Source organism: Podarcis melisellensis (assembly GCF_964234715.1).
Source record: "Podarcis melisellensis genome assembly, chromosome: 9".
In the NCBI taxonomy this organism is placed as follows: Eukaryota; Metazoa; Chordata; class Lepidosauria; order Squamata; family Lacertidae; genus Podarcis; species Podarcis melisellensis.
In genome coordinates this window covers 35,114,360-35,328,934 of record NC_138541.1, presented here as the reverse complement: position 1 = coordinate 35,328,934, position 214,575 = coordinate 35,114,360, and the positions used below count along the sequence as shown (strand labels likewise).

Genomic DNA, 214,575 nt, shown 5'->3' with positions numbered 1-214,575 from the left:
ATAAATAGAATGGAATGTAAACTAGGGGTTGGGGTGGGAAGGGCTGTTATTTTTATAGCAAGATGTTCCTTGTACCTTGTGAGCATTTTAAAATGATTTTGTACTTGTCAAAATATACATTCCATCCATTTCCTGAAAATATTTATTTTTATTTAAAGTAGTTTATAAACTAAAACAAGACGTCCATTTGGTATAACGTTCATCCATAACGCTAAAAGTATTTGGTTTACAGTAATTGCTCCAAAGTTCTCTCCTGCCATGTCATGTAGCAGAATGCACACCATACCAGCAAATGCCAATAATTTTTTTAAAGGTAGATAAATGAATAAAAATAACTCTTTTTTTTGCAGCTATGTTGAAATTATTTCTAGTTACCAAAACAGTGTTCACACTTGCAAGCTACTCTGCTGTTTATAGCAGAAGCTGGCTGTGTACAGCACTGATTGGCTGGCTCCCTGTGTTATCACAAGGCCATTTCCTCCATTTGCCAAGCTGTTTATTTCTTTTTATTATTATTATTTCAATAAGTGATTTTGTTCCTTTAAAATAAGTAACACAACCAATTGGATGCTCAATTCAGTTGGATGCTCAATTCAATTAACATTCACAGTGTTCATTAAACACTATAATGTTCACATACATAACAAAACATCCCTGCTTTGACAGTGGAAGCAATTCATCACCTTCTAAATCTCACCTTGAAGCGGCTTATAAAGGAGGGGTATGTGTGTGGCAGAAATCATCAAGATTACCCAATGACATTTGCATAGGCATTTTTTTTTATCTTAACATATTTTGGCAGCTGTGAATTGTCTGCCTATGCGGCGCTGAAACAGTTCTGTGAAGAATTCATTTTACGACACATTCTGTACAGTATTGCAAATGTATTTCAACTGCTAGTGAAGTTGCTGTTACTTTATTATGCATCCTTATATATCCCACCCTCCCTTCCAATGCACTTTATATCATTTGGAAAATGTGGGAGTCTGACAACTATCATATATAAAGGGATTTGCCTGAAATCAAGTGGCACAAATATTGATTTTTTTAAATTTTATTTTAAAAAACAAACATTACTTTGGTTAATTGTGTCCTCACTGTCCTTTACAGCTTTAGACAGTGACTCAGCTGTGGGAGGAAATATGGAGATGTTAAGGTTGATATTGGAGAAACATTATTCAGTAGTACAACATGGCTATTTTTGTTATATAGAGGACTATAGTGTAAATATGTGAGACTGTGTTATTCTGTATTAGTAAAATATTGCAACTGTAAAAGTTAAAGGATTGTGAAATCGGAGGAATTTTATTGCAAGCTTTCTTTTTTTAATAAAAAACTATCTGATTTGTGTCCTACATTTTCCCTAACAAACGTATTAGGCAAGTGAACAAAGGCTTCTTTTCCAAATGATCTCAGGTTGAATTCTGAAGAGAAACAAAATAATCTGAAGGCACCCACCTCACAAATGCTCACTGCAGCTGCTTGTGCAAATGCAATCTCAAAAGTGTCCATATGAGGTGGGAGTTTATTTCTCAACAAATGAAAAATTGAACTGAACGAGGCCCGTTCAGCTCAGCTTTCATATTTTTCCTGCTTCCTATTACCTATTCGGATGGAGTGGTACAATCATATCTGGTGCAGCAGGAACCGAGTTTTGTTGCCACTTTCATCCCAGACAGTAATGGGAGTTGTGGAATTCTAGAGCATTCTGGCCAAAAAAGAGTGGTGGCTGCCGTCACAATTTCCCCCAATGCTGTGCTGAAAATTTATGTGTGGTGTAATGGTTAAGAGCAGTGGAATTGTAATCTGGTGAACCAGGTTCGATTCCCCGCTCCTCCACATGCAGCTGCTGGGTGACCTTGGGCTAGTCACACTTCTCTGAAGTCTCTCAGCCCCACTCACCTCACAGAGTGTTTGTTGTGGGGGAGGAAGGGATAGGAAAGGAGAATGTTAGCCGCTTTGAGATTCCTTAGGGTAGTGATAAAGCGGGATATCAAATCCAAACTCCTCCTCTTCATTTTAAATAACCGTTCTCAATGAGAAAAGAAATTGTATCTGTCAAAGAAGTGAGACAATTTCAGCAAAAGTCTGTTGCATGGGCTGCAATGTTTTTTTTGTGCTAAAATTACTCTCAAGGTTGCCAAGGTGTTGTTTGTAGAATGTTCTTTCATTTTAAAAATGGCATCTCTGATTGTCTGCACGCTTCAGCCTTCCTAGCTGCCCACACTTCCTGAAAAGCCCTTGGTCTCCTCAGCTAGGCTTTCAACTAAGTGCAGCAGAGGAGGACTGTGTAAAGTACTTTTGCTTTTTAAGAAATTGGGGCAGGTTTGTTTTAAAAAAAATTGATTGAATTAATCAATTAAAATCCAGGGGAAGACATAATGATGTAAACTTCACATTCTGGCCTTTTTCAGATCAGAAAGAACAAGCAGGTGGGAAGGCTGGAGAGAGCACTGGAGAAATATTTGATAGGAAGAAAACACACACACATGCCTATCACACACAAGTGCATCAGTATCCAAATTGCACACCCATCGAATTCATAAAGAAATTTTCAAGTGTCTCATGTAAGGCAGAAAAACAGAGGCCTCTTTCACAGGTAAAGAAAAAATAGGAATTGGAGGGTGGGTTTCAACGCAACCCTAGCTTGCCTCTTAGAAATGCCCTGGAGAAAGGCAGCCCCCAAAGTTATCTGTTCCATTGTCAATATCCCTCGTGGTAGCATTATAGAAAGAAAGAAAATTAAATGAATTCCACTGTAATCTTTAACAATACAAATAGCATTGCAAAATGAGCACAATTTCTTGCATACCCTGCATTCCCATTTCTGGAATCTTGAAATTCTTTGGCTCCGTAGCTACAAGCAGTGCCATTTGGTGCTTATTACTCCTCAGTCTCTTTTATTTAACACAGATTGCAAGATTTCAGCCTTTTTTTTTAGAAATACATGTACAAAATTATTTCCCCCCCACATAGAAAATATATTATTCACAGGGAAAGATGGGTTCCAACCTGACACGATTCAGCCGCAAGCCTTTCAGTTGAATTTTCAAGCATTGGTGCTTTCATTCACCGATGTGCAGGAACATTTGATGTTCCTCTGTCTCAAATTAGAGTATATATGAATCTGCCAGAAGAGGCATTAATGTGGTAGCAAGGAAAGGGGATTAAACAATTACATTTTCTACGTTTGTTATTGTATTAGAGCTCAGCAACTCAATCCCCCCCCACCCCGGGACAATGCAAATGAACAGTCACTTATGTGCCATGAAATTTCCCCACAGGTTGGCCATTGTGAGAACAGGACGCACGACTAGAAGGGCCATTGGCCTGATCCAGCGGGTCCTTGTTATGTTCTTAAGTCTGCAAAAAGTGAAAATGCCACAAGATGAATGTTTGCCTTTCCTTAGAACAGTGGTGGGAACAGGCCGTGCTCTAGATGTTGTGGGCTCACTCTTGATCTCCAGGGTGGGCCCACAACATCTGGGGATCACATCCTCTTCTGCATCGTGTGAAAGGCAGAAAACTGGGTAGACTACGTACAACAAACTCAGTCTCCTGGAGTTAATGGGGGCCTCAATAGGAAAAAGCTCCTCACTCCTAGTCAGAGTCAGGACCAAGCTAAGTCTTGTGACCAGCCACAGCCTGACATAAAAGGCAATTCCGCTACAGTTATTCTTTATGTGACTGGGAAGCACACTGAATCAGAAACAGGAAACGCACACATTTCCAGATATTTCTGCCAGTGATGCTGGGATGTCTCCCAATAGCCCTAAAAACGTGTCAGCCACTTGGTGATACAAGAGGCTTCCCCTCCTTAGCATTTTGGTTCCAAGAATGGAAGCAAGTCGCCACGGAAATAAACCCTAGAATTGTCTGGCTTTTTCAAAAGAAATAAGTCACTTGAGTATTATAAGCCATGCCCTGTTCTTGCAGTTGTTCCTCCAGCTTCCCTTTCCTCTCTCCTCATTGCCTTTTGTTCTTCACATACATTTAAAATACGGTCATGGGAGAAGCCAGCGCCAGCGTTTCTGGCAGGCAGCTGGACCAAGTTGCTATGTGATCTGCACACACAACACAGCTGTCATTGATATTATAGATCTTAAGGGAGGGAATGGTCTCAAATATCTGAAGAGTACATTTTGAAGCTGGGGGGGGGCAGCATTGGGAGGGGGCGAGAAAGAATGGCATTAGTATCTATAAATAAATACAAAAGGAGGAACTGCCAAGTCCAGAATGAAGGAACAGCTTTTTGAGAAATAAACTACCCCAGCTCGGCTTCTACCGGAAAGCTCTGGCAGTTTGGGGATAAAGACTCAATTTGGGGAAATGATACAATCCTTACTTTAATTTTATTGAAGCTCAGCTCTGTACATGTCAATATGAGTGTCTCATTTTGATGTAAAGAGCCTGACACGAACCTATTAAAATATCTGCTGCTGACTGCGGAGAGAGATTCTGGTTCAGGACTTAAAGTTCTCCCACTCACTGATTCATGCTAGCTGTATTTTTAAAACTGTTCCGATGGTGAAAGCACATTGGCACTGCTATCTGGGTTTGAGAAACCAAGAGTGAGAGCCCCCCATTGACTGGGAAACTCAGCTCCAGGAAGAATATAGCTTATTGCAATTGTGTAAAATGATATGTAAGCAGAGTTTTGCTCTTCATGTCTGCACTTTCCATATGCAGAGCCGTGTATACGGAGACATTTGAACAGCTGCAACCCTGAGCAAAAGGGTTGGCCAGGTGAAAAAAGAAGGCAGGGCTGCTCCTATACCTTTAATAGTTGCGTAGAACAGGGATTTTCAGCAGGTGTAGTTTGCATTGCAAGCTGCATCTGTTGAAATGTCCTCATCTAGCAACTATCCAAGGAACAGAAGCAGCACTGAATTTTTTTTCAACTGGCTGCCCCATCCTTAAAACACACTTGAACAGTCTCTCTGTAAACATGCATAGACTTTAACGTAAGCATAGTCTGGCGCACTTTGCTCAGTTAGGTTTTTTAATCCTAAACCAACAATAGCAAATGAAACAGAACCTAGCACACATGTTGTTTTTGTAATCAACTGATATGCCCTCCAATAGTTCAATAGATGAAAACAGCCCAGCACCAAGGCCTGGTGGAATATGGTGAAGCAAACACCATTCTAGTTAAAAATGCATGAAACCAGATGGTTCTAAATGCAAAAGCAGCCAAGCAAGTCAAATACACAAAACACTGTGATGCCTGAATAGGAATTTCTCCTGGACTTTGTCTCTGAATGAACATCTGAAAGTTACACTCTTTTTCACAATGCTGCATCTAGATTTTGCATTCCCAAACTGTGGTCCACAGACCATCAGTGGTCCATGAACTTCATTCAAGTGGTCCACAGTGTGCCTGCATTACATATTAATACTGATTCTTAATTGTGTTTTTATTGTTCCTTTTATTTCTTATATTGTACTTTATTGTATTGCAATTTGAATTCCATAAAATTTAAATACTTGATTTCCCTAAAATATATTATCCTTTGGTCAAGAGAAATACTTACCAGTATCTACACAACATTCATGCAGGTCTCAAGTTTAAATTGGCCCCTATGCTATGCTATGCAGGCCTAATTATCATCCGAAAAGAGCAGGGATCTACCCCAGAATCAGAGGATGGGAGGAGACAGGCCAAGAAGCAGAGAGGAGTCAGGCTGGTGGAGAGTCATGAGTTTCTCCCCCTCCTGCTGCAACAAGATTCCCCCTCCCAGCTTCCCAGAACCAGAAGAGGCATGAAAAGAGCAGAGGAGAGGGTGGCTTCATGCAGGTACAGTCTACAATTGCTTGGGGAAAGCCCTGGAAATGAGGGGACTTTAGACAGCTGTGGGAAGGCAGGGACTGTTGGTCTCTGCAACTAATTCATGAGGCAAGATCTACCAGGGATGAGCTGCTGGGCTCATTGGGCATGACACTCCACAAGTCTGCAGATAATCATCTTGCTAATAAAGTTGACTCCTATTTGAATTACTGCCAGCTCACTCCTGACAATATATTTCTTATTATTTGGGTGTGGAATTTGATGAAATTTGCAGGGAAGTTTACCTCTTCTGAGAGGATGAATCCTGCCAAATTTCAGAAAGATGGCAGCAGTTGTTTTCCCACACAGGGAAATAAAAGGAATCGCTTAATCTCCGCTAGCATTTTGCCTGAAATTAGTCTGATATTTGTATGCATGAGAGAGGTGCCCCCTGAGTAACAACCCTGGCAAACTGCAAGCAAATTTGTTCAGAGGCTTTTGTGCTAGTCACCCTTAAAGTTTATTTTGGGAAGGTAAGAACTAAAAAAGGATTCACTCTGTAGATAAAATTGTCCTATCTGACTAGAAGTTTGACCTGTCAGTCCCAAGAGAATATTCTCTCTCCCCCTGCTGGGCTCTAGTGTTTGTTCTTCCTTCCCCCCTTGAGTCACTCCTGGTATTATGGTAAACCTAGAGGCATTTATTTTACTTTTAGCAGATGCTTGTCTATAGTATTTTTCATGCATTGGTTGCCAACATGCCACAAAGCATTTTGATTTGTGTGGCCTGATTTGTAGAGAGCCCACTTCACCTTTGTCAAGCCCCAAGTCTCTCAAGGTAAAGTAAAGGTAAAGGGACCCCTGACCATTAGGTCCAGTCGTGACCGACTCTGGGGTTGTGGTGCTCATCTCGCTTTATTGGCCAAGGGAGCCGGCGTACAGTTTCCGGGTCATGTGGCCAGCATGACTAAGCCGCTTCTGGCGAACCAGAGCAGCACACGGAAACGCTGTTTACCTTCCCACCAGAGCGGTACCTATTTATCTACTTGCACTTTTGATGTGCTTTCGAACTGCTAGGTTGGCAGGAGCAGGGACCGAGCAACGGGAGCTCACCCCGTTGCAGGGATTCGAAGCACTGACCTTCTGATCGGCAAGTCCTAGGCTCTGTGGTTTAACCCACAGCACCACCCGCATCCCTAAGTCTCTCAAAGATGCCACAATTTGCCTTGAGATTTGGGATTCATTTGAATTCAATGGACAGGGTATAGGTTTGCAATCCAGCTGTATTATTAAAATTACCAGTAGGGGGCATTCATACCTTTCAGATAATGGTAGGATTTTCCTGAAATGTATGTTAAATAGTCAAGCCACACTCAAACGGAAAGCAGATTCATGTGGATTTCAAATTGATACAAGGAATATAGACAAAGAAGAAGTTAATCTCAGTCAAGCGTGATCACTGCGGCATGAAGTATGGCCCAGGGGAACAAAGCTTATGGTAGAGATTCAAAATTGCTTTAGTGAACACAGAGACACAATGATTTATATTCCACTGAGAGCCTTTTCCATCATTATTAAGAAAGATGAGCAAGAAACACACAGAACTAGAAGAAAATTCGGTATGGTAAACCAAATTCTATTGTCTTTCCAATCTATCCCCACCATCATCATTCTGAGTTACAAAGCCTCCAGTTTAAATTATTCAGGCAATATCCTAAACATTTCCCTTTCCACCAAAACAGATTCAATTAATTAGCTGATTAAAGCCAGGATTAGATGCTTGTTTTGTAGAAGGAGCTTGCCTCAAGCACAGAATAAATTTGCTCCATAGAAGCATAGAGTGCTATTCAACTAAGATTTACTCAGAGTAGACCCATTGACATTAATGGACATGAGTAAATTAGGTTCTTTAATTTAAATGCAACTACTCCAAGTAAAACTTAGTTGAATACCTAGTGTATACCTAACCAGCCACACAAATTACATCTTCTCTAATGAGGGTGTATTATCCAGTTTCAGACCAGGTCTCTTTATTTGCTGTCCACTACGGTCAGGGGTACCTTTACCTTCACTATAGTTGATCAGCATCATGAGTAAGACATTGCCTGAAAAATACACCTATGGTTAGCGGCTAATGTGTCTTATTACCAAGGTTAGTGACCAGCCACTTTTCACTTGGGCCTATGTTGCACTGTGCCCAAGGTCAATTGGCTGTACAAACCAAGTATGGTGTAGTGTTAGCCCAGGGAGACCCTAATTCAAATCTTCACCTGGCTCAGAAGCCCACTGGATGACCTGGAACAAGTTGCTGTTACTTATCTCACAAGAAGTCACAATTCGGCATTGTATCACTTGAGTTTATTCAGGTTTGCTAGTGCCATCTAGTGGCTGATGCAAATCATTTATCAAATCTGTTTTATTCTTTGCATCTCAAAACAGTGGCTGGAGCAACTCAGTCAGATGGGCAGGCTACTATTAATTATTAACTATATCATAGGTGCTCTATAAACAATTGCTCCTCATGCATCATAATACTCTGCATGTTTACTCTCAGGTAAGTGTCTCTATGTTTAGAGGTGCTTATCAAGTTCAGTACTGTCTTTCAATTACAGTGGTCCCTCGGGTTATTCGTTCTGGAGGTCCATTCTTAACCTGAAACTGTTCTTAACCTGAGGTACCACTTTAGCTAATGGTTCCTCCCACTGCTGCCGTGCTGCCACAATTTCTGTTCTCATCCTGAAGCAAAGTTCTTAACTAGTGTAGTGGTTAAGAGCGGTGGACTCGTAATCTGGTGAACCGGGTTCGTGTCTCCGCTCCTCCACATGCAGCTGCTGGGTGACCTTGGGCTAGTCACACTTCTTTGAAGTCTCTCAGCCCCACTCACCTCACAGAGTGTTTGTTGTGGGGGAGGAAGGGAAAGGAGAATGTTAGCCGCTTTGAGACTCCTTCGGGTAGTGATAAAGTGGGATATCAAATCCAAACTCCTCTTCTTCTTAACCTGAGGTACTATTTCTGGGTTAGCAGAGTCTGTAACCTGAAGCATCTGTAACCCAAGGTACCACTGTACTCAGCAGTCGCTCTCCAGGATTTGGGGCAAGGGTCTTTCATAACCCTACCTAGAGATGGCATGGAACGAACCTGGGACCTACTGTATGCAAAAGAGATGCTCAACCACTGAGCTCTGGCGCTTGCCCTGCTGGGAAAAGATCCATCAATTGTGAATCAAACCAAATCCCTCTCTGAAGTTTAGCCCATCTTTATCATCTCATTGTATTCCTGGTGGCAAAATAGCGGCTTCTGGGCATGCTTGGAATGGAATGGGAACTGCTGTCCTTGCCACTGGTCGCTCTGCATCCCCTTCACAGGACCTGTTCATTGAGCATTCATCATGATGTGCTTGGGCAAAGCTTATTTCGTTTTTAGGCTATGCCCAGTCATGACTGAGCATCTTTTCTCATTTGCTTACATGGCGGTTTATATGACAATAAGCATTCATCCTGATTTGCTTGCAGGGCGTTTACATGCTTCCTTGTTAATCTTTCCTTTATCTCACAGTTCGCAATGCATTTCCCTGTCACATTCCAAATCCCTCCAGGAGCAGTGGCAGAGCAAGCTGCTGGGGCGGCTGGGAGCACGGCGAGCTACCCATAGGGGCGCGGCGAGCTGGGGCAGGGGGTGCTGCTGGAACTATGTCCCACTCAGTACATCACCTTGGGCTCTGGCAGGCTACCCCAAGGTAAGTGCCACCCAGGGTACTCTGCCCCCCCTAGCAACGCTACCGTCCAGGAGGTCTTAGAAGAAGCCCCTCCACACCAGTCTTAGCTGGTATATGCACCAGGGCTGCACACCTTTCTCTGTGGTTTGTCCAGGAGCAGGGGTCATGAAAGGCCTATGGGTGTGCTGAAGGTACAGGTTGCTTTGTCCTGCTGGGAGGGGTGTGGGCAGTGGCAGGCCTTTTCCTTTTGAATCATTCTGATTTGTCTGTGGGGATGTAAGAAGACATTGCATCAACCAATTGTTATCCCACTTTTCCGGTGCATTTTTCTGTCACTTTCCTTACAGCAAAAAAAAAAAAAGTCTGTGGAGTGTTGAGTTAGAGCTCCAAACCACGTTTAATTGCACAACCTGAATTTGCAGGTATGTGATTGAATCCCACCCAAAGATAGCAACAAGCAGGGTAGCGCTTTACATCTCAACAGGGAGATTGTGGACTGATTCAATTAGTCTTTGCAGTTAGGAGCTGAGGGTATCAGGTTACAGCTTGGATTCTGGGGCAAAGCATCAATAGCCAGACGCAGGTTTGCCTCCAGTGTAAGCAAAACATACGGCTTCCTTGCTAAGCGGAGTTATCTTTGCAGTGTTTCTCCAGTAATTATGGTAATATGGATTCTTTTGGAAAGGATGGTGTTTTAAAAGAGAGGTGGAGAGGAAGCGGCCAGGGTAAGCAATCTTCCTCATGCCAGCCCCCCCCCCAAGCATTTCAGAGTGAGATCACAGTTCCTGAAACCGGGCACTGGATTGGCCACCCCTAAATAGGGATTGGGAGCAGTGATTTTTAGTTCAGACCTAGCACAAATGCAATGTCCCTTCAACCATGTTTTGGCTTATTAGCATTTATTGGTCTCTACCTCTTTCTTCCCATCTCCCCTATAAGTAGATGGCCCTGCCCTAGACCTCACTGATAATCTAGCTGGCACATTGCATTGTGTTAATCTGTTCTCATACCATGACCATGAAACTTTATTCATCTGCTACATTTCTTGTTCTCTTTCATACCACCAGCCCAGCAAATGTGTGGCGGGAAATGAACTCTTTACAAGAAATCAGAACTTGAAATCCATTTTCTACAACAATTCCTAGATCACCCTTCAGCAAAAACCCAGATGAACAGAGATTTTAAGCAGGCAGCTAAAAACAAATGCCGCAGGTGCCTGACTGGTTTCATTGGAAGTGCATTCCAAAGGGCCAGGTGCCACCACGCTAAAGGCCCTGCCTGGACTTAGTGGGCACCCGGTGGCCCTTGGGAGCACATGGCACCACTAAGTGTGAAATGTCTGAACACAAGAGATTACAGGAGAGGAGGCAGAACTGGTGTGGGACATCACCTCTGCTCCATAAGAACTGGCTCTTGGCAAGCCACATTGGAGAGAAAGGTGAAAGGAAAGAGAAATCAGAGCCTCATACAGAAAGAGCAGGAATCAATGTGCCACAAGACAGTGGAAGAAGTTAGGCAATGCAGCATTATTTGCCAACTGGTGCGTGTAATAAAGCTAATTTAAAACAAACAAAAGACTGGGAATGTTATACTTTTTTCCTGTCTGAAAGCAAAATGACATTCAAATACATGTCTGTTTGCACAACAGTCATGTCGGTATTAAGAAGCCCCTAGTGAAATGCCACTGGCTCTGCCTTTATTCTCTTCATCATAAGGGTTTTATTCCTGTTTGATATTCCCTTTGCCTATTTGAGCTCTTTCTCTGGGAAAAGAAAGGCAAACAAAGCCTCTGTGTCTTCCTAGCAACAGTGCCAATTGGTTTTATCTACGTGCTCCAGTATTCTGCTGGGCTTCAGCAGCACTTGGCATAAAGCTTTTGCTATTAGTCTGCAGAGATTCTCAGTGGCTGTAATACAGAGCGACTGAGTCATCCCCTAAAAATAGCAAGGAAGACGTCAGGTGAGCCAGAGGCGCAAGCTGGTTACTAATGATGGTTCTAGCTTCTTAACACATCTGGGGAAACCACATGACCCAAAATTGTGTATGTAAATTGCAAAACACCAGCACAGCAAAGAATGCAACCTGTTTGTTTCCAAAGAGAGGACAAACCGTTCCCTTTTGCATGAAGTAATAACACTGACTACATGCCAGAATACATCACAGAAATGTCTGTGGTCAGATAGATCCACACAACAGACTTAAATCAGATTAACTATTAATCCCACTCCTGAAGTGACCTGTGGGAACTGTTAATATGTGAGAAGGGGACAGGGAGCTGTATTACCTTGCCTACCTACAAATCCCTGGATTCCTTGTGAGAAGCTTTCATCCTTAAGCCGTCTGATACCTGAGTCTGACCACTGGTCCATCTGGCTCAATGCAGCTGATACAGACCAGCAACAGCTCTTCAGGGTTTCAGACAGCAGTCCTCCCAGCCTTACCTGCAGACATCCAATATGGAATCTGGGACTTTTCGCATGCACTGAGCTACATCCCTTGCCCCAATATGTTTGTGCTGTAGTTTGTTAAGTGTGCTGTGAACTGAAGCTCTATGAAGGTGAACTACAGTTCCCAGGATTCTTTGAGGGGAACTCGTGTGTTTTAAATGTCCATTGGATAGCCTTTGTATGTATGATGTGGCTCTGCCCAAGGCGGCAGCAAAACATTGAAAACAACTTGACTAATTTGATGGAAGAAAGGACTAAACAAATTTGGACAGTCACCTTAATGGAGAAACTAACCCAACAAATATGACAAAGAAAAAAGACTCAACAAATAAAAACACATTCTATGTAAATGGTTTTGTTTTTTTATGGTCCATGTTGCCCAAAGGGAACATGGATGGAGCTTACCACTGACTCATGCTTCACTATGGAAAGATGTTTTCAGACGATTTTCTCTCTTGACAAGTTCAGAATTGTATAAACCTCTAGAAAAACTGTACAAGACAACTGAGTCTTGAAAATGTGGCTTTCCCTCCCTTTACTGTGAATTTATATGCTCCTTGTTGTATTAAATGATTTACTTCTTTTTCACCTTATTGTTTTATATGCATGTGTATGCATATCACTGTATGACATTACCATATTTTTTTAAAAACAAAATTGGTTTCTTGTTTCCCCCTTGCTTTCCTTACAGCAACTCTTTACAAGAACAATTCTACCTTCTCTGCCTGTTCTTTCCTTATCCACCCCAGGCTTAATTTGTAACGATGCCTGCACCTGAATCCTGAAACATGAGGAGAAAAATACTTCAGACTGTGCAAGGGGGCCTCTCCTGAGCATCTGCACCCTTTCCCATCTCCCCTGCCGCTTAGAATTCAGAAGCTTATCTTCTAGAAAATGCTGCCGTTTCTTTTCTCCCCTCCCTACCCCCTTTCACCATTCCAGAAACTAAATAAATGTATCTTTAAAAAACAAGGAGGGGAAGAGCTAAAGTTAACATATACAGTGGTACCTCGGGTTAAGAACTTAATTAGTTCTGGAGGTCCGTTCTTAACCTGAAACTGTTCTTAACCTGAGGTACCACTTTAGCTAATGGGGCCTCCCGCTGCTGCTGCATGATTTCTGTTCTCATCCTGAAGCAAAGTTCTTAACCCAAGGTACTATTTATGGGTAGTGGAGTCTGTAACCCAAGGTACCACTGTACAGTGGTACCTCGGGTTACATACACTTCAGGTTACATACATATGCTTCAGGTTACAGACTCTGCTAACCCAGAAATATTACCTCGGGTTAAGAACTTTGCTTCAGGATGAGAACAGAAATTGTGCTCCGGCAGCGCGGCAGCAGCAGGAGGCCCCATTAGCTAAAGTGGTGCTTCAGGTTAAGAACAGTTTCAGGTTAAGAATGGACCTCCGGAACTAATTAAGTTCTTAACCCGAGGTACCACTGTATATGTTAACCACTCTATTGGGTCCAGGTTTGGGAGGCCTAGGGCAGGTTTCTGGCAATTGACACCCTCCCATCCCCACCCGTTGTCTCCCTGCTGCATCTGCTGGCTTACATGACTGGCTGCAAGCACACAGGCTTACCTGTGGGCAACAGCATTGCAATGGGCCAGGAGCCATGTGACGCTTGCTGCATCTTACAGCACTGTGGAAGATAAGATAAGGTGGCTGCCAGGTGCTGATTGGAGCCAAGCGTCTGCTCCTTACAGTGCTGCCGCCAGGTAAGCTCCTTTGTTAGCCAGAGGAGGAGACTGGTAGCTGCTGCCTCAACAGCTGCTTGCAGGCAGTGGGGCAGAATGCCAAGGCAAAATCCCAGTAGGCCCTGCCAGGACACATAGGCCCTGGCAAAGGTCCCAATATACCAAGTCCTGATGCCATCCATCATCACACTTAGTTGCAGCTCAGGCTAACTTTTCCCCCAGACTCAGTGGGCTGGGAGAAGCAGAGTTTTTTTAGCCAACAGAGCAGACATCCCAGGGTGTGGTCTAAAGGCACCACCTACTGAAGCCAAGCAGTTCTGGGTCCGGTCAGTGCCTGGATAGGATGGTCCCATGACAGAAGAAAGTTGGCATATAAATGTAAGAAACTAATTACAGTGGTACCTCTGGTTACAAACTTAATTTGTTCCGGAGGTCAGTTCTTAAGCTGAAACTGTTCTTATCCTGAGGCGCACTTTCGCTAATGGGGTTTCCTGGCGCGCGATTTCCGTTCGCATCCTGGGGCATAGTTCGCAACTCACGGCGCAGAGCTGCCCACAGCAGAAGAGCTCACCACAGCGCTCTGACCAATGGGCGGGCTCTTCCCCGGACTCAACTCTCGGGCCCCAGACTCTGGGCCTGGTGCCCTGAGACCCCAGGCAGTCCTGGCAGGGAGGGACAGCTGCCCTCCCATCAATAAAAATCAATAAAAATATATAGAAAACTGAGGTTCTTTCCCCCTAACAAAAAGCTTGCCCTCCCTAACAAAAATCCTGGCTACGACCATGTACAGACTCATGCTCTATGTCTCACTTTTAGATTGGCTTCTGCAGGTAGCACAAAATACCACGAGGGTAGATATATTGACTTGAAAACACAGATGCAGTTGTGCATTGTTAACATTCAAATGGCAGGTCAGTTTCTGGTTTAAACATGTGTCTTTGCACTATCTGAGAGATTAGCCACTGCAGATCCAAAGAAAACAAGCCCAAAAGATTTTGCAAATGTAGTCAAGAGAGTTTGATGCAATCAGTAGTATGTTTTAAAACACTAAATTTATCAGGATGAATTTGGAAACCGACCTGATCAACAACTAGAGTTCAGAGAGACCATGCTAACATACTCACTACTTGCTAACTCACAGATATGCAGTTTGATATTTCCTTAGATGTGATATTTCTCCACAAACAGAAATCCTCATGTTGTAAATACCACTGATAACTATGTCTACAAAGTTAACAGTCTGGTTTTGCTATGTTATTTGCCTTTCCATTCTGGTCAACAGTCAACTTGATGAGGAGGCAAAAGCTGTTGGTTTGCTGCCTCCAACATCCTTCCTCATTTCTTTTAAGGTTGTGAAAACTACCTTGGTTTTGTATCTTTTTATAAGGTAACTACTTTGGAACTACTTCATAGCCTTCTTCATTCCAGGGTTGAACTTTTAAGGGAAGCAGCTTTAGCTGAGTAACAAAGTACTTCTCTCTCAAGAAGGAGTTGTGTGCTAGTTGTGGTTTTCTTATACCTAGCAGAGAGACATCAGCAAACACTATTAATCCCAATGTTTGTCAGCTACTTCATGCTGGGAAAACAGATGTCAACAGCTTATTTAAAGGCCTACTGGTTATTACTAGCGGTCCGTCTATCTGCCTGTGTAGTTGCAGCTTCAACTTCTGGAGTAGGTGGGATGTGTCTGTTGTGGTGCTGTGCTGTGTGTCGCACTGTAATTTTTCTTAAAGAAGGAAAATCAAGGACACAGCTGTAGGAATGGAATAATGAGTAGCATTGTTCCCAGTTGCTTTGGTCACATTCACACCACACATTTAAAGTACTGTGATAGCACTTTTCTTCCCAAAAGGAGAAAATTCTGGGAACTGTAATTTACTAAGGGTGGTGAGAGTTCTTAGACTATCTCCATTCTCCTCCCAAAGCTTCAGCTCCCAGGGTTTCCTGTGCAAAAGGATTGACTATTATACCATGCTGGGAATTGCAGCTGTCAGGGATCTCAGAATAACTCTCAGGGCCCTTAACAAAACAGCTCCAGGAACTCTTTGGGAGAAGCCATGACTATTTAAAGTGGTATCAAAGTGCTTTAAATGTGTGAATGTGGCCTTTAGTAAGATTTACACTGTTTTTTTATCAGAAACATTTTTAAGAAAACCCAAACAGGAATGATCTAATTATAGAAAATGGTAAAATACAGGGGGGGAAGAAAAGAGAATTCAGTATAGTAGAGGGGGGGGAAAGGAAAATCATAAGGCTTCCACAGAGGAATCCAAGCAACAGGGATTAAAAAAACAACAACCAAGCATAGCATATAAATTTGCAGGTGTCAAGACATACCCTGCCAATTAGAAGTGATATTTTCCTTATCTCAAAGGCTCAGCATATTGTTGAACCAAAGGCCCACTCAAGGGACTTCCTATATTGCAAGACAATCCTTTGGGCTACCAAAGCAGCTTAAACATGATTGGCCTTTCCCCGCTCCCCAACTCAAGGTCATAACACAATGGGAGGTTGGCAGAGGGTAGGATTCGAGGGAAAGTGCAGTTGCTAACAACAGAATCATTATACAAATATCCCAGAGGGGGCTTGTGTTCTGGGTTGCCAATGGACCAGAAAAATGTGGCCCGCTCTTAATCTTTTCACAGCAGCTTGATAAGAAGGAACCAGCAGGGGAAACTTTTCCTGGCATAGAAGAAACACATAATTCCCTCCTACTACCTGCAGATTAGGCACAGGAGCAAATCGGAGCCATAAAGAAGCTGATTATCCTTAAACACTCACACAACCAAGTTCTGCCATTACTAGGCACACTATAGGCACTTCCAGACTTTCCCTATTTTTAGGTGGGAATCAGTCACATGCTGGTGAATTCAGGTTGCGCAATTATAGTTGATTGGGAGTATTGCACAACAAACCCTCAGTGGGGCCTATTTCCAGATACATTACTAAGTATAGCTAGTATGGATAACCTCTGCCCTGGGGGCTTATTGCAGGCCTCCCTGTCCAGCACTCAAGACTCTCTCCAAGCCAGGTGGTGCAACCCACACTTCCCCTCAGACCACACCCTTCACTCATCCATTGTGGGGAAATTTTCAGGTAGAAATAACAGACCTGCATCTTCCAGGATGAGCTGTTAAGTTCCTGATGATGGACCTGGAAAGATGAGGAGAGTTGTGGATGGCAAGTAGAGTGGACACTTTTGTTGCTGCTGGAGTCCTAGGGTAACTGTATGGCTGTGTTGAGCTGTTTCTTTAGCTTTCCCACATGGCTACCACAGTTGTAACAGGTTGATAGGCAGGAATTGGCAGGGGAAGCAGTGAGGTATAACATTAGGTAAAGATAAAGGGACCCCTGACCATTAGGTCCAGTGGTGGCTGACTCTGAGGTTGCGGCGCTCGTCTCGCTTTATTGGCTGAGGCAGCCGGCGTACAGCTTCCGGGTCATGTGGCCAGCAGGACTAAGCCACTTCTGGAGAACCAGAGCAGCACACAGAAACGCCGTTTACCTTCCCGCCAGAGTGATACCTATTTATCTACTTGCACTTTGACATGCTCTTGAACTGCTAGGTTGGCAGCAGCAGGGACCGAGCAATGGGAGCTCACCCCGATGCGGGGATTTGAACCACCAACCTTCCGATCGGCAAGCCCTAGGCTCAGTGGTTTAGGCCACAGCGCCACCTGCTAATTACTGCAGATCAAACTGCTGCTAAGGACTAGTTCAAACAGTTGGCAAGCCCCCACCCTTCTGCTGATCTGTGTAGATGAGCTGGGCTGCCTCCTTTCCACTCATCAAACACCAATCTGATAACCATGGGCAGGTCATTTGCATATTTTGTTGTTGATGATGTTGAAATGGGGAAAGGACATAATTGTCTTGTGGGCGATCACTCTAGCCCCTAAACTGAAGGCTAGCCACTCCTGCCATAATTAGACTGCCACAGTATACTAAAAGGGGCATTTGTTCTTGAAAAGCAAATCTTATGACATCTTTTATGGAACAAGCTTTTGAGGACCTGAGACTATTTTGTCAAATATACCGGTATATGGTGTTCTAAACTGACAGATATAGAGGAGGAAAATGCGCAGTGAGGCAAAAATTCCATAAAATTACATGAAGGAATAGGAGGGAATTGTGTGTGTGTAGGTTTGCGCCATTTCTGGGAGATAAAATGATGGCTAACACAACAGTAGTAATCATGGCTGATAATTTTATCTTTCTAGCTATGCTAATTTAATCCCTTCATTGGGGGAAAATTGACTCTTTCAATTAAATTCAAAGAGAAAGGATTGGAATTTGCTGATCCTATTTTCACAAGAAAATCAATAAACATTCTTAACTGAGGTTCTGCAGCCCGAAGCCAACCCCCCCCCCCCCCATAAATCCTGGCTACTCCCATGTCCTATTTAGTTCGTCAACTTTTGCTGGAGCCTCGCCTCTTGGAAATTTTGCTTAGGAATTCCGGGAGATCAGGTGAGATAGGAATGGCTCTTCTCTCACGCCCTCCCTGGAAATCAGCTCGCTGCCAGAGCTCTGCAGGGGATTCCTGCGCCGGTTCTATCCGGGGTGGGGCAGGGACGCTGGAGCCTCTGCCGAGACCCGCACAGGACAGGAGCAAGGGCAGACAGGACGCGGGACTGGCTCCTGGAAGTGCAGGAAGGAGGAAACCAAACAATGTTGCGCAGGTTGTGCTGCTGGCGCTGGCCACGCCTTTTTCGGAACCTGGCGGCGCGCTAGTCGTAAGGTCGCGCGCTTGCGCATAGAAAGCGTTCGGCGCAACGGGAGCTGGTGACGTTCCAGGCCCCCCTCCCGTTCCCCTTTTCATTGAGCAGAAATGGACATTACGAGCAAGCCATCTGTAGCAACCGAGCGATGGCAGGGTGCTTAGATTTATTCGCTCTGTGCATCCTGCTCCGAGCGGTGGCAGTTACTGGCAAGTGATCGCCCTGCGGATGCCCATCTCCTTAAGCTGCCATAAGCGACCACTTGTCAGACCGTGATGCGGACGATTTTGCAGTGATCTCGGATAGATCGGTGTTGCTCCCTGGCAGGCTTCTTAGACCCATGTGCGCGCTCGCTGAGATCTTGTTAGGCTGTGCGCGTGCTTTAAACCTAGCGGGGGTGGGGTAGCTAGGGAGGTGATCTTCAAAGATCCGTGGTGCGCTGGGCGGCTCTCGGTAGTACCAATCCGGAGGCGTGTGTGTACGCGCGCGGGCGCGTTCTCGCCAGGGTTACTTGTTGTGATTTCCCCGTAGTCATATCACAGATGCCGAACGGTGGACCTCGCTCCCTGCAATCGCTCCCTACTGATAGATAGGCTTGGCCTTTGCTCGTTAGCATCAGACATTGCGAGGGTGGGTTTTGGGTTTTTGCATTTATTTATTTATTTTTGCATTTTTCGCCCATGCAGCGGAGCGGACCTCCCGAGCTCTTGTGCCGGAAGGGGAGCAGCTGCTAAGCTCGCGTTTTTCCGAGTGGGGGCGCCGTTCTGCAAGCGGCTCCTTCCCGGAGGTTGAATGCAGTGAGGAGGCGGCGAGGCTGCTGGGCGGGCCCAGCCGTCGCAGCTGATGCTCTCTGAGGTCACCCGCTCGGCTCATCCCCGCGTCCGCCACCGAGCGAGTCTTCTCGCCTAGCTGCTGCTGCTGCCGCTGCCGCTCTTCTGGGCTTGGAGAAGGGGCTGATCCGGGGCTGGAGAGTCGCGGTGGGGATGGTGCTGCTTTTTCTTCCCCGTTCTAACCCCGATGTTCCTTCCTCTGGCCGGGGCGTTGCGGGCTCCTACCTGGGCTGGGCTGGGCAGGGCGCTTGAAGCGAACCAGGGCTCGCAGCATCGTCCGGGGCTCCGCATGATTTAAAAGCGAATCTGAAGCGAATCCCGTCCAGGCTGCCTTTGTCTTTGGCCGGGAGCATGTGGGTGAACCCGGAGGAGGTGCTGCTGGCAAACGCCCTGTGGATCACGGAGAGGGCCAACCCTTACTTCATCCTGCAGAGAAGAAAGGGGCACGGAGGAGATGGAGGCAGCGGAGGGCTAGCTGGTAAGGGGGCGAAGAGGGCTCCGAGGCGGGAGGGGGAGAAATAAGGGGCAGAATTGCTCAGTTTGGATCTTTTGGGGTGGGGGATGCTGCTACTGCTAGTCTTTGGTGCGTTTATTTACATGCCATGTCCACGCCTGGTGTCTTGATGCGGGGTCTGCATTTGCAACAGGTGTGTGCATTTCACTTGGAGGTATACTGTTTGTGTGTTTGGTAAATCCAGGATGCCAGTTTTTCTTTCTTCGTATATCTATATTTGCTTGCTTAGGCTTTTATTATTGTGTATGGATGGCTATATCACCTGCATGTCAGTACTGCTGGGATTGGCAGAGTCTCTGATTATTGTTTCCTACATCCTTGTGCAGAAGACTTAGAGTGGCATCCCAGAGTCCTTTGAAAATTGCACGAAGGAAGATTACTAATGGCACACACAGAGAAGTTTTAGGCTACAGTCCTTGCACAATTTCTTGCAAGTAAGTCCCATTGGACTCTGTGAGACTTACTTCTAATCAGCCATGCATAGAGCGGAGGTAGATTAATAGAGTGCTTTTGTAACTTAACTTCAAAGAAATTCTGTGAAGGGCACTCAATTGTTATTTTGGATATGCTATACTGGGAGTGAAATACAGCGAGGTCTCACAGTGAGTTTGGGACTTATCAGGAACGCAGGAATCCCAAGTGAAATAATTCATTCACAGGAGCATATTGCTTCTGTCTTGCATCAAGAAAAAAATTAATTCTGAGCCATCTGGCTCAAAAGATCTAGAATAGTTTACGGCAGTGTGTCACAAACTATAGTCTGTAGATCACAAGCTTCATTCAGGTGAAATACAAAAGAAGCAATAAAAATACAATTTAAAAACCAGCACCTATCACATCATATTAGAATTGCTGCAACAGGCATGAACTCATTAAGTGATCTACCAAGACTCAGTGGTCTGTGGGACAGAAAGTTTGGGAAGCACTGATTTACGGCATGTCAGTTTCTGTGGCCTACACCAGTAAATGTGTAACATGATGAGTCTCATTTCCTCATCTCCTTTTGCACTTCACTATTTCAGTGAATCAGTTCCTCACCTACACCTAGCTTGGTTAGAGCCAACCAACCAGTCCAAAGCTGAAATTGAGATGAACTGGACTTGCCATTCTAGAGAACTCCTTACAATTTAATATGACAGTTTGAATGTTTTAAGTGTCCTGGTTGTAGTTGTGATGTCTATTAGCCATGTACAGTATGTTTTTTGTTGCTAGCATTGATCATCTGGAAATAGTGAAGATCAGGCAAGACAACCAGGATTCAGCTTTTTAAAATGTTGTTTCACATGTGCATTGTCACTGTGTTTTATATGGCTATCCTTGGCTGCAATTTGGGTTGAATTACAATACTGGCTGCAAGGCTCTGATGGTAACTGCAAAACATAATGTCTTAATTGGCACTAAAGGAATATAAAACCAGGATGAGGGTGGGGAAGATCCTAAAGGAATTTTAATCCTGTAGCACTACAGCGTTGACAATTCCATCGTTCCTAAAAATGGTTGTGCATCTCTCTCTCTCCTAGTCTAAGGTTATTTTTAGGATATTTTGATTCAAGTGTCCTAGAAAGCTTTTGCAGCAAGGCTCTTCCATTAGCCACTATTGTGCATGTCAGTTGTGCTGTACTTCCCAAGGACAGTTACCTAAATGGAAATCACAGGAATGAGTCAAAAATACATTCTCAACTTCTGCTTGTTTTCAGCTTGTTTTCTTCTGCTTCCTAATCTGTATTGATATTTAATTGTATAAAGTCGAGTGACATTAGTGAAATGGCACACTTTTTCAAAAACATCCCTTTCCTCATTGTAATGTTGGGCTACTGTAAAGTAGGGTCTGGCAAATCTTGAGTCACTGTAAGCGTGTCTTGATTCAAGTAGCTGCTTGAGTTTATCCCGTATATAACTTGGAAAAACTGTAACACCTCAATCACTCCTTTCTTGGCCACCTAGAAAATTCACCAATGATAAATGGTTCAGATGTAAGCTTCCTAAGTCAAGCACTTCAGCCACCAAATCATGCTGGATCTGTATACTAATTTTATGATTTTGTTGAAAGCAATATATTTTATGCATGCCAATAATTCATTCCATCAGTGGCTGTTACTACATGAAATAAAGGTTTAGAAAAATGTGACCTTGCCTACATGCAACAAAAAATGGTAACAGAATACATTTATTGTTGAAGGTGTTTGCCTGAAGGCTCAAAGGCAGCCCTTTTAGAGCAGGCATATAGTCTGTGTGGCCTTTTGTGCATTGGCTATCTATGCAAATCATGGCAATTTGCAAGAAGAAGTGCAAACAAAAATACATCTAAAGGAAGACTCAGTTTGCCAGGAAGAGATTATTTGGCCTTGGAAGTCAGCAGTATTTCAGATTAAACAGATTTTGCAAATGTAAAGGGTTTGGCTAGAGCACAGTCAGCTGCATGTAATTTCCTATTAAAATATGAAAGCAGTTGTTTAGATTGGGAGGAGGAATCACAGAGTACATGCTTTGCATGTAAAAGGTCCCAGGTCCAGTCTCTGACATTTCTAGTTACAGTACTGGGTAACAAAATAGTGAAAAATCCGTAACTAATAAGAGTGACTTCCATTCAAGCTAGGCAAGGAATGAGAAGCCTTCAGATGTTTCTCACATTATCCCTGATCGTGGACCATGCTGGTTGTGCCCAATGGGAATTGGAGTCCAACAACATTTGGAGGGCATCCTGTTGGCTGCCTCTGCTGCACAGCACAATTTGCTTTTAAGTCATTCAGTGCTGAAACCCGTCATAACACTTGAAAGTTTAAATTAATCACTGTGTGCTCCATTAGCATGGAATTGGTTTTCCAAATTTATGAGTGTCCGCCCATGATGTGCATAGATGCTGTAAGTGTGCTCCACTCTATTGTGCATTTCCTTCTTGCGATGCACACTTTAGATCATGTACGGCAGCAATTGGCTTTCAGAGAAGCAACTATGAGAGTCCTTGCAGATTAGCATTAGAACTTGACATGCACTCCTAGTTCCCAGGCCTTACTCTCTGCTATTGTTTATGGTTCTATAGCTGCTTTCAGGTTCAGTCTGCAGAATACCTACATAAATGGGTTTTTAATGGCATCCTCCATTTGGACCTCTCAGGGAAACAAGATATGCTCTCTCTGTGTTTACAAGTTCACATTTCTACAGAATTAGTATTTTTATAAATGCAGTTTTTATGGTAGCAGTTGGATCACAGCATTGTGGACTGTGGAGCTGTTTACTGCAGCCTGGGCATGTAACAGTAGTTTTAAGTTCATGAAATGGTGCCAAACATATTTCTAACACATTTGTTTAGGTGGCTTGCAGATGGCTATCCGCTGACTACCGGGGGAATAAAATGCTCACAGAAACTGGTGGGAATTGTCTTCTCTCACCATTATATAGAAACAATTTATCTATCTGACACTAGTTCAGTGTGATAGGTTGGCATTAATAGATCACCAGCACTATTTTTTAAAACAATGTCATTTTCACATATAGTATGAAATATTTGGTATACAAGGAGTTTACAGCTTAATCGTGTGCATATCTACTTCTAGGGCTCACAGAGTTCTTTGGGGCATGCTCTCAGAATACAGCCTTGGGCTGCAATCCTCTGTGCTGTTAACTCGGGAAAAGCTTCACTGAACTCAAAGGGGCTTACTTCTGAAAAGGCATGCATAGGATTATGCTGTTAAATTCTTTAATGAAATGATTATTTTCCCCTTCAGTGCACCTAAATATTTCTTGCTGAGTTGAGACATTTTCTCAGTAAACTCTTAAGGGATTGACAAAGCATTTCATAATTCACTAAAACTACAAATTCTCTGTGCTGATGCTAAACTTTAAGTCTTTAAGGTTCCTACCTCTTTGTTATAGCAGCTAATAAGGATTGTTAAGAAACTGGGCCCTGGGGATATTACATCAATGCAGTTCAGTCATATACACGTCTTTAAAAAGATGTAGCAATAAAATATTTTAATTGATTTGTGTGCATAAAGTAGTTTTATATATGTATTCCTTGTTAAATCACTTCAAGATGTTTCATTGGAAGCAATTAACAAATGGGATGAAATAATAAATTAATACTGTTTTCTCTGAAGTAGAGAAGAGTTCATGAGACTTACTCCCACGTTAGTTCATATAGAATTGTGGATGTAGTCTGCACACCATGGAGTAAACGCCATTAAACTCAATGGGACATAGTTTTGAGTAGGCACTATAAAATTGTGCTGTATATTAGGGAAATTAAAATCTGCAAAAGATGAACCAGAATTCGGGGCTCCATAAATATTTTCATCCACAAGTGGACTCTAAGAAAGAAAGAAAGATTCACGAAACTTCCATAGTTTCATTTATGTTTTTGCACTCTCTCTGTTATTTTGAACCTTCTTGTGCCCAAATTAGGCAAAAAGTATATACCCACAAACTCTTAAGTTGGCAATCTGCAAAAACGGTCTGCTCCTTTCCTTTAAATGCATCCTGCCCTCATCCTCAAATCAGAAAATGTTGTGAAGTACTTTCACCCCAAGGTCACTGAAGCTACTGGCTTCATAAATCTACTGAAATGGGGGGGGGGGACCATTTTCTGAGTACATTCTTGCCTTTTCACCCAATAGCCTAATTACTGTTCTGTGTAGTTTAAAATAAAGCAGTAGTGCATCCTTCATGGTAACAGAATTTCAAAAATCTTACCACAAATTATTTTCTTCATATGATTTTGTAAACACCTGAAACTCAATCTCTATCATTTGTGAAATTTTACAAAACTTTTCTTGTAAGTTATTGAAGTTACCTTTTCTTGAATCTTTAAAAATTTGTGTAGCAAAAGTAAAGGGAAACTCATTAAATCTTCAGGCAAATTGGTACTATATTTAGTATTTCTAAGGGCATGTTTGGAACACCAGACCAACTAAATTAGAGAAAATAGGCACTGTGGTATCTACTTTATAGGGTTATTAGGAACCAAGCTGACGAAGATTAAAAACTTTGTTTAATGTTTCAAAAGTAACAAAATCATGAACAGAAGCTATAGTAATGACATGTTCAATTTTAGTGCCATAAGTAGTAAGAAGTAAGGATAGATTAACAAAGGAACTTTTCATCAGCATCTTTGCAGGATTCACATATATAGAAATGTTACTGTGGCCTTCATAGTAACATTTACTATGGGAAGATTTAAATGTGTGATGTTCTGATGTGTTTTGGTATATTCTGTTGGAAGCCACTCTGAGTGGCTGGGGCAACCCAGTCAGATGGACAGGGTACAAAAACTATTATTAATTATTATTATTATTATTATTATTATTATTATTATTATTATTATTTGCCTAGGTGGCTTTGAACAAGTTACTCTTTATTGTTAAATAAGACATAGTGCAGCATTTGCTTTCAAACATCAGATAGTGTTGTCTTTCACATCCATGCAACACCAACATTTTATCCTTGGATTTGAGGGTTAGGGTTAGGGTTAGGGTGGGATATGTCAGGAGAGTTATCCATTTTACAAAGTAGTTATTACTTATCCTTTTTTTAGGATAAGTGTGGCCTTTTATGCTAAAGGAAGAGTGAAGTTTTGGAACTCATAAGAGGATATTTTAAAAAATCTAACTGCCTATATTTCTACGTTTTACTTTGCTGCATATTTTGTGATTTTAAATCTGTTGGTGTTTTCTCACCAAAGAGTACTTGCCCCAGGAATTTCCTTGTTATACCCATTTTTTCCTCGTGCCATCAACAATTGTAAATTTTTGACACTAAGTCATGTGGAAGACTCTTCCTGTTATTATTATTACTATTTAAATGAGTAAGCCTATTGACCATATGGCTTGTCTTGTGCAATGAAGGGAAAATTAGCAACCATAATACAGCCAAAAGGAAACAGCTGTTGTGATTTGTTTGTCTATTTCTTTTTAGTTTTCTTGATGCATAAGATTCCTTGGTGTGGAATAGATTTCAGTCTCCCTGTGCTAAAAGAAAAGTTTGAAAATGCAATAATAGCATATCTGATGGGCTCAGAAAATTTCTAAATCCCACTGCTTTACAAGGAGAGCAGGAGGGATGTGTCAAGTCTTTGCTTATGCCTAGCCATGTATCCTATCCCTTGTCAATGTACATTTTGAGCTATGTAACCTGTACAGTACTCTGAGTTGGTGCTGAGACCATGTGCTAATTTCATTAATAATTTGGGGATTTCCAAAGCAGAGTCCGAGTTCTTCATCCAAGGGTGAGAGCCAGGACAATGTGATGGTTCTGTATAAGACAAAGAAGAAGAGCTCATGTATATCATTGAATATCCCATGGTACTTTGTCATTTTCCCTTGATGGAATATTTGGCGAACTTGCCAATCTGTCAGGAACAAATTGCTGAAATGCAAAATAAAACAATCAAAATATGTTGATAGGCAAGTGAAGACATGTTTAGCAGCAGCAGGCATGACCTGGCACCAGAAAGGATTCATGCAATTATAGTTAATTATGTGCATATAAAATATGCAGATTGAATGGAGCCACAGAGCTTTGAAAGTGCTCCAAAAATAACCTTTGGTGTTGGACAGAATTGCCTAATCGCCTTGGTTTGATTTCAGCAAGATATTCCTGTGATATGGGACTTGTTAGGTTCAGAACTGACTGGTTTTCTACCTGGAGGTTGCTGTACTGTTGGGGCAACTCTTAAGGCATGAGAAACTGCCGTTTTCAGTATACAGATGTAAATCTTTGCTGTTGTTAAGTCTCCTCTTAGTCATCCTGTTTAAATGTGTCAAATGTCAGAGGTGTGGACTTCAGCTACATTGCAACATGCAAGCAGCACCAGCTTGGATGAGCATTTAATGTATTTTTGTATTGATTGTTTTACATTTTCTGGTTTTAATTGTTTTTATTTGTGGTATTTTTCTCTGGTTAAGTCACTTAGTAAAAAGAGACTAACGAATCAATATTAACAAATGGCAGCAACATCTTTACTTTCAGAATTTCCCCTTATGAATAAGTGAAACTCCTTCGGACTCTTCTTCTCCTTGTCCACCCCCAAATCCATTGTTGGGAGCAACTTCACTGGTTACCTAGGTGTTGCCTTTCCTACTTGCAGGCATGAGCATGAATAAAAGCCTGGGGAGTACTTAAGAGCGTGTAAGCGAACATAATTAACTAGAAGATTCCATACTGCTGTATTTGGGGCAGTGTGTCTCTGAATACCGGTTGCTAGGGGATTCAAATGGGGATGATGCTGTTATGCTTATGTCCTGTTTGTGAGCATCCCTCAGACCTCTGGCTGAACACTGGGGATACAGGATGCTAGACTTAACAGGCCTTTGGTCTGATCCAGCAGAGCTCTGTCTTGTGTTGTTATTTTCACTTTTTCCCATCCACATCTAAAATAACCAGTCCATGATGCTGCTGAATAATTCTTTCTTCCCTCCTGCATTTATAACTTCCAGTGTTATTAAGGACATCTGTCCTTTCCTCCCAGTAGATAGAAATCTATAGAAATACTGTATAGAGTTGGAAGGGACCCAAAAGGTTATCTCGTCCAAACAGAAGGAATCAATTGGTGAAGAACACTTGGCAACGTTTTTGGCAGTCATTTGCAGCTGTTCTTGGGCTTAGCTCTGTACTGCCATTTCCTGGCTGTGCTCCTTTCCAGTGATTATCCTGCAGTTGTAAGAGACTGGCATGCTCAAAGTGCCAGCATGCTGAATAGTCTTGAGTCAGGCCCTAATTTCCCTGCTGATTACTTCTTGTTCAAGTGCACTAACGGACAACATGGGAGTTGGGGAGAAGATTCACACAATTTTTCTACAATTCTTGGTCAGAGATTATATCTTAACGGCAGGAAAGTAAGTGGTGGGTTAGAGGGGAAAACAGGACACAATGTTCAAATTCTAAAGTCTGCAGGGTCTTTTGTTGGTTGGTTGGTTTTTGTTTGCATCCCGGAGTATTTGCAAACTTGTTCAAGCTGCCCTACTGTGGCTTTTGAATTCTCTATCCCCCCTCCAATTTTTTTATTCATTTTATAACAGAAATACAAACAGATTATTTTCTTCTTCTTATTTTTCTAAACATTGTTAGGTGGGCTTCCCCAAGTCCCACCTATCTGATTTTCATTTTACTGTACTTCATCTTTAGCAGTTTACATATATCATAATTTCTAACCATCTTTTTTTTTAATCACACTTACTTTAATCATAAAAAACTTCACATTTTATCACTTACAAATAATACTATTTTAAAATACACTATCTTCTACTTCTAACCCCACAACCTATATCCACTTCCAAAGATATTCTTAAATATTAACATATTTTTTCAAATATTCCTTAAACTTACCGGTATTCCCATCTTCTCCCACCATCTCTTCTCTCTGATCTCGGAGTCTCCCGGTGAGTTTGGCAAGTTCAATATAGTCCATCATCTTCATCTGCCATTCTTCGATAGTTGGTAAATCTTGTTTCTTCCAATTCTTCGCTAGCAATATTCTCGCAGCTGTTGTGGCATACAGAAAAAAAGTAACATCCTTTTTGGGGATTTCATCGCCCACTATACCAAGTAAAAAGGCTTCTGGTTTCTTAATAAATGTGTTTTTCAACACTTCATTTTCAGTTCATTATAAATCCTTTCCCAGAAGTCTTTTACCTTGGAGCACGTCCACCACATGTGGTAAAAGGTTCCTTCTTTTTGTTTACATTTCCAGCATTTATTATGAGTATGATACATTTTTGCTAACTTCACTGGTGTTAAATACCATCTGTACATCATTTTCATCAAATTTTCTCTTAATACATTACAAGCTATAAATTTGATTCCTTTTTTCCACAATTTCTCTCTCCCAATCCACAATCATGATATTGTGCCCCACATCCCTGGCCCATTCAATCATTACAGGTTTCACTTGTTCATCATTTGTATGCCATTCCAGCAATAAATTATACATCTACCCCAATGGACCAACACAACTGTTTATGATTTTGATATGCAATATGAGATACTTCCCAGTCTGCTTCCAGGTTGTTGATTCTCACTTGGGAACCTGAAATCTTGAAACACCCATAGCTGCTCCTTGGCATGTTTTGCTTCTTTGATAGAGGATCATTCAGGTATAAGAGAGTTTGCTGAGCTCATGCTTCTTGATGAGTAAATGTGCTCAGCCAGTGATATGATTACTTGCTTTCGTTGAGTACACACCATACATGTAAAGCATACGCCCCCAGCAAAGAATCCTGGGAACTGTAGTTTAAGGGTGCTGGGAATTGTATGTCAGGTAAACTACAGTTCCTAGGATTCTTTAGGTGAGGGGAAATGTGCTTTATAAATGTATGGGGTACTTAGCCCCCCGGCTTCCTCTCCCCTATGGCTGATTGAGGCACTTTAAAAAACCTTATGCACTGGGATTTTACATTCCTGGGCAGATAGCCAAGTTCACCACAACATTGCTTTGCCTTTCCATGAAGCCCTATATCAGTGGACATGTTCACTAAGCATGTTCCTATAAGACAGCGTGAGCAGCTTATCAAATATAGTGAATTACATCAGATTCCCTCCCCACCCCCATTATGTACCGAGATCAAATTGCAACCACAAAAGCTAGAAAATTACTTTTTACAATGAAAGCTGATATTCTCAGAATGCTAAATGAGTGCATTAGGTGCATGGGGCTCACTTGCAGACCACATGATGCAAAGCACTCAGAGGACCATCTCAGAATGCTGGGTATGCATATTTTTTTGTTCTGTGCTTTCGTGTTTGAAAACCTATCTGTCTGGACTTTCAGGTTCTCTGAGGCTCATCATAGTTCGCGTGCTGAGCCTCTAACATTGCACCGAGTCTCTCTCTTCTAAAAGTTTGAAGCAGTTGACCCTGAGGGAAACACCTTACCAAACACAGCAGAGTTCAGCTAAAAAGGCTCTTCAACCCCCAGGGAACCTTATAAGGTGACTAGCACTGGAGGATTCTTCGTGACAAAATCAGCCATGATTTTATTTCCTTTTACCCCTATGTGGGCATCGCAAGGCACACAGAGGAGCCTTGAGAGAGCAAAATGTTGGCACCTCAGTGCCAACTCCCTCCTGTCTGAGGGAGTCAACCCAGATTTCCCTTCTTCATCTCCATCTAGCCCTGTATGCCCAACCCCAACCCCCCAGCCACCACCTCTTCCTTCTGCTGGTCCTGCTCCCCTCCTTCTTTTCCACTAGTAGCTGCCTCTTTCTCCTCAGCCACTGGGTCCATTTGTGACATTACAGGGAGTCTGTACCCAATGGCAACAGCTGGAGAACGATCTGCACAGCTTTCTATTATCTGTCTTGCGGTGGTGTGTGTGTATTGAACACTACTTAGATATATTTAAAGATAATGGGACCCCTGACCTTTAGGTCCAGTCGTGGACGACTCTGGGGTTGCAGTACTCATCTCGCTTTACTGGCTGAGAGAGCTGGCGTGCAGCTTCTGGGTCATGTGGCCAGCATGACTAAGCCGCTTCTGGTGAACCAGAGCAGTGCACGGAAACGGCGTTTACCTTCCCGCCAGAACGGTACCTATTTATCTACTTGCACTTTGACGTGCTTTCAAACTGCTAGGTTGGCAGGAGCAGGGACCAAGCAACGGGAGCTCACCCCGTCGCGGGGATTCAAACCGCCAACCTTCTGATCAGCAAGGCTCTGTGGTTTAACCCACAGCACCACCCGCGTCCCGTCTAGATGTATTTAGAAAGCCATTTATTTAGAAATAGAAGCTGGGTTTCTTAAGGCCTACTGCTCTCTTCATTACTTTCACGAGTGTCTATGGAAAAAGCTTGCCAGCTTCTGACAACCGTGAAAGGCGCAAACACAGTGAGAGGGATGGCTACCATCCAGCAGTATCACCCAGGCATCTCCACTAGCTTCTGCCAATTTCATCTCTGACTTAAGCCACCCAACTTCCACTGGCTTCCTCCCATGAATGTTGACTGGTTCACGCATGCACCCTTCACCTGGAGAGCGGCCTCTTGAATGCGTAATTCCCAGGCACACCACATCCAGAGGGTGACCTATGCCGCCTCTGAATTTACCCAGACACACACCATTTGTTTCAAACACATTCAAAGCCACCCCTCCCAGTTTGGTGTCATCTGCAAATTTGATCAGGATGCCCTTGAGTCCATCATCCAAGTCGTTGATAAAGATGTTGAATAAGACCGGGCCCAAGACAGAACCCTGTGGCACCCCACTAGTCACTCTTCTCCAGGATGAAGAGGAACCATTGATGAGCACCCTTTGGGTTCGGTCAGTCAGCCAGTTACAAATCCACTGAGTGGTAGCATAGTCAAGACCGCATTTTACCAGCTTCTTTACAAGAATATCATGGGGCACCTTGTCAAATGCCTTGCTGAAATCAAGGTAGGCTACATCCACTGTGTTCCCTTCATCTATGTTAAAAAACGAGATCAGGTTAGTCTGACATGACTTATTTTTCAGAAATCCATGCTGACTATTGGTGATCACAGCATTCCTTTCTAGGTGCTCACAGACTGTATGCTTAATACTGTAGTACATCAAACATTAAAAGCTTCCTTAAACAGGACTGCCTTCAGAAATCAAAGGTGGGGTTGGAAATTGTGCTCCTTTTTATAACTGAATGTATGTGCAGATGAGAGATGAATCTCCTTTCCCTTAGCTGTATCACTGTGGCTACTTTGCTACCTAATACAAACTGGGCTGGGGGGGGGAATCATATGGAACACAGAACTTTGAGTTTAACTAGATCCACTCACCTGTGTGCTGTGTTCTGTTGAACAATAATAATTTAATAATAATAATAATTTATTATTTATACCCCGCCCATCTGGCTGGGCTTCCTCGGCCACTCTGGGCGGCTTCCAGAAAAATATTAAAATACTGTAGTACATCAAACATTAAAAGCTTCCTTAAACAGGGCTGCCTTCAGATGTCTTCTAAAATAGACAAAATAATAGACCCCTTCAGTTTTGTATCTAAACAGGGCAGATAGAATAAGCATAGCTTACCTGGCTATAGGAAGGCAGAGCAAGAGCTGAGGGGTTGGGGCAGGTTTCAAATGTTGCCAAGGGCTGCTAAAAAGGGCCTTGGGGGCTACATGTGGCTCTTGGGCGCCATGTATTGGACCACCCTGCCCTAAATGCTGGAGATAATGGATCTAGCCTCCTTCCACTACCAACTAGCTTCTATGTACAGGGATTTGTCTTCTGATTATTGATAATTATTATTTATGGAAGAGCATTTTAAAAAGTGGTACAGTCCACAAATAGGTTTTCCACTGATATTTCTTATTAAATGACATTTTAAGTAGAGAAAGAGATGCATTGAGTTTTGTTGTTCTCTCTATCAGCCTCCAGATGGCCAAGCTATAAAAGGGGATTAATTATCCTGCATATGTGAACACAGAGTCTTTGTCTTAGCTCACTTCATTTATTTATTTTTTCTGTTTTGCATATGCCATGAGTTCTCTCTCTCCCATTGACTCACTGATGACCCCTGGGATAGTCTCATCTGTAAAATGGGCCATTTTCTTGGGACAGAAAGGAAAATTTACTATACATTTCCTATGATTTCTAGTTGTATTTTGATAGGGATCATATTGCATGATGGCATGGAACTTGTGAGGATTTACAGTGCTTTTTGCAGATTCAGATTTCGCTTACAAGGAATAGTTTTATGCTTCAGGAGTTTTGTGAAAGAAAGCTATATTCAGTCTCTTCAGTATAGAGACTAAAACTCAAGCCAAGCTGTATTAATCAAGTATCTTTAAAAAAAAATTAAAATGTATTCCTGACAAACCTACAAACAGGTTAAAAACTGAGAGAGCTGATCTTTTTAATCCATTTCTGGCAGATTTTCTCGTTCCCCAGTCTTGATGGCAGCTGAGGGCAAATGCCCGCTACTATTTCAGCAATAAATGAAAAGAAAACAGGTTTAGTAACTAAATCACACGATTGTGCAATAAACTACTAACTACCTTGTTTAAATCTGAAAAAGTAAATGCCTTAGTTGGTAGTAGTAAACATGTATAGGACTGGGAGAAAAGTGTGGTCTCCTGAAAATGCCTACTCCAATCTTATACACACTGATTTGTGAGTAATGCCCATTAAATTTAGTGACTATGGTTCATGGGATGCAGCTGGTAATTAAGGCTGTGTCTGCCCTTGGGTTGCCATTTTCTTGCTGGTTCTATTTCTGCCTCCCAGCTGCCATTTTGTAATTTACTCTGCTGGGGGATGCCAGGTCTTTGGTTAAAGAAATGAAATAAAATTGCACGACAGGGGGAGAGAAAGCAGTTGTTTCTGTTAAGTATTGTTAAAATGTCACTTGGGAAAGAAGTATGATGTAATATTTAAAGGCTCAAGTCTTGATAGCTTTTTCTAAAGTCTAGCAGATTTGTAGTCCAAGCCTTGCTTTCATTCTCAGTGTGAAAGGAAACAGTTGGGTTTCTGCTGTGGCGGATCAGGCTGTTAATGAAGAAATCTTCACTTTTGGAATTTGGCTAGTATTCAATGCAATTCGTAACTAATTACAACGTGTTGAGCATTGTCTCTTTGGAGAGCTGTTACTTGAGAAGATTACCAACAAGCTAAAAGTTGCATCCTCATTATTGAAGTTCCCAGTTGTGATTAACCTTATTGCATGAAATTGTAATGTCCCTAGCCTTCGGAGCACTTTCCACTTTCCACTGTTGCAATGGGAGTCTTTTTAAAAAAATAGTTCGTTGCGGGTTGGGGAGCTGATAGTTCGAAAGAATCATTAAGTCTTCAAGTCATTAAGACTTGAATTACACGATTGTGCAATAAACCTATGCATCACTAGCACATAACTGTACGTGTGCTTTTGGTTTGCCAAGCTACAGTAGCCTTGGTTGAAAGAAATAGGGACCCCCTAGATTAAAGTCACTTGAGTAAAAGTCATAAGAACCACAACATAAACCATTGTGGATTTTGTTGTTGCTCTTGTTGCTTCTACTGACCTCCTATGAATTATCACCTGACAGAGACTTGACTCCAAAGCTGACACATTATGGTGGCAAGTATGACCAGTTTTCCAGGAAGCATAATACTGTATATGACTGGATTTTACTCTTGAATGTAGCAATATATGTAGCTGAATAGTTCTTCAGTCAGTCTAAAAGCGACAAAAAATGAGGGAATATCAGACTTCTGTGATCCATGCAAATCATGAAATAATACTGTTTTAAAAATCTCATTCTGTTTTGAACTTTCATCAGTTCCACTGTAAGTTATGCATTGCCCTATGCCAAGAAATCCATGGCAACTGTGATGCCTTGCAGTGGTGCCATATGATGAATAGAAAAACCTGACTGTTCCTAGCATGCAACTGCATGTGATATGGTTTTCAAAACTTTAAATGTGTTTACCTAAGCACCAATATAGTAGTGTTTGGAGTAAATTGTGTATTTCCAGTTGAAGCTAGTGTATTAAATCTCTGATGTCGTACATTTACATGTTTTGGATCCATGTAATCAGACATATTTCATGGTAAGGTATGTTTCATTCATAAAGGTTAACCAGGCATCACGGGGGGGGGGGTGAAATATTTAGGGGATGTAAAAGATTTTTGTATTATCCAAGTAAAGCAGGGTCCTGGAAATAGGTGGCGGACGCCTTGAAACAGAAGCAGATTTGAATTTCTCACACCAAAAGAAACCCATATTTTTAAGGCCCTCTCATGGAAGAAATTTGCAATAATTAAGTTTAACCCCCTAAATTGGTATTCCTTGCTGTGGTGTGTCAGATAGCTGCCACACTCCTTCCTCTCCCTCTCCCTGCTACTCCTTCCTCTCCCTCTCCCAGGACGATGTCTATAAAGGCGCATTGCAAAGGTCTCAGACAGTCCTGAGTTGAAACGTCCATCCCTTGTCCTGTACCCAACTGTGCTAAGGCTGCCTCTGATGATGCTGATTGCTCTGCAGAGAATATGCATCAGAGGAAGAGCTGGTTCTTGAATACATTTTCAGCTTGACAAGAAAATGTTTGGGAAAGCGCTCACTGAAGCATTTTCTTCATGCACAACAAAGGCTGAAGAAGGGACAAGCAAGGTCAATGTCTCAAATTATGCTCAATTATTTATTACACTGTGCTCTTATACGAACAGAGTGTAGTTCAATATGTTAACGCCACACAGGCTACACCTCCCTCTTATTGACTGAGACTAAAAACAAAAGGGGGTAGAGGGCTAATGGGTATGAATAGAGGAGTGGAGAGATTACTTACTCCTGGCCAAAGGACTATGAACAGATGCATTTCCAGAGGAGAGAGATCAACCAAGTGCCTACTAAATGTTTCATTTTAATTACGTGGAGAAATTTCTAATGCTGGTTTGCACTCTGTAGTAACTGGAATGTGGCTATGTCTCTGTGTTGGTGGCGGTGTTTAAAAACATTATTTTGAGCTATAAGGAAAATCCCAAATGTGAACCAGGATGTGGCGAGGCATGGCTATCTCCCAAATTAGAAGGCTGAGAAATGACCTGTGACTAGTTAACCGTTCAGATTGTGCATGGCCTGAAAGGTTTTGTGATGACTGGGTAAAATTGTGACAGATCAAACAAAGAGCCAAGCAGTAAAGTTCTAGAAGAACTGATTTTAGTCAATAGGGTGGATCTAAAGAATGGTAAATAGAAGAAGTAAGTTAGCTACCACTGCTGTTAAGCACTTGTTTAAGCACTAGGAGAAGAGTTCAGTCAGTCAGTGACCTGGTTACCTATATAAACTTGCCTTTCATGCTGATTCTCTTGTTAATTTTGTCTCTTTCAAATTGCTCAGATTAGCACTTTAATTTCACATCACCCAATCTAAGGCCGACAGTCTAGTCACTGTATCTTCAGGTTCTCAGATATTAAATATATCTTTCTTACCTGTTTTTTTTTTTATATAAATAAAATGGGCTGGAATGTTCTGTTAAGTTCATGTATCCATGTCTACCTCAAGACAGCAATACTGTTCACTACTGAATTCCTTTCCCTCTCCCTAGGTCTTCTTGTGGGAACTCTTGATGTTGTGCTGGATTCAAGTGCAAGGGTAGCGCCATATCGAATTCTATACCAGGCTCCAGACTCTATGATATACTGGACTATTGCCTGTGGTAAGTATTTTAATAGTGGCTAAAATTACCAGTTTCTTAGAGGACTGGATGTTCTGTGTACAGTGGTACCTCTGGTTATGAACTTAATTCGTTCCAGAGATCCGTTCTTAACCTGAAACCATTCTTAACCTGAGGTACCACTTTAGCTAATGGGGCCTCCTGCTGCCGCTGCAGCGCCAGCACACAATTTCTGTTCTCATCCTGAGGTAAAGTTCTAAACCCGAGGTACTACTTCCAGGTTAGCGGAGTCTGTAACCCAAAGTGTTTGTAACCCGAGGTACCACTGTAGTTCATAGGAGTACTGAATTGCATACTGTCTTGATGACAGGCATCCCCTCACTTACATGGAGCCCCCACATGAATAAGTGAAATGACATAAAGTGGGGGGCACCCCACTTTGATAGGGAGGGTCCACAGGGAGGAGAGAGAGCGAGAGAAGCTCATGTGTGCCGCTGGGGCTGCTGCCTGGAAGTCGCTAAGGGCCTTTACCTGGCCGGTCCCAAGCCTTCTCTGGATCGGAGCCCTGAATGGCGTGCCTTCCCTCCTTTCCAGGAAGGAAGGCCAATTTATTTATTTATTTTGCGGTGACCCATATAAACGTCTTCTGGGAGTGGAAGGCGTGTAAATGAGGGGGTTGCCTGTACAGTGGTACCACAGGTTAAGAGCTTAATTCGTTCTGGAGGTCCGTTATTAACCTAAAACTGTTTTTAACCTGAGGTACCACTTTAGCTAATGGGGCCTCCTGCTGCCGCCGCACAATTTCTGTTCTCATCCTGAAGCAAAGTTCTTAACCCGAGGTACTATTTCTGAGTTAGCGGAGTCTGTAACCTGAAGCGTCTGTAACCTGAGGTACCACTATACTGTGTGATGACATCGTACTTGAGTAGCAGGTCATTTATGAGATCCAGGCTCTGAAATGCTAAAAAGTTATTTCCCATTTAATCTTCTGTAACTATCAGACTGGGCGATTAACCCCATCAAAGTTTTTGTCTATAATATGACATTGCTGTTACTGGATTTTATCCAGATTTACTCATGCTTAGATTAGACCAACTGAAAGCAGTGGGTACAAATTAGTCATGACTAAACCCCATTGATTTGTATAAGTGTACTCAAAGCATGGCTGAGTCTGGATCCAACCCATTGTGTTGCATTGTAGCCAGTTGTAATCTAGTGAGATTATATTGAGCAATGGCTGTGGTCTATTGTAGATGTAATACTGTCAAACTCTTAAGACACTTAAGAACAGGATACCAAGCTGTGTACAGATACCATTCCCACATTTCCTCTCTAATGTGGAATTTTTTGCTCCCTTTCCTTGTAAGCATTGATTATGACAAAGGTAATAAACTCTGGCTAGTATTAGCTATTTTGACATTGTTGCCGTTTTATGTAACGATCAGCGCCCATTGGGGGTGATCAACATGATGATCAGCACCCATCGGGGGCCATTGGTGTGGTGATCAGTGTCCAGGGGGGCAGGGCAGCGATCCACCCAGGGGGATTTTGTCACCCCCCTCAGGGATGACACCTGGGGCACACCACTCCCACCGCCCCCTTCCTACGCCCCCTGTGTGCAGGTACAGGTGGGCCACACTTTTCATTAAATAATGTGTCTCTTACATTCCTTTTATGAAAATATATTTGAGTGCCCCAGTTGTCTTTCCCATAACAGAATTGGTAGTGGAAAGAAGGGAACAAAGCTGAGAAATATTAGTATTTTTCTTTTTTGGAAAAAAATAATACATTCCTGTTTCAGAATAAATTAAATTCCTGAGAATAACAACAGTAACAACAAAAAGTTTTGAAGTGTGACGGCAGTTGTATCCATATTTAGAAATAGTGAATAGTAACCTCAGCTTTAATAATCCATATATAAAAAATAATTCAGACGATGACTGCAGAACAGATACTGTGATGGTAATGGCATGGTAACTCTGCATTTTATTGCTCCACAGGAGGCAAGACATCATCATTTTGCATCTCTCTGGCGATTTTAAGTGCATTACCTATATGTTGTGTTATGGCTCTTTTGTAGGTGTGTAAAAAGCTATGGAAAGAATAACTCGGTCTTTAAAGCCACATCCGGAGTTATAACAATACAATTTCATGCAGTAATTGCAAGCAAAGCCCAACATGATGATCACATATGGGCCTTTGCTGCCGCTGTTTAAATTATGTAGGCTCTCAGAAATGATTTGTGTTGAAAAGGCAGAGCAGAAATGCCAGGCCTCCCTGGAAGCTGCAGAGAATGATCTCATTCCTCATCAGCCGAGCTGGGCTGGAGATAAGCTTATGCTTGCAATTCCCAGGAAATCATTTCACTACTGTGTTAGATTTCTAATTTTGTGGCTAGGAAATAATTGATTTGCACGTACCTATGCCTTCCTGGCACTGTTGTAGCAAGCTCTTGAGTGATTTATATAATATGTACTGTATAACTTCTATTCATTCAGGAGTTCAGTGTAATCTATGGGCATAATTCTGTTGACATGAATCACTTAAATCCCATTGATTATAATAGGAGGGAGTTAAGCCCACTTTCTTAGTAAGTCCACAAATTATTTTAGCCTTGGGGGGGGGGGCTAGCAGAGGATGGACTATGAGTGTTCTCCCTCCCCTAGCAGTACACTGTATTTTACCTTGGACACAGAGGATGGGGATTCTGTTTTCTGACATGCTCCATGGTTTCTATGCTGGGTTTAAATGAGGGATGGAGCACTCACCTGCATGAAATTCATTGTCTGCCAGACCTAGCAGGCAAGTACTTAAATGCAAGACTAAGTGAGGTACACACTTAAATGTATCTGATTAAATTGTACCCTATTTACAGAAAGTATTTGCAGGGCAATTATTTCCAAAACTAGAAGAGGGAGCTTAGAGGTCTGTCCTTGTTTCTATTTTTGGGTCAGGGGGAAGAGACAGTGCTGCCAAGTTACTTCAACAATAATGTTCTAACTTCTATAATGCCATTTAGAAGTGACTCTAAATTATTACCATTCTAGGAGAAAACCAAGGGCTCAAGGATAAGCAGAAAAATTAGTTTGCAGAAAACTGCCAGTCCACAGATCATGTTGGCCCAGTTGTTAAGATCATTTGGCCCCTGAATGCCGCTCTCATCTCTCCTATACTTTCATGCCCCTGGAAGGAAACTCACAAGCTTTCACTTCCTGTTTCAAACAAACCACAGTTTCCCACATTATCCAAGTTCATATAACTCTGGTTTGTTTTAAACTATGAGTAGTAAGAACAAGCCAGGATCACACTATTGTTTCATTTCCTGCCTTGTTTGGAAAGTATAGGCAAACTACACACCCTCAAGTTCAGACCTCATGAGGAACTGTGATTTGTTTAAGACAGGAAGTGAAAACTTAGCAAGGCATGCTAAGGAGGGGAGAGAATGTACGGTTAAGTACGGAATATGGGGTTGTGACGTGATGGAAGCCAGAGCGCACGGAAATGCCATTTTCCTTCCCGCCCCAGCGGTACTTATTTATTTATCTTGTTGCAACTGAAGTGGGCCATGGTGTTCTGTTGAATTAAATTACTCTTCTGTGCTGGTTTGCTTTAAAATGCACAGTATTCTCTTTGTTCGGTTTGTTTTGTTTTGTTTTGTTTTGGTTATCCAATAAACATACTGTTGCACACCTATCCATAAATATATTTATTTATTTTTGCTTTATGATGATCAAATTACAGACATGATCTAGCAATTTATCCTGTTCTTGTCTTAGGTTGTTCAAGGAAAGAAATAACTGAGCACTGGGAATGGCTTGAACAGAATTTACTACAAACTCTTTCGATCTTTGAAAATGAAAATGACATAAACACATTTGTCAAAGGAAAAATACAGGTAGTGTATATATATTGTCAGCACAGTTAATTATCCTCATGACCAGGAAAAAACTATTATGCAAGCTTGTCCTTTATACTTGATTTGCTGGTTTGTGTACTTCTCTGTTTTGGTAAGCACAGATTCCAGGTAGCTTCATTATGTAGTTTGAGGAAGCAGGCATCAGTGGAAACAGACACATTGGTATTATCAAGTTGCATAGATAAGGGTGAGATCACATAACTATCTTCAGGTTTGTCAAGGGACTTATGCTGGCCACGTGGAATTTCAGAATTTTTATCTTGTAACAGCACAACACCTCCCCATCAGCACATCACTCTTTTTTTCTTTTTAATCTTTTGCAATCAGTTTACCAAAACAGGTTTACCATGTGGCTTGTTTGAGAGGGAGTAAGGCCAGGTCCTTTCTTAGCAGAGAATATCTAGTTTGTTTGGTGGTTTGGGAAATCCATATGGCCAAGATCTAATCTCTTGAGAGATGCCCTGTATAGGTTAGATTTAACAATTAAGGTTTTGTCTTGCAGCACTCTCCTCTTTGTTGCTTTGGTAACTTAGAATAGCAAAGAGCCTTGTGATATCTTAAAGGCTAAAATCGATAACACGGCAACACAGCTGAAATGACAAAAGCTTTTGTTTGTCTTTAATATGCCACCATTTGTTTGGCAACAAACTAACATGGCCATTCCTCTGGAAATTGTTAGTGTGATTTATGTGCATCCTGTGGTTTCTGAAGGCAATAGAACAGCCTTTCCCAACCTTGAGCCCCCAGACTTTCTTAGACTGCCATCACCCCTCACCACTGGCCTAATGAGAGTTGTAGTCCAACAACAACTAGAAAGACTCCAATGGAACATATGGACCAGGGGTGTGGCCTTGCAGAAATTGCTGGACTACAGCAGTGGCAGACTTTGGGCTTTCAAATTTCAACAGCACCCTGTGCAATGCCAAAATTCAGTGCCCCCCACCTCTTGCTTACTGTTTTACACCATTGTTGTGGTATCCTCTCGGCTCAGCGCCCATTGCAGGCAAACTGGTCAAACTTTCCTAAATCCACCTCTAACTTCTGCTCTCATTATCCTTGACCATTAGCCATGCTGGCTGGAGCCTATGGGATTTCCAGCCCAACAATATCTGAACAGCTATGGATTCCCCAACCCTGATGCAGACTCATCTTGTCATTCTGCTAATTTGACTACAGCCCCATGTCACTGCAGTATGCCAGTTGGGTTGCATACTCAAAATGTGTTCTCTTCCTCTCCCCAAACCTTTTCTTTTTTTAAATGCTGGAATTTTGAACTCCATAGCACACATATATTTTTTGGGGAAGCCAAACTGACCTGTCTGATCTTCTGCTTCAGGGCATCATTGCCGAATTTAACAAAATTAATGGTATCAAGGAGGATGACGACACTGAAAAATTTAAGGAAGCCATAGTGAAATTCCACAAACTGTTTGGGATGCCGGAGGAAGAGAAGCTGGTGAATTACTACTCCTGCAGTTACTGGAAAGGGAAGGTGCCTCGTCAGGGCTGGATGTATCTCAGCATTAACCACCTCTGCTTTTATTCCTTCCTCATGGGACGGGAAGGTATGAATGAGAGACTTCTGTTTCTATTGATCTTTGTGTGTGTGTTTTGAAGTTGGTGGTTTAGAACGATACACATAGTCATTGTTGGTGTTGCAGGAACTGGCCACAGCACATGGACCACTAAACTATGTTTTATCCTTCTAGTTAGAGTTGCCCATTCATTTTAAGTGTCACTTACGTGGAGACCTGAAATATTCTGGCTTTAGGCTTAGTGTTACAGTGGCAATATATGATGCCCCAGAAGTATGGCAAGGGGGCAAAGTGTCCCTTCCAAAAGCTGATCATGTTGAAGAAAGCCTGCGGTCACATCCTCATGGATGTTGAGCAGAGGGAAAAGTGGCCTGATGGTCTGAAGTGGCTGTGCTTAATCCTTATTTGAATGAGATTTCATTGCTCAGGTTTAAGAAACAGATACTGGGTGATGTATTTGTCAAGGAGTGGAAGCAATATATAAGCAGTGATTACGGACAAAAGCGCTAAATTGTGAATTTGTTCATAAACAATTTTAGTTTCTGCCTCAGGGCAGTTGGTGATAACTCAGGCACACACACATTCACAGAACCTTCACCATTTGTGTGGTCACTCTCTATAAGATGTTTACAGCTTTAAACTGCAGAGCTATCTGATTAATGGCACCTTGCCTGACGAGCAGTCAGCTCATCAACATCCTACTGCCAGGATAATTAGACATTCTTAGTTCCTGAATCTACCATGAGATTCACAGCAGTGGGGAACCTGTGGACTTAACATGTTGTTTGATTCAAAATTCCCAGCCGCAGACAGCATGCCAAGTGGTCAGGGATGATGGGAGTTGGAGTCCATACACGCCTGGAGGGCCTCAGGTTCCCCATTTCTGTCTATAGTGTCTTGTGGTGTTTTTGCCTATAGTGGATTAAGTTACTGCATGGAGCCCTAGTACTAATTTATTGTATGTCTCATACTTGTTTTTCCTCTTCCAACACTCTGGACTGATTAGAAGGAGGTTTCATTCTAGTGTACATTGAGTGTAGGGACAGCTGGCTGATATGAGAACATAAGCACATATTGCTCTTTCTGTAGTCCAGACAGATGCCTCCAGGAAGCTTACAAGCAAGGCATGAATGGGATAGCCAGTTCCTGTTGCTTGTGCACAGCAACCTGGCATTCAGTGGTTATAATGCTGTTGTACTTGGTTCCAGTTAACTATATTGACTATTAAATGTAGAGAGCCTGATTTTCTTTGAGCTTGGGCTAGTTCACTTTTATATGGGGTGAAGCACAGCAAGCCCAAACAAAGCAGCAGGCTCTTGCTCTCTCCCTCTTATCCTCCCTGGAAGGAGGAATTGCTAAGCTGACTTCCATTTTCAAAGGATCTCAGCCTTAGAATGATGTGTGAACCAACCGAAGCTGGTTAGTTGTACAAGCTAGTTGAACAATCCTGTTTGTTCACCCATAGCTTGAAGTTGGCTTGTTTGCAAACTAAACATTGGTTGTGTAAAATTTAGCTTTTTTAAAAAAGAGAGATTATTTGAAACTGAAAGTGTGCATGGCAGAATTCTTAATTATTGTTGTGTTTCTGACAGAACGGACCCACTAGCACCAAGTGCAGCACTGTACTGAGGCTGCAGTCCTAAACACAATTAAAATGGGGGGGAAACCACTGAAAGTAGTGAAACTTACTTCTGCATAAACATGCACATGAAAGCCCTGAAACAAGATAATGGTATAAGTGCATAGTGTTGTTGAAAAGCTTGCTGTTTTATCACCAGTGGTTTTTGGATTTGAAAATGTTGAGTGGTCTTGTTCTCTGCTTACTCTTGATTTCTTTTCATTAGCCAAGCTAGTCATCCGGTGGGTTGACATCACCCAGCTTGAGAAGAATGCGACTCTGCTTTTACCTGATGTGATCAAAGTTAGCACAAGGTCCAGTCAGCATTTCTTTTCAGTCTTCCTCAACATCAATGAAACTTTTAAGCTAATGGAACAACTTGCCAACATAGCCATGAGACAGCTCTTGGACAATGAAGGCTTTGAGCAAGACAGGTCATTGCCCAGACTTAAAAAGAAGTCCCCCAAAAAAGTTTCTGCACTAAAACGGTAAGTTTCAAAGTCACTGTATTCACATATATCCCTGTATTTCAAAGCTCTGTATACAATAATAGCCCTGTCAAAATAACAACATTCTACAATGGACTGTTATAGGTCCTTTGACCTTAGTAGAATGTAGTTAGAATTAAGCATGTAAAGACTGAAGCTGTTTGAAATGGAGACTAAGGACTGGTGCACAAGGTAAGGGCCTTTTTCTACGGTGGCACCCTAACTTTGGAATGCTCTCCCCAGAAAGAGGCATATCAGATGCTGACACTACAAGCTTTTTGTTACCAGATGAAAACCTTCCAGGTGTTCAATCAATCAATCAATCAATCAGGTGTTTTAAACACCTCCCGAACTTGCTTGAAGCTGGGGAAAGCCCTCCTCACCCAGCAAAGAAAACCGGTGGGCTTCTGGAGGAGGAATGGAAGGCTTCATCCTTCATCCAGTGGCTTCTTCCATTTTCATGCTGGCCTCTTCCTGTGCATCCAGAATAGAAAAGAAAAGGGCTTGTGGTGGAGCAGGCCTTCCGTCCAATGGCAGTCCTCTTTGTTTATATGCACAGGAGGCAAAGCTTCATCCTGCATGGAAGTGCATTGGCTCAATAAATAAGGAGGAGGAGTAGAAGGAATGCAGGGAATGCTCTGTTCTTCCTCCACCAACCTGCTGTGTTGCAACATTTTTTATTAGCCTGCTTTTTACTCATAAGGGTAAATAAAGAGAGCCAGCTGTCCTCTTATAAGTAAAAAGCACACAAATATTGCAAGCTAGTGGCTGTTGTGGTGTAATTTATCTGGCTGTCAGAAAGCATGAATATAAATGAAGCATAGAAACATCAGCACTGCTATGACAGATTTCTCCCATAGAATATCATTTCCTGGTGTTTTATTTGTGCTTGTGCAGAATTAATTTACAATGTACATTTATCTAATCTGTTGAAGACATACGCATGCACATTGAATTTTAATATGAACAACGAAACTTTGAACTGCTCACTTCAGGGATCTTGATGCTAGAGCAAAGAGTGAAAGGTACCGTGCTTTGTTCCGGCTTCCGAAGGACGAAAAGTTAGATGGACATACCGATTGTACCCTCTGGACTCCATTTAACAAAATGCACATCTTGGGTCAGATGTTTGTGTCTACAAATTACATCTGTTTCACTAGCAAGGAAGAAAACCTGTGCAGCCTCATCATCCCTCTACGAGAGGTGGGTATCAAGTCCGGCCATTTTTATTATACCATGTAAGTCAAGTTCACAGGCTCCTTAGCTTCCAGGGAGCATCTCAGCAACGAACTCCATTGCTTGCGTAGTATAATTTACAACAAACTGGCACTGTCTCTGCATTAGGATCCCTCCATTTCTGGTCCTGTTAATATTATTATTATTATTATTAGTAGTAGTAGTAGTAGTATTATAAGTCATACATAAAAAGGACCTGTTGGGAAGTTTGCTGGGAATTGCAAGTGGGGAGAGTATTGATGTGTTCAGGTCCTGTTTGTGAACTTCCCATAGACATCTGGCTGGCCACTGTGAGAACAGGATGCTGGACTAGGTGGGTCATTGGCCTGATCAAGGGCTACTTTCATGTTCTTAGGAAGAACTATTAAAACACTTTCCCTTTTAATTGGAAATATGCATTGTTAATGTGGCTCTCTTGCATTATGAACAGATCTATAGCTTATATAAAGGAAGTAAGAACCTGGCTGGGAGAAGTATTAAGACAATATCATTTAAGTAACTGAGACATAGCTGCTGATATTTCAATACAATTTAATAGGATATGTTAAATGAAAGGGAGGATGGCAACAAATTACCCTTTCTGCTAATGAAACATTAAAACTCTGTAATAATGCTTGACCATAGATCATTAAAATAAAAAACCCTGCAAACTGAAACTAAAGCCTTTGTACATTGAAATGCCTATTATCCTGAAGTGCCTAATGCAATTTTTATTGCTTCTGATAAGCTATCTGGAAGCAGTGATTTAAAGCTTTTAAAAACTTTTCTTCATGGTCTTCAGAAGGGTCTTTGAGCATACTGTTTTCATTTCTAACTAATGCACTGTTCCTGAAATGAAAATCTCACAACTACACACACACACAAACACACACACACACAGAGAGAGAACGTTACACAGTTAATTGTATATGAGCCAATGTTAAGACTTAGAAGCAGGACCATATCTCAGAAATAGAATCATATTTCACATACAGAAGGTCCTTGGTTAGTCCCTCTCATCTCTAGTTAAAAGTGTTCAAGCAGCAGATGATAATGAGAGACCGTGTAAAATCATTGCCATTCAGGATAGGCAATATTGGTTTAGAGAGAGAAATTCTCTGACCTGGTATTAGGCAGTTTTCTATATTCCTGGCATTAGCACAGTTTGTGGCACGAGACTGTCACTAAATGAGACAACCTGTCTGCATACTACTCTTAGGTTTCTGCTACCATCTTGTACCTTGCTTTTGCTCTGGCCAGTTTTTTTTTCTGAAATGCAGATTTCCTAAATTTCTGAAACATCATCGTTGCAAGGGCTGAATTGCTAAATCGCAGTAGTGCTCCTTTCAAGAGATATTTACTCACTTCTTTGCTAAATAACAAAATGTTAGAGCTCTCAGAGTTCCTGGAAGAAAATTGTACCTCTTCCCTTAAACCCTCACCCTTAGGTGCCTCTGGTAGACCTGCTCAGACTGATAGATCTCATAGATTATTTAGTCTTATATCATAAGACTGTGATCCCTGTGCAGCTCCAGAAGTGTGCAGAAATGGATACATGGAAAGGCCATAAGATATTAAGCTTCACTGCTGTGAGGGTGCCTTAGAAAATGATCAGATAATCCAATTGTATTTAAGATTGTGCCATTGCCAGATATTGTTGGAATATGTTATTGGAATATGACCAATTGTATGTGTGTATTTTCTTTTGCCCTCCTCTCCCTTAGGTGACTATTGTGGAAAAGGCTGACAGCTCTAGTGTATTACCTAGCCCATTGTCTATTAGCACCAAAAATCGAATGACATTTCTCTTTGCCAATTTAAAAGACAGAGACTTTCTGGTTCAGAGAATTTCTGATTTTCTCCAGCAAACTACTTCCAAAATATACTCTGAAAAAGAGATTTCTGGCAGTTACAACAGCTCAGATGATGAGGTGAGTAGATGTCGTCAATGTCAGGAAGTATTCAGTTAATTTCAGATTAGTAAAATTATATAATTTCAAGTAGCTGCTCCCAAGTAATAAATTCAGTGTAAAGATTCCTTTTTGCAGAACTCCATTGACATGAGGCTTTGATCTTCTTAACGAATTGCTGAGCCAAACATTTAGGTAGGCATATGGTTAAACCCTCTCATGCCTATCTTCCATCTGAGAATGCACATCAACCATTGACTGTTTGAAAATGCTTTCATATCAGTCTTTTCCTGGACATGTAAAAATTGCACATTGGGCAGAAGGCTGCTGCTGCATTCTGATAGTGTAGGGTGTAAAACTGTATCATGTACTTCCCTGAAAATCTTATGTTGGCTTTTAAGAACATGTATGATCAAGGTTTTATGGGAAAGAAAGCTGCTTGGACATAATAAATGCCCTCTGATAGCATAATGACACCTCTGATAGCTGCATCCAGTAATAGTAATTATGCATCCAGTAATAGTAATTATGGGTATATCTATGGAAATATATGCTAGTCCATATGATAGAGGACATAGTCTACACAGAAAAAAGTCTTTACACCATGTTATCTACTTGCCACACAGTTGCACTGTGACTTGCATGTATCAGAGGTGCCCGTTCACTGCATCAAAAGCCTTTTCTATACCACAGAACTTATAAATGAGTGGTGTCAAGGCTCCTAAAGTTATGCTTTGACTCAGAACCCCTGTTCCCTTATACAAGAGGGTTTGGAGAGGAGCTGTAGCTACATTCAAGTAATGAAAAGAAGATCTTTGCCCATAATTAGAGGCACTATCCTGTTTCACATTTTCTTGAAATCTGAAACAGATATCAGGATTGAGCTCAAATCAACCGGGGTTGAATATTTGTTTCTGCACTTCTCATGTAGTGCTGAAGGGCTATGTCAGCAATATGGGGACAGCCTATTTTAGCATGTCTTAATACCACCCCCCTCAAAAAAAGACTGCTTAGCTGGTCACATTGGCCCAATTTGGTCAAATCATGGAGCTTCAAGTTCATAGCAGTGGTGGTGGGAGTGGTGGCACTATAGCTTACCTGGACAGGGCTAGGGGCAGGATGATGGCCTGCTCAGGTTTGTGCAGATGCAACAGTGCAACTAATTTAGCACTCCTGGTGCTGCATCTGAACAGCCCCAACCTTACCTAACCTTGCCAAGGTAAGCTGCAGCAAGGCCAGTGTTGGGTGGGTGGCTCTATGGCTCTGCCTCACCAAACAGACCATTAGTGCTTTGCATACTTTGGTTCCCTCAATTATAAGTTTGCTTGGGTGTGTGGGAACCAAAAAACACACGGGCCAAATACTTGGGTGCCTAACTACAACCTGTGGTTTGGTGTTGCATTGTAAACCACATCTATGTGTATATTTGAATTGGAAAAAGACACAGTCTGGCGCATGGAGACTGAGTAATTTCATCAGCAACTGTTAACTCTGCATCCCAGAACCTTGGTTTCAGAAAAACCAAGTATCCTCTATTAAAAGAGGTTATCTGCTTCTAAGGTTAAATGTTGGGAAGGGAAGAGGAAATATTTACCCATATTCAGAATATATCCTCTTGTCTGGAAAGTTGCCTAATGCTGGTGTCAGCAAAATGCCAGCTATTGACTGCTGAATGTATGCCAACTTGGAAATGAAATACAAGGCAGTAAAAACCCAGCAGAAAGTAGCATGATGGAGTGTACATAAAATTGCAGTAATTAATTATAAAAGTAATTTGTTTATATTACAAATGGATTCTAATGAGCTTGGAGAAATGACCAAATGACCAAGACTGAAGATTTTAAGACATAGTGGCTAGCTTATGGTCAGATTTTTTTTTTAAAAAAGTGGCAACAAGCCATTTAAAAGTTCACCTCTTTGAATCAGATGATTTAGTTAACTGTATTTGTCTTTTGACATGTGCTATTTTTGAGCATGACTGATTTAATAATGGCTGGAAGTATAAATACTTTCACAGTCTTGGAAAGGTCAGTAAGCAGTCAATGGTCCCTCAGTTCCTGCTTTCAGCTCAATATGGTCATGGGGCTTCTTTCAGCTGTGGGTCCAAACAACTTGTGATACACCAAGCCAGGTTCCCAAAGGGGTAGCCGTGTTAGGTTGTTGCAGCCAAAACAGCAGAATTTTGTGGTACTTTAAAGACTAACACATGTATCATGGTAAAGGCTTTTCCCACAAACTTGGGCAGACAGGGAAAAGCAACTAAGACAGTGATGATTTGTGTTAATGCTCAAGTGTGTGCAAAATAATTACTTAGATATTCATGAAACACTGTTGATAACAGAAGCATCCTGGCATTGATAAATTAATTCAACACCTGTAGTGGGATTAGAACCTGTTATTTCAATTCAAGCCACAGGTGATAGATTGAACATCTAATTCAGCAGCTTTTACCCTACCCTGAAATTTCCCATTGAAGTTCCATTGTTTGGTTTATGCTATAAGAAATGAACTAGTCTCTAAGATACCACAAGGCGGTTTGTTGTTTTCCCCACATTAAACACAATCCTCCAGGCATGGATGGCAGTAGACTTCATGCACAGTAAGCTTCCGCCTGGAACTAGGAAGTCAAAGGGGACACATAAGAGCATTGAAAAGATAGAGACTTCTCTGTCTCTTTAAACACTTTTTTAAAAAAGTCATTAAAATCAATTTAACTTAAAACGGCAGTGTTGAAAAGCTGTTCACCATTCTTGCTTGGAGAGCCTTTCTCGTTTCTGCTTCCCCTTTATTACCTCCCAGACGAATCTGGTTGCAGTTTGGCTTCCATCTTTTATGTTATTAAGGTGATCACTTTCACACTGTCCACAATTGCTAGTAGCGCAGAACCATGGTTTACCACTACCTGGATGAGACCCAGCATGCTCCCCTTCCAAGGGATCCTGGGTTATTAAGCTGGCCAATTAAACTAACCAGAGGTCTGTTGCCTTTGTTTTTTGTTTCTTTTTTTTAAACCAGCGTCCCAGGTTCACTCAGACTCATTCTGGCTCATCCACATAGAGCTAAACCACAGATTATTGCAGCAAATGAATACGGCTACTGTCCCAGGGACACAGTCTGACAGATATGCATGGCGCTGCATCCATTGAATTGCCAGACTACTAACAGGAGGATATGATTACAGGAGGGCCACAAGAGGCCCACTGCAATATTGCTTCCCCCAACAAGGCGAGCATCTCTGATAAGAGAGCTGTTGCACATTTAGTTTGCCCAGTGCTTTTACCAATTAAGTTTCTGGGAGCTGTTATTTATACAAAGCTCCTCTTTAATAATAATAAACCCCGAAGGTGCAAATGTCTTCTGGCAAACAGCTGCTCTGACTTTGTGGACCACAATATCCTTCAGAACTAGCATTATTTTATTGCTCTTCTAAATCAGCTCTTAGATTGCTGATTAGGTACATATTTTTAATAACCTTGCCAGTGGAAGTTCATAAACATATTATGTTGCTCATTGAAAACCTTCCACTTCCATTCAAATAATGTGGTGCAGCATTGGGGTGTGGGATACTATAGAAAACGTTTCAAAAAGGAATGAATGCTTTACTGCTTGGATGCATTTGTGCTCCTTGGAGCTTGTTTCTGTTGTCCGAATGTCGGTCCTGAAATCCACTGCAGTTTCTTTATGATTTTCACAGGAACTCAGCATTGCAAACAACCATGGTGCAGGCTTCTAATTTGAAGGGGTTGAGGCTTCTGACTCGAGTGCCGTGGGTGGGGGTGGGTCATGCCTTTGAGGCTTCATGGCAGAATACATTTGGCCAAAGTGGATTGTCTGCTGCAGTGCTGCAGTCTGGCTGCCCTTTCCTTTCCCACCCTCTGTAGTTCCAATTACTCGAGCTCAGCACAAAGGCTGGCAGCGGAGAAGGGTAGGCAGTGTGACAGGAGAAGAGGCGCGGGCCAAACTGCTTCCTGACATGTAGCTATTTAAAAACTCAGAAAGCCCTTGTGTGCATCTGCAATTCGCAACTCGGTGGGTACCACTACTCTAGCACGGTGGAAACAAACTGATCCTTGCCCTTTTCCTTCCCGCACCTGAACAGTTCATAAAATTGTGGGGATTTCCCCCCTCCTCCATTCAGGTATATTCAAGGACAAGTAGCATTCTCTCCTCAAGCCCTCAGAGAAGCCTTAGTTCCGAAGCAGATGGAGAGCGGCAGTTCAACCTGAATGGCAACAGCATCCCAACTGTAACCCAGGCACTAATGACCATGTACCGGAGGCGTTCACCTGAAGAATTCAACCCTAAATTAGTAGGTCACGCCGCCTTCTTTCCTTTTTTTTTTTAGCTCTCATTTAGATTACTGCATTAATTGTTAACAGATGTGAACTATACCTTCCTCATACCAGCAGTGGGCAGGAACAGATGCAGGAGTGGGCAGAGAAAGGTGACTCTTACCTTGGCACAGCAGGTCACACTCCAGCCCTGACAAAGTGTCACAGGTTGCTACACACACCAGTCATCTTCCATCCAGGCAGGCGAAAGGCATCATAGCAGCTCAAGGGCACATTGTACCCAGGCAAAAGCACTCATGTGGTGTTTGGGACGGAGTGGGGCCAAAAAGAGATGCCTAAAAGGCTGCATTTGGCCACTGGGCCTGAGGTTCCTCCCCACTGACTTAGACCTATTAATTTTCCTTATGGAAATGTCAACAAGGTGGAGGGAGAGATTGATGGGGATCCCAAGGGTGGGGGAGCCTCAGGCCCAGAGACTAAATGCAGCCCTCGATGCCTCTCGCTGGCCCTTGGATCTCTCTAAAGGTTCCCCCCCCCCCACAGCAACATTCTCCTTGAGTGTTTTTGCCTGGCTGAAATGTGTCCTTGAACTCTTGTTATTCTCCACCCAGGAAAGCAAAAAGGGCTGAGAAATGGATGTGTGTTTGTGTAGGAAACTCGCCTACTACTGTACAGAGGTAATTTGCACTCATTGCTCTACCCACTCTTGCCGCTAGCCATGCCCGCCATGGGTATGTACCCAGAAGGGAATGTGGTCTTTGGGTGGAAAATGTTCCTTGCCTGCATGTCATTTTAGTGTATTTTGAAATCATCATGTCATAATAGTTAGTGCTTGTAGCTTTTTTGCAAATACGTCTGTACATGGGGACATACATAAATGCTTAGGAGGCGACATCAAGATGAGAAAATGTCATGTTAAAAATGAGTATACTGAGAAAGCTTTGCTGAAACACTACTCCTGATAATAAAATTAAGGATTAAATGACATTTTTGGGGGGTGGCTTCTTCTTTTGCATTACAGGATTGTGTAACACAGCGTTTTTAGTTCTGTATATCGTACTCTCCATTATTTTTAAGGCAAAAGAATTTTTGAAAGAACAAGCTTGGAAGATTCATTTCGCAGAATATGGCCAAGGCATCTGTATGTATCGGACTGAGAAAACAAGAGACCTTGTGCTGAAAGGTATTCCGGAAAGCATGAGAGGGGAACTCTGGCTACTCCTGTCAGGTGGGTATCAGTAGATAACATTGTTTTATTAATGGTAAGTCAAAGGTTTCCCATATGATCTTTTTCCTTCTGTGGAGTTCATTATGTCAGTGCCCTAGTGGACATGTTGGCTTCAGATAAATGGAGATTGACAATTGCACTCCTAAGTTTGTTTACTTAGAAGAAAGTCTCTACTTGCTGGTAATTGTGTTTAGGATTGTGGCCTAAATTGGTGAGGTATATTTTACCAACCAGTGAAAACAAAATAAGAGATTTGGAAGTTCAACGTCTTGGTGGGAAAGCTGGCTTGCTATTCACTGCAGGAAACTGTTTTTCTTTCGGGTCAATCAATAGTGTCTTCCTGGCAGCCCAAAATAATTTTGCTTCAGAAGAAGTGTACAGCAAAGCATATAAAAGGGTCCTTCACGATTCTCCTCTGTGATGTAGGCCTAGGTGTCAAGTTCCACAACGAATTTAGTTAACAGCAGGCAGGTGGACTAATGTGTACTTCATTAAATTGCTAGGGATTAACAGATACTTTTTTTTAAATTAGGGAGAAATGATCTTACCAGTTAAATCTGTTCTCCTGGGTTGAAAAAAGGAGCAGTGAGAGCTTTGTCCATGCACCTGAACAGACACTTCCAATGCCCTACCGTTTTTGCTTTATATGCAGCACCAAGACAGAGAGAGACGGAACGATAGAATTCTCAGTTTGTGCAGCCAATCTGGGGTCAGCTGAGGATGCCTTGCTGAAGTGACCCCAAATCATGGAGCCAGCAGTGGGACTTAAAACTCAAAGCAGGCTTTTTGTGGGCTTACATAATAGGCGTGAGAAACTATTAAGGGGATTGCAAATTTCTTATGACCTATTTATAAGTAGCTTACCACAGAACATAAAACTGCATTCTGCTATAGTATTTGAATGAACATTTCCCTCTCTCTCCCTCTTCCCCCCCCTCTCTCTCTCTCTCTGTGTGTGTGTGTGTGTGTGTACACAGAAACACAAACACACTTGTTAGTATGACTGTATTTGGGGTTGTATACAGAATATCTTGGATCCCTCACAGTAGGCTTGCCACTAAGTCTGCAAAACTTTTCATAGAAGAGGAGGCAGGTGTGTTAACTCACTGTGGTAAACCAAAGGTCTGTGGCAGTTAACTTGAGCGTGGGAGGTTTTGTAAGAATAGGACCTGATTATTGTACTCAGTGGCTGAAATCCAAAGAATCACTTCAGGCACATTTGAATGGTGAGAGAGTTTTTTTATTATTTTAACAGCAAACCCTTATGCCATATCACAGACTTAGCTTCAAAAATGATTTGCCAATTAGCATTGCGGGTGAGGGGGGGCATGTCCTTCTTGGGCATGCACAACTCATTGTGCAGTTGTTTTGGATCCTGGCCTATATCTGTAACCTACTTTCTCTTTTGTCAATTTTGCTCTGTTGCATTTTTAGGAGCTATTAATGAAATGGCCACCCACGCTGGCTATTATGAAGACTTGGTGGAGAAGTCTATGGGGAAATACAATCTCGCCACAGAAGAGATTGAGAGGGATTTGCACCGCTCTCTCCCAGAGCATCCTGCATTCCAGAATGAGATGGGTATTGCTGCTCTGAGGAGAGTACTAACTGCTTATGCATTTAGAAATCCAAACATAGGATACTGCCAGGTAATTCAAACTCATTTCATTTTGAAGAACCCAAATTCCTTCACTCATCCCTCTATTTATTGTTGCACACAGAGGCCAAACCTTCCGTGCACTTATGGTAAATTTTGATCTAGTAGAGTAGGTTGGAAATTTTAAATCTTCCTGGAATTTAACAAGTGGGACTTGCAGCAAAATGGTGCAATATATGATCCCTTATAACAGGAATTCTCCTTTTCAAGGTCCAGCCAAGCAGGACATTCAACTCTTCTCTCCTCCCCCCCCCCACTTGGGTCTTTTCTGGTTTTCATTTCCAACTGACACTGCTGAATATACTCAGATGGTCATTGGGCTTGTGTGCATCTGGATGTTTAAGATTTTCTCTTTAAGATTTTTGGGGTGGGGTAGAACTTCTGCAAACCTCAGGGATCCCTTAGCATGCTGATACATCCATCTTGTGGCTACTACAGAACCACCAGCATCCACCACCTGGTTTGCCATTAAAGGGAGTGACTTTGATTTAAAACTGGTGACTGATTTAAAACTGTTGTTATGTAGTAACACAGTAGACTACTTCTCCATTTTTAGTCACATATCTTGGACTTTGAAAAGCATGGCTTTTGCCTCTGCACATTTCCAAGGGACTGGGAAATGAGGGAGACTGAGAGAGAGAGAGAGTCAGTGTGTGATAACTTGTTGACGTTGGCCAGGCTACATGGTTCAACATCTTCGAAAAATACTTTGTGGAATCACTTGCTACTTTCTGAAACTAGGCCCAAGCTAGGGCTGTTGTTGATTGACTCTGTTATCTAGACCATTTAACATCTACTATATGTACTCTTGAATGTACTTTTTTCTAGGCCATGAATATTGTTACATCGGTACTGCTTTTGTATGCAAAGGAAGAGGAAGCATTCTGGCTGCTTGTGGCTTTGTGTGAGCGCATGCTGCCAGATTACTACAACACGAGAGTTGTTGGTATGTCAAAGGAGACTTGTAAGAACATAATCACTGGGAATTTCAGACCTAATTCTTAAGCTGCCGGAAAGTGAGGTTTGGTCTGCCAATGGGGGAGGGATACTTGAATTCATTGATGCTGAATGACATTTGAGTGGCTGGGCTTCTGCCTTGTGTTTTGGAGAACTGCCTTTTATATCTTGTTTCACATCATGTCCAAACATAGCCATTCCCTATTTTGTTTCTAGTCTATAAAATATATTTTTTGTTTTTAGTCTGCAAAAGTCAAAATCAATAAAGACCTTATGTTATTATGATGATCCAATTAGAGCAATAAGACCCAGAGTAATGGATTTTTGTAATGTTTGTCAGTTGCAATACACAAACCCAAAAAGTAAATTAACGATGAAAGGATGATTCCTGAGTGGCAAGATATTGTAATGTAGTTCAGTGTAAGCTAATTGCAAAATTACTGCACACTGCTTTTCTAGATAGGCTTAAATGCACGTTCTACGAATCAACATTTCATATACGTTAAATACTGATTATGTCTCGCAGGAGCGCTGGTGGATCAAGGTGTCTTTGAAGAGTTAGCTCGAGATTATGTTCCACAATTATATGACTGTATGCAGGACTTGGGGGTCATCTCCACTATATCCCTTTCCTGGTTCCTCACACTCTTCCTCAGTGTAATGCCCTTTGAAAGTGCCGTGGTTGTTGTGGACTGTTTCTTCTATGAAGGCATAAAGGTGATATTCCAGTTGGCACTGGCTGTGCTAGATGCAAATGTTGACAAGTTGCTGAATTGTAAAGATGACGGGGAAGCGATGACAGTGCTTGGAAGGTAAGTTTTGCCTTTGGGAATCTCATTTAGTCCAACTCCCTGCAATGCAGGAATCTCAACACACAGCACACACACACCCCAATCCAATTTGAAACCATACAGGACCCTGCTTAGCTTTTTGCAAATGTACTAGCAGTTTTATTGTTAACTAGGATGGTTAAATATTTAAATATCTCCCCACAGCTTCTTCCCAGCACTGTAATTGTTATGCATTAAGTCTAGACTATTTCATTGTAATGCTGAATTTATAAGATATGTATTGAACTGCTTTTTTGCTTTGTTTGAATTTATAATGTCTTATAACAAATTTGCTTTTACATATTCCAGTTGTTATATATGTTGACAGTAAGTAGGTGTTTGGTGTGAGCTACTTTCAGCACAGTTCCATGTGGAAAAGCAGCATATACATAAACTAAGCTTAAAATATCTTGCAGTTGGGACCGTCGTACATAATGCTCTTGCAACACACCACTCCCCTATTTAAATTAGTAGCATTTCATTGCCAAAAGGGCTTTCCATGTAATAAAGGGAAAGCATAGCCATTAAACGAATAACTTTGACTCATCGTGTTCTGTCTCCCTAATTAGCCACTAGCTAGCATTGGAGCAGCTTTGCTCGAGTCTATTCCCCCCTTCCCCCGTCTCTGGCACTATGATTTTATTTTATTAGAAAGAGCTGCCTTAAAGGAGCCACTAACATGATTCAGTGCCACGTAGTACTGACAGTGCTGAACTGGCAACAGCACCCAAAGCAAAGTCTTTCGCAGCTCTGTTACTAAGGGCTCATACTGAGAAATCACCCAGGGATCTCATGCATGCAGAGCATATGCATTGCAACTCAGTTATATGGCGCAGTCTCTTGATACAAACTGAACAACAGTCCAAGCAAGCCTATAGAATTTACTAGCCTCAAAAGATTTTACTAGCCTGTTGGAATGGCAGCTGCATTTGCATGCTGGGTGTAGAAAATGGGACTTTCCTCCTCTAGCAGCCCACTTGGTTTTCATGCTGGGTTGAGAGGAGGGATGGCGCACTCAGTCCATCCTCCACTAGCCCACAACATTCACCCTGCATGGCATTCCTGATAGCCTATGGCAGGCGTAGGCAAACTTGGCCCTCCAGATATTTTGGGACTACAATTCCCATCGTCCCTGACCACTAGTCCTGTTAGCTAGGGATCATGGGAGTTGTAGTCCCAAAAAATCTGGAGGGCCGAGTTTGCCTATGCCTGGCCTATGGCTACTAGGCTGGTGCTTAAATTCAGGTCTGTCTTATTCAGAGTTTAAACACAGGTTATGCTGTTCTCTGGGAAGCGTTTTCTTCCACATGGTTTTCTGTGACTATTCAAAAACCAGACATCCTACCACTTGACTTCCATCAACAAGCTCTGCCAACATTATTATTTTCATTTAGCTAACTGGAAGGGAGCAGCTGAATTGCCTTAGCTGAGCCATTATCTCCCAGTCTCCATCACAAACACAAGGTTGTTTAGTAATTGTCTCCTTTACAGAGTTGATGCTATAATCTGCAATCATTTGGAGTTCATTCTGAGCTGTTTAGGAACATTGGAAGCTGCCTTTATTCCCTCAGACCATTGGTCCATGTAGCTCAGTATTGTCTACCCTGACTGGCAGTGGCTTTTGAGGGCTTCAGACAGGGGGCATTTCCAGCCCTTACCTGGAGATGCCCATACTAAGCACTGTTACAAACCTGAACTTGCTGGGTGTGAGTGTTTTAAATAAATTTTGGGGGACAAATGGAATGTACAGTGCTTTTAAGCTTGGATTAATTTTACACACAAAGACGTGCCTTACAGTGCTTCCATTTGATTCCTTTTCCCACCTGTAGGTATTTGGACAGCGTGACCAATAAGGACAGCACTCTGCCACCAATTCCTCACCTTCACTCACTGCTCAGTGACGATGTAGGGCCTTATCCTGAGGTGGATATCTTCAGGCTCATCAGAACATCCTATGAGGTGATTTGAGGAAAAAATATCAGTGATTAAATGTAAAAACGTGAGGAAACAAACACAAAAACAAACAACATGTTAGGCTCCACACTGTTCTAACTCCAGGTCATGTATGAGCATATTAAAAAGTGCAGGTCCCAATATTGATACTTCGGGAATCTCACTTCTCCCGTCCCTCCATTTTGAGAACAGTCTCATTTATTCCTGCTCTTTGCTTCCTGTTCTTTAACCAGTTACAGATCTGACTGTCTAGGTTTACAGCAAAGCTGAATGATAATTTTCCCCTTTAGAAATTTGGAAGCATACGGGCAGATTTGATTGAACAAATGAGATTCAAACAGAGATTGAAGGTGATCCAGACTCTAGAAGACACAACCAAACGCAATGTGGTAGGTTCTTGGAGTGCCATTTTAATCAATTGTCTCTTGAGTTTTGGTTTCTAATGCCTTACATGCACCTAAACTCTTTCTGCTTACAAATTTTGAAAGGTACGAACCATAGTGACAGAAACCTCTTTTACAATAGATGAACTGGAGGAACTCTATGCCCTTTTCAAGGTAAATTTGAAATAGCTGTCTAGTTTATTCATTGTTTAGTAGTATTATATAGGTTGCCTGTGTACCCTTCCATATATATTTTCTCACCGATTTCAGTGAAATTTCAGTTGATTGTCAAAACAGTTTGAAAAAGGAAAAAACTATAAGCTGTGTTTGAGTTCAACCCATAATGCAGAAGCAACTATTTCACTTCCACTTTGATGGTAAATATGTGGATGGAATATTTTAATTAAAGTAAGTGTAGATTGGGAAATGAAACCAACCATATAATTGTCATGTAGATGCTCTTTCACATTGGTAATCACAAGTAATTGTTGTTCTTGTGGTTGTTGTTTTAAAAATCCAGTAACTTTTTGCAAAAATACCATTGCAGTATATGTTGAAAAAGGAACTCAGTAGCAATCCAGAGAGCTCAGATCCATGACACTAACTTTGGAGAGGCAGCCCTCCTTTAGTTGTTGTTGTTGTTGCTGCTGCTGCTGCTGTTGTTTTAGTCATTTATGCATACATACATACATACATACATACACCTGGCTGGGTTTCCCCAGCCACTCTGGGTAGCTCCCAACAGAATACTAAAAACATGATAAAAGATCAAACATTAAAAATAGGGCTACTTTCAGATGTCTTCTGAAAGTCAGATAGTTGTTTATTTCCTTGACATCTGATGGGAGGGCGTTCCACAGGACGGGTACCACTACTGAGAAGGCCCTCTGCCTGGTTCCCTGTAGCTTTGCTTCTGGCAATGAGGGAACCACCAGAAGACCCTTGGAGCTGGACCTCATTGTCCAGGCTGAATGAAGGGGGGTGGATATCCTTCAGGTATACTGGGCCGAGGCCGTTTATGTCAATTACTGGAGCAAGGTCCCTATAGCCATTGTATAATGGAAGCTGAGATGTATATCAGTACATATGGCCGAATCTGGACTTCACTCCAATGGGCAGGAGCATTATCTGTGTGGAGTTCAACTTGAGGGACAGCCCCACTGGCAGAGGGTGGAAGAAACTGACTGAAACCCTCAACATCACCTCCCATACTGTTATTGAGGGTTGGGAATCCTCTGGAACTGCGTAAGAGGAGAGGTGGCACTCCTTCTGTCGCCACCACATTACTAGTGGGATCTCTGCACTTGATCAAAAGCCTTCAGTGAATGGAAGGAGCCTTTCTGTCTGCAGAAGACAAAGTCGGGATAGCATCCTTTTCCGCCTGCACAGGTTAATAAATCTTGAGTTTTAGACAAGAAAAGCAGGTTATAAATGTAATGAAATCAGTCGATCAATAAAACGCTTTTTCATAGATGCAAGATTTGAACCGGGCAAGCTGGACTCTTCTTTTCCATGGTGGACAGTCGTGTCCCTGATCGTTACTCACATGTGTGGAGAGGGGGTGTATAGCCAGTGTTTCCATAGTACCTGTGAACTTTTCATAATAGAAAAGATTCTGTGACTACAAAATGTAGATGGTGTAATCTTATTTAGGTTCTGTGTTACGGTTGTGCTTTATGAAGAAAGTGTCATCCTGGTACATAGGCGCCAACTCCTAGGGGCTGAGATTCCTTCAGCCACCCCAGTAAAATATTTGAGGGGGCCATTCCTTCCCCTCCCAGTTGATGGGCATTGCCATTCAAATAGTGTGCCATGTCATGTGACCGATTATGCAGGGTGGGGCTTACCTGGGTCCCCTCCCAATATTTTACTCAAGCTGACACCTCTGTCCTGGTGTGGCAGTAATAGTCCTGTAATGTTAACCACTCTGTGTGCCAACTCTAGGTCAGGTGGAATTTGTCAACAATTGCATTTGTTCAAAAGTAGCGTAAATCATGATGGCAGATGCTGCTGCCAGAAGTGATGTGAATATTGTCCTAATAATGGCAATGTCGTGTGCCTTGCTTTTCTTCAGGCAGAGCATCTCACTAGCTGCTACTGGGGAGGCACCAGCAATGCCACGGACCGCCATGACCCAAGCTTGCCTTATTTAGAACAGTACCGCATTGACTTTGAACAATTCAAGGGCATGTTTGCTCTCCTCTTTCCTTGGGCCTGTGGTACTCACTCTGATGTTTTGGCGGCACGCTTGTTCAGATTGTTGGATGAAAACGGAGATTCCTTAATCAACTTTCGGGAATTTGTCTCTGGACTAAGTAAGAAGAATGCATGTATTTAACTGCTTTAGTAAACCTGAGGCCTGTCTCTCCCAGTTGCATTAACTGTGAAATCATTGGCTTGGTATGCAGCCTTATGTGAGATAATTGCATTTTAAAAGGCTATATACACATGTGCTCTCATAACCTGGATATGTTTATATCATTTTAAAGCAATAGGTTAATGGGAGCAATTACTATTCTCTCCCCCCCAAAAAAACCCATTCAATTATATATTTTTAATGTAATAGAAGGGAAATATCAGAGCTTATACCTGTTAACCTGCAGTTTTTAGTTGGATTTGGATTCTGCCATTAAATAAAATAGATATATATTTATTGTGTAGTAATTACATAATAAGCCACAATCTAAACACATTGGAACACTTGAAGTGTGTAAAGAATTTGTCATCCCAAAAGCCAAGCAACATCTGAATTGCGCTCAGCACATTAATGCCTCAATATCTTGTGGTTAAGAATTTTAAAGAGGTACATTGTATACCAGTAAAGTTTGCTCATGGCATAATGTCTTTTCTAACAAAAGTCCAGTTTATCTGATGCATGTGAAATTCTCATATAGTCAAAGTTTTCTCCAGCATGTACTCTGCTGTGAGATAATATGGCAACATTTTTTTCAGATTAAGGCAATGGTGGTGGGTGGATTCAAACAAACAGTAAACTGCAATTATGCAAATATATTCCTAAGCAATTGAGATGCATATTGGATGTGCACACAGTTTACAATCCCCAAAATAAAGCTAAAGTCCAGTATTTAACTGTTTGATCCCTCTTCAGTAGTTAATTTGGAATACATGAGTTTATGTCTTCAGACATGGAGTCTAAATTGTATCTATGTGGCCAAATTGGATGGATTACTACATCATAACCCTTGTTTTCTCTATATATAGCGTCTAAAGAAGCAGGTAAATCCTCCCCCCCCACTGCATTTGCAATGTATGTTTGTGGAGGTTACATATAAATAAGGTATAATTCCTTATTTAAGATAGATAAATAATTTCTAAATGTCTGGGAGATTGTGTGTGCCGCATTAAAATATAATTAGTAATTCTGATACAGCAAATGTGACTTCTTCTAGGTGCAGCATGCCATGGAGATCTTACAGAGAAGCTGAAGCTACTGTATAAAATGCATGTTTTGCCTGGTAAGTAAGCAGAGGGCCATTCCGGATACCTAAAGATTCCGCTAACGGTGGAGGCATTCTTGACCTCCTTAACATGAGAGTAAGACCCACTGAACTTGGTGGGCCTTACTTCTGAGTAGACATGCATAGGATTGCATCTGTTGATGGGACATTTGCTGTAACTCATCCACCAACCAGTATTGGGATTTCTATTTGTGCATACTAAATGGGAGGGGTAGCTGTGCTCTGAGGCATAGCCATAACTCTCTTTGTCATCAAAAAGATATGCACGGCAGTGCTAGATGGAATAAACATATAGACCAAAAATAAATACATAGCATCTAGTTACTATAAATAACAGGTGGAGACTGTGCGGCCATCTAGAGCTTTTTTGGACTTCCCAGTCCCATCAGCCCCAGCCAGCATGGCCAATGGTTAGGGATGATGGGAGTTGTAATCCAGCAGGATCTGGAAGCTGCGGGTATGCAATAGTTTGTTGTTTCCATTATTATTAAAACATGTGCCATTAATGTCTAGGGCCCATCCACAAATTGCCTGACATTTATGTGTTTGCCTTGTGATGCCCAGCAATGGACTTCCAAGAACCTGCATGTTTCAACAAAGACCATAATTAAGCCTTTGTTCATCTAAATTGGCACATATAAGGACATCTGTGCCCAAGAATTTTATATCAGACATTTAAGACGCATTTTTATATAGGAAATGCTGTTTCATAAACCTATCCATTAGTAATTTATTATTGCCCTGAAATAATTACTTTTTTTAAAAAAAATCTGTAATATATATATTGGTAGTGGGAGGGGGTTTGGCATTTTTGATATGTACAAGTGGGTCGGTTGATCTGTCCAAGTATGATGATGCTTGATGCTTCTATGCGCAGACCCATCCTCGGATCAAGAAGAGCCAGATTCTGCTTTTGAAGCAACACAGTACTTCTTTGAAGACATCACACCAGAGTGTACACATGGTACTGGACTTTACCTCAGATCTTTCCTCTTTCATGACTGCATCAATTTCCCCTTAAAATATAAACTCAAAGGTTCTTGCACCCAAAATAAAACAGAAGCCAGCTGCAATTTTCTCTCTGAATATCAGGACTGTGGATTTAATAAATCACCCTCTTCCCTTTGGCCTTCTGGAAGGGGAAAAAACCACATCAGCTTCATGGTTGGAGTACAGTGGTGCCTCGCAAGACGAAATTAATTCGTTCCACAAGTCTCTTCGTCTTGCGAGTTTTTCGTCTTGCGATGCACGGTTTTCCATAGGAATGCATTGAAAATCAATTAATGCGTTCCTATGGAAACCGCCTTCCCCCGACCTCTTCTGGCGGGCGGCATTTTAAAATCGCCCGGGACAGCGGAGGACTTCTCCGCTGTCCGGGGCGATTTAAAAGCCCCTGGGAAGGCAGGCAGGGGGGACAAAGACTTTTGCCCCCCGCCTGCCTTCAGAAGAGGTCCAGGACAGGCTTCGCGGACCTCTCCGCAAGCAGCGGGAGCGCCCAGGCTTCGCGGCCCCGCCGCCCGGCTTCGGGACATCGTTCCGAAGCCGGGTGGCGGGGGGAGGCTTTCCCGCCCCACCGCCCGGCTTCGGGACATCGTTCCGATGCTGGGCGGCGGGGGGAGGCTTTCCCGCCCCGCCGCCCGGCATCGGGACGATGCCCCGAAGCCGGGCGGCGGGGGGAGGCGTTCCTGCCCCGCCGCCCGGCATCGGGACGATGCCCCGAAGCCGGGCGGCGGGGGGAGGCGTTTCAGCCCCGATGCCGGGCGGCGGGGGGAGGCTTTCCCGCCCCGCCGCCCAGCTTCAGGACATCGTTCCGATGCCGGGCGGCGGGGGGAGGCTTTCCCGCCCCGCTGCTCGGCTTCGGGACATCATTCCGATGCCGGGCGGCGGGGGGAGGCTTTCCCGCCCTGCCGCCCGGCATCGGGACGATGCCCCGAAGCCGGGCGGCGGGGGGGAGGCGTTCCTGCCCCGCCGCCCAGCTTCGGGGCATCGTTCCGATGCCGGGCGGCGAGGGGAGGCTTTCCCGCCCCGCCGCTTGGCTTCGGGACATCGTTCCGATGCCGGGCGGCGGGGGGAGGCTTTCCCGCCCCGAAGCCGGGCGGCGGGGGGAGGCTTTCCCGCCCCGCCGCCCAGCTTCAGGACATCGTTCCGATGCCGGGCGGCGGGGGGAGGCTTTCCCGCCCCGCTGCTCGGCTTCGGGACATCATTCCGATGCCGGGCGGCGGGGGGAGGCTTTCCCGCCCTGCCGCCCGGCATCGGGACGATGCCCCGAAGCCGGGCGGCGGGGGGGAGGCGTTCCTGCCCCGCCGCCCAGCTTCGGGGCATCGTTCCGATGCCGGGCGGCGAGGGGAGGCTTTCCCGCCCCGCCGCTTGGCTTCGGGACATCGTTCCGATGCCGGGCGGCGGGGGGAGGCTTTCCCGCCCCGAAGCCGGGCGGCGGGGGGAGGCTTTCCCGCCCCGCCGCCCTGCTTCGGGGCATCGTTCCGATGCCGGGCGGCGGGGGGAGGCTTTCCCGCCCCGCCGCTCGGCTTCGGGGCATCGTTCCGATGCCGGGCGGCGGTGGGAGGCTTTCCCGCCTCGCCGCCTGGCATCGGGGCATCCTTCCGAAGCCCGGCGGCGGGAGGAGGTGTCCCCGCCCCGCCGCCAGGCTTCGGAGGAGGTCCGAGGACAGCGGGGAAGACGCGCTGCGCTTCCCCACTGTCCCGGAGATTTCCCTATGGGCTGTCGTCTTGCGAAGCAAGCCCATAGGGAAATTCGTCTTGCGACGTGCCTCCAAAACGGAAAACCCTTTCGTCTAGCGGGTTTTTCGTCTTGCGAGGCGTTCGTCTTGCGGGGCACCACTGTAGTTTAAATTAGAGGGGAGTTTCAGAAGACCAGAAAGGTGTTGAATCCTTTTGGTGTACCCCCTCTGTGAACAAAGGTCACAGAAATTTACTTGATGTGGAGAGGAAAGGGCATATCCAATCACCTTCTCTGAGGTTGTGGCTCAGGCTGGGTTCCCAGTTGAGGGTGAATAGGCAGAGAATGGCATATAGAGGCAGCAGAAATTAGCTGCTTTTTTTTAAATATAAGGGATGTTTTTTAAAAAAAGATGGTACTCAGATGAATTGTGCTATCGTCTATGGTATGCCATGCCCTCTTGTGTGGAGAGATCGCAGCAGGATTCCCACCTACCAAAAGTGTGATACTCGTCAGCTGTGTTGTGAAAAAAGAGAGCGATGAATTGCTACATGTCTGGAAACACCCTGAGAAGGACTGGCTGATACCAGCTTTCCTGGGCTTGTACTAATGTAACCAAATGTGTAAATACAGAGGTGTCTCAAAGTGCATTAATTTTGTTTTTTCTGTGCATTAGTTGTTGGCGTAGATGGCAGGAACAAACATGGAGCAGATGAGGGTTTCGTTAATGTGAGTGTGAAAACTGAAAAAGGTATGAAGTTAAATTGGAGGGGATGGGGAAATAATTTTTCATTATCCAACTTTTCCCCCAAAAAATAATCTTGCTTTTTGGCAAAACATTTGTGTTAGGTAAGAAGAACTCTCAAGATAATAGAAACTACCTTAGAATGTGGAGCCAGGAGAATAAAGCCAAAGCAAAGAGTGCAAAGGCCTTGCCCAAACTCAATCAGGTAAGCTTTGTTAACACACAAAAAGGTGTGTAAGGTCTCAGTCCCTGTATCCAGCAACTAAGCACAGGGTAGGTTGTTGAGTCTGCAAGTAGTGCATTCTGTAACATAGGCGGTATGTTAGTCCCTAACACTTCTAAATGCAAATAAAGGAGCCCCTGCCCCACTTCCCCCCAGCTGGCAATCAGTGATAAAGCTGGCAGCATAAGCCATTTTTTCAACAGGTGAATGCATGCAGCAACCCATACAAATCTGTGGATCAAATCCTTTAGTCATTTTTGAACAAAAATGTAAGGCTTTTAAATAGTGAATCGCCTTTATTTTATTAGCAAGATTTGAAGAGGGATGTTGATAGAATATTGTTGATGTATTTGAAGTTCATTCATATAGAAGAGAAAAATGCACAATTTGTTTGCATGCACAATCCTTTGGAAAAAGTTGTTTAAATTTCAGGTGCATAATGAAATGAAGATTGGCAGAAGTTTGTGTGAGAGGGAGAGATAAGAGGGAAGGGAAAGAATATGAATATAAAGTCAAGACACCACCAAATCCAAAGCCTTGCTTGTGTTGAGGGTGTTTTCTTCTTTTTTGACCAGTGGTTTTCTTTCTTTCAGAGTTTATTCTCCCATTAGTTCCAGTAGCTTTCAAAATCAGTAACTCCAGCTCCAGGGCTGGTGCACTTTCTAATCTGTTCTGGGGACATGTCAGGGACTAGGAGAGTTGTTTAGATCTAGCACAGGCTTCCTCAACCCTGGCCCTCCAGATGTTTTTGGCCTACAACTCCCATGATTCCTAACTAGCCAGTGGTCAGGGATGATGGGAATTGTAGTCTCAAAACATCTGGAGGGCCGAGGTTGAGGAAGCCTGATCTAGCAGATCCAAAGACGCCTGTGATCTCACTGACACCCCCTTTTCTTTTGCTGTTACTGCTATCACAGATGGCAGAGTGGTGATGGTTTATGTGCCCACAACAGGGAAGTTTGCAAGGTTGGATCTCCTCCTCATAGATTGTTTAATTAGTCATCCAGAGTTGTCCTACACAGTAGGGGATCAGGGTGACCACTCTGGGCCCTGCAATTTCGGGGGTTCCACACCTTTACGTGGAGGCAGCCTCATTTGGGAACAGGCCCCAAATGCTAAGTAACACTGGCCTGTGATTGGGCAGCCCCCCTGGTTCACCTGGATCCCCTTTTACAGCCCCCAGAAAAGCAGGCATGGGAAGAGGGGTGTGCCTGCATTCAAAAGTCAGCTGGTGGCATCGCTTATTTCCCCCCTCCCCTATTTCAAAAAGCAAAGTTCCTCCCTCTGAAAAAGGCACATGTATGTGGATGAGAGAGAGATTGGTAGTTTTGTTTTCTCAACATATTCACATTCAACTGCAGGAATGTGGGGCAAATCCTGAAGTCCGTTAGTTCACTTAATGCTTAATTGCTTAAAGCCAAAGAATGTTGTAAGTAACCCTAAAGAAAAAGCCTGCACTCTGAATTTAGTTAACAATGAAGGTAATTTCTAGAGTGTACTCTGCTCTTTTCTGTTTTTTAGCAGGATGGGAATCCAAAGTAAAAGTAAAACAACTGGTATAATTGAATCCCAAATGTCTTAAAGTTTTTTGCTGGCCTAGGCAAGTTCAATAGGCACTTGCAGGGGGTTAGAAGCATGTTTTGTACGTATATAGTTTCCAAGTCAATCCCTGTCACCTGTTAAAAGCATTCAGAGTTCTTCTAATCTAGACATTTTCTTCAAAGACCTGGGAGTCTAGGCTCTCTGCCTTCTGGTTCAAATTTCAGAGGCAGATTTTCCCTGTGTAATACAGTGCACCCAAAGAACATGATTTGCATCATTATTTCACCCCTCTAGGGATGGCTCGGTTGTCACCTATAGATACACACAGTTTCCCCTCGTATACACATACTTTTTTGAGATTAAGTCCTGTAATTAATAAATGCCTAACTTTTAATCTTTTTCTACATAGCTTAAGGGGGGCAGCTTAGGCTGGCGCATGCATTCTTTTGGGTAAGAATCTGCAAGAATCTCTGTTGCCATAATCTGCCTCAGAAAAGTTTGCTTGATTGGCATAAGCACCAGATGCTAGTAACACTCATGTGAATTTTTTTAAAATGAACTGCTTTTGTCAAGTTTAAATATATATTGGTAATTGTTAATTTGGTATTACATGTCCAGGAATATACAGAGAACAATTGTGCCTTTCTCCTTTTCCTTTTCCCATTAATTCTCTTGCATCTCAGTCAGTTAACTGGGAGCACCTAATACATGTTACTGCTGAAGCTAAGCAAATGTGGACATGCTCACGATCTAGAATGGGAGACAATTTGGAGCCCCATACAAAAGTATAATAGATATTTAAGAAACAAAACCTTGTTCCTCTCTCTTGCATCTAGGGGCAGTTTATTGAATTGTGCAAGACAATGTATAACATGTTTAGTGAAGACCCCAATGAGCAGGATCTTTACCACGCTACTGCAGCTGTGACAAGTTTGCTTTTGGAGATTGGAGAAGTTGGTAAGTTATTTAGTGCGCAGCCTCTTAAGGAGGCAGAGAGTAGCAGCAAAGCCATTCAGAACGCACTTCTTCAGAAGAAGGGAAGCCAGCAGTATCACCTTGGACAACGTGACCCTTTTCAAGATGGCTTCCTTGCGGATGAGGAAGAGAATATTTGTGGTGATGGCACACAGATGGAGGACATCAAGCTGGAAGATTCTTCTCCTAGAGACAATGGAGCTGGTTCTTCCATGCTTATTTCAGATGACGATACTAAAGACGACAGCTCCATGTCTTCCTATTCCGTCCTAAGTGCAGGCTCTCATGAGGAAGACAAATTGCATTGTGAAGACATCGGCGAGGACACGGTTTTAGTGCGAAGCAGCAACCCTTCTCTACCCAGAAGCATGAGCATCGACAGAGACTGGGCTATCACCTTTGAGCAGTTTCTGGCTTCCCTCTTGACTGAACCTGCCCTGGTGCGGTATTTCGACAAGCCAGTCTGCATGATGGCAAGGATTACAAATGCCAAGAATGTGCGGATGATGGGCAAACCCATAATATCTGCAAGTGACTACGAAATCTCTGCTATGTCAGGCTAAGTGGGCCCAGGTAGGGAGGGTTTTTAAAAAACTATTTTTTTGGTTTTTATTACATATTTATTACTGCCTGGCACAGGTCCTGGTGTTTTCAAAAGGTGGTAGTTCTTGCTTATGTGAACATGTTATATTGAACTTTCTCTCGCTGTGGGAAACATTATCAGAATGCTTGTCTTATTGTCAATATATAGGGGGGGGAGGGCATCATTGTCAGTGGTGGGTATGTTATTAGTATTGCTATCCATGGATAAATGGTGACAATTAGTACAATGAACAAAGTTTGTGTATGTTTTAAAAACGGGCCTGAAATCCTGGTAAGGAAGAAACTGGAAGAACTTAAAAGTGGCAGAAGCATTGTGTGCTGCAGCGTGCACATGGAGTTCCTTTGTCTTTGCCATTCCCCTTGAGGGAGGTAGCACAATGTTCACATGCCTTTGGCTCACGCAGAGCTGCTTCCCTCACTGCCGTGAATGGGGAAGCAGAAGCTGCTGCAGGCAGGGAGCACCATGTGTGCACTGGAACCCGATGCCTGTCACGAGATTAGTAGGCTGCGCTAAAAATAGAAAGGGATGCTGTCAACTTGTTTAGGACTCGAAAGTAAGTTCTGTGCAGCATCCCTGGTGGATGTCTCTTGATATAATTTTTTTTTTTTTTAAGAGAGGCCAGTGATTCCTAATACTTTTTAAAATACATTCTTCAGGGATACCGCCATGGACTTGCCTTGACACATGCCAACATCCTGACCTAAACAATTCATAGTACCCCTTTTAAAAATGAGAGGGTTTTTAATATAATTCTGTAGATAATTGTATGTTGTTGAACATTTTAAACCTAGTGTATGGTAGATTAAGAATTCATAGCTTAAGTCTTCATTTTAAAACAGTTATTAGCAGGAATGTAATGGGGGGGATCTGCAAGGAAATGTAACTGAATGTTTGAAAGTCTTAATGAAAACACTGTCACTTTATTATGGATGAATAATGTATAATGTAATTTACTGAATGATACGTTGAATGACAAATGGAGCACCTGCACTTTGAATCTTTGCTTCTTTTTCCAAAACATTAAATGGCGGCACAACTCACTTCCATGGTGCACATATTTCCTTTGCTCAGAGGGTTCCAAGAGGCTCAAAGAGACCCATCCCCGCCCCCAGCCAACCTCAAACACACTATCTATACGCATGCCCGTGTCTGGGGGTGGGGCAAAGCTCTGTTGATACTATGGGAATCCTCTGAATGTGCCTGTGATAGGACTGGATTGTGCCTAATATTTTTTAAATTTCTTAGGTGATTAGGTCCAAATCATTCTTACATGCCTGAACTATATTTGCTGCCTTCAGAAAATCTTTCCACCTCCTTTTTGTTTTTTTATATATTGTATGTTATGATCATGTAACTTTTCCAGGTGTATTTTTTTTAAGCCAAAACTATTGCTTTAATTCTTATTTAAGATACTGAACTGTCTGACGTGGTTTTAGCCACAGTAGGTAAATGTAATCAAGGCTCTTTTTTGTTTTTTGAAAGAGATATTAAACTATTATCAGATGGAAAATTGCAACTGTCTTTCATGGTGTAACTCTTTTAGCTTGACTTCTACTGAGTTAAATAGCAGAGAAATCAGATTTATTGCAGGGGAGTGAGACTTTCTCTACAACAGGGGTAGCCAACATGCAGTCCCTCTATAGCCGGGTGATGCAGTCCCACATCCCATCATATAGATCAGGCCTGGGTAACTTGTGGCCCTTGCAGTTGTTGCTGAACTCAAAACTCCTCTCATCCCTGTGTTCCACAAACAGACTTAGCAAGTAGTACTCTTGTAACACAAGTACTCTTGTAGCAACATTGGAACCTACAAAGGGGACTGTGAAAACAATAAATACAACATACCTGAGCAAAACAAAGCTTCTGATCAACTTGATCTTTATTTGCTAGCAGTCATTCCACACCCAAACAAGAATCACATTTTATTGCTTCCAAACTACACACAGTTAGTAATGGGCAATGCTCTTGCTCCACAAAGGTTTACAAGTCACTGCCCATATGTGTTCCTCACAGTGGAAAAGGGCAGCAACAGAAAAAACTGTCACCAGCCTGAGCACCACAGAAGTAACCAGTACAAGTGCACATCATAAGGACAAGAAACAGTAAGTTATCAGTACAGGCTACAGAACCTTACTAATGCAACTGTAATTGTGACACTTTTGACATACATTTGGAAAGCTAAAAAGCAGGTTGTTATAGAAGAGGATTCTGTGGTCTCTATATCTGCCTCTTGGATATTTTTACATGATCTTTTAGTGCATCTGTGGCTATGGCAAATAATCCAATGAACCCGGACACCTAAATACAGCACAACCAATAATATGGCCTCTCTAGTTTATGAATAGTGTCTGTGATAGTTGGCAATTCCAGATTGAAGCTCCACTACAAGTTTAAAAGTATACCCTTTTTCCTAGAGTTTTTTCATTTGCAGGCATTCAACAAATATTATGGCTCATATTGCTATAAGTGATTTTTGTAATTTGCTCCCTTTAAGGAAGCTGTTTACTACTTGTTTGTCTTAAGATATTTTAATGCTTGCTTCATTTCCTAGTTGAGTCCAGTAATATGCACTCAAGTGCCCAAGATTTTTATGAAATCCATTTTTTCTATAAGCCAAACTTTAAGTGTTATTTGGTTGTGCCATAGAGCTTAATTTGGAGATCAATATTTTTTCCAGCTAATAACCATTTTTGTGAGAATGCAATTTGAAACGTTGTGGGTTAGATCCAGATAGATGAGCAGAACTCTGCTCCCATAATGGGTCTCTGCTGGTTCATCCCCCAGCACTGCTCCCCAAAAGCAACTACAAAAGTCAAGGAACCAATCCGGAATGGATAGGGCAGGGAAAGCAGTGATTAGAATGAGAAAGTGGGAGAATTCAGTAGGACTGCCTTGAGCAGGTGGAAATGCAAGAAGCCGCCTCTGGTTTCAAGTCTGTAAAAGGAACTTTTATGCGAGCAGCTGGATCTGCCTTCCCACAATGTATCATACAGTCACAGGTTCAAAAGCTTTTGGAGAAACGTTAATAGTGAAAGTGATACACATAGATGTCTACATGTTTTTCCATGTAGCCCTCTCACCTCACACCACATAGAGAAAAACAATGTGAACAGCTATGTGAAAAAATAAATGGCTGCTTGTGTTTTCAATGTGTCTTTGTTTCTTTCTAAAGAAACAGTGCAGATATACTAGTATATTGTCTCACGATTGTCACAATGCAATATTTAGTGAAAAACCCTGTTTTACAACATATTTCTATCTACTACCAGTCTCTTTAGGTTTTCACAGCTCAAAACTAGAGTAAGTGGTTCAACTACAAGTCTAGAATGAATTATTCTCAAAAAGAAATGGGCAAATACATATACAAGCTAAACAGCTACTGGAATACATTGGCCCAGTTCAGTTGTAGCCATTTGTCTGATAAATCATAGGTATTTGACCAGGAGCTACTGACTCATGCATTTTCCCCTTCCCCCTAGTAGCCATCTTCAATAAAGCTTGCCTACTTTCTTTAAATGTTTCCCAGAATGTCTGCACATGCAAACTGTGGCTTAAGGGCTACCTTCCAAATTAGCTTCAAATTCTTTTTTGGAGGTAATCTGAATGTCCAAGAAGGTGGTAGTTTAAGAATTCAAGAAAACTTTGCCAAACTGAACACATGAGGGGCAGGGCAAGAGATGGTTTGTCTCTTGTCCAATAAACTATACTTTAGCAGACCAGGATCATTACAGCTGAATGAGACCCATGTATTTAAAAACCAATGAAGAATGGCCTTATTAAGTTTAGTTATTATACCTAAGCATTACACCCATATAGGATAGCTACATCACTATCTGTAATTAAGGAACACAGCTTTACAAAAAAATCAACAATACATTTAAGATACAAATTTGGAAGATACAAATTTGTTCCAGTAAGGAATGAGAATTTCAAAATATTTACAACACAACTGGTGGCTTCAAAACTTTAGAAACCTCTTTCCTAAAAATTGTCAACTATGATTGTTAGCACCATTGAAAAGAATATTTATACTGCCTGAAACTGGGTATGTTAGCATTATATCACTTTGTGCTCTGTTGATAATCATTTTCATTTAATATGTTAGTTTTTACAAAAATAAAATAAAACCCTAAAACTAGTCTGTTTGCTGGTTTATATTTTAATTGTTGCATAATCTAGCCCAGAGTTTTGGTAGAATGACAACTCAAACATCACTAGCATTAGGGAGTTGACAAAGTTTATAATCTATCAGTCTTCCTTAGGTTTATCATCTGACAGGAAAAGATGAACTCGTTAAAAATAAAAAAATACAGATTGTACTGGAAGGGCTCAGGTAGATTCAGCCTACCAAATCCCTACAGGTCCAAATTGATGAAATCACAGGAACAATGTAGATGCTACTGTTCACATGCACAATGTTGCATCAGCTTTATTTTTTGCAGAGCCATTGATTCTTATTTAATACTATTGTAGTAAACAAATAATGTGACAACTATATATGAATACATACCTTAAAATCTTTTCTGGTATATTTTCTAGAATTTTCTATTGCCTCTATATTTAAAGCATTTAGTATAGAAGATCAAGGTTTCTTTTAAGTAAAATAAATGAAATTTCTTAAATTAAAAAAGGTTGTCAATTAAGCCATTTCAAAGAAAAACCCAAATGGAATCAAGTGTGCAATAAATGTGCCTAATAGCATACAGAAAAGGAAAATACATTTACAACAGTTTCAGCCAGGAATGATTTTTGTATACATTCTGATACCATGAACCACTAGATGCAGTGCTCATATATAACCAGGTACACACTTCTCTGTGAAGACAAATCTCCAACTAGTGGGAGAAAATAGGGTTGTCCCTATACAGAGAGAGCTCATATGGACTTTTTGGATTGTGCCCCAATGCATTTTGCAGATATCACATTTCTCTTGAAAGATTTCTTGTATTGCACAAAAGTGATCAAACATCTCTAAAAACAGATGTAAACACTGAAAAGCCTTCTGTGATCCACTCCATCTCTCTGTCAGGGCTCTACTGCTCTGGTAGAAAGGAACTTCGATAAGCATTTTATTTCCCATAAGTTAGATATCATCAATTTTGCTTTGTCCTTTTTGTTACTGTTCTAGATAAATTATTACTTTTAGATGTCACAGGTTTTAGAGAATACTTCCAGCATATGTAATGCCTACAATGTTGCCATGTGGCATCATATGTTCTTCCCATGGCTTTCTGCTGCACTCTTCTTCCTTATCAGCAGTCTAATTAGTCGATTTTCAGCCAGTAAAATGAAATAGGAATTTGATCAATTCCAATATCAATTCTTACAACAAAGCCAGCATGTTTTAGGAACTGACCAGCAACGACTCAGTCTCAGCTTCAGATTTGAAGCGCACATGAAGTAAGTACAAGGCACTTTAAAAAGATTAATCTTTGAACTAATTACCCTATCCCTAAAGCAAGGCTACCTGCAACTAAAGTTTGATTAGAAGCATTTTAAACATGCTTATTCAATAGTTGAAGAATCTTTAGATTGTCTCGGAATATGCCATCTGAGTTGCCTTCTTCAATACAAAATAGCAGTGTATTAAAGAAAATTTACTTAATTGCCCAATTATCTTCTACTGAATATTTGGAGCTCTAGTATTCTTAAGCTTTAGCTGTGAACTTAAGTGACAAAAGAAAAAGGGAAATAGAGCAATGGTTGATATGTGAAGGCAGTTACAACATCTTAAATAAAAATAGTCTAGTACAGGAAAATATATTTAACTTAATATATTTATGATAAAATGCAAAGACCTATTTAAAAACAAAAGTTTTAACTCTGGCAATGTTTAAGCATGCTGCCATGAGAAAAATCAAACAAACAGTCTTCAATAAACAGAAGTAAAGCTTTTTTCTCATACACCCAAATCATGTAACCTGCTAGTGTGTTCCCCCACCCCAGTAGTGTAATAATAAAAGACCATGTGTTCCAGGTTAGAAGAGAGAAAATACAACCTAATACATTTAAAACAAAAGCTATTTCTGTTCAAGAAGTATTGCAACATCTCTGGTTGTAAGCTAACACCAGTCAAATATGGAAAAGAAGCTATTGCTAGAGAAAATGTAGCACAACAAGAACCTGTTTCATCTGCTAGGTATACAAAAATTATGAGGATCTGTGGTACAGAAAGGATCTTTGTCTCTAAAAAGTTCTTACCTTCAGCAAATAGGATACAGACCTAAGTAAGTGTTGATTGTCCAAGCTCTCTCAACCACTTTTTTAATAAAAAAAATAGATGTATAAAACTTTGTGATCACTAAGTGAAGTTTTTGGTTAAATATGAGAATCCCAGTCAAGTGCATAATTTTTATAGACAGAATCCAAAGGAATGCACATTACTATATTTCGTTTCTTAAGGCAAGGACTACATCGTAATCCAGAAGATGTTTTTTGACTTTTTCATGAAACTTCTCTCTATACTGGTTGAAGTACATAATACTTTCAGGCTTTTCTTCAAACCAAAATTTGTCAAATTCGTAAGCCAAATAACCTGTAAAGACCAAAACATAGAAAGTGTATTGAGACAACACATGTGTTTGCCTCTAAGCAGCTTAAGAGCCATTAATTTCAGTATGTCTACTTGAGTAAATCTTAGCTGAATACCACCAAAGAGAGCTACTTCAGGCACATGCAACCAAAAGCTTGGACACTGGCACTATTTTTGAAATGTAGAAGCTATACCAAATTACTTTTGAAATTACAGTTTCAAATTTGGTATGCTTTGCATAAAATATGCACTTATAAGGAAAATCAATAATCTTGTATTTCCATATACTGTATGTATGCAACAAAGAAGAGGACACATACAACAGCATACTAAGCTTCGGGGAACACTACAAAAGAATTTAGCAGTCATTTGTTTCATTTCCCATTATTATTAGTAGTAGTATAATATTCTATACCCGTAGATTATGGCTTGTTCATATAATTTATATATTTGTTCATATGACCATCTCTCTCAGCTTAATAACCTGTTAACCATAGATTCCCAAAACAGACAAAAGGGGGGACCATAGTTAACTGAAGACTTCCTGGTTGGTTTGCTCACTTGAAAGGGCTAAACACAAAGCCATAGGGTTCACTCCTATCTTGGGTTATTAAGCAAATATATTATTTTTGGAACACATGCAATATGTGCCAAAAAAAGTCAAAGCTTACAGTGGTGTGTATGGCTCCACTCTTCTGTAGACAAATACACATGATAGACGCTTGATTACATTTATTTCTTCTCCAGTAGTGTAATGTGTGTATAAGTGTATAATGTGTGTATAAGGCCTTTGAAATTCATCTTTCATTTAAATATAGAGAAGCATTATTTTTCCTGAAAGCATATTGATACTCCTTACTTGCGCCTTTGAGATGCAACAGCATTGACAGGAACATGGTAGGATTCAAAATGTTTTCCAGAAAACACAGCAGATTCTTTTTTAAAAAAAGCTCTCTCCAAACGTTATGGTTGAACATATTAACAAAATAGAGAGAACATTCTGCCTCTAAGTTCAGAAACAGCAGCTTCCAAACCACTGAAGTTGTTATCCATATATAAAAGATAGTTGAAGATACTCACAATAAAACTGATGGAAGTCTTTCATTTGTGGTTCACCAGGAACCAAGTTGTAGAAGTGAGTTCTTAAATGTCCATTCTTCAATAAATTGTAAGCCATTTCTGTCAAATTGATCCCAACTATTGCATAAGAATATCTGCAATACACAGACATTATAAGCATTATAGTTTTTGATTTCTGCATTTTAAGCAGTATAAATGTCAAGGATAACCAAAGGCAAACTATTTACCTTTATGTTTATTTTATAAGTCTTGAGACATCTTCAGTGTTAACAATTTTTTAAAAAATATAAATTTATTCATTCTATGCATAACCTCCTAATTTAGCAATACTGCAATGTCTGCCTATTGTTCCAAGACCATTCACTGGGCCCTAGTGTTACCAAAGTTAAACATGACTCCCATGTCCAAACACAATTTTCAAATTACTAAGAGAAGTGAATATAAGATACTTAAAAACACCACTAAAACTACACTAAGGTAATTCAAATTATGCAATGTGTTCATATTATACAAATTAAGCAATTTGCCTTTATTTGACCATTTTGCAGCATGTACTCATTTGCTGCTAATGATAGGATGGGGCAAGAAGCTATTTGTATCTGTGGTGTAGAATGACAGCTATTTAAAAATGTGTGTTATTATCCCTCACCTAAAACAGGCTTCCCCAACTTGGCAGTCTCCAGAAGTTTTGAACTATAACCCCCCATCATTTCCAGCTAGCATGGTCAACAGTCAGAGATAATGGGAGTTGTAGTTCAAACATTTGAAAGGCACCTGGTTGGGGAACATCTCTTATGACATGGAAAAAATAAATAAAAAATTAAAAAACATTTATGAAATAGGCTTTATCTAATAATGATAGTGAGAGAAACAGTATCTTAAGCTTCAAGTACCAATTCACACTGCAGCAAATATTTTAAAATTAAGTTTAAAAGGCAGTATTGTTGAGGACAGCATTGCTATTTCATTTGGCTTTACTTTTAGGATTTTATGTGGGTAGAGCACTATTAAGGACTGCAACCTAGCAATCTGCTATGCTTACTGATCCTGAAAAACAGGAACAAGGTATTTATAGACAGCCTCCAACTTGACATGCTTCCCATTTGCTCACATGCGTACATAATGTGGATGGAAGACACTGATTGTGTTTGTTCAAAACTACAAAGCAACATTTAATGCAGTTCCTTTAATGGAGGTGTCTAGTCCAATTTTACTGGATGAGTTTCAGTTATTAACGCCCAAGAATGTTGATAAGATGCTTGGACAGGTTCAGCCTAATGGAAAATCCCTAAGGTTATACATATACAGTAGAGGAGCAAGAGAGAAAAAGTTACTAGGGTCTTTTGTGTGAAGACATCAACAGGACCACATACAACAGAGGTACAGTGCAAAAGTGAGATAGGACAGGCGTAAGGCTAACATGCAGTGAAAAAATATTTTCGCTTATGGGATCCCTAGAAATTACTGGATTACGCTCACAAATATAGAACAGGAGGTGTAGAAGATAAATATACTTTCAGATTATTTATTAGAAACTAAAGTAATAATGATAGCTTTGCTTTTTCAGGTTTAAGAGTCAATTATGACAGCAATTTTATTAAAAAGTAGCTTACCCCAGTTTTGGATTATTTGAGCGAGAAAGAATTTGACGAGCTTCACGGGGATAGTGTTTACTAAAATATCTGAAAATATATGTACACACAAAGTAACTATGTTTGCAAGAGACTGCTTATACTAGCAATGATTAAAAATTACTTTTCTAAACATTCACATTATAACCACGCCTTGCAAAGTCAATTGCTCTACAGTATAATTAATGGTGTTAATAAATTCATGAACAGTAGGACAATAGCTTTTGAAATAAGATAGATTAATAACTAGATTGGCAGGTTGTTGAAGACTGAACCCAATACCCTCTTTTTAATAGCCATTTACATCAGCAAAAGAATACCCACTGTTACATAATATTTTTTACTTACAGGAGATTAGTTAATCCCAGCATGCCCATTCCTCTGAAGTCTGTTTTAGGGTCATCACCTTGGAAACCAATGTCACACCACTGCTTCGTGATTCTAGCCTTCAGTTTTTCATGGGGCATCAACAAATTCCAAAGCTGTATAAATATGCTACTGTTAACAGAATTATCAGTATTTCCCCCAACTCATTCTAAATACAAATAGGTATCATTAATGAAACTGGATGCCATACAAAATGGCAAAATGGCATAAGCATTCTGAAACACAGGATGCAAAGAAATGTATTAACAAGGAAGCTTTTTTTTTCAGTGTGGCAAGCGATAAAGAGCTTTCATGGCAATCTGCTTTGGGCATGAAGCTCTCCTGTGCACATAGGACTCCCTGCTCATTTCAGCGGATCTATGAAGACAGTTTTCCTCCTCCTATTGAATTCAATGTAGCAGTTAGTCCAGAACTCCACATAGGCACCAGACTGAATGAACTTGTACTAAAGCATATGGACTCACAACCAACAAATATAAAACTGCAACCCACCAAAGTCACACTTGCTTTGCAGGTGTTGTCTAGCAGCTCACTAAAGAATGGCTGTTAAATTATCCCCTCCAGTCCAGCATTTTGTATCTGAGCTATCCCATGTGTTCTAGGCCTCAGTAACTAGAGTCATACTACTATTAAAAATCAGATTGCAATTTTTAACAAACCTGGAAAAACACCAATTATTTTTCTAACCACCTCTCCTAATCTGTTTAATTCCTTTTTAAAGCTATTTAAACAAGTAGCTATCATTGTATCCTGCCTGTGGCAATGAATTCCATAAATTAAGTATGCTGTGTGAAATACTTCCTTTTGCCTTTTCAAAACTTAATGCTAAATCAATTTCATTGGACGGCCTTGTGTTTTAGTATTATTATGAGACACAACTTTCACCAATCCCTTTCTTCACATCACTCATAACTGCATGAACCTCTATTGCAGATAAGAGTTGCTGATCTAGTGGCCTTACTACATTAGCCGGGCTATTTTAACTTCAGTAGACTGAGTTCATAATTGATGCTTGTTTGTAACATCACAAATTGGACATTAAATATGCCATAAGGGCACAAAACCTAATTTTTTTACCTCCATTAGTTGCTCTTCATGTTTATTATTATCAGAGTTATATGGCTGTTTTCTCAGCTCTTCTACAGCCAAATAAAGTTTCTTACATCCTGATATCTGGAGCAAACTTAATTGCAGCTTTGAAGCAAACCTATAATATAGGAAAACACAGAGAGAATTATAATTAACAGCTGCAATAAAAGAGCACAGCTGTTAGTTCCAGTTGAAAATCATATAACCTTCATTTCCCAGACCACCTTGCTTACCATTCTAAACTATGACAAATAGGCCACAGAAGTTAGGGTATCCCTGTCCAGATAGGAGTGTGGCTGGACCACCAGCCAAAACTGACAGAAGGCACTCTGCTCCACCAAGGCCACCTGGGTCTCAAGCAACAGTAATGGATCCAGGAACACCCTCAAGCTACATACCTGCTCCTTAAGAGGGATTGTACCCTCCTCAAGAGCAGGAAGTCTCCCATCCATCCAGTCTAGGGAACCACCCACTAACAATGCCTTTGTCTTATCTGGATTGAGCTTCAGTTTATTGGCTCTCATCCAGTCCACTACCAAGGCAAGTCTAGCACATCCGTTGCCATGCCTGTGGATGTAAAGGATAAATAGAGCTGTGTGTCGCCCGCATATTGCTGACAACAGACTCTGAAACTCCAGGTGACTCCACTCAGCAGCTTCATATAGATATTAAACAACATGGGAGATAGAATTGAGCCCTCAGCAACAACACAATGAAACCCCAATGTTGCCGAAAAACACTTTTCAAGCATCACTCGCTAAAGATGATAGAGTAGGACCAGAACCACTGTAAAGCAGTGCTGCCCACCCCCAATTCAAATAGCCTCTACAGGAGTATACAATGGCCAATGGTATCAAAAGGCAGGCACATTGCCAAAGTCTTTCTCCCAACAGAAGTCATTATAAGGTAATCAGGGCAGTTTCTGTGCCAAAGCCAAGCCGAAATCCCAACTGAAATGGATCTAGAAAACCGGTCTCCTCCAAGAGCACCTGGATCTGCTCGGTGACCACCTGCTCAAGAACATTGCCCCCAAAGGGGAAGTTGGCAACTGGCCGGTATTTCCTTAGGTTCTCAGAATCATGTATTTCAGATAACGAATGTTACTGTGTATCATTCTATCTTCACTGAAGTCCACAGCAAAACTGCTGATTTCAATGAAGTCAGACTCAGATTATTGCTTATTAACACACTTTTAAAAATAGTTTTTAAGCAAATCTCTTAAGAATCACATTACTATGTATGAATTACAAGATAAACTAAATGCATTTTATGAAGACTAATTTGAATGAATTACTAATTCTCAGTGTCTATTTGAACAAAACACATTTTCAATGACCTCAAAGATAAAGTTCCAAACAAGGTATCTTTAGAACAATAATAGGCTTACACTGCATCCTTCTGTGTATTAATCTTCTTTTGTTCTATGATGAGTGCCACACATTTTTCCACGTCATCTTTAGAAGAATACACAGCCCTTTGTAAAGCCTGATAAATACAAGTAAAACATCAATCTTCTGACACAAAATATCATCTGTTTTAATTGCAGTTACTTACATTTCAGGAGAAGATTACTATGAGCAGGGACTCCACAACCTGTTCTGGATGGAGTCATACTCTCTCAAAAGGATCAAGTTCACAGTTTGGGAGTGTGGGAATAAGCTGGCTGGTGGGGCTTGTGAAGTTCAGTGCACAGCGCTTTAAAGACACCACTGAACAGCTGACTGCAATGTCTGCAAACTTCTTCTGACTCTGCCACATCTTTACCCTGCCCCACACCTTACATGTTAGGCATAGGACAGGTGGGTGTGGCTTGACCATAGTAGTCTGGGCCAGATGGGAAGGCCAAGCACATTTAATTAGACCTAAGGACCAGAGATTCCTCAGCACTGGTGTATGAATACACAGTTTCATTAACAGCAAGCCAAAAACTGTAGCACAGCAGTGTTGTTATAACTGCAGATAATGTAAACTAAGCAGGCTCATAAATCAGACTTGATCTAGTTTGCATCCAATCTAGTTCTTGACTAGCCTTGGTTGGCATATCATTGCTACAGCAATGATAAAGCCAATCTTGTGCACATTTACTCAGAAGAAGCCCAACCAGGTGCAAATTAAAATATTGGGCCTCTTTTTTTAGAAAAATGATGAGGAACCAAAGACCAGAAAACTTAGTTCTGTATGCTTTAGAGCTGTGTTTCTTACATAGTGCCTTTCATGAATGTAACTATGGAGGTTTTCTAATCAAAGGTGGGGAGGGAATTGGGCTTGACTTTACATGCTGGGTATAATATAAAGTTAACCTACCTTACACTTTGATGATTCCAATGAATGTTCTGCATTAAGATAAAAACATGCATGTTTTAAAAGAAATTCATAGACCCTAGATTCTGATTTCTAAAATTACACAAGACAATTGAATAAGCACGATTGTAACCGTGGTTTAATACCTCTAATTTATTTATTTCATGTATTAATTGCTTCCCATAAGTGATTTAACAATAAAAACAACTATATATAAAATTTCTAATCTAAGAGAGTTAAAAACTAGAATAAAAATATCAGTGTAAAAGGCTTGTTGGTGTTGGTTTTCAACAGACACCAAAAATACAGTAAAGACAGTGCCTGTCTGGTATGGAGCATAAGGGAGTTCAAATTGGAAGGCGCCACCACAATAAAGGTCCAATTCCTACATTGTAAGGAAAAGACCTCCCAGTGTACTGTTGAAGCATGCTAACCACACATGTAAACATACTTCAACAGCTAGCATGCAATTGCAGATGACTCCACAAGCACTATTACAGTAAAATGAATAGGAGTTCCAGGAGGATTACAGGGGCAGGGAAACAAAAATGTCACACGCATAAGGTGAAAGCATCCCTATCCCCTCTCTGATTTGAACATTTCTATGCAAATAAGGCATGAAATGCAGCAGGGGAAAATGGCTTGGCTGTGTTTCAAGTCACAAGTGTAAACACACCCTTAGCCTTTTGCAGCAAAAAAAAAAAAAAGGAGATCCATGTGGAGTTACTAATCTCCAAGAGAGATGCAGGAAAGACAACAATGCCTAGAAGAACCAGGAGGCTATAAATGCAGGCGCCAGGATTTCAAGAGGCAGCAGACCAAGGGAGTGAATCAGATTAGAAAATTAAGCTTGAGAATGAAAGATGGGAGGTCCAAAGGAATGAAAATAAAAGACCTGAAGAAAGAAATGAGATGAGAATGGCTGGAGCAACTGAAAAGGCAAGGAACCAGTATTTTAATTTGAAATAACTATTTGTCTATAGGACTTTATTTTACAGCTACTGTACCAGCTTACATACTGAATAGGGAACACACTGCAAAAGACAAAACCACAATACACTACATTGTGTATATTGTCAACTGTCTCCTCTGTTGAATCAATAGCCTTATCTACATGAATTTTAGCCACCCAAAATTAAGGACATAGAAGGAAGGTAAATATTTATGGAAGGTGAAAATCTTGAAATTCTCTCTTGTTCTGTGGTTGTCAAACTAACTTTGGAGATTGAACATAACAATTTATGTATAAGCTTGTATATTTCAAATATATTACCTATCCGTAGTGTCCTTTCTGCTCTTTTCATTGAGCCATCACAGATACGCTGCAGTTCACATTTTCCAGTCAACTGTCTCAAGATCCATTTTAGCCAAAATCGAAAGATATTTCTATACAAATAGCTCCATAAGTGTACAATCATTTTCTATAACACCAAAAAAAAAAAAAAAACCACAAATGGTGACTGAGTATAACAAATACTCAAAAATTCTGTACTATGTTAATTTAGAAGGCCCATGCAGCCTAGTGGAACATATTCCCACGTAAGTGTGCACAGAATTAAATGCAAACCTTAAATTCCAGTACTAGCTGCTTCAAGCCATTAAACTATTGGAGCACTTCACCCAAAACTAAATAATGCTGAAATCCTAAATTCAATTACTTGGGAGTAAGACAGGAGTGCCTGGCGTGCTCTGGTCCATGGGGTCACAAAGAGTTGGACACAACTAAATGACAACAACAAAAATCTAATTGAATTCAGTGGAGTTTACTTCTGACTAGAGATATACAGAGCCTGCAGTGTACTTAAGAATTTGAAACCAACAAAATTAGGGTTGCATTTGTATCACAGTTACTTGGGAGCATGCCCCATTGATGTCTCAATACAATGCCTCAAACTGGGTTTTGCTTGCTTTTTAAAAACTGCTCCTGCTCTCATTTTCTTGCAGACTAGAGACATGAAGGCGGGGGGGGGGGCATTTAGGGAGAGGGATAGTTTTCCCCATTTTTCCATCCCCCCCCCCATTTTGTCTTCACATCTGTATTGCAGACAAAGTCCTTATTCTCCCAGGCTTTCTAAGTTTTGAGTTTTAGTTGCTGGGCTTACTGTCCATTCAGCACTTGGTTTGATTTCATGCTGGGCTTACTGTCACTTGGTTTGACTTCATGCTGATTTTACAGTCATTTACCATTCCAGAAAACATCTGGTTAAACTCTTAACCATTAAAGGATAAACATATAAACACACTATATAAACATTTAAGAACATCTTAATCCCTTCACCTCCGCTAGCAGCAAAGGTATCAGAAGCAATGATTGCAGAAATCGTAACAGAACGGTAGTTTTAAAAGGCAATTTTATTGCACGTGAGTTACTCTCATGATTGTGAGCTCACTGCTGTCTTGCTGCTTCTTCCCGAGCTCTTAAAAAAAAGGAATACTCAAGCGCCAGCTTTTACTGGCTTGATTCTGGCCAGCATCTTCTCTAGGGTATCTCCACAGGACCTAAACATTTGCAAATATGTTTGTACTGTAAAACCTGCAGGGATTCATTCACATATATATATATATGGAGGTTCTGTTTCAAGAGGCCACTGCAGCATACCAAAAGATCCCGTCTTAGTGTACGCAGTCACAAACAAGTCCTCCCGCCTACCGGCTCCCTATTGAACCTGATCCCGGAAGCGAATATCGGGCCAGAGAAGAGCAGCTGGTTTGAAAGGGGACGAGCCTATAGGCGGTATTGTCCCCGCCGCCCCATTTTCCAGGGTCCTCTCGCCGTCCCCTCCCCTGCACGCTCCACCAGACGCTCCACCCCGCCCCCACCTCCCCGCCCTTAAACGGTACCAAACTCTGGTCACACCATCCCAAGCGAGAGCGCGGCAGGCCGGGCAGCGGCCTCACTTCACCTTCACGCCAGCAGCTCCCTCCCACGGCCCACCATAAAAGGAAGTTGCCTCCCCCACAGACCCGGAAGTGAGTGATGTGGCCCGAGATGGGGGAGGGGTTGGGTTGGCTGTTTATAACCGTCCTGTCAGAGAAACACGTCCCTTAGCAAACCATTCCCAACTCCTTTCCCCACCTCCTTAGAAAGGACATGAGCGTCCGTGTCCGCGGGGGCTTCCATGGTGCCCACCAGGCGAACGCAGACCGGCCCGTAAGGGCCGAAAAGGGCGGAGCGGGGGGATGGGTGGGTCTTCCGTTATGTCCGTTTAACGACGCCGAACGGGTGGGCGGGGCTGCCCACAGCGGCGGGCCCCGCGTCGAAAGCGTGCGGGCGGTCGCCGCTGTTACCGGGGCAACAGACGCTCGCGACGGCCAAAGGGGGCGGGGCATCGCTGCCTCGTCTCCTGCGTGCCTAGGCGCCGCTCTGACAGTTGGGAGGCGGACGCCGGTTGAGCGCGTAGCTGTCAACTTTTCCCTTTTCTTGCGAGGAATCCTATTCGGAATAAGGGAATTTCCCTTTAAAAAAGGGAAAGTTGACAGCTATGGTTGGGCGGCGACTGGTTTCTAAGCCTTAAAAAGGGTTTCGGAGAGCGGGCGGGGGGCGGCGCAGTCCCTTGCCGACCCTTCCTCAGGCATCCTATAAAGCGTGAAGGCTCCAGAGGGAAGGCTGGGACAGGGAAGGAAGCGGCTTGCTTTCTTCTGAGGAGAAACCGCTTTGGGGGGGGGGAGGGGTTTCTTTTGGCAATAAAGAAGTATAAAAATGGTGCCAAATGAAAATTGGGCCGTGGGGTCCTGAAGATTTTATTTTTATTTTTTGAAAGCGGTGGGGTTAATGTGAAACGAGGAGAAGAATTGAGAGACACAACGGTCGCTGCGCGTGCCCCGAAAGGAGCTAGAAAAGACTCACGTACACACTTGCCGGTCCTCAATAATAAATAATTTTACTAGGACTTTAGGAAAGCAAATCGAACACAGTCATCATCATTATTATAATACAAGCCGGTTAAGATATATATATATATATATATATATCTATAATTTAATTAGTGCCAGTAAACGAGCACGGAAATGAGACACATTGGCCGGTTCTCGTGAATAATATATTATCCCATAATAACCATCAATTAAGTTGGGTTCGAAATAGGGGGAAACGAGGCCGCCGGCTGGAGCTCGCGGGCTTTGCGTCTTGTGGCCACTAGGTAGCTCCGTCGCGGCTTCTCCTTCGTTCAGGTGTTCGCAAGGTTTGTACAGGCCGAAGGGAGAGGAGGAAAAAGGAGATGGTGCAGGTTGGGTCTCGGGCGCCAGGCACCGCTTCCGGCGACACGTCCTACTTGGTTTATGTTCCGTGTTATTTCAACTGATTTACGCGCCGCCCAATCGGAATCCCAGGACTTTCCACAACAAAATATCCATAGCTGCCTGTCTGTTCAAGACTAGCTCAGTGTGGTCTGTAACGACTGCGGATGGGTCTCGGGCAGAGGTCTTTCCCCATCACCTGCTAATATCATCTCTCTTTTTTAATACGCTGAAAATGCCCGGGAGTGCAGCTGGACCATTTCCATGTAAGGTACCTGTCTTGCTGTGCCAACAGCACTGTGGTTTCGGCCTGAAATACAGTTATACAGTAGTCCCTTTCTAAAATAAAAAACAAGATGATGAAATAACATCAACCCATGCACTGCTCTGTCTTGTATAAAACATTTGTCACTGTAGATGCTTGGTGGCTGCTGTAATAGATTTCAGCTCTATTGCTTGAAAGCAAAGCCCTCTAACTTCCAAGTTGGATTGTAATCCTTTGTACTATTGTTTCTGAGTGCATAGGATACAGCAGCACATTTTAGGATGTCTTTATAAAGGTTTGTGGTTTTTTTTTGTTTTCTGACATTTGTGTAAAGAGAGATGTTGCAGTTCACATAGGTGAGCATCCTGATTCAGATACAGTCTTATTGATAACCATGTGTTTTCAAGTGAACTTTTGCTGGTTAATAGCTGAATTTGTATTCTAATACAGCTTAGTTTACTTCAGTTGGAGACTATCACTTGTAATACATACTTACACCACATATTTTCCTTTATACATAAAAATGGAAGGCTATAATCATGTAGCCCCCATTGGAGGATTGTAGTGCTGCATCACAATCCTGGATTTGCATGAAGTCAGGGCAAGATAGGAGAGCAAAAGTGAAGGCAGGTTTGCATAACAGCAGCAGCCATGGTATGGGAATGAGGAAGGAGCGGCACTGATGCAAAAAGTGGTAGTTTAAAAACAGCAGTTGGTGTCTGAGTAAGGCAGAAATGAGATAACTGAGAGGGAAATTGTGGTTTTAAACTATGGTGGAGGTTTGAGCAAAGTACCTTCACACAATGGAGTCCTTGCACTGGCAATAATGCTTCACCATACAGTATGTCCCATTTCAACAGCCTGCTTGCTATTGATCACTAACAACTACCAAACCAGTCATGATCCCTCTTTCCTACACTAACCCCTATTAAAGGAGAAAGCATACAGAAAGAGCATTAACTCCTTGTGTGCACTATGCTACACTGGAAGTTGGACCATGCTGAATAGAGGCATTATTTCCTGTCTCCCCTCCATCTCCACTTTTCACAAACTGTTTGTTTTCTTTTCCACATTTTTCTCAAAACTGTGATTCCCACCCCATCCCACCCCACCAAAGCTCGAATCTGCATTTTCTGCATTCTCCCCCAATTAATTGTTTTCCCACAGGATCTTTAAAACTCCCTTACCCTTGCAGCACAGCAGTGAGTCAAAGCTGGAAAGCACTTCCTGTACATAATTTCAGGGGTAAGAAAAGAGACTGTTGCCAGGCAGAGTTGAAAGCGTTAGCATGATCAGTCAAGCCTTGAGAAGGGTTTGAATTTTGGATAATAAACCATGGCTTAGTGTTATGTGTGAACCAGGCCAGTGGAAACATGCATCCCAAAATACATGCATAGGATTGTATTATTGACTTAGTTTTGGCTGGTAAGCCGGCTGTGAGTTTATAGAAGTTATTTTGGTCATTATCCATACGCTGATAATATCTAGGTAAGATTACTGTAATATGCTTTATATACATTTGCCTCTAAAGAGTGTCCAGATATTTTAGTTGGCTCATATAGATGCAAGGTTGTTAAATGAGGAATCTATCCAACAACCATAATAAGGTGAATAGGAAGCTGAATGGCAAAGAACAGAGGGAGTATAACCCCATTTTATCTCCAGGAAGTCAGGAGGGGGAGAATCATAGGTGGAGAAGCATTCAGTAATCAAAAGGCATAATAATAATAATAATATTTATACCTGGCCTATCTGGCTGGGTTTTCCCAGCCACTCGGGGTGACTTCCAACAAAATATTAAAATACAATAGTCTGTCAAACATTAAAAGCTTCCCTAAATATAACAAAGTTTGGAGCAAACATCACATAGGCACTGGAATCACCAAGTGAGAGAATGTTTTCTCATCCATTCTTATTAGGCAGAACCTGATGGATACTTTAGATGTTTCCAGTCTGCAATCTTACTTATTTATGGAACTCCTTCCCTTTGGAAGCATAAATGGTGACAGCATTAATGGCTTTTTCTTGGCTGGTGAAAACCCATTTGTTCTCACAAACCCTTTGGAGACGATCTTTCCCCCCTCCCTCTTGGCTGTTTGGTACTGCTTATAAATGGAATTGCTTTGAATTATGTGTGTTTTAATTGTATATTATTATATTTATGTCATTATTATTTGCTGTAGAAACTTAAATATGTTCAGCACACTAAATGATGAGACAGATTGCCTAATGTTGGGCACATTGAGTTGGGTCAACATCCTGCTTCTATGACAATGGCATAATTTCTGATTGATTCATTGCCATTTGTGTCTGCTTTCTGTCTATTCACCAGCTTCTAATATTAGAACCAACTGTTGGTGCAAGAAAAAGATTGTCATCTATGTTGGACACCACATTCATTTTGATACTTATGCTACTCATCATGCTATCTACTATTGTGTGTACACTAGTCCTGTATTTCCACCCAGTTCACCTTCACTACCATCATTGGTACTGATCACCCCTCTCCTGCTGCCTTTCACACTATCAGTAGTGTAAATCCCTGCTTTCTTCATGGTACAGGTAGCATTTCCTTTTTGGGGAAAGATTTTTTCCCCTTCTGCATCACCTGCTGGATGACAACAGAGAGCTGCCACAAGTTTTCCATCGCAAAGTCTGTTGATTGGTTAAGCAGCAACTCCACATTTCCCACTACATGGTGGACTGTAACTCAAAAGCTATGGCAGGCTTACATCACCCTCCATATCTGTGCCTGGCTGCAATCAGTGCGTCTCCCACAAGAGGCCCATTCAAGTATCAAATACATTCCTCTTGACTGTGAGGGTCTCTTTAATTAAGGTGTCTTGCATACTGCCACTGTCACAGGAGAAGTGGCTGCAGCTTCCAGGTTCTGCCAAAATATCGCAGACCTCTCACAAGATCTCACCAGAACCAGGAAGCCAAAGCCGCACAACCTCAATAAGCAAGGCTTCAGTGGAGGGGCAGGCGGCCACAGGGGGCAGGTGGCACCTTCCCGTTTTGCCTCGTGACAAAATGGGACAGGCTGCCCCTAGGTTATCCACACCTTTTTCCCCCTGCACATGCTCCAGTGAATGAAGAAGGAAGTTGTGATTGTGTGTACCATGGGTAGGCAAACTAAGGCCCGGGGGCCGGATCCGGCCCAATTGCCTTCTAAATCTGGCCTGCAGATGGTCTGGGAATCAGCATGTTTTTACATGAGTAGAATGTGTCCTTTTATTTAAAATGCATCTCTGGATTATTTGTGGGGCACAGGAATTCGTTCATTCCCCCCCCAATATAGTCCACCCCGCCCCAAAAGGTCTGAGGGACAGTGGACCGGCCCCCTGCTGAAAAAGTTTGCTGACCCTGATGTACACATACCTACAATGGCATTTGGCAGATGTGGATACAACCCACATTGCCACAACTGCTTTAATCTGTTTACATTTGTTTTCAAATGAACATACTTTAGGATAAGGCAGAATCAATTTGCAATGAGCCTTTTTTTTGGTATTGAAACTAGCTACTCTAAATCTAAATAAGCTGGTGTCAGTGGTTTCAGAGAACTTCACTTATACTAATCAATATTTCATCCTGACCCTTGACCATGCCTTCTACATGGATTATTCTACAAGGATAATGACATCTATTTGCACCATACTTGCTTGTGATCCTTGGCAACTAAATGTACATAGCAAAATGTACATTCAAATACACAGCTCTGGGGTACAATACCAGACTGATTTTTCATGGATTAGTGAAATTTTTTATCTATACTTAGATGTTGCCTAGCACTCATTCATCTGAAAGAAATAGGCACAACATATATAGGATATACTTTAATATACTTGTCTTTTGTCAAATATTACCATTGCCTTTACTTCAGGAGCCTGCCTAAAATTTGAAAACTGAATCACCTTGCTTTATTCAGAAAAAAGACACATTGTACAATATGCAGTTGTGTAATTAGTTTATAAAACTGAACCACACCATACAACAATGTTCTACAATGTGAATAATGCACAGCTTAAATACATGATTGGCTACAATGATAATTATGTGCTAATAATAAAGAGACGAGTCTTACTATATATGGCAGAGGCATCAAATAACTGTTTAGAATTCCTTTGTTCCCATTCTCTCTTCACTTTCAGTGAGGTTTTTCATTCCAGAAATCACACTGCAAGCTCTATAGGGCAGACTATCTATTTATGTTGCTCATTACAGACTCTAGTACACTCATGGGTACCATGAACAAATAATAATCATTTATGATTTATAATGACTATTAAGAGGGGCAGTAAAACTGTCCTTGTAAACTGCTAAATAAAGGAAGGTCACACTGATGAAAGTTAAGTAGCTTAATGTATAGCTTAAAAGTGCTCCTGCTACAAAGTACCCTTTGCAGAAGATACTTTCACCAGAATCTAAAATATCAAGGAAACAGTTTCCTCCTCTGTATCTTGTCACAATCTCAGTTGTCTAAGAATGGTGTATTTATTTATTACATTCCTGCCACCATGCGGAAAGAACACATAAGCATTTTTAGTTGCTGCTCTACAACTTTCCCTGGAGACTTGCCAATGTGTCAGCCTGAGAGCATATTGAACTTTCAAGATGGAAATGCAATTAATGTTTGTATTTAGGATAAATTTGAAACACTACATGCTCTGGCTAGAACTGGAATGAATGATTAAAAAGAAACTGCAAGTGCAATTGGCACAGTGAGAACTTACGTGAAAATCAAAGAAAAAGAATATTGACTTTTAAACCTCAAAATGCTCATTTCATCAAACAAATGGAGCACTCTGCTTCTTTAGGCTTTGCAGAACTCTGGGTCCTTCACCCAGACTGAAAGGTCACAATGCTGATTTTAATTTCCCTATGACTTCTGTACCTTGACCTTGCCTTGAAGAAGGACTTGCTCAATTTTCATAAAGCAATATTGAAAATACTTAAGATATAGAAACCACATTCAAACAGCAGTACAGATATCTGAAAAAGTTGCATCGGTGAACAAGGGATACACTTCCATTCATATTTCTAAAGAGTCGGTTAGAAAAAAATAACAACACTGACGCAAGAAGGTATGCTTTACTGGGCCAAAGAAATGCCATAGCTAGAGCTGCAGCAGTTTGGGGGGCAAGTTTCAGTTGCCCGGTTCAACATGCAAACCCCTGGAATTGCTACGTCACAATACTCCGCGCGTTCGAACAGAAATGTGCCGAAGTTCTCGCGACTGCACCTAAGAATGAGGGCGGGTATCGCTGCCTTTTAAAATTCAGGCGCCAGACCTATCCCTCTCCAACCTCTCACTTTGGCCACTTGCCCACAGGGTCTGCAATTCAAATGTCTCCGAGAAAGCGAAGCAGGTTGCACAGGTTGTTGACTTATACATTAAAGCGGGAGGGAGGGGCGGCCGCGGCGGCGACTCTTCCCTGATTGGGCTCGCGGCTCCAGCGATTCCCTCCGGGGAAGCGCCAGAAACATTTCAGTCGCTCTTGGGTGAGAGAGAGATGGTCGATGCCTTGCGCCACAAGTTCCTGAAGGCGCGAGAAAGAGCTGAGGAGGAGCTGGACCTGCGTTGCTGGAGCAGCAGCCAAGGCGGAGAGAGATAAGCGCGGAATCGGATCCCCGCACCTGTGAACTTGGCTAGGCGCCTTTCGGCAGATAATAACTCTTCCCCGAGGGGCAACGAGGCGTGAGGGGAACAAACAAACACAACACACACACACACACACACACACACAGCCGCCGCCGCCTCAGGGCGTCAAGCAAAACACCGCGGGCGAGCGGGACAGCGAGACGCAGGGGCACGAAGCCAAACAAAGGCGGTGAGGCGACGGGCAGAGCAGCGCTTCGAGGCGCCACCGCCGCCGAGGACCTCGGGCAGCCTCGCCGGGGGGCCGAGAAATGAGGCTCCGTCTGACCAGCGCCTTGACGTTTGTGTGCCTCAGCGCGCTCTTCTCCTTCGCCTGGTACGCCGCCCGGAGCGGGAGCGGAGGTGAGAAGCGGGAAAAGGCGGGCGGAGGAAAGTCTGCTGCTGGCGCGCGCCCCGGCCCGGCCTGGGGCAGGAGGAGGAGGGCTTGGCTGGTTGGCGGGAAAGAGACGAGGGAAGCGGGCCCCCTTCGGAGGAGACGGGCGGCACTGCTGCGCCTCGCTTCTCCCAGGGAAAGGGGCTGAGGAGGCGCACCTGGAGGCTCCCCGCGGGACCGCGCGCTCCGCAGCCTCCGGGCCGCGGCTCCCGCTAACCGCCACCTGCGCGGGCGGCGGCTGTGCGCGCTCGTCGCCAGCAGCAGCCCAGGTCCCGGTTGGCTCTGATCGGCCGGGGGCTGCTCTCCGGGCTCCGGGGGTCTGGACGGCGTTTGCCTCTTATAGGTCCTGAACTCCTTTTGTGGGTTGTGCCATCTGCGGGGTCCCAGCGATTTTCTCTGCCGTATGGACGAAGTAAGATTAGCACGGAGAGCTGCATAACTTTGCTGCATGGTTTGTGGGTTTTGATGTGCTGAATTGATGTCTTCAGCTAAACACCCTGTGCGGACAACCCGCTCCTTGAATGCTGTGACAACAACGCAGCTGTTTAAATGCGTGCCAGTCACTAATCACACTTGATGCAATGTGCATAGCTGTCAACTTTTCCCTTTTCTTGCGAGGAATCCTATTCGGAATAAGGGAATTTCCCTTTTTAAAAAAGGGAAACGTTGACAGCTATGAATGTGTGGGTGTGTTTTTTTACTCCTTACCCAAATTCAGAAAGTTGTAGTGGCCCAGAATAATGAATGTATAGCAGACACAAAAATGACTAGCATGCCACTGAAGCCACCCTAATGGGGCTGAACAGTGATGTGCCAAACAGCTTTTCCTGCTAATTACTAATTGTTGAGACATTGCATTGGCTACATGCACAGTGATGGTTGATGCCCAGAATAATCACTCAAATTGGCTTTTCTATAGAAATATTTTAAAATTAGAGTGCTTGTGGGATTTGAAAATATTTACTTTTTGTATCTGTGCCACTGCCACTTGGTGGTAAAAGAATAGTAATAGATTTCTCTTATTACCATTCACTCCATGAATTTCCGTGGAATTATTTATTTATTGCACTTGTGCCTTGGGGTGTATGGGGTGTTAGGGAAGAGGTAGTACCTCTGGTGAGGAACATGTCGTGCTCCTTCTGGCGTACTTTGTCCACCTTTGATCCCCACCCTACACTCAGTTCTCACCTGTGGCTCCTAGAAGCTGTCAACATGCATCAGTATCCGCACACCAGGAAATGGCTTTGACTGGTGGGCTAAACCAAATGAGGGTAGCTGATGGGTCTCAAACCCTTGGTGATTTAAAGACTTCTCCTGCATGTGAAGACAGACTGTAAAGGATTGAGAGCACAAGACCAATAGTGGGTCCAATGGTTAAGTAGAAGGCGGCAGTTTTTGCACATGTTGTAGAGGGAAGTGAGGGGCAGATGGGGCTCATCATTCTGGGGAGATAGCCCATCTCTGCTGCCTTGTGGGATATCTTTGGGAGAAGAAAAAAGCCTAAGAAGTAAGCCCTACACAAATCTGCGGTGGAGTCCCTCAGACAGTTGGATGGTGCCTTTTATGGCTCCTTCTGGACCATGGGTAAACAACAGGGACGCGGACTTATAAAAAATATTGGGGGGGCCCGGGAAAGCTCATGAATAATAAATAAGCTCATGAATATGCAAATAAAGTGGCGCCGCCTCCTCGTGAGCGAATAGGGGAGAGCGTGCTGCGCCTATTAATCAGCTCCAAAGGAAATTGGGTGGAGCTTTTGCTCGGGAGGGAGGGCAGGAGGCATGCAGCCCGCCCCTCCCTGTGCATTTTGGGCTGGGGGAGGGGCGGCGATGGCGCTCTGCTGGAGGGGCGCCGGAGATTATTGGGGGGGCAGAGCCCCCCCAAACGAATTTTTGAGGGGGCTCGGGCCCCCTCAAGCCCCATGGAGTCGGCGCCTATGGTAAACAAACAAACCCCTGTGATGCAAAATATGAGTCAGCAATATCAAATATGAGTCAGCAATATCAAGATCAACACGATAGCCAGAAACAATTACAATGTGAAAAACTTTATGGACTAATTCAAAACATCAAAACTAACAAAGTGAAGGACTTCCAAAGACTTTCAGAGACTTCAGTTTTTCACATTGTAATTGCTTTTGATATTGCTGTCTTGTCATCTGGGCAGCTCAGGATCTCCATACACTCTGCCCAGGCTTGTGCCCCAAGGAGGTCACTTTGGTGCTGCTAACACAGCAATTTGACTTCACCCCAGATGTGCACTCCATTGTCCCTTGAGACAGATGGATGCCAACAACAAGCACTTGTACCCCACTCTTCAGCCAAAAAGGCTCTCAGAGCAGCTTGCATGTTGTCAATTAAAACAAGATGGTGTCTGCAGGCTTACAATCTAGGAGACAGAACACAAATGGAAAAGAGGATGGGGAGGAAAGAGGCAGAAAAGCAAATTTGGGGGGGCAGTTCTTAAAGTTAAATAGTTCTTATAATGATCAGCTGGAATGAAAATGGTTCAGGGATGGGAGACACCTGATAGAGCTGGTCCTTCACCAGAGCTGATGGAATGAGCCAGGTTTCCCATCTCTCCCACTGAGGAAGCTTCCTGGAATGGTCGCTACCAGGTGAAAGCTGAGGGTGTGTGTTTCTGTGAGAAGGAGGGAGGGAGGAAGGGAGGAAGGAAGGAAGGAAGGAAGGAAGGAAGGAAGGAAGGAAGGAAGGAAATAAATAAATAAATGATATATATAGTATGGCTTGGATTCTATGATAAGTAAGTTGAGGAAGTTTATGGAAGGAAGCTTCCCCTGCCTCCATTCCACATTGCTCAGGAGGGCCTCACTGTCTGGAGAGGCTTTTCAGAAGCATAGGTGGCCACTGGGGAGGGAAGAAGTGGGAAATATTATTTCCATGAACTTCTTAAAGTTAACTTATCTTAGGATCCAAGCCATTGTATGAATGTTTTCTTATGTTATGCTGCTTTTAATTTAGTTAAATAGATAAATTTGGATAATATCAGTAGTGACCAAGCATGTGAGCATGATTTATGAGATCATTGTTAGGTTCTAATATGTTATGAGAGATAAAGAGTTCTTTTTGATTTTAACATTCTTGGCTTAACTGCAAAGTGAAAGTCGATATATTTCTTGCCCCTGAGATTTAAATTGACTAATTTTGTGGTACTGTACTTGTGACTCTAGGACATTCAGTCATATATATATGGGATTAAGTCTCATTGAACTTTACAAGGAGAAAGGAAACAAAACTGCCTGCACATGGAACACATGTGGGAAATTGAGCACATTGCTAACATTTCTCCGCTATAACCCTAATTGATACCTCACCTTGGAATCAAGACACAGACATCCAATACAAAATTCCATACCAACCTGCAGACTTCTTAAATTTTTTTTGAGGTGGGGGGACTAAATCACTGAAAGGTGGCATCAGGCTAGTTACTTTTACACGAGGAAAATAGTGCCTGTACATTTTGCTTTGTATCTTAGGTTCTACAAATGCTAGAAACTCCCCCCATTCCAGTTGTTTTAACAGTGAAAGCTGGGAATCTGTGTCTAGACTAAACTATTTTGCTTCGATACTCTTTCCAACCCAGAAGTGGGGAGCTTTGTCTTCATCACACAGGGGAAGCACTCTTTGCCCATGTAGGCTCATGGAGGTAAATTCTCTGCTGCCAAAAGTCAGGCTCTCCATTGCACCCATTGCCATTGCTGGCTAAACATGAGTGCTTCTGCCTTGCAATATCACAGCTTGGATGCATGGAGCAAATTAAAGAGCTGTTACAAACAGTGTTTCACTACAACCATAAAAAGGAAGTACATATATAATCACTACAGTGTCTCCCTCCACAGGAAGAGACACTGGCTCAGCACCCAGGTGGCACCAATCCACCTTCACTCTCACTGCCTCACAAACATCCACTGTGCATCTAGGTTCAAGGACTGTGTGTTCCAGCTGCTGACAATTGCTCATTATTCTTTCCCTGTGTTTCCCTGTCCTTACACAGGTCATTCTCCCACAAATACAGGATCCATCCCACACCATGTTCTGTGTTAATCCCATGACAAGCAGGGCCCAGGATGCTCCTTGCTGTTCTTTCACAGGGTTGAGTAGGGTACTGTACGTCCTGCCTGCCAATCCTATGCCCTATAAGTGGGGCACTGAAGGCTGCTGCTCTCAGTGTGTCTGTGGCTGCACTTGCATGCCCTGGCCGCTGCCCTTGACTGCTTCTGGAAAGAGTATTTTCTTCCCAGGGTGGGTCTTGAATCCTTATCTCAGGAGCTCTGTATGCAATCTCTCCAGGCTCTCTGCCCACGGAGCTATGTGTGTATTATGTTGTATAGGCTCTCCTCTCCTCAGGAGCCTAAGGGAGGTTGCCTGTAGGGATTCCTGGGACTTGCAGTAGTGGGGTCTTGGCTGGTTGTGCCAATGGTACTGGTAGAGCAGAGGCACTGTGGCATTATCATGTGTGTTATTTATGCGGTAATGCAGGGATGCATGTGCTAGCAGTACATGGCTTTCATTGTGTGTTCATTGGGTACCTCTGTATGTGGGCAGTATGCTCTGTATGTGGGCATAGTCTCTGCTTGATTGTTATTGGCAGGGCTTGCAGCACCATTTTAATTTTATTTTTTTCTGGTTGTGTGTTCCCCTCCCCTTTCCTTCCAGTCCAAGGATGTGTTGGAGATGGTGTCTGTTCCAGTGACAGAATGGTGGGGTCTCTTTGGTTCCAGAGTAATGCAAAGCTGTTCCATTATTGTAGGATTTCTTAGAAATTGGGTCATCCAATCCTTAGATTATGAACAAGAGGCAGTTCTGTCATACACAACTAGCAGAAATTCAGTTGAAAAGTAGGAGGGTGCCAGGCAGATAGAAGGCAGAACAAATGGAGATATACCGGTTTTTTTGCTCTATAAGGCTCACTTTTTTCCCTCCTAAAAAGTAAGGGGAAATGTGTGCGCGTCTTATGGAGCGAATGCAGGCTGCACAGCTATCCCAGAAGCCAGAACAGCAAGAGGGATTGCTGCTTTCACTGCGCAGCAATCCCTCTTGCTCTTCTGGTTTCTGAGATTCAGAATATTTTTTTTTCTTGTTTTCCTCCACCAAAAACTAGGTGCGTCTTGTGGTCTGGTGCGTCTTATAGAGCGAAAAATACGGTAAATACAAATACTTAACTGTGGAGCACTAGCCAACTCGCTTGCGTGTGACATTTTGGGTCAAGTTAACATAGGCATTTTAAACAAATATGAGACAAAAAGACTGCATGTTCTTTCTTTGTGTGTTGCTTTTTGTTCCTGCTTGCCTTCCTGACTTCTTAATAAATATAATCCCCATCTGTACATACCACTGAAACCACAGTTTGCAGTGTGTCCCAAGTAGACGTACAAGCAAATCGGACTGATAAGATTGAAACATACTAGCTTTTCTTCCACATAAATGTGCTTAGAATTGGGGTAGTATTGAAAAGTGGTACACAAGAATGCCTAACAAGACAGACAGCTAAAGCATTGGGTAGCAGTCTCTTATCTAGCCTCCCTCACGTCAAGTTTAGGTTGATGTTCCAAGTGGTGAATCTGTCCCCATAGAATGGCAGTGAGCCAGTGTGGAAGCTAAACTAATGGATGAGTCTCCCAAATAAATCCGTAATAATTGACAAGTGCTACATGAGGCATTCACAAAACACAATACATGTTTTATTACGGCTTTTCTCCTTGTGAAAGTAGATCTTCTACAAACATAATCTTGAGCTACTCTTAAGAGTCTTATGTGAAACTGAATAGGGTGATTTGAGAGGGGGAAAACAAAATGAAATTGCATGTTGAAGAGCTGATTATCTAGAAAGGCTGTCTTCTAATATGGTATCATTACAGGATATTTAGTTAGAAAAGGATTGACCAAAAAGCAGGCAGAGGAAGCAAGAGGAAGGCTGCGCAAAGCTCTGTTGAGGGACGCCCAGCCATCCTTCCAGACATCTAGCGCACCAGAAGCAGGCTGAAGCCCAGAGGGAAACCCGCTGGGAAAAGACCTCGCCTTTTTCAATTTTCATTTCCTTTTTGTGTGCATGTGTGTTTTACTATTTTTTTCCTTCTATTTTTAAAAACATATATATATCAACTTTTTTATTATCATTAACTCTATCCTCTAATTTTTAAAAAAAAATAAAACTTGCCCCCCTTTCATATATTTTAACCCCCCCTTTTCCCCTTTCCCCTTCCCCAAGTCTTCAGCCCTTTCATTAAATTATTATTACTACCATTTTAAAAATACATCCATATATTACTTAGAAACACATTTTCCATCCCCTCCCAAAAAAAAGGGGGGGGGACTTTTGTTGCTGCTGCTGCTGCTGTTGTCCCCTTTCCCTCCTTCCCAATATTTTTTACCAGACAATCTACCCCTCTCTAATATATTTTCCCTAATTTCTGTATTTGTTTTATTTTTATCCCATTCTCTACCCTCATTTCTATTCTTTGAAAAAAGGAGGAAACATTTTTTCAATTACTATTTTTTATCATTACCCTTTTTTTCCAAACAAAATTCCTTTTTATTAATATTACTATCATTATTATTATTATTTTCCTTTTAGTCCCCCTTTAGTTTCTTCATTTGTCTGTTTTTGAGGGGGAGCCTTACCTTCCCCCATTGTCCTGCAACTATTACCATCCCCTCTAAAAATTAAAATAAAATAAAATAAAAATATTCCCCCCCATATCAGTGCTATTGCCACTAGTTCCCTTCCCCCCTCCCTTTTTCTTTTCATAGAATCATAGAACTGTAGAGTTTTCCTTTCTTTTCTTTTCTTTTCCTTTCCTTTCCTCCTTCCCCCTTCCCCCCTCCTTCTCTTTAAAAGAGCACATACATACACGAACACACACACACTATTATATTATATTTGCCCCTCTCAAGAGGGCTTTCTATATATTTTCATTTCTACATTATTTTACCTTTGGCATTTGATATACAAATACTACTGCCAGGCATCACAACTTCGACATCTTCAGATCTCTCATCTCTCCTCCCCACCCCCCTGCTTTCCCTCTTTGATTTAGTCTGCTTTTCTAGTCCATCTTACCCTCCTAACCCTAAAATCTACATACACATACCTCCCCACACACTTTCATTAGTAATCCCCCCTCCCCAGGGGTCTTTTACCTCATACTATAACTAGAACCACCACTGCAACCAAGCATTTTCATCTTTCTTTGTCTCTTCCCCCTTTTACTTCTTTCTTTCTTTCTTTCTTTCTTTCTTTCTTTCTTTCTTTCTTTCTTTCTTTCTTTCTTTCTTTCTTTCTTTCTTTCATCTCCCTCCCTCCTTTCCTCCCTCCCTTCTTTACTTTACTCTGACTTCCATCCCTCCCCTCCCCTGCTTCTCCCCCTTTCCTCCCCTCCTTTTTCACCTTCAACATCTACATTGCTTTGTTGGGTTCTGCTCCTGAACACATCCTTGCCAACCTTAAATTCCTAATTCTTTACTACGAACCCCTAACCCCTCCCTCCACCCTCGACTGGACCCCAATACTCCTTTCGTGAGTACCTGTGCACAGACGTGTACACACAGGTGCACCCACAAATAACCCCCCCAAACATACACTCTCCCTCTGACCCCACCCCACCAATCTCTCATACCCCTGCCTACCAACCCCTTTACGTGAACCGTCTGTCTGTTGGCTTACTCATCTGTCTACTCGACTGCCCCACCCCACCCCAGCAACACTGCTGAGGAGACTGTGGGAACCCCAGAGAAGCCTTTAAAGCACAGCCCAGATGGGACACTAATCACCGCCTAATCCAGACACTCTGTAAAAGCCACCAGTCAACAATGCCTGTTCAGCTTAACAGCTCAGCAACACCCAGGAACCACCACCACCAGCACAACTCCTAACCACAACACGCCCTGCTCCAAGAGGATTCCAAGCAGATTTGAAACCAAAAACACCAACAAGACTGTGATGACAACAACCAGGGAGATGGCAAACAGCACCAAGAACACAACACCCCCCCCCCAGATGACAATGACCCAGCAACAAAACAAGAACCGAAGGAAGTGAAAATGAGACTAACAGAACTATTGAAAGTGTTCAGTGACATGACTTCCAAAGTGGAAACTCTAGAAAACAAGAACCAAATACTGTACAAGAAAAAATAATAGAGAAGTACCGAGAGGAGAACACACGTGTCAATAATAAATTGGCTAAACTGGAAAGCCACCTGGAAACAATAGAAATGGAAAATACAGCCATGAAAATCAAACAGGCAGGCCTTAAAGACCGTAGTATACGCTGCAACATCCGCTCCCGCAACTTTTCTGAAAAAGTGGAGGAGAAAAGCCCAGCAGACCTAATTGTACCCTGGCTGAAAAATACAATCCCAAACCTGACACTTGAGGTAAACGACCTGGAGAGGGCTCACAGAGCCCTAAAACCTATGCCGAAACCAAACGCCCCCCCCCCGAGACATCATTGTATGCTTCACACGCTACAAAAAGAAAGAAGAGGTATGGGACAACCTCAGAAACTCAACAACAAGCCTTTGATATGGAGACAACCCCATATTGGCCTTACAGGATTTATCTCAAGACACCCTAAATCAGAGGAAAACCTATGCCCATGCACCCAGCGTCTCCAACAAACAGGGATCAAGTACCGATGGGGCTTCCCCTTCTGCCTTATAGTAACAACCAACACAACACAACACAACACACGACTGCCAACATACCTGAAGCCCTGCAACTACTGAAGAACCTTGAACTCAACCCTCCACTGGAATGGCAACCAACAGACGCACCGAGTGACAGTCATGACCACCACGATGAAACAACAACAACGTCAAACAATTGGATGACAGTAAAGAGGAAAAAGAAGCAACAGAAGTGACACAACAATGCAAACCAGCACAGCCAACCACCACCACGCACAGAAGCATCCCGCCGAACATGCAGCACAAGACAGCAGACCAGGATCAACCAAACCAACACATCACAGATGGACGACCCTACAACAACAACCACAGCTGAATGAAGCACCCAGAAAACACCTCAAACTGAAGGACTGGTGATTCCCCCCTCCCTCCCCCCTCCCCCTAGGCCATAAATATAGCCAACACCATCAACACCAGCCCTGCATCTCCACAGAGATTCCCACCCCAAAGCCAGTCCAGATGACTTCAAACCATATCCCCCACCACCCAACAACCCATAACCTACACTTTCAGCACCCCCCTACTCCATACTAAGGAAAAACAACTTCTCCAACCTTGATAAAATAACCCACAAACAGGCTAAAATCTGACACCCAATCAGCACAATGGTGGCACCAGAGCATACCAACACCCACATCTCCACACCAACATGTTGCTAATAACATTGGCAACACTGCTTATGAACCCTATACCTGACATTGGCGTCACAAAGACGCTTAACACCGTCTCACTGACCACCCCCTATCGCAAATGGCAGGGAGGATGGCCTGCCCCTGAACAAGGCCATCCACACCAGCTGAGACCTAGGACCAACCAGCTAAACGCCAGATGCCCCCAAATACCCCTAACAAATACCTATATGACTACATATAGGATACTCTCTATAATCTATCTCCCACTCTTTAACCCAAATCTGATCCTAATCCCACTCATCCCCCACCCACCACACGCTAGGTCAGCACAACCCCACTGGTTTGTTAAACAACACAAAGTGAGAGACACAGGACAACCTGGACGAGTTGGCAAGGAATCACCCTACATAATAGATAAGCAAGATGGCTAACCTAAAAGCAATTACATTAAATGTGAGGGGGCTGGGAAACCCCATAAAAAGAAAACGCACCACCTCATACATAAACACCATGAAACCACACATCGCCTTCTTACAAGAAATACACAACCCACCCAAAGGGAGCAAACTCCTGAGTGACCCCCGCTTCTGTCAACAATGGGCTGCACAAGCTATAATACTCAGTAGAGACCTGAACTTCACTGCCACAACAGTCCTAAAGGACAAAAAAGGCAGATTCATTTTCGCTAAAGGGACACTAGAAGGCAAAATTAAACTGACAATTGGCTCCATATATGCCCCAAACTCAAAACAACTAGAATTCTTCCAGAAGACACTAAACAAGTTCCTCTCCTTCTCTGAAGGGGAAGCAATCCTAGGAGGGGGCCTCAACCTAAAAATGAAAGGTATATCTCTGAAAGACATTCGCCCTACAATCCCATGGGCAACCTTCCTCCGAAGGAAACCCCCAACAACTAGGGACTCTTACAAGTTACTAAAAATGCTAAAAAACAGGGGTCTCTATGACATTTGGGGTGAGCAAAACCCAGGAGACACCAGCCATACATTCCAATCCGGACGCCATGGTACGGTGTCCAGACTGGACAGCATTCTGCTCACACAGGGTCTGATCCCCTCAGTGGAATCAACCAACATAGGTAACATTAAAATCTATAAGCAGAGTCCTACAGGCTCTCTCCATTCTACCAGGTTTCTGTTATATCAATCTTGTCCTCTAAGGCCAAGCACTCCAGTTCACCCATCTTGACTCAGAGGCTTCTAGTATTAGTGTATAAATACTCTGTCTCTGTCTTTTACACTTGCATTTTCGACTGTGATGTTCTGGCCTTTCTCAACTGCTGTCTGGTGCCCCTGCCTAGTTGTACACCTCTCACATTTAAACTGTCATCCATTTTTTCATTATGGCCGGGAGCTCCTGAGGAGAAAAGCACTATGTAGAACACAGTTGTAGAAGGTTATCCATGCTGACTGTTCTGCAGCACTTCTCATACTTCCATGTGTGCAGGGGTGATTTTTTTCTACACTGAGTGGTTTTATTATTTTGTGTGTGTGTAATAAAACATCTTTTTGACATAAATGCTCAGGAAGATTGTCCAAAATATTGGAAGGTTTTTCTTTTGAAATATGTCTGGTTATATCCTTCCTTAAAATTGCATTCCTCCAACAGAGAATTGCTGTTAGCCATTAGTAGATCTATATATAGAACATAGGTGCATATTTTTCTCTCTCCAGGTATATACAAGAACTATTAACACAACAACAATATTCCCACAGCTGCAGGAGCTTCACATAATGATGTTGTTGCCCAAAGGCCTCACCTAGTATTTTTATGTACAGCCTTCACCTTCAGATTTGATAATAAAATCAAAGGCTGTACACTTTGCACACATGAGCGGTAATAAATGGAAGTGGACCTACCGCTCATTGTAAATGCACACAAGATTGTAAAATGGGTGCGTAAGCAGAAATCAAGTGCCGCTGAGCTGGGTAGCTCACCTGTTTTATATAGTCAGTTCAATGCTAGCTCGGTAGAAGGAAGTACTTTTGTTGACACTGTTTGAGTTGGAACAAGACTCTATGTTGGATATCCACACACCCCCTTTAAAAATTCCAGTTCTCCTGAGTTCCTTTCTCATTTGGATAATAACTCTTGCTCACTTGTGGCAAGTGCAACAGCTGCTTCTTATACCTCTTGTTGATATGGGGGCTTCAGTATTGGGAAAGAAACAGGAAGTGTCATTATTGCCAAAGAGCTATGTAAAATATATTGTTGACTGAGGGTGTTCAGTCACTGGGGCTGAAGAAGCAACAATGTGCACCCTAAAAGTAGCGCCCTGTCACTGTTTTCTACTTACTTGATGGCTCTGGTAACCATGGGGACATGGGCAGAACAGGGACTTGCTTCGATTAGTAAACACTTATACAGCGCATTAATTATACATTAATTCAATAAGTGCTATACAATATTTAAAAGCCACCCCTGGAAGACAGGCTGTTTTGGATGTGTGTATACTGTTCCGATAGCGCTACTGAAAAGCAAGCTCCGAATTCGACCTCATTCTACTGCTGTAAATTAGAAATTCCACTACCAGTTAGTTAAGTTTCCTCAGGTCAAAACCTGCATGAAATTCAGCTACATGTTGTTCGATGATCAGCAGGCTTTTGTAATAGCAGTGTTTAACAGGTTCATTGTAAGGCACTTGTGGGAGGCATAAATCACAATAGACTCATTCATCTATAGTCTGACTATGTGTTGGTGAGGAAAGGCATGGTCAATAATCCAGATTTATGGGAGGTTGGAGAGGAGGAGTGAGCTTTGTGAAGATTAGTTTATGTTTACACATTGCTTAAAATAATAAGTGCATTTATGTATAAATCCATAAATACACAAAGGATTTAAAAAAGGGTGTGTATTTTCCACTCTTCCTTCTGTGAATGAATGATCAGTCTGAAAAGGTTTAACCCTTCTTATACTTAAGGAAATGAATTGCTTCCTTCTGAACAAGATAATTTGCCTTTACAATTGCAGGAAGTGTTTTAGATTTGAACCAAAGACAGCTTTTGGAACTTCGCCAAAGACTCTTCTTTGCTGAAAAGGAAAACAAAAAAAGATCCCAAGAGCTGAACAGTGTCCTAAATGAAATCAAGCAATTCATTGGTGAGCTAGCCAGCACTTCCGGAAATTTTACAGGTTTGTGTTGAGGGGTTTTTTTGGGTTTTTTTAACAACTTGTGAAGTCATTACTTTCTCAGAAAGGAAACATGGATCTTAATGGAGGTATGTGGATTTTAATGGGAGCATGTGATGTGATGCTGGGCAGTGGGAAGTCAGAAAGACCCAGAGGTGGGGAACAGAAGGCATAAGGGAAATCCAAGAAAGCAGAGAATAAGGCTGTGTACACATCAACTGAAAACACAGCTCAATAATTCTTTTTCTCATTTCTGATCAAAGCTGGTTTGTGGAGGAGACACATCAAAATGCAATATTTTAGAAGAAACTACAAGATAGATATTATTTATTAAATTTGTATGCCACCCTTCATCCATAGAACTCAGGGTGGTTCACAACATAAAAATACAAGATTAAAAGAACACAAAATATATAATAAAAACAAACTAATAATCCCACCTCACCCCCTCCCATAGCACATTTAAAAGGGTGTTGGATGTTAACCTGGTTGAAGAAGAAGATTTTCGCTTGGTTTCCGAATGTGCATAATGAAGGTGCCAGCTGAACCTCTCCGGGGAGAGCATTCCACAAACAGGGAGCCACTTCAGAAAAGGCCCACTCTCGTGTTGCCACACTCCGGACCTCTTGTGGAGGAGGCACACAAAGAAGGGTCTCAGAGGGTGATCTCAGGGTCAGGGTAGGTCCTTATGGAGAGAAGTGGTCCTTGAGGTACTGCAGTCTTGAGCTGCTTAAAGCTTTATAGGTCAAAACCAGCTCTCTAATTTTCAATTAAATGATAGCTCTTATAAATTATTTGGGTATGATTGGAAAATAGAACACGGTGATCTACCCCCACCCCACCCAGCAAAGTGTCTTTTCCCCCTCAAAGTCTGAAAAAATATTTGTTGCCTTCACAAAATTTTATACAAGGGTTTATACAAAGGCTGTATATACTGTAATGCTTGCCTGAATTTTTCAGAGCCACGAGACATTCTAGAGTGCAGCGCTTACCAGTTTACTTTGGAAAGAAGTTTCTAGAGGCTTACGGCGTTTTAAAACTAGGAGTTTATTTACAAATATACAGGTTGAGAATAAGTGAAGTCTCCAGAAGTCTCCAGAAGACAGCCAGATCCACTGCCCCAGATCAGATCAGCTCTCAGTGTTTCTCTGTGTCTTGCCAATCTGTCTCACTTTCCCATTTCAACCACACAGACAGAACCAGATTATACATCACCCTTAGTTGATGTTGTGGAAGCTCTACTTTTGCCCCATTCTGAAGTCTAAGAAAAATCCAGCTCCCTCCCTAAGGGATGTACCTGTTAATTTTGCCATCAGCTATATTAGGGGAGTGTCTGGCAGTACTTCTGACTCTATTAGTCCTCTTCTGACCTAACCCGTATCTTAAAAAATATTAAGTGTTCCAGGCAGACCCATGCAGAGGTACACTTGCCCCAGGACTCGGAGGGCTAAGCTGGCTGGGGGTCTCTGCCAGGGACCGGCTGCTTTTTTGTTTCAGTTTATAACCTCATTCTAACAAGACTCCCACCCCGGGCCTCAGAGAAGCTCTGCACAGGCCTGGTTCCAGGCTTTCTATCTTTAAAATGGCACAACCTCCAGTAGCTGGGTTGTCACAATGAACCCACATGCAATAAATATCAGCCTTAGGTCAATGCATACCGTTGGTCAATTCTGTCCTGTGTTTTAACCAGCAATTCATCACCAGAACTCAGTAAGGCAATTTTACTAGATTTCTTGCCGGTGAGTCCTTTCCTAACTTTAATAGGCAGTACTATCTGTTTGTTTGTTTTTATTTGATTGCATCGGTTATTGATGCATAGGTGAAGTTGAGGAGAGGCAGTGACTGCCCCAAAGGCACTCAGCTTCATGGCTGAGTGCGGATTTTAACCTTGGTCTCCCTTGTTCAACCGTTCAGCTACTACACCACTGACTCTCTCACAGAGAATTGCCAAAGTGACATTAAAAATGATTTTGGGACAGAGAAGTCTGAATTAAGCTGCAAAAGCAGGAACAAGGACTCAGGAGCATGGAACCTTCTTGCCACCTATAACTTACATTGTGCAAAGCTCCCTTAATGTGTTTCCCCTTTAGTCAAGCTTTGACACCAGAATTCATCTCAGGAAGAACCTAGGGAGAGACACTATATATTGTTTTGTGCATTATTTTGCAATGACTGGATGAAAGGCAACACTCACTGACTCATGGATGTAGTCAGGATTTATGTTGGGGGGCCGGCTTCATGTTGGGGGGGGGGCAGAAACTCAGTTAGTTAAGTATTTTTATTGATTTGTTTGATTTAGGAGGAGGCAGTTGCCCCCTGCCCCCCTGGCTACGCCCATGCTCTGACTTTAAAAATAAATGTCATATCTAACTCATGAAATAATTTACAAAGCAATCCTATGCCTGTACACTCAGAAGTAAACCTCACAGAGTTCAATGATGTTTACTCTGTGTCCCTGGTAAAATCTTTATCATACTGCAAAATGAGTTGTTTCACAGTACAGTGGTACCTCGGGTTAAGAACGTAATTCGTTCTGGAGGTCCGTTCTTAACCTGAAACTGTTCTTAACCTGAAGCACCACTTTAGCTAATGAGGCCTCCTGCTGCCACCGCACCACCGCTGCGCAATTTCTGTTCTCATCCTGAAGCAAAGTTCTTAACCCGAGGTACTATTTCTGGGTTAGCGGAGTCTGTAACCTGAAGCACCTGTAACCTGAAGTGTCTGTAACCCGAGGTACCACTGTATGAGTAATATGTATATGTGATAAATTGTAAAGGACTTCTCCTAAGCCCATAGCCTGGGAGACCCAATTGTAAGCTCCAGTCAATAGCCAATGCATGAGATGTGAGCAGAAGGTGCATGACATTCTTAAGCTTAACATTGGAGGGGGTGGGTGGGAGAGGCCTGCTTCAGAATAGTGGCCTTATGCCATAATGCTACACCATAAAGCTGCATGCTTTTAAAGCGTGCAGTTTGGACCTATTGGTATGCTATCAGCCATGATGTTATCTCAGTACTCTGAGCATGCTGGCATTTTAGGCAGTTATTTAAGTGTTTTGATGTTGAGTTCCAAAACTCTTCTTTCCTTTCGTTTTAAGACTCTACGAAGTTGAATGTGTTGAGTCTCGCCAACAAGCTCCCTATACATCTTTCAAATATCCATTACTATCTGCCTCATCTCCAGGAGCATGAAGATGGTATTTATCCAAATGTTGTAATTGGACAAGGAAGGACTGGGGGTGAGAATATGTTTGCTTGTTTGTTTGTTTGTTTGTTTGTTTGTTTGTTTGTTTGTATTTAGAGAGCAACCCTAAACTCCAGATTAGAAAAGCCTTCTGGAAAGAGTTAGGATATGGTGGGTGTGCCTATCTGCCTCCCTCTGCCAGTAGAGGCTGGTCCATATGGGCAAATGGGGCTCTGCCCCACCATAGCAAATTTCTCCACTACTGCTTTCAATGGTGGGGGGATGAAACTGTAGTGATCTGCTGGGCTGCAACCCTCAGCAAAACTACACACACACACACACACACACACACACACACACTTACTTTTTGCCCTGCTAATGCAAACTTGCAGAGCTTTAAGTGTGGTGTTAGATCTGCCACATAGCCAACTGTGTGCCTATCACATAGCTTGCTTTGCTGTGCTGTTGCATAGTGACTAGCATTTGTGGGAAATAGTGGGTTGTATCCAGATTTCTAGTGAGCAGAAATCTCTGCACACATGATACACCAAGTAGAAGAAGGGGTGTGCACAATTTTTGCCAAATCCTCCTTCCTCCTGTAGCTGCTCCTGAACTCCATAAGAGGTGATGCTGGGTGTGCAGGGAGACAGGGGTATCACCTTTCCCCTTCCTCTAACACAGCGGTTCTCAACCTGTGGGTCCCCAGATGTTGTTGGACTACAACTCCCATCATCCCTGAGCTCTGGCCTTGCTAGCTATGGGTGATGCGAGTTGTCGTTCAACAACATCTGGGGACCCACAGATTGAGAAAGGCTGCTTTAGCAGGAGCCTCCACTAGACCATCTGCAAACAGAAGAAATGCTTCTGTTCATGAAAGGATGAGGCTGGATCCAGACCAGTGGTTATAATTACGTTTATATCATGCCCTTTCACCAGGGAAGTCAGGGTGTATACAGTTTTTGCAATATATTCCTAGAATCGTATTTGTTATGAGTTTGCAGGCGCCTCATTGCTCCTAAATTCCTGGGTGCCAGATCCTCCCTTAAATTCCCAAGTCTAGTGGGTGTTGGAATTTAATTGGAGAATTAAGATGGGCTGTCAGATGTTGATTTTACCAGTGTCAATAAATAGAGGCCAAACCAGTTTTCTGGGCTCAGGAAAAAAGGATAAAGGGAAAGGGAAGCGCCATTAAAAAAGCCATAAAGAAGGCATAGGCTGTGCCAGACAGTAAAGGTATAGAGCCCCTCCTTCCACAGAGTGATAGTGAGCAAAGAAAAAGCAGCGTTAAATTTAGGATTTGAGTGGTGGTGATGTGACTTAGGAAAAAGAGGTTGCAGTCCACAGCAAGCTGGAGAGCGGGGGCAGAGCACAATGTGGGCTGCCTGTTTTGAATCGGAGGCTGCAGTAGTGGGAGAGACCAGAGGCGGATTTAGGGCAGCATGATTGGTTCTGTTGCTCTGGGAGCTGTGCCTAGGGGCCGCTGCAGAGCTTCGCAATTATGAAGTAGTGACTTGAGCAGAACAGAAAGCGAGAGGTGGGGGGGACACACACCAAATGTTGACCTTGCACAGGGCGCTGCTGAAATTTGAAAGACCAACAATCTGCCCCTGGAGAGTTGGGACCTTCTTGGAGTGTAATGCTTTGAACCCCTCCATCATAGTTGTATATACGTGTAAATAAACTACATATCATAAAGAATTCCACATTCTCTGCTGGGCCTCATTTCTAAAGGAAACAGGAACCCTGGGTAAGTGCCTGGACCCCTAGACCATCACACTGCTTGGAGACTGGGGTGGAAAGAGAAGGAGAAGAGAGACAACGTAAAAGTACCACTTTTTAAAAGTTATCCAAGGTTTGTCCAGGGGGTAGTTGTGGAATTTCCAAGCTTTGTAAAACCTTGGCAGGAGGAGGAAAGCACAATAGGCAACTTTTTGACTATTGCATTTTTCTCTTGCTGCTTCTGTTTAGTATACAGAAGATAGGCCCTTCTTTTGGTCTGTCTTCTCAGGCTTCAAGTCTCTCTCACATGCACCTTTTGTGCATTGTTATCTCATTTTGCCCTCACAGTAGTTCTATTGCTCTGTGCTTGTTGTTGTTGTTGTTGTTGTTTAGTCGTGTCCTCCTCTTCGTGTCCCCATGGACCAGAGCACGCCAGGCCCTCCTGTCTTCCACTGCCTCCGGCAGTTTGGTCAAACTCATGTTGGTAACTTCAAGAACACTGTCCAACCATCTGTCCTCTGTTGTCCCCTTCTCCTTGTGCCCTCCATCTTTCCAAACATCAGGGTCTTTTCCAGGGAGTCTGCTCTGTGCTATTCTTTGTAAAAGGCTTGTATTTGACAGCTCTGCACAAAGCTGCTTTAGAATTCTGCCCAGATGTTAGTGGAGTAGTAGGTGAAGGGCCATATCCCAGTGGCAGAACCTCTGCCTTGCATGCAGAAGAACCCAGGGTCAATCCCCAGCATCTCCAGGTAGGACTGGGAGAGATTTCTTCCTGAAACCCTGAAGTGCCACTGCCACTCAGTATAGAAATACTGAGCTAGATGGGTGAATGGTCTGACTCAGCATGAGGCAGCTTCCTATGTTCCTAACATTAGTCAGAGGCTGTATGCTTCTAAATACTACTTGCAGGTAACCACAGGAGGGCACAGTGCTTTTGTGCTCAGTTTCTGTTTGTGGGTTTCCTACAGGTATTTGGGTGGTCACTGTGAGAACTGGAAGCTGGACTAGATGGGCCATTGGCCTGATATAGCAGGCTGTCCTTATGTTCTTGCTGTGACACTTCTGCCGCCAGCATATGAGTTACCACTGCTATCTATAAAATATGACAGATCCTCCTTATGAAGGGGGTTAATTTATCTGAATTAAAGGGAAGTAAAAAATTAAGGGAACTAGCTTAATAAAATGGACAGCTAGTGGAGAATGCAAAACATTACCAAAATAAGGAGGACCTGGATTCAAAACTTAAAACCACACTCTAACACACAGTTAGAAAATCTAATTTAGTGTTGGATTATGACCAACGTAGAATATGCATTTCTATTCTTACTGGTTTAAACTCAGTGCTGATTTCTGCACCTAAGGATGCTAATAGAATCACGTTAGTAATATCTGTAGTTGTGTCATTATGAAAATGAAAATGATTTTTTATTGTACTGATTTAAAAAATTGTCCAACTAAGTCCCCTTTTTTTGACATTAGTGGCCATGGTAATAGGTGTTCCAACAGTGCGAAGAGAAAAGGAAAGCTATTTGATGGACACACTGCAATCCCTTTTAAGTGGAATGTCCGAAGATCAGAAGAAACATTGTATGATAATTATCTTTGTAGCAGAGGTAAGCTAGCTTGAAATGATTCGTGTTTACGGAAAGAAAATGCAGCAGTCTGTGTTTGTCTATAAGACAGAGGTGGGGAATCTGTGGCCCTGCAGATGTCGTGGAGCACCAACTCTCATCAGTCCTGGCCCACGTATGTTGGGATCCACGGTCCAGAATCCCTTCTACCCCTTTGCTACATTAGAGAATGTTATTTATTTATTTATTTATTTATTTTCAACTTGTACTCTGCCAGCTGATCTCAAGTCGTGGATACATTCAATCTAAAATGACGATTTGTCAGCTATATATTGAACTACAATGAACATCAGCAATAAAACTGCTAGCACATTTGGAAAGCTAAGCAGGGACTGGTATGGTTTCAAATTGGATGGGAGACGGCATGTCAAGATTTTCTCATTCTAAGCAATGGCAAACTAAAGTCAGCAAGCAGATCACTATATTGAGCATTACCCATAAAGACCAGAGTCTTGACCGAATGAGGAAACAAAGCCACTGCTTTGATTAATTCAGGAGCCAGTCATGTGGAGATCTGTGGGCACGTTAGAAGCAATCAGGGTGAATCCACCCATTAGTCAACGTGAGTCCCTTGTCTCAGGTGGAATGGTGGTGGATCAGCGTCCTCTGGCCTGCCTTCTGAGACTTCTGGTCTCTACCCACCCACCAATGTTTGGCTGGTTACTGCTGCTGCCCTGCCACCACCACCACCACCACCATCACCACCACCCAACCAGCCATGACCTCTGGCTCAGCACCTGTTCCTTAGGAAGCTAGAAGCCACATAGGTGCTCCTAATAAAGATGTTGTGAACACATGCACTCGTTTAAAGTTTCACAATTTACTACACAGACAGCCAAAGGACCACCCTTGCTGCTATTGTGACAGCAAATAAGTAAAGAAGCAGCAATAGGAGATCAGTGCATGGGGAAGCAGTGACAGCTTATCCACCTTGGCTCAGGTGGGAAAATGCCTTGCACTAGCCCTGAATGAAATTCTGTTGATGAGCAAGTTGATGCAAAGGAGCACTTCGCAGTGGAAAACAATAAAGAACCAAGGATAAAATTAGTTGGAAGTGCCTATGACGCTTGTACTCTCTCAGAACAGGGGTGCTGGGTATAGGGAGCGCAAGGAGCTTCAGCCTCCTTAATACTTTGAAGAAGGGCCCCAGCCCCCCAAGTATTGAGGGGGTTGACATCTGCCACTGCCGCTAGGTGCCCTCTGCATGCCCCTGCCCATGCCTGGGAGGGGACTGGGATGAGTGAGGGGCAGGGGCAGGGGCTGGGACATGTAGAGGGCACCTAGCTCCCTCAATACTGAGGGGACTGGGGCCCCTGCTTCAAAATATTGAGGGAAGTTGAAGCCCCTTGCATACCCTGTACTCGGCGCCCCTGTTCATTAACATAAGTAAACATTCAAAAATTCTATCCAGAGACCCATGACTCAGTCATAAATCCTAGTCCACCCTATCTTTGCAATGGAAACAATGCAAGCCTTCACCATGTGTTCACACGTTTTTCGCAGTTCTTTTAGAATAGATTTATCTCCCATCTCTTATTTCCCATTGCATTGTTGTTTCCTGCTGAGCCATCTACCATGTTTCATACTGAGGGTCATCTACTGTGAGCTACTATGCAATAACTGGCCTGCAGATATCCCTTTTTTAAAATAGCAAAAACAAAAAGCACCCAAATAATACTGGTTTCAGTGCTAGAGCTCTGACTTGCTAATCCTGCAGTTCTGGTTTAGAATGCAGAGTTCTAAAGTAGCAAAAGCTCAATGGCTTTAAATGGACAATGCAATAGGTAGGAGCTTGAAGAGGAAAGAAACCTTGTAGTTTCTGGAACAACGTTATGCTGATAGTCTTTAATCAGTGTATAATGGAGATGGAGATAAAGCCCAGGCTGAGTCTGCCAAAATGATGGTTTCTTAGGCAGCATCTGCAAACAATGGACACATTCTCACATATAATAATGTTGCAAACCTATGGTGGTAATCTTTCCAAAACTACATAAGTAGTCTTACTGCATATATACACAAGATGCTGTGGGCTTGCTGATCGGAAGGTTGGCAGTTCGAATCCCCATGATGGGGTGAGCTATCATTGCTCTATCCCAGCTCCTGCCAACCTAGCAGTTTGAAAGCACACCAGTGCAAGCAGATAAATAGGTACCATTATGGTGGGAAGGTAAACAGCATTTCTGTGCGCTCTGGCATGCGTCACAGTCTTCCATCAGCCAGAAGCAGTTTAGTCATGCTGGCCACATGGCCCGGAAAACTATCTGTGGACAAATGCTGCTCCCTCGACCTGAAAGCGAGATGAGCGCTGCAACCCCATAGTTGCCTTTGACTGGACTTAACCATCCAGGGGTCCTTTACCTTTACCTTTTTACTGTGGACATATTGTGTGATTGCTCTAAAAGATCAAATACTGCATACTAGAGTTCAATATTTCTCACAATAGTGCATTATCATGACTTTAATATTTGAATATTTTATGGGTATTCCTGGTGGCATTAACAGGGGTCAGCAAACTTTTTCAGCAGGGGGCCAGTCCACTGTCCCTCAGACCTTGTGGGGGGCCAGACTATATGGGGGGGGGAAATGAACGAATTCCTATGCCCCAGAAATAACCCAGAGATTCATTTTAAATAAAAGCACACATTCTACTCATGTAAAAACACGCTGATTCCCGGACCATCTGCAGGCCAGATTTAGAAGGCGATTGGGCCGTATCCGGCCCCCAGACCTTAGTTTGCCTACCCATGCATTAATGCATAAATGTACCAGAGATATAGAATGTGTTCATAGCAAGCTTTAGAACCCCTAGAGCAACGCCATCAAAAAAAGCCCTGTCTGGTTATGTTGTGGGAATGTGCTGTAACTTGGTTGCTACAATTTCACATATAAATGCAACAGTTTGGAAACACTTGGAATAAACTGTTGGAAGTTCTCTGTAATGGATGTCCTGAGGCAAGGAAACTGCTTGGGCGAATTTTCTCACCAAAGGTTTGGGGTGTGTGAGAGTTTGTGATTAACTCAGCTGCATTTCCATTATTGAGAACAAATCAGGAGGGTATAGTTCATTGCTGCAAGGTAAGAGTGATAGATTTTTCTAAAAGCAATACTTCTGCATATAATTATGAGGAGAAGTACATACTTCTTAATCCTTCTATATAATGTAAACAAGTGTGCAGCAACTTCTTTCTATTTAATTTTTAATATTCATATAATAAAATTAATTTTGCTGTGTCCATTGCTAAGCAATGGTGACCGAAAAATAGAATAAAATGAATGCACATATGGTTTCCTGTATGATTAGCACAACGTTTGTTTACAGAAAATAGCAGAAATGTTGATTATTATTTTTTTGTAAATTTTTAGGTGGATTTAAAATATGTTAACAGCATTGCAGAAAACATCAGAAGCCGGTAAGATTTTTATAATATGTCTGTTTATGGCTACTAAAAATAAGTAATATTATGCCATTAAAAATACCGCATCAATAAAAGTTTACTTATCAGTAACATGGATTACTGTAGCATATACTAAACTAGATATTAACACTTACAGCACTAAGGAAGACAGTAAAATAATAGTATTGCAAAGTTTAGCTAAATCCTTTAGTTCTCTCTTTCTCTATGACATTACTTTGCATTTATAATCTTTAAATAAGTGAACTGGAGACTACTTTCCACATAATTTAACTATGCCAGCCCAAAGTACCCTTGTGTGTATACAATACTGAATTCAATTACTTACATTCTATGAAGTAATCAGAAATCTTTACTAGTATCTAGACATTTGGAGTAGCAATTCTTCTACCCTGTTCTAGGTTGTTGGTTTTTTTTGCATTCAAAATAATATCCTACTTTTATATAATAAAATGTTAAAGAGTGCCTTTGCGATGTCAAAGGTATGGAAAATGTGGCTTTTAGAAGTTGGTCCCATAGGTTTCCAAGGAGAGATTGGTTGGTTCCTGAGGCTGAAGCGTACATGTGCAGATGCGTTTTTGAGATGTCACTTCCCTTCTTCCGGGGCTGCCTAGAGTTTGGCGAACTACTGCCTGTGCTAATAGGGCTCTCATGCTAGGGGTACTGTGCTGTGCTATGGGTTGGGGAGGGAGGTCTTGCCTCCAGACTTGCCAGAATGGGTTGGCTCCCTCTCTTTCCCTGCAGCGTCTGCCTCAGGTGGTGCAAGTGCAAGAGGCAGCACTCTACCTGCCCCATTGCTTCCACCAACAAGAAGGAGGCCTTCTGGCATATGGCCCTGCTGTTTGTCTTCCCTGGTCCCAGGTGGAGAAGCCAAGCAGCAACGCTTTGAAGAGTGCCCCATCTTCCACCAAGTTGAGAGGCGAGAGTCAAAAAGGGGCAGGGGGCACAAATGCCCATTTCACCTCAGGTGGCAAAACAGGACAGGCCACCCCTGAATGTAGCGGTGGCATATCTCAAGCCACAGAGCAATTGCAACAGAAGATCACTTTGCCCAAGTCTGCAATGCACATACACAGGAAAAATTAATGTTTTTTGCTAATAAAATGCACAAATGTCCCCCACACAAGCATAAACAAACATGAATAAGCCCTTGATCCTGTATGCAGTTTGTACCTCTGAACAGAAGTTCACCGGAAGAGAATACTGTTTTTCTTTTTTTCTTTTCTTAGCTTCCCAAAGGAGGCACTTTCTGGAGTCCTGGAGGTTGTCTCTCCCCCTGCTTCCTATTATCCCAAACTCTCCAATCTCAAGGCATCATTAGGGGATTCAAGTGAGAGAGTAAGGTATGAAAGGCGGCGTGTGAGGATTTCAGACATCATGTTATTAAGCGTTTTAAAAAGAGGGTTGTTTTATTTATTTCAAAGTGAATATCTTGGTTTTAAAGCTTCGTTCCTGAAGCAGTTCTCAGTATCTTGAAACTGCAAGGCATGGTTCAGTCAACAAGTGCCACAACTGCAAAGATAAGGTAAATAATTCACCCCAGGGTGGAGCAGAGTCGGCAGCTGCAGCTTAGAGGAGACCTGCTTGGCCTCTGAGCTCTGCTCGGTCTCTGGGGCATAGGGAAAGCACCCTTCCCCACCAGCAGCCCTAGTTTTGGGGCCAATGGCAGCAGCCAACTGACTCCAAAGTGAACCTGAAGGCACCCAAGTGCATCCGTTTCCAGGGGAGACTCACAGAAGGACACCCTCACCGCTCTTGCTGGGGAATCAGTGCAGCCTCCCCACCTGTGGTGGCAGGTTTGCTTCTGTCAGCATCACTGAACACACTCAGATGCTCCCCCCCTCCCCAATACCTGTCAATTTTGGCAGCATCTAGCTCCCATGGTGACCCCTCCCTCCCCCAGCTGCCACCACAGGACCATCTTGCCCTGGGGGGAGTAGAGGAGACAGAAGCTTGAGGAATTATCAACATCCAGCCCCCATTGTAGCCCCTGCCTCCCTCAAATGTAACCACAGAGGCTTCTTGCCCTGAGGGAAGTGGGAACAAAGAAAAAGAAAAAGCAAATAATTTGCATTTTTTTCATTTTAATGTATTATTATTATTTTAAAAATGATAGTTATACTCACAAAAATCTTATGCAAACTGTTTTTGAGGTCCGTCTGAAAAGAGGTATATCAATTACTTAAATAAATAAATTTAAAATGCCTATGAGCCATTACTACTTTTAGTAAGAGGTGGCCCTGGGAAGAACTGATCAATAAGGCCTAGATCCAGGAGCGCAACAGTTTCTTTCTGGGGAATATGACCCCACCCAGGCGAAGTACTGTATATCCATAAGCTTCTTGTCTGAAGTTTACTCAAATAAATTGAGTGTTTATTTGTTGTTATTCAGTCCGTTGCTGATTTCAGGCAAATAGTTTAAGCTGACATTTTCACACCATTTTTGAAATGGAAAGGAGAAATAAGAGCTGAATTTCACTTGTGTATTGTTGGCAACTCTCTCCAAACCTCCAGACAAACTCTCCTAAAGTTTCATGCAGAAGTTTAAAATCATGGTAGAAACAATAAATTTCTGCAGAACCCCACACAGGATAATTACTTATGGTTATTATTCTGTTTGTTTAAAAATGTAAAGCAATTAGTTTGGATTTCTTATAAACAAACACAAACAAACAAAAGTCTTCTAACACCACCTTCCAAAACTTCCCAGTGAAGTAGGAGCAGAATAACTCAGGGCTTCCAACTTGCAGCCTATGTAGATAGTGCAGAAGAAACTCGGGTTGATTTACTGAAAGCTGCTGATAAGTCCCAGGGAAACAACAAAGTTACAGTCCCTGTTGTCACTCTCCCAGTGTAGATTATTAGCCAGGGTCACCAAGGCAGTTTCCATCCTCACTACCATCCAGAAAACTAGATTGAAATACTGTAGTTATAGATAAGAGTTTGCTTGTGTCTGTCTAAAATGAAAGTATAGTATAAAAGTAAGCTCCTCTTTAAAAAAAACATAATTTGTTGCCTCTGTTTAGATGGAGAACAAAACAGAATTTGGATTATAGCTTCTTAATGATGTATGCCCAACCAAGGGGAACATTTTATTTACAGGTAGGTTCACATGCTACATAAATTGCTGCACTGATTAAATTAGTTTTTCTTCTGTCCTTTGTAGTTGTGCTACCATTAGCAACATTGTCAAGGCAGTTTAAGGAAATAAACCCTCTTATCTGCAGCTTCCTTTTTTCCTTATGTAAGCTATAAATTTCATTTCTTTTTTTTAAGGCCAGTGTCTCTGTAAATCAATAAAAGGTTGAGGGAGGTTTAGATAAAATTGTGTCAATATTTTCAGTGCAATCGTTCACAATTTCTGAAGTCCACGAGGTTCCCTTGAGAGACTTTTAGTCATGCCTGGGAACAGATAATGGCTGTACAGGAGCCATAAGAACAGGCAGCCAAATCCCTCTTCACCTGGGGTGAATTGTAATTATTCTCTGTGTCCATTTAGGTCCGCTTCATCCTGAGATAATTAGGCATTTCCAAAGCTGAAAGCATATTTGAGAAGCTCTGTTTCAGGAGTTGTTAGAAAGTGCTTTTTATTAACACTCAAGGGAGATGAAATGAAAACATTAAAAACTACAGCAGCTTTTAGCAGCTTGATTCAGAACTCATGCCAGAAAAAAAAGTCAGGAACATTTATTGGGAGTACTGTTTCACTTCAGCAGCACTCTTGGCACCCACAGCTTTTCACAAGATGATGTTCTTATTTGTAGCAATTAAACATGTGTGTGTGTAGAAAGCAAGCAGGTTATTCATTGAAGAGACATATCAAATTGTTAAAGTAAAAAAGAAGCAGTTCCAGTGAGAAAACTATGCAATAAGGCATATCAATTAACCTACTGTTTGATGAGAGAAAATGCTAATGTTTAAACAACCTTTGGCTTCGATTATCCAGTTACCACATTTGAATCTCTTCAGAAGACATCTTATTATGTCCACTGCGCCAAATTTAAACTTCTCGATTCAAGTCATTAAACAGCACTGCTCATATGTAGTTAATATGTTTTTTTGCAATCTTTGCTACTTTTTAATCAGCCTACTAGTGATTCTGACTCTCCACCTTCTCACTCTACCACTGTGGTGCTTATATGCAGTGCTTTTTTTCTAAAAAAAAAATGTTTAGGGGTACTCTCATTTTCCTACTCATATTGTAATACTGCCCCTCAAACTTAGATTCACTAACTGTTTAAGCGTATGCATACCCCTGCATCCCCCCCAGAAAAAATCACTGTGCCACCCAAAGGATTATCCAATTTTGTGTTCATCCTGCAAACCCATTTCCTAGGATATAGCAGTGCCTCGTCTATGCCTCCATTTCTGCTAATCTACTATGGAGTACAGAAGTGATTTATATTGATACCTTGTTGCCATTTCTTTTCCCTTTGCTTATTTCATTTATTTCTCTGGAAGCAACAAAATTACAGTATCTGTAAAGGGTCTCTAGATCTATGGCTGAAATTGAAAAAAAGTTGATTTCTTTTTCAGCTAGAAGATGATATTATAGCCAAACCATCATATATACAAACAATCAGTGAGTTTGTTGTGCTACAGGACTCAAAGGAGTGGATGTTTCTTGAATTTTCTCAGCTTGGGTTTATTGGTAAGTAAAGTAAAGTAAACCTAGACAGCATCTTAAAAAGTAGAGACATCACCTTGCCAACAAAGGTCTGTATAGTAAAAGCTTTGGTTTTCCCAGTAGTGATGTATGGTAGTGAGAGCTGGACCATAAAGAAGGCTGATCGCCAAAGAATTTATGCTTTTGAATTATGGTGCTGGAGGAGACTCTTGAGAGTCCCATGGACAGCAAGAAGATCAAACCTATCCATTCTTAAGGAAATCAGTCCTGAGTGCTCACTGGAAGGACAGATTGTGATGCTGAGGCTCCAATACTTTGGCCACCTCATGAGAAGAGAAGACTCCCTGGAAAAGACCCTGATGTTGGGAAAGATGGAGGGCACAAGGAGAAGGGGACGACAGAGGACAAGATGGTTGGATGGTGTTCTCGAAGCTACCAACCTGATTTTGACCAAACTGCGGGAGGCAGTGTAGGACAGAAGTGCCTGGTGTGCTCTGGTCCATGGGGTCACGAAGAGTCGGACATGACTAAACAACTAAACAACAACAACAACAAAGCAACATTATCCAAGACTGCAAAGGAGCAGCCTTAGCAAGAGAGGAAGTGTGTGCAACAGTATCAGCAACAACTTTGCTCCTGAATTAAGAATGAATTTTTCATTCATTCAGGTTAGTAGGCTGAACTGAAGGAGAGGTGTGCTGGAAAAGATGCTCACAGAACCCTTCAGCTACTTCTAAAGTAATATAGGTGGAACAAAAACCTCACTTGAGAATTTAAGCAAACTTCTCCTCCCCTTGGACAATCATTGGATGCAGTTTCTTTTCTTATTAATTTACGGGAAATAGTTGACAGGTTGGAACAAGGAAATGTTGAACTCAACATTATGATAGCATAATGATTTATAAACCTATGAGGCAGATCCAAGGAACAATGAGTGGAATTAACCTGTAACGGAACCAAAATAGAGTATCTGTAGGTCTGTGCAGGTTTTTAAGTTCTTCCATTAATAAATCACTTTGATCAAACAAAGAAAGCAAAACATGGCCCAAGTAAATTAGCAGGTACTTAGATTGCATATAATCTCTAGAACTTGCATTTAGAAACAATGCAAAATACTGCGTAAGCAACCGTTGGAACAACATCAACTAGTTCTGCATGTTTTGTTCTTCCTTCAGGGTTCATCTTATCTGGTTAAGGCAGTATTACAGGTTGTAAGGGGCACTTTTTTTTAACTGCGTATGCTGTTCATTCATAGTTGAATGCTTTGATTTTGTTTGAATGCTAGCATTGAAATCAATGGGATTCAGAAGAGCTTGACTTGGGCTGGGTTGTGCCCTAAATCGGGCTGCGCTTCATGAAACAATGTGAGAACTGAAATACTGCCACCTTCAAAATTTGCACTCATCTGAATTTTGCAATGCTGTTCTCCAACCAGCCAACATTTACAAAAAAAACATATATTAGGTGGAAGTGTGCATAAAATTCCATACATTAGAAAATATAACATACAAATATGCATTATGTTAGAAGAAAGTGCTTGTAAAAATGTGTGCATTAGCCACAGCTGTATGCAAAAATGTGTACATTAGAAGAAATTTGCACCAAAATTCGGATGCATTTTCATGAGGATTCTTTTGTAAAAAAAACCCACACAGATTGCAGCAGATATATGAAGAACAGAATTTAAGAAGGGAAAAATGAGAAACTGAGAGAACTAAAATGAACAGATCTTTCCATCCTTACTTGTAACCACTCTGAACTTGAGGCCAGTTGTTGCAGGTCCTGGTTAGATTTATAGGATCATTTGCAGTTTTTGAAGCCCATGGATGTAGATAGAATGTTTACATGGATTAGACCAATTGTTTGTCCTCTCCACCTTGCCTGCCTTGTTAAAATCTGGCAGAAAAGGATTGACTGGATGGGTCCAGCAAGTGGTACATGCCTTGCTGTGAGAGGGAAAGATGCTCACTACCTTGAGAAAGTAGGTGGTGCCACCCATCCTGAAGAGGTCATCACTGGACCATGAAGTACTACCACCTAGGGATAGGTGATAAATTCAATTCAGTTAGCATTTAAAGGCGAACGTGCCCAATTCATACAAGATACAAACTGAAACAAAACCATCCTTCAAAATTTGTACATCTCTTATTTTTGCAGTGCAGTTCTCTGGTCAAATGATATGTACAAAAAATGCATACACTAGCGTAAAGTGTGCATAAAACTGCATATAATCATGAAAACAAAATGCACAAAGGCATTCTTTTGTGCTTTACTGTGCAGTATGGAAAGTTGTGATTTACCTCTCCCTTTTTGAAAACATCATTTTCAGGAAAATTATTCCGATGCAGAGACTTGCCGCTGATAGTTGAATTTTTGTTAATGTTCTACAAAGATAAGCCAATTGACTGGCTTCTAGACCACTTACTTTGGGTTAAAGTTTGCAATCCAGAGAAAGATGCAGTAAGTACTACAATTATTAACAAAAGTAAGTTGCATGGGGTTGGGGCAGATGGGCAAACACTGACAATACAATTACATTTTAGAACAAAAAGAGAAGGAAATTGTTGCTGATTGCTTACACAACTGGAATTTCCAAACAACCATTGGGCAAATGGACAGCATGAGTTCACAATAACTCATGTGGTATTCCATTAGAATTATACATCTGAGTTTATATATTATTCAGTCATTTTCAAGACCGGTATTGCTTTATATATTTTAATAAGATGTGGTTTTTTGTTTGTTTGTTTATTGCTTACATGTAGATCTAGGCTTTTCCTTCATTGAACTCAAGGAATAATACTCTATTTCCCCCCTCATTTAATCCCTACAACAACCCTCTGAAGCAGGTTAGATTGAGAGGTAGTGACTGGCCCAATATTGCCCAGAGAGCTTCATAGCTGAGTGGGAATCTGAACTCTGGTTTCCCAAGTCTTAATCCAACACTTAAAGCACTATGCCACACTGAATCCTACTAAAACCATATCTGCTGGAATATTGGACCTAATTTTGAAGTTGATCAGTTGAGTTGATCTGTAATTAAACAGTTAATCCTACATTTTAAAAAATCTTACTCTTTCCCTTATTCATTGTTGGCACATAAATACTAAACTTGAATTGAGTTTGTGTGTAGTCTTTTTCAACAAATACCTTGAAAGTTAACTAGAAGCCTACAACCAAAGAATTGGGTGGTTAGTTTAAATTGATACATGTATGATATTTCTTTGATGTTTATCCCATCCCACCCCTGGCTACTGTGTCTTAGCTCTCATTGCTTCCTTAGGGTTGCAGCACTTCCAGTAAAACAGGCTTTAGGCACTGTGACATTTCTTTAGAGCCCTCTCTCACTAGTCTCTACTTGCTTCAGTTCCTTGTCCCATCTACATGTTGAGTGAAGACATCCCTGTCCCCCTCTTAAGTGTGAACACTGTGCAAATGCAGCAAGCAACAAAAGCAGAGGGACAATGATCTTGCTGAGTTGGTAATGTGAGAACATCCCCCCCCCCCAAAAAAAGCAGTGTCCACAGTCAGTTCAGTACCACAAGCATAACAAAGTATAGGTGGTTTGTTCACCTGTGACGGAATATAGTTTGCAATAGAAAATTATAAATATGTAGAGAAACTGACATGCAGCTGAATGTGGTTGCCTCCTTCTGTTGTTTTACATGAAATGGTTTCGTTTTCAGAAACATTGTGAACGCCAAAAGACCTATTTGCGCATCCGTTATAGGCCATCTCTCTTTCAGCATGTGGGAATTCATTCTTCTTTGGCTGGGAAAATACAGAAATTGAAGGTAAGTTCTATTAGTCATTTGCTTCTTTCTCAACACCATGGTGTCAATAGTGTAGAAATACAACCGTCACCGAGTTCAAAGAGAAGGCAAATAAAGTGCTAGAGACTTTGTGGAAGCAATGCACAGAGGCCAAGACTAGTCCCCTGCCCTGCATGGTGTCTGCTAGCAAAACAAATCACAGTCTCCAATTGCCGTTAATGATTGGGGGATTATTCATGGTTGGAGTGCTCAAGAATGCAAGTACACCTGCTTGGATGTTACCTCACCCCTCTTTAGCTTACAGCTGAAGAAAGTGGGGCTTGCCACTTCCATGCCCCACAGCTGCAAGTTACAGCTCCATGCAGCCAAGAAGTAGCCTTACAGGGTATTTTCAGAGCTACACAGAGCTGACATTTCCAGCAGGGGATTATGGGTCTGGCCCAACAATCAATAGCTGCATGTGTTTTATAGTTTGAGAGTTTGCTCTGAACTGGCTGCCCTAGCCTTCTGTCTCTCCCACCCATTGTCCTGCCTTGCCCAGTGGCGTAGTGTGGGGGGTGCAGGGGGGGCGGCTGCACCGGGCACAACATCTGGGGGTTAGGGTTAGGGGGCGCAAATCCATGGGTTAGGGGGTGCAAATTACTTGCCTTGCCCCGGGTGCTGACAACCCACGCTACGCCACTGGCCTTGCCCAAGGTAATAATTATTTTCCGGAGGAAGTGGGGTAGATGAAATTGGTAGGGAGGGTAGGGAGGAATTTTGCTACTCAAGTGTTCAAGATTTTGACTTTCCTGTGGTAGCACCACCACCATGGAACACCCTTCCTAAAGGGTGTTGAACACTGCCCAGGAACCATCTAGATGAAAGATGGTTTGGAAATTTAAAAAATATATATAATTGAATGGTTGATTGTTCAACCTGAGAAGCTCAATTAATTTTAGGGCTAAGCAGCTGAGTGCAGTTTGCCCATCCCTAATGGTCATAGATTTATGGGTCACTGTTTCTTCTTTAGAGATGAATGAATACCTCCTGTTTTTATACCCCACCCTGCAAAGTGGCTGAAATTTTGGGCTCGTCTGCACACAGGCAAAGTTTTTTTCCAAAAATGGTGCATAAAATGTACCGGTAAATATTTGTTTAGATGATCTATATATGTGTGACATGCATGGAATGGGAGCGAGATCATAGCATCACATTTCGTTCTCAGGGCTGGCCCAAAACATTTTGCTTCTTGAGTTGGAGCACCACATTTGTCCAAAGTCAAGGTGCACAATAATCAAGAGTGGCTATGTTATTTTGGAACTGGAGGCAAAAAAATCTCACATGCACCTCCTCTTTTGGAACAAAATTACAACACTATATTAAGTAACTTGGAATTAGCTGCTCTTTCATACTCCCCAAATCAGCTGCCCGAGGTAGCCATCTCACTCTGCCAGATGGTAGGGCTGGCTCTGCAACACTCAGTGTAACTTTTTTCAGTTAGGCTGTGGTAGCACATTCCATTCCACTGTGAGAGCCATCCAGAGCTGCATGCTTGTACACCTGCCCAGTCTGCTAACTGTTGATGGGCAGCTCTAAGGCTTCTGCTATGTCTTCTTATGGTTCTATATTTTTATAACAGATTTGCACCAGGTGTTCATTCAGATAGAAAACTATCCAGACAGCCTTTTAAATAAAGGACTGTCCCATACGAAATAGGACATGTGGCTTTCTTTCTGCACCTGAGGTTCACCATAGCAGTCTAGTAAATGCATGTATAGTGGTACCTCGGGTTACATACGCTTCAGGTTACAGACTCCGCTAATCCAGAAATAGTACCTCAGGTTAAGAACTTTGCTTCAGGATGAGAATAGAAATTGCAGCACAGCGGCGGCAGGAGGCCCCATTAGCGAAAGTGGTGCTTCAGGTTAAGAACAGTTTCAGGTTAAGAACGGACCTCCGGAATGAATTAAGTACTTAACCCAGGTATCACTGTATGTTGATACCTGGATCTTACTCCTCTCCTACATGAATACCCTGTTATTGCACTGGTTGTTTGAAAAGAGTTATAGTTTACACCTCATCAATGACTGCCACTGATTTTATTTGCAAAATGTTCAGTGATGCATCCATGACTATAATTTACAGCACATTTAAAGTATAAAGATTATGGTTTGTCTTTGCCGTTCATTTTGTTGATAACTTTGTATTTCACTCTCTTTATATAAAAATATACATTTATGTCTTACAGGATAGAGATTTTGGCAAAAATCCATTACTTACAGCACATGTCAACCCAGCTGCAGATGTGACTACAAGTCTAAAAGTATTCCAGCACTTTACCCTAGAAAAAGCTTATAAAGGAATAGAATTTTTCTGGGCTTTTGCTCCTGTGGCTGGAGATTATATTCTGTTCAGCTTTTGGCAGCCAATAAAAATAGAAAGGTAGGTATTATGATGCAGGAACATTTCCTCTAATTTGTTTCTCATCCAAATTGCTCTCCCCAAGCTCTTTAATCTCTCCCATGGGTGAAAAAGCTGGACATTGGGATGGGGGAGAAATTCGGCTCAATTTGCATTTACAGTCTAATCTACCTATTTTGCATTTCCTGAAACAATATGCAAACCAAGACACACTCATCCTTTGAAATTTGCATTTTTCTGAATTTTGCAATTAATTTATCGAACCAAATAATGAGTAAAAAAAATACATATTGTAGGCAAAGTGTGCTTAATGATGCATATGCTAGTGAAAACCAGATAGTGAAAGCCAGATGGGTGGGGTATAAATAATAATAAAAAAGAAAAGAATATACAAAAAATCATTGTATTAGTTGGAGTTGCTTGCAAAATGTGTATATTATGCAAAAATTGCATTGAAACGTGTCTGTTAGGAGAAATTTGCACTCCAATTTTGATACACTTTCAGGATTAAAACAATTTTTTAAAAACAAGCTGATGTGGAAATGTGGAGAACTTAACTTAAGTCTGAGAACCTGAAATTGACTCATTCAACTATCCCTATTTGAGAAAAACATCTTTGATGGAGAAAGAAGTAAGCACTGTAGCCCATCACTCCTCTGATTGAATTTACAGTTCTCTGTACCTTATTTGTATTTTTAAAGAAGAATACAATGCACTGGCAGAGTGTTATCTGCCATGTATCTTCCACCCTCAGTCTGTTTATACTCTTTCTTCCATCTGAAAAATATTCCCAGAGAACATTAAATGGAAGATCTGGCATAAAATAACTATAAGTTAAATATTTAATGCATTATTAAATTTGCCCCAATAATGTGTTTTGCAGGTACCTTTTTAAAAGCGGAAATGTCGAACATCCAGGAGATATAATAGTTGATGCTACTGTAGAAGTTTTACCCAATGCTGTAAGTATCTCAGCTCTCACATAGATATAAAGCATTTCAAATCTTATTATTAATATTAGGGAGAAGTCTTGCTCTTTCCTTAATATTCCTGGCCAGCAGTCATAACCTGTCAGGATGTTACCATCTCAACCTCAGACGGGACAGTTTTGTCAAAATTCTACTCAGAGATAAGCAACTCTTCCATTTTATCTCATCCTGGCACTGCTTCTGATCTGACTTCAGCATGTGGTGGCAGAATGTGTCTGACTGCCATGGCCTTTGGCAGCACTGCAGAAGTCAACTTTGACTGAAAACCATGGCTGCCATAGTGCAAAATAATAATTAAAAAAGACAATCAGTTATTGGAGCAGAGAGCAGTCTTTGAGGACCAGTCTTACAAGGCACAGGCACTTACATTTTAATAAATTCTCTTCTATATATTGGTATATTGCTCTGATAGCACCTTGTGTGTTTGATCAGCTAAAAAAGAGGGGGAGAAACAGAAGTTGGCCCTGCCTTGTAAAATTTCCTCCTGCAGATCTTTTGACTAGCAATCTTTTACAGTGGTACCTCGGGTTAAGTACTTAATTTATTCCGGAGGTCTGTTCTTAACCTGAAACTGTTCTTAACCTGAAGCACCACTTTAGCTAATGGGGCCTCCCGCTGCCGGAGCATGATTTCTGTTCTCATCCTGAAGCAAAGTTCTTAACCCAAGGTACTATTTCTGGGTTAGCGGAGTCTGTAACCTGATGCGTATGTAACCCGAAATACCAAACCAAATACCACTGTATTTGTTGTAACCCAGGGATGGGCGACCTGTGACCCTGCAGGTGCTTTTGGAATCCAACTTGGGGAAAAGCCATAGCTCAGTGATAAAGCACTTGCCTTGCAAGCAGAAGGTTCCCGGTTCAATCCCCGATGGCATCTCCAGGCAAGGTTGGGAGATACTCCTGCCTGAAATCCTGGAGAGGCAATTACAGTCAGTGTAGACACTATTGAGCTAGATGGACCAATTGCTGCTTCCTACATTCCTAACTCCTGTCAGCCTCAAGTGGCATGACCAATGCTCAGGGATGATGGGAGTGGAGGCCCAGAAATGTTTGGAAGACCACATGTTGCCTATACTGCTGTAGTCAACTGAGGTAATTGGCCCAGGAAGTGTTCAGTGGTTCTGTTGCGTTGTACACAACTGAGAACCCAGCTTATGCAACATATTGCAAATTGATAGGCAGTTTACTGATGGTTGCCAGAAATGTACTCACCAGAGCTTGGAAGAAAAGCAAATCTCTGGGTTTAGTACATTGTGCTTTGAAACAATAGTGAACATACTGGTATAGTATAAATGAATATGGGAAGGTAAGCTGTCAGCCAAAACTTTTATGCAACTAAGAATCCCTTGATTAATTATTGGAATTCCACCGATTTCTCTGATTTGAAAATTGTCCTTAAACATGTAAAAACTGAGAGAAGGAAAACACTGAAAAGAGTATGTGACAGTATATAGTGAATAACTTCGCCCAGGGAAAGTTAAAATATGTTAACTGCATACATAGTTGTTACAAACTAATTTGAAACTGGAATTGATTAGTTGGATATCATAGGTTATCACATGGTTAGCGCTATTGGCTGGAGAGATTTGCAAAAGGGTTGGCTTTCCTCTTGGAAAACTAGTTAGGATTTTCTTTCTTTTTATTTGTTACAGGAGATAGACATACAGTCTGCAGGAGGCAATTCAGGGAATTTTAAAACCGTAAAAACTCAGGATGGATATTTTCAAATAGGTAAAAAAAATATTCTAAGATGGTTTCAGCTTGGTTTTTATATTCTTCTAAACTGCAGCACAGCTTAAAGTTTTGCAATAATTTAGGGGGTGGGATCCAAAAGTTGTACTCCTTTCACGACAATGTTGCATGAGAAAGTCGAAATCATTTATTTTAATACCGATTAGAATGTGATTGTGCTTATGTAGCCAAAACTACATTACCCCATTCAATAAAGAGGTATTAGCAGCTGGGGAGTAGGGCTAAGGGTGGAGAACAAAAACAGCCCATCAGAGCAGGAAGACAGAAAGGAGAAATGGGGCAAAGACATGGAGATAAGGAAGGAGAGAAGGGAGGGAGGGAGAGAGGGAGGGACAGGGGATATAAAAGGTTGGATGTCTCAAGAAAGCAACACAACACAAGAGAGAAGAAAGGGGTAGCAAGATTGTGTTTAGTGTTGGAGCATTAAAGGGGCTTGATGTGTGATTGCTACTGCCCTGCCACCCAGTGACTGCATGGCAGAGACAGAATTTCAGCTCAATTATTGCATAGCCAAATCTGGTCTGCATGACAAAGTCATGTCAAGTTTGCATTATTGTGCAAGCGTGCACATTGCTTCAGTCTGACTTCTAACCTTAATGGTCTGTTCTCCTATCAGTGTCCTTAGCATGTCTGGCTGTAGGCTGCACCTAAGGTAAAGAACATTGTCTTATCAAATAAAGGGTGTGGCCTCATCCCAGCCTGTAAAAGGCTATCATTGGGGGACTGAAAATTGCATCTAGTCGTGACTTTGCCTTAGTCGAAAGAGATTGTGACAGCATAAATTAGGGGCATCTGATTTTCTCTGATACCTGCTCCACCCTGTAACCTTCTGTTCTGTGTCTAATATCATTCTGTTCTGGAAGGTCCCTCCACCCTCAATAGTAGGTTTGCTGAGGAGCAGGGATGCAAAGAGCCTATTGGGGTTGAGGGGATTGTTGAAACTTGGATGTCCCAATTGTTGAAAATTGCATGCGCCAAAGCACTTTCCACAAAGGCAAAGCCACCATTGGCTACAACCTACAGCAAGGAAATAACACCTTTTTACAAACTGCTATGCAGGATTATGAATTGGAAACAAAAGTCACAGGTTTTCATTGCACAGTTTTAACATCACAAAGATATGCACCAAGGTTCTACTTTAATATGATAGTATGCCCACTTCAGTGATGTCTCATTAAGATGTTTTTTAAAAATGCAATATTCATTTATTTAACTTTGTACCTTATTTGATGTAATATAAAATAAGATTTTTATTTTTTATTTTTTACTATTCTGGGAAAATAGGTTTATTACAACATATACCAAAAACAATGTTTTCATTCACATATAGGCACATTCAAAAATGGAATAGCAGATGGCATCGTCAACCCAAGCTTAGGAAATATAAGAGCTCTTCGTTTATCCATCCATTCTAGTTCTGCTACGTGGTTGTTACTGAGTGAGGTAAGCATGTAGGACGAAAGAACTAGTCAAAAGATAATTAACAGAGCACTCCTAACCTCAGATCTGTTGGTTGGAAGGGGTTAAGATGCTGCAGAAATACCCCTCTGCCAGGGGAGAGGAGCTCTGATGATGAGGCATCCGTGCCTGCAAACCCTCAGTACAACTACGGATAATTCAGCAGTTATAATTTACTGTCAGTGGTGTTTCCACAGTTGGTAGGCTCTGAAATGGGGCATTCTAGGGACAGTGTCGTGTCAGAGGCAGCCTAGGGATCATGAAGAAGAGAAGAAGAAGAGTTTGGATTTGATATACCGCCTTTCACTCCCTTTAAGGAGTCTCACTCCTTAACATTCTCCTTTCGCTTCCTCCCCCACAACAAACACTCTGTGAGGTGAGTGGGGCTGAGAGACTTGAAAGAAGTGTGACTATACCAAGGTCACCCAGCAGCTGCATGTGGAGGAGCGGGGAAGTGAACCCGCTTCCCCAGATTTCGAGACTACCGCTCTTAACCACTACACCACACTGGCTCTCCACCACTGGATCCAAAGACCCTCAATTCCCCCCAAGAAACCCAGGATTGCACCCATTAACTGTGCAAACATGGAGGTGGCATAGGTTTCTTTGAACTGCTCATATTGAGCAGGGATTGAAGAGACGAAATTAAAGTCCCTGTTGCTGGGTACATAGAGGGGAGGAGCAGCTGGGACCCTGCAGGTAGGTTGCATCACCCCACCTGCTGGAGGCCTTGAAAACCCAGCTATTCAGCAAGCAGCTGCACTGGGCAGCCCATTGACAGCAACTGAAAGAGTCTGAAGCCATCACAGCAGCCATCCATGGGCGTAGCCAGGGGGGCATGGAGAGGAAGCTTACCCCCCTAAATCAATAAAAATACATAGAAAACTGAGGTTCTGTGCCCCCTAACAAAAGGCCTGCCCCCCCAAATCCTGGCTACGCCCATGCAGCCATCTCTTCCTAATTGAACATAGTTCATTCCCCCCACCTGCACCAATCAAAACCAATGGGGTGAATTTAGCAAATGAAAAAGTGGTATGAAGAAAAGAAAAAAAAAACATCACCACCAGTTTCTCTAAACAGCATAAGCCATCACAGCTTTGGAAATAGCATAACATCTGCCAGTTCAGTTCCCTCCCATCTACCCTACTTAGAATTGCTCTTTAAGCACTCTCATATGTAAGTCCAAGCGCAATGGTTTGCATGAAGGCCTTTTATGTCGTGTAGGGGAAGAGCCTTTGCAATTAATGAGTTTAGAAGTGTGGAGACATTTTAGAATTTTCCTGTTTTCCCATTCAGTAACATTCTGAATTTGTAAATGGAAGATTGCATAAAAGGGAGATGGTTGTGTGCTTTCCATTTAAAAAAATTCCATATGCCATATAGCTGGGAAATGACTTCCAAAGCTTTGTCTTTACTGTTAATTCTTCTGGTGGTGTGTTTTTTTTGGCAACAACTTCAGACAGAATTGTTAATACTGATTAGTCTGTAAAATTTGACATTTTCTTACCTACAGAATATCTTACTGAGAGATTTGGAGGAAACAACTGCAAATTATGTAAAGATATTATAAGCAAACAAACCAAGATAAATGTTTTCAGTATTCCATAAATGTTGACAAATTCTCATTTCTTTTTATGTAGATATTCATAAAGATGCAGAATAAGAAAGAAACACTTCTTTGAAAATATGGAAATCTTGAATGCTACATGGAAACAAGGCCATCTAGTGGCAGCAGCAAAACTGTCAACTATCAAATGTAATCTCCTTCCTAATACAGTGTAGTAGGAGAGGGGATAATGTTACTTTAAATCTCATTAAATCTTTTTTTTTTTGAAATACTGATAATATATTACCAACAGACCCTTTGTAAATAAAAATACTTTCAATAGCTTAAACAAATAAGGATGCAGTCCTGTCCACACATTCTAGGGTATAAAAACCCATAGGATTGCACTGTAAATACCACATGTTAATTTATTGTACAGTAGATTAGCAATACACAAAAAACAACAACAAAACATAGTTGTATTGCCAAAACTACATACCTTTAAAGTCCTATTACAGCAGGGTTTTTTAAAATATTTATTTATTTGATCCCATTTTTCCCTAACCAGTTGCTCAGGTAACGGAACTGGAATTCTTTAACTTTATCTTCACAGCAGCCCTTTGAGGTAAGAGATGCAGTGACGCAAAGCAACCCAGTTTCCTTCATAACTAAAGCCCTCCCAAATGGACTGTGTGTGATGTGGAAGTTTCATAATCAGATCTCCCCCCCCCCCAAAAATATATTTTTTTCATAACAGAAGTCACATCTGGGGAGGGAGGTACTCAAAGACAGATTGAAGCAGCAGTCCTGGGAGAGGGCTTTTCAGCTTTTTCCTCTCTGCTGTTTTCCTAATTTGAATTGCCTGAAAGGAGCAACTGTTTACCTCACAAAGGGCTCAGGTGGGGGAAAGTAAATTATCAGATTACTATGTAAAGTGCTCCTTTTCCCATGCAAAATGCCCTTTCCCCTTGTTTCCCATCACCAAGCTTTTCCCTCCTGAGCTCTGTGCATGCACAACCTAAGGCAATGTAGCCCCATGCTATATCATCTGAGTAACAATTTACTTGTTGATGTTGGTGTGGTGTGATAGGGTGCTGAGTTACATCTATCTTATGTTCTATCAGGGCGGTAGGGGTGTGGCTGCTGTCAACATGGGACAGTTTTTTCCAACATATTTTCCACACCTAATGCAAGTCAGTGGGAGGGAAATTTCCTGTGCCCAATCAGGGGCTGGAGTGTGGCCTTGCTTGGGGGGTGGGAGTGGGGCATAGGATTTGTCATCAGTGTGCACTTCTCCTGTATCCCATCCACATCTTAACCCTGTTTAGTGTTGCTCAATGCCAGGGCTTCCCGGAATAAAACACTGATGATCTGCAATCTGATTGTGAATGAGGGAGCAGGTTTGGCATGTATAACTGAGACCTTGGGATGATGGGCTAGACCCTATGCTTGCCCAGCTGTGTCCACCTGGGTTCTTGGCGCAGCACCATTCTAGATGAGAGAGGGTGAAGCAGCACATGGGAGCTTTAATTGTCCATAAGAATTCAATCACCTTCACCAGCAGACTGATCTACAGGATGGTTCGTGGTGTTGTACCTACAGAACTACGATGTTGCTAGTGTGCCCTCCACCGTGCTGCTCTACAACTTCCCTAACCAAGTTGGCAGCAGAAGCCTCGGGTGCAGTGTTGGAGAACCCCTTCAAAATAGCGTTTGAGGATTTCAGTATCCATGCCGAAGCTGCCTCATATGGGCTGGCTTGGGGCTTTGTTGTCTCCATGTCAACCATGGAGCTGTCTCAGTACATCAATGCCCCAACCTATGTGGCTGGACATGCCCTCGGTCTTGTCATTGTCATAGAGCGGATTAGTAATATTTTGCTGATTGGAGGGCCCACTGTGAGTCTCTTGTCATGGACAGACCATTCTCTGGTAATTCAGAGCTGAATGCAGCTATTGGGCTGAATGCAGCTATTCTGCAAGGGTGAGGGACCCACTGAGTTGGTCTGCCTTTGGAAACTGATGGAGTCCTAAATGCTCTGGAAGATTTTCCAGCTGACATGACTGGTGGTCCCATCAAGGTTTTTGCCTCACTGATTACAGTGGACGCTCAGGTTGCGAACGTGATCTGTGTGGGAGGCACTTTTGCAACCCGCAGTGTTCACAACCCGCAGCACCATGTCTGCACACGCACGGATCACGATTTGGCACTTCTGTGCATGTGCAAAGCACGATTTAGTGTTTCTGTGCATGCGCGAGCGCCGAAACCCAGATGTAACCCATTCTGGTACTTCCGGGTTCAGTGTGGTGCGCAACCCGAAAACGCGCAACCTGAAGCGTCTGTAACCCGAGGTATGACTGTACTTGGATCCGTTCCAGTTTGGCTTCAGGCTTAGTCATGGCACCAAAACTGCCTTGGTCACTCTAGTTGATTAAATTTGTTAGGAAAGAGATGGGGGGAGGGCAAATGTGACCCTCTTCGTTCTCCTTGATCTCTTGACAGCTGTCAATACTGCTGATTATGGTATTCTACTGGAGCCTTTTAGGAAGATGGAGGTTGGGGGCACTGTGTTTCAGTGGTTCCACTGCTACCTCCAGGGCCATTTCTGGAAAGTCATGGAAGACTACTCTTCAGTGTCCTGGGATTGTCCTGTCATGCTCTGCAGGGTTCCATCTTGTACCCTATGCCAATTCACATTTATATGAAGCCTCTAGGAGCAGGTGATTGGAATGAAATGTCATCAATAGGCGGAACCATCCAGTTCGCTCTCTCTCTGTTCCATCTGAATCTGAAGGCAGTGGTGGGCTGCATTTGGCCAGTAAACTGAAGCTGAATCCTGAAAAGACAGATCTTACCTAATCCCCATTTTTAAAATAGCTGCACTGGTTGCCAGTTCATTTCTGGGCCCAATTCAAGGTGCTCATGTTAGTCTTTAAATAACTCAGGCCCCAACTACCCAAAAGGCCTCCTTCTCTCCTGCATACTCTCTCAAGTGTTAATATCAGCAGAAGGGATCCTCTTGGTTGTTCTACCACCCTCAGAAATGCAGGTGGCAGCAGCCCAGGACAGGGTATTCTCTGTGGCAGCCCCTAAGCTGTGGAACTCCCTTGCCACAGAGGTGCACCTGGTATTTTCTTTTCGCATTTTTGGTGAATACGGATGACAAGCTTTTTTTACCCTGGCTTTTGACAGCCGGTATATATATGTATATTTGGTCTCAAGCTTTTTCTGTGACTGAAAGTTGTTCTAAATTTTCTTTAATATTGTGTGTTAATTGCTGTAACCCATCCTGTGACCTTAGGGTGGGTAATCAATTTATGATGATTATTAAGATCATTACTGGTAGAACAGCTCTACTGGCCAAGTGTTCCACCAGTGTAGTTGTCTTGCCAGCAATGCACCTGGTATGGCACTGGTGCCCTGGTTTTTCTGCCAAATCCTAAAGGTCCTCAGCCAACATAATTCCAGTATAGGATTGCCCCCTCTGAAGTTTTCTTTTTAAAAAAGTTTGAATACCTTGATGTTTTTATTTCAAATGAAGATTCACTAGAACTTTTGTATTTTCACTGTGGTTGCATACGTTATGGCAAAAGATGAAATCATTCACTCTTGTGCCTTGCATCTATGCTGAATCATATGTCCACGACTCAAAAAAGTTTTAAAATAAAATGAAAAATTGAGGAAATTCTGTAAAAACAACAACACACACATCACAATCAAGTGCCTTTATAGTCTGCAATGTGTTTAATTCAACTCTGAATATATTACTCAGGAATAACTTTTTATAGAGTACAGATGCAAAACTTAGCATCACCTCATAAACGATCGTTTGTGTCGGATTGGTGGGCAGGATTTTCCAAGGCAACTAACCAATTTTTTAAAAACAACAACAGTTCCTTAACACTGAATCTACAAGAGATTAATAAAATATTAAAATCAGATAGCCACAAATCAAGACTAAACAAGACACATAGCAAAAATAATCAGGAAAATTGTCCATTAAATTTGAGGAGCCTGATCCAGCTCCCACCCCACCCCTGCCACCGCCAAGTCCACAGATTATGGCAGTGGTGACTAAAGAAAAAGTGGCTAGAATAATGGGGCTGGCACCTTGATTGGGATACAAATTCTCCCCTCCCTGGTCATCAAATGATCATTTGATTAGTAGAGGATGCAGTTACCCCATTAGCTGTTCTTCACTGATCCGTTAAGAAGGGAGGCTGTGTGCTTGCCTATTTGTGTCCTCTGTGTGTGTGTGTGTCCCCGTCCTCTGTGTGTGTGCACATGAGAGTGTCAGATGACCACACTGACTTTGGCCCACCTTCACTGCTGGCATTTGGTCCCCTGAGAGTTGGCCAAGGGTGAATGCAGCCATCCTTCCAAAAAAAGGTTAAATACCCCTATAATAAAATTACAGAAGAATAAAACTTCTTTCATCTGATAACAAAGTTGATACCAGTCAGGTGTCCGTAGGCAGAGGATCCTACAGCTCAGAGACCTCATTGTACAACAGGGTGTTGTGTTTTCTTGCAAACCAGCTCCCCTGGGCAGTGGCTCTGTGCACCTTCCCATTAACTTTGCATCCAGTATATTCTCACTCTTTGTTTGGGAAGTGGTATACACACAACATTAGCCACAGTCCGTATCTGCCCTGTAGTGTTTGTTTTTTTTTTAAAAAAATGAAATACTGTGTTTTGATGTGTTTTCCCCCCAAACCAGTTTCAATTTGAATTGAGAAAAATAAACTGCCTGCATTTTAAGTCGGTAAGGAATACACAGCCTGTGCCTTAGGATTTCATAAGCTGTCACCAGCATTTTTTAGACTTCTAGTCTCCTCCTCCCATCTCCAGGAAAATGCATCCTTGCAGGAGAGTTTGAGGATAGCATATTTTAAACATAGAGTAAGGTACCCCCATTCTCTTGGGCTCATGGGTCTATCTAGCTGCCCTTAAACCCACTTGATAATGTTCCAGAACTGTTATGCATTTGGGGTTATCATGCCCAACTATCTGGTTATTCAGAGTTTAGAAAAGCTTTAAAGAGAAATGGCAGCTCATAAGGTTAAAAAAAAAAAAAGGTTAAAACTTTTCTAGTAAGATGTACAGTGTTGTTACTGTTTTTGAGCTGTAAGGATGAGAGTTTTCTAGAAAATTTTGAACTGGAAATAAGCATTTGAAAATGTTCAGTTTGCACTGGATATAATTTAGTATGCTTATTTTACATGTATCTATTAAGCACAGCTAAAAACTTTGAAACTGCCAAGTTTGCATAATATTGTATTTGCATTTGGCATCCATTCATTGTTTCCAATGAACTTATGAAACGGAAATTTGGCTGTGAAAAAAATAAAGCACAGAGGGTAGAATTTCATTCCACATCCCTGTGAAGTGGTACTATCACTTTATAAATTGATAAATTATGATTTTTTAAAATTATTTTAATTGGCAGCTTCAGTATTGGATTATTGCAATGTATCTGAGACTTGCATTTGCCGCAGAAATGGTAGTTAGTGAAAAATGCTGCAGCCTGATTGCTGACAGGAGATGCTACCCGCATATTATACCTCGGCTCAAAAGATATTCCCAGCCTGCCAATTGGCTACCAGATCAAATTCAGGGTTTCACTATTAGTATTTAAAACCCTGAATAGTTTAGAATCAGTTGCCTAAAAGGATTGCCTTGCCCCATTATGTGTCACTTCAATAGCTTTGATCTACAGAGCTTGCACTTTTTACAAATGCCGCTATGATAATTGTTCCACATTTGTTAGAAGCTGATCGTTCAGTATGGCAACAGCTACGCTTTGGAATTCCCTGACTGCTAACATTAGGCAGATACCCTGATTAGACTATTATTTATTTATTTAAATGGCCCTATCCAGATCTGTATTAAATATTTGATTTCAAATTTTGCTGATTTGTATCTGTGTATTATTTATAATTATGCTATAGTGTTAATATGCAGAACAGATTAGAGGTATTTTGATTAAGTGGTTTATAATGTTTCTAAATAAATAAAACAAATTTGAACACTATGTGTAAGATTAGTTCCAAGCTTTGTTGGAGAGTCACGTTCAGTGCAATAACACACGTTCCTTTCCCTCTTTATCACAAGGCCTGCATGGCGGAAGTGTTGTTGTTTTTTAAGAGGAAATCCGAAATGAAAATATTGTAAGCAACTAATGCAAAAGGAACTACTTCATGACATGTAATCTGGCAGAGCGCAAACAAATGGTTATTAAACACATGGAGTGGAGGCAAGGATGGAGCATGTAAAGCTCTGGAGACCCTGAAGCTAACTCTCTGTGGTGTGTAGATGGGGAGATATAGATTCTTGCTATTGAGGTTGCACAAGGACATTCCCTTCTCTACCCACAGTGGCAAGCGAGTAGTTTTTCCATAGCAACTTACTCCATGGTTACACTGTTAGTGCCATATGGATGAGGCTGTTGAATGGAATGATACACTAGCTAAAAATAAGGGAAGGCAATTTTACTGGTGCTCCAAGACCCTATTCCCTCTGAGCTCATTTGGAGTGCATTATGCACACCACACTTCTGATGATAAGCTTAAGGCACAGAAATACAGGATTTCATTTCTTTTGGATGGGAGAGCATTAGAGACATACTGTATGGTGTTTTTAAAAAATATTTTATAAAAAAAAATACACAAGCAGAAGTTAGTAGAGGCAAATGTGCTCAGATAGCACAGCTACTAATACTGTATCAGGTTCCCAAATAAAGCAACTGCATCTTTCATGCATTAGTCAACTTATAAAGCTTGCTCCAAACTGTAGTTGTCTCTTTGGTTCTCCCCAAAATGTACCTCACATCACAAAGCCTATAATGTCAAAGAAACATTAAGGTTCTTTTGTTAAAGAATTTTCAGGTGACATTTTTGGGTGAAAAAGCATATTTCATGATGAACCCATTTGCTATAATAATGACAGTCCAAATTGAAACATAGGAGGAAGTATGCATAGCAGCCTGCAAATTTGATTAAGGCAATTCATGTTAAAATCTTGCGTTTTAAATGCTACATTCTTGTTCTTGGTTTCACAATGCAGGTATAATAATATAACAATGTGAGCTGGTCCACTAAAAGATTTCAAAATCCAGGAGCAAATATTTTTTTCCCATGGAGCAATTTTAGATGCCAATAGTTTAATAAATTGGTTTGAATACACTTTTATTTACATTTTGGTATATAAAACACACTCATAACAAAACATTTATAGGCATGGGGGTATCAGGAAGCAGTCTTATATAAGTACAGTATGCATGTGGTTCTGATAGATTATCATATAATATTAATTCTATAATATATTCTTACTAATGCCACGATTAAAGAACTAAGGCTTGATCAGTGCAAAATAAGCTACTGGTAGGTAACTAAAAACCAATTTCAGTCTTTTGTTCTAATTTATCCCACTAAAAAGGATTAATGCAGACCGAAGCAAGCAAAAACAATGAAAAGGCTTTTGGCACATTAAAACACCAAGGCTGCGCTCTCAATCCCAGTTACCTGGTAGCAAGTCTCACTGAATTAAATTGGGCTGGCTTTGAGTATAGATGTGCCACATCTACACCATATACATGCCCCCCCCCCCGAGAATCCTGAGAACTATACTTTTCCCCTCACAAGTCAAAATTTACAACACCCTTAACAAAATACAGTTCCAATGATTCTTTCAGGGAAGCCATGTGCTTAAAATGGCTGCAACACGCTACTGGTACATCAACTTTTATAGGTCAGAATCCATCAGGTGAATGAAGTATATACAGTACAGTACTCAGTGGCGTAGCGTGGGGGGTGCAGGGGGGCCAGTCGCACCAGGTGCAACATCTGGGGGTTAGGGTTAGGGGACGCAAATCCACGGGTTAGGGGGCGCAAATTACTTGCCTTGCCCCAGGTGCTGACAACCCACGCTACGCCACTGACAGTACTTACAGTTTAGGGCAGGGAAGGGAGGACAAGACATGGAGAGAATATGCAAAAAAACAGGTAGGTAATAGTTATATAAAAGCAAAAGACTTACAGTGACAATTGACAAGGATGTGTTGGCAGTACCAGTGTTAACATAGGTAGGCTGACAGAACAGATGAACAGTCCAGGTATGACATATATGTTAGCCTTTAAGGTGTCCCAAAATTCTTTGTTGCTTTGCTACAATAGACATATAATAATAAGCAGATATTAACAGGCATATAATAATAAGACTCCCTCTGAAAATTGCCCTAGCGTCATACGTTCCCACACTGATCTTTCACTACATCACACGTTTCAAGAGACACCAGCTCTTTCTAGCAAGAGCTGCGATTGGCACAGAGCAGGCGCTTCATCAGGACCCTTCACTAAACAAGGGGAATGACGAGAGCTGTGATTGGAGGAGGCCGCACGTGTTGCGTTCTCTAAGCAAAGAGCGGCGAGCTGATCCGCTCTCGGGTTAGCGCTGCCGGGAATGAAACCCTCCGCCGCGATTGGCTTCGAACCATCCGAGCGCCGGCTCGCGATTGGTCGCGGTGGTGGTGGCGGCGGCGCGTCGCGCGTCGAAGCACCTGCTTCTTCGATGCCTTCTGGTTCGGGGCGAGCGGCGCATGCGCGCGCGGCAGTTGAGGTGATGCGCTCTGGCAGGCGGCCGGGCTTTTTGCTGGGGAGAGATTCTGACGGGACCGTGCTTCGCGGACGGTAACGGCTGCGTGGCCTTTCCAGGGGGTCGTAGATGGGGCGCGGGCGCCCTGCGCACGGTTCCGCGCGTTGCCGAGGGCCCCGCGAGCGGCGGGAGGGCGGGTGCGGCCGTGCGGGTTTCCTCAGAAAGCCCTTCGCAGAAGCGGCTTCCTCCATCCTTCTCTCTCCCCCCCCATCCCTCCGCCTTCGGGCTCAGCCGTTATTCTGCCGTTGGCGTTTGAAGGCTGCGAGGCTTCGGCGCGAGCCGGCTGCGCTCTCTTTCGCGAGGAGAGAGGTGGGAGGAGGAGGAGGAGGCATCTTTCCGCTCGGCCTCGTCTCGCATCCCCGTCAGCCCCATGGCCGCAGGGCGGTGCGGAGTCGCCCCTTCTCCCGGCGGCAGCGCTGCCTCCCTTGGGGACGGGCCCTCTGGGGGGGAGACGCAGAGATCAACACCAATTAAGCCTTTGGTAGCCGAGGAGAAGGACGCCCGGGTGGCGGCGGAGGCAGCTGCTTGCTGCTGCTGTTGCTGCTGCAACAGCAGCATCAGCGGAGGCTTCGCAGCAGGACGACCCGAGGTCTCCATAATTACCTGCCTGAAGCGGGTGAAATTGTTGCTAATTGTAGCTTCAGCGCCTCATTTCTACTTGTTTGTTTGGTATCATCAAGCAGCCAAGAAGTCCTAAACAAATGGTGGATCCTAAACAAATGGTGGCAGCAGGTCCCACAGATGGCAGACCTGCTTTGGGGCACTGGAGAGATGCACTGTGACGATTTAGCCTGTGGTGGGTCAGTGTTGGTTTGGAGCCAGAATGTTGCATTGTTCTTTGTGTTGGACTGGGACCAGGGTTTAAATGACTCCTCAAGAAGCTCACTCTATGACCTTGGCCCAGTCACACGCTGCTAGCCTAACCTATATATCTCAGAAATACTGTGATGTGTTTTCCTGAGCTCCTTTCTGGAAGGGTAGGAATATATATATACGCACACCATATATTTACTGATGGTGAATTCTGTTCTTTGGACAGTCTGTTCTTGTGTAGCCAGAGTGTGCCTCCCAACTGTCAGTATTTTGCAGGAAGAATTCAAGCACATCCCATATTTTTAGGTTGGTGCAATTGAAGTGGATTAAAATGCTGTCACGATACTGCAGCAAATGCACTAAAAAAGAAGAAGTTTTTCCAGTTAGGAACGTAAAGTGTGAGATGAATGAATTATTTATTTGGAAGATGTGTCAACAGCACCCTGCAAGCAAATTGGGATGAATGCTCATTGACTTATGACAAATCTTGTAAACAAATAAGAATGAATGCTCAATAAAGACCAAATATAGAGAAAACATGTATAAGCTTTGTACAATCAAATCGTGGTGAATAGTGACTAAACAGGTCATCTGGAGGAGCCCAAAGAGCATCACTTGTACAATGAATTATTGGCAGACTTAGGAAAGCCCCAAGATTTGCAGAAGTACAAAAAGCCTTAAGGAAGATACTTAAGAGAAATCCAAAAATGAGCCCAATGAAGACTGACCATGCTCAGTGAGCATGAAATGTTTGCTGACCATAGAAGAGGGGAAACAGAATACAGTATAGTATATGGGAAGAAGGCATGGTTGGCTAGCTGGAATTGTGAACAGGAATGTTCCACTCTGCTATTTTGTTGCAGGATACCCTTTTTATTTATGAAGATCTGGCATACTGATCAGGTATCACTATAGTAGTTATCCTAGGTTTTTGTAAAATTACAGCATAGAGCCACACAAAAATAGCAGTTATGAAAAATGTCAGGGGATTCTGAAAACTTGACCTTGGAGTATGAATTTGGGTTTTAATATTGATTAGGACTTTCCCAAGGCATTCTGATGCTTGAATTAGACAAAAGTCCAAATGGTATTCTCAGGCATGCTAGTCATATAAACTACCTCCCGGATCAGAAGCACCATTCTTCTGATTATCAGTCCTGGGTAGGACAGTGGGAGAGGGCCATTGCATGCCTATCCTTGTGGGCTTCCTTTGGTATCAGGTTAGCCACTGTGGGAGACCTAATTGTGTGCAAGATAGGCCTTTTGTCTGATCCAGTGGGGTTCTAGTGAAAAGTGGGTCCAATCCTTTGGGAAACTCTCCTGGCAAGCCCCACTGAAAATGAACAGGGAGGCTTCTCTCTTGTCAGTGCCATGTTGGTTTCAGTTAAGTTTTGAGTAAGATTTCCCCCCCCCCCCAGTTGATTGCATCCCATTTCTTTCATTTGGCACTTTGGCACTTCTGTCATCCTTAATGGAAAGCAAAATCTGACAGTTGAAGTAGTCTCAACTGCCCTCGTGCTGGGTTAATCCATTTCCATTTGCTTGTTATTCTGTTATTGGATTCTTACCCAAGCAATTAAGGGTAATAATATTCAACACTAGTCCTGCTTGGAGTATAGAATAATGGAATCCTAGAATCCTAGAGTTGGAAGGGACCCAAAGGGTCATCTAGTCAAACCCCTACAATGCAGTAATTCTGCCCACAGCCATCCCTGGGTGGGTCAGACCCACCAACCTTCTGGTTAACAGCCAGCTGTGCTGACACATTGCGCCACAGGAGGGCTGTAGATTCACTGAAGTTAATGGACATGACTGACTTAAGTACACTAATTTCAGTGATTCTACTTACTTGAATACCCCCCTAAGCCGTGTTCACCCTGAATTCAGCCCATGCTGGCACCTCCAGTAGTAATAATAATAATAATAATAATAATAATAATAATAATAATAATAGCAGACCAATGTGGGTGGCACATTGAGGAAGGGATGCCTTCTTCAGTGTGAACTGTTGCACACAAAGATATCTTAGGTGGCATTTCTTTAGATGTCCCCATTCTCACAAGTGAGGCCAGTGAATGGTTAGGGGGAGTTCTTTTTTGTGGTGGTGCTTGACTCTTGAATGCCTTGTCCTGGAATGTTTTTTCATCACTGTGCAAATACATACCCTGCTCCCTGCAGGCCTTTGAAAAATGTGACTAAGCTTTTAGCTTTTATTCTGCTGCTTTTGATTTTTCTTCTACTCCCTTGCTGATTTTTATTGTTGGTTTAATTATGTTTTATTTATCTTACCTGATTATTGTTTGCCACCCTGGGAGCAATAATATTGAAGGGTGGAGTATAAAACTTTTTCATAGATACATAAAATCTTCCATGGTTCACAGTTATGACAACTTAAGAGTTCTTCTCCTGAGCTGCTAGACTATTTTTAATGGTCTTTGCATATTTTTAGCTTGCAATTGCTAACCAGTTCATCAATCATACATAGATACTTCCCAAGGCTGCTATAAGCCTTGCTTTGCTTTAATCTTCCCAGTTATGTCTTTACCAGACCAAAATGTTGAAGTTTTTTTTCTAAAATGCTAGGAAGTAACTAGCAAGCAAATCTATTTCTGCCAATGTCTGAATTAAAAGCTAGTTACAGTATTTGTTGCATCTAGCTCTTTCTTTGGCTTCCGTGTTTTTGTGCAAGTGATGCACGTTAGTGATTACACTGTTCTGGCATGTATGGGCTGGGCTTGATATGCATTTGTGGCCTATGCATGTAACGTGGATCTTTGAAGGATACAATTGGTATGCTATGCCCAAAGCTAGAGAGCATTTTTTTCCATGCAAAGAAAGAGGCAGCACCAGAGAGATTAAAAACCAAAAAAGGAGACGAAGGTGCTCAAATAGAAAGCTAACTGTAGTATATTAGTATGCCATATGTTGTATCATTTTGATGGATTGTTGTTCCAATAAGTAAGTGAAATAAACTTGTAAAATGGTATTGTTTCTGAAGAAGAAATGTAAACCAATATACTGGGAATGCTACAGCAAACATTGGGCTGGATCCAGTCTAAGAAGGTTGTGTTTGTAGCATAATTCTAATCATGTCTACTCTACTGAATGAGCGTCAAGATCCTGCTTCTTGCATATAAACCCCTGAACAACTCTAGACTAGTGAGCTGAAAAATATCCTTCTACTGCCTAGAGAGGAAATTAAATCCAGTTAGTTTTGCCATGAGATGATAATTATTGGCCAGTGGTAGCATGGAACTGGGCTTTTTCACTGTTGGTCCCAGTTTTTGAACACCTTCCTTGCAGAATACAATAATTGTTCTAATTGTTACACTTTTTAGCTACAGGCAGATTCCTATTTGTACAGTGGCTGTGTTTCGGGATATCACATACATTGGTAGGGCATACATAAGCCCGCCCTGTTCCACCCTTTTCCAGGGCTGAAAATGGCATGTGTGTCGGTTGCACACGTGCCAAACACACACAAACAGGGAGTTGCCTACAAATTGTTTACTTGTATCTTTTAATTATAGTTGTTTTTGAAGTTTGGATAGAACTGTTTTATTGTGTATTTTAATTATGTGTATATATTTTATAATTGATTTTATACTTTTAACGTGCTTAGAAGCCATTTTGGCATGTAAGCAGTATATTTGTATACATCAAATAATAAGAAGTAAGTTCTGTTGAATTCAATGGCTCTTTCTCCTACTACAAGTGTTAGAACTGCAGCCTTAGTTCTACTGGAATCGGTGTGATTCAAATTATCATTACTGAAGTGCAACTGCCTTAGTCTGTTTTTAACACCAGCTTGTGGCTTTAAATTCTTTTTCTTCCATATTTGCAGTTCTATTCCAGGTGTTATGAGCAAGCTGCCTTCCATTTTACCATTATATTAATTTCATTTAGTAGATAGTTGACTAGTAAAAATGACAGAATGAATGTCTTTGCAATTTTGTACTCTGGCTTCTCAGATCGTATAAATCTTTCGCCATTTGCATTTCTCTTTTACAGGTAGCCAGGATGCAATTCCAGTGGGATTGGCTGTGTTTCAGTGTCTTGCTATTAAGTTCAGTAAGCGCAGAATCTGAAGATTCAGAAGTTGAAGTAGAAGGTTTTGACAAGAATTCAGAAGATACTAATGTTGAAAAAGGCAGCTCATCTCTAGAGGTAAGATTCCATCTTAAAGAAGACATTATCATTTTTTGCTTCTTTTATTGAGAAGCAAAAAAGCTCTTGGTGAGTTTTGGAGATCTGAAATGGAAAACCTGCTCATTCACACTGATATGAATAGCACCATGTGGACAGGGCTTGCTGACAAAAGTGATGAAGCTCATAAAGTCATTCCCACTTTTGAGGAGAAGCCACATCCAGTCTGTCATTTTTTTTGTACTTGAGCATGAGTTCTGGAGAAAACGAATACAGTGGTCTCCAAAGACAAATAGGAATTGTGCTTAAGTGAATGAGCAGACTGCCAGAAGAGGGACAAAACTCTTGGCCCTTTCTCTTGCGTTTCACTGCATTGCTGGGCTGTACATGGAGGAAGGCACTTTCTTCCTACCAAGCATAGAAGCCAAGTGAGTTTCTGGCAGAGGTATGGAACATTTTATCCCTCTTCTGATAGCCCAATGTGGGTTCCTTGCAGGATGTGGATCCTACTCATCTAGTATAAAAGCCCTGCAGACAGGTGGTGAATCCACTCCTTTGATGCCATTCTGCTGTGTTTTCTAGCCTGAATTTTTGTGCCAGTCTGCTTTTTTATTATTCATAAGCCTATTTTGGGACATGGGTGGCGCTGTGGTCTAAACCACTGAGCCTAGGGCTTGCCAATTGGAAGGTCGGCGGGTGAGCTCCCATTGCTTGGTCCCAGCTCCTGCCAACCTAGCAGTTCGAAAGCACGTCAAAGTGCAAGTAGATAAATAGGTACTGCTCCTGTGGGAAGGTAAACAGTGTTTCCGTGCGCTGCTTCTGGTTTCACCAGAAGCAGCTTAGCCATGCTGGCCACATGACCCGGAAAAACTGTCTGCAGACAAACATCCCCTTTGCCAGTAAAGTGAGATGAGCCCCGCAACCCCAGAGTCATTCGCAACTGGACTTAACTGTCAGGGGTCCTTTACCTTTACTTTTAAGCCCATTTTACAAGCTAAACATAGGTGAGTAAAACAGTTTATTAGGTAGTAACTTTTGGATGCAAATTTGCCGAACAATTTTTCAGAATGACGTATTATTAGCACACACCTGCTTTTGAAAGACTTAATTCCACAAGCTATTGTACATCAGAAGTTTTGCTTCTGCAGATCAGAATTTAGAAACTCTTGGACATTCAAAACCTTCTTGTTTGTTTGTGCATCTTATGGGTTTAGCTGGTTATGAAATCTATAACACATGGGTTACCGTATTTTTTGCCCCATGGGTTACCGTATTTTTTGCCCCATAGGGCGCACCGGCCCATAGGATGCACCTAGTTTTTTTTGGGGGGGGGAATAAAGAGCTTTCCCCAACCCCAGCCCCCAGAACAGGCAGCTCTCTGCAAGCCTTGGGAGACTGGCGCAACTTCCCGCCGGGCTCCCCATGCCTTGCGGATATCTGCCTGAAGCCCAAACCAGGTCGCTTCTCCCCACCACCAGCCTCCAAACCAGGTCGGGGGACAGCGGGAAGGCGGCGTTCCGCCTCCCCGCTGTCCCCCGAGCTTGTGGGGCTGGCGGCAGGGAGAAGCACGCTTCTCTCCGCCGCCAGCCTCCAAACCAGGTTGGGGAACCGAAGCCCGGGGCGCGCTGTGCAGCGTGCCCCAGGCTTCGAGATGCAGGCTGCTATCCGCAGCCTAGGGAGCTCTGCGGGAACTCCCGCGGGCTCCCAAGGCTTGCGGAGAGCTTCCTGAAGCCTGCATTCACCCCATAGGATGCACACACATTTCCCCTTCATTTTTGGAGGGGTAAATGTGCGTCCTATAGGGCAAAAAATACGGTAGTTATTTTCAGTTAATGCAATAAATATAAAAATATTTAATTGATTTAAAACTCAGTGCATTTTACTTGAATGTGACTATTCAGATTTTGAATGTATTTTTATAAATATTTGGTAGGTTGAATACAAGACGCCAGAGCCTACTGGAGAAGTGTATTTTACTGAAACTTTTGATGATGCAGTGCTGTCTGGGTAAGAATATTTCAAAGGAAGCATTAAGTCCATGCAGTATAATTAATTAAAGACAAAAGCTGGAAAGTTTAGCTTGTTGTAATTGGTTGCATGTAGGAATACCTATTCAGATTTCATTATTTGGGCTGGTGCTTTAATCTGTTGGGAGGCGATGCTAAATACTACTTATAAATAGTAGTATAGTATGTCATATTTGATTTAAACTGTTAAGTGTTATTACTTCCTGAAAAGTGAAATAAATGTTCAGTTTTAGTAAATACTTTTACTTAAAGATAAACATTTTCAAAGAGTAAATTAGGATTGCAGTATTAGTAGATAAATTTATTTAATTGGTAAATCCATTTGCAATCTAATAAAAAAGTGTCCCAAATTGGATTTTAAAAATTAATTAACTATTTTAATCCAAACATTTACAAATAAGTGGAAAGAGGGAACCTTCTTAGATGCATTCTGTCTTTGCACAAAATGAGACTGTGCTTCCCCCAGCAGTCTTAAATCTAAAAGAAGTGACATGAAATATGGAAGTTAAGAAGAAAACTAGAAATTCAGTTCTTGAGGTTACATAGCTACTATAATGACTAGCTTGAATGGAAATAGTTCAGGGAGAAGAGAAGCCAAAAGGCAGCTGGTCTCTCAGCTGTGCCAGTTGAATGGGCCCTGCTTTCTCATCTCTCTGCTCCAACCAGATGGAATGGCTGCTAGTAGAGATCACTTGAGGGAGAGGAGTAGACAAAGGTAGCTGGAAGGTTCGTCCTTCTCTGACATGCTAGTTTTCTTACTTGCAAGCAATCTTTTACATGAAGGAGCATTCAGAAATGGAATCCTTCCCCAACTGCAGTCTGAAGTGATACAAAACTTTTATTGCCTTAGAATCCTATCGCCTCATTCTGCTGAATTTGTAAACCAGGCCTAAAATTTCTTTTATCAAGTGTCAGCTCTACTCAAAATCCCAGTGACACCCTTATTCAAAATTGGCATACTATTTAACTGAAACATTAAATTAATTAACAATTAAGCAAACCCTTTGCACTACAGAAACTTGGTATGATCTGGTCATACTTCTGTCTTAACAGGTGGGTTCTGTCTCAAACCAAAAAAGAGGATACAGATGAAGATATTGCTAAATACGATGGTAAGACTAAAGCTTTCTGTTTTGATACATGAGTGACTGGTATAAATTCTCTTTGATTTTCTCATTTCTGCTTTCAGAGTTTTCTATTTTTTAGTAAATATATTATCTTTTCCATTTAATATTTCAAACTAGCAAACTGAAAAAGCACACAGATGCTTTTCATTATATCTCATTTTATGTAGCTGTTAGCATCTATATATTTTTAGATGACACTTACTTTTGACCAGAAGCATAAACAATTTTTTTCCATTGCTGTAAGCTAGAGATGGGAAACCTAGGGCCCTTCAGATGTTGTCAGACGCCAGTTAGTATAGCCCGTGATGGAAGATTGTGGGTTTTGTAGTCCAACAGTATTTAGAGGGCCACAAGTTCCTCACCCCTGATCTAAGCGTTAGAACATAGAACACATAGTGACATTTTAGGTGTACATTAATTCCTTACCTCAATATTAACATAGCTCATATGACAGACCAGGGCTTAGATTGAAAACAATAAAGGTAGATAGTTTTTCTACTGGTAGCTTAATAAATAAAGACTACACAAGAATGATGCTACAGAAAAAATATGCATTCCATCCTTTGAAAAGTAATCGGTCAGCAGCATGAGGACTGTCAAAACTGTGTGTCTAGATGCTAGCAAGTGGAAGAAAGGATTAGGAATTCCTAAAATAACCATAATCCTCATTTCCCCTTCCTCTTCTTCTTTTAATGACTCTGAGCAATAAAAAAATATGGAGCATTCATGATGGTGAATCAATTGCCATGGTTTGAGTTACTATCATAGTTCCAAACTGGTGGTTGACTGTGTAATAGGAAGAAATATAGGAATCACCTTATATTGAGTCAGATCATTGGTCCAGCTAGCTCACTATTATCTATGCTAAGAGTTTAAGACAAGAGTCTTTTCAAGCCCTGCTTGGAGGTGCCAGGGAATGAACCTAGAATCTCATATGCAAAGCATGTGATCTTTCACTGAACTCTTCCCTCAGATATTCCGATGCAGTTTGTACACAGTTAATCCCAGGCCAATGTTTTTCTAATAATCCACTCTACAGAGCACTAAGTATATTGAGTAAGAATGAGTTGAACTAAATTCATAGGAATACCTTGTACCACACCATAATTGTGGTTTTGTTTGTACTTCTCTTGCTGTATTTCTTTTAGGAAGATGGGAAATAGAACCTTTAAAGGAAAACACAGTGCCTGGTGACAGAGGACTGGTGCTGAAATCAGTAGCAAAGCATCATGCGATATCGGCTATGCTAACACAGCCATTTATTTTTGATAGTAAACCACTGATTATTCAGTAAGTATATCCATACTTGGATGGTTTGCAAAGTGATTTTTTTTTTTTAAATCAGGATTCTGATTTGTAGAAAAAGGGAATGCGGAATCTGTGCCCCTCCAGAGGTTGCCTTTCCAACTCCTATCAAACCCAGCCAGCATGGTCAGTGGTTGGGGACGATAAGAGTTGTAATCCAACAACATCTGGAAGTCCATGGGTTCCCAGTTCCTAGTATTTAAGCATAATAGCAATTGTTTCTCAAACTTTCAAAACTAAAATTATTCAGCCATAGGAACAACTGGGGAGGAGCAACTAAGAACAGTGGCTGAAGTATCTGAAAGCTAGTAGCTAACTGAACTTTTAATTAGTACTTGTCTCCAGAAGACTATTCTTGTGTTTCTGTTGTGCAGGTATGAAGTGAATTTTCAAGATGGCATTGATTGTGGTGGTGCATATGTTAAACTTCTTTCCAAAACTGATGACTTGAATCTGGTATGTAGTATTTGGGAGAGAGAGGTATGATCAGACATGTTTCAGTGTTGGGAAGGAGAGTGCCTAAACCTTTGGGTTCTTATACCAGTTGCTTGGATATGTCCCAATATTTATAAGGAAACAGGTGACATCCGTACCTAGTCCCAGATTATCTGTCTGAGAAAAAAGTATTGTTCATGTAAAAAAAAAAGTGACAGCAAGTGACTGTTCAGCAGTGGAGCAAACTCCCACAAGAAGTGTTGGACTCTCCTTCCTTGGAGATTTTAAGCAGCAGTTGGATGGCCATCTATCATGTATGATCTAGTTGAGATTCCTGAATTGCCGGGAGTTGGACATAGATGACCCTCGGGGTCCCTTCCAACTATACAATTGTATGTCTATGATTTCCTAAGGTATAAGATACCCAGCTCATAAATAATAGGTTAGGTATATTTTAATCTTTGTAAGTGACGCGCCTAATACAGTGGTACCTCATGTTACGTACCGTCCCCCTTGTGAATGCTTCGGGTTACGCGCTCCGCTAACCTGGAAGTAGGTCTCCTTGTTGTGAACTTTGCCCCAGGATGCGAGCGGAGGTCGTGCTCTGGTGGCGCGCATGCAGCAGGAGGCACCATTAGCAAAAGCGTGCCTCATGTTATGAGTGGTTTCCAGTTATGAATGGACCTGTGGAACCAATTAAGTTTGTAACCGGCGATGCCACTGTATTCAGTAGTTCACATATATATGTGCACTCAGCGAATTAACCTGGTCTGCTATTGATGGGTCCTCTTCATAAATTTATTTTGATGGAATATTGACGGTGTATCAGTATTTTTATACTGCTCAACAACCCTATTCCTAGAACAAATTACAATATGGACTATGGGCTCATCCTCACGTCGTTTTGTGCTGCATTTTCAGGGCGCAGGTCCAGGATTTCTAGGTCCATGTCCATGGGGATTATTTTGTCACATGGCCTTCACCAGGAAAACTCACTGTTTACCACTGAATTGAAACAAATGGCAGTTGGGATTTCTCTGGGTTGCTGTTTGTTCTGATTCAGCAGTAAACAGCAGGTTTTCCCATGAAAGCAGCGGGACCAAAACAAAAAACCACTCAGAGATAGACCTAGAAATCCCAGACCTGTGCCTAGAAAGCGTAGCACTAAAGGTAGTGTGGATGAAGCCTGAAATTGAAATACAGTGGTACCTTGTGTTACAAATGCTTCAGGTTACAAACTCCGCTAACCTGGAAGTAGTACTTCGGGTTGAGAACTTTGCCTCAGGATGAGAACGGAAATCATGCTGCACAGTGGCAGCAAGATACCCCATTAGCAAAAGCGTGCCTCAGGTTAAGAACAGTTTTGGGTTAAGAACGGACCTCCGGAACGAATTAAGTTCGTAACCTGAGGTACCATTGTATATATAAAAGAACGCTTAGCAAACTTAGAATGCCACTGTCACAAAAGCAGCAAGATCATCTAAACTTGTTTCTTAAAAGCCTGGAAAAATAAATAGGTTCTTGCCTGTAACCAAAAAAGGCAATAAGGTACATGTTGGGCTACATTACTGCATTTAAACTGCCTTTCCCCCAAGGAGCTCAAGACAGCTTACTTCGTTCTACTGCCCTCATTTTTTTGCCTTGCAACAACAGTGTGAGCTAGGATAGGCTGAGAGACAACAATGTCAATCTGCCAAAAAATCTTTTCCTGGGGAAAAGTGGCAAGACAAGCAGAAGTGTAGATGAGCCCTAAGTGTGGTTTCGAACTTGGATCTCTCCAGTCATACACTAAGCACCACTACTTATATTGGTCTAGAACAGCATTAGTAGAGAGAGAAAATAATTTGTTTAGTGACTGAAAATGCAGCAACGTATTCTTTTTCAAAAAACCACTCATATTTTAACATTTCCTTCTTGTTTTCGTAACACAAGAAATTATTTAATAAAAACAAATTTTAAAATAAAAAAAGCACAGCTGTCTTGATTATTTATAATCGTGCAAGCTTAGTGAAGATTTGGGTTATTCTAATTTTTCCTTGGTGAACAAGAAAAAAATTGGATTTGCAATTCCAGAATGGTTAGAGTTCATGCTGTATTAAAGTTGCTGCTTGGATGGCTGGTTCTAAAGCTTTAGGAGCAAACCCAATTATTCCCTTATGTATGTCAGAGCGGTTCTGCAAGCAAAATTACTTGCTTGCAATAGGGCTGCTGATGAAGGGATGAGGATGGCGGCAGAAAATTCCTATGTAGTGAATGGAATGGAAAAAGGTCTGCCTGATTGTGCCCCAAGTATTGAAGCAACATCACCATGGTTAATAATAAATATTGTGGTGGTGTTTCAATAAGATGACATTATTTTAATGTGCTACCTAAGGTTGCAGTGTTAATTATATTTCGAAGTTCCAGTGGATGTTGAGGCATACTATCAGTCAAATCAGAGGAGGCTGTTTACTAGTTTAATAAGTAAGTAAAACAAATCTCCCCTGCCCCCTCTGGAATGTTTTCCTCTTGTCCTCACTGCATGACCACTGTCACTAATGGCAGCCTGTCTCTGGGCACCATTCAGGTCTAGAAAATGGACTGAGGTCTGAAGATGAAATTCTGAGAATTAAAGCAGAATAACCTCTGGTATGAAAAGTTACTTCCACGTACATAACAGATATAGTTCAGAGTCTTATGCACTGTACACAAACTGAGCCTCAGTTCCATTATTTTAAATTGGAAGCAGCTTTGGGAAAAGTGTACCTTAGAGTAAAGTAGTAGAGGTGGAAGAGTGCTTAAATCTTCTCCTGCTCAAAATTATGGAACATGACATCTTCCCTTCTCCACCCTATTTTCAAAATCATGTGTCTCTACTTTAAAAAGACTTTGGAGCTCATTTACACATATAGGTGTGTAACATATTAGCCATTTAAACATCTATTTATTTCCCTCTGCTGTCAGAGACGGTAACTTAGAGGGAGAATAAAACACCAAACTTCACATGAAAACTGCAGAAGGACCTTAGAGATACAAGGCTTGTCTTTATGCTGGATAGTCTAAAACCAGTTTAGTGCTTTTGATCTAATCCTGAATATTGGTTGGTTGGTTGTTCATAATTTCCCGTATTGTTCTGTGAGGGAACTAAGGCATGGTTTATAACTGAGAGCAATATTTCTTCAATGTCATATGTAGTAATTTATGGCAAAGTAGGAAATAACCAAACTGCATGCCAAGTGCCAAAGTAATGGAGTGCTAAACTTTTTTGCTATGTAAACTAAGAACAGTGTTCATTTTCATCCTACAGGAATACTTCCATGATAGAACATCTTACACAATTATGTTTGGGCCAGATAAATGTGGTGAAGATTACAAACTACATTTTATCTTCAGACATAAACATCCTAAAACTGGAGACTATGAAGAAAAACATGCTAAACGCCCTGATGTAGACTTGAAAAAAATCTTCACTGACAGGAAGACTCATCTATATACTCTTGGTATTCTTAAATTTTTAAGTTGTTTAGAAAAATAAGAACTGAAAACATTTTACAAAGCCAGTTATGTATATCTATATTTTAAAGATGCTTTTAAGCTGTCATTTCTGGGAACCCCATATGGTGTAAGTAGGGGGTGTCACATGCATACTGGGGCAGATTTGGATAATAAATGGAACTGGTCTTATAGCAGTTCAAATCAGGGCACTTCTATAACTTCTTTGCATCATTCCTAACTGCTGAAATTGGAAGATATTTCTAAAACCATTATACTAACAGTAGTTTGGTTTAGTCATGAAAGCAGTGAGGTTTATTCTGCTATTAAAGCAGAATTGATAACCTACTCTAACCATGTAAAAATTATTTTTAAGTATGGATAGGACGCAGGTGGCGCTGTGGGTTAAAGCCTCAGCGCCTAGGACTTGCTGATCGAAAGGTCGGCGGTTCGAATCCCTGTGGCGGGGTGCGCTCCCGCTGCTCGGTCCCAGCGTCTGCCAACCTAGCAGTTCGAAAGCACCTCCGGGTGCAAGTAGATAAATAGGGACCGCTTACTGGCGGGAAGGTAAACGGCGTTTCCGTGTGCGGCTCTGGCTCGCCAGAGCAGCGGTGTCACGCTGGCCACGTGACCCGGAAGTGTCTTCGGACAGCGCTGGCCCCTGGCCTCTTAAGTGAGAGTCTGTCAAGACTGGCCCTTACGGGCAGGGGTACCTTTACCTTTACCTATGGATAGGACATTAATCAGTTGAACTGTCATATCAATTAAGTGCCTATTACAAACTTGTAAATGAGATCCACATACAGTGGTACCTCAGGTTACATACGCTTCAGGTTACAGACTCCGCTGACCCAGAAATAGTGCTTCAGGTTAAGAACTTTGCTTCAGAATGAGAACAGAGATCGTGTTCCGGCGGTGCAGCGGCAGCAGGAGGCCCCATTAGCTAAAGTGGTGCTTCAGGTTAAGAACAGTTTCAGGTTAAGAACGGACCTCCGGAACGAATTAAGTACTTAACCTGAGGTACCACTGTACAACCAAGAATGCTCTTGTCTAAGTGGAAGCCTTCATATTTTTTATTTTAATTCTAAACTTGCATCAAGGTATCAACCACAAAGGAAGTCCTGCATGTTCTAGGATCCAACACATTCATTTTCATTTAGAATGAATCAACTTCTTACCCACTCCTACAGAAGGCTTTCACCCTCTTCCACAATTAAGCCACATGTCCTGTAACTAGTTTGTACTTCCGTAGGGTTTGGAAAAGAAGCATGAAGCAAATGCATATGAACAGTAATCCGAGTAGCAGTTAAGGTTGCTAATTAGCCAGAATTTTACTCTCGACAAGTTGCCAGAATTACTGCTTGTTAAATAGGCGAAACCAGTTCAGCTACTTGCATGTACGTTCAAGCTGTCAACGGCATAATTGTGGTATGGTGACTTTTTGTAACATTAGTTCCTGTGCATGTGTTATAAAAGCTGTGTCCTCTCCAGCAAACAGTGCTGCTCCATGCAGAACTGCCCTGTACAAATTGATCCATGTAGGTGGCTGGCATGGTGCATTTTTTTTGAGACTCCATATGTGCCATCCCCCTATTCCCAACATAAAGAGCAAAATCCCCCTATTCCTAACATAAAGAGCAACATAAAGAGGCATTGCATATGGAATCCTGCCTACTGCTTACCTTCACACAGCCATCCCATTTCCTCTAGTTCTTCTATTCCAGTCAGTCTCACTTCTACTTTTGGGGAAAACTTTTAGCTATATCCTATATTAAAACATCAGAAGAACTCTCTATGTTGTTCACTTCAAATACGATGACGGTTTAGTTTAGAGTGACTGAAATTCCTTTTAAAATGAAGTTTATTTATGAGAGGTTCCAGCAGTGCACAGATGAGAAACATGTAGCTCTCCAGATGTTACCTGCATTATATGTGTATTTTATTATATTTTAGTGCTGAAACCTGATGACACTTTTGAAGTGCTAATTGACCAGGCAGTGGTTGGCAAGGGAAGTCTCCTGGAGGATATGGTTCCACCTGTGAATCCCCCAAAAGAAATAGAAGATCCCAATGATAAGAAGCCTGAGGACTGGGATGAGAGAGCTAAAATTCCTGATCCTGAGGCTGTCAAGCCAGATGACTGGTAAAGAAAACCTACACTGTTCTCTTGCCCTTTCCCTCCTATTACCAAGTACATGGCATGCAAATTTTCTTGGGTTTGATTTTGACTTTATGTAATTGATCTTTGAGTTGCTAAGTTTGTAGCTGAAATACTAATTCTGATGGGGAGTCATTCATAAAGTAGAAGGGAAACCTCCAAAATATTTCTGTATTGTAAATTTGAATTAGTTTTGTCACGTTGCACCTAACTACCTTTTTATTTTGAAGTTTTCAAAAGCATAGAGAGGTTTTGTCTCTGAAATAATGTACTCTTTAGTTCATGCTTGGGAAGAACTTTACTAGGCTTTATCTATCATACTGTATTTTGTCCATCTTCTGGTAAAGTTGGTCTGTACTTTAAAGGAATGAAGATGAGCCTCCCAAAATAGAAGATCTTGATGCTGTTAAACCCGAAGGTTGGCTTGATGATGAACCAGAATACATTCCAGATCCTAATGCAGAAAAACCAGAAGATTGGTAAGATTTCTCTGCTTGTGGCAAAACTTTAGACAGGCTCTGATTTCTGTAGCAAATTAGACTGATAGGTCTAGATATTCTTATTCACGACTTGATTAGCTGTTTTGTTCTCCTGTGCTTTGGTTTATGAAGTAGTTTTATATCTTTGCACTATTTTTAAATTTTCAAAATTAAATAATAATATGTAAGCTGACTTGAAAACTAAATGAAGGTGGGATAGAATTTTTTAAACACTGAATGTGTTAAAATGTTAATATTGATACATGAAACAGTTGTCCCTAACCTAACCAGTATGTGCTATTTCACTAGACTGTGTGCTAATTAGAGGCTAATTCTAGTCTGCAACTTCAAGGCCTGGATCTCAAAAGTATGTTTGAAACATCTGGTTTGAGTGTTCAGAAGCCATAGAATTGCAGAGTTGGAAGGGATCCTGAAGGTGATCTAGTCCACCCCCTGCAATGCAGGAATCTCAACTAAAACATCTGTGACAGATGGCCATCCAACATCTTCTTAAAAACCTTCACCTCTCATGGGAATCTGTTCCACTCTCAAACAGCTCTTACTGTCATTTATTTTCACATGGACCACAGTTTTTTCTTAGACAGATAATCTGGGACTAGGTATAGATTTCACCTGCTTCCACTGCTGAACAGCTCTTACCATCAGAACTTTCATCCTGATATTTAATTGGAATTTCCTTTCTTGTAACTTTAATCCATTGGTTTGGGTCCTACCCTCCATATGTAATTGGGGAGGTTAATAAATGTGTTGATGTCTTAAAAGCTGAAGCTTTTGGCAGTTAGGAAATGACATTTGATTTTCAGCACCTAGACTGGTGCAAGATGTAGATCCACAAGAAAGGAGCACATTTTCTTTGGCACTGTACTTGGAACCACATTTCAAGCTATCTGAAAATATAAGGGATTGTTTTGCTATTCTGTATCCACATTTTTCAAAGAATGTTCGTTACGTTGAAATCTAGGAGATGCTTTTTCTTCTAAGCTGCTAGAAGTAGTTTGGTGATAGGAATAAAATACACTAATTTACAGGAGGAGTTTGAACAGACATGTTGATCATTTGTACAGGGATGAAGAGATGGATGGTGAATGGGAAGCTCCACAGATTCCTAATCCAAAGTGTGAGACTGCACCAGGCTGTGGAGTATGGGTACGCCCCATGATGAGCAATCCAAATTATAAAGGAAAATGGAAACCACCTATGATAGAGAATCCTAATTATCAGGTAATAATTATTAGGTAGTTCCAGATACCTCAGAATGACATGTGTGTTAATAAAATACTTCGTTCTTTTCATCCTACTGATTTTTGCTGGATAAGTATAAATAGGGTTTAGTTCAGTTTTTTCTCTATCCATTAATCAGACTTAACAGGGTTGTTTTTTTAAGAGATGCTGGAAATACTTTCCTTACTTAAACTGTAAACTAAAGTCAGTGACTCGAATGACCAATGGCAGTGGAAGCAAGCGTGTTGTGGAAGTGCCTATGCACTTTGAAGACCACAATCTTTTAACTGTGTTACCTGTTTTTAACAGATGTGGTATATTTAAGAAATTTCAATTATTTTTCAGAACTGAATCAACCTGCCTTGCTGGCCTATTTAATATTAAATGTCTATTTTAATGTGACATGTTTTTATTTTATCTCTTACAGGGAATATGGAGTCCACAAAAAATCCCTAATCCTGATTATTTTGAAGATTCTCATCCTTTTCAAATGACTCCTGTTGGTGCTGTTGGCTTAGAGCTTTGGTCTATGACATCTGATATTTACTTTGATAACTTCATCATCTGCTCAGAAAAGGAAGTTGCTGATCGATGGGCAGCGGATGGATGGGGCTTTAAAAAATTGGTTGCAAGTGCTAATGAAGTAAGAATTTACTATATTTTGTTGTGCCCAAATACACAGTGTTGCAAAAAAAGCTTTTTGTCTTAACCTTCCTATATTAGGATTGTTGTGAACCTGAAGATGTTTGAAATACTTGTAAATATTTTTAACAAACCAGAATGACCTCATATGCAATGAAATTATTAACGGTTATGGGTTCAGTTGTCCCAGGGTGTTTCATCTCTTTACCTCCTTCTCAATTCATTAAATTATATTTAACTTATTAAAATATTAGTGGTCCAATTCATTCCTATTGAAAGTAAAGGAAAATGAAATTCCCAAACTAACTGGTGTCCATTCTGGCGGTGTGGCGGCAGCGGGAGGCCCCATTAGCTAAAGTGGTGCTTCAGGTTAAGGATAGTTTCAGGTTAAGAACGGACCTCCAGAATGAATTAAGTTCTTAATCCGAGGTACCACTGTATCAATAAAACATCCCCCCCCCCCCGAGTTAAACTAATTTTGCAGTCAGTCATTATTTCTATTTCTAGCCAGAACTTTAAAGGGGTCTTTTCAACCATAATAGCGGATTTTGGCAGGGTCAAATATAGAAAAGAAAGCCCTAAAACTCTAATTTTCAAAAGTTGAGTCATAATGTCATAGCTTAACACTTAATGGTTCTGGATATTTTGTGGTTTAATTTACTGTTTGTATGAAAAATGTAAAAACCCCAATAACTTAATAAAAGTACATGATAGAACTGTGCAGATGCCCATGCTAGAAACCTGCTCACATGCTCCATTATCTGCCTTATGTGGTGTTCCCTCTGTTAGCTCCCTTGACTGTGTTTGCGGGTATGTTTTACAGCATTCACATGACATTCAGTTTGGCTACTTCCAGCTAAGGCTCTTAGTGCAGTGTAAGGGCTGTTTGCAGATCTCCAGGGCCCTGAACCGCTTCTTTTCTCTATGTCCCCTCACCTGTTAATTTCCTTCCTTTGTTGCTGTTTCCTTCATGCAGTTTTGGAAAAACACCTTATGGCAACCCTTGGCAAGCTCTATAATGCGTGTTTTCTTTTCTTCCATCCAGCCTGGTATGTTTAGTCAGCTGGTGACTGCTGCGGAAGAACGTCCATGGCTTTGGGTTATTTACATCTTGACATTAGCACTACCTATAGGATTGGGTGTACTATTCTGCTGGCCATCCAAGGTACAGGAGAAACTAATCTGATATCCTCATTTTTTGCATGATGCTTAATGTGCTTTCTATCCAAATATTTTTTCACTCAATCCATTGGGTGAGAGGGAAGATGAAGTTGGCAGACTTGCCTCAATGATGGGTGGGTGTTAAAAAAAAGGGGGCTATCAGCTTTTTTTTCATGATTGTCCTTCTATTTTAGAAAATAGATGAAGATATGGACTACAAAAAAACTGATATAGCCAAGCCACTTACAAAAGGAGGACTAGAACAAGAGGTACAAAGGAAAGATGAAGACCTAGAAAAACCAAATGAAAATGGTGGTGAAGACGGTAAGGGATTTTAGCCATACCTATTTAAAAAACTGTAGTGATCAATGCTGAAAAATGGTAGCTAAATGAAAAAAAAACACACAATGCAGTTCATAGCACTTTGTTTTGATGCCTGAAATTGCTGCCTATACTTTACAGCACTCAAGATAAGTGTATTTTTGTTTCAGCAAGATCAAAATTGGGTAGTTGTGTCTTGTAGCTAACTGCTTTCTTAGTTCTTTCCTGCATTCCAGACTCTTGGAATTGAATATTCTGTGTTTTTTCTCCCTAATTGTATGACACAATTTATTTTCATATTTGGGAGTATTTTAGCTCTTTGCTTGATTTTTTTATTTTTTTAATTCTTTGCTTATCTTACTTATAAATTGCAGAATGATAGCTTGTTCTCTTAATAGCAATTTGTCATACCAATATTTAAATTGGTCAGCTAAAGCATATGTCAACAACTACATTGGCAGTCAGACAGGTGTTGCTGGACTGCTGTTCCCATCATCCCTGAACATTGGCCATGCTGGCTGGGGCTGATACAATCTCTTCTTTTTGTCTTTGTTACATTTATACCCTAGATTCCCATTTTGAGAAATGCCTAATATAACCTACTTTGGAATCCTCAGTAAAAAATAAATATTGATTTTCATCTTAGTGACTAAATATTTCTCAACATCTAAGACACTAACTGAGTTTTTCCACTGAGGGCTTTGAAATGAATCACAGGTACCTACCCCTGGTTCCAAGCAAAGGAAACCCTGCTGCTGAAGCAGAACCTCAAATATTCTTTGTTTGCTTTCCTGTGACCTCTGTGCAATCCCATGTATGGAATTGTGAATGCACAGAGCATGGTGTTGGGAACACGGGAGTGGAATTCTTGGAGGAGAAAACAGATTATTTGGTCTGCCTTCTGTCTCCCTTTTAATGATTGGATCACTTTGTAAGTTTTATGCTGGAATTTCTAGCATCTTGTATAAAGAAATTGAGATGTTGAACTTCTACATATTTTGGAGATACTCTTTTTCTTTCAGTACATTAAATTATGATTAAAAACATTTTTCTACTTGCTATAGGTGGAAATGGTGGTGGATAGAAATGGTAAGACGTTTCAGCAAGAAGAATTTGAGAGAACTGGAGTATTTTCAGCCCACAAAAATACAAAGATTTATCCCTAAATATTTACTAAAGGGTGATAGCTGACATCAGTCATACTCAGAGTAGACCCATTGAAATCAACGTCTATTTCAGTGGTTATGGGAGTGCTCTGAATATATGCTACGACCGTTGGATGTTGCTGGAAAGGTGTTTGTATGCTTTTCTGAATGTTACTGTTATTGTTTTGTTAATTCAGAATGTTACCCAATAACATTCTTAATTTGAAAATGTATTGTAATTTAATACATTTTCCCTTGTCTTCATGAAAATGAGAGAGATACTTAGGTACTTGTTAAGAATTCACATTGATCTATTCCAATAACTTGCCCATTATGGATATACAATTTGCAGCGCTGTACAGCTCCATTGTTGACATGCTTCACCAACACAGGCCCTGTGGTTTCTTCTTATTGTTAAGGGTTTATCCAACCTGTATGCTCTTCTGTGCCATTGCTGTATTTTAGCCTTTAGAGAGCTAAACTGAATAACCGACTTGTGTCTTAGAATATGAAGGTGGTGAAGATGAAGAGGATTATGAGGAAGAAAATGAAGGTGGTGAAGGAAGTCAGGAGGAAGAAGTTAATAAATCAAATAAATCTGGCTCTGAAGAAGATGAGGTGAGGTTTCCAAGAATGAGATAATATACAAAGATTATTCCATGTTGCAGCTGTGTCAAAACATGGGGTATAATGGCAACTTTCCCCCATGGTACTAGTACAGGGCATTTTATTTCCAATTTTGTGGAACTCCTTCCCAACTGAGATCACAAGCCCTTTCCCTGTTGAACTTCAGACACTAGGTGAAGACTTGGAATTTATTGAAGCAGGCATTTAAATTAGACTTTTCTGATTTCACTGATAATTTTAATTGGGTTTTTTAAACTGTGTTAAGCAGCATATAAATTGTTGAAATAAACATAAAACAATAATACAGTGGAATATAGAATTGTTCTGGCTTGTGAGATCTTGTCACTTCAGTGCTGAAATTCAAATATTTCCCCTTGTATTTAAGGCATCCTAAATTGTTTTGCTGGGTATTTGTATACCGGTAATTGTCATAGTCTCACAATTTTGATTTTTTTTTTTTTATACAAACACTTTGCTATTGATCTTATTTGGAGGTCACCATCTCTATATAGCATATTCTATTAGGTCAGAAATTAGGTTGAGTCAGTGGCTTCAAACATCCATACCCGCAAACACAGTCAAGGGAGCTAACAGAGGGAACACCAGCATCCATAGCTAGCCTCACAAGGCATTTGTGTGCAAGCATTCTAGGATAGACATGTAGGAGTTCCTCAGCAGATAAATCAATTTGGAAAGGTTTTCATGCAGATACATAGTATTGAGTTTGGGAGGCAAGCTTCAACTTCCCCCCCAATCTTGTTGATTACAAGAAACTGATGTTTAGGAATATAGGTATTAAGTTGTAAGAGAAACTGCATCCATAAACTCAAGTGTTCGTATTCCCATTTTATTATGTTAAGAAAGAACAAACATAAAAGCTAAAAAATGAGTACTTTGAGAAGCAAACATGGGCCTGAATCTGAGCAAAATTAAGTTCCCTTAAGCCACTGAAATCAGTCAGCTTAATTGTGCTTAACTCCAGTGGATTCAACAGTTTAGACATTGTTTGGGTAGAGAATATGAACTAGACCATATTTTGGAAAGATGATTGCATCTCTCTCCCCATCCCCACCCCCTGCAGATGAAAGAAGCAGATGAAAGCACAGGATCTGGTGATGGGCCGGCAAAATCAGTGCGTAAAAGAAGAGTACGAAAGGACTAACTTGTTTCCACCTAGTATTGACAGGTCCAGGTTACAGAACATAGGCATGCAGTTTTCACTTGCCTAACAGCATGCAAGTTGTTGAGTCTTAAACCAAAAGACTGAACTCAGCTTAGACTCCTCTGTTTCCATTCTCCAGACCATCTTAATCTTGTCAGACTTTTCCTTTATTCTGAAGAAACGCTCCGACTTGTGAAGTTACCTGTTTTCTTTACTTCATAGAATAAAAAAATGGTGATATGTCTGATTTATTGTAAATATTATTTGACGTTGTTTAGAGAATAAATATTTGGAAATGATTTGGCTTCAAAATATTACCCTTTTTAAACCTCATGTAAATGGGATTTTCCAGCTTTAGCACAAATTACACTTTAGATAAAAGGCATGAACAATAGATGCAACATCCACTTGGATGCCTTGAAAGAAGAGATAACTGCCAACTCTTTGCTGAGCTGAATGCAAGAACTGTTTTGGCTCTTTTTTATATCAACCTTTTTTTTCCTTTACTGCAATGTCAACCTACAGTTTGTGCGTCACATGTTAGTTTGTGTTAGCAGTTGCTGCTGTTTTTGTTTTACAGAGAACTGCATTGTCATAATAGCATGCTTTACATTTAAATGCAAAAAATGTTAACTCTATTCAAGTACAATGGTGTACAAGAGAATTTTTCACATTTTTATAGTTTCATGTTTCAAGCCAGAATGGCATAACCCGTTTACAAAATATTTGCTAAGTGTATATTGCCTCCTGAATAAAACTTTTAATATAATCTGTTTTGCTTAAGTTAAACTCATTAATCCCTGTATTTTTTGGAATGACTGAAATGACTCTCCTTAGAAGTAAACTAGTAAATATATACTGTAGCCATAACATTCTATATTCAGCATAGCCCTCAAACGTTACTTTTTAAAAGAAGCTATATGTACACCTCAATGCAGGCAAGTTCAGAGAGGATTGATTTAAATCCTATTTTCCATTGATACCACATTTCCTAAGAAGTGGTGCAGATGTGACTACTAAATCACCTGAATACAACACCATTAATTCTTACTGTAGTTAAAAAATAGTTGGACGTTTGCATGCTTTCCTTTTACCTGCTAGAGGGAAAATCCTATACATAAATCCCATTACATTCAATGAAGCTTGCAAATGGGTATTAGGATTACAGTCTAAGTATGGGAATATGGATTATTGCAATGTTGCTACTTTGTTTCATTATCCTAACCATTGAGATCAACTATTGCTGAGAAACAACTTCTCTTCCCTGTTAAGAGCCTTTTCTCATAGTACTATGATAGTGGTGGGTTACTGACAAGCTGCATACTTCCTGTTCAGATAGGGGGCACAAATGCAAGGTATCTTGAGGACTAGTCTGTTTTCCATTAGACAAGTGGCGAGAATAATACTTAACTGCTTGAATGGGCTCAGTAAATACACATCTGATGCTGCATCATTACTGAAACCAATAAGATATAGGTGGAAGACCAACTGAAGCCTCATGCAAGACTTGAATATCAGGAGTAGAATGTATGTTAATGAGTCATTTAGGGATCAGGTGGGCAGAGGGCATTCAGTGAATATATATCCCCAACAGCAAGAGCCCACAGTTTAGCAGAATTGCTGTATCAGGTAAGTATACTACTACTTGGGGGAAGATACTCATTCCTATAATTAAATGGTAGCAATGGTCACTATCATTTTCAAAATCCCAATGAGGCATTCCATATTAAACCTAATAATATGGACTAGCTATATGCATTATAGCACTAAGCTGTTAAAACCGTTTAAAGTGGTCCCTTGTGTCTAAAATACAAAGCAGACTGAAAATGGCAAAGGTAGGCACAAAGAGGACAGAAGGGCAGCTCTGATTTCTTACAGGAGCCTATTTTTTGCCTACTTAATGCAAACTACTAATGGTACAAAGAAAGTACAAAGAAGTGCTTCTAGCATACTACTTTACAACTATGGCACATGCTATAACTAGTAAAACTTTCAAAAAGATTCTATAACAGACCAAATGAGAGAAACTTGAAAGCTTTTATTTCATACAAGTTCCGAAATACAGCACAACTGTTAGTTTAACAAAGGCCACAGTAGTAAGGTTCTTTACAGTTACAACTATCTAGGACACCAAAATTCAGCATTACATTAACAATCTTCTACCCGATCATATCAAGATGGCACCTTCCCACACACTAATGTGGGAAGAAGTTCCTACAAAAAGACTAGGTGGTGTATTACTTGCTTGTGTACTACTTAGTAGTCCCTGCTAATCCTCAATTGCCTCTGGAAATGCAGATAACTGTGATGTCTAAAGCCCACTCGTGAGGAAGTCCTGAAAAAGCCTTGTCCCACACCAACCCAAAAGTTATCCAAAGCTCTGAAAAATCATATCTCTAATCACTACACCAAGTTACAGATTTCCTGACCTGTCCTTCATGGGAGCAATCCTCTCTTGCACCAGTTCCATACCTTCTCCAAATCCCTTCTCCGTTTCACATTTAACTACTGAGTTGAAAGAAATGGGTAGGGAAAAGAACTGTTGATTTATTTTCCAAGGTTCTTTTGCTTATTCAATGGCAAGAAAAAAATGTACACTTTCTAGAATACCTATTTGCAACAGAGGCTTGAATAAAGCCTTTATTGCTAAGAGAAGAAATAATCCTCAGCTTCTTACATATTCCAGCTCCTCCCTCCCCCCAAACTCAGTAAGGAGTTGGGGGAAAGAGGAAGTAAATTCTGAGCTGAAATTAGAGCGATCTGCATTAGTTGAGTTCGTTTACAACCCACCCTAACACTAAAACCACCAGCCTTGGCACTCTTCAAGGCTAAATTGTAACAGGCACATGCCACCTAAAGAGTTCACAATTTAGGTAGGGCTGTAGAACGGTGTGTTCCAAATTATGTTCTAACAGCCACAGATTCCTCAATGAGAAAAGCCATAATGCGGACAAGTTTCTTTAAAAGACAGTTTACCAGTTCTACAATGCACAGCTACAGAGGTGTGTCACAGGTAGCTTATATAGAGTGCTTGACTCAAGCACAAGCTAGGCTTGGTTATGCACCATGAAATATGTCCCATAATGCTCTCCAAAACAATTTCTATGTCAGATGCACAAAGGTTATTTGGCAAACAAGTCAATGTGTAAATGCCAAGTTGAAAAGCCACTTCCCTAGAGTGGACATCACATTCATCTGTTTAAATTTATCTTGCCTTGATTCTGCACTACACTCATTTTAGGAATGTTTTTACACTCTCTAGATTCTAAACCCTTGTTATGCCAGAGAAGGCTTTAATTCACTTTTGTCTATTAAAGTATGTCCAGTGATGGGGATGTTTTAGTTAGAATCTAATGCCTCAAATTAGGTTCCATTGTTTATAATACTGACAGCTGGAACTCAAAGACACTACTAGCTCGTGCTATATAACGGTGAATCCTGAAGGTAAGAATTATTCTGTGATGAGCTCAGACTTCTACTGGACATATAATCTCAGACAATATGCCAGCCTCCCCACAAAGAGAAAAGTGACCTGTTGCTTAGGTAAGAAATGAAATCTTCCCTTAAACCAGTAGTAAGGAAGCAGCAATAAGATTCCAAACAAAGCTAGAACTGACCCAAGTAGAAACTGTTTTATTCCACATAGCCCTGTCCCCTACCAGCTGAACTACCTAATCTGTCAACATGTGATGTCTGGCAACAGCAACATTTTATCAAAAGTATGAAGTTGTCATAATTTATCCACTTCATGTAATGTGTATTCACAGACATGAGACTGCTGCTATGCATACATGATAGTGATTAATTCGCTTGTTCATCCCACTACGTTGGCATATCCAAGTAAGCCTTGTTGAGCCTATGCAGAATGAATGGCTATGTCATAGGTTGAGAGTAACTTGGTGCCTTCTCCAACAACTGCTAATATTTCTTTAATATTTCAAAGGCACACTTCATGCTTTGAAAACCCCAAGTATTCTAATCCTGAAAGGCTGAACATTCTGTGTCAGCTAAATGCAGCAGTTAATGAAGATTATGCAGAAAAAGAACTATAGACTGCATCATGTTTAGTGAAAACTCTTAAATACCTACTAATTGTTCACAAAGATACTTCTGTTGAGCTTGTACCACTAATGACCATTGCAGCTGGCAGTTAAATTACCATGCTACTCGCTAATTTGTAAATAGGGGAGGACACTTTTAAGAGATTGCAAAACAATGAAGGCCAAGATGTGACTCCCTTTCCTAGCAATATAATTTAAAGCAGGGTGTGTTTTTTTAATGTTAACTTATCAGTTCTGAAAAGTTATGCAGGTATTGCAGTGGCTTTTCAACCATTCACAATTTTGCAAGCAGTTACCGGTATGTAATAATATTAAATCCTTCACTTGCTTTCAAAGCTAAGCTTTCGTGGTCTTATCTAGAAGAATGTAGAATGCCATTGAGGAGATGAAGGATGAGGAGTGTTACAACTTCTTTGGAGCCCAGGGAAAGTCATGCAAATAACTCATTCCAAATAAGGATTTTCACATCACTCTACACAACACTGTATTATTCTGCTAGTGAACAGTAGTACCACTGTAAAAATTAAGATATCTAAAGTACTTGGCAGCTTATGACATGTTTTGACTAACATAAAAGCCGAGTTGAAAACTCTTGCCTTCAAACTGTGTAATAAATATTTCCTCTACACTATCTCTGCACATTGTTGAAAGCTAACACGATAGACTTGCACTGCCCAGTTGTTCATTTAAAATTGTCTAGCACTGCCAATAAATCTTCAAATATTCAATGATGCTACAAACTAACTTAAGTCATGTAGCCATATGCAATTTTTAAATTAAACAAAAGCAGCAGCAATATAATGTTACAGATTGGTTACCAGTGGCTTACTTTCGTTTGCTTTTTGTGTCAGTAGTCTGAAAAACACTAGAGGCAGACATGAGATTTTCTATATATTGTCCAAGAACTTGATTTTCTGATTTCAGTTTCAGATTTTCTTCTTTAACAGCATCTACTCTTGCAGACAGATCTGGAAGGACAAGGTGAATTTTAGAAGCAAATCACAACATCAGCTCTACTCTGAGTTTTAACTAAATGGTAGAAATAGTCACATGAAAAGAAAAGCCCATTATAAAGACATTCTGTATAGTGAAAGTTTATCCAATGCTTTCCAATAAAATGTTCTTAAAACACGCAGTAACCCAGTGTCAAATTTAGTCCCTGCCCCAAGCAAGCCTCCTAGGAAAAGCATTCCAGAGTCAGGGTGCCACATGCATTGCAGTTATTTAAATGGAACATTATTAGAGCGTGAATAACTGTGGTCAACCTATCTCTGTCCAGGAAAGGCTGTAGCCAACGTATCAGTGCTAGTAGATAAATATCAGTGTAGACGAAAAGCGCTTCATGTCTCAAGAGGCCATTCAGGCCTCTTTTAAAAGGGGTTGGGTCTAATAACATCCCTAGGCTATAAACCCGGTCCAAAACCTGCCCTGATACAGTTGATCCCACTAACCAACAGCATCGGCAACTTATCAGGAATTACCATCATCTAGACTATTCACACTTCCACAGCTTCATCTGAATTTAATGAAAACAAGAAATAGAGCTGAGAGACATCAGCTTACTGATGATACTGTGTTCCAAACCCCAGATGACCTTACTCAACAGTTTCATGTACATGCTGAACAAAATACACTTTCTGGACTGCACCCATAGTCACAATGTGAAACCCCTTGTTGGCTTCTATGCTCCACCAGATTTAACAGAATTTGCAGGAACATCTTCTTAGCTCAATCAGAACTGCAGTCTGTATCAATGATAAGTTTCTATCCTTAAAGTAATTCTGCATGTAGATAGGTTAATCTTCTGAATTAAGAAACTAACCTTCAAGTGTATGCTGGAGTTCCAAAACTTGATTAATAAGTCGTGTTTTTTCTTCCAATTCCACTTGATTTTCAGCCTCAACAGCTGTAAAAAAGAGATACTCTTTAGTGCAGCCAAGTACAGTATTACAATGCACAAAAGGGAAAACATTAAGTTGAAAAAATGCTTTATACCATCCATATCCGCATTCATCATCGTTGAACAGATCCAATCCACTGGTGAATCTTGTACTTCAGAAATGTACTCTGCTTAAAGAAGATAAAATTTTGTCAACGGTATGTACAAATGCAGAACCAGGTTTTTTAGTTGAATATTTTAGAAGGGTAGCATTTGTTATCTAAACTTCAATGTGAACAGCAACCGACAAAACATTCCTGTGAAAATAGACAAATCTGCTTTTGTCTTCTTTTTTAAAAAAGTAGTAAAATTGAACTTTTCCAGAAAAAGGAAGCAAAACAATATTCCTAAGGAAGACACAACAGTTATTTTTCCAGCAGCAGCCAAATCTGCCACATTTTGCACACCAATATCAACTGCACCAGCCTATTTCAACATTCTTGGGACACACTTTGCAATGTGATATATGCTTTGAGCATCTTTGTTAATAACTGATCAGGTAGGCATCTTTTGAGTGACTGTTGGCTACTTCTGTCAGCAATTTAAAACATACCTCTCCATCCAAGTTTTCTTGGACTATTAATACTGGCTCTTGGCATCTCTGGTTTCTATAACTGATAGGATGTTTCATTGACTTTCATTGACTCAAGCCTATTTACGTTTTTATACTGTTTGATTGCAATAAAGCTTCTAAATGTTTACAAAAAAATTAAACATTGAAATAATCCATAAAACATGTGGCTCTTATATGTTGTTGATGTTTAACTGTTCTGAAAGCCATCTTGGTGTTTCCCTGAAATGAAAGGCAGAATGCAATTTGTTTTATTAATAATCTTTTAAGTTATGCATATCGATTGTTAACTTCAGGTGGTGGTCTGGGGTCCCACACTATTGGGTGCAATGTAATTTTGTACAGGGTGAGTCCTTTAAAAGAGGCCCGGTGGATACAGAGTACACATGTTCCACGGGGCCTCTTTTAAAAGACTCACGCTGTGTGTTGTCTATAAGCGCACCTCACAGCGTCCTATAGTACCATAACATTTCATATGCACATCTTCGAAGAAACTCATAGTTTTAATGCTGTATATTTCTGCTCTACAGGGGTGCATTCCCTATTGCCAGGCAGGTGAAAGGAGAGAGAGCCATCCTTAAACAAGAAATGGATGGCGATTATTAACGTCAGGAGATGTTGGGTCCCTCATAAGCAAGGCTGGCATTTGAGAGAGGCTTGTTCATTTTCATTCCACCCACAACGCCTCGGTAGGAGGCAACGTCGCTGCTACCGGAAAGGCGGAGAACCCAGCGCTCCAGAGCTTTCTCTTGCGCGCTCCCCAGAAGAAGAAGAAAAAGCACCACCCAGCAACCCCCCCAAAAACCCAGATGAGATGCTGCATCCTGAAAACGGAGCCTGGGAGGAGGAAACCCTCCCCCTGCCAGCACATCCCCTCCACACACCGGTCGCCTCGCCCTCCCAACCCGCAAGCAGGGAGCCCCGCCTCCCGCTCAGGTCCCCAGGTAAAGGAAGCGCGCGCGCTACTCACCTCTCCCCCACCTGCCCAGGTTGCCCTCGGACCCCAACCCTCGCCTAGTTCAACAGCGGCCAACTGCGACTGCGCAGCTTCTCCTTCGCCCGGCCGGCAGCGCACGCGCTTTGCTCCATGAAAACAACCGGCGGGGAAGGGAGGGGGAGGAGGCAGGAGGGAGACGGAGGGCTTAAAGGGAGAGAGACGGCCCAGCCAGCCATCGAATCACAGCAAACGAAAGCGGACGTCCCTTCGCGAGGCAGCCAATAAGCGGAGGGAGACATCGGCAGACGCTTCCATCGGCTGTGGGGGCGGAGTCTCTTCGCCTTCGCCGGCCTGCTTCAGCAGGGCGGAGTAGTAAACAGGGATGACCGGGGCAGACGCCTCCCATCGCTAATCCCTTCTCTCCCCCACCCCTGCTGTCCCTCAAGTCGTGGGTCTGAATGAAGGCTTTAATTCATAAGAGAGCAGAGCGGCACCGGCTGCAAAAAACAACAACACACGTCCCAAACGGCGCTGCTTTCCCAGGGCTGCGTCATAAGCACCTCCCGCTCCAGTTACAAGACATCTTTCCGCAACCTGAAGAAACACTTTTTGAGACAGAACCTCCCACTGCCGTGCTCTGAAGCCAAAAATGCTTGTTCCTATTTTGTAACTGCATCTATCTCCCACATTTCCTGTAGTGAGGTCGAGGTGGGGGACGTGGTTTTCCCCTGCTTTTCATGGTATCTTTCACCTGGTTAGGTGAAAGAGATAGTGAGGGACTGACTTAAGGTTACCCAAGGAGCTTCGTGGCTGAGGGGAGATTTGAAACCTAGTCTGGGTCCTAGTCCGAGGCTGTAATCACATTTATTTCCCACTCTTCTCCTAGAGGGCTTTGCCTCACCTTTAATCGTCACAACAACATGGTGAGAAGGACCAAGGCTGAAACCACTTTTCTGAGTCGCTCATATTTATTTCCTACTCTCCAGAGTGCTTTGCCTCACCTTTAATTGTCGCAACATCATGACCAAGGGCTGCAACCCTACAGACAGTTGGGTCAAACTGAGTGCTGTGGCACTTTTGAAGGAAGCATTGCAAGAAACTAGCTAGAAGAGACTAGAGAACAAATGCGAAGTTTGTTCCTTATGCAGATTTTATTCGTAGGATAAGAAGAATAAACAAAGCAAAACAGGTAAGCCTAAGGCCCTTTTCAGTTGCCTCTATGTGGCAGCAGGGTTAGACTCCTGACAGCCGAGATGCAACACAGCTCAAGCGCTGTGATGGGATTCTCTTTTCCAGAAACAGGTCGCATCTTTCCTTTATGTACTGCCTTACTATGCTGCTTAAGTTAATTGATGCTCAAGTAATTAGCCTGTTCCTTGGTTTACATTCACATGACCTTGAGGATGTTCTTGCAAGGCCAGGAGAGTATCCCCAATAATCATGTGGTCACCTGAATGGACTAGGACCAGATGGACTTCAATGGTTGGCATGCAGCCACTATCCAGTACTAAGAAGGTTCCTATGACACTCTCTTGGCATAACTTCTACATAGCAACAAGAGATGGAATTAACTCCTTGGCGGATTCAGGCCCATACCTAGGCATGAATTTGGCATGGGAGGAGCAATTGTTAGGCACCACCTAAACCCTTATTGAAATCACAGTGGTCTTCCATGATGTTGCAATACAAGGGATGGATACCTTTTTCTGACCAAGGGCCACCCATCTTCCAAGGGCCACATGCCAGTGGTGGCTAGGGCCAGAGGTAAAAGCGTACAAAACAGTAAATGCTAATTTTACCTTTTTCCCAGTAGGCTAGTTTCTACACACACACACACACACTCACCCCTCCCATTTCCCCCCAACCCTGAGGTTCCCCACTCCATTATACCAACATGGAGTACCAGAGGGAAGATTTCTAGGGCAGTACAGCCCTGTGCTTCAATAGGTTAGTAAAGGGTTGGGAAAAGATGCTGAGCTCTCAGTTACAGTGCTAGCGAGGCTTAATGGATGGAGAGAATAAAAAAGCTATTTGGCTAAAGGGTTTTAATACAGTAATTAACTGCTTCTTTGAAGGTGTCTTAGTTTAATATTAATAGTTGAATATAAGCTTTTGATATTTAAAGTGTCAGGAACAAGTTAGCATGGTATGTACTCGTTTAAACCTAGCAATATGATTTTAAAGTAACCAGATAAGCGTATGCACTTAAATCATGTAATGTGGCATATAAATGTAAATGCCTTTGTTACATTCATCTGTGTTTGTACTATGCCTGCACCCCACAGTTTCTGGGTCAGTGGTAAGTTAAGGGTTCAGAGGGAATAAGAGAGATTGAATGGTGAAAGTGACACAGATGTAGGTCACCCTGTGCTGTGGGAGCTGAATTTTCTTACTATTGTGTGAGTGATGAAATACACTCCCTTCTCTACACAGTGCTCAACCTCAGGATATCTATAGAACCTTCTACACTGTAATGTACGAAAACGGCTGTTGTAAGGTGTGGTGGTGTAAGGCATGGGGCTTATCTTAGAGGTGTGGAGCCTGTGTTCCTCAAGGTGTTGTTGGACCAGTCATCAGAACATGCATCATCCCTGACTATTGGCTGGGGCTGGTGGGAGTTCAAGTCCAAAAGCATCTGCATGGTCACAGGTTTTCAAGCCCTGTTTTTTCAGCAAACTAGCTAATTTTCAACACTCCTCTCTGCAAACTCACAACTTAGCAAATGTATAAATTCTTATACCAGAAACACTTGCAAAATACATGTCAAGAAATGCTGGTGGTTATACTGGTACTTATCAGGATAAAAACAATATGAATATACCAATATATTTATTTTTTAAAAGAGTATATTGTTTCCCTATAGACATGTTTCATTGAGGAACAAAATTTCAGGCGGAATGAAAAGAGAAATGTTGAAAATATACCGAGGAACTAATAAAAAGGGCAGAGTTAGGGAGACCTCTGCTGTCTAGAGAGGGGACTTGCAAATGCTTTTTTTCTGATAAATAATTTCAGTTGTTTCCAGTATGTAGAAATGTATTTGTGGCCCCAGTTCTATAAATCCCACAGTGGTATGACAACTTACACCCCTGTCCCAAATTAACACATATCATGCCAAATTATTTCTGTGGGTTTAGGTGGGCCTAAAACAGTTTTCTCCACTGCTACACCACAAACTGCTTTTGAAACTGAGGTGTCAGTGGTGCAGTGAGATTACTTTAGACTCTGGACTCTTATGATGTCTCTCTCTTTAGCAGGCCATGTGTACTGATTTACTTACTTAAAAATGTGGTCAGCCAGCCATGCTACATTTGGAGAGCCTCCTGGTCATTCTGCTGGACCAGTAGGGCTCTGATGGCACCATAATGAGGTGCATTGGAACTATGGCATAGTGGTTTGCTAGTGAAATTTTAAAAGAAGTTCTTTGACTCCTAGCCATTGCTTGGAAATAGGTTTGCACTGATTTCATTGGAACTTAGATCCAGATTAAGATGTCTAAGATTGCAACCTTGTACAGCTGAACATTTTTATAACCCTCTTTGTGAAGGCTATTTGTATGTACTAGCCTCTGGAGAACTGAATGTATGGGGTAAGTGATGTAACTTTCTTCAACCCTTCTTTTAACTGTAAGACCTGTGTTTTCTTTCAGGTAGGGAGTTTATGCACTTCTAGTTATCAGAAATTTCCTTACTCCCATTTATCTAGAACAGGGATGGGGTGCTAGAGCTGATTTACAGGCCAGATTATTATCCCCCCCCCCCGACTCCTCACGATCCAGGTTTGGCAGGTGGGCAGATTGATACCCACCTGTCAGTTACCTGATATCAAAATGACACCAAGCTATCTTTTTTGCCCATAGGCATCTTCAGAAGCCCCTTTCAAAGTGCAAGCGAGGAGGGAGGCTACGTCTTGGCTGAGCCCAGTTAGCATGACTTTTCAGAAGCATTTGCTATTATGTATGTCTGTCAGTCTCACTCCTGGTGTAAAGTGCAGTGCAATCAATGGCTCAAGCTGGATAAGGAAGATTGGTTAAGGACACCACAATACTCTACAGCACTCCTGTCAAACTAGTAGGCAGTTACCTAGTAGAAAATATATGGCCCACTTAATATTACACATTAAGTAGTGCAGCAGAAAAGCTATGTAGATGGAAATTCCCTTTGGAGTTTTTGTTTTATGCCACTTCCAACAGTTTATAAATATATAAGCAATTCAATATATGAAAGGATTTACATTTGATCCTCACCCTTTCTGTCATACAGATAATATAATTAGAGCTGCTTCAAGCTGTTTGCCTTCAGAAAAGGCCCTTTTAAAACCTACATAATCCTTTTAAATCCCTGCAAACAGGCATCCAGTTCTGTAGCTGTGACTTTGGAACTGGTCTGTGACATTCTCCCATTGGCTAGTGAAATGTTGCTAGAATGAAGGAAATCTGTTTCTCCCCCTATGAGATGGCTTGCTTCACTGGTTGCTAAACCAACTTAGCAACCAAGAGGTCATTTTAGGCTTCTGGCCATTGAGCTACTTCTGTGATATTGTCAGAGCACGCCAGTTTCCCTGTTTCCAGTTCATTTCATTAAGGACTCAAGGAAAAGACAATAGTTGCACTGAATATTGCTGGACTGCATGTCAGTGATGGGTTGGTGAAAGAGGCATAAGTGAGTGGAGCAACAAATGTAAATTTTACCTTTGTACAGTAGGCTATTTTGTGTATACACTCATACACTCCTTGGTGTCCTGCACCCAGGCAACCAAGAGACATTATTAGAGTTGAAGGAAGCATTCCAGTCAGGCAAAAACATTCATGGAGGGTGTAAAGCAGGGCTGGCGAGGGCTGTGGCTGGAGAGAGCCCCAAGAGTCACATGATGGGGGAAACAAAGGGCTGCATTTGACCCCCAGGCCTGAGACTCTCTACCATTGTTCTAAACTCTAAAGGACAGAAGCATGCTGACAATCGTCTAAGTTGCTCAGCAAAGGTAGAAACAGCTTCTCTAGTAAATCCAGTTGAAAAGAATATGAGATCAGCATACTAGGTTTATGCCAACATTCTGCGTTACCATTGCACTGCTGTAACTGCTTTGCTAGTGGTAAATGGCCAGTGCAAAAGGAGAATCAACAAAACTGGGCAGGGCAGATGCAGAGTTTAATCAAAATTGTATGCTCACTCAGAGCTCTGTCTCCCCAGAGCAGAGGGAGGCTATACCAACAAAAGGTACAGGATAAGCGAAAACACCAGAAGCAGAGAAAGTGGAGAGTCCATGCAACTGCATGTGCCTCCAAGTCTCCCAGCACCAGCCTGACCACATCAGAAGATGAAATTTTAACTAGTTCAACAGCCAGCCATGCTGCAACACTAGGAATATGCACACCATTGAGGTAGTAGCCAATCATGACACAGCACAATAATTTCAAGTACACTGTGGGGAAACCAAGATGGGGGCATCAATGGGCTCTGAGTCTCCTGTTGTCTCTAAACAATGGGAAGGATTAAAATAAATGGGGGAAAGGTGAAATGCTGCCCAGCCTGTGGATAAGTCTGTTGCCATTGTCATAAGATGATGAACGACTGAAAAAACATAAGCATAAATAGGTAGGAAAGGGGGACCTGGTAGGTCAATGGCTGCTGGGATGCCAGAGTTGACCCATGGAAAGAAAAAAGTAAAGGTGTAGTCTTCACGACTACTTTTTCCCATGCCCTTTAAAGGCTTCACGTACTTCATTGCTGCATTAGGTTGCTATTAAAGGCACAGATACAAGGCCAGTTGAAAATATGGTAATCCTACTCTATCACTCTTTTCATAGAGAAAATCAATATAATATAGTTATAATTGTATGAGCACTACACTGAATGTAATATTTTATAAAGCAGCTCATCAAGAGATTAATGCCCTGTCAGTGTTGCTTAAAGAAAATTAAGAGAATTCACTCTGCTTCTGGAATGACTTAAAAATTGCCATTAGTAATGTACTGCTCATTTACGTGTTCATTAAGACATTATATAGTTAGCTCTTTCACTTGAGCTATATGGATTTTCATATTACAATCTTACAAAGAGATTTTTTTGAAGAGCAAGGCACCAGGAGCCCAGAAGTCAAAACTGACTGAAGTGTAAATATGAAACAGTGCTAGTTCATTTATTTTTCTCTTGATTATTTTCTTATATTTCTCTGAAAGTGCAATCCTATATATGAAAGAAGTAAGTCTCACTGAGTTCAGTGGGGCTTGTTCCCAGGTACTGTATAAGATTGATTTTGGCAGAGCAATTTTAATCTCTGGCTGGGAGAAGTGGGACAAGGCAGGGCAGAACTGCCACATTCAAAGCCCAGACTCTCCATGTGTCCCTATTTTCCAGGGATGCCCCTGATTTAGAGAAGGAATCCCAGTTTCTGATTTGATCCTGGAATGTCCTACTTTTCCTTAGGATGTCCCTATTTTCATTTGAGAAATGTTGGAGGGTATGGAGTTATCTGACCCCTAAGCCATCTGAAGGCAATCCTTTATAGGGAAGGTTTTTATGTTTAATGTTTTATTATGTTTTTATATGTGTTAGAAGCTGCCCAGAGTGGCTGGGGCAAAACAGTAAGATGTGTGAGGTATCAATAGTAAAATTATCATTATGGAATGCTACGTCCCTATTTTCATCAGAGAAATGTTGCAGGGTATGAAAGCCCTTACTGGCCAGGGTGGAAGGCAACTCCTTAGTGCCAAAGGAGCTCAGGAGGCCCCTTAGCAGCTGACATGGCTAGAGGAAACAGCTTGGATTCAAAGCACTTGCTCCAGTGATTTAAATCCAATCCACTTTCTCAGGAGAATGAAAAAAATACACCTTTAAAAACTGATAATTGTTTTCTTTATAGAAGAAGATGAATTTATTCAAGGTGCTTCCTCCAATTCATTGAATACATTTATATTTTTTCTGGGAATAAAGCAGTGCTCCATTTTTTAAAAGAGCATTTTCTCTCTCTTGAGAAACCACTCTGTATTCAACAGCTTTCTCTGAAAAGGGGGAAATGCTTCATTTTTAGGAGAATTTCCCCCTCTGCAGAGGCTTCCGAGTTCCATGTAACTGATAATCTCCTGACTGTTGGTTACAGGGAGTTTACTTGTGGGCACACTTCTAGGGCCGATCAGATGATTGGTACTGAAAACTTGTCCTCAAAGGAGGTCTCCATAACCGACAATCAGTTGATTGGCAGTTACAGCTACCTCCTTTGAACATAGACAGGTATCAACCACCTTGCCGCATTATGGTGTCAGGTGATTGACAGATGAATGGTCTCACCCACCTGTCAATGTTGACCCTAGCGGGGAGTGGGGAGATTTGTCCCACCAGGCAGATCCAGTTACCCACTCCAGGTGTAGACAGTACTGAGTTAGGTGGTCCAATATTTGAATCAGTATAAGGCAGCTTCCTGTGTCTAATCCTGTGCTCATCTTGGGTCCGCTGCACCCCACCTCAACCCTATAATGTTCCAGTTTGGGACACTACACTGTCAGAAACGCTATCAGTAGTAGCATATCATCCACCACACTTTCTGCAGCCACAGTGGAGGCCTCTGCAGTGGCCAGCATGTGACCATATCCACTATATCCTTCCCTCTCCAGCAGCAACAGTCAGTGGTTAAGGACTACACTCTAGCCAGGTATTAATGGTATCATAACCTGATATTATCATCTGCCTATGAGAACAGCATGTTTTATAGCACAGTGATAATTAGCCATAGTTAATGTATTCCAGGTTCTAATTAAAATTTTCTAAAGCCAGCTGTCATTGCTTTCAATAGAAATGAGAGGCATAATCAGGACTGGTAAAGACTTTCTGGTAAAGATATTCATGCACTTTAGCATGAATATCTGCAATATACCACAGTTGCATCGACAGAAGCTCTGTGTGATGTTGCCCGTCATATAGCAGGCAAATAGTATAACCTATCACTTCTGGGGGGCACTTTTAGAGCTTTTATTGCAGATACATTTTCTGCATTGGGCAACTTTCCACCATGTGCATCCTGAGAGATAGTCATTTATTTAACCATAGTACAGGTTCAAGAGGAGTCAGAATGCAGAGGCAGATCTAGGGGAGTACAATGGTCACACTGGGCACTGAGCCAAGAGTGATGTCGAAGTGAAGGTGAGAGGCTGGGGGGGCACTGAATTTTGGTGTCACAAAGTGACTCCAAATTTTGGTGACACCAAAGTTTGAAAGCCCAAGTCTGCCACTGTGGAATTATGCATACATTTTGCTCTTTTGGGGGGGGGGTGCAAAAGTGTCTAATTGCCTTGCTGAGGAACTTCCTATGAATCATTGGTATTTAGGCTATAGTATCTCTAAATTCGGGATGCAGGTGGCGCTGTGGGTTAAACCACAGAGCCTAGGACTAGCCGATCAGAAGGTCGGCAGTTTGAATCCCCAGGATGGGGTGAGCTCCCGTTGCTCAGTCCCTGCTCCTGCCAACCTAGCAGTTCAAAAGCACGTCAAAGTGCAAGTAGATAAATAGGTACCGCTTCAGCGGGAAGGTAAACGGTGTTTCCGTGCGCTGCTCTGGTTCACCAGAAGTGGCTTAGTTATGCTGGCTACATGACCCGGAAGCTGTACACCGGCTCCCTTGGCCAATAAAGTGAGATGATCGCCACAACCCCAGAGTCGTCCGCGACTGGACCTAATGGTCAGGGGTCCCTTTACCTTTATCTCTAAATTCAAAGTGCCTGACATTTCTATAGTCTACTTTTTATATTCAAATCTATCAGGTGACCTTTGAGAACAGTGATGCTCTACTGCACATCCACAAGCAAGAAGAATAGTCTGGAATGGTATACTACTGGAAGCATTTCGGCCTGCCCCTACCATGTCTTAATGTGGATTTTGAACCCCTTATGCCTCTTTTAATTCTTCCTCATCCATGCAGCATTGTCCTCCAACTACTGTTGTCCCATACTTCCTTCTCCCTAAACAGTGGCGTAGCGTGGGTTGTCAGCACCCGGGGCAAGGCAAGTAATTTGTGCCCCCTAACCCGTGGATTTGCGCCCCCTAACCCTAACCCCCAGATGTTGCGCCCGGTGCGGCCGGCCCCCCTGCACCCCCCACGCTACGCCACTGTCCCTAAACCTAGAGAGTTCCTGTACTTTGAAAATCCATAGGAGAGCTGGGGAATATCCGGATTTAGGAAGTGTGGGACAGCAGTAATTGAAGGAGAACGCCACTAGGGCGTGGAAGAATTAAGAGAGGTACAAGGGATTCAAAATCCACTTTGAGCCAAAACATGGACTAATTTGTCAGGGGCAACAGAGGGTAGATTTTTTAATTCAACAATAGCAACTGAATTTTCCAAAACAGTATTATCATTATTTTAGAACACTCTCCCTTTAATACACACCACATACCGGTATGCCTATTTTGAAGCTCAGTTGCAAACCACTCTGAGAACTTCATAGTCAAAAGTATGGCATATCTCAGTGCCATAATAAATAAATAAATGCCTGTGACAATCCCACGCCTTTACAAAGCCATCATCAAAGTTTACTCCAAATGCTTTATAAAAATGCAAGTCCAGAAACTAATGATTAACAAGAGATGTGCATTGTTATGTGTGAACACACATTCATGTAACAGAATGGATATCCTGAAAGGCTAAATATATTTTTAGCCCTTAGGTCGTACAGGTTTATAACAAGCCACCTATGTTCCCTTACCTGAGTCATCAGCCAAGGAAATATTAGTAAAGCTGTCATCCTCCTCTTCCAGAGAACCTTCCATTTTGTTTCAGTGAGTTTTTTAAAATTTCAGGAGTGCGTTAAAGAGAAAGCAGCATATCCTATTTTCCTCTTGTTAAATCTTTAATGATTCCACCCACCCACCAGAGGCTACTTGATCCTTGCACTAAAAACGAAACACTTCTTGTTCTTACTAACAACAGCATGCTTGTGCACGGAAGGATCGCTGCAACCCTGAGCTGCCTCCCGGAAACGGCTATGGTACAAAAGTTAAATAGTTACAAGTTGCAACGCCTTACGCCAATAGGTGCTGAGTAATCACCATTGTTTCAGTTTTGTACTGTATTTTCTCTCGGAGGGAATAATGAAAGAACCAGGTATACATGGGCCACTTGCTGTTCAGCTCAGGAAACAGGCAGATGTGCCATTCAGAATCTGAAAATTAGAAGCCCAAAACACACTTAGAAAGGTGTATAATTTTATTTAGTGACACAACAAATTTAGTGTGATCCTATGCACATTAACTTGGAAATAAATCTAACTGGGAACTTGTGGGAAGACATTTTCTTAGGTGTATAGATGAGTTTGCAAGAGAGAAGGCCTGTGATTCGTGTAGTGCTTGATCTGTGATGGCTCAAGTCTGAACTAGACATTTCACTTACCAGAGATAATTCTCTGTTTTCATATAATATTAATGTTGTATCATGTGCAGTTGGCATGTTGGGTTCCTGGCTTTCCATCTTAGGAGTCACGGCCACCTTAGCAAAGTACCATCTGATGCCCCCTCCCCACATTAGTTCCCTGCCCACCAACCTCACTAGCTATGGGCTTACCTGGAAGCAGTGGTAGGTAGCTGGGAAGTCATTTCAAGTTCCATCGCAGTTCCTGGATAGCCAGGACATTTTTCATATTGGGATTCATCTGAATCCAGTGCACAACCCTACCAATTACCCTCTCCAGCTGCATCCTCTCGTGATCATCAAATTGTGCTTGGGCATTCCCCTGAGCATTAGCATCAATTTTTCAAGGTGTGTATGTATTTGCAATAGGCAGGTATGCCAGAAAAGTTCCAAAGTTGCCCTTTGGCTCACATACAATGCATTTAATTTTGTTCTGAACTCCTAACCCTAAGTAAAAAATCATGTAAGATTTAATTAACACTTGTCAATACCTTTTAAAATAAGTACCGGTATTCAGCCTCATAAAATAGAGCACAGTCTGCATGTAATTTTGTGTGCTTCATTCTGCAAAGCCAACACAAGCACAAAACCTTAATATCCATTGGGCTAAAGTGTCTAAATAATCCTGTTGACATATAAATATATTTGTCTTTGGTTAAACTATATGCCTGTAGAACTACAGGATATGTACTGTTTGAACTCTATAGATCTTATCTAAAATGTTTAATTAATATTCCTTGCCACTATCAATAGTTTTCTATTATTTGTGCCATCTGGCTTCTCTCTGGTAGGTAATTGAAATGAATGAAATGTATTGGCTCCTTATAAACTAGATTAAATTTTGCCGAGTGAACACAGGGCCTCTTAGCCTTCCTCGCTTTATCAGCAATGTGGCAATGGATACTATAAAATAAATGCAAATATATACTTGTACATATAATGGGTTGTATCCAACTAACAGCACTAACCAAACCCAAGATCTCACCAGGATGAGAGAATTCAAATTCAACAGATCTTGATATTTGCTGTCTGAACCTCAGATATCATGCGGTAAGGTCGGCCCTCACCCTGCATCAACCAGGGGTCAGCCAGTGGAATTTAAACTGGTGGAATTTACATCAGCATCATACCTTTCAATGTTTTCAGACCCAAAACCAGGACATGTGTCTTCCAGGACATGCTCCAAAACCAGGACACGTGTCTTCCAGGACATGCGACCTGCACCTTGCTCTCACTCCAGAAAAGCACTTTTTTTCAGGGCAAGAGAGCAATGTGAGAGATCGCTGCAAGAAAAATGGTCGCTGTGATATTGCGCATAAAAATGGCGATATTCCATTTTTTTCTGGGGCACCTGGCAGGTATGCAGAAGAAATCCTAGAAAGGGGGCATTCTGTGTGAGGGGTGGGGGTAGCGCAGGGTAAAGAGAGACTTACACCTATTCCAAACCCTGTTCATCTCAGTCATGTGACCTAGAGACCAATCCTCAAAACTCAAGCCCATGCACACCTGCCAGAGCAGCCAGCAGCGTCCCCTCCCAGAAGCTCTTGAGCAGAGTTTAGAACAGGGGTAATTTATGCCAGAATACATTACACTGCCTTCCTATAGTTAGGATTGTTCTGTAGATTATACTCAGAGAAGAACCATAGAAATCAATTAACATTACTAACTTAAGGTGCAGTCTTAATCCTAGGTCTGCTGGGATCAGTGAACTAGGATCCAGTGGATCTCTGGATCAGCCAGCTGGTTCCCAGCTCAGCTGTGATCTGCCAGTATAATTCCCCCATCCCAGCTCAGCCAGGACCCAGCTTTCAGTAGGGATGCTTTCAATAAAACTGTCTTTTGGTATCTCCCCATGTATGCTGCATGTTCTTTGGGGTGTCTGCAGGCGTATCTTTGGGGTGCTTGTGAGTTGTGTGGACACAGGGTGTGCTGGTGTACTTCATGTGCACTTGTTTACCCAATCATCTGTTCTTGCATGTGGCTGTGGGTTTGGTGGAGCTTGTGATGGGCATGCCTGGAGTATGTGGTGTACAGTGTGTGCTGATTGGCTGCCTCTGGGAGCATTGCTAGGGGACCATTTGTGTGCTCTGTCCCCTATTTGTTTGTGCTGGCAATTTCAAGCCACTTTCCATAAGCTGTCTCTGAGAAGTCTCTCCATTCATACACAACTGATAAGGGCACTTAAGAACTCTCCTTTGTGTGTCAACAGGTGGGCTTGTCCCCATAGTAATGCTGCCTGAGCTAGCTCTCTGGGTTTTGCTGCCTTCTTTTCTCTCTGCTGGGCTTGGGCCAGCTTACCCAGCCTTTCTCAGGAGTTCCTGAACAGCATACTTTACACCAGATTACTTTAAGATGGCTTCCATTAGGATTGCTCCCTGTCCGTTAATTTCAGTGGGTCTACTCTGAATATGACTTAGTTGGAGACATTATTGTACTTATTCTTTGGTTTCTTTCTGATGCGTGATCTCATATTAGGGTAAGCCATCAGCAGTGAGGTAATCTTTCAGCACTTTAATGCTGGAATCCCCTTTTCATAATCAATAACGTTCAGTCTTATGTGCTGAACAAAGCAGCGCAGTAGCAATTCTCTTGGCACTTGAGAACTTGACACAATTCCTACTGTTCATTCAATTGTATGACTACTCTCATTTTTTAAATAAAATTGTGTATTAAGGAATTACATAAAATGAAATAGTAAAGTTCACACATGAAAATTAAAGGGTTTGTAGAACCGTGACATAAATTAATTGTCTCTCTGAAAGTGATGAAATCAACTTGTCTATTAGTCCTTACACTTCATTTTTGTCCATGTGTGAATGAAACAATTGCATAGCCCATCCTCATAGCTCACATGGTAGAGCATGAGACTCTTACTCCTAGAGTCATGAGTTCAAGCCCCACATTGGAGGGGGGGGGATCCTGCATTGCAGGGGGTTGGACTAGATGACCCTCGTGGTCCCTTACAACTCTACAATTCTTTGAGTCTATGTTTCTATGATATATATCCAGGTACCCTGATATGTAAGAAGTATGTTCTCTTGCTGAGGCTTATATTCTCCCAGTGTGTGCCATGACTGGCTACTTGAGTTATGTGGAACTGAGGAGCTGGATGGTGGGGGAAGAGGAGGTTATAGGGGCAGTTACCTTCGGGTTTCCAATGACTCCAATAGGAGGATGAGATCCAGTTCCTTAATTCTTGTGGGTTTAACATACTCAGAGTAGAACCACTGAAATTAAGAAATTTAATTCCATTGATTTAATTTGGTCTATGCTAAGAGTAGGGACGCGGGTGGCGCTGTGGGTTAAAGCCTCAGCGCCTAGGACTTGCCGATCGAAAGGTCGGCGGTTCGAATCCCCGCGGTGGGGTGCGCTCCCATCGCTCGGTCCCGGCGCCTGCCAACCTAGCAGTTCAAAAGCATCCTCGGGTGCAAGTAGATAAATAGGGACCGCTTACTAGCGGGAAGGTAAATGGCGTTCCGTGTGCTGCGCTGGCTCGCCAGATGCAGCTTGTCACGCTGGCCACGTGACCCGGAAGTGTCTGCGGACAGCGCTGGCTCCCGGCCTTTAGAGTGAGATGAGCGCACAACCCTAGAGTCTGTCAAGACTGGCCCATACGGGCAGGGGTACCTTTACCTTTTTATGCTAAGAGTATGACATAGCTGAACGTCTCCCAGAATGTTTTACTTAACACCACCTGTTTCGTTGGTGCAATTTTGCACCTTTACAGAGGGTGGGAACGAACACTGAGCTGTCATAGGGTCCCACTTAAGCTCTGCTCCTCCCTTGCCATATCCCCACCTGGGGCCATTTTGTGCCCAGTGAACTGTTGGCTTCATCACAGAGGCAAGGCTATTGCTGCACTGCCACATAGGAGCAATGCTATCATTTTTTGACCTTAGGAGCAATCATATCTCGCTCAGCAGACTTAACTCAAGGAGAGGATCACTCTGTAACTCTTCTACTGTATATCTGTGGGAGATTAATGTCTACCAGCCTCATTAAGGTAGGCATCAAAGTGACATTGAGACTCAAATCAGAGCGGACTTTTTCTTGTTATGCGAGACAAGATATAATGTAGCCTTAAAAAAAAGAAAAGAAATGTTTTGCACACTTTTACATCCAAGGAAAAATTATGCATTATTGCTATCATTATAATTAATTAGTAAGAGTTCAGCTGTGATCTGAATGCACTTCTGTTAGCCTAGTTGGGATTATTTACTGAGGAGGTTTTGCTATGCTGCATGTCAAGTTCTTTTCACGGTAGTCAAGTCACATAAAAATTGTTCTGAGCAGAAAAATGGTCCTGTTAAGCCTTGCAGAATCATGCCCACGACATGCATCGAATATATATGTGTGTGTTTGTTATTCAGCATTTAATTAGTTCAACGCAAGTGACTATATTTACTTTTCTTCTACATAATTGAGTGAAGATTTTCTAAGTTCTTGGTCATGAACAGAATGCAAAATGCAGTGTTTCTGAAGAATGTGTTTTGTTAGAAAAAGAAAGAGGCACCTGCCAGTGGATTTTTCTTATAATTAGCTCTGAAGAAAAGTATCTGCTTAGTGTACAGTGGTACCTCGGGTTAAGAACTTAATTCGTTCTGGAGGTCCGTTCTTAACCTGAAACTGTTCTTAACCTGAGGTACCACTTTAGCTAATGGGGCCTCCTGCTGCTGCCACACTGCCACTGCGCGATTTCTGTTCTCATCCTGAAGCAAAGTTCTATTTTGGGTTACTATTTCTGGGTTAGCGGAGTCTGTAACCTGAAGCGTCTGTAACCTGAAGCATCTGTAACCCAAGGTACCACTGTAGACTAATAAGGCAGTGATATTTCAGGTAAAACGCACAGCTTGTTAAAAATGGATGGCGAGTTGCAATAACCTACTTACAAGTGTGCAATCTTGCAAAGGATGAGACACAAAAGCATCAGATGTGCTAGTTGCTATTTTCACCAATGAAATTGGGAGATGCTAAATGCAGTCTCTTCTCTCCATTTTCCAATTCCTTTATCTATTTATTTAATTTTTGTTGAATTCGTTTAATTATCTGTCATCCCTCATTTACTATGCTACATTCTAAATTTATTTATTTTTTAAATCAGAATTCAATACATTTCCAGTATTTATAAGTACATTCAGGACATGAGATTACTTTTGAAAATTAAATGTAACATATGGATTATAAATGAGCATGGAGCACGAGAACTCCAAAACTGAGTTATGCTACCACCAGACTCCTTATCTCTTTCACTTTCAGGGGAGGGCAGTTCTCAAGGTTATGAGTAATTAGTATTAGGAATGGAGATAAGGGAGCACCTGGGAAGCAGAAACAAGGAGAAGGTCCAGAAGTCAGAGCTCTGCCCACTGAGGCTCTCATATAGGAGGACCTACAAGGACTGTGAACTCCCAGACTGTTGCTGAAAGCAAATCCCAAACTCACATGAGCTCAGAGACACCATGTTCCTTAATTCTGTGTAGCCCACCTCACCTTCCCAACCACTATCTTGATGGTCGAGCATAGGGTCATAGATCTATGGAGCAAAGGGTCGTAGATCTATGGAGAAGACTCAGGTGGACAGCCATGTTGAGCTATATTATCTCCTTTAACATGAATAAATCTCTAGTTACTAGGAATGCTGTCCCTGCTTTTTGGAACGGTATCCCTGTTAAGATAGAAAAACTGCCCACAACCCATATTTTCCAAAACCAATTTTGTTTCAACAAGCTGGATGTTTGCATTAGGTGTCCATTTTGTATTGCTTTTAAATCTACCTTTAGCTGTTCTATGATATGTTTGTACATTGCCTTGGAACACATTTAAATGGATATATTATTAATAATGATAATAATAATAATGTGGCGTGGGTGTTTGCTCAGCTGTTTCTGTCTTGCTTTTTCCTTGAGCCTTGTGTGTTTACGCTTCTTCGGCAGTCAGGCAGTCAGCTTTTCCCCGATGCAAAGATGTCTGAAGAGATGGTTGATGATAGCATCCATGTCTGAAGCTAACTCGTGCTTAGAGATTAATTATTCAAAATGACGGATGCTTTAAACTGGTGTGATCAATAGTGTTATCATAATACACAGTAAAGGACGAGTCATCACTGAGCTAGAATGCGGGAATTGGTTTTTAATTTGTTATCAAGGAAATTAAAATAAGCCAAAAATGAACATAAAACACACCCAGCAGAGCCAGGAGACATCAATTGCTATTGCCTTCAATTTCTCCTACTTCATCCAGGTGATGTTTAGCTTTCTGCTCTTAATTACAATTTTTCATGTTATAAATGCAGTAGTGACCTGGGTGTGACAGCAACATAAAGAACTCCAAGCTGATCCTCGCAGAAAGGGCATTTTGATCTTATTGCCCCCAGAGAGTTCACAGGGAAACTGCTGCCTTTTCCAATGAAGATTGATAACTACTAATGAAAAGCAGAAGGGGGCACCTTTGTCATTACAGTCCCTGTAAGCAAAGCCAACTAATAGAATAGCAGTTCTGACTGTCACTGGCAGTGGTAGCCTTGGCAAAGCATGGGCAGAGGATGTCCCAAGCTATATTAATTCCTATTGGCAGCAATTTTGAAATGGTATACCTCCACTGACTACTCCCTGAAGAACAGTTCCCTGCAGACTTCAGAAATATTGCTTGCTGTCAAAACAAAGGGACAGAGGAGATGCTGTCATTATGCCTCAAGAAGCATTTCCCATTTACTTTAAGCACTTCTGCTGCTAGGAGAACCAAGCTAGCTATATATCAAAGGATAATGTAGACTTGAGGAGTATGGTCTGGCTGATCAGAAGTCACATAGCTGGTGCTCCAGTTTATATGGTAAAGAAGAAGAGCTCCTGAATGTCAGTCACTGGGGAACAACAATGGAAGAGGGCTATTTCAGGCTTCCCCAGAGCTGACCCTACTATTAGACATGGTGAAGCAGCTGTCTCGGGTGGCAGATGAGGGGAGTGGCGGCAAGGTGTTGGAGGACAGAGCTCTGCTATCCTGTCACCAGGGATGTCCAAATGTCTTCTGTACACGCATTGAGGAAGGGCACAGTCTTGTCCTTCACCTTAGGTAGCCCTGGGATTCCCATTGACATCTAGTTGGCCACTGTGGGAAACAGGATGCTAGACTTCATAGGCTTTTAGTCTGATCTGGGAAGGATCTTTTTATGTTCCTTATCTCCTCCCATCCATCCAACACACAGCATCACATTTGAGACAGACATTCCATGCAGAGTCCCAAATATGCAATGGACAGAACTGTGGGACCATTCTCTACCTTTTTTTAAGGAATTGCACAAGTATAACAGATCTGTGATGGAAACTAAAAACGACCTTGGATATGGTAAAAAGCCTAAACCATTTGACTACTGTACTTCATATTGTTCTACATCACATCAATATTAATGTGTGATTTGACCAAAAAAAGTGCTCTATTAATTAGTTTTCTTCACCTTCATTCTTATAAGTGCATTTGTCATTTAGAGAACATTGTTATGCTGTGTCTCATTCACTACGTTTATGTATACCAAATCACTCAGAAATAATGTGTTTTTGGGGGGAGGGGAGGAAAAGCATATGACACAGCACCAGTGAGGTTAATGGAACTCTCTGTTACAATTTCATTATCATCTGTCACTCTAAAAAAAAATATCAAACTTTATCTCAATGTCTTTTGAGTTTTGGCAAATCCCAAGGTAATCATCATTCAATGTTTTATTAATAAGACTGGCAAAGGAGGTGATGAGAATTACCCAGCCACGATAGGCAGAGCTTAACATTCCTGCCTACTATAAGACAGTTGCAAAGGGAAGAGGAGAGCTTTGATAAGTGTCTGGACCATCACATTTCAAAGAGGTACCTGAAGCCATACAGTGGTACCTCGGGTTACAAACACCTCGGGTTACAAACACTTCAGGTTACAGACTCTGCTAACCTCAGGTTAAGAACTGTACCGCAGGATGAGAACAGAAATTGTGTGGCAGTGGCGCAGCAGCAGTGGGAGGCCCCATTAGCTAAAGTGGTGCTTCAGGTTAAGAACAGTTTCAGGTTAAGAATGGACCTCCAGAACGAATTAAGTTCATAACCAGAGGTACCACTGTATTTGCAAGGCCACTTACACAATACCTAACAGCATTTCAGTAGATATGGCCAGCTTAATACATTGGACAGGGAGGGGGAGGCTATTGTCCTGTGATGGTGACACCCAGAATGCACCCAAAGCTTGATTTTTAGAAAGGAAGTTGGGAAGCAAAAAACAAACAAACTTTCCTACAGGCAGTCCCTTAGTTCACAACTGAAGTTTGGAAGGAGCAAATTGAGCCAAAGGCTGAAAAACATTGAAAATGATTAGGGAGGGGGAATATGTGACCCTCCAGGTGGTGTTGGACTCCGAATCCCATCAGCCCCAGCCACTGTGGCCAATGGTCAAGGATGATGGGAGGTGTAATCCAACAACATCTAGAGGGCACCAGGTTTGCCCATTGTTGCCGTCGGTAAAACAACTAAGCAGAACATGTGCCTATAATACTTCAGTATACTTATTTTAAGAACAATTTTGATTCTACTTACAAGCTGCCCTGTACTTTGTCATTCTGAAGAGTAGATAGCAGGCTTGAACTTAACATGCTGCACTGCCAGAAAATATACTGCTTTAATCAAATCTGAGCTCTAAAGTTTCTATAGGGGAGGTCACATTTGTACCCCACATTTGTACATACATTTGTATGTATTAACAGCCCCAAGTATTAACAGCCCAGTGACACAGGCTAGATTTAGAAATAGTTATTAGTTCAAAGTCACCCAGTGAACTTCATGAATGAGAGGGGATTTAAACCCAGGCCTTATCAGTTCCTGACTAGTATTTAAGTCACTGTAGCAAAGTGGCTCTCCTCCAGCTGTTGTTCAACACAGTTCTAAGAACTCCTACTGTTTTGTGCTTCTTTTAAAATGTGCAACATGTTTTCTTCCCTCTAACCTATTTGCAGATGTCACTTTAAACATTATTTTCCAAGGTTTTATTTTTCCATAGAAAACAGATGTCTGCAATTATCTCTGCTTTGACCTCTGAGACTTATCAAAGTCAAATAGGCAATCATCCAATCAGATGAGCTATCATTACCAGAAGAAAAGTAATTATAATCTGAATATGTTTGAACATGATTATTATAAGTCTAAACTGTTGTACTTCTGATTGGGATTGAACTGAAGAAATTATCATTTTATAATTCAAATGATATAACTTCATTTGTTTTTGTAATTTTGAAGAGTAGAGAGCAGAATGATTTAATAATGTAATCCTTTAACTAGGAACAAAGCATGCAGTGATATCTCTAAAGCCACAGAAAGATGTCTTAATTAAAGAAAAGAGCTGAAATCAGACAAACCGCAAAATGAGTGAATGGGGTTCCTGGAAACAATGGGAACACCAAGTACAGAACATTTCCCCCTTCTTCAGATTATCCAGGAACAGCTGAAGCAGTGACATAGGCAAAGGTTTGGATAAACAGGAGTTCTAGTTTCATAGGTTCCATGAGTAGCAAAGATGGCCACTGTATAATCTGGTAGTCTATTCTATTCACATGCTTTTGTCAGGGCATACGAACTAAACACCCAGTGGCATATGAAGGTCAGCCTTCGTCAACCTGGTATCATCAAGGTATTATTTTTTTTTAAACTCTAGGCCAGTCTTTACCAATCTGATGCCTCCAAATGTTTTGGACTACAACTCCCATCATCCCCAGTTGGCACACTCATGCTGATGGGAGTTGTAGTCTAAAATATCTGGCAGGCACGTGTTTGGCAAAGACTGCTCTACAGCATGTAGCTTGGGGGCTGAAGGGGGGGAGGGGAATTCAGCTTAGGAGCAAGCGTCTTAGAGGCCACCAAGATCCACTTGTGTGAGATCACATTAATCACCTCGTCATCCCAGTAATGGTTGGATATGTTTCTAGACCCTCATCATTTAGGAAGGGAATGTGGGGAGTCTTTTTCAGCTGAAGGGCTGCTGTTCATTTTGCATAACCTTCCAGGGGCCACATGCCAGTGGTGGGTGGGGCCAGAGACAAAATGGATGAAACAATGAATATAAATTTTACCTCTGTGCAGTGGGTTCCTTTTACACATATTCCTACAGTGCTCTCTATTCTCCCTCCAAGGAAGTGAGAAGCATGATCAAAGACACATTCCAGCCAGGCAGAAAGACTGGATGAGGAAGGGCTCAGAAGGGTGCATGGCCTATGGAGGGTCCCAAGAGCCAGATAAAGAGACCTGGAGGCATTTGGCCCTTGGGTCTGGGGTATTAATGTGCATTTTCAGATGTCCCATCACTGTCACCGTCAATTCTCCTCAACTCCCTCACCAAAGCCTCTTAACATAGGTTGCAATGCAGGCAAAGTAACAGTATTTTTAGGTCTAAATGATTTCAGTGGGAGAATTAAGCATATCCTTAAATATTTTCCATTGAATTTGGTGTTGTTGAGAAGTGCCCTTTTGTATAGGTCTGAATTCTACATCAGACCATCAGCATAGTGGAACCACAATTAAGTCAACCTTATGAACCTATTATCCTTTATTCCAGAGATCAAGCTATTGCCCATGCTCTTAATGATAGTTGTGAGCTTCAGATTTTACATACTCAAGCGTTCTCCAGGGACCATATGGAACAGATTTTGCAGCAGCATCCTTTTGGCCACAGTGCTAAGAGGGCAGGGAATACAAAGGTGGCTCTACTGTCATATCCAATACAGGCTTGGGCTGACAAGGCAGAAGGAAGATGGCAGGGAAAGTAGTGAATAGCACCAGCATTTTTTCTCCACACTAAAGGCAGTGCTGTAGCCCCCCCGCCCCCCCGCCTGCATATCAGGGATATTCCAGCTATCCACCCTGAAGTCTCAGGTGTCATGATTATTTTTTATTTTTAAGTAAGTTTTTCTTCTTTTTAAAAAAAACTTGTGCTGATAAAAGCAAAAAGATGCAAACAGGATTCTGCCCAGTAGTCGACTAAGAAGCATCTCATCTTGCCTTCCAGAGTTCTGGGTGCAGAGACACCAGAACAACTGGCAAGCACTAAACTGTCCTTTTCATGTTTATCAAAATGTAATTGGGTATGGTTAATATTTAGTGCAATTAAACAACTTTGAACATATTGACAGAGGCATACGGCAAGGAGCCGTATCGTTGCTCCCACGCACATAAGGAGCTGTATCAGTGCCCCCCCATCACTTGCTCCCTTGACAATGAGATATATTGGTGCATCTCCCCCCACCCCCCAAAGCAGCAGAGTGGCCCAGGGAGCATGTGGATGGGTGGGCCGTCTCCTAGCCACTTCAAACCAGAATGGAGAGGTGTAGTTTTTGCACATCATTGGCTCCTGACAGAACCATCAATGGTTTTGATTGGTTCTGGTTGAGGGCTCTGTATGACCAGAAGTGAGAAAGTTCAGGCCACAGAGTTTGTGCTGTTAGCTGCCTCAGAGGGCTCCATCACTCTATATTAAGCAGTATCTCATTTGGCAGGTGGCGCTGTGGGTTAAAGCCTCAGCGCCTAGGACTTGCCAATCGAAAGGTCGGCGGTTCGAATCCCTGCGGCGGGGTGCGCTCCCGCTGCTCGGTCCCAGCGCCTGCCAACCTAGCAGTTCGAAAGCACCTCCGGGTGCAAGTAGATAAATAGGGACCGCTTACCAGCGGGAAGGTAAACGGCGTTTCCGTGTGCGGCTCTGGCTCGCCAGAGCAGCGATGTCACGCTGGCCACGTGACCCGGAAGTGTCTCCGGACAGCGCTGGCCCCTGGCCTCTTAAGTGAGATGGGCGCACAACCCCAGAGTCTGTCAAGACTGGCCCGTACGGGCAGGGGTACCTTTACCTTTACCTTTACATTTGTTTGTTTTAGTATTTTAAAATTGCAGACTGCCTTGGGTGCCTTGGCAGAAAGGCGGTATATAAATGCAGTAAGTAAACAAACAAAGCCATGAAAGGTCACAATTCTTAAAGTTCTGACCATTCTGCATTCATTTCACACACACCAGACTCTTCCTGCCCTTAAGGCCCCTCCCCAGGTTTGACTAAAGGGATCCACCAAGTTATTGTGCTTACATGACAGTAGTGTGGACAATAGCAAGTGCTATTGCAGCAAAAAAATTGAGAGTAATTAGAATGCAGTTGGGGAGCATTTCAGAGTAGATGAGCAGATAAGTCCTCAATTTCCTAATGCCTGATAATTTGGCAGAGCTGCCTGCAAATTCTCAAGCCAGAAGGAAGACTTCTCACCCTCATCATCTTTGACAACTGATAACTCACCATTAATGATTTAACATGTAGTAAATAATTTTATTTGTAGATTCAGGTAGGTAGCCGTGTTGGTCTGATGCAGTCAAAATAAATTAAAAAAATTGTCCAGTAGCAACTTAGAGACCAGCTATTGTGTATCTGAAGAAGTGTGCATGCACACGAAAGCTTATACCCAGAACAAACTTAGCTGGTCTCTAAGGTGCTACTGGACAATTTTAGAATTTTATTTTTTTGAATTTTTGAATTTTATTTGTGGCGATGGACTGACCACAACAACTTCTTGTTCAATGTGAAAGGTCAAAAAATGAGTCAGGTAACCTGCTTTTCAAAGCATGCTCATAAATCTCTTCCATTCCAACATATCTCATCACTTTCTGCTTAAGAAATTCAGCTTTATGATTTAATTAACCTTTAGTTACTAAAGAGAACCAGTATAGGATGCTTCATGTGGGCTGTGTGAAAAAATAAATTTAATATCACCAAGAGGTCAAGATTCAGACCACACTTTGGTCAGAAAAACAGCAATAGTGCTTCATTATTCACCTCAATTTGAAATTGCTATGGCTTCTTTTTCACTGGAATGTCTGGGCTGTGCCACTATAGATTGCAAGAAGTGGCTTGTATCATTTAAAACTCCAAACATACAAACAAACAAATCCCTCCATATAGAAAGCTAGATTCTAGGCCAGCCTTTCCCTGACATACCAATTTATTGATTGATTATTTAATTTCTATACTGCTTAATATATTTAAAATACCTAAGCGGTGTAAAAAAGAAAAGAAAAAGGAAGCAACAACAGACAACTGTTGTATTTTTGTATGAAGGAAGTAATATGAGCCGCCTCCTGCTGTCCAGACACAAGTTTGGTACCTCAGTGAGAAACAAACTTATTTCTTGTTAGTGTAAATAATTCACTCAATTCTTTGGAGTCAATATAATTCACATCCTTGTATTTTCTGAGCTACAACAACATAAACATACTAATTCTAAGCCAGGGATTGCCAGTGTGGTGCCATCTAGGCATTGCTGAGCTCCCAGTTCCCAACTGTAGAGCTGGAAGGGACCACGAGGGTCATCTAGTCCACCCCCTTGCAATGCAGGAATTTTTTTGCCCAATATGAGACTTGAACGCACAACCCTGAGATTAAGAATCTCACGCTCTGCCAACTGAGCTATGCCATATACATTGGCTACCCTTGATCTAAGCTCTTTGGCGTGTATCACCTTAAGTCACACTCTGATTAGACTCATTGAGATCTATGGGCATAAGTTGGTCATTGCTAACTTATACATACATTTCTGCAGATCTGCTCTATGACTTAATGGGATGCAGCCCCATGATTCTGGTTGCCTTTCCCTTATGTATTTATTCATTAAAATGGTATATTCTTCTTTTTGAACATACCTTCACATTAGCTGCTGAGTTGTGACATAATAACATTACAATCAGTATAAAACAATCCTGCTTGAATCCGGTTTCTCACAGGCATCTGGTTGGCCAGATCCTGAGAACAGGATGCTGGATTAGATGAGCCAGTGGCTGGATCCAGCAGGCTCTGCTCATGTTCATCAGTCAAATGCCACTTGTACTCTGAGTTTACTATCTGAAACTGCTTTAGTTCAAGAGCTCCAGGACCTTACAAATTTAGAGCATTACACTTATGTAATTTCAGTTTCCCTTAGCAACAAGAAGAAATTAACAATGCAAAGCAATGTAGGATCCCAGTTTGGGAAAGACCAGCTGGGAGATATGGAAACTTCCTGCAGCCATAACTGCCATGGAAGTACTTTTAAGTTGAACAGGAACCTTGGCAAATTAAGGGATTGTCTAGGCTAGGGTTTGATCATGTTTATCCTGTTTGGGTTTGCTTTTTCTCCAAAGGGAGTAATTTAGGTTTCTGTAATTTGGGGGCATTGCATTTCTTTTTCTGTAACATTTACATGTCTTATACTCTTCCTTTTATCTTTGCAAACTTACTATTTCATAACAATTTGTGTGATCTCAGATTATTTTAACCCTCTCATGCTTATAGCTTTAACTTCCCACTATTTAAGGAGGTTTTAGAAAGACCCTAGCCAACTTCTAGAGGCTGTTTGATCTGGTGTATAAAATTTAAATCTGGTTTGCTTGTGCAGTTTTCTGATTTGTGCAAATCTGAAGAATCAAAAGGGGGGGAAATGTATATAAGCATAGCTGCTCTGTTCAGGAGCATACCACAATTAGCGATGAGCATAGCCAGAAAACAAATGAAAGCATTGAGGAAGTAGTGGGCATGGAATAGGGAGTTGCAGAAAGTGACAAACTATTCACCCAACCCAAAACACTGAGGCAAATTTTCTGTGACTCCAACTGGAGCAATTTGGAGACTGATTGTCCACAATTTATCAGATTATTCAGGCCTGAATTTTACAGGAGATAAGCATCAAGCTTGGTGTTGTCCAGGGGTACCAACCTGAATAAAATATTGGGGGAGCCTAGGAAAGCCCCGCCCAAATAGTCGGTCACATGACACAGTACATACACTATTTGAATGGCAATGTCCATCAACTTTGGGGGGGTCAGTTGCCTCAAATATTTTCTTGGGCGAGCAAAAGACCCCTCAGCCCCCTAGGAGTTGGATCCTATGGTGTTGTCTGAGGGTAACTGAGGGCAAAAACACAGTAAACTCTGATGTGGACAAGATGTAAGCTCAGTGAGTAAAACCAACCTCCCTACTTGTATGTCATCACATTGCATTCCATATTATTTTCCACATCAGGAAGGGATGGCATTGTAATGATGAAAGATATATCTCTGTATTTTAAAGATGAACACAGTGTGAGTAGAAATTATATTTAATTCATTGGGGTGGGGTGTGGAATCAGGAATGTTTTAAGAAGCAGAATTCTGGAAAAGAAAACTGAGGCGACTTTGACATACTTTGCAAGTAAGAGGTTTTGCTTTTACTCGGAATTCCGAAGTGAGCTTTTGTAAACCTTTCAGATGCCTAGGGGGAAAGCGGGGGTCTTTTGTCCCCTGGAGACCATGATCCACTTAAAATTCACCCAACATGACTAGCTCCCGTAGCCTTGCAATAATTGTATTTGGCCAGTAGATGGAGCAGCTGCAGCAGGTAGCAGCAAATCTGTAGGGACACTCCTAAAGCATTCAAAACAACGAAGCAGCCCAGCTCCCTTGACTCCCCCTTTGCTTGTCAGCAGCTGGACGCCTGACAGGGACTGGGGAAAAGAGCAGCATGGGAAGAAGGAAGAGGAATGGCGCTGAGCCAGCGTTCAACACAAAGAACCAGCAGCAGGTTGAGACTTTTTCCTGCACAGTGTGTTTCCTGCTGCTGACAGCTCCAACTCAAGGTGGAGAATGGGGACCCCTCTGCCTCTTTCAGGGCACAGCTTCAGGATCCTAAAACCTACAGCAGTCAGGATGGTGCCAAAAGGGTGTAAACAAATATGGGTGCATGCTTGTCAGAACAAAGAAAGGCAGAAATTCCAGGGGACCTCCTCAGTCCTTTACTTTTGAGATGGAGGACATAATTCATGCCTGGGACTAGACTTGGATCTGCTTTTTAATGCCCAGGTTCATGGCCTCAGTGGTAGAGAGCATCTGCTTTGCATGCCAAAGATCCTGGGAGAGAACCCAGTCTGGTACATTGGAGAGCCACTGCCAATCAGTGTTAGACAACCCTGATAATGTAGCTTCCTGTCTTCCTAAGAATGTTTTTAAATGTGTACAGAGTGCCTTCATGCAGGAGCAGACAGTGACTACAGATATCTCCCATCACTTACAGAATGAAGGAGAATAGTCTTTTGGAGGGGCTTGAACCCAGGGTTGCCATATTTCAAAAAGTAAAAACCAGGACACCCATAGTTGATCTTTTTTTAGATAACCCCCAAATTGTTGAGCTTTTTCTTCTTCTTCCAGAAACTACTTGCCTAAGATCCAGAAGAAAGTGCCACCTTTCAGAAATCCCTCCCGAACGTCAATTCCACCTTTGAAATCCCGGTAATGTATTGCAGCCCTACTTGAACCTGACATCTTTGAAATTAAGCACTGTCTGTCTCCACTTTAAATCTATCTATTCCCTACCTTTTCAGAACAGACTGAGTATTCAGCAAAGTAACTTTGTGAGAATAGGATATGGAGAAACGTGGGGAAGGGCTGTAGCTCAGTGGTGGAGAACTCTGCCTTGCATGCAGAAGGCCCCAAATTCAACCCCAGGCATCTTCAGGTAGGAGATGTCAGGAGAGTTGCTGCCAGTCAGTCAGTGTAGAGAACACAGAGCTGAATGGGCCAGTAAAGGTAAAGGGACCCCTGACCATTAGGTCCAGTCGTGGCTGACTCTGGGGTTGCAGCGCTCATCTTGCTTTATTGGCCGAGGGAGCTGGCGAACAGCTTGCGGGTCATGTGGCCAGCATGACTAAGCCGCTTCTGGCGAACCAGAGCAGTGCACGGAAACGCCGTTTACCTTCCCACCAGAGCAGTACCTATTTATCTACTAGGTTGGCAGGAGCAGGGACTGAGCAACGGGAGCTCACCCCATCATAGGGATTCGAACCGCTGACCTTCTGATAGGCAAGCCCTAGGCTCTGTGGTTTAACCCACAGCGCCACCCGCGTCCCTTGAATGGGCCAGTAGGACTGGCTTAATGTAAGTCAACTTCCCATTTTCCTATGTGCCAACATACTTAGAGTTGCCAACTATATTTCCATAACGCGTTGTTGTTTTTTAAAGGTTGTGTATGACAGAACTCGGAAACACAGCTTCATCTGCCAAACTTCATCTGGTCAACAGCACAGTGCAAGCTGCCTGCCAGACAAAAGTAATAGCAACCTCAAGTGCAGTGACACAAAGGTGCTTTGCAAAATGTTTTTAAATTGTCTATACAGTGGTACCTCAGGCTACATATGCTTCAGGTTACATACGCTTCAGGTTACAGACTCCGCTAACCCAGAAATATTACCTCGGGTTAAGAACTTTGCTTCAGGATGAGAACAGAAATCGTGCTCCGGTGGTGCGGCGGCAGCAGGAGGCCCCATTAGCTAAAGTGGTGCTTCAGGTTAAGAACATTTTCAGGTTAAGAACGGACCTCTGGAACGAATTAAGTACTTAACCCGAGGTACCACTGTATTGTACTGCAACCAGGAAACACTAAACAGATATCAGAAATGTGTGAGCTAAGTGCCCAGTACCTGGGAATGGGCATGTCCTCTGTCTGAAACCCTCAGGAACCATACTGCCAGTCAGTGTAAGCAATACTGAGCTCAGTGGGTTAATGAATCCTGTCCTAACACACAGCGGAAGAATTATGTGCAGCAACTGTCACAGCACAATCCTAACCGTGCTACTCAGAAGTCAGACCTACAGTATTCAGAGAGCCTTACTTCCAGGTAAGTGGGGATGGGATTACAACCTAACATCTGTTCTTAGATGATTCATTTATTGCACATTTATTTATTGCACACATTGCAAATACTCTTCCAGTCTAGTTCACATGGGATGGGAGACATTAAAAGAAGAATCAAGTTAGGAAACTTTGCTATGAGCAGAAAAGGTCACAGGGCATAGCTGGGTGGAAGAGAACCATTAATAAATGTGAAACTCTGTATTAAGATTCCATCTCACATTAGACAGAACACGTATTCAGTCTTACTGCTTTTTACAATGAATTTAATATTGCATCAGAATAAATACAGTGGCTTATGAATCTCTTACAGAGTGCACTATTGCTACCAGGTATGCTTCCAAAATAAGAAAAGGGGGGGGGGCTTACTTTGTCTGACCTAGTTCAGTCTCCATCATCCCCATCCATTTATAATCCCCGAACTCCCAGTATCTTCAACATGGTACCTATTTTACAGTGTATAAAATTTACACCATCAAGCAAAATCCCAGTCTATATCTACAGGACTCTGAATCTCCTTTTAAATAAGACATTAGTAAGCATCACATCAGAAAACCTTCCATTAATACTGCTTCGGATCTCCTGTCTTACAGAGCCAGTGATTGAATTCTCTACCCCCGCAGGAAAAATTAAAATATGGCAGATAATATTGTCTTCTCTCAGTGATTCTGTTTTCTGCTGAGACTATCATAAGGAGTGCTGTGTTACTTTTCTCTGAAAACAACACAGAGGAAAATGACACAACACTTCATATAATGTCTAGTTGCCCAAAGTCCATTGCAGCCAAGAAACGGTTCATGACCTCAGGGCATTTTTTCTCAACAATTGTCATGGCCGTTACAGGTGTGGCATGGGAGGGGGGCATTTTATTTTATTTTTTGCTTCTGCTAGAGGCTGGGAAGAAATTAGGCGATTTTGTCCATGGTGAGGTCAAATTAGCACCAATTGTGGCCACTCATAACTCTTGCAAAACCTGCAATGTGCAGCTTGCGCCAAGTAATGGTGGAACTGGTGGCCCTGCAGATGCAGTTTGTCTACCGCTCTCATCATCCCTGTTCATTGGTCATGCAGGCTGGGGCTGATGGGAGTTGGGAGTCCAGGGCCGTGGGTTCCCTATAGCCACACTAACTCCTATTATCTATGGGTGCATGCATTTGCTGTCCCATAGGTCAATTACTAGGGCCAGAGGAAGGAAACCACAAACAGGAAAAGTTAAACACCATCCCACTGCCCTAAAACAGAACCCCACACATGGGATCAATTCTCCAATTTCCTTGCCCTAGTTAATCTTGTTAAGTGTTGCAGTGCAAGATACGATCCTGGCATGCTTGGGGGAGAAGGGGTTTTGCTCCTTGCTCTGAAAATTCTCCACCTCTGCTATGGAGAAATGCACCCACTCTGTCATAGGCCTGCTGTAAGAATTTCCGTGCAGAGTCAGGCTCCTAGTCCATCCAGCTCAGTCTTCTGCGCCTGCCCATAAAGAGCCAGGCAGGCAAGCCAACAAGCCGGAAGGGCATCGTCATAATATCTTCCACCTGCTGCTTATTCCCCAGTGCCTGGTAGTCCAAAGTATAATGCCACCGAACAGGAAGCTTGCAGAAACAGTGCCAACAACAAGGAGGCTGAGTGCTTATGTTGGTTACAGCAGAGTCACCCTGACTTGGCAGCAAGTGCCGCAGAAGGAGCTTGCAGTGCCTGTGCTTTAAGCAAGCCAGGCAAAGCCAGGAGACCAAAGGCAGATTCCGGAGAGGTGGCAGAACTGCCTTGTCCACTTAACACCTCTGTTGGTACAGCAAACACTGGGAGTCACTGCTCTTGTTTACTGAAATATTGAGAGGGCTTCCTGCAGCTTATCCACTGTAGCAAAGCCCGGAATGGGGAGGAGGGACGGGTGGGGGGTGGCTTTCAGTCTCTGGGCATGAAGATTCTGTTTGGATTGCTCTCAGACAACCCTTAACAGCTGGTTATAATTATGTGCTGCAGCTTCAGAGGAAGTCGCTGGCTGTGGGGAGTGTGCAGCGCTTGGCTGCAGATCAGCTGCTCTTAAGGGTACAGCTGAGAGATGGAGACTCGGAACAGTGGCACTGAGTGGAGGGGAGGGGGGAAGTCTAATTATCTGCCACTTGAGAGCAGGGCTCCCTTGTCGAGTCATTACATGTTGGTGAGAGTCCCTCAGCATACATATACCCTAAACGACATTCGAATGAAGGAAGGGCCGGGTTTGGCTGCCAGGAATCTGTACCATGGAGGATTGAACTTTTATAAAGAACAGAATCATCTGCTTCTATCTGAGGGTTTTGTTTTATTTTTCTAGCCTGTGATTTGATTTAAAGCTTTTGGAAGAAGGGAGAAAATATCCTAGTAGGGAGATGTTGTTGGAATAGTGACTTCTGGCCTTAATGTTTCAAACGGCACATCTATGAACAGGGCTCATGAAAATGTAGCTCTTTTGATTCTCACCAAAGTTCCTAAATACTTTCCTGCACTTAATTTTTCCTTAGGTTTATCTCCCCACCGCCCACTCCCTCACTATCCCACTCTGTGTTTCACACTGAATTCTTGGAAGGTGCAATCCTATACCTTTATGCCTGGGAATAAATTCTACTGAACATAATGGGGCTTACTTCTGAGTAAATGTAGGATTGCACAATCAATCTCTGAAGCAAGATTTTAAATAGTTTGGCCCACTTGTCCAAGATCATTTTAAAACCAGGCATTATTGGTAACTCTTAAAATTCTATTGACACTCTGTTTTATATTGCAAATTGGATGGAAGATAAGAGTGTTACACACAGCTCTAGTTTCGAATGGCACAATCCTATACGTGTCTACTGAAAAGAAAGCTTTGTTGAATTCTACAGGACTTACTCCCAGGTAAGTGTGCATAGAACTTCATGCATAGTTGCACAAGCCTAACTATGTCTACTCAGAAAGGGGTGTACTCCTGGGTAAGTGAGGTTAGGACTGCAGCCTAAATCTCTACAAATCAGTATATCCAGTAGAAGTGATTAGTAAATCATTTATGTAGTTCCTAGGGTTGATCATGCAACATGAATTCTGTTAATAAAGAATGTAACTAAACTGTACTACAGAGACATACTGTTTCTTAAATTGCTTTCTAAAACTTTTATTGTAATAACAATGAAATATGTTTTTGATTATGCAATAAATTAATAATGCTGTATGTTAACATTCCAGGTAACATTGAACATTTTTAAACAGTTGCTTATAAAATAAAATGTAATATACGTTTTCCTGTGGAATTACATGGTATTTAATGAGTTTTATACATGGAAGACAACAGTTGTGCTTGCACATCATTGTAAACAATAGTTATTTATTTTCCGTGAATATGCAGGTGGCATCCACTTTGCTCCTTCCCAGCTTGACCAGGAGCAACAAACCACAATACCTGGCTACTTACAACATACATGGAATTTGGAGCCCAGCTGTTTTCATATCATTGTCTGCTTCACTAAGTTATTTGCTTTTTAGCTATGTAGTTTGAGATGTTTTAATCACAGATTTGTAATGGGTGTATTTTACTGTGTTCTGAACTGCCAATAATAATTATGTAATTTAAGTGTTACTTGTGAATCAGGGATCATGGTTTGTTTCTCTCAAACAAACCATGATCGGTAAGCCCAATAACAAACCTTGTTTCCACAGTGGCCTGGTTTGCATAGCATAGCAAGTAAAAATATGGCTTCCCAGGACTGTGCAAAGGATGGACTCCTGGAGAGTAGCTTCTAGTCACTTTGCTCCTCCCCAGTCCTTTTTGCTCCCACATTGTACTGAACTAAGTCAAATTCTTGCTGTGTTATCCAAACCGAGTGCCAGTGTAGTGTAGTGGTTAAGAGCGGTAGACTTGTAATCTGGGGAACCGGGTTCGTGTCTCCGCTCCTCCACATGCAGCTGCTGGGTGACCTTGGGCTAGTCATACTTCTCCGAAGTCTCTCAGCCCCACTCACCTCACAGAGTGTTTGTTGTGGGGGAGGAAGGGAAAGGAGAATGCTAGCCTCTTTGAGACTCCTTCGGGTAGTGATAAAGCGGAATATCACATTCAAACTCTTCTTCTTCATGGTTAAGCACTGTCCTCACTGGCCATGTGATTGTCTCATGCAGGGTAAGTCATGTTATATGCTTTAAGATTTACCATTATGAGCAAATCTGGCCATACTCTCCCTTGCAACCACTTACAAATCCAGTTATGACTGAATTTATTTAATAACCTAGTAATCTCTGTTAACAAAGTGTTCAACTTAGTTGGTCTCTAAGGTGCTACTGGAAGAATTTTTTTATTTTCTTTTCAAAATGTAAGTTTACAGGAGCAAATGAGATTGCTACATGCAAAACTGGGCAAAACAAAACACAGTGACTAGTGATTTCTCTTTAAAAGCTCTCCTGAGCCTGAAATAAATATTACTTCCTCACTGGCAAAGTACAGCATAGCTAAAAGCTCAGCTGGGTGCATGGCCAACCCAAGGCATTGCATGCTGCCTGTTAAGTACACAAGTTTGCAAGGAAAGCTAGCTTTTGTCCTGCTATTCTTCTTGGTGTCCTTCAACACAATTCTTTTCAGCATCTCCCAAAGCCTCACTGCTAGAGTATGTGTAGTGGTCAATAAATGTATTGTGGATGCCTCTGAAAAGGTTTACTCAACAAACAGTAGCAGAACTGTTATATTGCACCAACAATTCACATAGAGTTGTTTTGAAGTTGGTTCTAGGTGGAACAGCTGGAGGCATCTTCTAATCTTCAACACAAAAGATTAAAGCAGCTACAAGGCTATAAACAAGCAGCTGAGAGCCTTTGTTATAATGGCTAAGAGCATAAAATCAGCTGTGAGTAAGACCTATGAACCAGCCTGCGCATCCTTTACCAGCATTGAAGTAAGGTATCACCTTTGTGGAATTTCGCTAGGTAAGTGTTGACTATCTTACAGATTCCTCTGCAAATGGAAAAGATAAGAGCTTGGCAGACTTCGGGTCACTTATTTCTCACATTTGCAATCCACCCTTTCCTCTCCAAAGTTCCCATGATGGCATTACAGGAGGATTACTCCTCACAACTATCCTTTCAGGGAGATTAGATTGGCAGTATGTGACTGAGTAAAGTGCATCCTATGAGCAACATGGGGATTTGAACTCGGGTCTCACCAGTTCAAGTCCTTCACTCTCACCACCATGTTCATTGTTGATTAGAGTAGCGCAGTAGAGCCAAAATGTACTTTTTTAAAAGCAAGTTTCTGCATTTTCAAAGCTATCATTGGTTCCCACTCTCTCTGCTTTTAGAAAAACTATCAAGGACAATCTTTTTTTAGTTTGGCCATTTAAAATTGCCTTTAGTAGTACTGTTGCTTATAATGTTTTTAACAATGGTTATTGTTGGTTTTAAGACTGATTCTGCATTACTCCCCGTGTGTCCATTTGAAAACAGATGTAGGCAGTCCCAGCAGTTGGGGGGGGGGCATGCATCCACAACTTCCCAATTATGTTGTGTGTGGACATATACCAAGATAATAATCACACCTTCTTCTTTATTCACCTGGGGCATGTGCAGGAAAGAAAAGGCTTGTATTACCTAATCAAAGGGAGTTTTCAAATGTGTATCAAGCAACCACACCCTCCCTTGTGGATGCAAGATCTAGAATAAATCCAGATTAAAAGCATGTAGATGACGAGCACAGACTCAGTCTTTAAGTTGCTACAAGGCTCTGTTTTCTCTGGAAAAATGCCTCTCCTTAAACAGACAGTAAGTATTATGTTCACAAGTGTAGATTTAACAAAAAGACTGAATCAGATTGAGCATTGTTTAGTAATAAACACACACACAACTGATTAAGATGTATGTGTTTTTTAATTCTGTTTCGTGGGGTTCTGTTTTTTAACCATTATTGGGTGAAAACAAATTCGGTGACCCCCCCCCCCCACATTCTCTACCGAAATATTACTGCCACTTGCTATGATAACTGTCAGACAATAATTCTGTGTTGCCATGTGCCTAAGTATACAGGCATTTATTTACTTAAGCTTCCAACTTTAGGAAATTCTAATAAATGTAAAATTACCTTGTTGCATTTGTTTTATTGTTACATGCTATGGGCAAGAAAAGGCTGTGCAAACAAAATTAAGTTAAAACAGAATTTCAGTCAATAAAAGCCACATAAACCCTCCTTTAACAGCTCATACTGTTAAACTGGAGGCAAGGCTTCTAAAGAATTCTGTTGTTCTCCCCATCCCGCCCCCCTCCCCAACTAAATAAGTTTCACAGAATTTCAACAGATGTCTTTCATAGACATTACAACAGACCACTTTTCTACTAGTAGGTGATCTTCTATCACTTTCTCCCCACATCTACAAACACCCAGGTCATGCCCCTCACTGGCCCTGAATTGTGATAATATATCTTCCTTGCTTGGATGGGGAGAGACGTTTGTTTATCTAAGTTTGCATAGCTCGAATGTAGCCTATTGTACAAAAGTAAGAATCACACCTGTTGCTCCACCCACTTTATCCTTTGACAACACCCACCACTGGAATTCAGGTGCTGAGAGGTTGTGCATGTGGGATTTCATCAGCAGATTGATAACTAAAGCAGGGTGAGGAAGCTTTGGCCCTCTGTATATCACTGAACTACAGCTCTCATCAAGTATGGTCAATGGCTAGGGTTGCTGGGAGTTGTAGTTCAGTAACATATGGAGGGCCAAAGATTCCCCACCCCTGAACTAAAGCTTTAGGTTGCAATACTGGTCCTTTCACATATGTGCACACATGCAGGGAGCAGGTTGTGGTGGATTTTTTCTGAGGAGCAATGCTTGCTTTGGTTAAAAATAAAAAAGTGGTGTTGGTTCTCATCTCTTGATAAAAGTGCTATAGGTGCCAGCACAAAATAACTGCTGTAGGTAGCAAAAAATAGGTGACTGTACTCCTAAGTAGCCTGTGGGTAACTGTAATTCTAAGTGGCCAAGCAAAGCCATTCTCTTCCAATCCATGCTATGTGTGTGGTGAGGCACTACCATGCCATGCGCCCTATAGCAGGGGTTGTAAAGAAGAAGAAGAAGCAAAGATCACTAGTGTGGAAGCAATTATTCTTCAACATCAACTTTGTTGGACTTGTCATGTTGTTCGGATGCCTGATTATTGTCTTCCAAAGCAATTACTCTATTCCAAACTTTAAAATGGAAAGTGTAATGCTGGTGGTCAACAAGAGGTTTAAAGACCCTCCCAAGGCAAATCTAAAAAAATGTAGTATAAATATAGACAACTGGGAAACACTGGCCTGTGAGTCTCCAATTGGAGAGCAGCCTTTACCAAAGGTGTCGTGGACTTTGAAGATACTCAAACTCAGGACGAAAGGGAAAACCATGCTAAGAGGAAGGCACAAACTCCCGCCTGGAAACCTATGTTCCCCACTGTGGAAGAATGTGTGGATCCAGAATTGGCCTCCACAGTCACTTATGGACTCACTGTTAAAACCGTGTTTATGGAAGACAATCTTACTCAGCTATGAGTGATCGCCAAAGAAAGAAGAAGACAGCAGGGGTTCCTAACCTGACATCTGTGAACACTCATGTACCTGGAGAGGCTCCCCTGGTGCCTGCAGGGTTTCCTTCCCTGACCCTGAAATTCAACTTGAAGGAAGCATTATATTGTAGTCAGTATAAGAGATTAGTCTGCACACCAGAGCCTTGAGAGGAAGGCCAATAGCTCAGTGTGATGGAGCGTCCATTCTTCATGCAGAAGATCTCAGTTTCAGTGCACAGCATCTCCAGGTAGAGCTAAGAGAGACCCCTGCCTGAAATCCTGGAGAGCTGCTGCCAGTCACTGTCAACAACACTGAGCTAGATGGACCAAGGTCTGATTTAGGGTAAGGCAGTTTCCTATGTTCCTGCATTTGTAAGTGGACTGCCATGTGGTTCTGGCAGAAAGGACTTCACTAACGTGCCTGACTGCAATAGAGTGGACCTAGTACCGTGCAGCAGTAGCATGTGTGGGGAGTGGGGGAAAGAGCTCTTATTAGCTCCTGTGAGAAGCTAGTTGACAACATGCTCTGGAAGCACATCTATTCCTGTGAGGCAGCAGGGCTAGGACAGAATAGTGTTCTTTTTAACACCTCAAATTAAAATCATGGCAAGAAAGGTCTTCTGAGCCTCTCCCCTTTACTGCTAAATAGCTACCAGCAACATCCCACATTTGAGCTTGCAGGATGGAAAGCTCCAGCATGTCTGTCTGTCTGTCTGTCTGTCTGTCTGTCTGTCTGTCTTGTCTCTCTGAAAGCAAACACTCCAAACACCTTTCATGTAACAGCATGGGGGAAAAAACAGTAACTGGCAGCAGGAGGACATTAAATATATAATACCAAACTTCTACATGTACTATGAAATACCTGTTGTTACCTTATTAGGTAGTCCTGCCAAACAGTCATTTTCTTTCTGTCTTAATTGACTTAAAATATGGAGATTCTGCGCTCCCCTGGTGTTTTGCTAAGGCTTTTGAAAGCATAACTGAAGAGCTGCAGACTCATACGCATTCTAATGGTCTGCTCATTTAATAACAGCATTGTGCACAAGAAGACTCAAGGAAAATAATTAACTCTGACAGTTCAATTTTTATTTTTTTGTTATTCAAGGATGATGCACTCTATCTTTCTTGGCTTTTGCTTTACCATTCTCTTACTCACAGGGCAGAGATGTATTGACAAGCGTGTGCCTACTTAGTGAATGCTTTGGCTTCTGCTGCTGTATCCTGAGACAGAACAAGACCCCTAGGAAAATATGTTGTAGAAGTATTGGCAGCGAAGGTTGGTTCACACATGCATGAATCAAGGTGTCATGTGGTAACAATAGAGATGGGGAAAGTCTAGAGTGACACACAGCATGAACTTCTGGTAAAACATTACATCTGCCTTTGCGTTAGAAGTTGTTATGGGAAAGATGGAGGTGACTCTAGTCTTTGTATACCCCTTTGGTGGTTACTTGCGTATGCGAATGAGACATCAACAGATCACACACAGCGCAGAGGGGACTGCCATAACATTTTACATTACCTCAAGCACTAGCATGTTCTATATTGTCTCAAGCACAATGTTTACACATTCAGCTGTGGCTCATCAAGTCTTTCGTGATCAAATGATGGGGTGCACAAATATTTATTTATTTGGAAGCATTTATAAACTGCTTAAGATTTTTAAAAATCTTCAAGAAGTGTGCACTATAAAAAAAGAAAGAATATTGTTAAAACAACCTAAAACCAATTAAACAAAAGTATAAAAGCATTTAAACAGCAAATAAAACAATAATTCATGCATAAGTGAACTGCCCAAGTAAATCTAAAATGAAAAAGAATGCAAAACAGGCTTAATAATAAAATTTCCAGAGAGCTTCAACCAGACTACAAGAGTATTACTAGGAAAATGTTGTTATTATTTATTGAATTTATATACTGCCCTACGCGGGTGGCGCTGTGGGTAAAACCTCAGCGCCTAGGACTTGCCGATCGTCAGGTCGGCGGTTCAAATCCCCGCGGCGGGGTGTGCTCCCGTTGCTCAGTCCCAGCGCCTGCCAACCTAGCACTTCAAAAGCACCACCGGGTGCAAGTAGATAAATAGGGACCGCTTACTAGCAGGAAGGTAAACGGCATTTCCGTGTGCTGCGCTGGCTCGCCAGGTGCAGCTTGTCACGCTGGCCACGTGACCTGGAAGTGTCTTCGGACAGCGCTGGCCCCCGGCCTCTTAAGCGAGATGGGCACGCAACCCCAGAGTCGGACACGACTGGCCCATATGGGCAGGGGTACCTTTACCTATACCCGGAGGTCTCAGGGCGGTCCACAGAAAAGAATAATAACTGACTTGCAGCTAGACCTATATCTTCCAAGTTTACCTAATAAATAAGTAGAACTCCTTTTCTTCTTTTATAATAAATAAAAATGTAATAAATTATTGCTGATTGTGAACTGCCTTGAGAAACCCATTGTCTTGAGAAAAACTGCATAAAAGTCACTTAAATAAATACAAAAACATATTTCTCACGGTGTGTATTTGCTTCTGTAGAGGATTCTTGTAAAGCTGTGTGAGTAAAGATCATTTCATGTGATCCATTCTATTGCTAGAGCTCACTTCTACTTGTTTATTTTTTTAACAGTGAAAGCAGGTGAAGAAGAAGAGTTTGGATTTGATATCCCGCTTTATCACTACCCGAAGGAGTCTCACAGCGGCTAACATTCTCCTTTCCCTTCCTCCCCCACAACAAACACTCTGTGAGGTGAGTGGGGCTGGGAGGCTTCAGAGAAGTGTGACTAGCCCAAGGTCACCCAGCAGCTGCATGTGGAGGAGCGGAGACACAAACCCGGTTTACCAGATTATGAGACTACCGCTCTTAACCACTACACCACACTGGCTCTCAGTGTGACCTCTGCATATTTGCCCAACATGCTAGTCACCACTACAGCAAGCCTATCCCATTTATTTTATTTTAAGTAGAGCTCTGTTTTGTTATTATATAAGAGTAGTTTGTATTGGTTTTAACTGGCACGGGTTTTTTAAGTTGCTTTATACTTTTTTTAAAAAAAGGAAATAGACAAATACTTTTTAAAAGTAAACATTCCCCACCCTATAAGAGAGTGCTATTTTAGGACAACGGAGCAGATCTGGTTGTTTGTTAGGGACTTTGGGGACAGGTTTTGTCTGGAGAGATACTTGATCATGTACATTTCTGAAAAGGATCAAATAATTATGTATGCTTGCGTATTCTCTCCCCCCACCCCACCCCCACCAAGTCTAAGTAATGATCAGCTCTCATTCCCAAACTGGGGCAATAGTACCCTTGGGTGTACTGGAACTTTCATTAGGAGATACTTGAGAAAAATCCAGTAATGGCTGCTATTATTTCTCCAATCTCGTCTCTAAGATGCATATCCAGATTTATGGAAAATGCACAAATAGCTCGGACATTAGCTAAAAACCAAGAAGGCACCACATTGTGTAGTTCTTGGTATATATTTGTCACATGTGGATTTCATCTCTTTACTGGTCTTGGACCACCTGATTATTCCTTCAGTCTGCTGCAGGGGCTTCTGGAGGGATTAGTGTATAGGCCATCTGTGGCTCTCATGTGTCATGTGTCTGATTTAGCACATCAGAAGAATTAACACAACGGTGTACTTAGAAGATTCTGCCTCAGTATGAATGCCCACTTGGATGTCCTGTAAGCTTGGGCCTATGAGTCTTGGGTTCATATTTCGACTCAGCTTTGACTTCATTTCCCAATATGAAACTTATGCTGCAACCCTTTAAGCACGTATAGGGGAGTAAACCCCACTGAACTTAAAGAAACTTACTTCTGCACATGTCACTTGCATTATTTTGTTGTAATGCAAGAACCCTGAAAGTTAGATCAGTAATAGCCACATATTACATACGTGGGGTTAAGCCTGAAAGAAAGCTTCTTGGCTCAATCCACAAGCTGTATAATAATTAATAGTAGCAGCTACAAACTTTAGTTAGATCATTAATCAACTACGTTTTTCATTGATTAATTTAGGGCTCCATAATCAGCTAAATCTTTTGTTGATTAGTCAGAGTTCCAGTCAGTAGAGCTGTGCATTAAAGGTCCATACCCTTGTTTTATTTGAGGGAGGTATTTTGGTACTATTACTATAACATAGAAAAATAAGATATTTATGATGCCCGTGTTTCCTTAACAATGAGTTAAATCATGGCTAGGCAAACTAGGCCTGGGGGCCGGATCCGGCCCAATCACCTTCTAAAGCCCGCGGACGGTCTGGGAATCAGCGTGTTTTTACATGGGTAGAATGTGCCCTTTATTTAAAATGCATCTGTGGGTTATTTGTGGGGCATAGGAATTCGTTCTTTTTCTTCTTCTTCAAAATATAGTCTGGTCCCCCACAAGGTCTGAGGGACAGTGGACTGGCCTCCTGCTGAAAATGATTGCTGATCCCTGAGTTAAATGAACTACATTGCATTATAGATTCAGGTAGGTAGCTGTGTTGGTCTGACGCAGTCGAAATATATAAAGAAATTAAAAAATTGTCCAGTAGCACCTTAGAGACCAACTAAGTTTGTTCTTGGTATAAGCTTTCATGTTGAGTGTGCATGCACACGAAAGCTTATACCAAGAACAAACCTAGTTGGTCTCTAAGGTGCTACTGGCATATATATATAGACTATATTGCTTTATGTTTGAATTTCTCAAATGATAATCCATACTGAAATTTTGCAAATAGAACCAGTGAGTTAACTGATTGGGTAAAAGGAAGGTGATTAACCAAACTTTTTTAAAAAAAGAAAAGGAGTGACAGAAACCAGTAAAACTTGCAGCCCATTTTGCAGGAGTGTTGTGAGAGTAAAGGATTGTAAGAACCTATATTAATATCATTGCTGATGATGATCAATCACTTCTTCCAGGTCTTTACCCCTACAATTTCATGAATCCTGACTTAAAGGAATATGCATAAAACAGATTTTAGTGGTTCCTGAAATAATCCTCATCAATTCAATTACATAGGCAAGAGGCCAAGGACTGTTATAGGGCAGCCGTTACAGAATATTTATCGGGATGTAGCAATGTGTCACCTCATTTTTAATCCACATGACTTTTTTTTTTGCCTCAGTGTTATCCTGAAGAGTTAACACTAGATTTTAGGTGTCATGTTAACCTTCCAGCTAGAACAGCCAAGGCTGTGTCATCCAATGCCAGAGCCATAAGCCACTTAATTACTGCAGCCTTCTGCACAAGCAAGCACTCTGGAGGTTAATCTCTTGTTTGATGTGGACTGAAACTGTCTTAACAATAGCTATTTGCAACCTGTCTGGTAGCACCTGGATCTCTGGCATGCAGTAAATTGTATAGGTTAGCCACATAGTGACACTGTTAAAGTTGTTTAAGTAGATAAGCTTTATATACAGAGAACAAGAACCTGCCCTAGTCTGCATGGATTTTGTTTTACACTACCACAATCTGCAAGCGTTGCAAGATCCCAGGGATCCTAGGGTTTGGTTTCCTTTGGAATGAGGTACATTGGAGACCATGGTGTCTTTAGGATATACTGTATATGTGTTTATTTACACATGTATACAACCTCTGCCTGCAGTAGGAGGGTTCACAGCATTAACACCCCAAGTGGGTCTTGCTTTTCCCAGAGCCACAGCCTTGGATTTCAACCAATATCAGGCTCAGCTCTGTCTCTCAGCTGCCCAGGCTGCAGTTTACCAGCTTCTACATTCTAGCTCACATAAGTCAATTCCCAACTCTGGTCTACCAAGGAGTTGAGGGAAGGGGGCCACCCATTTGCACAGCACCACTTCCTTTGTTGCCTTAATAGCCCATCCTTAGAGGGCCATTACCTCTTACCTTGAAGCTAGCCTGGCTATTCCAGGAATAGAATCCATGCTGGATCCAGGAATTAGAAGAGAGTTCTACCTTCTACCTACCTGCCCCCCAAACTCATAGCGCTGTTATTTACCAGTCAAGCTCTCCCCACTTGAGTGTGTAAGTCACAGAGCTCTACAAAGTTTTCTTGAACTTAGTTGTTTTTTCTTTCAAATTACATGTTTAGAATTAGAGTGACAATAGATTACAATAGAAGAGGAACAGGGCACTTATGACCCTTCCAAATGTTGTTCGAGTTGGGCTACAACTCTCATCATTCCTGATAGTGGGCCATGCTGGCTGGGCAGATGGGAATTGAAATCCAACAATTCTCTTTTCTGTGGTTACACACGGACCCTCTGGAGTAATCTCCCTCCTGCCGTTCAGGCATCAACTTTTGGCAGGTTTTAAACACTTACTGAAAACTCATCTGTTCAGGCGGGCTTTCCCTGATCATTACCATTTTGTTTAGATCATGCTGCTCAGTATTTTGTTTTAATAATTTGTTTTAATATGCTACTAGGTTTTGATATTATATGTTCATTTGGTTTTTATCACATGACTTTATAACTGTAATGCTCTGCATACCGCTTAGTAATTTTTGTATTATGTTGCATATAAGTAAATAAAATGTGAAGAGCCACAGGTTCCCCATAGCTAATGTAATTGAATAATTTGATATATTTAAATCCAGTATTGATTAAATACAGAGCCCCAGATGAAATCGGCGTGATTTCCTGAAAGAATGGCAGCATCTTAATTTTCAAATAACTGAACCTTGTTTCAAAAGATTCACGCACATACACACTTCAAGTCACTAGCAATACATTGATTCTCTCAGGCACAGAAAGATAGTCTATCTTCATGTTTCAGTGACAAATATTTGTAATCTTTTTCTAATTTAAAAAGAAACCCCTGCCTATTTGATATTGCTGTACAGGAGGATCCAGAATATTTACATTTCTGTTTTCTTCATAGCTTCAGTTATTTGAATTAATGCTTGAACCTTCCCTGCTATAAGTCTTGGGTGCTATTCACCCTAATCTCAGTGAGTCTACTCTGAGTAAAACTTAGTTGAAGACTGCCACTTACATTTTACTTTCCAACTCCATAGTGTGTCAGCCTTTCCCAATCTGGTGCCCTTCATATGTTTTTGACTGCAAGCCACACCATCCCTGACCATTAGTCTAGGGCTGATAGGAGATGTGTAACCCAATGATATTTGGAAGCTCTTGGGTTGGGGGAGACTGGTGTATTCCAAAAAAGGATGCCCCAAACGCCAGAGTGATGAGTTCTAGCACTTTATTAAATAAGGTAGAGACAAATCAGCAGATCAGCCTGCCAGTTCTCCTAGGTTTTGTAGATGCAGGACAGACTCTGCAGCAAGGAGATGACTTATCCGTGCCCAAGCAAATATCCATACATTCTTTATATACAAAGCAACATACCTCACCTTGTCTTGGACCTCCATCACTTCATCTGCCCAGATGAGGTTGCAGGGGGCAAATACCCAGGCCTTACAAATAGTTCCACTTCCTGGGCTCAGAGCCTAGCACCCCAAGTCCACAGATAAGGACAACATCAAAGCAAACCAATTAGCTTATATCTAAGCAAGTGACTATAAACACATATAAGCTCATTGCTACAACAACTACCAATTAATTGTGGTGTTATCTTGACTACCAAATAGTGTAAACAAAGCTTCTGGAACAGTTCATCTTTGGTTCAACACACTTAGATACGTGTGTGTGTGTGTGTGTGTGTGTGTGTGTCATAGGGTATGCTTTCTCTAGAAACAGGGTGTAAATCTTCTTCAGCATCTCCACCCTACAGTGCTGCCTTTAACAAAAGATAAAAAGTAAACAGCAGCACAATCCTGTCCCTGAGGTATGTCCACTCACTTGACAATAAGATTGTTGCTAAATCCTCTTTGCACCAGCGGAACACAAACATATGCAGGATTCAAAAGCCAGTGCAACAACCTGCTGATAGAGCAACTTCTATACCAGTGTGACACCACTGACTCAGGTGAAGAAAATGAAAGGGTTTGGAGCATGATGGGGTTCCTGTGAACTTTGCTCATAATCCTAAACTTGCTGAGAGATCAGGCCTTCCCTGTGATGTCAGCATAACGTGATGCCTGTAAAAAGGGTGGTTCAAATTAAAAACATTCTCGTTTATGCCAACAGAAAGAGTTCCAGATGATGATGATTTGCCACCCATCTGACTGGGTTGCCCTTGCCACTCTGGGTGGCTCCCAACAAAATATTAAGAACACAATAAAACATCAAACATTTTTTTTAAAAAATTCCTATACAGGCTGTCTTCAGATGTCTTCTAAAAAGTCAAAGAGCTGTTTATTTTCTTGACATCTGATGGGAGGGTGAGCACCAATACTGAGAAGGCCCTCAGATCTGGATTGCAGTGTCCAGGCTGAACGTGGGGGATGGAGATGCTTCTTCAAGGTATAGGCTGTTTAGGGCTTTAAAGGTCAGCATTAACACTCGACAATTATCGTTTCCTTCCCAGCCCAAACTGGGAATACAGGACTGAGCATACCATCCACTCTCTGAACAGCCAGGAAACACAGATCTCATGTATCAAGGTACATGGCATAGGGCCACATCTCTCTGTCCTGATGTTTTGAGAAATTAAGACAAGCACACATGGGAACTCTGGTCAAAGGGCACTTTGCACAAACAAGTAACCAAGGACAACAAGAGAAGCATAAGTAGGGCATATTACTAACATTCATCATCTCAGAAATAATAGGTACCATGCCTCAAGATTCTAGAGGTAGGAACCCCAGTTCCAGATGCTGGAAGAGCAAAGTAAGCCAGGAAAGGTAAGCTGGGACACCAACAGTATGGTCCATTCATCAATACAATTTAATTTATTTTATTCCAAATTCTCTATTGTTTTTAGTCTGTGTTGTACACTACATTGGTAGGTGGGTACGTGGTTTTTTTTTTTAAAAGTTAAGCAGTATAGAAATTTATGTAAAAATAATTAAATTAAATTAACAAGGCAGCAATGAGGCTCACCATTTGAGAGTGTCTCAAAGCAGGATACCTACGTACCTTCAATTTGCCCAGTCCCAAGAAGAGAGGTAGCTGTGTAAAATGCAAACATGCCGACTCTTCTTGTAATTACCTTCCTTCACTCATCCAGTGGAAAATTTCCTTCATTCTCATAAAGAAGAGACAGGTTAAGTTTGCAGTAAGGGGGGGGGTGTCCACCACATGTGGATTAAGGGGGTTGTGGGTGAGCAGGAGAGAACCCTTTGTTGGCGAATGCTGGGCATTCTGCTCTGCCTGTTGTTACTGTGATGTGTTCTTCCTTGCAAGGTGCTCTCAGGGGAAACAAACAAACAAAAAACTACTAATAACTTTGCCCTAAATACTGCTAATGTATGTCTTGGCTAGCAGTCTGACCTTCCATGTGTTTACTAGTCACAAGTGAGTTCTACTTAAGTCATTGGCACTTACTATTACACAAGCATGCATAGGTTTGTAGCCTAATCACATGACAAAATAATGGGGCGCATACTTATAGTATGGTTTTATATTCTGTTTTAAACCACTTGATATATTTTTTAAATAAACAGTGGTATGCAAATGTTTTTTTTTAATAAATAAGTTTCAGTGGGACTTTGGCCTAGTAGTCACTGGGGTGGTAAACTTCTACATTAACTGTACCACTTGAGACTGCAGGTGAGGAGGGTATGTGGTTTAATGTTTCTTTATTTTTTAAAAAAATTCTCATACATAGAAAATTAGCATCTTAGGGAGAAGGCTAGCATTCTTTCCCCTAGCATCTATTATTCTATGTGGATATTTATGGAGAAGCACTCCATAATGTGAGGTCCCTGCTTCAGTCTCAGGTGGTACAGTCCAGAATTTGCATCATACAGCACAACTAAATTTAATTGGATCAGGGCAATCATGCCTAGCATTCATATAACACATTTCAAGTGTTCAAAGCCTCCACATGTATATTATATTTGTAATACTTGCGACCAACCTGTAAGTGTAGGTCATTCTTATTATCCCCACACAAGAAATGGAGTGAAGGCTGAGTTCTTAAAGCCACTTCCTGTGCAATCCTATGAATCATGGTCAACCCAATACTTTTTGCTGGCTGATGCACAACACCCAACTGCAGTACCTCTCCCAAGTCAAGATCCA

At 41.9% G+C, this 214,575-nt stretch overlaps 5 protein-coding genes and 1 long non-coding RNA gene across 17 annotated transcripts; 4 read left to right on the top strand and 2 right to left on the bottom strand.

The window, feature by feature from the left end:
* The first annotated feature begins 19,252 nt into the window (after positions 1 to 19,252).
* Positions 19,253 to 69,479, top strand: TBC1D9 (TBC1 domain family member 9). 2 transcript variants are annotated; one of them, XM_081925939.1, is made up of 21 exons: positions 19,253 to 19,659; positions 35,675 to 35,785; positions 39,520 to 39,638; positions 40,996 to 41,224; positions 43,039 to 43,300; positions 44,296 to 44,503; positions 46,240 to 46,446; positions 50,525 to 50,734; positions 51,795 to 51,945; positions 53,380 to 53,594; positions 54,431 to 54,548; positions 55,086 to 55,371; positions 57,219 to 57,348; positions 57,633 to 57,731; positions 57,831 to 57,899; positions 59,800 to 60,040; positions 61,136 to 61,201; positions 62,082 to 62,168; positions 64,557 to 64,631; positions 64,730 to 64,830; positions 67,227 to 69,479. In XM_081925939.1, exons 1-21 carry the CDS (start codon positions 19,533 to 19,535, stop codon positions 67,926 to 67,928), a joined length of 3,813 nt encoding a protein of 1,270 aa, XP_081782065.1. In that variant the 5' UTR covers positions 19,253 to 19,532; the 3' UTR covers positions 67,929 to 69,479. The 2 variants fall into 2 exon arrangements, with proteins under 2 accessions (XP_081782065.1, XP_081782066.1); XM_081925940.1 differs by having other exon boundaries at positions 19,254 to 19,659; positions 50,564 to 50,734.
* Positions 69,480 to 69,830: 351 nt separating this feature from the next.
* On the bottom strand, positions 69,831 to 84,230 carry ELMOD2 (ELMO domain containing 2). Of its 5 annotated transcripts, none has more exons than XM_081926208.1 (9): positions 84,066 to 84,230; positions 82,263 to 82,410; positions 80,993 to 81,021; positions 80,076 to 80,173; positions 78,677 to 78,806; positions 77,561 to 77,694; positions 77,195 to 77,263; positions 75,582 to 75,715; positions 69,831 to 74,504 (listed from the first exon to the last, which is right to left on the bottom strand). In XM_081926208.1, the coding sequence occupies exons 1-9, from the start codon at positions 84,108 to 84,110 to the stop codon at positions 74,353 to 74,355; spliced, it is 939 nt and encodes a 312-aa protein (XP_081782334.1). In that variant the 5' UTR covers positions 84,111 to 84,230; the 3' UTR covers positions 69,831 to 74,352. The 5 variants fall into 5 exon arrangements, with proteins under 5 accessions (XP_081782334.1, XP_081782335.1, XP_081782337.1 ...); XM_081926209.1 differs by lacking the exon at positions 84,066 to 84,230 and adding an exon at positions 83,847 to 83,934; XM_081926211.1 differs by lacking the exon at positions 84,066 to 84,230 and adding an exon at positions 83,893 to 83,916.
* Positions 84,231 to 91,292: 7,062 nt separating this feature from the next.
* On the top strand, positions 91,293 to 130,807 carry MGAT4D (MGAT4 family member D). 2 transcript variants are annotated; one of them, XM_081926098.1, is made up of 15 exons: positions 91,293 to 91,494; positions 103,853 to 104,014; positions 107,110 to 107,250; positions 110,394 to 110,527; positions 113,909 to 113,955; positions 115,188 to 115,301; positions 116,985 to 117,060; positions 118,495 to 118,609; positions 120,915 to 121,045; positions 122,272 to 122,379; positions 124,589 to 124,782; positions 125,645 to 125,723; positions 127,378 to 127,483; positions 128,835 to 128,947; positions 130,603 to 130,807. In XM_081926098.1, exons 1-15 carry the CDS (start codon positions 91,404 to 91,406, stop codon positions 130,642 to 130,644), a joined length of 1,653 nt encoding a protein of 550 aa, XP_081782224.1. In that variant the 5' UTR covers positions 91,293 to 91,403; the 3' UTR covers positions 130,645 to 130,807. The 2 variants fall into 2 exon arrangements, with proteins under 2 accessions (XP_081782224.1, XP_081782225.1); XM_081926099.1 differs by having other exon boundaries at positions 91,294 to 91,494; positions 127,405 to 127,483.
* An 8,268-nt stretch (positions 130,808 to 139,075) lies between these two features.
* Positions 139,076 to 162,188, top strand: CLGN (calmegin). 2 transcript variants are annotated; one of them, XM_081926061.1, is made up of 16 exons: positions 139,915 to 139,958; positions 140,835 to 140,874; positions 143,983 to 144,138; positions 146,051 to 146,124; positions 147,198 to 147,256; positions 148,420 to 148,561; positions 148,951 to 149,032; positions 152,298 to 152,490; positions 154,436 to 154,625; positions 155,006 to 155,119; positions 156,205 to 156,361; positions 156,789 to 157,004; positions 158,049 to 158,168; positions 158,359 to 158,488; positions 160,136 to 160,248; positions 161,339 to 162,188. In XM_081926061.1, exons 1-16 carry the CDS (start codon positions 139,930 to 139,932, stop codon positions 161,417 to 161,419), a joined length of 1,896 nt encoding a protein of 631 aa, XP_081782187.1. In that variant the 5' UTR covers positions 139,915 to 139,929; the 3' UTR covers positions 161,420 to 162,188. The 2 variants fall into 2 exon arrangements, with proteins under 2 accessions (XP_081782188.1, XP_081782187.1); XM_081926062.1 differs by lacking the exons at positions 139,915 to 139,958; positions 140,835 to 140,874 and adding an exon at positions 139,076 to 139,193.
* A 1,249-nt stretch (positions 162,189 to 163,437) lies between these two features.
* On the bottom strand, positions 163,438 to 178,825 carry SCOC (short coiled-coil protein). 4 transcript variants are annotated; one of them, XM_081926270.1, is made up of 4 exons: positions 178,622 to 178,825; positions 167,476 to 167,550; positions 167,303 to 167,386; positions 163,438 to 166,448 (listed from the first exon to the last, which is right to left on the bottom strand). In XM_081926270.1, exons 1-4 carry the CDS (start codon positions 178,683 to 178,685, stop codon positions 166,306 to 166,308), a joined length of 366 nt encoding a protein of 121 aa, XP_081782396.1. In that variant the 5' UTR covers positions 178,686 to 178,825; the 3' UTR covers positions 163,438 to 166,305. The 4 variants fall into 4 exon arrangements, with proteins under 4 accessions (XP_081782396.1, XP_081782397.1, XP_081782398.1 ...); XM_081926271.1 differs by having other exon boundaries at positions 167,476 to 167,547; positions 178,622 to 178,824; XM_081926272.1 differs by lacking the exon at positions 178,622 to 178,825 and adding an exon at positions 168,961 to 169,118 and having other exon boundaries at positions 167,476 to 167,547.
* Positions 169,551 to 202,687, top strand: LOC309378220. Of its 2 annotated transcripts, XR_014171878.1 has the most exons (4): positions 170,458 to 172,516; positions 195,522 to 195,602; positions 196,332 to 196,451; positions 200,360 to 202,687. It is a non-coding gene; the product is annotated as an uncharacterized lncRNA (long non-coding RNA). The 2 variants fall into 2 exon arrangements; XR_014171879.1 differs by lacking the exons at positions 170,458 to 172,516; positions 200,360 to 202,687 and adding an exon at positions 169,551 to 170,116 and having other exon boundaries at positions 196,332 to 196,750.
* Positions 202,688 to 214,575: the final 11,888 nt, after the last annotated feature.

Excerpts from the sequence above, each read along its gene's own strand:
- TBC1D9 (XM_081925939.1), top strand. The coding sequence starts at position 19,533 with ATGTGGGTGAACCCGGAGGAGGTGCTGCTGGCAAACGCCCTGTGGATC. Across the intron at positions 39,639-40,995 it reads TTGTCAAAGGAAAAATACAG|GGCATCATTGCCGAATTTAA; the intron begins GTAGTGTATATA and ends CTTCTGCTTCAG. Across the intron at positions 46,447-50,524 it reads ACAACAGCTCAGATGATGAG|TTCATAAAATTGTGGGGATT; the intron begins GTGAGTAGATGT and ends GCACCTGAACAG.
- ELMOD2 (XM_081926208.1), bottom strand. The coding sequence starts at position 84,110 with ATGGAAGCCCCCGCGGACACGGACGCTCATGTCCTTTCTAAGGAG. Across the intron at positions 78,807-80,075 it reads AATACACAGAAGGATGCAGT|GTTTGCTTCAAAGCTGCAAT; the intron begins GTAAGCCTATTA and ends CCTATATTATAG. Across the intron at positions 77,695-78,676 it reads ATGAAGAGCAACTAATGGAG|CTTTGGAATTTGTTGATGCC; the intron begins GTAAAAAAATTA and ends ATATTTATACAG.
- MGAT4D (XM_081926098.1), top strand. The coding sequence starts at position 91,404 with ATGAGGCTCCGTCTGACCAGCGCCTTGACGTTTGTGTGCCTCAGCGCG. Across the intron at positions 107,251-110,393 it reads TGGACAAGGAAGGACTGGGG|TGGCCATGGTAATAGGTGTT; the intron begins GTGAGAATATGT and ends TTTTGACATTAG. Across the intron at positions 110,528-113,908 it reads TAATTATCTTTGTAGCAGAG|GTGGATTTAAAATATGTTAA; the intron begins GTAAGCTAGCTT and ends GTAAATTTTTAG.
- CLGN (XM_081926061.1), top strand. The coding sequence starts at position 139,930 with ATGCACTGTGACGATTTAGCCTGTGGTGG. Across the intron at positions 146,125-147,197 it reads GATGATGCAGTGCTGTCTGG|GTGGGTTCTGTCTCAAACCA; the intron begins GTAAGAATATTT and ends CTGTCTTAACAG. Across the intron at positions 158,169-158,358 it reads TATTCTGCTGGCCATCCAAG|AAAATAGATGAAGATATGGA; the intron begins GTACAGGAGAAA and ends CTTCTATTTTAG.
- SCOC (XM_081926270.1), bottom strand. The coding sequence starts at position 178,685 with ATGGAAGGTTCTCTGGAAGAGGAGGATGACAGCTTTACTAATATTTCC. Across the intron at positions 167,551-178,621 it reads TTCCTTGGCTGATGACTCAG|CAGAGTACATTTCTGAAGTA; the intron begins GTAAGGGAACAT and ends ATCTTCTTTAAG. Across the intron at positions 167,387-167,475 it reads GATGAATGCGGATATGGATG|CTGTTGAGGCTGAAAATCAA; the intron begins GTATAAAGCATT and ends TCTTTTTTACAG.